The following is a 243,105-nucleotide window of genomic DNA, read 5'->3' as shown; positions in this document are numbered from 1 at the left end:
GTTGTGTTTCAGAGGTATCCTAGTGTGGTTTGGGTTGGAAAAAACCTGAAAGACCATCTGTTTCCAACCCCCCTGCCACGGGCAGGAACACCTTTAATGAGACTAATGTGCCCAAAGCCCCATCCAGTCTGGCCTTGAACACTTCCAGGGATGAAGCACATGCAGCTTCTCTGGCCAACCTGTTCCAGTACCTCACCATCCCCACAGTAAAGAATTTCTTCCTAATATCTAATCTAAGCCTACCTTTCAGTCCAAAGATGTTCATCCTTGTCCTACAAGCCCTCTCCAGCTCTCTTGTTTCCCCTCTTGGTACTGGAAGGTGTCCCAGAGCCTTCTCCAAGCTGAACAACCCAAACACTCTCAGCCTGTCTGCAGAGGACAGGTGCTTCAGCCCCTGATCACCTTTATAGCTTCCTCTGCACTTGCTTCAGTAGTTCCACATCTTTCCTGTGCTGAAGGCCAGAGTTGGATGCAGCACTGCATGTGAGGTCTCACCAGAGCAGAGGGGCAGAATCACATTCCTCACCCTGCTGCCCACGCTGCTTTTGATGCAGCCCAGGGCACACCTGGCTTTCAGGGCTGTGAGCACACATTCTTTCTTTTTCTTTCTTTCTTAAAAACAATCAAAATTCCATTATACAAGAAATAAATCTCAAAAACATCGTAATAGGAATGGCCACAGGAAAACAGTACATTTCATTAGCGGAAAAGTAAACAGTGTGTTGCAACAGAGTTGGTAATTTTACAGAAGTGCTGCTGCCTATGCATTCAGTTCCTCTGAAAACAGTGATCAGAGACAGTCCTGTAAAACATTCTTTGTGTACTGGTGCAACAACCACGCGACTCTCCAGGATCCCTGCCAACATTTTGAAAGTACAGTTAATGTTGCAGTGAAATATTTGATCTTTCGAGTTGTCTAATCTCTGTTCCTGTTCACATTTGGAAAACAACCCTAAGGAGCTTTCATTCAGACCTGAAAATAATGGAAAAATTTAGTATTTAATGAATTATATTTTGTCCATTTTTTTGAGTGACTGCTGTAAATCAACTGTCTGCCTTTCCTATTTAGTAGGCTTGGAAATGCAAACTGACATGAAGCAAAAATTACTTTAAAGCAGACAAAATGCATTGAATATTTCTTTTAGCTGTGCTAGCCTCAGCAGGCACCCTGCTGACCTTAGAGGACAAGCTAATGTGGGGAAAAGATGACCTTGCACTTAAGCTAGTGAAATAGGACACAAGTGCTATTCCTGGACAAGGCAATCAGAGTCAAGGCACACACAGAGGCACTGGGACGCTCTGGCCTGTGCCCTGATGCTGGAAAAACAGCACTTGGCAGGATGCTGCCACAGCCAGCTGGCAGGTCCCAGCTTGGGAGTGAGCACAGAGCATTCCCAACAGGCCTCTCAAGGTGGCAAACTGGTTTTGAGTGCTGATGGAGCTCCATAGCAGGAGGTGACTGGATCACACCAGGTAGCATCAAAGCAAGAGAATGGGCACTGTCGCTATTTAGTTTACTAACACCACTGTAGCAAAGAGATCCAGATCACCTCTGGAGCTACCTGAGCTTTTCTCCTTCCTGGAGTGTGGGCATATCATAAGCATTATTGCACAGTTCTCCTGATGTCTAAAATACATAATGTACTCCTAAACTGGCAGGAGAAATTCAATAATATTTATAAGGAAACTTTAATTCGTGGTGCAAAGCAAAATTTGCCCTTTGACCCCTAAAGAGAGTTTTTATGACACCATATTGCACAGTCTGTTAGCATTAAGCCAAATTAAGATATTTCTTTTATGTGAAAGAAGGTGGAATAAAACAGAAGGCTCAGAGGTAACAGATATGGGCTGGTATCTGCAGAAGAACAGATTAGTCTATTTTTCATACTCTCACTTAGAGGGGAAAATATATAAAAATACTGCAGGCAAAAAATATTAGCAGTAACTGTAATCCATCCCTCCTTAGAGATATGGAAATGCAGCAAGCATGAAATCAAACAGGAAATATTTAGGCATTAGGAAAGCTTTATAATAGTAGGAGCACCCAAGCTCTGGTATGGCTTGCCGGAAGAGGCTGAGATCTTTCAGAGCAGGCTGAACACACATTTGACAGAAATGTTTTAATTGTAGTTGAATTTGCCTTCAGGCATAGAGATGGACCAGATAATCTGTGAGTCTCTTCCAGCCTTGTATTCTATTAGTCTCTGATGAAGTGACATGGCAGAATGCGAGTCCATTTTCAGTTCTTTCCTAACAAGGAAATCTCACGGGGAAAAAATTCAGAAACTGGCAATGAGAACCCTGTTACATGAAATGCTTTGAATTAAAAAAAAAAATAAATAATAGTGCAAAAGCAAGTTATAGGGAAATATAGCAGAGTAGCCGGGGGATGGGCAGGGTGATCTAAGCAGCTCCTCTGTCTCAAACTTCTGACTCAGTCTCACAATATCACCTGACTTGTGTTTAGCTCATCACACTGATGCAACAGGGTGTTGTAAACAAAGTTGTTCATTTGTGAATTACTCAAGTAATTTCAGTCAGGTTGCTACAGTAATCATGCCTCTAAATGCAATAAGTACGCACTGAGTGCTTCATTTCTGTTAATACCAGATAGAAACATCCTATTACTTCCCTTAAGGAGCATCTGATGCCCAGAGTGAGTTATATTTTCCCTGTAGTGTGGGTGCCTAGTGCAAAGCAGCTGAGGTGTTCTTTCACAGAGAACCAGAGTAGGTGCCCTTTGTGAGAAGATGATGTCTCCACTACAGAGTAATTTTAAGCAACAAAGAGGAAGGAGGGCCACCTTCTTTCAAGATAAGATGACAATCCAATCGCCCCATGACCATATTACCTTACTAAGTGACCTAAAGTAAGAAAACCATTTCCTAGCTTCTCAAGTAAGTCAGGTTTGACTGACAACTTTACTTTTCCTGGAGAGGTTGTAACTAGTCAGATAAAACTTAGGACATCAGTAAATAATGTGGAAAAGAAAATGTAACTACCAAGACTTCTGTCAGAAACTTCAGTAATGAGTTCCTAGTTAAATGGCTTGATGTTCTAACGCTCCAAACAAAAAAAAAAAAAACCAAAAAAAAACCAAAAAAAAAACAAACCCCAACCCTTATCTGTATTTATCTTCTATAAGAAAGCTACCAAAATAAAGCCAGGTCTGTAGGAGGCAACATGGGAGCTGCTGACTGTGGAGATGACCACAGAACAGTTTAAGTACTTTGCAATATGGAAGCCAGAGTCAAGCTTTATCATATTAAGCACAACAAGAAACTGGATCTGTTTTATCACCTCACTCAAACCTGGCCCACAGTCAAAGCAGTCATTATGCTCAAGCACTCTGGTAGCTCCAGGGTCCCAAGGCATCACATGGACACAGGGGAACAGGTGTAGGGTGGGAAGATCACAGCAGTTTGGAGTCCTCTTGCTTGCCCAGCCCTCACAGCCTCTGTTTCTCTGGAGACAGCATGGGTGCCAGGGCAGCTCTTGCAGCATGGATAGTGTTGTCCCTGCCCCTTCCCTGCTGAAAACATGGATACCTGCATTGTAACCACAGAATGGCTTGGGTTGGAAAGGACCTTGAAGACCATCTAGTTCTAACCCCCCCCACCATGGGGAGGGATGCCACACACTATACTGGTAGCTCGAATTCCTATCCAACCTGGCCTTGTATGCTTCCAAGGGTGGAGCATACACAGCTTCTCTGGGAACCTGTGCCAGTGCCACTCCTCACAGTACAGATTTTTTTTTTCCCCTAAAATAGAATATACACCTCTACAATTATACTTTAAAACTGTTCCCCATTATCTGATCACTGCCTGCTCATGGAAGAAGTTGTTATCTTTTTATATAGTCCCTTTCAAGTACTGGAAATCTGAGGTTTCCTCAGAACCTCCTCCAGGCTGAACAATCTCAGCTCTCAGCCTGTTTTCATAGGCGAGGTGTTCCAGCATTTTTGTGTCTCTCCTCTAGACTTGCTCCAACAGATCCATGTCTTTCCTGCACTGAGAACCCCAGATCTGGGTGCAACACTGCAGGCAGGGTCTCACCAGCATTCCTTTTGATAGAGTCCAGGATACATTTGGCTTTCTGGGTTAAGGGTGCACGTTGCCAGTTCCTGTCCAGCTCTTTATTCACTAGAACCCCCAAGTCCTTCTCTGCAGGGCTGCCCTCAAAGAGTTCATCTCCCACTATACTATGTCAAGTTCCTAAATTATTTTGAAATCCAGATGTAAGCTGAATGCTTTGTAATAATCCAGCCTATAAATTAAAATTTAAAATAAAAAAATAAAATTTAAAAAAAGGTGAGAATATCCATGGTATTTCTGTCATGGAGCTTCTGCAAACTGCAGCAGGGCTCAGGCATGGTGGTTTGCTCACCACATTTTGAAGCAGGTTTGAAATAAAGAAAAACTTAAGGACTGAAGGTAAGACACTATGAAGCCACTCATTTATCCAGAAACCTCCCTGAGAACACCCCAGGACTGGGTTAACACAGGGGACTGGTATAGGAATTAGACCCTGAAAGAGCCTCATGCCAGGTCTGTATTCTTCCTGCTGAGCACCTCACTTTTCTTAACCTCACCCTAGTCACTGCAGAATTATCAGCTGTTTATCTGACATCTCGCAACACATGCAGATAAAGGCTGTTTAGTCATCCCCACAGCCCGTTCTGCAGGGCAGAGCGTGTTTGCTGCCACCACCATTGGCAGAGGAGGTGGCCCCACCACAGCCCCAGCGCTTGCTTTTGTCAGATGTTTTAATGGCTGCAGTTAACACTGCACCGGGGAATGTTTCTCTTAGGAACCACCCCAGGTTACCAAAAGGTGTTTCATGAGGTGATGTATCCACATCACCTGATGTTCACCCCACCCACCCTCATGGCATCAGCCTTTCCAGACCCAGAGGCTTTCCTGAGCAACCTCTCCGTCAGCCCTGGACATGGCAGCTGCTACCCACAGCTTTTCCCGACCACGGAGGAGGGCAATACAAGCCCTTCAGCAGAGAAGGGTGAAAATGGTTGCTCCTCCTCACAGCCAGGGACAGAAAGCTGGTGGGTAGTTGAGCTTCACAGTATTGACACTGCCCATGGCCTTGCATGATTGTAAGCTTGGTGAGGCTTTGAATCATCCAGACCCTCATTGTTCAGTACAAGGCAAAGGAGTTCAGAGGTAGATTTGGTGGGATCTGCAACTACAAAGAACCTGTAAATTTGGGTTTTTCATGATACAGAGCAGACAAAACTGATCTGACCCACTGATGTTCAGTCTGAGACACAAGGTACGTGCTCAGAGGACTATAAACAGAGGACTCTCCAAAGAGAAAAATGAAGGAACTGTCAATAAGTTCTTGATTTAGTTCAGAGGGATTCTGGTCAAACAGGTATGGCAGCAGAGCAGAACTGGCAGCAGACTTGTTTAAAGACTTGAGAAACTGGGTTTGTGCCACATACTGGATCCCCAGGTTCCCCAGCACCCAGCAGCACACAGAACAAAGCTGCTACTGCTGCTGTGCTGTGCCTGCTCTTCAAATAATACTGGGTACAGACTGTGTTTTTGTTTGCTAGCAAACTTTGCCATGGGTCACATACAAATACCTTGTAGAAATACCACATAGAAACTTGTAGGGAGCTTTCAGAAAGAGGCATTTCCCTGATCCCATTTGTTTTCTGTGCAAATTTAGGCATGAATTTCAGGAGTGGGGATAGAGTTAGGAAGATGACAGCAAAAAAAGGGTGCTGTACACTGAAAAGCTGCACAAGCCTTTCATGTTATGAATTGAACCCTTTGTCCATTTGCCTACGGCAGCTGCCTCTGTAGAGGCATAAAGGTCATGGAAGTGGGAGGTAATGGCCACATCTGGGGCTGCCCTCTAAAGCCTATTTGGGTTTTTTGTTCTCTGTTTATTTACTTTGTTTGCTTGTAGACTTACTCAGAGATCTCCCTTATGGGTATCATAGCTACTTTGGGCTGCTAGTGATGCTTCCCATCCCCCAATCCATTGATTTGTGGAAAACCTTCCATCAGAATGCAGTTTATTCAAAGAATATTAAATTTTGCCACAGAGGGAAGTTCCATCAAGTCAGTACTGATATGCAAGTACTTGCACATAAGTCACTGTCCAGAGTCATCAAGGGCTCCAACAGTGATATGCACAACAGGTTTTAATGTATGGCTTCATGACAGGCTTGATAGAGTCATAACAAACCTCCATTAAAGTGTGAGTGAATTAAAATATACATGGGGGTTTTTCCACTTTGTCCATCTAGGGGAAAAAAAACAAAACAGGTGGGTTTGTTATTCTTTGAAACCCTTCAAGCATTCAAATCTTAAAGCCTCACATGCACATTCCTAACAGCATAAAAAATTGTATTGTGTGTAGTTTTTATAGGGGATTTTAAAGGGATTTGCTAGCCACAGCTTTTTAGGGAGTAAGTTTATGTCATTTTGTGGAACATAGGTACGTTTGTAATATGAAGAGACTTTGTGTCCCAAGATCAGATTTCTGGAGTGGAACAACAGAAGAAGAAAAACAGTCCTACATCTGAGGGGTAGGTCAGGAAGTTTGGAAACTTCCATTGCAGCTGGCACTATTGCAGGCTGTCCGTGCTCTGCTGCACAGCCCAGCTAACCTCAGTCTGCTTCTGTTTTTTAATATAAAATAGAGAAACATTATCAACCCAGACTACTGTTATGAAAGCAAATTTCTCAATTTTCACAATTTCTGACTTCATTGGGTCAGTACACAGGGCTCACATGTAGTAAAGACTGCACGCCTGCAAAAATAAACACATGTTCATAAATAGACTTTGGAAGCAGCTCCCTACTGGCTCTTGTCCAGAAAGGCAGAAAAGAAGGAGAAGGGGAGTGTGCCTCTTCATTGCAAGTGATTTGTTTTTCTCACTAATGCTACACATTGTTCAGGACTATTTCTAGGAAGAAGGCAGTCATAAAATCCAATCAATATATGCTGCAACATTGCTGACTAGAAGAAAAACAGCATGTGCAGAACAAGAGGAAGTCTTTGAATAAAATTCTTGGAAAGAAGCATCTGAGAGTGGGCCAGGAACATTTTTCTGTGGTGCACATTTAGTATTTGTTCACACAGAAAGCTTTAAAAGTATTTAGAAATGTTTTTTAAATGTTAATATTCCTTGGGCTTAACTGGGCTTTAATTAATACTAAAATAACTGCATTGGCTTTGAAATTCTTTCACCATGTCACAATGTCACACTTTTAGAAGTTCTCTGCCTCTCCTCCTACTTTCTTCAGTATTTTGCCTAAACAAGGCTCAGTGGCCTACCAGCCATCAGTCTCTGTTAAATGTCATATAGTTGTTCTGTAGGCAGGGCAGTGCTATGGGTGAAGATTTACAGATTCCTTGCTGTAGAGAGCGAAGTTTGTCATCAGTGGATGCTCCGCAAAAGGCTGGCTGACTCAAGAGTAGAGCAACCCAAAGTGTTTACACTCCTGAAGATGCCACTGCAGCTAGACTGGTGGCAAAGCAGTGCTGGATTGATAGAGCACAACCAACTGCCTTCAGGAATGCTGTGGGACTGTGTTTTTTGCATTTATTGTTTAAGAACAATATGGAGAGACAGGGTACAAGACCTCCAGATCTCCCCCAGCATCCAGCAACACAGCCAAGGCCGTCAGAGATCCACCTGTGTCAGTGGAGGATCCCAGAGGCTGTTTCTGTCACCTACACCGGAATGATTTTCCCAAAAGTTAAATCAAGGGTACATTCAAAGCTCCATTTTGTGAATAATCTTCTATTGACTACTTTGGACTTTAAAGGTACTCCTGACTTCAATGGATGAAGGATTGTTAACTGTTCTGTGAGAAATTAACACCTCCTGATACTCCAGACTAGCGAGATTAGTTTTTGAACTAACTTCGCAGATTAAGCAAAAAGAAAGATGGTGGCAAGAAATAATCTCTTCACTGTAGCAGGCTCCTGCTGTCCTTATTTTCACTTCATTATGCCATGCCCATAATGTAATTATTCCTATATGAAGGGATTCCTGCAGAGGACTGGCACATCAAGGCAAAGGTAAAGTAATTTTCAGAGCCTTTTTCACCCAGGCCACAGCCTTCATTATGTGGCATCAGTTGAATAGAAAGATATCCTTTCTTTGGGCTGGATTGTTTGGATTGTTAGTGCTTGTGTTAGTGAGATAGCACTGGATTTGGAGTCTCCATGACATTTAATGTAAGGATCCTGCTGTATTCAACCCCGATGTACCTGTCTGGTGCATTAAGGTGAGAGAATAGTTCCTCTTAACTTCAAGGCCACTATTTTAAGTGGGATTAGATCCTGGGGCTGCACCTTTTACCTTAAATATTCATAAGAAAGATGGTTATGCCTGGATTCCCTTTCTAATCCACAAAGAGTGTTGCAGTGTTAGACCACGATCCAGTAAACTTCCTTAGCATGGCATGACACAGAGCATTTAAATACAAACTTTTTTCTCTAGATGCACCTCTGACCTGTCTTGGAAAGATCATTTTCAAAACTGCCTTCTATTCTTTTCCCATCAAATTTTCCATCCTTTTTCCCCACAGGATAGATCTGCTTTTGTATCTCACCTAGAGCATACTGATTCCATCAAAGTCAGCTTCTCTTCAGCAAAACTCCCATAATCAATGGGAAAGCGAAAACAAGTGCAAATACACACTGCAAATAAGTTTAGAAATCAAAAGAACTTCCTTTGTTACACCATTAAATTATCCCAGATTTTATAAAGAAATTATCCTAGAGTTTCTAATGAAAAAGAAGATGCACTAAGACTTACATTCTATACTGCTGTTTGTTCAGGACAGGATGCTTCTTTTGTGAAATCCTCATTAATGTAAGTGAAGCTTTCCAAAATCTTAGCATTCAAAAGTCTGGGCAGTCATTCACTCTCTGCAACTTGCCACCAACTTTATTAATATAATAAGGAACAAGTCATCATTAATGAAGGCAGCCTAGGATGAGCTGAAGGGTTTATTTGACACGTATGGCAGAGCCAGGAGCATGCTGCACAGCTACCACAAGGCCAGCAAGTAGCCAGGAGGTATGTCTGCTGCAGCCTGATTTCAGGAATGCTTGCCTGAAAATTCACAAAGCAAAAAATGAACTACTGGTGTTGCCAAGCAATTCGGACCACTATTCAATAGCTATGAACTAAGACAAGCAGGAACTGCCTTTCCCATGTGTAAATGTTGCACAAATTCCTAGCGAGTAGCGTCTTCCCAAACCTTAGAGGAAGCCTAAGTGAGCTCACACTTCCCTCTGTAGGGACTGGAGAGATAGAGACAATTCCAAGGACTGAGTTACTCCAACAGGATTGTTGCCTTTGGACTGCAGGAATAAATCCTTCCATGGATTCAAACAAAACCTCTCTTTTCACTGAAATGCGGTGACAAACCTGCAGCATCCTGTTTTGTTCCTCTTTTTTCTCCAGCATGGATGGAGATCAAATGAATCCACAGGGAAACAGGAGGTGGGAACCCCAGGGAACCTGTGGGAATCCCTAAGTGGCTGAGATTGAGGTTTCTTCCCCAGATGCCATGTGAGGAAGGGCTAGACACTGATGACTCTGGTGTTTGGCAGCCCCCCGTGGAGGGCAAAGGCTCCTTCCAGCTCCTGCCAAAAACTAAGGAAAAGCATTGCTGGGCTGGAAGCAGCCCAACTCTTGCCTACAGCTTAATGGGTGCTGTGTGGAAGGGAAACCTTTTCCCCATGTGTCAGCCAGTGTCCCCATGCCCCTGGATCTGTTGACCCTCACCCTCCAACTCTGCTTCACTCTTGCCATTAACCCCATCTCTTCCCAGCCTTTCTGCCATTCTGGATCCATTCCCACAGGCTGTTGTGCTTACTTGTCCTTTTCTGGTTACAGGCTGCAAGTGAAGTGCCCAGCCCAAGCAAAGGCCAAATATCTGGACCCTGCAGTAAGCACTGGGTTAATTCTCAGTCCAGAACATTTTCATAGTTCTGCATCCATTGCAGGAATTTCCTTCACCTACCCAGCTGCCCAGATATGCGAAGAAAATTGAGGAAACTTGACCATTGCCACTCCTGTTGCAAAAACCTGCCACCCCTCAGGCACAGGCTGCCTGCAGGAAATTAGACACCTGCTTTGGTCTTCTTGCAGTCATGAAGTGTTGGTATAGTATGTCTGCCAAACCACTATTAATAAACCACCTTTTTGACTGTCATAGAGTTATGCCAAGATAAAATGCCATTCCTTCTACCATCCATCTTCTTTTTGTTTCACAGGTCCTGGCAGAGTTCTCTTTTCTGTACTATTTCCTGATCTACTGGGATTTGTGCAGCACTTACCAAGGGAGGAAGATAAAATCAGTGACTTAATCAAATAAATAAGAGTTAAAGGGAACTACTTGTTCTCAGTTGTAACATTAGGGCCTGACTTTCCACAAGCTGTTATCCTAGGGGGGAAAAAAAAGAGAAGGTGTATTAATCTTGAGGAAAACATGAATTTTCTAGCACGGGTTATAGCCAGGTGTTGCTGTGGTCTGTGCCTATCTTCACGGGCTTGTCCTTTACACATCTTATAGAGCTGCTGGAGGGAAGGAGGAGAGGAATTTGATGAAATATAGGGTTAACATCTTCTTTCAGTTAAATTCCTTTCACTTGGCGTTAGTTTTCACATAGAAAGGGGAAAACATATTATTATGTTTGTACTCTGTTTATTAACTGCATTGCCCTGCTCACACACAGCACAGCCTGATGAATGTCACAATGTATTGCAAAAGGTGTTATTAACATAATCCCCTTTCAACAGATGGAGCAGCTGAGAAGGTTGCAGAGGGTTATTGAAACTCATCCAGCAGCGTGAGGGAAAACAGCTTTGTCATCCTGTCTCGGGCCAGCACTGCACTGACCAGGGCAAGAGCCACAGCTCATTTCCCAGTCTTAGCTGAGAGTCAAGTCCTGTTTGACTTTTATTCAAGTTTGGCCTCTATTTCACACACAACATTAAATTTCCAGAAGAAGGGATTTAGGAGCACCCAAACTTTTTTTATCAAAGGTCATGTCTGTAATTGTTTTAAGGTAGCTCAGTTGCAATGACTGTTGGATTTCCACTGACCTTACAAAAGCACCAGGACTCATATGGTGAATCCAATTTAGCTTAGGAAATAAAGATGAAAGACATTTAAATACCCTTGGGAAAACTCTCCTTCAGGTTAATCTATTTTTGGGGGTGGTTTAAATAAGGCTAAAACAGATTAAGAAAACTGTTGTTTTGCAAAAGAGATTTCAAATTTTTTTAAATTATTTAATTATTAAAGAGTATATTTCCATTGAATTTCCAAAGTGTCCCTCTGAAGGAATGCTGCCGCTCAGATGCTTTTGACTCATAAAAATCTCTAAGCAAAACTGGCAGAGTGGAGGGGCTCAGAACTTTATAATGAGAGAAAATCCTTGAACTCCAGGGATTTTGCAGAGATATTTACTGAGGTGGGAATTCTGTAAAGCCTCAATTTATACCTCTCCCTAATCCTTCTCTGCCTTAAAATATCCAAGAAATAATGAGTCTGTGGGATTCTAAAGTACTTAGAAAAAGATACTGTAGTCCATCATAATTTTCGGATTTTGAAGGAAAATTAATGATTTTATTAGCAAAGCTATGCTGAAATCCTAGTTGCTTGTGTAAGTAAAAATTACCCTTGAGATGTCTGATGATATATTATTTGCTTTTAAAAGGTCACCTCCATCCTGTAGGAGATTGCAATATGGATGGTGTTAAAGTCAAAGCTGTGCAACGTGCAGAGGGTGAGCAGAGAGAATACCCCAGCACAATGCAGGAAAAAACATTCCTAAGATGAAAAAAATTAAAAGTGAATAAATTAAAAGGTTTCAAACTGGTTAGCAAATATACAAAATATCTCAATATAAGAATACATCCATATTAACTGACCTTTTTTTTAAAGGGTACATCGAGTTTAATTGGTTTTACTTGCTACAAGCTGTTAAATATCATATGGCCTCATTTCTAAGAAGGGAAAGATAAATATCAGGTGTCACCCAAAAATATTATGTGGGACCACTGGAGGGCACTTTTGATTTAAAAATCCCTCACTTTAAAAGCCTTGTGGCAGCAGTACAAGTTCTGCAAAAGCAGGAGGAAGCAGAACTGGGGCTTGCCACTTGTTCATGAAAATTCATGGGAAAATATTTATTTCATTTTAAGATAGTTTGTAGTCCAGAAGGACTTGAGGATATTCTGGCAAGTAACCTTTATGAAACAGCTATTCTCACTATTTTTTTTTTCTTATTACAGATTTTTGCAATGTGACTGGAACACGTAACATTAATGAAACAATTAATTGAAATAGCATTTACAGATTGGGTTAGAATGAAAAAGACAATTTTTTTGTCTGTATTGTTATGCAGACACATTGCTAGCTCTTCATGTAAAAAAAGAATATGCTAGAACTATTCACCTGATCCGTGGATCAGATATCTGCCACTCGGTTCAAAGGCTCCAAGTTTACTGAAGGAGTGAAGAAGGAGCAAAGAAAAGTAGCAATTCTCTGAGTACTGGATTCATTTCTAGACTAATCCTGCAAACTTATTCCTCTCAGCAGTCTGCCTTAGATGATTGATACAGTTCACTTCAGAGGCAGAGTGGGTCTGAATAAAAACAAAGATGTATTAGACCAGCTGCCAATGTTCAGTCTGTCCTTTTGCAGTTTTTTTCCTTGTTGACTTAGTCCTTCAAGAAAGTGGGCTGCTTCCTGGCCTTCCTTGCTTGGGAGCAGCCATGCAATTCCTTGTTCCCCATTTCTGTTGGGCAAAGTGCAATTTGTTCATTCGTTATTGCAGAGCATTTCTCGGCAAAGCCACAAAACCAACATTACTGCAAGATCAGACCAAGGCTTTTATGAAATTTAGAAGACAGAATGAGAAAAAAAAGGAAAAGAGGGCAAGAAAAAATGAAAAACACATAAATGCCTCCATCAGGTATTTTCTTCTTGGCTTTTCTGAATGGAGGATGAAGAATTTATTGTGAGCAGGCATGTCTCTATTGCCTGGTAACAGTGCCTGTAATATAGAATCTGCTGTGTTTGAGTAAGTTATTGCTTTTTTGTGCTGTGGTCTGTGGTTTTGATGATGAAGTTCCTGGGGGACTATAAAGATAATAATCACAGCTTGGTACTTGTTGAAGATTTAAAGAACTGTAACTTCTAAATAGTTCTACTGAGGGATAAACAGCCTTTTGCCTCCTGCCCCTGAGCACCATGGCAGGGTCATGGGAAGCTGAACCTGAACAAAGCTCACACTGAAGCCCACAGAATTCATCCCTACAGGACCCAAAACAGAGAAGCTCTCCAAAGCTGAGTGAAGACTCTCCTTTTCTGTCAGCTTTGCAGGGAAACCATCCCAGTACAGCACCAGCAGGCAGCAGCACAGATGTAAAGAACTCAGGGATGGTGGTGAAGTTACAGCAGAAACTACCAGCTCCATTTGGAACAATACAGATCATAGATTAAAGCAGAAACAGTTTCAGGAACTTATTTTTCTCTCTGCTTTAATATATATGATATTATACTGGTAAATTATCATAAAATTAGTGGCTGATTTTCCTGAGTGTGGCTACTGGTACCAAAAGAGAGAAAATTGATTCTGAGGATGGTCTTGGGGTCACTTTCATTCCTCGTTTCAGGAATTGCAATTCCAGGTGGCATTTAGCTCAGTTCTAATATACAGTGCATCTGAACTGGAAGTGTGGGGCAGAGTGAGGCAGTGTGCCCTGACAGGATAGCCATGCATGAGGCTTTGAGTAAAACACATCCTTCTCTTCTCATTGCTCCATTGCTCCACAGCCGAACACAGCTTTGTTTTCTGTGTCCATGCTCACTCTCATGCCTGTCCCTAGCCTTCAGCATATGCAGCTCCATTTGACATTTATAAATGATTTCTAACTCTGTAAAAGCAATGAGATCCCCAAGCTCACTTGGTCTCATTTCCTTAACATATTCTCCATTTCAAATATATCATTTCAAGCAAAGTAGAAGACAGTTCTGTATTTTCTGAACCATTTTGCCATGCAGGATTTCAATGGTCTCCCCAGCACATTAAAAACAGAGGGGATGCATTCTGAGGTGCCAACATGATGGTCCCTTCTTGTGCACACCCTGATGTGGCACCCGTGGCCTTGTGGCTCCCTGGGTGATGGCAGTGGGAAATGCCCAAGTCATGACAGCCCCGCCCTCATCTGCTCATGGATTTGGAGCAGAAGCTCTTTGAGAAGATGCAGTGGAAGTGTCAGACTTGTGCTGCTTTTCAGGCAGCTTTTTCTTACCTCCCAGAGACAGGGGATTTTAAATTGAAAAGCGGTTTAACCTTTGCCATGACTGGTAGCAGCTTGATAAGTTTTTAAATGCAGTCATCTAAAAGCTGGTAGCAGGAAACAAATATATATCACTGCTTTCGAAAATCTGGTTCTTCAAGATGTGTTTGTGTTTTCTGTCTGTTTGGATTGGGTTTTTCTTATCTGCTCCACTTTTCAGTATTTTACACTTGCAGCCTAGACCTCAGTAGGTTTTGTTTGGCTGCTCAGTTGGAGCTGCTGAAGCTCAGCCTTGGGCTGGCCGGTCCTTGGACTGTGCCCTTGACAAGCTGCAAACTCCTACTCCAGGTGAGACTGAGCTGTCACAGACCACTTCAAAAAGAGAAGGAGAGTCAGAAACAGAGAGGTTAACACTCTGCTTGCATTTATGGCAGCTTAAGATAAAAAAGAGTTACTAAAGCATTACTCATCATGCAAATTAAGGTTATGGTGCCAAGGCAGTGGAGGTGACAGGAGCTGGGGGCGAAGCAGCTGACAGCCACTCATGGCCCTCACAGCCTTTCGTCCCCATGCACCAAGCTGAACTTTCAGATCTATATTAAGGCAGGGCAGGCTCTCTGAGACATGATCTGCGGACACAGAATGATTGCTGACCTCCTGCAACCTGCCCTAAATAAAATGCAAGAGGACTTGGCCTGCAGTCAGCCCCCAAAGAGTGAACCACAGGGAAGGGTCTGGGTTCAGCTTACTGTTTGTTTTTTAGTAGGTGGGAAGGCAGCACACGTGCTTGATGCTGGAGCTATGCAGTGAATACCACTGAGACTTATTTACCCTTGCAAAAATACATCCTCCACTCTCTGAAGGGTCAGCCCTCTGAAATGGGAGCCAGGAGCTGCAATGAGGCAGCACCGGCTGCTGCTGCCAACCTGCCAGGCATGGCAGGGTAGGCCCATGTGGGGGAAAAGTGCTCCTGCCCCTCAAAAGTGTGGAGTCTGCTCAGGAGATGGCTGCAAAAAGGCCACCAAAATAAAAGAAGGAGAGCCAACACCATGGGCCTGTGCTTAGGGCAGTAGTTGATCCCAAAGTGGCGCAGATCAGCCGCAGGTCAGAGCGGGGAGGAATCGGGCCCCACAGAGAGATCCGTGGGATGGAGCAGTCCCCAAGGCCAGAGCATTGCCATCTGCAGGGACAGCTGGGAGCAGCCCTGTTCCGACAGCCCTGCTCTGACAGCCCTGCTCTGACAGCCCTGCTGTGGGTGTCCTTGCTGCAATGCAGGACTGCAGCCCCCAGCAGTGGCTCAGCCTCTGGCTGCTCTGAGCTGGCACAGCTTTGGGGGGTCGGTGGGGAGCAGCCTCCGGCCCTCCCTGCTCTTTCTGACTTACCCAGGATGGCTGTTCAGCGCAGTAAGAGTCCCACAGTGAGAAACATACAGTGCTTAGATTTCCAAAGAAATTGATGCTACTTAAATTACTGCCCCTACTGGAATCTGGTAAATCCAGGACTGCCTGCAGCCCCAGAGAAATGACAGTGCTTTGCCATGACCAGTGGTTTGGCCTGGGACTGGGAGGAGAATGATGGAAATTTGTCCTGAGGAGCCAACCAGTCCCTCTGCCACAGCAGCAGCGCTGGCAGCACACAGCAGCTGCGGTGAGGTGCTGCTCTTCTGGAAGGCTTCTCCCAAAGCATCTCAAGCACAACAAAAGATTCAGGTTAAATGAACCTGAAAATTATATGTGTAGGAGGAAAAGGAGGGTTGCCATTTTCAACTGTGCCTGTTTAATTTAGGTACCCAGTGCAAGTGGCTCAGGGAGTATTTTTACAAATGGTCTTTGTGGTACAGGTGAAAGTTGCAGAAATTCTTGTGAACGTGAAGGTCTTGAGCAGAGATCTTAGAGCGCAACTACCTAATAATTTGAAACACTAGCAAATAAAACCTGAATTTTGCCTAGGGCAGTATTGAAAGTATTGCACAGTTCTCCTTGATATCTGCTATGTTTTGACAGGCCCAGTGTTGACCACCATCCCCACATGTTATATCAGCTTCTCTCAGTGATGCTTAATTTATTTGTTATTTTTTATTTATTCCTTCTCTGGAAAGGACATCAGTGTACAATCTCATTCATAACCCTAGGGAAATGTCTATATGACATCATATTTGTTTGGTCCTCTTGCAACATAATGATAAATAAGAGGAAGTTTGAAGTCTAAATGCTTACAAAAACAAATTTTTGCTTCTGGAAGCATGTAAGTTTTAAAACACATGCTGCATTTCAAAGCCTGGGCCTCATTTATTTTTATTTGCATACCTAGGAAATCTTTTTATTGAGGAGCTCTCGGTGATGAGCTTTTAATATTCTCAAATATATGTATTCTGTCATTCTCTCCAAGGATGTTGGTCCAAAGACCAACATTTTCTCTGTACTCTACAACATAGTGATAGGCAGAATCACTCCAGTAAATCTATAAAGGTAGGTGGTTCTTCTTTTCTGATGTCCTCAACAGAAGCCCAGAATCAGCAGCTCCTAAAGGCCAATAGCAACAGTTTCAAATGATATTTAGCTCATCTATTTCTATCAGAAATCTGATATTCTTTATAAGCCGACTAACACAGTTTATTTAACTTATAATGAAACTTACACATTCACTGCAAAACAGATTGTTCAAAGGAGCAGTGGGTTCAATGATTTTCTGTGGCAATTTAATAGACTTACATGTCTAGAAGAAAATTTGTAAAAGGAAACTAAAGTGCACATCATACAAATGCAGTAGTTAAAATGTTGTGTAGGATATCTTAATTTTTAATAAAAGTGAAAGCCAGGAGTTCAGTGGCACTTGAAGTTTAAAGAAAAAAATAAAATCCCCAACTTTTGTTCCTTCTCAGTTTGGTTTATATTGAACATCTTGATGTTCCTTAGTGCCCCAACCATCAGTGAACTAATCAGTCCCATCTCTCCCCACCCAGCCTCCATTCTGCTCAGTCTGTAGGGAATTTTCAGTGGAAATAGAAAGTTGCCACTTATGTTAAATTTAGAAATCAACACCTATAAATTATCTTCCTGTCTGTCAAAAACAGACATCTACCAACACACAAATACCAGGAAGCCTGTGTCCTGATGGTGAGAACAACTGGTTTCACCCTCCCTGCCTGTTCCTCCAAAGATGAGACTACGTACTTTAAATCCATGTTCCTGTCATTAGCAAAACTAATTTATTTTGTGCATTCTACTTTAAAAATCGAGTCTCAGATAATTCCTTGGGTACCTGCAGGACATACCAGCTCTTGACATATCATACACATTCATGCCTGACAACATTTAGAAACCATTTCAAATATTGTCATTCCCTGAAAAATCATAGCTGTGTGTGTCTATAAGGAGATATGAAAACCATATATGAAACCATAAATATTAATTTCAAAGCATGTAATTGTTTTGTAATCACTTCAATGCTTTTTTAAAAGTAATTGAAAGCCTTGGTTATAACCCTTCCTGGCTTTTCCTGAAATTCAGCAAATTGCCAGGTGATTCAGTAGAGCTGTTCCTATTTCTACCCAAAGTCTCTTCAGAGGGAATTCATCTTCTGTCTTTCTGCCAGAACCCTGTACTGACCCACATCCTCTCCACCAGCATTAGATATCAACCAACCCAGACCTTAAAACACAGGACCACAACCACTATTAGGGGGGTATCAGTGCAGATTGTATTCAGGCTGCTTACTAAGATAAAAATGACAGGACATTTCTGCATTTCACTGGCTCTTTTTTTGATGCAGACCTCCAGAGCAAACATTAACACTGTTCTTTACATTCTTTCCCCTCCATTATACCTAAAAGCTACCTTTCAACAGTATAGCTTTGCACGGGTGGTAAGACAGCAAAGCAGACAATACAGAATCAGTCAGGTTTCCTTGTAGAACATACACAGGAGAAGCAAAAGAAGGTTTTCCCCATGCAATTCTTTTTTTTTTAAAGTCCACAGGCTGAACTAGAAGAGACAACCAAACTATCGATGAAACACAGACTTCAATAAGAGACTAAAAATGCTGCTGATTCTCAGTACTATTGAGGGTCACACAGCACAGCTTGTTACTTTTTTCTGAAGCTTTAAGTGTTATTTATGCCACCTTAGGGCGCAGTCTCTTACCCAAGACCAAGGGGAGCCAATGGGGGTCTCTGGATGATCTTCCTCCTCAGACGACATCCTGAACTGGCAGTTCTTCCCTGTTCTTCACATACACCACTAAAGCCGCTGTTGCTTTCTGCCATATGTAAAAAAGCTGCTTTCAGATTTTAGCTGTAGACAACAAAGCTGCAGAGAATATTATTTTGCAGTGATCATGTGCCTGCTAATTTTACCTGCCGAAGTTCTTGGAAGCACAGTCAGAGCAAGAAACCTGAGCTCAGTAAACCAGAGCACACTTTCCTTGCAACTGACTCCTCAAGTGCTCTAGTTCAGTCAAAAGGTTCAGTGAAAACTTAGAACCTGAAAAACACAAATTCACTTCCAGATGATATCCTAACTTTCATGTAAGATTTTATGGTCAGATGGTTTACTGAGTTATAAATCCTAGGAACAGAATACAAGGAATTTTTACTGCCAACATTTTATTACCATCATTAATCATATTTTGTATGAATTTTAATGGTTGTTTTTTGGTTTTTTAAGACAGGTTCTTAATGCCAAAATCTAGTTCTGCCTTTCTGCACAGCTGTACAACTCCACAACTGTAACTGTATGAATAAGAAGGCAGCACAGCTTTCCTGTTCTTCTGCACAATATTTCAAAGGGGATAATTTTTGTTTCCATTTGTTCCTTTTGGTCTTCTGTTTGTGCCTAGCTTGGTACCAGTATGTAGAATCCACACAGATCCATACAAATCACACACTATTTATTTATCAGATAAACTTGTCCTGAATCTTTTGAGACTTCTGGCTCTGTCTGAGGGGACAGCTGGGTCCAGCATCTTGAAATCATTTCTGGCAGCTGGCAGAAATGGTAGCCTTGCCACCAGGATACAGCCCGAGATTTTGTGTTCAAACTGACCACTAAGTCACAGCTATGATACACTTTCACATTCACAACCTGTGGCTTGAATTATGTTATTTGTCATCCCTCTTCTTATAAGGCATCCAGCTGCAGTAGCTGGTGAAGTAAAGTTGCTATCAAAACCCCTGAACCCTTCTGTTACATGTCTGGCTTTTGGTAAAGGCTTCTAAATCCTTCCACTGTTATGTAATGAAATGAGTTATTTATAGCACCCCACTGCAGGAGAGACCTGGCATTAACTATGAGCTGATAACAGTTATCAAATAAACAAATATGCCCAGCTATGACTCATATTTAACTCTAGGCTGTATGCAAATCCAGTGAGTAGGAAAATTATCAATTGATGGAAAAACTCTGGAAATCAGGCATAGAGTAGAGAAATAGCCTGTTGCCAGCTTGTGGTCTCTCACCACTGTGAGTGTCACTAGGTAGGCAGCATGTAAAGCTAGAGAGGACTAGAAAGTGACAGCCCTCTGTGACAGCTGGCAGCCCACCAGGCATTGTCAGCTGGAGGATTAGGGTGTCACAGGCCATGGCTGGACAGTGTGTTGTTTTCAACAGCAGCATCAGCATCAGCTGTGCTTGCCTCTGTCACCCTCCTTATCCCAAAGTACAACATGCAAAACTGTTTAAAGTCTGAAATAGCTTCCTAAACCAATTTATTCTGAGGTCTTAAGAAGGGTTGCGGTGTTCCAGCTGAGAGTTAAGTTCATTGCTGCATGGAGTTTCCTTTAAGCTTTGGGAGTATTGGGAATGAGTGTTATTCCTGTGGATGAACCAAAACGAACACAGCTGCCAAACTGCTCTGAATGCCTGGCATGGCAAAGTGCCAGTTTCTATCACAGGGCAAGCATTAGCTGCAGGCAGCCCAGTCCCAGCTCACTCCAGTGACTCACGGGCCTATGGGATTGTGCTGGGCTCCCTCAGCACCCCTCTGGCACTGTCACACAGACTCCTGCTGCTGGCTCTGACCTGTTCCTGCTCCTGAAACCCTGGCACTCTGTCCCACTGCAGCCAGACCCTGATGGACTGACTCTCCACCTGATGGGTGTCTTAGGATCACAGGACACTGATGTGAAAGGCATCTGGAAGAGATCTAATCATCAGAAAAAATGATGCTTACTTAGATTCTTTCACACTTCACTTTAGAAACTCTGAATCTGAAGTGGCCCAATAGCCAAGTCACCCTCAAGTTGTAGAGGAGCTCTTCCAAGAGAAAATAGCACAGCACTGAAGTTAGCAAGATGCTCAAGTTACTTGTTTCTGTTGAACACCAAATGTTAAGACTGTAAGTACAGAAACCCATTTATTAGCTATCTGAGAAATCACATTTGCTTTCTGGAACAATTTTGGGCAGGAAATTTAATACAATTCCTCTCATTTCAGATAAACAGGGAAATGCCACGCCTAATGAATTTCAATGGCATTCCTACCACTGCTGAAAGGTCTATTCACCAATTTTAAAAGATAGGAACCACTGTTTGTTGGAGTAATTTTCCACTGTTCCACCCATTTCTTCTGATAAATTTTCTTTCAAGCTGTGATGGGTAAATATAACAATCTATCAGAAATAGCATTTAAATCATTGTCATATGCTACATAATGTTTATTTATCAAATTCTTTAAGAAGTGGGCGTGCATCTTTCCCAGCACACTGTATTCCTGAACCCTTTGTCATTTTCTGTACCATCTGATTTCAGGAACTTTCTGCTTTCATCAGGAAGCACTAAAAAATGTGGGCATTTCTCCTGGGTAGCATAGATGTATCCAGTGGCTGCTGTTCCTAGATCAATTCATCTGGTATCCATGTCCAAGGGTAACCATCACCAAACACTTCTGATCAATATACCCATAAATGGATAATATAGTATGGTAAATGGAAAATATAAAATAACTAGATGTAAGAGGATTTTTTTCTCCACAATTTCCATAAATTATGACTGTTTCTCAGACTTTTCCCAAGGTTCTCATCCCCACATCATGGGATGCTCCCAATCCCACCTCCTTGCTGTCACACCCACACAGCCAGGCCGCAGTTTCTTTGCCTTCTTCCCAGTGTTCCCCAACCACCTCAGTAGCTGCTTTTCCCTCACTCCCTTCCCATTTTCACACTCTCAGGACTTCACAACTTTGTTGCTACTCCCCCAGTTGGTGTTTTCAACCAAAGACAAAAGTGGAATAGTAGCTGACACAAAATTCACAGAAAATCTTCTCAGACTCACAGTTCATGTAGGCTTCACATCAGATTTTAGATTCCTTCTCAGCCCATAACCTCTGTGACATTGTCTAGCAACAAGTTTCACTGGATAATTATGCACTATATACAGAAGTTTTGATGCCAGTTTTAAACAGTGTCCTGTGATTTCACTACATGACACAGGGTAAAGAGGAGCCAGTTGCTTTTTTTAAACAGCATTCACAAGTGCTGTATCATGAGAAGGAAAACAATTTCAAATCACTGCAGAATATTTAAATATAGAATATTAGCTCATGGTAGCCTCTACGTGAACTTTATTTTGCTGAACTGATAGCTGTCATGTTATTTTAATAGAATAATTTTTCAACTTAAAGATTAATTTAGGACTTTTTTAATACAATCACAACTCTACTGGAACAGCATCAGTCTCTTAAAATAGATGCTTTTCACATTACAGTAGTTTCCATGGACAAATCTTACAGAGATACTCTCTCTATTTTCTTTCTGTAAAGGCTTTTGTCTCATAAACACCTATGGAAATTTATAGCACCATGTATATTAAGAATGCTATACTGAGAAAGCAAAAAGAAAATCTACCTAACCTAAATGCTGAGTCATAACTCTCCTGCAGTGGTAAAGTTCAAGATGCTACAAATTCAGACCAAACATGATCCTAGTAGCCAACTAAAGAAGGGGACATAGGGCTGCCAGCCTGCCCCACCATGGGTACATCTTGTCTGGGAGAGAAATTTGAGATTTATGGCTGATAAATTAACAGCATTTAAAAGAATAATTTAAGGTCTAGTAGAAAGAAATCACACTGTCAACGTAAAAGAAAAGGTTCCGTGTGTTTGCAAAAGCCCATATATGAAACTGTATCTTATGATGCAGAATCAACGCAGTGGTTATTGCAATAACCTCTGAGCCAGTGTCTGTCCTCCAAGTTGTTGATTGTTCTGATAGGTAGCAGTGAGTAAAATCCCACTTTCCTGTCAGTCCTGTTCTCTCTAAGTATAAAGAATACTGTTGAATTACTGTTAATGGTGCCAGCCATCATTTTCCACAGCACAGGAGCTCACACTGACAGAATAATACTCTCTAGTATGTTCAGTGTTTAAGTGAATAATCAGCACGTTGGTCATGTAACAAGTGTGGAGAAAATTCCTTCTGTTTATATTCCTATGTCAATCTAAATCAAAAATTTCAGTTTTCTTGAGGATTTTAATCAAAACCACATTTATGTATGAAGCTGCTTTATGATGTCTTCCTTAAATTCATGGCAGATGATTCCCAATGCCTTTGTCTCACAAGACAGGAGTCTCACTGCTACATCTGACACTGCATCACTTTCTAGCCAAATAATATGCCAGCAGTGGGCAATGTCAGCATTTAGACTATTGCCTCAAATCTGCCAGAGTTGTGTCCTCCACAGTCATCAATGGTTATTTTGAGAGCTGTGAAAACAAGACTGGAAATGTTATAAAAGCATTTGCAAACTACCAGAACCAGTAAGTATTTTTTCAGGTTTAGACTGGAGCAAGCATAAGGGACAGAAGAGAGTCAGAGGATGTATGGGACTACTTTTGCTTTTGACTAAAAAGCTATACCCTTAAGGAAGTAGGAAAAAGGGAAGAATATAGATTTTTTTTTCACACCAGTATATCCACAATATTTCAGTGGTCATTGAGGGGATGATGTGGGAGAGGAGGACTGTGGTGGGTGGGTGGAAAGGCAGCATGGCAGCTGGGTCTGGTGTGTGTGGTGTGGTGAGAGGCTGTGCCTCCCAAATCCTCTCATGGGGCTGTGGGTGCCCAGCAGTGTGCAGAGCTGTGCTCTCTGGGCAAGCCACGTATGACAGAGGGATGCAGAGAGAGGTTGGACTTCATGGTAAATCCAATCCTTTACCACCCTGAGAAACAGCTCTGGCACAGTAAATTCTGACACAGGCACTGTGGTTGTGGCTGGGGGATGGACTCAGGAAGGAGGGATGTCTCACAATCCTCACTCACCCTCACAGCCAGACCAGACCAGCAGCCCGTGGCAGATGGCTGAGTCCTGTTGGGCTGGGTGCTCATGACACCCATGTGAATTCCAGCATCCATGGAAATCCAGATTCTTTCACACTGCACACAGTCCCTGCCCAGGGTCCTTGTGCCCCTGCAAACACTTCTTACTGCAACCAGGAGCTCTGCTTGCCCCTCACTTTATTCCATGCTGCTGGATCCATTCATAGCCCCCTTTTCACTTGCTCTTCAATTTCTACCCTGTGAAGCTGTCTCTTGACCCATCCTTGGGTTTGTTGTACCTCTTTCTTTTTGTGTGAGTGACACCTTTACCGCTGAGTGTCACAGATACAGCTTTGAAAAGCAACCCCCTCACAAGCAATATTTAGCAACTGTTTTTAGATGCAGAGTGGAAGCTGAGATCTGTACATACCCTATCACCACAACAGGAGGCACTTGCTAGGGAGGGATGAAATCCCTTACATCCTCTAGTGATTAGATACCAGAATTAGTGCCTAAGTGCTTGTGAAGAGCTCTTTAATAGAGAAGAGAGGATGGTAAGAAGGAAAATAATGTCACCTTTCCAATAACCTTCTCTATATTTGGACTCTGTCTTTTGCAGAAGCTGAATAATAAACAACTTTCCTCTCTGACAGACAATTCTAACATGCTAATAATATTGTCTGCAGGTGATAATAGTGGATGACTAAATCAGAATGCATGGAAGGTACTAGGGAAGGAGGCAGAGGCTGTAAAAAGTTTATTTATTATCAAGTGAATCCCCAGGATGCAGAGTTCTGCTTTCTTGCCACATCCAAAAACAGAAAGGAAATACTTAAAAGATTTGTGTGCATAATGGGCATGGGCGAGTTTTCTCACAAAGGTCACTGGGACTGAAAGCCACTGATTCCTTCTCACAAATGAAAGACAAGAGAAGTGTGGAGCTGGGACCTGGGTCCCCAGCCCTACACATGCACATGTGGTAAAGAACTATAGCACCAAGGGTTGCAGCACAGGATGCCAATCCCAGTCCCACCCAAACATATTTGCTTTAATTTATCATTATTGTTTATCTGTATGACTTTATCAGATAAATAGAGTATTCCAGTGGGACACAAAAACTGCATTGCCCTCTCCATGAAAGCTTACACTTTAGGGGGGTTTACTGGTAAACTAGGTCAGGGATGAAGAAACTTTTGGATGCAGCTCTGGAGGCTGTCTCTCCCTGAGTCATTTTTTGGCTTCCTGTGAGCAAAATGCGGTGTTTTACTACCATGTGAGGGCATAGATGCTCCCACAGGATGACAGGAGGTACCTGCATTTTGGTCAGAGTAAGGGCATTCTCCTGCTTGTTACTGCATGTTCTCTCCAAGACAATGAGCTGTGCATGCAACTTCCATCACATACAATTGCTCATAAAGATGGTCCATGATGGAGGATGATTGCACTTGGTCACACAGTAGACACAGGTCTGCTGAGGCCAGGCCCTGGGACTCCCATCCTGGATACAGTGTGTAGGTAACTCATGGAGGAAAAGGTTAACATGAAAAAACACTCAGGAGTATGATGGCTTCAGGTGACTATCAGCTGTATTTTGTAAAAGTTTGGAAACTTTGTGGCAAAAGAGAATGTTAAGAAAGGATGTGTTGTGGTTTTTTTAAAATTATTATGTACTTTAGGCCTGCTTTGGTTTCTTGGAGAAAATGGATATCTAAAGACTCACAAAGCAAATGTGAGACCTAAAACACAGAAAAAAGTTAATGGATACTTGGTATAAGTTGTTTAAATATTTGGTTACAGGAAAGGAAATTTCAACTCACTGTTTTTCAATCTGAGTTCTTGCAAAAACATTTATACCTTTGAGGCTGTGTTATGTTGTGGGCCATTGAGCAGTACTGCATTTTCTCTTGATCGGTTCAGGTCATTCCTTAATTATACTAATTCTTTTCAGTCAGTGCTTTTCCTTTGGTTTTTTTCCACTACAAAAATGTGTGACTTATTGGTCCAGTACATCACCACGACAGATGTCCATGCAGCATGAACTTTATTTATAAAGAATGGATAGACATAAATGTCACAATTCCTTAAAAAAAAAAGTTTAAATTAACTAATCAACTGGTGAAAACTGAACAGTAATAATATTTACATAGGACAATGCTCACCTTCCTTCACAAAACTTAAAGTGAATTCTCACTCTGAAACACGGACAATGAAATATAGAAGCACACTGATAGCTAGCAGTTTCCTTGTAGATAGCAATCCACATCTCTTACAGAATTCACAGCTTACAGAACTTACATTTTCTCTGTAAATTAACCTAAAATAGCTCTTTGGCATAGTCATACCAATGGCTGCATTTCAAGGCCAATACTGCAACAGACACAGCCACTCAATGGCATTTAATCTGTGTAATGTCAATGATCCCCCCATTGGTGTATCCAGCAAGAAAAACCTGCCCAAATATTAGATATCCTCTGACAATGTCTATACTCATCCTTCTTACACCTTGACTGACATTAACACTGATTCTATAAAGACAAACAGGAAGCTTGCAACTTAGACAGCATTTCCAAGCACCAAGACAGAGACAGTGACCACTGATTTAACATTTAGAGCGTACGAAATATCACAATGCCCGGTGCTGTTCTAGAACATGTTTTTTAGATTTTCACCTGAATTTCTCAGCAATATGATCTCCATTTTCTCACTCCTTTGAAGCACCTTGGCAAGAAAATATCCCCAGAAAGTGTATTGGGAGTGTTTTAGAACCATCTCATCTGCTTTCCTGAGTGCACTTGCCTCAGCTTGACATTTACAGCCAGTCTACAATTTAGTCACAAAACATCACTTTCGTAGAAATAAATCACTTGCAGGTCAGTCCCACCATTTGATCTCTTCAATTATTGAAGTTAATATCAGTTTCAGGTTTAAATGTTCAGATCTCATTTTACCAGCTACCTTGTTGACTCTCTTCCATATGCTAATAAAACCAGACTATAATTAGGCTTCTACTCAACAGTCCTGCATGGTAAAACTATCCAGTGTGGCACTTATTCCAAAAATTAAAGCTTCAACTGAGTTCCTACTATTAAAGAGATATACTTTACAAATCTTCATATAAAAAGCCTACCTGGATCAATCAGAAGCAGTATACAACAGAACTGTACCAACTCCTGTTTCCCTATGTCGTTTGATAAATAAGACTTATAAACCACAACCTGCTGCTAAATTTACATTTCCTATTTCTGGAATGTGCAAAAAGTTTCCTAACTCGTTTCTTTATGAACTTGCATGTGGTCTTCTTTTTCAGAGAAGAAGTGCCTCTCTTCTGATATGAAATGCTTTCTACCATGTAAGTCTCTGTGTCTCTATCAAGAATTAGGGATGACTTCCATCAGAACATTAAACTAGAAAAGTCATTTCAATGTTTGTAAATATGATCTCACATTGTCTGATTAGATATCATTCTAATAAACAACAGAAAACAGTCCTGTTTCTCTTCAGAAAGCAGAGCCTCTCAAAAGTAATTTCATGAGATGGTGGCAATTAGTGTCTTGTGTCATTCGGGAAATGTGTCTCTTTTCAATTAAATATGTCGCCCAGTCAGGAAGAAAAGTGGTCTGTCCTCTTTGGCATTGGCAGTCTGGAATTCGTCCCGCAGACGGAATTGCCATTCATCCTCCAGCTCCAACCGGACAACGGTCTGGCGGAGAGAATTGCGGTCCTGGCAAATCACACACAGGGTGGCACCTGAGCAAACAGTTCAAAAGAAACTCATGTGAGTATCCCCTTTGTTATCACATCACCCACCTCCCACCACCTTTTGGCACTGAGACCTCCACTCCTTTCACATCAGGAGTTACAAATGGGCTTGGGAGGAAATGAAGCCTCTCAGGTAGGACTTGAGGAGATCTGTGTTCAGCTACCCAGTTGTCAGGATCTTCTTGTGTAACTGGAGGTACCTCAAAATCATCTAGTAAAATAGGACTAGCAACACTTTCCATGATCTTTAGAGTAGGAAAGGTAAAACTGGCAGGTCTAAGGTCATGATGGGTCCTGACAGAAACCAGATAAAGCCCTTCATCCATTCCTGTTGTAGTCCTTCAGATCATTTGTTACGTGAAACCCTCACTCAGCAAAAGCCACAAAGCAATCACTGTAATGGATGACTAAGCTCTTTGTGCTTTGCTGCTCAGAAATGGTCTAAACATCTCTTTAAAACTAATCACAAATTTTAGTTGTTTTTGGATTGGTAAACTCGTGTGCTGGCAAGAAAGAAACTGGTCAATGTGGCTACAGACACAAGCAAATCCAGAATGTCAAAGTAAAAAATCATACTTCAGTAACCAGTGCCAACTGTCCTGGCTGGCATGCTGATAACCACTTTAATGTGCATGCATGGCTTCCTGGCTTCTGAGGAAAGTCCTCCTTTACAAGAAAATAATTACCTCACCAGCATTCAGTAATCTAAATGAGAGATGATGAGGTAAGTGGTAATGCCCAAGACAAAAGAATCCTGTGAATATAATAAAAAGGAACAAGACAGACAGTCATATGACATTTAATTCCCATGTGACAGGTTAGAAAATCAAGTAGACTGCCAGGGGAGATGGAGAAGTCCCAAAGCAAATACACTTTGTGCTACATGATATAAAAATTGACTGGTCTATGCAAAACAAGACTGACTGGTAGCCTCTGTTTTAGCTGCAGCAAAGAACACAGCAGCTTGTAACAACTCTGCCAGTTTCAAGAGTCACTAACCACTAACCACTCGTCTCCCAGTGACAGCTACAGCTGAGTGAAACAAATCCCCAGAGCAACAAATGCCTAAGATAGCAACAGAAGGATTCAAAAGAAGCTTGCAATGTGACTGTCTGCAACACAAGTGGAAGTTAGTTGTCTCCACTGCTACACCATCACAAGGTTTACATGGAGCAACTGGCTATTAGGAATGCATTTTTAATGAGCCAGTTTCTATTTCTCAAATAAAAAATAGATTTTGACAGAGGCTTGTCAATCGCCCATATTCTATTGAAATTTAGAAAAGGTCCAAGAACACAGTAGGTAAATGCTTCACGTATAAATCTTCAACACTCAGTTTTCAAACAGAGTAAGGAGTTGTGCACATACTCTAGGCATGATGATATGGATTCCTGCTTAGAAATCTGCAGAACTTACAGCACTGCTGTAAGTTCTACTATCAGTTTACTGCAGTGCAGAGCCAGTATGATCAAGCATCAAAGTTGGGTGGGACATATAAAGACAAATATGAATACATGCGTATACATATATACAATATATATATCTGAAATAAATAGATTTAAACCACAGATAAAATAGATTTTCCACACATTCTCAGAGACCCATGTTACCTAATTCTTTATAATAAAATTATTGCAGCTCACCTTTAAGAAAATGAAACTTCTTCAAAAAGCTAGCTACAACAAAGGAGTCACAGAGGTACAGCAGGAGACCACTGAATGTCAAACCAGAGGAACTGATATTCAGAGAATGAGGCCGAGAACTCACGTAGCAAACTGCAATCTGATTGGGAGAGAGTGGAAAAAAATTAGCATCTTTCGAGCTTCCATACAGAGCTTCCAGTATTTGCACCTGATTCAAATTCAGACTTGCTTTCCAACTCCAAATATTGTGAGCTTTATAGTTCCTTCCGAAACATTGCACTACTTACTAACAATAGACATAAAACACAATTCATAACTATGTATTGCTACTACTCATTATTATCATGAGGCTTAGATGTGATAGAGTTTGAAAGTTGCAGTAACAATAGCTCCCCACAACCATAATGCTGTGACCTGCCCAGCGCATTTTATTTATATGTGAGTAAATACATTAACTCTGCAGTTGGACAAGAAAAGGACCTTTAGAAATTCCAAATTTCATTTACACTACAATAGGATTACTCAAGTCAGTAGAGTTGTGCATATACATGAATTTATGAGGTTTCCTCTTGCCTAGTTTGTTTTCCTGACTACTCCTGAAATCCACTATGAATGGGAATATTTACAGCACTCTTTCAGGACTTATAAATTCAGCTTAAGGGAATCTTCCATGCAATACTTTGTTCCAAAAGTACCACTGTACTGCTTAGCATACATACAGACACATCTGGCATGGATCAGCATGACTGATTGGAGCAACTAAGACTCTGTACCAGTATGCCCATTCTGTATTCCTTCAATCCTATTGGATCATATTCCAGCTCAGGCAGCAATTCCAGAATGAAACTGAAATCATTGCTGAATGGGTTAGAGCTGAAAGGATGCAATGGATGAAGACTGTAACAGTATAATGCCCTCCCACAGAGCTTGTTTTTCCAAATATGGTGGGGAAAAAAAACTTTAAAAATTCTGGGAGTAGCATACATGGGAAGGTTATAACTGAGCTCTTTGGAAGAGAAGTTCAGTAAATCCAAAAAGGCTGAATTTCATTTAGTATTCAGTGAAGAGATAAAAACAGTTCCTCTCTCCTGAACCACACCACCCTAGTACCAAATTTCTACTGACGTATTTGGGTTGAAGTATGACCTTGGCTTTAGACCCAAACTCATCAGAGAGAGCCAACAGCCCCTGAGATCTAATGTCAGCTTCTCCCATTCCAACTGGTTGTCTAGTATTTGATTCTTTGCCTCAGTTTATCAGTCTGAAGTGAACTAAAACATCTGTATATTTGAAGTGTTTTCTAAGGGTTATCTAGTATTTGTAAAACCCTCTTGTGGAAGAAATTTTCTGTAGGAAGAGCCAAATTATAGCAGATTAAGAAAACACAACTTTATTAGTAATTAGGAAAATTCTGACATTTCTCTCCATGTACTTTAGTTGGAGCCTCAGGTAATATTTCTATGGGACTAAGAATTGGATTTTAACATTATAGGGATGTACCTCATTCTTCAAAGGCTGTGTAACCATTATTAAGGAATAGATAACTAACCTACCCAAAACAGAGCCCATTTCTAGAGTTACTTGGAGATAGTTTTGTTCAGTACCTGTGGTCCTAAGTTAAGGTAACAGTCCACAGAGAGCACTGGATGGCTATAATTCTTCAGTGAGAGAGGGAAGAAGCGATGGCTGTGATACTGGAGATACTTTTCAAGGAGCAACTGAGCAGGTGCTGCCAAAAAGGTGTGCTTGCTGTCAGGAGCACAAATGTACTGAGCAGGGGAAATTGAAACTGAAGTATCAGATACCTGTAAGGAAAAAATATTTCTCATACAGATCAATCTTAATCAATCAAGTTGTACTTATGTGTATTCTGGTTTGTATAAAATATATCTCTACCCTAAAAATCAAAGTTTTAAGAAGAAAAGTTATTCAGCCAAAAAATACCTGCTACCAAAACAGTTTCAGTTTCATAAAATTACATTTAAGTTTATAGTCTTTGAGGTTTCTTCTTTGAACTCAAAGTACTCCTACCTATGAAGTATGAAGTCACATGAAGATGAGAAATTCTATAGCTGTAGATAAAATCCACATAGTGAATGGCTGCTTGGATTGCAAAGAGACACTTTACATGTATTTTTAAGTTTTAAAGGAAAACTACTAAGGACAGTTGCATTCATGACAAGAATATTGTGGATTTCAGAAATAAATAACTACAAAAAGCCCCACATGGCAGACATACTCCTTATAGGCAACAGATGATGCACCAAAATACCTCAGCTCTCCTGCTTAAAAAAGACAAAAAAGGAAAACAGAATTTTAACAACAGTGCAACAGAGGCTCAGTTCCCACCTTAGACTTTATGTGGAAGGATCGTTGTCCTCCCACTGCGATTTGCTTTTTCATGACATTGAAGTGGTTGAAACGACAGATGAGAAGGCCAGCACTGTGGACACGCAAGTTGAAGTCAACATCATCACATGTAAATCTGAAAAGAAAAAAGTCTTAGCAGGTCAGAGGAAGGTTCTTCATCACACACTGATGAATACAAACACTCAGAGCCTTTGATCAGCACCATTAGTTACATTCTGTGGGACTATGAACCTAGTGAATACAGTTCTGTTAACGGTAATGCCGTCTATGACAAAATTATAATCAAATTATAATCTGATCTATTCTGAGTGGCACAATAAATGAAAATGTGGGATTTCTGAGAGAGCTGAATGTGAGAAACAACTACCAACAAGAACAAGACTTTTTTATTCTTTTCTTCTGACTATCCTGATGAGCCCACATGTGGTATGTTGCAGTGTTGTGTTACTCGGGGTAAAAAACCTATATATATGTATATATGAATGACATTTGGCTATGCACTATTCATCCATACATCCCTGTTTCTTTTAGAAGGGAGAGCAGTTAGGGAGAAGTACAGGATTTACCAAAGGCCACTTGGAGTAGACCAATATTGCAGAGTACACTGCTGACTGTGTCTACCCTGTCACTTAGTTATCACAGTTTTATATATTATAGAAATTAATGTCTTTTTCCAACTTTGGGCAGCCTGGGAAGGATTTGAATCATCACTAAGAAAACAAAATCTGTCTGCATGCCATTTACCACCTTCCTAAAAAACAAGAGCTTTTGTAAAATTTCCTTTATTTGGTTTATCACCTCTGCTAAAAAGTGTTCCTGATTCACTTACCTGTTCTGATTGTACTGTACATTCTGAGTAAGATCCACATTCAGCATAATGAAGTCATGCACATGGCAGCAGGAGAATGGTTCCTTGATCTCAGCACTGTTTGTTTTACTGGACCATTTCCTCATCCCAATTAGGGCATAATGAGTGACATTGGGAGTTGCTTCAATATGTTGCAGAATTTGCTTCAGGGAAACATTCCTTTCAGTCCATGTATAGTCACTACAATAATTATGAAAATGTGTTGATTTTAAAATATACAGAGAACATTCAGAATCTCTTTCAGCTGAAGAGCAATTCTTAACTGTTGGAAGTTGTTATGACTTTCAGGTAGATAACTTCAGTGTTGCCTTACTTTACTGTATTTTTTTGTCTCTCACTCTAGTTAAAATTAACTGGTGCTTATGTGGTGGGGACTGGTATGACAGTTCTGAAACTTAGTCAAATCTCTCAAAATATTCACTCAGATATGTAAACTTTTAAAGTTACCTAGATAATATTACAATGCAGGGTTGCTGACTTGTGCCATAACTTAAACAAAAAGTATTGAGATCCTTCTAGCCCACCCCTAGAGTCCATAAATCTCAGTTTTCATTGAGTTTCATTCTCTGGAAGTTTGCTGTAAATTCTGCAAAGTCTGTAGATAGAATAGATAAAAATATCTAGCACAAACAATATTCTAAAGTAATGAAAAAAAATACTAGTGCAGGGATTTGAGGAACTCATAAAGAAGACACACAGACTGGGACTGACAAAAGAGACAAAGGAAATCAGTTCCACTGATTCAGCTGTCTTTTAGCTTCCCTAGAAAAATCTGCTGAGAAATGAACATGTGAGTGTCCGTGTTGTCCAGTGTACCAGGGAGTGTTTACAGAGAAATCTGAAATCTGAAGTTCAAGTAACTCTAGCTTGAACAGTGACGGCTGCAGGCCACATAAATCCTCAGGGGACAGGAATGAAAAACAGGCACTACACTATGTCCCATGCAAAGACAGATGCCTAGGAAAGTACTCTCCTTGGGCAAATATAATTCTCTGCTTGTACATGGTAGAAGTTGCAGTGTAGCAAACATAATTTCAAAATTAAATGCAGAGAAAAGTTAAAAGAGATCAGATGAAAAAACATATATTACACTATTTACCTTTTCCTGTCTCCTGAACAATCAACTTCTACTGCATTCCACATAACACAAGAGTCATCTGAAATGACAATGAAAGGCCAAATATCCTGGGGTTTTATCCCCAGCTCTTCCTGTCGATTCCGTTCAAGCTCCAGGTTATGATAAGACAACTCTTTTATCAGGAAGTGTGCAGCACCTGAAACCATGGGCATAAACCACCAGGTTAAAAAATGGGGGCAGAAACTGTGTGCTTTTAAGTCAGAAGCCTTTTGTAGTGAATATTTCTGCAGACAAGGGTATAAATCACTTTGAAGACTTTAACACCCCACCACCCCCAGAGCCAACTTGCTTTGTCACTTGCCAAACAAGTAACTTACAGAACCACATTGGGAAGGATGAAAAATGAGGCCTGACTTCTGTGGTAAAGATTTGCTCGTGTCTTAAGGATTTAGTGACCACTTCTTTTATCCTGACAATATTTCTGTCTGTTAGCATGTCTTAGTGCAAAGACTTAGAAATGCTGACTGACCAGCTGAATGACATTGGAAATTGTCCTTGATGATCTACTTTGAATGTTTGTCACTACTGCCCTAAATAAGTTGTGTCAGCAGCACAAAGAGTTCAATATTTCACAGATGTTATATTAGCAGAACCTACCTAAGGGATGTACCCAACCAGAGCACCACTGCCCATGCAAATAGCACACAATTTATTTCCACAAGGAAACGGAGTCAGTAACTCCATCTGAGTTTTAGCACACTAGTACTGCCCCCAGCTTCTTTCTAAGACAATGGAAGAGTTAAGTATTTCTAGGGTGCAATTCATTGAGCTTGTTTAAGGTATCCTGGATTAAGTATATTCAGCTGTGACACACTGTCTTCACAGGGAATCCAGATCACCAGATCAGACATCCCAGCTGCAAGGTGCATGTCTACATCTCACTGTTGAATAATAACATCCCAAGGACCCAAGCTGTGTGTCCACATTTTTTAGAACCTTTTGTTACACTTACCTACTCCTGCACTATTGAAAATGCTTGGAAGAACGAGCATGATGTGGTTGGGCCAATATTTCTTATATATGGCCATTTCATACTCCTTGACAACTAAAACATGCAAATGACTGGCTCCATCCATTGCATGATACAAATTGAAAAGGCCATGTTCATGACGACCAGTGGTGGGAGTAAAAGTGGGGCTTTTTATGTAATCTTCACTCTGTAGGTAAAAAGAAGTGTGAGCTGCTGTATTAATCCAGAGAGAAAAAGAATAGGTTCTTCAGGAGAATAAATCAGATCCACTAACACTAGACAAACTGACACATTTTAAACATCCTTGATAGGAAAATAAATAAATTCCATAAGAATCTGAAAAAAGAAGACTCTATCATTTAGCTTATTTGACTGATGAGAGTGTGGTAGAATGGACAGGACTGCTGACCTTGACCTACCAAGCGCAGAGGTACCTTGAGCTAGATCTGGAAGAGGATTTAGGTCCATATGATATAGGACAGTAAGGAGCACCTTACTCCAAAAACTACAGTACAACTCTTCTGACTGGAGCAAGGGAATAGAAATAGAAGCAAAGGGAGAATAGTCTTTAAATGTCAAAACCTCAAACCAGCAAGAAAAGATTCCACAAGGACCCAGTGCAGAGTTCTGACTGTGTAGCCAAGCACGAGTTTAGTGGGTGAGGGAGAGGAGATGTCATTTTTACATTGCTGTTGTGTTGCTGTCTAGGTTCTTCTATTTCAAATTTGAACTAGACGGTGATATTGATTTATTACTTTTATTGGAAGCAGGTTATTTTCTCCAGGATAAAAGTGCTACTGCTTACTGATGTTCCACAAATTGCTTCAATACTCCAAGCAGTGAGGCCTGAGCAAGGCACAGCTTCACCTTAAACATGGGTATCAGGAATCTCTGTAAAGGTCAACATCTCTGCACTGCTGTGGCCTCACCTCAAATATTCTGTGCAATTTTGAGTGCCACAACATAAGAAAGATATTAGACTATTAGATAGTGTCCAAAAAAGGGCAGGCAAGATGGTGCAGGGCCCTGAGGGGAAGCCGTGTGAGGAGGGGCTGAGGGCACTGGGTCTGTCCAGCCTGGAGGAGACTGAGGGGAGACCTCAGTGCAGTTACAGCTGCATTGAGAGGGGAAGACAGGGACAGACACTGATCTCTGCTCTGTGGGACATTCCGAGGGAATGGTCTGAAGTTGCAGAATAGGGCAGGTTTAGGCTGGATATTAGGAAAGGGTTTTTCACCCAGAGGGTGGTTGGACTCTGGAACAGGCTCCCCAGGGCAGCAGTCACAGCATCAGCCTGAGAGAGCTCAAGAAGTGTTTGGAGAGCACTCTCAGGCACACAGTGTGATTCTTGGGGATGATGCTGTGCAGGGCCAGCAGCTGGACTGGATGATCCTTGTGGGTCCCTTTGAACTCAGCTTATTCTGTGATTCTGTGGTCAGAGTTTGCAGAGCCTGTCAAATAGATGACCTTACAAAGTTTTTTCTACAAGCATAACATGATTTTTTATACAATCTTGAAGCCATGACTAAGATTCTTTGAAAGAGTTATTTTTGTATGAAAGTAACTGAGCATTTATGCAGACTAAAACAGGATATTCCACTGCTTTTCTCTATAGAAAAAAACACTTCCTCTTACTAATAGTATCATAAATGAAATCGTATCTTTGAATTTCTTTGCAGAAACTGTTCTCACTTGAACATCTTAAACCCATAACCAAAGACCTTTTGTCATGGAAAAAACAGTTTCTACCAAAGGATCAACCTTGACTATGAACAAAAGATAGAGCTTATTGGTGTCCTGACAATTTTTTTCATATATCCCTTTCTGGGAGAAAATACAAGCTTAGCATAAGGACATCTTCATTGTCTCTTGACAGTAGGAATTTTAGTATAGAGAATACTAATTCAACTAATTTTGAAACTGGTGGTGTCTTTCTCCCATGTACGGCCATAAATATAAACAAAAATATCCACCTACCTTATCTGTGACTAGCGGTAGCCTCATACTTTCCAACTGTCTTCCCGGTTGGCTAAAGACAAAATGATGCTCCTTTGATTTTGGAATGATAAAATGGAGCTGTATCTCTTCTCCCAGCATAGAATAGGAAAAGGCAAATGCATGCAGAGTAGACTCATAAATCTAAGAATGGGAAAAATATAATTCCAGTTAAAGTCAAACTACAAGCTCTCGGTGTAGTTTATATATATTTACAACATTGCTAAACAGATTACAGTAACTTATTGTATGGCATTAGATTTAACTTTATTATTCATAAATATTAAGCAATATTCCCTAGGCTAGAGCTTAAACGAAAAAAAATACACATTAAAGTGTTCCCTCTTTTGAAACTGTTCTTTCAGCTTTGTCTTGCAGATGGTGCCAATACTTACAGGTTCCTTCTGGCTTTCAGAAATACTGGCACATTAAAACCAGTATTTGCATTGCTGGCATCTTCTTCCTCACATTATAACAGGTAAGAAATTAGAGGATTATTCTGAATAAAAGCAAGTTGTATACCAAACATAGACTACTCTGTGCTGGACTACTCCTGTATCAGAAGTAGCACCTGTTGCAGTTACTCAGGTGCAAACTTTTCCACTTAAGCAAAGCCCAGTGGAAAGCTTACTGGGAAGGTAGTTTTAACTGGTAGTACACATGCAGATCACAGCACTGAATAAACTAATGTAAATGACACAAGGATGAGTCCTCTGATCTCCCCAAACTGCAGCCTGGTCAAGACAGGCAAACTTCACGAAATAACAAAATCTGTAAATCAGCTGCAGGTGTACACACGTACAACTTCTAAGCCAATTAAAATACAGTGAATGCACACGAACTTCTGATCTGCAGAGTAACACCTGGAAATCTTTACCTGGTACCTGGGATTGAAACCCATGTACTGATGACACTGCTCACAGTGATGGTAGGTGTTATACGCTGCATACTTGGACAATCTCATCCTAGTTGTTTGACGGCACGTGTACATATCTTCCTGTCTCCTGCTCATTGACCTGTCTGTTAAGAAAAGAAACAAATTAAATGTAACATATATTCAAGCCTTGATTGTATTCTCTTGTGGCAGACTGTTTCTGTCACTGAAATCAGCTTCAAGGAAAAATGGAGATATAAAACATGTACAAAACAAACTATTAATTAATTCCGAGCCCACTATGTTTTATAAATTGCTATGTAAAGCAAAGAGAACTGCAAAGAATTATCTAAAAATTCATGATTATGATAATTCAGTACAGATTTCACATAAGGCTGAGATGTAAGCAATGCCTGACCATTAAAATTTTCATTGTTGCTATTATTGGTAAAATGCTTACAAAAGCAATAAATAGCAAAAAAAGACCCTCATGACATTTGCCATTCTGTGACAGACATCACAGTAGATTATGTGAAATGAATTTGGCAATTTAGTGATCTTGTTTGTAGTGTATATTCATATTTTTCAAAGGATGCCCTTTGTGAGAGACTGAGGGAAGATGAGGTGTATTTTCTGCTGAAAAGGACTTTGTTATTTAATCTTCCACTCAGATTTTCAGTATCAGACCAGGCTGCTCAAAGCTGTTGCTTGTCATACTAAGTTTCAAAAACCACAAGAGTGGATTTTTTATGCTCTCTCTGGGCAACCTGTTCCATGGTTTGACCACTTTTATTCTGCAAATATTTTTCATACCATCTAATCATAATTTCCCATATTGCAACTTGTGTCTGCTGTCTCTTGTCCTTATGCTGTGTATCTGTAATAGTTTGTGTCTATAAATTCTCATTAGGAAGTTGAAGACAGCATTCAGATGCACCTGCTAGACTTCCCCAGATGAAACAAACCAAATTCACTCCAATTTTCTTCGTATCTTGGTGGTTGCTCATTGGCCTCACTTCTCTGTATGAACATCTTTCTCATTTGGGCTCTTGGGAAGCCAAAAACTTGACAGAATACCCAGATGTGACCTTAGAGTTGTTATCACAGAAGAATAATCACTTCCCTTGACCTGTTGCTAGATTATTAGTAAGCCATTAACCCAATGGAGAACTGGTGACAAACATTCAAATTATTGTCAACCAGGACCATCAAGTCACCTTGATCAGAGCTGCTGTCTATAGAGCTGGCCCCAAACTTGTACAGCTGAATAAAATTATTCTATCCCAGTGCAAGGGGCACGTTTGGTGAACTGTTCAACTGTTCTTGAGGTTCCACTTCTCCAGCCTGCCAAGGTTTTTCTGAATGGCAGTTTCCTCCCTGTTTCCTCCCTGCCACCCAGTCCCCTGGGCTTGTGTGTGTCCAGCTGGCTGATCCAGGGGACTGATTCACACATCGATACTCCAGGATTCTAGATCTGGACATATTTATCTCATGCTTTCCAAACTTAACCTAAAACCTTAAAAAATGAACCTATTGACACTTTTAAGTACACAACTAACTTTACCCACATAAGCCACTTAATTTCTACAGGGCAGGACAATGCTACTTTGTAAAACCATTCAAATACACAAAATTATTGTGGAATTAGAGCATTTTAATGAAAGATTATCCATACAATATTCCATAAGCCATTTATAAGGTCATACTATGGTACTTCTTCTGGAAAACTTGAAATATTTTTTCACTATTACTTAATCAAATTCAATGCTGATATTTTAACTCTGCTTAAAAGTTTAACAGGATTCTCACATTAAAAGCAAATAAATACATATATATGTACCAATCTAGATTTTTAGAATTCTAACCTTCACTGTTTATTGTCTGAAGCTTTGAACAAATGAGACTTGCATCTTCATATTTTGGATCATGGATAGTGTAGTCAAAAGGTATCTTCTTAAATGTCTCCAAATCTGGCCACATATCTCCAGGTTGATGGTAGTATCGATCAGATTCTTCTTTTATGTCTATGATATTATTGAAAAATAAGAATTCAAAATTTTTAAAATATATATTACTATATATGCCTTTGCTGTACTGATTATTCCTGCTTCATTTTTTCTTTCATTAGTCTGATGACACAGTATCAATATTCACCAAGAGGTAAACATTTACACAAATGTGCCATGCACCTCAATGCAACTCTACCTTTCAAAAATTATCTTCATGTCCTGTCTGAGCTACAGAAACACATCTGAAAACACAGAGGAGTAATAAACTGTAAATAAAGCAAGTTTGGACTAAAATTAGCTATTAGCAGAAACTTTCTTCCCTCAGGTAGTCTTGTGTACTTAGAAAATATGACATTGCTTCTCACGGTATAAATCTGCCAAAACTCTGATGATTCCTTTTATATACCTTACCTTCATTCCAATTCTACACTGAAAACCAATGGCTGTGTATCAGTTAATATACATAAATCCTGTTGATCCATTTCCACAAAAAACCAGAGGTGTGTCTTTGTTTATAGAAAAGATGACTAAATTCTAAATGATGAATAAAATAATAAAATATTCTTAAGTATCAGTTGAAGATCACAGAAAATTTTTCTTACAGTATTTATATAATGTAATGCAATTGCAAAGGTGAATAGGATAGAATAGGCATAAAATATATGACATATGACCATAGGGACACATGTTTCAATTGAGCATAACGATTTTCTATTGTCTCCAGAATATTTTTATATCAAGAACTTACTAATGTTGATTTCTTCCTCATCATAAACATCCACTTCTGTCAGTCTAATCAGCATTCGGGACAAAATACTGAGGAACTGCAGATAGGCACCTGTTTTCCCTATCTGTAAACATATAAATTAGAAAAAAAAAAAGAAAGTAAACTTTTGCCATTCACCATGTTGATTTTCCACATAACTGGAAATTGTAGCTGTAGTGAAATTGAATATTAATATTCAGTGCTTGGATATCCTTGTTATTTGTTATTCCTTGCCATAAAATGAAGAGCTTAATGTTCAACAGTTTTATTCTTTCTGTGCAGGAGCCTAGCTGGAAAACACATTTTATGTCACAGGTCTAATTGCAGGCCCACAGACAAAAATTTTCTCTCTTGATGTTATACGTTCTACACAGCAATGAACATTTTAAATCCATACAAGCTCATAAAATATACAAGATAACTAAAGAATTATCCCAATCCTTTCATTTCATGTGATTTACCTGTACACTGCCTGCTACTGAAGTACAGTCACTTTCCTGAGGAGTAAAAGTGGCAACGCGTTCCTGGGAGAGTTCGTGCTGGCCACTTCCACTCCTGAAGGACATGGTCTGTGCAACAATGTCCTGCTCCACTTCCTATGCTGAAAATACATTATTTCGTTTCCAATCTTCTAAAATTACCTTTCAAAAGTCCATTTAAAAATTATCTTAAGAATATAACTTTCTCCTTGTTTTTTTACCCCATCAACACAACACATAAATTTTCCCTTCACTATATCAAGAGTATTGCTGGAAGGTAAAAGCCACAGCCAGTGATTTACTCACTGGGTTGTTCTGTCTGTCACACATAGTTTGCTGATGAGAACACAAGCAAATAAGGCCAGTTTTAAAATCCATAATTGTGTGTGTATGGGCTGTACAGGGGAGGTTAACACGTAGATCAATTACAACACATTGGACAGCAAATGTCTGATTTCACAAAGTGGCACCAGATTTTGGATTAGGTCTATATTACTACTGAATTGAAAACCCAGCTTCACTTCCATCACTACTAGGACATGTCAGAAGCATAGGAATTGCTAAACAGAGTATTAAAGTTACTATTTTACTATGACAAGAAACATTTTCATTTTCTCTCAACACTTGAGGAAGGGAGGCTTTAAATTCAAAGTGAGAGATCAGACATTTGTTTTGGTCAAAGTTCATTATCTGTTGTTTTTCATATCAGACTGTAGTTTGAACAAAGGGTGGATAAGGGTTCCATTATCTCTGTTGAGAATCAAGTAACAGCACACAACTCTCTGTCATCCTGGAATAACATAGAAAAAATAAAAGTGACTTTGAACAGAGGAAATGACAGCATGGACTACAGTCAGCCCATTTTGTGTTTTATGTAAAATCCATTGAAATTAATGAGAATTTTTCCTCTGACCTTGGAGCAAGGTTCTAAACTTGGCTGCAATGATTACTGATTAAGGAGCTAAAACTTATTTTCCCACATCTGAAGCAGAGAAAATACTTTCATTTGTTTTCCTCACATCTGAGATTACCTTTTCATTTTCTTATGAACATATTCTTTTAAAGTGCCCCTGATCATCTTTTCATTAAACGCAGAGTAGCCAACACCTGTCTCCTTGATATTAGACATCTATAAAAAATTAATTCTTAATCTGTTTGAAGTATATACTTAGACTTGTCAACAGAACAATATGCTGAAAGCCTTACTTTTTCTTTTTGATATGTACTAAAATTTTATTCTGTCAAACTCATGTGTTTTTCTTTCCTTGGGGTCCAGTCTTTGCCAGTGCATTTTCACAATGTGTGTGGGAGTGACAAAGCTACTGTTATGAGGTGCTGAGATGAAAAGCATCAGTCACCAGGCTCTAGTGTACACACAGCTGTAGGGTCATGAGTCAAAAGTTCTGGAAACCACAGGATGACAAGTGCTACACCATTAAACTGTAATGCATGCACTTAGGCTATTGCATGCATCAGACCTTACCCAATCTCATAATGTGTCACATATACTGTGAGTTTTATGAACTGCTAGATATGTGCAATGCTGTATGTAAAAAGGAATATTGAGGAATATATTCATGTTATTAGAATGTTTCCCTGCCGGGGCTTGGAATTCCCAATTCCAGTTGCCAATTCCCAGAGACTGGACTGAGCACATGCAGCATTCATATTCGAACTCCATTCGCTAGCACATTTGCCTGCATTTGTTGCTCAAGAAATGAACTGGTGGAAGAGAGCTCACCTTTTTCAGGTCATTTTGAGAAGAAGATTTTCAAAAAGATAATGAGAAATTAATGACTTCTCATTTACAATCAGCATTTACTCCACATGGGAAGAATCTTCAATAAGTGAGCTTGCAGCATACCCAGATAGTTAAATGCACCTTTAAAATTAATTGTACTGCTTTCTATGTATACCATCTTTAGGCAAAATGGAATAGCACAGAAAGTCATTCTTTGCTTGAAAATACTGAATAGCTATCAAAAAACTCAACTTCCACATCTCTCCAAAGAGCCCCCTCCCCATCTGTCACTACCCCTTTCTCCAAGACTAAGTAGCTACAAAAAGATCCTGCAAGCAGGATATGCACACCTTTGAAGCACAAAGCCCTGCATCTGCCCATCCTCTATCTCCTAACTGCAACAAATAGGAGATCTGAAAAGAAATTTTGAAGTGGATACATGATTGGTCTGCAGTTTTACATGGCTTTAGGGAAGTCAAACACAATGCTGTGCTGATCCTAACTAGTGACTCTGGGCTAAGGATGATATATTAATAATGACAACAGTTGGTAAGGAAGTACAATGAGCAAGGTGTTTTTCCCCATATTCTGTCTTTGCTCTGGACACCAAAGCTGCAAATATATTTGGAGATTGAAGGAATCCAGAACTGGACTGCATTCTTACAATTTCTGACACAAAATGTCATGTGGGAGGGGCCACTATGACAAACAGCTCTACTTTCCAGAAAAAAGGTCCCTCAAACATGTGGCAGTGCTCAGTGCTTTGTAAAATAAGGCACTTGGGAGCAATATTCCCCAGTAATTGATATATTACTCTTAATTTGTTCCTGTCTGCCTGACTTTGGAAGACAGAAGTCTGAAGAATCAAGACTTGGAAGAAGAAAATCCCAGAAGACAAAGAAGTGAAAATCTCAGATCTTGTGAAAATTGATGATAACTAAGGAATTTGGGGCCTGATGAGATTCAGGAGATTTTTTTCTATTTTCATCCTCGGTGCCAGGGATGATTGACCCATAAAAATAAGAATACGCTTACTCTGCAACTCTTCATTCATGAAGAGTGTGGCTGTAGCAAGAGGAAGAAAATTTGACATCTGTATGAAGGTCTGCATCAAAGACAGGTGTTGTATGAAAGACATATATTACCAAAGAGGAAGGGAAAGCTCTCCAAAGATTTTGACTACTGAACTCTGCTTGCCATAAAGGATAGGGTGCAAACCAACTTAGAATCTGAGAGAGAGCATTCCAGTCAGATAAACTGCATGTGTGCCTCCATGCATTCATGGAATGACATCCGAAAGTGCTGTTGCAGAAGGTGTAACTAATGAGCTTCCTTTTTAAACTTGTTCCAAATGCCAGACACCAGGACCACTAGAAGTACTTTATTATTCTTACATGTTGGTATGAAGTATCATCTGATTTCAGGCCTCACATTTGGAGAAATATGGCAAAAGGGGAAATAATTCCATAAGGCTTTTCTATTCTAATTTCCAGGTAAGACAGTTCTTCACATACCATGACAGTGGTTTTCAAACTGTGGCCTGTGAATCAATGATGATTTGCAGAAAACATGCTGATGATCCACAAACAGTTGGTCAAATGTTGATGGTTCTTCTCCGTGTTTCCACATGCTACATTTTTCTAAAACACAGCTAATAATAGATATATTAAATATTTCCCTAATATTTTTCTTACATAAGCTGAATGGTACATACACCCATTGTAATGTGATTTTAATAAAAGTAGAGTAATAATAATATGGGCAGCAGTTCCTTTCTTCAGGAAGTGTCTTAAGACATGCTTGTTTCATTCCCTGGACGTGGTGCCACAGGACTGAGCTGTGCTCACCAGCAGCTTCCAACTTCAGGAAAATGCTAGTTTTAAATTTTAAAATCCAGGTAAAAACCAAACAAAGGAAACCTTGCTTTGCAGTTTGGGGAACTTTAAGATGAATGTTCTGAAGAAAAAATACTTGAGGGAATTTAGAATTCCATGCAGGCATTTGAGTGGGTGCACCAGGGAATTGATGCCGAGCCATAGATGGCTCACGTGTTGCTCATGGTGATCACATTAAATTATCCTCACTAATCTAACTAATGGCTTCACTTTGATCATGTCAGCTAAGTTACGGATAAATTATTCCATACCTATCCAGTTTTTCTCTATCTCCTAGAGCCTATTACAAAAATAAGGCTTTTATTGCCTTCTAATGTATATAACTGTCCTTGTAAAAACGCATCAAATCTTCCAGAAAAATATTTTGACCAGTACATAGTAAAATATCTCCATGAGAGAAGGGTGAGCATATTTTGTTACTAATTTTCCAGACAGTGAAGATTGTAATTTTGATTCTCTAACATGCCTAGTTTTTTTGCTCTGTTGATTTAGTATTTTTAATTTTAACCAGAAAATTGCTTTCTGATTTAAATTTTAATAAAGGAATCGCTGCTTGATAAAGAAAACAAGTAATTACTAACTCTTGGGAAGATACTGCTCTTGCCGTCTTATACTTTGGCTGAGATCTTACCAACATTTAGATATGAGTTGTCCAATAATTGTTTTCATTTCTACCTATACCTCTTGATGCAGTATTAAGTCCATATGACATGTTAATATCAAAAATAATGAATAAAACCTACTTCAGGAAGGAAAATTATTTCTTCTCAAAAGAGAAGGGTAATTCTAATTTATGCATGTTTTATTACTACTATTCCCTTCAAGAAACACCTTAAATTAATCCACATACTTGTAAAGCTATTTGGTTTACAGTTTTTAGCACTTTGGGAGGTTAAAATAGTAAAGGTAGAAAAGTTTCTGGGTTTTGCCATGAAAATAGAAAAAAATTAAGATATTTTCATCAAATAACAAATGGAAAATTGCATTAAATTAATATTTAACCCTACATTTTTATACTTGAGAAGAAGATATAATAATCCTAATTTGATGTGCATGAATTTGTTCTGTGTGAAAATGGTATATTCTTTAGAAAGAACTGATGAATATAAAATGAATAAACATATAAAAAACATCCTTTAGGAACTATTCCAGCTGTAGGACCCGAAGCAACACTAGGAAATAACCTGCATTGTGAAGACAGTTGAAAAAGAGATGGAATTTCAAGTAAAAGAATTGTTACCAAGGCTAAAATTCACTGCTGTACAGAGGGTCAACAGGAGTCCTATTCCATATTGGGAAAAAAAACCAGAGAGATTTAATAGTGAAAAGTGGGCTGACAAATAAACAAGCTGCCTGTTTGATCATAGTTGATTAAATTGCAAATATCAAGTATGTGAGGCATCAAAACCATCTCACCATGTATAATATGCTCTCAGAAGTCTCTGAATGACTCTTCTGAGAACCACAATTGACATTTGGCACCCAAAAGCACATTAATACCAAAGAAATAGTTGCTTATTGGCTAATCTGAATCTTTAGGATGGCTTTCAGAATTGTATCTTTATGGGGTTTGATGTGAATGCAATATAAAATTCTAACAGAAGTTAGAGCCTGTCATTTTGTTACAGCCTGTCATTTTGTTTCAGCTTGTCATTTTGAGGGGTTTTTTGGGATGAAAATGAACATCTCTCTCCACATTGTACTCATTTTAATGCTGCAGCTGAGTATGAAATTCAGTTTCTTGATCACATACCACCTCAGTATTTGGCAAACACAAGCTATTTAGATCAAAGAAATGGACAGTGTTCATCAGAATATTTTCTGGAATCCTTTAAAAATCAGAGTAACATCTGTGGGAATTCCAAACAGGAAAAGCTAATTTATTCTCTTTCTACTCTTCTGCACCGCACATTTAGGTATACAATGGAAAACAGCAATTTAACAAATAGCAACATGCAGTTGTTTATGCCATGGATGGGCACTGAAGAGTGGATCATGTGGCAAGCTAATTCAGTTATTGAAGTAACTATCTTTGGAGTAATTCTTTGGGTTGATGTCACAGTAAATGGAAGCATCTTTGTCTTGGTTTGCATTTATCCTGTTTGACTTCTGAGGTTCACAGGAAATATATCTGCTCTCAGCAGGCACAGTGCCTCTTCTATCTCGTTGCTTCATACTTCAGTAAAACATGAGGTGCCATACTACCTTTAGCCTGTAATGTGCACTTAACCAGGAGATACCTTGCTCAGAGACAAGTGCTAAACATTCCTAGAGAATTTACACGAGAATTAACTTCTTAGAACTAGACCCGTTTCCATATATATTTTCAAAGTGATGTAAAACCTCCTGGGTCAGCTACTCATCTATTAAATATGGCTCTGCTACTTTGAACTGGCCTTCTTGCATGTATTATTTACAACAGCTTCTATTTCTGTCTGCTGTGCAAAGGAAACAAAATAATTTAATTACAAACTCCCAGCTGCTTTCACATTGATCATAAGAAAGTGGCTTTGTTAAGATCTTTGATCTTTATTTAAAATGTAGATGCATATCCAACTTTAACAAACTGAAATGACACACAAAATCTATCTCTTGAGCAAAGTGTCTTTAAAAAATTTTAATGGAGAGAGACTGAAAAAGTGAATATTGCTGCAGCTTCTCTGTATTGGAACTCAGACTAACAGTAAAGAAAGGAAGATATTTTTTATTAGAAGGGATTAGGAAATAAAATACAAGTAATTTACTCTCCACAAAAAACCCACTCCTTCAAGTATGAATAATAACAACTAAATATTGTTTTTCTGAGATCATGATAAAATTCAACAAAATAAATCAACGATAATACCTTCTACTTTTTACACACCTGTGGTGGCCCACTCAGCAGCAGTCTCCTTGGGTGAAAGGTGTCCATTCTGCCCTCGTTTCTGTTGTTGTAGTCCATATGGATTGGCTTGGGAACCGTCCATTGGCGGTAGTACAGCGACTGCTCCGTGCACGTCATCATCTTACTCATCAGAGGACGAAAAGAACTTGCCCACATAACAGAATGGTAAGGCAAGAGGGAAGAGGATTTGGGAAGTCCATTGCTGTCTGTAGAAGTAATAATGTCATAAACCAGTTTGGGCAGGAAAACTATGGGAGGCTGTTTTGATGCTTTGGTCATGGAGCATTGAGACGTCTGTAGGATGAAGGAGTTATGAGTAGGTGCAGAGGAGGAAGAAGAGGAGGAGAAAGGTGAGGAGGATGACGAGGTGATGGAGACTTGGGCACTTTTTACATTTTGTTTCATATCCAGCTGTTCAGTGACAGGTGGCAAGTGTTTGCTGATTGTTGTTTGTGCCCCCTTGTCTATTTTCTGCTTCTGCCTTTCACAGTTATTTGTAGTTTCTTCAGTGTTGCTACCTTGGGCTTGGGGAGGAGATGACTCTGTGCAGAATGCTGTAACTAAAAGAAAATTTTTATTTCAACACAGTGCAACGATCTCTGCTTGTCAATGCCACAGTTAAACAAAGCACAACAAATAATCCTCTTGATACATTGTCCAGCAAACATTGCAATCTTGTTCCTCTTCCCTCTTTGACCCTCCTCTTATAGGAAGCCATAATGGGACTAGTTTGGAGTATTCAGCAGAAAGTGGCTTTTACATTCCTGAAGTGTGTAGGAAAGATGTCAGTGATTGTCCTGTCTATTTCCCTCATACATTCTTTGCCTAAGGTACTCAGTGGATACTTTAATCACTCAAGACAAATACAAAATTACTGAAATCATTAAATGAATTGAAGAAAATAATTATTTCCAGGCTATTACCCCATCATACTACAGAAATGTCTACTCAGACTGACATCTAAAAACAGTTCTCTGAGTCAGCTCTGTTCTGACACCCATATATCTATGTCACTGCAGCACTCAGGATGATCTAATAAAACCTGGCAGCCCTCAAGTCCCTGGTGCTACATAATGCATTAGTGCATTCATACAGCTTTGGGTCAGCCCAGAGAACACATTGAACTCATGAATGCTGGCTGGGAATACGTGATGTAGATATACCCAACAGATAATTGCAGATTTTCTGAAAGCTGTATATTTTTACCCTATATATTTTAACTATTAAGATTTCTTGAAAGTTTAACATGTTAAATGATTCTGAGCATCTTTAATGCTTAGTGAAAGAAGGCATGCAAATATTTCAGTGTCTTCAAAGTAGACAGAGAACTGCTTGTGGAATCAATCTATATAAGGTCTTACAAATATCTGCCTAAGGGTGAACACAGATTAAACCAGATTTCCTCTCACGGTGAAAACAACCATCCTGGTTCTCAAAAAAAACCCTCATATTTTGAACAAACTAAAGTCAGTAGTTTCTCCTGATTTCAAGAAATAGTAAGCAATCCTCTGTCTATTAATCTAAAGTAGTCAGTAAAAGCCATTAGCAACAAAAACAAAAGTGTCATCAGCACTGTGAATGGTTGCAAGTAACACTGTGGTGACATCCCTCAAAATACCAGTATCCAGGGGCACAGGAAAAGAAGAAAGGAAGATTTCTTTAACCACAAAAGAACTGAGGGCACAGAGCCATGGGCAGGCCCCATGGAAGCACCAAGTTTGGGCACACCATGACATATTTTTTAAGCAAGAAAAGATCCAATTTCCTATATTTCAGAAGTCAACCCCCTTTTTTTTAGTTATCTTAATTGATCTCATGAAAATAGGTCTTATCAAAACTTTAGTGATTTATGCCTTTCATTATTTATCTAGTATGATAAGGTCTATTTTATGTGCTAAAATTAAATTAACAGAGATGATCTTATGGTCTTACTGGAAGCTTTTGAAGAGAGAGATGATGAAGATGCAGAGTCATGGGAACACGATCTTTCTCTTTTCATAGGACTTCTCTTTTCTGAAGTAGAACCTGTTTCATGAATGATAGTAAGGGAAAACAAAATCAAAATACAATTTAGGTAAGCCTGTAAGTCACAGCTATATCATCAAAATAAGGAAAAGTACACATGGGTTTGTATGAGGCTTGTCCTCATCCTGAACACCATTTCCAGTATGGAGAGTATCTGTTTCCACCACAGAATATTGGATCAGTCTATGGTCTAATTTACCTATGCTGAGCTGCAATAGGTTCATGAAAATCAGTGCTGCAACCAGGAGCTGGTAATATCTAGGCCTGTCTCAACCATGATTTATCTTCCAACCCATGTTTTACATTCCCCACTAATCCAGTGTCAGGGAAAACAACAGGAAACAACCTCTATTTGATCAGTATGTTATGAAATTACCTCCTACCCCCCACAGCTTTATGGCCAGATTATACCTCAGCTTTTGGTGGTGAAAATCCTCAGCTGGATGGCCATCAAGGCCATTCAACTGAGATTCCTAGCTCAGGTTTCTAAGTTAAAATGCTTGTTTCTGTACAGTGTTAACGTGACAAACTGAGACATAAGCACTGCCATCTGAAAACAGACTGTAAGCCTATGTCACATGTTCTGAATTGTCTGGATGGTCATACCATACTTCATGGACTAGAAGAGCATCCCTACACAACATAGGAGCCCATTTGACTCAGATCACATACAATCTCAGCATACTTCAACTAAATGGACAGAACTACTCATCACAAGAAGTACTCATCACCTCTGAAGCAGGCATCTACTGAACACAGTTTGAGTATGACCTCAGGTATTTCACGCCTCTGTGAAGAGTACATATTGGATTTTAAAAGTATTTTTGTTCAGCTTGTTCTGCTATCATTTTTAGTGAGTAAGAACTTCCCATGTGAACACTAATTGGTTTTCTTCCTCCTCACAGAATTGAAAAGGAAATGAAGGCAAGTTGCTTGAGATTTAAATACTTTACAGGGATAAAAACCCTTTGTTTTCCACAGGCACAACAGACAGTAAAGTGCAAAGAACTAATAAATAACTCATTATGCTAATTAGAACGCAAAAAAAACCCCAAAAAGTAATTGTTCCTGGGTAAATTGTTGCTGGTTTTTTACATATTTGTATGTTATCAATTTTTTCTTGAGAAATGATGAATTTATGTAGAGTTCTACGCTGTCAATTTGAAATCATGGGCATTTTCAAGGAGAACTCAGAAGTTTGTGTGTTGAGATATATTTTCTATCCATACTATTTAACACCTTACAAGCTAGGCACTACTCAGCTGTTTCCTTGAAAGGAATCTTTATCACTGACATCATTGTAAGCACAGGTTTGGTAGCACCAGTCAGGAACAGTTTAGTTGGAGCTGCCACTGCTCTGAGAGTAGGGATTGGGTCACTGCTGCTGCTTCTCAGACAGCAAATCCACCATTCCCTGCTGGGGAGGGAGAGTGCAGAGTCCTCTGAACAGCGAGTGTCACCTGCTGCTCCTACTCGAGCTCCACTTTGCAGCTGTCAGAACATACAGGGCAAAGGAGGAACCCAGGAGGGAGCCAGAAAACAGAGAGATAACAGATACAGCAGCAGAACTGCTAGAAGTTAAAATGCATCAGCAGCGGGAGGGTGAGAAAACAGAGGTTTTCAATGAGATGAAACAAATAATGAGAGAGCTCACTCAGTAAGACTAAAGTGAGAAACCCTCACCCATACATTTCTGCTTTTGCTAATCATTCTCAATCATTTTACAGCTTCTTTTATTACCGGTAGTAAACAATACCTTCTGTCACTATTTCTTCATCTTCATTGTCAGTACTGCTTAGTTTCTCTGGGTCACTTTCTAACACATCATTCACAACTGCTTTCTCTGTTTGGATTTCTGAGCTCACAAAGTATGCTGCCAAACCAAGTTCTTGCTCCAGGGTTGTCCGTACCAAAGAAGATGAATTTATTAAACGTAGGTCACAGTATCTCAGTGATCTGGAGAGACACAAGAGGAGCTACTATGAAAACTCACTGTAATCTACTGCCTTATCTCTTTGAGAAAGGGGAATTTTTTCACCATTTGCTTCAACAAGGGATGAGATTGAACACAGTATTTTGTGCTTAGTAAGTTTACCACTATGGTGCATACACTTTTCTTTCTCTTAACCCAGTTACACAACTTAATTTACTGCACTGAACATTAGCATAAGCATAAGAAAAAGAATAGTCATTTGGATTCTAAACCTAATACACATAGAACAGGATTCAGTTGAACATACAAAAGCATTTCATGCCCCAGGGCATTCTGTCTGGCTTCCAGCTACCATTCCAGAAGGCACTGATCTCTCCACACATCCTGGGGCACACATACCAGCAAAATGCAGATTTCTCAGTTACCCTAAGAAAGCTAAGCAGCTATACTTCTTTATTTTAACCTACCCATTCTCTCCTCTAAACTGGGGTAACTCTCATAATACTTTTGGAGTTATTTACATCTTGATATAAACAGAAATTTATTATCAATAATGGAATTGGTATTCATCATATAAAAACTGCTCCAGAAATGGCAAAGAAATACCTCAACACTGAAATCTGTTTTCCTCTCACACAAGTAATCACACAATTAATCTTTATCTATCTGATAAGTAATGGATAAAACACTGCCACTGAGAAAACAGTGGATCTTCTTACCGTGGCAAAGACTCCCCTTGTGGATCCATCCCACTAAATATCAATATGCAAGGCAAACCTTCCAATTCCAAATAGGTCTGTGGCCTCCAATCCACATCCTCAATTTTCTGCCAGATCTGTACAAGGTAGAGAAACCCTGTTGGACATATCTATATTTTGGACTTATCTGTAAATATATAATAGTTTGTATGTATGTATATTTGAAATATATCTATAATAAAAAGACAGAAAGACACACTTTATCATCCATCATAATAATTCACTTGTATGGCGGAAGAGAAGCCACACAGCAGAGCCAAATTCAACACAAATAGATCTCAGAGTTTCTAGAGCATTACAGGCAGCAATCTGCCTGCTGTTAGACTGAGGACATTGGGACAGTATGTTCCAGCCTGAAAAGCCTCCCATCTTCCAAGCTTCATAGACAGCACTGAGACCAGGGCATATGGCAAATATGGCACAATGGACAGTAAAGCTGAGCAGGAATTTTGGGGGAGAGAGACTATAAAGGCTTCTTGAGGCAGATAATGTATGGGTGTCTGAGTCCAAGGAAGAAAATAAGCTAGAAATGAGACTTCTACACCTTAGAGGAACAGGAGAAAGATGCAAGTGTTCAACACACACCACTGTCCCTGTTTACAACCCTCTGGAGTCTCCCACTCTCCCCTAAAGTTATTGGTTTTCCTGGTAACTTTGTGAGAAATCTGACAAGTCCATATATTGTTTGACTGTTCAGCATCAGGCCATGTTGCTTTACTCACCAGTCAGTCCTTTCTTCTGTAAGACTGATCTACAGATAAGGAGTATCTGTGGTATGATCAACAGTGCAACAACTTGGCCTCTAACATCTGTGATGTTCCCCTCTATACATGTCAGAGAACACAATCAGGATGTGATTCAGAACTAATACTGATTTTTCATAGTAAGCCATGCCTAATTAATAGCAGAATGAGATCAGCATTAGGCTCTGGATCAGAGTAAACAGTATACCATATATATATATATACACATACATATGTACATGAAACAACATTCTAGAATGGAAATACATTTTTGCTTTGGCGATCAGAAGATGGTAATTTTATGAAGAGCAAAGGAGGTTTTTTTTTAAACAGATGAGCCATAATTCTGACTTAAAGGATATAAATTAATCCATAAACCAAAACATGATTCAGAAAGCATAAAATCCTGAAGTGCGAGCACCAGGGTGCTCTAGGATCCATAACTATCATCACTGATCAGGCAAATCAGTCTTTTTGCCCCCTGCTGTTGACAAGAATAATTTAACTATCAACTAGCTGCTGATTAAAATCTTCTTTTTGCACTGTGATGTTTTGGTGAGAAAATTCAGCTGAAATTGAACCGTTTATTTGGCTTTTTAATGTATTTCATATAGTCCCTTTAGATAAAAGCATTTCAACTGTTTCTGAAGGTTGCTACTGGAAGTCAAGGGCTAACCATATTAGTTAATACTTCACTGAGCATTAACCACAGGCACGACAGGAAAGGTGTCACAGACGGTTGTGTAAAAGGTAAAAGTCATGCTCCTCATGGCAATTTTTCTTTTTACTTTAAGACTCCACACTTCAGCTCATGACTATAACTGTGACCAGTAAAGTTTCCCCACCTACCCAGCTAATGGAGCATCATAGCACATGCCATTCTGCAATTTACCTTTAGTTGTTCCACAAAGTGCTTTCCGATTGTGATTCCGGAATTAGGATTTCCCAAGATTATTTCAAAGTTATCTTCAAGGGCTAGTCTTTCCCTTACACTATACAGACGTTCATATGCCACTGCAGCCAGTGGGACACATGGAATTCTCAACACTACCATGAGGCCATGGCCACTAGGACATTGTCTTGAAGAGTTTATTAGATTTTGGGTGATTTCCAGAGTTTCAACTGAGGTGTAGTTCTTCATCTGAGAAAGACCACACACTGCCATCATAGCTGCAGAGTAGTGTTGGATGAGGACAAAAGTCCTTATCACTGCACTGTGTAATCTGGGGAACCTGAAATAAATGGTGAATTAAAGAGTATTAAAGGATGAAGTGAAAAAGTTATTTATGTTTTTTAAACATAGTAAACTCAGGATTTTCTCCTGTAAAGAATCCTCCACATTGACTATACAACAGAATCTCATCAGTTGCAGTTGTACAGTATTTGCAAGGCATCATAACACAATCAGAACTGATGTTGTCTCTTCATTTCTCTTCATAAAGATTTACTAAGCAAGTAGTCCAGTAAGGTTACATCACTTTAGTTTATCCACACCTTACTGCTGTTACAAAATTTATCACAGAATATCAGCTGAGGCACTCAGCAATATCATCTATCAAAATTACATTCTTTATCAATAAGAAGAGTATTCCTCGTTGTGTGCCATTCTTAAGGGGCAGGGATGGATTGGGTGTTCCTCTTGTTTCCTTACTGAAGCCCTGAACCAACTCACTCCTGTGTTCAAGAGGACTGAATATGTAGGCAGTAACCAATGAGCACTCCAACTTCCCAAGGTCAGCTACACCCTGTCTCCAATCTATGGAAAGGCAATCCATAGATATCCAATAGCTTCCTGTGTTCTGATTTTCACAGAAATTAAACCCAGGTGCACAGTAAAAAGAGTGCTTGCTATGGCTTGCTCAGAAAAGCGACTATGGCTTGCTCAGAAGTTTTTATTTCTGATTTATGCATACCTACCACAGCGATATATGTAACTTCCTTTTTTGTTCCAAGTGCAGTGTACACAAAATCAAAATCAGCTAGGGTCAGCAAGTGAAAATAGTAGACAAAAGTAACAACACATTTAAAATTACATGATGATACAATGTTAGATTATTATAATATAGAGGTAGTTACAGGTCACAACAAGAACACACTGTAAATTGGGCTAAGCAGTGAGCATGCTCTTAGTAAGACAGCCTCAACTGATGACATTGCAGGCCCAGGATATACCAAACAGATAGGAGAAAATAACAACAGGTGAAATGTCTTTGATATGTAAATGATGTGTAAGACAGTAAGAAGCAAAAGACTTCCTAAGTTTCCCCCATTAAACAAAGGAGGGCCCCATACCTCTTTCCCAAAGCCATGACCATGGCTTCAAAGGAGCTGTCATACCGAAGCAGTGGAATACTATGTCCAGAGAGGGTGGACTCAATGAATTCTGACAGTCCAAAGTACTTCTTATTCTCATGGTATAAATTGACACCCTAAAGCAAATGAAGCAATAAAAATATAAGGATAAAGTCTATCAATGATTAATTTACAACTGATTAACCATTGGTAACTTGATATACTTACAATCACATTCTCTAATAAATACATCTACTCAGACATATTAAAACAAGAAGAGAAAGAAATAGAATTAGTTATTCTGAGAGAATGATAATTTGACCTAATTTTCCTAATTTCTTTCTCTTTCCCCACATATCCATATGCACAGACAGAACAGCTATATGGAATAAATATGCATACATATGAAGAAAATTCATGTATGTACATATATTTATGCAGTAATGCACTAGAGACAGAACAGAAGATGATTACCATTTATGTAGCTCAAAAATTTTTAGCAGAGCTTCTAAGGTTTAGGAAATGATAAAAGGATTAAATATAAAGAAAGCTAGAGAGGATAAGAAAAGGAAAAATGAACTTGCCACAGACTGGGCAAGATGTCATTCAAACTCCATTCTTGTTTACAAAAATCACAGGGGCTTCACAATTTTATCAAGTATGTAAATGGAAAATAACTTATGAAAAGCTCAGAAAAGCACCTCAAAGCATCCATCTTACATTGCTGTACGAAGAAGGCCAGTGGATCTCATTGTAAGGGCTGATATGAGTATGCTGTGTCTGCAGCGCATAGGGGAAGGAAGTCACATGGAGGGTCACAATATTTGGTGCCTCTTTCACCTCCCTGCAGTTCAACAGTCTATCAACAAGTCCGGTCGACAGCTCTGTTTGAGGATAAAGACTATGCATAGCACTGCAAAAAAAGAAACCCAAAACTCTCCAAAGTGATCAGCAAAAGGGAATATTTGTGTCAGTGGAATAGCTTAAACCTAGATGTGAAATCTAAGGAATTTAGAATCTAAAGGAATTTAGGATTCTTCTTTTACCCTGAAATTGTTGCACAGAAGAAGGATGGGAAAAGAAAATGGAAATTATTTCACTGCAAGTAAAAATTTATGTGAGTCTGATAAGTTCTCTAGCTAGCGAATTACCAATCCCTTGCAGCTACCAGAATATGAGAGATAATGTAGGCAAGGAAGCTGATGTGGCAGTTACCAACAGAAACAGTCCTGTAGTAACTTTGGTCAGATGGTTAGGGCTGCCCTTAACAAAAGGTAATTCTAACTACAAAAATCAAGATAGAAAAGTGCAGATGTAAGTCAGTATGATAGAAAAAGACAGAAAATGCAAAAAATAGTTATTCTCAGAGAAACTAATAGTATCACTGAATACTGAAGGTCAATTCCTTGCTCCTGTGCAAAATTTCAGTCCAAATTCATGCTATTTACTTTTTGGCATTTACCTGTCTCTGCATCTTTATTAGGCAGAAAACAGTTACACAGCAACATAGGTACTTCCCTACCACTCAGGGATGTTATATTAATAAATAACTCAAAGGTTGGGACAGCTGTAAAATTCCATGTAAGTTTCTAAAACAGGGGAGCTGAACAAGCAACCATCAGACGCAGTTTCATTGTAAGTCACCATCGTAAACCAGAGTGAAAGACAAGATATCACTTCATTCACAAGCAAGAGTCCACATTTTGTGGTTTCAGAAACACTACCACGATCCCAAAGTGGGAATATGTAGGTGTTTCTGGAATTCAGAATGTTTTCCAACTTCCCCAAGAGCCTCAGAAGCAGACAGCAGAAGCAGCCCCACTTCTCAGCAGGCAGATTGTTGAGAATCTATGGAAACAGAGCTCTGTGAGGGAAGCAATCAATGAGCTGATGGGGAACTTGGTAAACACTGGACAGGAACTCCTCTGTTTCCCTCAGAACTCTACCTGGCATCACTATGAATCCACAGAAGCTTTCAATTCTTACAAATCAGTGATTTTTGATAGAAAAGAACTGGAAAATTTTCGATCAGTTAAAAGAATAGGCAGCAGTGTTGGTTCACTAGTTGTCTACTCACTGTGTTGGGGTTTTGCAAATTTTACAGCCCAGAGCACAATAACAGAGGATGAGAAGCTTTCCCCTGAACAAAGGACAAATAGCCAAAAAAAACCAATAGCTGTGGCTGAAAGTAGATAAAAATGGGAAGCAAAATAGCTGAAATATTCCACTGAGGCACAATATAATACTAAGGGTAAGAATAAGTCAAAAAGAACCTTAAAACATGTTTATTCAATGCATGGGGAGGCAGAGTTAGCAGAAATACGCAAACAAAGATGAAGGAAGGGATAAATCTGAAAACTAATCTTGAGAGATAATGCAGATAATAATAATTTCTCTAAAAACAAGTTACAGTTTTCTTACCTCATCAGATCCCAGTGTGCGTGATCATGGATTAGGACAAACAGTGTGTGTGGATTCTGCATAGAGTTTTGTAAAAAAACTTTGAATTTAATTTGGGCTTCTGCATCTAGTTTCATAACATACTGTTCCACTCTCTGCTTTGTAAGATGTTCCTTTTCTAATCCAAGTTCTAATAATATCCCTAAAAGAATGGAACAAGTGTCAGTATTTCTGGAGATGAATATGTCTAAGAATGTTGTGTAAATCTAAAATAAAGCTAACTCATGAGCACCTGAGTGCCAGAGATGAAACAAAGTCTGTTGATAAGTCACTTCGGAGGGTGGAACGCAAATCAAGAAATCAATTTTCTCGAAGGAACCCAAATCAAGATTTTGGGTGCTGGAGTCAGCAATTGAGCAAATATGAGACAGCAATTTCTGAGCCACAGCTAGCTGGAATGGACGAATTTGATGTCGTTCAATCTCATAACCTGGAAAAAGGCAAAATTCTGTTTAAATATATGCCCAAAGTCTGATCTAATGCAAAATGTTAAGAGTCTGGCAAAGAATGACTGATCTACTCTTTAAGGTATTTTGCTTATCTACAAGAGTTCATTTATGAAAATCCATATAGAATATGCAAATAAATCTTTCCATATTTGGACTTTTTGGTCCTGTAAGTATCTGAGACCTGAAAGTGAATTTGAAGAACAGCATTCTCATACCACAGAAGAACAACTTACAGCTTCAAACACTGTAATACCCAGTGGAATGAAGCAGAACATCCATCAGTGTAAATCTGAATATTCCAAGACATGACTTGCTGTTTGGCCCAGGATCTTTGCCTTCTGGACCCTGCCTAGAGGGATCTAACTGTGCACCCAGAGTTTGGTGTCCAGTGCCCTCTCTGTTACCTCTTTAGAACATCCTCCTTACTTACTTGTACACACAGCTGTTCCAGCTCCATTCACTGCTGTTGGTTTATTCACTGAAGCAGAAAGTGATGAAGAGATGTGTCCTTGGTTTTCTTGATAAAATTTCTCCAGCAAAAGATCAATGTCACCCTCTGTCAAATTGAAGAGATAGTGGAATAAACATCCATGTTAATAAGAGCTGCAATTCATATTGATTTTGTCTTGGACATCTTAAAAACTTTATATATATTTGCTAGCTATCCTGCCCTTGGCTTATTGGTTGTTTTATACAGGAACCCTCTTGTTATTTTCTATTGCATCTATTTTTACAGAGTATCACTAGTAAAATGAAAACCAGACCACAGAATGACAAACCATCCTTGCAGACCAGCTAGGACATTTATGGAATGTGGTAGAAAACTAATCTCAAGGCCCTAATGCAAACCAGCAACAACAAAGACATGAAACTGGCTTAGTTTATGTTCAGACCATGGATCCACACTGTTCACCAGCAAGGATTACATGAAAGTTGAGAAAAATCTGATAAACATTTTTAAAGCTCTAATATTTTTGAGAGACAGAAAGAAAAATAATCTCTGATACAGCCAAAAGAAAAACTTAAGTTTTGTGGCTATACACAGTGCTGAAGCAAGCAAGGTATATTTTATTGAAGTATTGCATATCTGCAAACATACCCATTTCTATAGAGCTGGGGCCCTACTTACAGGTGAAAGCTATGTACAATATGCCTGACCCAGGCATTAGTATTTTGTCAGCAGTTGGAAAGATGTCTGAACATGTCTGCAGTGAGCTCAGAAAAGCAGGGCTGGTCCTGTGAAGAGTAGTCTGGTGAATATAGATGGCAACTATTTTTAGGATGCTCCTTTACTTGTTCTGCTCAAACAGTAGCAACAGCAGAGAACTATGATTTTCTGTGACTCTCTATGGTTCCCTTTGATTTTGAGAACCATACTTTAAAGAACTTAAAGATAAATAATACATAACTACAAGAAGATTTAAGGAAAACGAGATTCCCTTAAGCGACCACTCAAAATATCATGACTCATTCAGAAGGGTTCTTGTGATCTATTTACCAACATGATGTGAATGGCAAAGAAGATGTAACATCCCTTTACGCTGACAAATATGCCACATTTGCCCTAGTTATGAGATATGGTTTAACTTTCCATATGGTTTGATCTATCCTAAGATAATCCTGCCTGTCTTAATTCTCAGAACACTCACTTAAAAAATGATCCAGTAACCTTGTCTCTCTGCAATTTTCCTCTCTGTCTCAGGTATCACAATAAAGTTCAAAGTATGGTGAATTGAAGGGGCAAATCCTACCTTTCATAAAATAGCTCTGATCTATTCTGGTCTAAATGCTTAAAGGAAAAAAAATCATACATTCATATGCATATGGACTTACATAATATAAGGATAGATTTGCATAGCTAAGAATAATATGCTCAGCTATTTGCTGGCTTATTTTTATGAAACCAATGGATTTTAGAAACTGATGCTTTTAGGTGGAATTTCAATTCAACTGTACTTTCACAACTTTGTCCTGCATTTTTCATGTATTTCTAATAGTGTCTTGCTTCTGGTAAGCAAATGAGCACAGGGATTTTCTCAGACTAAAAAGTTTCAGGGGTTTGGAAACATGCCTCTTTACAACTTGTTAGGTACCTGGGCAGAGTGTGCTAAAGAAGGACCCCAAAGTTTCCACCTTCCCTGTGACCAGCTGATAGTTAACTTCTTTTTGGTAGTCTGAAGGGCTGAGCATGCTCTCAGACAGAACTCTTGCCTGATACTTTCCTAAAAGGCAAAAAAAAAAAAAAGCTATTTATATTTTTTAAACAGGGAATTTTTAAAACATTTCAAATTAAAGTTAAAAATGTTCTAAGTCACAATAAAACTACAACTAAATGAATACCACACACACAAAAATTGCAGAGATGGGTCTTTTATGTCTCCAACGCATATATGCACCAGACACATGTAAAATAGATTCATGTTTTACAATTCTTTGTATTTCATCCCCAGCTTGGAAAGTATTTGTTGATACAGGATATAAAAAGAACATATAATATTGAAAGGAACTGCCAATTATCTTACAATCACAAAGAATCTTTGAATGACCATTCAGATAATTTATTTAATTTGGAGCAGGTGATTGAAGGGATTGACATTGAAAGATCATCTTTCAGAAGCTAAGTAAAGGCTCTCTGCAGTAATATCCCAATTGCACAGAGCAGGACAGCTTTATGCACTGTGTGTGCTGTAACTCACTACTTTTTGTTTGCATCCATGTTGGTTGAGATGCTTTGTTGAGAAAATGGGCAATGCAGGCAGAGGTGGTTTGCTGGAGAGAGACCCAACTGTGCAGTGCCAGCTTGGGTTCATCAAAGCTCATTACTGGTTGGTCAAAGCTCTGCTTTGTGAGGCAGCTTACTGGAACTCCAACCAAACCCCTCATAGCACTGAATTCCTGTTGTTTGCAAGGAGATACACCCTTGGGATATTACCTGTTATCACAATGCAGGAATCAATGGCTCGGTTTCTGCTGGCACATATGATCACCACATAGTTTGTCTTTATTAGTTTTCCTTCAATGAGTAGCTTAAACATCTCTGAAAGCCCTTCTGCCAGGGAGTAGCTGCACTCAATGATGTGGACGCTGTCATTACAGGAGCTGGCTGCCAGCCCTGCCAGCCAGGGCAGCTGGGCTGAGGTCACCGGGGTGATCTGGCTGGGCACCTGGGGGAAGGGCTGGGGCACAGCCTGCTGGTACTGACGGATTTCTGACAGGTGCGATTCCCGCCAGGACCGCATGAATATCTGCTCCAAATCCTCAATCAAAGGGACCTGGTCTGCAGCTAAAGAGAAAAAAAAAACAAGAGGGAAATACTATGAAACAATTACACAAAACTGTTCAGTTAAATTTTTATTTTAAACTATGCTTCAGATTTCTGCATCCATGACTCTGTTGCCTTTAGCAGATGTGAAACAAATCTTTCATTTTGAAATGCCTTTGTGATACTCAGATAAAGCTGCCCTAATTTGAACCTGAGTACCAGTAATATTTAGAAATATTTAAGAGGTTGAGTGCTGCCTGTCTCAGCATACTACTACTTCTAAACCACAGATTGGACGCCAGAACAGTGAATTATAGCTCTTTTCCTTTAATTTCCATTGCTGAGGTCCCAGATGAGAGCAGAAAATAAAATTAGTATGTTTATAATTTAATCTATCTGGCCTTCAAGACATAGTTACTTCATTTTGTTCCATAACCACGAATGAAATAGTCTAATACCACATTATCAAAGACTTATATTTAGTACTGTCCTGCCCTAATATTCCCCTCCTCTCACCAGCCTGCATGTAATATATTCAGTGTAGTCTATCTGGATGTAGAACAATCTTACCTAGTTGAACAAGGTAGTAGACAGTCAGTAACAGCTGCATTTCCTCAGAAATAGGCTGTATTGTGGATGCACCGTACTGTTCATATGCTCTGGATAAAGACTGTGAATTTCTGTAGCAGGTGTACAACAAAGGACTCACTATCACATCATTAATGTTCCCACAAAGATATGGGAAGTTTCCATGACCTACAAAATGAATTTATGAACACATCACATTAATTTCATCTTTTTCATATGTGCATTAAGCAGGTTTAATAGTTAGCCTCTTAAAATGGATAGTGTTAGCAGTGCTTAGGGGTGAGATATATTTTTACATCGTTTGCAAAAAAAGAGGCTTTTTTGTGGGGTTGGGGAGTTTACCTTTAAAAATAACTGGTTTTGCTTTACAGATTTTCAGCAAGTTGTCAGGAACTGAGACTGGTTCTCCTGATCCCACCATTGGAGAGGAGGCTGGTCCCACCAAAGCAGAATGTGGTAAAGATGACAGGCTTCCACCATCTAAGACATATTATTACTGGAGTTAGGTCTGGTAATGATTTTCTCTATTCAATATCCTCTCATAGTCACATTTACTATCAGTATTACCTGCTTTTTATGCCTCCACCAAACAGCTCATGACCTGTTACTACAACAGACACTATTATGCTGAGTGTCTTGGAGGACTAATTATGTCACTGCAACACTGGACATCCCACATGCATCCAAAGATTTTGAAATGTTCATAAGCAAAGAGTTCCAGGTATGAATGCATAAGTAGAGACACTTATGTGATATTGTGTAGTAGTGATTACACATTTAGTTCTGATTTGTGAGTACTGTGTAATATATTTAGTTTCACTCGTTCTAAACAGTTTTTATTGCTATAAGAAGAAAGAAAAAAGATTCAGTGTTTGCTCAGGCATAACTTCTTTATAGTAATTTTTATAAAATAGTAAAAATAGTAAAAAATAGTACATTAAAAAAAACATTTTGGGGAAACTGGGTTTATTTTACTGTATGTCACTCTTGTCTGTATCTAGACTACAAAATCCAAGTGCCAAGAATACTATGACAAATAATTGAAACAATGGATGGTACTGTTATTATGGATCTGAGTTGTGATACTAATTTTAATATTCCAATGGTGTTTTGGTGTCTAAAAATGGACCCAGGTATCTGTTAGGATTTGTAAATGACTTGGTGACTGGAACTCAAGGAGAGTTAGCCTCAGAGCCTCAAAAACAAATCGATGGAAATAAAGCACCTAGGTGAGCACAGAGAAATGTCTCATATGAATCTGCATGTGTCTTTAAAATAATGCCTCTTTCCCCCCATTATTTTCTGAATAATGAAACAAAATCATTACTTTGGGTATAGCTTACCATTCTTAATTCTGTTTGGAGCCTGTGGATTGAGCTGCAGGTTCCAAGTTTCAGTGGATGATGGAGATTCAGGTGACCAACCTTTATGGCGCTTTTTTGGAGGCCCTGAATTTGTTAATGTGCCTGAATGGTTCAGAGAAATATTAGAATAAAATGTATACAGGTTTGTGCATGGTAATTCAATATGTTTTGATAGACTGAATGTATTCAATGAGTATGGTAGTAGAAAAGGTCAAGTCTATGAATATAATAATTTTGTGTGGTTTGTTTTACTTTGTTGTGTCCTTCTTGCATTTATTGGGAATTTCTGATACAGAGAATTCTTAATTATCCAGATTATCTTATACCAATGCTTTCTCTCTACTAAGAAAAATACAGTATAAGTACAGTAAGAGACATACTATGATTCCTTAAAAGTATTAATTTTTTATTTTTAAATCAAGACTTTGGGCATTTAGCTACTTTTATTTCCAAGCACATGACACAGTGTTACATGTAACTTATTGAAAAATAATATTCCCAAGGGTTTCAGAGTAATAGTAATAAATATCTGAGTTCTTCTCAACAATTTCCCCATTTACAGCATTTTTGCTGATTCCATCTTTGGTTTTATGTTATTCCATATTAACTCCTATCTAACTAATTTTACTCCTTCCTCCTACTTCCTTTTTTTTTTTTTGTTTTTTGTAAAAGCAGCTTTCTCTAGGAGATCCTGATGACTAATTTCTTAATTTTCTTTCATCATTTTCTTGATTATCCTTTTGCCCTCCTACAACCTCCTAGAAAGATGAGCTTCCACTAACATGAAGTATTTCTAATTATTGAGAGCCAATGGTCCTCCAGGAATTGCTCAAAACTTGCAGGATTGAGCTATTTCTGTTTCTGGAGTCCTAACACTCCTTCACCCTGCCAAGGCTGTATCTCCTGGCAGAACAGTCCCACATAAAATGTGAGGCAACATAAGAATTTCACATAAAAAGTGTGGATTTAATTTTGAAAAATTGATTACAATAAAAGATAAACCCGAGACCTTCAGATCTAGAGGAAGATTGTTCTCTTGCAGACCCTCACACGCAGATTTCCAATGACTTTGTCCCCTACATTTTACCACACGAGGGCAGCCTTTGGCCATTTATGCTGCTCATCCTTTCACTTGGTTTCCTGGCACAGAGCTGGGACAAAGTCACAAGATACTTAGCAAGACAAAGGATTTTTTTATTTGACAATGCTGTGCTCTTCCCTGCAGATATGTTGATATGTGAAATTAATACTTCTAAAATGAATTAGCAATAATGTTCTGCTGCATGGAAAAAAGAGATTAAGAGCCTGAATGGGTAGAGGAGGAGAATTTGTCTGTGATGCCACCAGGGAAACTTGGGAAGACTTATCCTAAGACAGAGCTAGTTTGTTTCCAGCCATAGTGAAAACTAATTTTCTTCCTTCAACAAGCCGGTGACATAGTTTGTGACAGCAAACTATTAGCAGAAATCATTATAATGTTACAGTGAGGACAGTTTCTTGAATTTGGATCTAGTTGCCAAAGCCTAGCTCTTCATCCCAAGATGAACTGCAATATTTCAATAGGAAGTGCAACAGGAATCATCCTATGAGTGATTACTTATAAATATTTCTTAATTCCCACACAAAATCTCTTGGTGAAATCAATGGAAACTAACACATTCTTTAAGAACCTGGGTTCAGAATCTGGTCCATGTCTCTATTAAATTAATGAACTATAAATATGAGGAAATAATCCAGTTAATAATATGAACTGCAACAAAACTGTGGCTGAAAACATATAAAGAATTTTTTCCCCTGGAAATTTATACAGAAAACAGCATTGGGGTCAGAAAGCACTTGGAAGGGAATGGTAATTTCTATTCTTCCAGAAAATTACAATCATGATACAATTTGTTCAATGCTTCCGTTTCACACATAAAGTTTAGGGTTATTAAACAACAAATCCATACAAATACCTAACACTGAAGGTCTTGTCAGAGCAGGCAGGTTGTTTTTCATCAACTGCTGTTTAGGTGATTCCTTGCCATTATAAACTGCTGAGCTGAATGCAGCCGTTGAAGGGATGTGATCTATGGCTGCAGCTGACAAGAAAAAAAACCCAAAGTATTTACATTAAACATTTATGGGTCAAGATCCTCAGCTGATATAACAAATCATTTCATCATTTACTTTAATACAGCCATGGGGATCTGCCCAAGACTGAATACAGTGCTGAATGAAACAATCCACTTCTGACCTCCTACTCTCAGTTAAGTGCCTGGGCAAAATCTGATTCTTCAATTAAATGCGTATGTCAGAAGCTGAAGCATCTTTGCATAACTCTGGCTCTTAGATAAAGTTTACTCAAGTGCCAGGCAAAAGAGAGATATTTAAAAATTTACTAATCTGCCATTCCAATCTTTCTAAGATTTTTTTAACTATGCTGCATTTAAAAAAAAAAGAGGCGTTCTCAAGTCTAACATGCTTATAATGAATGTAGCTTTTTGTAACACGTGAGGAGGCAATCTGTTATCACAAAGAAATTGATGATTTGTTCTGGAAGGTCACCAGTATTCCAGATCCCGACTATTTAACAGGCTTGTATCTCACACAGAGAATAGAATATAACCACCACAGATGTTCTTCAGCTCCCCTGTGTAAAAACCCAGGAAAAACCTGTAATAGTCACAAGACACTATAGAGCTATTTTCATTATGAAGAAGTTCAGAGACATCACTCTAGCCTCTATCATCTATCACCTTTCATTTATGCCAAGTTAATGGAAAAGTAAAGGTCTCAGAAAGAATTTTTAATACAAAGAAAGTTACAAGTACTGCCCATTAGGTTGTTTTTTAATATTAACGTCACTTTTCTCAGTAGAAGAAAAAATTCACAGACTTTTAAGCTGATGCCCATATAATGTCTGTTTTGAAAAGGATCCTGGTCATAGCATAAAATAGACTGGATCAGACAAAAAAAGCTAAAATTACACTGGATCCTGTAACAGTTGTCATCTGTGACCAGACAAGTGACAGCTGGAAAAACACTTGAGAAATAAGGGCTTTTTAAAATGTTTTGTTTTGGTTCAACTTGTTAGCAAGCTGCAGAACACCTATTTACTATTTGCTAACCTTTTGTACATAAACCTGATGTGAATAAATGGACACCGAGAAGCCTTCATGTATAATTGCTTTCTTTGTTTGTAATAGATCACTAATTCTATTCCACTTCTTTTATTAGGCAATGTGCTTACTTGTTTGTTTGCCTTTGCTTTCACACAAGTACACCCAAATACACAAGCACAGAACAGCTAAGTGGAATGGAACCTCATTGTGTTTTCTTTGTAAGAGGTACCTGTTTGCTGAGTCCCAGCTGGAGCACTGGGATTTGCAGGTGGGAGAGGCTCACTGGAGGTGCTTCCTGAGAGGCCTGAACTTTCTGGTAATTGGAACAAGGTGCTTGAGCAGGTACTGGTTGAAGACTGTCGGCCTCTGAACTCTTAACCAAAAAAAAAAAAAAAGAAAAGAACCTTCTCTTAGAGGCTACACTTGGAATAAAGGAACCAATGTCTTCAGACCTGCCAGGCTCATATTAGGTCAGACAATGGCTTTTACAGCTGCTCTAGCAGCCACCAGGCTTTAAAGAGCCTTTCAAATGATCTCTCCTAGGCTTTACACAGACGCCAGCCCCCGTGATAGCTAAGCTTGGATGATGAAAACCAGAGCTCGAGGAAGACAGCTTCATTATCTTACCTGCCCCTTTCCAGCAGATTACAGATCCTTTGGTCAGAGCTCCCTGTGCATTCCTGACCAGATAATACTTTAAGTGTTTCTGTTTCTTGGGCTGAGTGGTCAGTTTAAGATTAATGTGATTTGAGAATTCTGTAAAGTAGCAGAAGCCCTTCTTGCCACAGCCAACACAATTGCCAGAGAAGCCTGATAAAATAAACAATACACATAATCCAATGAGATAGGTGGGTCACTATTAATAACATTCAAACATGACTCTTTCCAGAGGAAAGGCTGTATTTATGTTTTGGGTTTTTGGTTGGTTTTTTTTTTTTTTTTTCTTTTGCAGAGTGAAATTTTTATTAATGGTTTCCTCAAAAAAAGTATTTGCACTTTGTACAGCAAGTGTATTGCATTTCAGATAACAGACTGTAAAAACACAGCCCCATGTCTAAAAAACAAATTAAATGGGCCATATTTTTCATTTTCTCCCATAGAAAAAGGTCACAATTCCTATTTATTACCTACCTGTGCAGTTTCTGACTGAAGAGCACTGAGTCAATTGCTTAACCCCAGCCTTATTCAGTACCACAGCATGTACATGCTTCACTTCTCTTTCAGTTTTCATTGACATATCATTCAATTTAACTGAATTTCACTTCACTCAATCCAATGAGACATGCAATTAAGTCTCAAGAAATTAAGTATATTTAACCTACTATATTTAATTAGATCTAAACATATTTAAATACCAAGTTCCTACTACAGATGCTATTTTAGAGAGGAGAAAATACTAAAGCATTCCTGGGCTATTAATTTAAAATAGGTTTGTCAAATTACGGCTGGACTGTGTCAGCACTTCACAGCAGTTGAAACTATTTATGATTACAGGAACAAAGTGTCTGCAACTTTATAGACACAACAGAGACATAGTCCTTCCCCCGTAAAGCTTTTTGTACTCAGGCTTGATGGGGCATTTCCAGGGATGCTGCCATTTCCTCTCATTCTGAGATACACAGCTTGAGCCTCAACAAGGGCCTCATGGTGCTGATGTCATTAGCATCGTAAATAAAGGGCCCTGTTCACACAGCTGCCTTAAGATTCTTCATTTATTTGTCCTTTTTACAAAGTATTCCCAAAGACATTTTCATCTTCCGTCAGAATAATGCAACCATCTGAAAATACTTCTATTATTATTATTATTATTATTATCTTATACTGAGCAATTAAAAGATAATCTTGCCCATAGAAATTTTTTTACTGTTCTCTACACATGACCTGAAGTATGATCTTTTCTTTCATTTTAATAATATGTAATGCACATTTCTATGTGTAATAACAGGAATTGAAATGACGAGTCTATTCACTGAATTGAAACATGGTAAAAATAAAGGAAATGTATTACAAATAAGGTGGATAATACCATTGAAAAGAAAATAATGGAATAAAAGATCAATGATATGGTAAATGAAATTTAGAGCCCTTTATGAAATTTATTATTTCAATCACATATCTCAAACAAATTAAATTTACAAACTAATGGTCAACACTTTTTTCTTTCTGTAAAGTACAAGCACTGAAACGTAATGCTCTGTAAACACCTGTTGCTTGGTTTTCAACCTGAGCACTTCCATTAGTTTTCAAAAGGTTCAGAAGAATTTATTAAAAACTAAAGTTGATGTGGAGATTGGTCTGGTATCCATGGGAACAAGTGGCTAACAACCATTGAAAGCTGCCTATTATCCCTCTGATCCTAGTCAGTAGGATGATAAAAGTCATTGTGACTCATAAAATCAGGACAAGTCATGACTCTGCAGAATCCTCTGTGTTATATCAGTCAGCACAAAAGCATCTGTCTAACATCACAGAGCCTTGAGTAGCTGCAATAAAAGCAACAACAAAAGGAAACAAAATTAGAACGGATGTGGCAAAAGCTGTGGAGTTTGCACGCATTTTATGCCGATTAAGAAATCATCAAAAATGCTTTTGCTAGTAAATGAAAATTTCCCATATATTTGGCAGCACACAGAGCAACACAGCAGCAGCACTGCAATTTTTCCCTGGTTACCAATTACAAGACCGGACATATTTTCAAATTTACTCTTTGTTTTTTTTATAAAAGTACACTTTTTAGGTTTTATCACTTTGCTTGGAGTGTCCTGACAAAGCAACTTGACAAAGCCAAATGCTGAGGTATTTGTTCAATCCAAGTTGGACAGTAGACACAAAACCTTTCATTTGGACTTCAGATTTTCAGATCACTTTTGTAAATTACATCTGTCCAAACCAGATTTAGCAATAACTTTTACCTGAAAAAAAACCTTTTGTACTGATCACCTATTCCTAACTCTGCATCATCTACTGGAAAATTAGTTTACACTCTATATAGCACACAGGTAAGGCCTAGTAAGGATTAAACAGATCTAAATTGTCCACTTGTTTTGAAAAGCCCTTGGAGCATATTTTATAAGTTTTGGGGTTTTTTTATTTTCCTTTAAGTCAAATTATCATCTTTCACCTTAAGTTTCTCCAGCCCCTCTGAGTGAGACTCAGTCCTTTCTTGCAAGCTCCTGCCAACACCCTTTCCATCCCATTCCCCCTGACGCTCTTTGGTGACAGCCATTGCTTCATTAATGCAGCTCAGCCCTGGCACCACGGATAGAACACAGCATGCTCTCATAGTTCCAGAGCAATAAAATGCTGTTCAGTCATTCCTCATTGCAGGCCTCTGCCACCCCTGCCCAGAGCATTTTGTGTATTGAGTACCACTAAGAATCCAAACATTTCATCATCCTGCTCTGAATGCCCTGCTCATGCCATGGCCCAAGGCAGCAGCTGACAGAGGGGACAGCTTGTTTCATAAACAAGCTGCATTAAATATTCTTCCATACATTATAGAGAGGACAAAGGTCAGGGAGTTGGGGCAGCCATAAGGTGGCTCAATATATCTATGTCATGGGATTGATTTCACAAGAGAATTAGAAATCAATGCCTGGAGTTTAGGGGCTAAAAGCCTTTCACCTTTCGGTCATTGGTTCACACCAAGCTCAGTTCAGTTGTGACTAAAGGCTGTTGCCCTCTGAAGTTTGTTAATCAGAAGGTATTTGATTGTATCTGTGATTTATCATATGCATTTGCTTGGATTTGCTCACATCACATTGATCAATTGTCCATAATTTAAAAAGCTCTTCTACATCAGGGACCTTGCAGTCTGAAGAAGGACCTTGGACCAAAAGGTTATGAAACCTGACCTACCTTCTCACTGATAAAATGGTTCCTTTGGATCAACAGTGAGCTTGTGGTAGGGATGAAGAGAGGAGCTCAGAATTAAGGACATCCACTTGATATTTCGTAATCAAATCTTTCATAAAGTGGCAGAAAGTTTTCTTCTTGTTTCTCTTTTAAATGAGTAACAGGTTTTTAATGAACATTAATACTTTGGTGGAAAGTTTGCAGCTTGCTTAAACAAGGAATGATTATATGTCCAACTTTTAACCACAAGTATTTCTTCTTTTCAGTTCTACTCACAGAAAAAGGCACACAAACACTGACAATGTTCCATGGTTTTCCCACTTACTCAGTACCACTCAGGACTAGGTTTAAAAAAGTCCTAGGTTTAAAAAATGAATAAAATCAATATGGTTAAGCTGGAGAGCTCCATTGTATGGAAACTCAGTACTGTTACAAAAGCCCAACAGATCATTGCATATTTGTAAGAAGCAGTCGCAGAATCTTATACTGCAATGTTTTCATCTTACATACATCTTACAATGCAAGCAAACTAATCTTTTCCTCTGTCATTCTGACCTCAGGGACCCACAGGAAACAAAAAAAAAAAAGGATTTCTTGTTCCCTGCTAGGAAAGTAGGCAGCTGTTTGGTCTTTTGGAAAATGATGGGTGAATAGCTGCTTTGTTTATCATGAGAGACTCCCCTGAAGAGTAAGAACTAGGGGGAAAAAAAACAAAACAAGAAGAGGAAAAAAAAAACCTTTGGGAATGATACACATTTGCTGCTTTAATTAGGAAATAATAAATATCTCACTATCACAGGTCACTTCCTCCATCTAAGCATTCCTTTAGACTGCATAAAACCCATAAAACAATTCTTGAAGGCAAAAACCTGAATCTGTTTTGCAAAGCAGTTAAACCTGTGATCTAACATGATTAGCAGAATCATATGAGAAATATGCTTAGAGACAGAAAGCACTTTCCTTGTTAAAAATACAGTTCTTACCAGAAACTGTTGAGGTTTTCTTCCTATGGAATAATAAATCTAAGAAACAAAACAACCTCCAACAGAAATGACTTTCAAACCACAAGCACATCTGCTTATCAATATCATTATCAATAAAATGGCACATGCCCCAGAGGAATAGCAACAGCCCCAAATGGGAACAAGATCATAAGTCAAAATCTGACCCTGATATTACTGGGACATTTCCTGCTTTCTTCTGGTCTTTTTGTACAATCCACAGGCAGCTTCACAAACATATGCAGCAGACCATAAAAAATCATGAAACTATTGGGTGACTCATGGCATCTTCTCTCTTTAAATTACCTCTTTTGAAAAAAGTCAACGGTACTGAGTAACAGCTACCTTACAAGAAGTATATTAAGAGGAAAAAGCATGAAATTAGGCAAAAAAAACCAGTGATGTTGAAGGGTTACAAATCCTGCATCTGTATTACCAACTAGCCTTACGAAAAGTGTGGGATATACTCTGACTCATGACAGCTAATTTCAATTCAAAATGAATTCAATTCAATTTCCCTCTGAACTTACAAAGGCTTGAAGGGACCACTTTCCATGCTGTTTCAAAAGGCCACATGTTTGATGGAGTATTGCCTAAACTCAGAATACCAAAAATAAGGCTTCTATGCTATCTTGAAAAGCAAGACACTAAATAGTTTCCTTTCTTCATATGACATGTTTTCAATTTAAATGTACTGCCAGACAGTGATCACTGTGCTACATTAATAGATTACTTAGAGCAAAGATGGTTCTGGTTTTTTATCCCACTATGTGTCTGAAACCACGAGACTACTCATGTCTGCTTCTAATTTCACTTCCCATTTGACTTGCACTGTCATATGAAAACCTGAATCGAACAATCATTTCTATCCACACTATGGTCTATTATACAAATAGTATACTATCTTCATGTTAATGTGATATTATTTTTTTTATTAAATTATGTCTTATGATACAGTTTTTTTTCACTAGATTAGGGACCAGGAACATTATTTTATCTCCACCTTCCAGATGAAGACTTTGGATATTAAAGTATGTAAGTTCTTTTATATTTGAGGTTGTTGTAGAATACATAAAAGTCATACTACAGAGTTACTAGAATTCTCTGCAAAAGAACATGATTCACTGGGGTTTAAGTGTATAACAACAGACAAAAAATAAGCATTTAAATGGTTTTAGGAAACTAAAATGTATTAAATAAGTAAACTGAGGATGCAAGTAGCATAAAACCCTCCCAATTACGTCCCTGTTGCCTTTTTCTGTTCTTGTTTAGCACGCAATTAACAAATACACTACTTCCTCTCTGCTAACAGCCTAAGGAGCTTAAGTTGTTAATAGTGCTAACACTGAATGACTTGAGTGGTACAACATTCCTGTCTTTATCTTTAAAATGACAACACGTGGGTGATTTACAACCCTTCTAATTCTTTTACAATCACTGGTCAAATGCACTGTGACCAATCCAACTCTACAAGATCACATAGGAAAAGAAATTACTGTACATAGAACCACATTATGCACCTTCACACTCCACTGTCAACCCAAATGCCTTGAAGAGCTGCTCAAACTGAGATAACAATTGAGTTCATGTCATATTCCTCAGTGTTTGTGAAAAAAACCTTAAAATTCTTGGGAAATGTTTCCCTTTTGCTATTCAAACCTCAGACTGGTGCACAAATATATGATGCATCATTTCTTTGGTTACCTATGAAAACAATATATACGAACCTGAGAGTGCCTGATTGCAAAATGAGTTCACCCTCCAATTATGCACCACCTTTCTCAATATAAGAAATACTCCATTTTAATAATATTATTATTTATTTAATTAATTCACATGATTGGAGATCTTCCCTATTTGGCTTGATTTGCATGAAGTTAATGGCAATCAGAAAGACTGTAATAAAAATAGATAGAAGGGCCTATTTTTATGTCAGCAGTTAAACTTTTAAGTAGATTGCACACAATAAAATGAAGTATCCTCCTAAGAGTATTTTTCAAACACACAGGATAAACTGATTACACATATAGAAAAATCTTCAACTTATAATCACTTATAATCCTATTTATTTATATTGTGATGAGAGCAAAAAGTCATAGGTTAGGATTCAACACCCAGGTTCAAACACAGTATTCAAACACAGTGGAGAATATTATCCCTACTTCAAACAGGTTAATTGACAGGTAATTTTTTGTAGTCTAAACTATCATTCAACTATTTACACGTATATAAGAGCCTGAAATTTCCACTTGACAGGCCTACAGTCTGTACACATCTGTATTTGGAAAGCTGAAACAGACACAGGCAACAGTTCAACCAGCCCAGTTACCAGATGTGCATTTCCAGCAACTAGGACATGCACCAGTCAAATAATGACTTTAGCCTTGGACTCATGGACAGAGGGTGATGAAGCATCTCTAATGAAGTGGCTCACTCTGTATCTTTCCAAAGCAAACACAGCCAGCTCTGACTTGTTATCTTATTGTGCATGACCTGTGAGCATTACTGTAGCTGTGGAATACAAGTAAGATCTGCAGAACTCAAAAAGCAATTAGCTATTACTAATTGAAGCCCCAGAAGAATCCACTTACTGCAGTCAGAACTTACCCAAGAGGGCATTGCGCCCGTTGTCGTCTGGCAGGAACCTTTTATCCACAGCACACACTAACAGGTGATCAGGCAAATTTGGTGACTTTGCACCAACAAGTAAAAATCCGGATGGCACCTCAATATGTTCATTAGAAATTGAAACCAGTCTCAAATCTTTACCAGCCTGGCAGAAACCTAGAAAAAATCGATTCAACATAAAATAAGTTGACAAGATGTTTTTGTTTCCTGCTCACAATTGTCTTCATTAAAGGAATTCCTATATTTTTAATGAAAAACAAAGTCTTACCCTCTAAGATCGAGGGCATACTAAAAGATAATTTTCTTCCTCGCATTTTGCTCAGCCATAACCAAACAAGAATTTGAAAATGTACAATGAAGTTTCTCTTGGTGGTAGTTTGTAACCTACATATTTATGGGACTCATCACTATCATCATAACTTAGGTCAGACATTCGAAAAGGGAGAAAATAGTTCTCAAAATCTGGCGAATTTCACCAGCTTTTCCTGGGTTTTCAAATATTTTTTACAGTTTCATAGAATAAGATACACTTTAAACAGAAAAGAATGGTGATAAAGCTGTAAGAATTATCATACTCATTTTAGCAAATGCCATGCCTGCAAACTCAATATTTTAACACAAGTCCTGTCCTTGTACCAGGCATTTCAATACAAATGTTTATCTAACACTGAACAAAGACTCTGTCAAATAGAAGAGCAAGTGAGAGCAATCCAACTTTATCTGGCAGGTAATGGCAGGACGTTTTTAGGATTTCCTATCATATAGATTATCTCATTCTGACAAATTATAGGGGAAATAGCCCAAATTCTACCCTTTTCATTAGGGCAAATACTTCTGACAGCATGGTTTGTACTCCTACCATCAGTAGTGCAACATCCTTCTGGAGGAGGCTTCATCTGGTAAGAAACAGGAGGACTACTTGATTCTGAGCCCTCCTCTTCATCCTCTTCCTCTTCTTCTTCCTCATTATCTGCTCTGCTGCCTGCTGCAAATTATCATAGCATAAATGACTTGGACAACAGAAAATGTTGGCAACAAACCAGTGAGTGAACAGGGTGACCCAGTTACAGAAAGTATTACAGCAAACTGGATTCTCTCCACTTGACAATGACTTTAATGTTGCCAACTCTTGATAGTTGTTCCTTAAAGCTCCAATATCCAGTCATGCTTATGATAGAATGACTTTCACCAAGAAAATAAAGATGTTAGTTTCTGTCCAAAAGAAGTTCAAAAGCATGACTCAACTGCACCTGAGAAAGTAAAACACCCTAAAGGACAAATAAAAAGAAGACTCAACTTAGTAATTTTTGAAAACACATTATTTTAAGATAAGTCCAAAATTTTTAGGGGACTAGCTTCTAATGTTTGAACTCTTGCTGATCAAAACAGTGTAACTGTATCCTATGTTTATAATATTAACAGCCAATAAACCCCAAAGTCATTACTTCTTGTCACTTTAGAATGTCCTGGCTACAGTCCAAGTACAGAATTTATTAATGAGGTATTGACCATGTCCTTGGTTTTGTGCAGGACACTGAAATAACAGTTCCTGCTTGAAACTAGTTTCCACACAGATGATGCCATGACAAGAACACCTAATTCTCAGCCTGTCTCCTACCAGAATCCAGAGCTCCAAGTAATGCACTGACACTGTAGAGTGTCAAGGAGAGGCAGATGTTCAGGAAGATGATTCACACCAGCCTGTGCTCGGACTGTGCTAGTCCAGGAGGAACTGTGGAGGCAATGCTGAATGCTGGAGAGGAATACATGATGTAAGTTTCAATTATTAGAATGTGTTAGGTGTGTTTAGAGGGCTTCATTACTGTGTGTTTCACCCCTTCAACTGGAGACTGCCTCTTTCCTTCTCTCCACCCAAAGGACAATGTTTTTTTCATGCATGATGCAACAGCTCCAGTAAAAAATACTGACCAAAGGCTTCATCCCCTCTTATGGCTCAGATACACTCAAATGGGACAGATGTGGTAAGCAGAGGAGAGCAATTAACTGGTGAATTGGGAAAACACTTCTACAGACAGGACTGAGGGACATTTTACATGCAAGAGAGACAGTGCACAAGTATCAAGTGAACCCAGTGGGCTTTATGTCTTAGACTTGTAGGCTTCTAGGTGTCTGTAGGGACACACCTGCAGCAAACACAACAAGAGTTTCCACTGGCAAAACTGGGTGATGAAGGGCTGCAGGTACTTGAGGATCAGCAGGAAGCTGAGTAGCTGCTTGTACTTGGGCAAGTAAAAGAGCAGTTAGGCACTGATATCACTCTGATATAAACCTGTTGGTCCAGTTTTTAGACTTGAAACAGGAAAAAAGTGCAGTCATCCTCTAAATCCCAGTGTCAACTGGACATACTCTCTTTGCTTCAACTGACTTCAGGTCAGGGGCTCAGAATCCCATAGCATACCATCACGGATTTCTCTTTTCTTTTCTACGACCCTTCTCAGAATATCCTTTTATTTTATTGACAAATTATTGTACAATCAGCTAGACAACTACTATAGGAGAAATGAGAACTAGGGAGGAGAAAGCAAATCTGGAGTCTGAAGATCTATCTGTAAAGGTCATTAAGATTTGCAGCCCAATCTAGAAGAGGATTTGAAGGATATGTTTACTTTTGAACTCTGAACATTAAGCTCCAGTTCTGGTGCACACAACCAAGAACAGAACACCAAACACAAGTGTTTTAAGGGCATGGTCTAAAGACAAAAATGCTGCAATTGAATGAAGGGAAAAGTGAAACTTTTCATCTCTGCTAGTTAAGTAAAAGGTAAGTTATGTGTTCTGACATAACCTTGACTAACATCCAAACGCAACACAAAAGGGCTGACTCTGTCTCTCCTCTCCTTCCTCTTGCTCCTAGACAAGAAATTCCTTTCTTCTTTCCTCTTTGTGCCAGCTCTGACACTTAATGAAGCCTTTTCTGAGCCATCCCAGCTTGATAACCAGCAAAAAATGTAAGGGAAAAAAAGTGACCAATTTCCTTTTTTCTTTTTGCTGGGTTTATGCATTAAATTAGCACAACAAACGATTCAAACAATGGCAGAATTCATGAAAAAGGAGAAAATGCGAATGTATGGATAGATAAAGTGAACAGAACAAGATGAATTTTATTTCCCTTTTAGACAGAGGTAAACTGTGAGGTTTGTTCAACCATAACAGGTGATTGAAGAAAGAAACAGAAAATGGAAGTGGAGACTAAGAAATAGAGTTACAGCATTTTCAGGTCAAAAGTGGAAAGAGTAAAAGAGAAAGTACTCAAACATGAGCTGCTGCCACCTGTAAAGGGTTTCATTAGCAATGCACAAGACCACAAGGATGTCTCTCTGATTCAGGTGCCTCCTGGCCCTCAGAGCACAGGGATTCATGTAGCTAGAAGTGGAAGATTGAATTTCTGACAAAGCTGCAGTACATAAGAGCAGCTTGAAGACCTCTTCCACCTGAGGAACAACCTAGGAGGCACTCTATTATAGGTCCCTTCAGTGTTCCCCTTGTCTGAAACTTTCATTAAAGGAATGCTCTCTGCCAGGCTGTTATGAGACTTTTAATTACACTTCAATTCGGTTTCCATTACCTACAACTAACACAGAATCAGGTCCTCAAGGTTTGCAAAGTTCTTTGAAAGTCTTGAAAGAAAAAAAGAAACTACAGAAGTGTGAAATTGCACTATTGTTCCTGAACAATGCATCTGCTCCTCTGGCATCTTTCCCAACTGATGTCATAATCACTTTTGTGACATCACAGATGCTGTGGAACTTTATTAAGTCCTATATAAAAGGGTTTGATACTTTGTGCAGGTAACAAGCAGCACATATATTTGAACAATTAATGTATATCAAAATGTATAACAATTATTTTATCCTATATTAGCAAAAAAAAAAAATAGAGGAAATTACTAATGATGTGTGAGCAGATTTTTTTTTTTCAATAAATAGTCACAGCTGTCACTGTGAGGCAACAGCAAAGACTTTAATCTGTACAAAATACTTTTATCTGTCACTACTCCTTGGCCTGATTTTGTATGCATGTGTATGTTACTGTGGACCTCTATGCATTTCTCACTGTAACTGAAGCAAAGTATGACAGGGAAAGTAGATGTGGACAAAAGACATGAAACTCCACCCTCCTGGCAGAAATTACAGAATAATCAAATTATTAAACACAACCTTACACCACCATGCCAATGTTAGGCACACACCAGTAAAGTCACTGGAAACCATCAGACCACTAGAAATAACAGACACTGAACACCAAACTGCACCATGGTTTGCTTATCAGATGCATACAGTTAATTTAAACTATATCACTGAGAAAGCAGGCTTCTGTAAACACACACACAAATTCAGTGAGAAGTCCTATGTGTTAAATACCAACTTGTGCAGGGTTTATGAGAGTACACATCCTAAATTTTTACCTTTGCATCCACAAAATAACTACAAATATTATGCCTGAAGTAATTACAAACCATCTCAAAAGCTAAAAAATATTTCTGCTGTATTTATGCACATTGAAAATCAATCTTAGCATAGATGTTTTATAAATCTACTACAGATTTTCTACCATTTACTGTGTGACTTTCAGCAGTATATCACAAATTATAGGATAACAAATTTATGTTCCAAATCTCCAAAGACTTCTCCAGAAATGTAACAGAACAGTTCCTAGAACTTCAATTTGTGTTTACAGATGAATCAGAGCAAGTGGTTTAATTTTGTCAAAATAAAGGACAGTGCAGTCTGTATTTAATCCAATTCTAACACATAGATTATAAAAATAACCAAATAAAAACTTATGTTTATCCATATTACTATTTTAAAAGTGTATGCTGAGCCATGGCTGAGCAAATAGCAGAACTGCCTTTGACAAAAATAGAAATTCCATTTTTTCTTACCTTCCAGTGATGATAGTTGCTGTTCAGCTTCCAAATACAACTGAGAAAAGATTGGTCTGGGAACTAAGTTGTTTGAGCGCAGAGAAGCCTCAATAGAATTATGCAACACTTCTTCAAACCGTGTTGTCTTGAGCTGACCAGCATAAGAATTTCCCATCTTTTCAAAAAAAAAAAAAGAGAGAGAGAGAGAAAGATTATTACAATTTAAGCACTCAGAACTCAATCACTGCATGCTGATGCCAGGCTCAACGTTTCTCATGGTAAAGAGAAATGCTTCACTGTCCACAAAGAAAGGCAAAGAACATTGTCTGCAGTGGTCACTGAGCACATCCTGCTGGTAAATTACAGGAAGTTATCTAAAAGTAACAGCTTTCTGTAATTCAGCAGAAAGGCAGCAAGCTTTGGCACCTTCTTGAAAAAGCGACTAGAAAATCTGATTCAAGTAATTCCTGATGTGTATAGCAATTGAGGAGACGCATTTTCAATAGTCATCAATCTATTGTTAAATAACCTTCCAGTTTTAAGCTATTTGAACAGAATAAATGATCTGGGCAATTGCACAGTTTTGTGTACTTGGCTTTGCATGGTCCATCATGGCTGAACACTGGCTAAAGCAGTTCTATACATCTTTTAGAGGTGCTGTCTCATAAATAATATAGCATGGCTGAAAACCAGAGATGGTGAAATAGAACTTTTACTTTTCACCCTAAACACTATTTTTCCTTGTAAAACACAGCTCTTTTTTTGTTAGAATGAAACACTATCCATCCACATGTATTGATATTGCATTCACTTATTTACTAGGACTTTACTTTCAGTGAAACCATGTAATTTATTCATTCTGTCATTGAGCAGGCAGTCTATTCCAGCTGAATATTCCATGGACTTAACTGACGCCTACTTTCCACAGGGACACAATGAACTGGTGTAACCAAAAGCCATGTCAGCTTTCTTTCCCTATTACAAAGTATCTCTTGCCCTGGGCCCCACATCCTTTCCCCTCCTCAAGTAACTGTGAATAGAAAGCATGAAACGCTTCCTGTTCGTGGCAGTAATTCCTAAACACGGAACAGCCCCTCCTCGCACTGGCTGCTGCTTGGGAAATTAGCCTGTTGGAAGCATCCTGCAGGAAAACCACTGTGAAGCCACATACTGCTTGTGATGGGAAAAGGGGGTTTGAAAGGAACAACATACAAACTTGTTGATTTGGATATCTTTTTATGACTTGGTAAAGCATATTTTACATATATAATCATATTTTAGTGTACTTGTTTCTATCATGTTAATACTGCATAGAGTATAGCTAGTACTACATTGCTATAATAGATGCACACAAAATTAATAGAACCATAATGAGAACTATAAAACAATGGAAGCAGTATCAAAGAAAATTATCTGGACTAAAAGAAGACACTACTGACAAAATATTCATGCATATACACAAAATCAAACAGAGAAGTCGCACTGAATAGTACTGATGTATCCATGTGGTAAAGGGTAAATGGGAAGCTGCAAAGCCAATATATTACAGATGTTCACTGCTAATACAGAAATCAGACTAAATTTTCTCTTCCAACACAAAAAGCAGATTACAGCTCCCATCCCACACTGACAGGAACCCTCTGGCTCCTCCTTTTGAGTACTGCTTCCCCCCCCACACACCAAAGCAGCTGAAGACAATGAGGAAAGCCTGACATCAATAATGTCCTTAACAAGCTTTATCAATCATACATGCAGGAAATCCCAGGCCAGCTCTGAAATGAATTATATTCAATGCTGAATGCTTGCTTGGGATTTATGGAGCCCATGAGTGGTCAGAAGAAAAGCCCTGTATTTAATCCTGAACCAGCATCTTATCAATGTGATGTTACAGATGAGGAATCAGGGAAGGCATCAGTTAAGACATTATTATTTGTGAAAGATGTGGGGTTTGGAATCCTTTGCAACACAAGAATGTTTGTTTGTCTGTTAGGCAGACAATTTAATTTTGTGAATGCATTGTAAAAAGAAACAAAAATATCCTTTCTGGACTTGTAAGCTCTCAGGTACTTGTGTGATCTTACAATCAATGTAAACACAATCATAAACCCAGGAACCTATTTTGGAAGATAAATATTTTTTAGCCATTTTTCCTCATCAAATGCACACCATTGGAAACAGAAAATGGGCATTACACGAGCTTCTTTGCAAGCACCAGTCTCTACTGTTCAGAGTCCCACTAACTTTCAGTTGCAAGAGAAATTACTTCTCTAAAGCAAGCAAGGGAGAAACCATTTCCCACTAACTATACGACAGTCATCATCCTCTTTTTTCTTTAGAGCTGCTTAGACTGTGGTATCTGAATTGCCAATCGCTGACTCCATGGTATCAGGAAGTAAAAACTGAGTCCTATGTCCCTGCTTCAATGAATTCAGCACTCCTAGCCCTGATTTATGTTTCTCTTGGATACTACTGAGTGCCACAGGCGAAACTTTCAAATGCTTGTGAAAGTCCAAGCCATGCACATAGACAGTGACCAGATCTGCTAAAAAAAAAAAAAAAAAAAAAAACCACACACAGACACAGAAGGATGGCCCTCGACCCCATCTACTGATAAATCCAAGCACACCTCTCTATCACATGGACAGTTTCCATGGAGAGCATGCGGAGGAAAATACTTGCCAATATAAAGAGGGGGAAAAGGCAAAGAGCTGGACCTGGAAGAGCCTCATAACAGCCTGACAGAAAGACAAAAAAACCACTCTGAGCAACTTGGGAGCCTAAGAAAAAATTCCAGGTACAAATGAAGCAGATCAGGCAATGCCTTAAAAACCCACAAAGAGAGATGCTAAGTCCAAGCATCTAAAATGTGAGTAAAAGTTTGTTAGTCACTGAAAGGAGCATCTCAAATTCCAAATAAGGCACTGCCAGCATTTCAGTGGTAAACAGGGACTATGTGATTAAGAAAAATAGGGACCTTCCTAAGGGTTAATGTCTGTCACGTACACAGTCAACTTCAAGTTCAACTGCAGTTGAACTATCAGGGTTTAAGAAAATCTGCTATGAGCCTGTGAAGTAATCCAGGGCTTTTAACAACTCCCACTGGAATAGAGTAATAAATACAGCCTGCCCTCAGCAGAAACGGAGGAAACTTACGAGTATATGTGGGCTGTGTTATGTTGACTTTAAATAATAATCAAGGTAATTAAGTGGGAAATTAGAAAGACCTGGTTGATTATTAAGAAATTCAGCCTTAGATACAACTTACAAATTATTACAGGTGGGAATGTTTCATAATAAGTTGCAAGTTTTTTGCATCACACAATATAACTGACACTGCTACTTTACTACATTAATCCTTTCACTGAACATGTGAATATGTTTTCTGAGTTTGAGGAGCCAGCTTTTATTCCTTTGAAACAGTTTAACAGAGTACTTTCTACTGTATCATTTCTAAGAGCAGAATAGCAAGATGCTCTCCAATAGAATTTGGTATCACTATGACAAAAGGTAGTTTTTTGCTTTCATAGAAATAAAGGATTTGTTTGCATGGACAATGGATTTAGGTATTTAAAAAGCTATCCATTTTTTTTTCTGTGAGGAGGTAGAAAGTATTATTTACTTGAAGTTAACAATTTGTTAACAGAATAGCACCAGAAACATGTGATCCTTTTGCCCTTTGAATATAAGTCATCCAGTAACACCCAAAATCCATGAATATTTGTAAAGTTCAGTAAAGTCTCTAGTGTTTCTTTAAAAACTGTATTAAAAACACCAGACTAAGAAGAAAGAAATCATAGGATAGGGACTTTTAAATATATATGGTATGTATTTGAATAGAACTATAAGAAGAAAAATAAATTTGGAGACAGCATGAAACTGATTCTCTTTAATGGTAGTGACACATCCTGCAAAATCCTCCTCGTGGATTCAGTCCTACCTTGAAACATCACAATTTACTCTTTTATTTCCATGAAGCTATCTACAATTACAGTGTTTTCTGTAGCTTTGGATTTGGAAAAACAAATTATTTTTTATTTCCTATATTACTGTCTGTCACGTGCAGAAGTGATGCATGTTACATAAAGCACATACACAGGTTACATAAAATCTATTCCCACAGGTTATATAAAATTCTTGATTCAGGAGAACTAAAAGACACTTTGATATTCACCCCCACGAGATGCAATATAGAATTATAGATTATGTCTCTACTACTAGCCTCAAAATAAGGTTACTCCATCCAAAGTGTGCTTTGGGAACAGTCACTGGTCCATCGTGACTCCTGAAGTGTGCCTAGGAACCACTGAAGAGAGGGAGTGCAAGCACGAGAGCTATGCCAACACATTACAACAGAAAATTGATTTCTGGAACACAGAAATCTTTCATTCAATTGTTTCATTCCGTAATACAGCTGTAGCCCACGTGGGCAATGACAAATTAAAAATTATTCTTCCAGAAATAAACCTAGTTGTTCATGTACCACAAAATTATCACCTGTAGTAATTTACAAAGCTTTTTCTCTGTCAACACAAAGCTACCTAAAAGCATTGTAAAGAGGTGGATTATTGCCAGTTTCTGAGAAAAATACTAGTTTCTGGAAGTCAAATCTGTTTCTCACTATTTTGCCAGACTGACTTGGCAGTAAGAGAGAGGAAAAAAGAGCTCAGAAGACTGATGTTTATTATATAATACTGGAGTGTGGGAAACATCACCTCACTTAAGATTACTTCCAGACCAACATTTTACCAAAATTATTTTCACTATAATCTTCAAGAAAGGTTTGATTTTCTTCTGTTTGTCTTACCCAGAAAGAGAAATTTTCAAGCTTCAAAAGATGCTGAGAAATGAAATTAGAATTCCCTGCTGAGCCCAACTCTACCAATATCAACAAGAATAGAATCAGTATTCACTTATGGATCTGTTGATTGAAATCCACTTCTTCAGGGAAGCAATTTATTCCTCGCCAGTAAAGCGATGAATGAGAAGTCTCTAGCCATTCTGAGTTTCATAAATGACTACAGTTTGGCAATTCAGTAGACCCCTTTTGGCCCATTACATTTTAAATGCAACATAAAACCTTTAAATAAAACCACATTTACCTTTGCGAGAAATTCTAGCTCTTTCTCTGTTGCCAGATCTTAGAAGTTCTATATGTCTTGTCGACTTATATGAGAAATGTTATCTAAAGACCAGTCCAGATTAAACTTAATGGTTTCCAAAAATTTGGATAGTAGCTCTTGATGAAACACAGAGACTCTGATTAACGTTGATGACAGGTCACAGAGAACTTAATTCTACCACCTTTACGCAGCCAAGAACAATTCTGCTGCAGTTTCCATAAAATGAATACACTGTAACAAGACTACTCAGATCTCTCTACCACTTCTTTTTATCTTCTGTTTGCTTTTAATTTTTATCTGAGACTTCCTTTTGATTTTGAAAATCAGACTGACTATAGACAAAGATTTTCTCCTGCACCAACAGGGACATGATTTCCTCCCCTGACTCATGTTTCCAAGCAACAGGATGTTGGAACAAGAGCATAGATTGAAAGGTGTCAAGCTTTTCCTTTTATTTTTAATCTTTGCTTTTTTTTTCCACCTTTTTTTTAAAATATTAATCATTTAAATCAGTTCTCTCACTGAAGAAGAATAATTGGGAAATGTCTTTATTCTCAGGAGATTGCTGCAGAGATTAATATAGACACTTTTGCAATGAAATTCAATACAGGAATATTCCCCCACCTACTGAAAAATCAACTCCATTTCCTAACTGATAAATATAAAAACGGATGAAAACAAACTTGGACAAATCAATGCTTAACCACCTCAATAAAAACAATATTAAAAAGATCTTCTTTTTTCTTCAGGCAGGAAATAAACCAAATTTTTTGATGGATCATTCTTACTATGGATTTATTTCACATCCATTTTGGCCATAGTAAAGACAACTTCATCTAAAAAAAAGTGTTTCTTTAGTTTTTGCTGAATTTTTTCAACTGCAAAACCAATAAGCATTACTTCTGAGTGTTAATTTTTGCAATTAAAATACTACAATTCATGCAGGGAATAGTAGCAAAACCAGAAAATTAATATTTTCTATAGAAAAAGGAAAAATACCTTCCTGATATGTCTGAGAAAACCCAAACAAACAAACAAACACAACAAAAAGTTCTCATAAAAATTCAACTTTACATTGAACCAAAGAAAATAAAGCCAGAGCAATATAAGTTGTTATAAACTCATTAAAATATGTAGCTATGCTGGGGGACCTGGACTAAGGCACGTTGGCAATTTAGTGACAAGGAATCTAAGCTGTGACAGCCTACACTGTAGTTTTGTGGGGAAACAGAAAACTCCAATTGCAGTCAGATTCCTTTTAGTTAATTAAGGATGAAAGACTGTTTTGGTTTTAAGACAGAGTTTGGTCCTCCTTTATTGCTGCAGAAAACGTACACTTCCTTCACCCTAGTAATTTTTATGCCTACTATCAAACCAGCCCTGAATTTTTCTGAGGCATTTAAAGTGCTGTTTTGTACTAAAATGAAACTATATTTTAACTTATTTTAAGTAGAAGAAAAAATGCCAAAGTTCAAATTGCTCGTAACAGAAAATCCTTTGTTAAAAGCCATATATTGAATTACTATTCAAGTTTTAAAAAATCATAATCATATGCACTATTGGGACTGATGCCTGATAAAAATCTATGGCTGCAAAAAGAATTCAGAAGAAATCTTTACTTAGACTTTTTAAAAGCGACTTAGGATCTATTATTAATCTATTTTAATTTTCACTGGAAATCTATTATAGACATAATGATGACACTGGTTTTCAATTATTTGCTTCTTGTTTTAGCGTGACCTTTTTTTCAAAGACTTGTCATTCCTTTATATCATGGCAACTGGGCCAAGAAGCTACTTGATAAAAAAAAATGTGAGCTGTGGGTGATAACCCAGTGTTGCATTAATAGTGCAGACTGAGCCTAATATATGATATGGCAATAAACACATTTAGGCAATGGCACTTCATCCTGTAAATGCTTTCACATTCTTCTCTGCAAGAAACAATTTGATATTTGATGCAGATTTCTTTGATTTTCCTACAGGATCTCTTAAACTTTGCAGGTGTTACTACAGAGAAAATCCCTGATCAGCAGCTTCCAGCACAGTGCAGCTGATGTGCTTTGCTATTTCTGCAGCAGAGAACCCTGATCCTGTGGCTGCTCAGGCAGTACTGCCTTGGCTCCCATTTGGCTTTTGTGCATTGCTTTGATCAGCTCCTGGCTTTGGATGAAAGCAATTCTTTCAGAGGCCACCTTCAAACTCTCTTAGAAAGAAAAGAATTACATACATAAAACCAATTGAGCTTGTTAAGCAATAGGAAGAAGCCAAGTAGAGGTAGGAGAAAGGGAGGGAAGGAGATGCCACAAATGAGGGCTAGGAAGCAATTATCAAAGTCTTGACTGGAAAATTAGTAAAAAATATCTCCAAGTTGTACAAGCCTGGGGCATTCCTGTAAGTGCAAAGGCTCTCTCACTATTTCCTAAGGAGACACAACTCTCTTTCCAAGAACTGTCTCAGACATCTCCTCCGTACCTTTGATAGCAGCCACTTGAGATTTCAGAGTAAAGCAGTAGGGAGCAGACTGGCAAGTCAGGAGAGAGATTACCTTGAAACACATGTTTTCCAAAGAAAATTCTAAGAAACCAGAACTTGGGGCATACTACTCTTTCTTCTGGTTACTGGTGCTATAGAGTGTTTCCAAGAAACTTTTCCCAATCTAAAAGAAGCATACAAAGAATAATGCTATACTGACTGTACAGGTTAGCTTTTTGAGCCATCCTCAAAACCTGACTTTCATTTTTCCTTACACCAAGCCTCCAGACTCATTCCTACCCCTACCCCCGCAGGCTCACCCCTGGAAGCAGTGCAGCAGAGGTCTGTGGGTCAGCCACATGCACACAGAGATACCACAATGTACAGCTTAAACACACCTTGGAGCTGTCTGTCAGGTCAGCAGAGGCAGAGCTGGTGCCTGTGGCAGCTCTCCAAGGACACACAGAGCGCACAGGTTCAGAGGCTTCACCTCATCCACAGCAAATGCCCTTGATGCTTGAAAGACAGTTTCACTGATTTCTACCAGCAGTGCACACCCTACTGTATCTGGGTCGTATTTTCCATCTAATGAACAAAGAGTGGACACAAATACAATAGGAGCAGTCTAAAATGTGCCTCACCATCTGTGGATGGCAAATACATCTGTAGATGAGTGTATCACATTACAAAATAGATTTGAAACTCAGGGTTTACACTCAATCAGGACATCGATTGCTCAAGTATTATATGTTGAAAATACATTAAATAATAGATATTCAAACAACATGCAAACAAAAATATGCAACCCAAAACACTAATCAAATATCTTCAGTTAAAAGTATCAGTGGAATCCTCAAATTTAATTAATTTAAGGAACTGAACTTAGCAGTTTTAGATCTGAGTTGTCTACTTTGAGAGTTTAAAAATTCAAGTTGTCTGAACTTTTAGTATTTCAAAGTTTTCCTAAGAGGAAATCACTTGAACCAAGGACAGCAAACAAGAGACAGAAAATGCAGACAAATTAACATATTTAAAACATTAATATTAGCTGTAAAATGTCTCACAAATATTATATTTGAACCAAAACCAATATAAGAAGGTGTATGTTATAATACATTAATATTTTTATTATACAGAATTTTTCAGCATGGAAATATGCAATTAAAAATATACTGTACCCTACTGAAAGCATGTGCTCCTCAGGGACTTCCAGTAAAGGACTCCTGAAGTTTCATATCCTGATTGCAGTGCTGAATACCTTACACCTGTGGTAACTGCCAGTCATTATGTTTTTGTGGAGTTCTCTTTTTCGTTTCATTTAGAAGAGTCTGCTGCTTGGCAAATTGGTGAGCACACTTAAGGCTCCTGAGTCAGCACTGTGCTCAACTGAACAACTCAGTCGGGTCACCATGACACGAACACACTCCTGTCACAGCAGAGCACAAGAAGGTTTCAAAGCTATCTATTCCGCAACTATGGCAAAAAATAAGTAATGAGACCACAATATACCCTGGCAGGCTGTTCTCTAATTTATGTGCTGGCTATACTAAATGATAAATGGTCTGACTTTATGTCTTATTAATACAAAAGTGCTGTGCTGGGTCATGGTGCTCCCAGCCAGGCACACATGAATCCATCAGCCTGAAACATTACTAACATCAACAGTTTTGCCGGAGGCTTTTGGAAGGACTGAAATGGTTTGGGGTTTTTAAAGAAATTAGAGTGTTCTTTTGTCCTACATAGATATCAAAATCACTAAAGAAAGCATAAAGTGTGTAATGTAAGTATTTTGTTTTGCTAATAGAAGAAAAGATTAACAGAATGAAATCAGGTATGTAGCAATATTATCTTTGTGTTGGTACCATGCCCATATCGCCTTCACAAAAGGATAGGAAATCAAAACAATATTTGAGAGAACATGTTCAATATAACACTGGACATACAAAGAAACAGCTGTTGCATCATATTTAAACAAACACTGCATCTTTTCAAGATACGGCTAGAGTACATGAAGGGAGAATGTTTCTGGTAAAAACGTATTTATCAAACATTTCTTTAGGTAACAAATAACTTCAGAAGATTAAAGCCATAATTCTGATAACTGAATTTTCTTTTTCTCATATCTCCAAGTCATGCAAAGTTCAGATACATGCTTGATTTTAAACTCAGTTAAATATTACTGAAATGAGTAAAATCAAGCACATGTCTAGACTCTGAGTTGAATTAAGTTTCTGTGTAATCTCATATGCAGCATTATAAACTTTATATGCAGAGTGTTTGTGGTATAGCTTGTGAAACTTCATTTTGACCCTTCACTTTCAAGACATGGTTTCATGTCTGGCTCAAACTACTTTAAACTCAGGTTACTGCTGAAAAGCAGTGTCTCTCACTGAGATTGTATATTCACTCTCTGCTGTTCAGTGGCATTGATGTCAGCTGACAGAACTGTCAGCTGTTTGTTGGGTCACGTTTTGCTAGATCAGATCCCTCATCTAGCTATGCATAAAGTATACGGCCATTAATATATGCCATATTAATATATGGCCATTAATATATGGCCATTAATATGGCCTTAGTACGTAACTAAGGAGGGTAGTGAGAACAGTATCTTCTGATTCTTCTATAACATAAGAGGGAAAAAACTGAATTTTAAAGCCTACTGAAGAGTTGTTGGGAACTTTGGTGGCTTAGTTCTTTCACTGAAAACAATTTTCATATTCATTGAAAGGTTTTTTTTGTTTTTTGCTAACTGTTTTTAATGTATGCTCTCTTGATACACTCAACATGCTTTAATTTTTGATTGGCCCCTAACTGGTCAGGCAGCTGTACTGGATGATCCCTGTGGGTCTCTTTCAACTGACAGGCTCTAGTCTAGCCAATTTCATTCTTAGATTTTAGATGCACTCCATTTAAGAATGTGGAAAAGAAACTGTCCAAAAAGTAGTAAATAATGATTTAGGAGAGTAACTGGTACCTTCTTCTGTTACTACGGAAGTGAACTAGAAGCTTTATAAAAATGTTCTGCATTTAACACCAAATACAGGAGACCTCAGCCATGAATTTTCAAGTGGCTACAAAATCATTCAGCTAAGAAATGAGGAATGACTGACCGGTTTCCTATCAGCCCTGTACAACTGTGTGTCTTCAACATACTAACTTGACCAAACTGGCGCTTGAAATATTATACTGACAGCCAAAGTTTAGAGAAATCCCAAAGGAAAACAAACATTGCAAAAAATAGATATGCATGTGTGTGAGAGGTGATTTTTGAAATAGTCACTTTTAATAATTTACCAGGCCAACAAAAACAAAAGCCAGGAAATTCACCTTTTAAAGAAGTATAACTTCACTAATGCCAGCCAAATACATCTGCTTCATAACTGCAGTGCATTCACAAGAAAAATTTCCTAGGATGCACTGCCCAGGATATTTCCTAGAATGAAGCACTGCAGTGTCTGTCTCTGGTTTTGCTTTGTGGCTGGAAACACCACATCAATGTTAAAGAATATTAGCATAGGGTAGATGTTAAAGTAGAGCATGTTAACCTGATATTCAGGAATGGATAAGCAGAAAGGAAAAGAAGCCTGGCTGCTTGGGATATAAGCATGGAACAGAAGTTGCCAAGGAGGAGAAAGGGCAAGAGGGCACAAAGGGCCCTATTGTGTTTGACCAGTAGACAGAGCAGGAATTCCAGGAATGGGCAATGAGGATGGAGTTTATACATAAGAGATCTTGTATACAGAAGCAGTGAGAGTTAGTCATTATGCAGCTGCTGATACAACATCGACCAGGAAAGAGGGGCTCTGCCTGCTGAAATGAGCTGCTGAATCTGTGTGAAATGAGTCAGTAATGTAAGTGATGAATTGACAGAACAGTTGTTAGGGGAAATCTGATCATGTAATTACCCCAACAAAAGGTATGTAAAATACATGCCTCGTACCCTAGGCATTGAAGAAAAGAATCTTATTTTACATGACTGTACAAGGCATGCTTTTCACAATTTGAGAACACTGGAATAGAAGTGAAACATATAATTTGAGATTATAATCTGATGGATTTTCAAAAGTCTAAAGCAAAGGTTAAGATAAGCACAAAAATCATAAATGGCATCATAAAAACAATTTACCAGGACATACATTTATAAGGTAAGCATGAGGAAGGAGCTGGTCCCCTGTGCAATCAGAAAGAATCATTAAGATATAGATTTAGATTATAAAGTTTAATAGTTATGGGTTTTTTCCCAACAAAATGAGAGGTTATTCGTGATCAAATAACTGATTGATCCAGCAGCTTTTGCAGGTAAAAGTGGAGAGTGTTACTTGAAAAGTCCCCAAGAACTTCGTATTTGAAGCATTCTGCATGCAGATTTGCATGAAAGAACTAAAACTGGGTCCTGACAATCAGAATGACTGGTTTAATTGCAAGACAACTATTTTTCTTTTCAAAATGTTTTCTAAATGGCTGTAGGCATACCTGCCTTTTGTGTTTATACAGAAATAATACTGAAGTGTGTATAAAATCTTACATAAAATATCATCTATATAAGGTAAAAATACATATCACACTGGCATGGAGGGTATTTATGTGGAGCCCATATCTTCACATGGAGATTGTCTCCTCCATGAGAAACACACTCAGTCTTGTACTTTGAACAGGTGCAAAAGGAGAACATTAACATCACCTAGGAATACAGACTGCAAGTCAGTGCCTAACCACAGGCATTGTCTAACTTTGAGATGTTCTGGGTAATTCTGTCTGGATTCTGACTGCTGCTCTAAAGAAACAGAGTTCTGAAGCAAGTCCTCTGTCATATGTGCCAGTCCTTTATGGGCACCTCAGGTAACCCAATGAACTGGATGAACCATGAAACCAGGCACCTATATTTAGGCAACTGAATTAGATTCCAGGTATCTACTGTTTCACTAGGCAGAAATTTCCATTATAGTCAATAAAGCCAAGTGAGAGAGATCTGAGAGATGATTCAGCCGACCAGCTGCCTGTGTTTATTTAGCTCAACATGAGCTGACTCACACTCCTAGCTCCATTGACCACACTTGGCTTCACTGACCACAGGGTGCTGCAGCTGTAGCTGCACAAAGACCTCCATATTTAGGAGTCTTGGGGCTCAACTCGGTTGCTTACACAAAGGTGTTCAGCGCTCTTTGATGTGCTCTGGGGTATCTGAGGCAGTGCCACAGGTACCACTAACACCTGCAGGAGACCACGCCAGGCAGGATGCCTGAGGACATCTCACATTGCAAAAGAAGCACATGAACAAGATATAGAACCACATCTTCCATCTCAAACAAATTCCTACGCTCAGAGTCAAAAACTGGCATATCTGTACATCTACATTGTTAAGTGACTCAGCTTCCAGTTTGCTTCCAGCTCCCCATCACTGATCACACTGTGTACACAGTGGTTTGCATCCAGGCACTGTGCACTCAGCTTTAGTTCTGCAAGCAGTTAAATAAGGCCCTCCTTTCTCCAGAGACTGAAAAATTAAAATAAACAGGGTCATGCTGACCTCAAGGCAAGCAACAGACTTAATTACTGCAACAGACAATGATGAATCATACGTAAGAAAACCTCCCACTCCTTTTCAAGAGAATGTATTATTAATCAGAAACATTGTTTTACAACTGGTACAACCTACATCAGAAAAATCCTTCCTATCTTCAGGGCATAACAGAAATATTTCAGAATGCCACATCTGTTTTTTCATCACTCTTAACATCTTAACAGACACAAACTGCTGTCTTACCCACATTTAATTTTTATTCACACACTGCACCAATGAATCCACCACATATTCAGTCATGCTGTATCTGTGAAAAATCTTAAATGCAATTTCACAGACTTTTTTTTTAACTTGAAAACTACAGCCTACTGATACTCCTGTAGCTATTAAAGACTCCAACTGTTCAAAACACTTCCTTAAGAGTGTTCCTTCATCTGTAGTAATTGTCATATGGGCAAAAAAGCCTCTGAACCTCCAGGCTGAGTAACATCCCTTTGAGTGCTTAGAAAAACAGCTCTTAAGAACTCTCAACTTTCTGCACTCTCTTTGTGAAAGACCTCGTATGCCAAGCCATGTGATGGAGGATTCTGTACAGAACATTGGGTCAGGAGACAAGACGTGGCACCATCTTATACCTGGGGAACAGGCACATTACATTCTGCTGTGAACGTGGACTGAAACTAATTGAACAAACCCTGTGCTCAGTGTGTGTGATTTGATATGCCTGTGCTAACCCACTGCCTATCTCCAACTACTGAGACAGCGAGGATGCTATTCTGCTTCAAACTACTAAAGATACTCATACCATCCCCACTCATTGCCATGTTTTGCCCCTATTTTTCAATTTGCCATTTAGGTGTATTTCCAAGCCCCCCATATTCTTTGGAAAGAATTATGTCCATGTGGAGCCATGAACATCTTTTTTCATATTCAGTGCATCAAGAGAGGAACACATATGTCTGTTTGCAAGCCAAACAAATGTAACACAGTACAATTATATACAGAGCTGCTGTACTACAGCACATCTTTCTATTCAAACATCTTACTTTAATTACTATGAATCATTAGGGTTTTAATCTCTTTAGTTCATCTTGGGTTTATATATATTTTTCTTAAGAATTCTATCATCTGGTCACTTATAATACTGAAGAGCTTAGTGCTGTACTGTATACTGGATGCATTAATTGAGAATGCTCACAACAGTACAGTTTTCAATCTCACTTAAAAACTGTACCACATTACTTTTGAGAGCCACCACAACCTTCAATTTCTTTTTTTTCCAATCATGGATTATATATCACAATTTCTTTTTTTTCCAATCATGGATTATATATCACAATTCCCAAATACATCAGTGATTACTTAATAGCACCCTTGGAGAATGACAGGGAAGTAAGGATATCTTCTCCCTTCATTTTACTGACTTACATTCAGATTTACACTCTGAAGAGAAATTAGCCTAGCTTCTATGAGCATCTGAATCTCTAATTACAAATTAAATCCATGCTAGGTAATGTTATCTAAATACTTTCAAGAGTCTGAGTTCAAAAATTTCAATCAATGTCAGACTGTTGAAAAGCTCAGATCTGAATGCAGCTCCCTAAATATTTACTATTTAGTTGAAATGTTGGAAGACATATGGAGTTTAGAGAAATCAAACATTCTATTTGGAAGGCCTAACTATACGGCCACATAAAAGCAATCTTCAAAGTAATTTTTCTGATAAAAAATAGATGGCTTTCCTTATTTGGGTAGTGCTAGAAATTCCCTGTTATAGTTGAATAACTATAAGCTGTAGATGAGAAAAAATAAAGTTTTCACGTCTCCTGCTGTCTTTCTCTACTGTTCCTTAATTGAGCTGCAATAACAGTAGAGATCAAAATCAACACGACCCAGCCATGTGCCCTTGCAGCCCAGAAAGGCAAACCCGTCCTGGGCTGTGTCCAAAGCAGCGTGGGCAGCAGGAGAGGGAGGGGATTCTGCCCCTCTGCTCTGCTCTGCTGAGACCCCACCCGCAGTGCTGCATCCAGCTCTGGGATCCAAGCATAGGAAGGACATGGAGCTGTTGGAGTCCAGAGGAGGCCACAAAGATGCTCAGAGGGATGGAACACCTCTGCCATGGAGGCTGGGAGAGTTCAGGTTGTTCAGCCCAGAAGAGAAGGCTCTGGGGAAACCTTAGAACACCTTCTAGTGCCTGAAGGGGCATTTCAAGAAAGCAGGAAGAGGGATTTGAACATAGGATTTTTCGAACATTAAAAAAAAAAAAAAATTCTGAACAGGTCTAGTATTTGCAAATAGAATAAACAGTATGAAAGACTGGGAATTATGCTGCCTCTGTTCTTCCATTACATAAAAACAACAGGCAGTTATTTGGAGGAGCTATAGACACTATTTTGCAAACGTTGGATCCTTTTTCTCATTCTGTTCTTGAGAATTAATTCATCTTTAAGTTTTATTCTACCTAATTCAAACCATTTAAACAAGTTTAGTCTATCAATTCACCCCAAGCAAAAAATATAAAGGGATAAATTTTTCATAGTTTTCTCATACATTAACATAATTGCACTTTTCAACTGAATACATTAAAGTTACCTACTATGAACTTATTACAATGTAAAAATGCTTTCATTATGCTACCATCATATCAAATTAAATGCCGTTTCCAAGGCCTGAAAACTTCACTTTAAACAGAATATTGAGTGTAAAATTGCAAAGGCAAAGGTCCTACAAAATCTACTTTAGTTTAGCATTCTAAACAACCAAAATGTGGTCCTGCAATAGCACAGTGACTATATATGCTGCTGCTGACCTTTGGAAAAAGTAGTAAAAAATTTTAAAAAGTAATCATTATAAAATTACATAATTTAAGTGTAATGTTTGCTCTTTTATTCTCGGTGTTTATCAAAAAGCCATTCTGGACCAAGTCTGCCACAATGATAGTAAATTCATCAACAAAATTAGCACTCAGTTTGACAGACGTGTGACTTCTGACATTATGCTGAAAGCAATGTTAAAACCTTTAGTGGTAATTTTTGGCACCTCATAATACAGAGAGAAGCTGTAGGGGAAACACTGTCATTATGACATTTTTGCCTTGTTAGACATTTTGTCTTGTTCTTTTTTGAAATCATGATTGCATGTTCTGCAATGCATACACAAGAAGTATTAGGAAAGGCAAAGAGCAAAAGATCTAAAAAAAGCAATACAAGTTGCACATAGTATAATTTCAGTTAGTTGATAGTGTCTCACATTTTTCAAAAATGCTGGGCATTGCTCTCACATTTGAGTATTACATTGTACACTGTCCCTGCAGCAGAGAACAGTCTCTCATGATCGAGAGGTTTAAAGAACAGAGCTCTGGATGGGACTGGATGGAACAGCACTCTACACAGACAGCAGGAACAGTACAAAATGATATGTCTGAAACACCACAGCTGGACAGATTGCACCAACAGACACGGTAGGAACAAGCTTTTATGCAACAGCAAATTTCTTCCCTTTAACAGGAGGCTCTTACAAAACTGCCAGCATCTGTTTTCCCCTGTAATTATGCACCCAGTATATTTTACACACACATATAATTTTTCCAATAGCAGTAATCATTTCATATAAAAGACAGTCTTTTTTCCAGACATTTGATAAAGGCCCTTTTTAGAAAAATATTGCAATTTATGGCATAATTCAAAAGCATGAAGATGATGCATTCAGAAATGTTAACACAAGACCAGCAGGAAACAAATCTAAACTTCTCATAAAAACTTTGAAAGTTCCAATTGTCTTTGATTCTGAGTAGCTCACCTGCCTGAAGAATAAAGAAAAATATCCTATCAAAGGTATCCAAACACCACCTCTATGACAGAATATGGGATTAACTATAAATGAAGTATTCTGAAGAATTTATCCTATGCAGGGAAATGTGAAAAATTACTGAGGAATAATCATAACTATTGCTTGTCTACAAGCTGTCTTAGAAACATCATCTCTGCCTAAAGAAAACTATGAGTCAAGCCCATAGCAGGGCCCAGGTCACTTTCAGATTGAAATACTGACCTTCTTCATTGTCTCCTGTGCCAAAAATTCTGAAGAAGAAAAAGCAGGAATAACTGGTTCACATAAAATAACCCTACCTCTTCTAGAATTCTGTTTTCTAAGTCACTCTTCCTAACACTCTGACTGATGACTTCTTTCAGTCCTTGACACTATGGATTTGGAGATTTGGAAATTGTACATTATTATCTTGGTCTCATCATCTCCTGCATTCAATTACCAGTCTATATACTACATGAATAGCATCTTCCCATTAAAGTGATCTCCTTTACCATAGCATAGCTTTACAGAACTTTCTCTGATTTAACAAGTTTTTACTTTATAAACAGTTTTGAATTCTATGTTTTGCTTTGGTTTGGTTTTTTTTTCACACAACACTTTCCCAGTATGCTATTAAGAAGTTCATTTTAAGCAATAGCTACATCCCAGTGATGGATAAAAATAAATCAGGGGGGTAGGAACTACTAGTGTATACATACCTATTAATAACTAAATACACAGAATCTTATGCGTTCTCAGGTTGAGGTTCAGCTATCAATGCATAATACTACACTTGCTTATACTGTAGTTTCCTTCATCAATTGCCATTCATCACTCTACTTGCTGACCTCACAAGAATTCTGCATAAAAGGCAAAGGTAAAATATGTCTCTTATGCAGAAATATAACTTTTAGTTATCGTTATTAGTCACTTCTCTGTATGTCACATGCAACAGCCCTTAGTGACAGACTCCAGAGAAATGAGTTTATCACAAGGTACACACAAATGAAGCTCCTGCCATTAGCATTGTTCAACAAGGCAAGCCCTCCAACTCAGGTGAGGTTGCAGCTTCTCAGGACCCCCACCCATTCATCAGCTACATACAAACAGGGAATGCTGCTCCTTTGCCATATCTATATTCTCATTGCAAAACTGAGGGTTTAAAGAGCTCTGATCTTTAAAAAGAAATCCAAAATGACATGAAGCAATCAGAATGGTTTTTTTTTCTCATATCATTTTATTGCATTTAGCACAAACGGCTCACAATAGCTGTTCCTTCACCAGTACACTAAAAGGCTGAATGGTTTTGAGATGCATTATCTTGAAAATGATGGCAGAACTCCTCCAGGCATCAAAGTCAATATTTCAAGCAAGAATTGCATGAAATATCGGCTCCTTCTTGTTTTTAAAAAGACCTCAGTACATATAATACATTAACAAAACCAACCAAACAAAAACATCCCACAAATCAAACTTCTTTGCAAGTGTTAAAGGAAGGTAGAAATTTTGTTATGTTTCACTTTCTTAGACCAGTTCTCCATAATGTTTCCAAGAAGATAAAAAAGGAATTATTTGAAACTAAGGTCTCATTACATACACATTATGAAAAAAAACATTAAAATTGATTTTTGGATGTGTAGTGTCTAATTTATATGCTTGACTGATCTGCATTTTTAGAAACTAACAGATTGTTTTACTGGTTAGTGCAAATGTTATTGATTTGCTTTCTTGCTGAATTAATAGCATTATGATAGGACAACTCGCTTTCTCAGCTTTCCCAATGTTTTCCTGAAAAGAGGCCCATTACATGGCAGGGGGCAAAGGACAGGCCTTGATAACACTGTTTGTACATTTCTTTGATGTCCACAGGCATCATCCTCGACAACTGACCACCAGAAACAAAAGAGTAGTCTCAGGCTGCTGGAAATCCCAGCCATTCTTCTCACCACCTTTTGATATCCCAAGGCTTCTATACCCTGACCTCTGCACTTTGACATCCCTATTTGAAGGATTGTCAGAAATATCAATTTTTTTCCCAAATTTAGCCAATAAACTAAGGATTTATTTTGCTTTCCATAATTGCTTCATGTTCTAATGTACCTGTGGGCACATCAAGAAGATTTTACAAAGTGAATAGAAGGAAAAGTGTCAACAAGAAAATAAACCTTTGGTTTTCTGGTTTTGAAATCACTCTCAAACGTCTGCCTTCTAAAAGCCAACCACTCTGTCTAAAATGCCTTGATGTTGTCATTCATGATGCCTTGATTGTGCACATGTACCCACAGTATTTCTACCTCTCAGGGTTATACAGATTTATACTTCTAACATGTATATGTTGCTTGCTGACATAACTTCACTCAATAAACACATTTTAAATGGTTTGCATGCTGTATGTTAAGGACTGGTATCAATTTCTATACATTCATGTTTTAGAAATAAGTGTGATTTTAACATTTTTTTCAAACTGTTTTGCTCTCTATACAGCTGTGTGATCAATAATTGGGTCAGCATCCCCCCTGTTTTCCAGAATACTTAGAGAATAATTTTCCCCAAAACTACCAGAGATTATCACAAGCACTTTAAGACAGTTTCATTTTTCACCTTTCTGAGGGACTGAAATTGAACAAAATGGTCAAACAGAAATAATACACATCCAGCCAGCCAAAACATTGCAAGTCAGGCAAACACCTAAAGAAAGACCCTTCTCTCCTTTGTTATTATGGGAAATCCTGCTGAAAACCCACTCCAAATATAGAAATGAAATCACATATACCAGTAAAAACTCTTAACAAGACCAACCTAGTGACAATCCACATGTATGCACAAATCTGGAGTTTAGCCAAATTAGTGTCTATATTCAGTCTCTTGTGCTTTGACAACAACTTTTGTAACACTACTAAAATATTATCCTGCCATGAATTTCTTTAGCTTGAAATGAGAACAAAGTCTGGTCCAAAATGTGATGGATTTCACAGTATACAAGCTTCTAAACTATATGTAGTTTAATAAACTATGTCCAAATGGCAAATGTTTTTGCATTCATTTTTTTTCAAACTGGCATCAATAAATGCCTTTTTTTTCTACACTGACAATATTCCTCCTAATTTAAAAGTCAATGATGTGGCAGTGTTAATGCAACATACAGGATAACAGATAAATATCAACATTTTGAAAATCAAGCTATTCATCATTTCTAATGCGAACACTGGGATTTAAAATGCTTGTTTTAAAGCCAGTTCTAAATCACCTACTATTATCTACTCAGCTCAGCCAATGTTTATTTATTTTAATGTCTGCCAGAAAAGAGTGAAACTAAATTCATGGGCATGGCATTCAAACAGCCACGAATCTTGACATCGTTTAAAACTCTCTTCCCCTCTATATTAGTTTATTACCATATAAAAATAAGGCATCAACCAGAAAGAAAAAAAAGTAGCAGAGAGGGGGAAAGGAGGTGGTTTTAAAAAAGTTTTAGAATTTATAAAGTTCTCAGACAAAATGCTGATGACAGCCACACAAGGGCTGTTTGCATTGTCTTTCGGATTTTGAATTAAATCAGACCCCAAGGATTTCTCTTCAGTGATAGATCCTGATAATTTATGTTCACTGTTTAATCTTGTTATTTTTAAAATAAATTGCATGTGTTTAAACAGAACAGGAGGCCTAACTCTGAATCAATCAGTACAGAGCCTTCAGAGTAGCTCCAGCAAGACTGTAAAACAGATAGTATTAAAACAGGGAGAAAAAAAAAACCTAATGAACCCCAAATCTATAAATATTTTTATTTAACTGAATCCTGACCGTGGATAACACAAATTACCTGTAAACAGGCAACATCTATACAAACCTAAGGTCATACCTATATAGAAAGAGGAAAATACTGAAAAAACAGTGACATAAATTAAATGCACACAAGGCCATCAATAAATCTTCCAGTTCTGGCAGTGCCCACTGAAAGATTACAATCTATCTCATGGCGGCTCATTACTGCTCTGAAGTTGGAAATCATTGCCCTGCCAGTTTTGCACACTTTGTGAGCAATCTCTGACCCTCTTTAGTAAAAAAAGTTAACACGGTTATAGTAATAGATCTTCACCAGCCCTATTAATTTCAAGCAGAATGGATTAGCAGCCATGCACAGCTGGCACAGTCACTCTGGCAGAAGTGCAGTAAGGAGTTATTAGGGGCAGGAACCATCTCAGCCAGCACAGTTGCAGTCAGAGAGGATGTGTGAATAAAGCTTTAGTAAAACACACTAGCTTTTCATATGCATGCATTTATATACAGCCCTGAGTGTTGGCAAGTTCTGTGGATGCAGCTACACTTAATTCTGGTGTAGGTAGAAGACACAAAATATAGATAATTTCTTTGCAGTCCTGCTATTTTTCAGACTATTCTTTCTCCATTGTGACATCATCTTCAGAGTTTACAGACTCTCACCACATAACCTAAAAAATCCAACTGTGAAAGAAATTTCTAATTGGATATATCAAAAATTGTACCTTATAAAAGAAAAGTTTATTTCATCCTGGACCCACAGAAGTACACAATAAAAAAAAAAATAAATAAATAAACAACAAAACCTCAGAAAGCTTTCCCTGTAGATTAAGATCTCATTTGCAAAATTTAAAGAGATCATTCCAACTGAGTAAGATTTAGCTTGAATTCAAGACAGTCTTTTTTCTTAGGAAAATGAACACAGTACCAAAGAAACCAAATTACATGCAAAAGCAATGCCACCTAGCAGTGAAAATATAGTGAAACAGTATAGCTAATTTGAAATGGGAATAGCACCATCCATAAAGCTTTGTTTTCTTGCTGCTATCCTATACACCATAACTTCACACCCAGACTGACCTGTCAGCACGACCTTACACCTCTACTGCTATGAGCATCTGGCCCAGGGAGAGATGGCAGCCCTTTTTGTCCAGGGCTGGAGAACTGGCTGCATTCACACTGCAGGACCATGTTCACATCACCTGATACTGAGCCAAAGTGTCCCAGCTGAGCCTCCATGGCCCTGACATTACTATTTGCGTGTGGTCTTCCCCCCAGTCAGTTTAATTTCATTACTATGCAGGCTGTATTGAAGCTTTTATCAGAGCACCATTTTTTGGCACAGAACTAAAAGCACATGATACATGAACAGGGATGCTGCATCACATTTCATACAGAGTAAGAGACCTACTTCAATAGTATTGGAAAATAATGCATGACTAGGAGAGTCATAAGTAACTGTGTCATCCACTTTGCCGAGTGGGAGCAGTCTTTGAAATAAATCAGCTCCAGAACAATGCTTAAGTTTTGCCTCGGAGGGAAATCATTGAATTTTTGTTAAAGAGAACCCAAGAGAGAACACTACTCACACAGTAAACATCGTCAGTGAGTGAAACCTGGGAATGAACTCAAGCCAAGTCACCTGCCCCCCTTGCTGCACTCTTTTTCACACCAACTGATACTCCCAATTGGATCTCTCAGCTGCCTTTGCCTTTCCCTTGCTCATATGAAATGCTGATAAAATAAATAAAATAAAATAAAATAAAATAAACATCAGAATGTATTGGGAAACTTCACTGGATAAAATAAAAGAATACATACACACAAGGAAAGAAATACTAAAATCTATAGAAGACTATCCACAATCACTGCCTGACATGTACAGATGTTGGTATTTAACTGAAAAATGTAACCTGACCTTTTGAGACTGTAGGGTTCCTTTAAGGTACAGTAATAATTAAATGCTAAAAATGCATAGGTATAATGAAGCATTTGCCTTTTTTGGGTATTTTAAAGTCATTACCTGAATCTTTATTAGGAACATCTATTTTATAACATAAGCAGTGAGAAATTCAGTAGAAGACTTGCATTATAGCTGGAGAATATTAACAATTTTCGAAGCTCTCTACTAATCAGCCAAACTGCAAATAAAGACATGTACCTACTTTGATATGAACAGTACCAGGAATCATTGGTTTCCCTATATGGGAAGGCAGCTTGTTAGACAGATTGAGCCTCCATACAAAAACATCCATATGCATAGTGATACTATGGCTTCATGACTCCAATGGATGGGAGCACAAAATTAATCAGATGAAACAATCTTCTAGATCATACAAAATATATGTGAATTAAGCTATAGAAATATATTGCAGGAGCATATCAGAAGAAATAAATAATCAGTGGAGGAGGAAAGAAAGGTGCATTAGGATGAGTGGGTCCATTAACCAAATAAATTAATTAACAAAGCTATCTAGCTGGTATGAGTAAGACTTGGCAAACCAAATGCCTGCTTAATAATCCCAAGGAAAAGACAGTACTTCTCTTTTATTCTGTCACCAGTGCTAAGCATAACTTCCCAGAAAACAGCAACACTACCTGACTTTCTAGTTGTTCCTCCTGTTATTTCTCAGAACAGGAGCTTTTTTCCCTTCTGTATTAAACCTCCACATACCACAGTTGAATTGGAAGATGTAGGATTGTCAGTGTACAGATTGTTTGTAGACCAGCACATTAACAGCTTGCCAAAAACTTCCACCTTCCCAGCCCACTAAAAGAAAATAAGATTATGATTAGGTTTCATGGAAGACAAAGTAAATGGCAGAAGAATTAAAGATATGTTGAGCATGAAGTTGGCAATGCAGTTTGCAAGATAGACGTGGTTTAGTGCAAAGTAAGCAAAGGACTCCTTTTTTATTAAGGCCTCAAAGACAAAAGCTTTTAGCGATGAGTAGCTATGACAGAGCAGCTGAAGAACCATGAAAGTACTTATGTAAAGGTAATTTACATAAGTTAAAACACATGCTGTCTGTCTAGGCTGTAAACTGTTGTTTATGCACAAATTATAAAAGAGACAGTATATAGATCAAGTTGAGGCCACATGAATATATTGGTACTAATGTTCATCAGTGGGCTAGTGCAGGCAAATAGGAAATACTCTAAAAATTTAAATTGTTATAATTCTGTTCATTCCATGCCTTTCTTAATTTTCTTGCTGGTTTAGGCATGGAGAAAAAGGCAGGTTGTTTTTTCTAAGTTACAATACTGTGAAATTCACAGCTGACACTTCAAAGATGCTCAAGACAGTTACATAACTTCTATTTCATACAGAACAAAAGTCACTGTCATCTTGAAGACAAACTTATTCTCATGAAGATTCTTGTAAGATGACATCTTTTTCTAAGGTGACAAGATGAGGGTTCAAAGACTTATAGTACACGGGTTGGCAGCCAGTCACCCATAGAGTTCAACAGGGTTCATTTCTAGGGCCAGTGTTATTTCATATTTTATAAATTATCTGTACACAGGAGTAAGTGTGGTGAAAAACACAGAAGGAGCTGTGGAGTCAGTCAAGGATCAAGAGGACTTATATAGAGAGACATCTGCAGAGATTAGAGAGCAGCACAATCACCAACCAAAGGAAATTTAACAAGAGCAAGTGCTGGATTCTCCATCTAGGATGGGGCAATCCTGGTTAAACATACAGACTGGGCTGGAGAGCAGCCCCACAGAAAGAGATCTGAGGGTCTGGATTAATGGAAATGTGAATCTGGGTGTGTTCTGGCAGCCCAAAGGGCCAACCATGGCACAGCATCACCAGCCATAGCAAGCCTGTCGAGGGCTGTGACTGTCCCTCTGCACTGCATCAGTGTAGCCCAAGCTCCAATGCTGTGTGCAATTTTGGGTGCCTCAATTTAGGAGGGACATCAAATTATTAGAGTCTGTCTAGAGAGGGTGACAAGATGGTGTCAAAGGCATGAATTTTGAGGAGTGGCTGAGGTCACTTGGTTTGCTCAGCCTGGACCTCACGGTAGTCCCCAGACTCCTCAGGGTGGAGAGCAGAGAGAGGTGCCAATCTTCTCTCTGCTGAGCAGTGACAGGTCAAGAGGGAATGGAACAAAGCTCAACCAGGGGAACACGGCTTTGTGTTGGACATTAGGGAAAAGTTTCTCACTGAGAGGATGGTTGGACACCGGCACAGGATCACAGCACCAAGCCTGACAGAGTTCAAGGAGTGTCTGGATGATGCTCTTAGTCATATGGTTTAGTTTTAGGTTGTCCTGCGAGGAGCAGGGAGTAGGACTTGATATCTGTATGGCTGCCTTCCAAATTGAGACATCCTATGATACTACGCTTTTACTATATATCTTTCTTCCTGTGATGTTAATAAGCTTCCTGCAAATAATTTTTCATTTTTATCTACTGCATAATTATATAAATATGCCATCAACATAATTACAGATTGCATTTAGTACATGAAGTACTGCTGTGCTGCTTAACTAGAAAAACAGTTATTTTATTCATATAACACTTGATCAGTATTTATACTTTACAGCATTTTCCCTAAAGTACACAATGTCTAAACGGCAATTTTCTTTTACTGTTTCTTTAGAGATACACCACTGGCAATGTTACTTCTCAGACTTCCTTTATTCCTCACATAAATATTTAAGCATGAAAAGCAGCACATGGATAATGGCAAATGAAGGCAAACTGAAAACAAACCAATGATCTCTGGAATCTTTAACTGTAATTATAAAGTACAGATACAAATATCTATAAAATGAGCATTAGTGATACATTTTAATTTCCTTAGTAAATTATAGTATTTCCTACCACAGTCTGCATAAAATAATTTTTTAAAGACTCACTCAGATTTCCCAACTGAATCATTAACCATAGTCTGCATGGGAAAAAAGGCCAAGAAATATTCAGCTGTAGTTCAGGAAGCAATCCTTTGCCTGTGCACATGTGGAATACGTGAATGCAGGCATGCTTTTGTGAAAGTAGGCATGTTTTCATGTAGATTTTGGTTGGTTGTAGTTCCACTAGCCTTTTATGCCCCTCATGTAGCTTCTATTCACATGAAATAAATCTCTGGCTGTGCTTGATCTCAGCTGAGAGTAAGTAAATGCTTTATTTTGTATGAAAGTGAAAAAAAGGAGTGAGAGATCACTTACCATTCACTTTACAGGCTTTGTATTCATTAGAAAAAACACAATCAATAAGAACCAAAGGCAATTTTCCCCTAAAGATAACTATGCCCAGCATCACTAGAAGGTCTGGGAGTCTCACAGGCCTTGATTTATTCATAAGAATCACCTTTGAAAGTTTACAACTTCCTAATCCAAATTTTGCTTTACTTAAGTCTGCTGTAAAATGCCCTCCTTTTATTTTGTTATACAAAACTATACTGTTTTTCTCATGGTTACTTTTACATTGTGTAAGTTCCGTAAGCTTCAAATGCAGAAAAATTGCAAATGTCTGATTTTGCCACTTTTCACATTTTATACAATCTCTTCTGGTTCTTGAGGACAGGTAAAAGAGAAACTACCAAAGCCAGGAATTTCTTGTACAGAGTACATTTTTTTTGGTTTAACAAGGAAAAAACAATTCCAACCACTGTTTTTAACTTGTTATTTCACATTAGAAAACTCATTCCTTAACTTTATGCATATTATGCATAGTTTTATTGAATAAAGTGAAATCTCATCTGAGAGGTTCGGAGCTATTGTACCCAGACTACCCTAACAAGGTGTTTAAATACAGACACAAACAGACTATAAACTTGAGGCATAAGTGAGAAGAAAAACCCTATATTCCCAATACCAAGAAATACAGACGCCTTTAAAATAAAAACATTGTTCCTAAGAGATATTCACAACACAAAGATGATCACAGCCTGAGTGAAATTCCATCCCTAAATCATTCCTTTCTGGGCTTGTGCTTATTGCATCTTCTGTCAGGAGCTAATCTCACGTGACAGGCTGATCCAAAGCCATTTGAAGTCTATGGAATGTCTCTTCCTGACTTCAGGGAGCTTTGCATCCAGCCCTTATAAACTTCAACAACAATACAATCCATGGGAAGTTGTTTCAAGAGAACAATAGCTAAGTATTGTCCAAGTAGAAAAGAATGTTAGCTTCAAATGAAATTCACCTGCAATGGTAGATTTGTGTTAGGCTTCTTTTACTGCTGTTTCTTTATGCATCTAATGGAGCTAAAACTTTGCAAAGTGAGAACATGCCATTTCTTTAGCAGAAGCCATAGAAAATCAAAACTGTAGACAAAATCAAAAAGAAAAAGGAAAGTAAAAATAAAAATATCATTTTGTACATAGTACATTTAAGTTTTCTAAGGAAACCAAAGATCACTTTTATGGCCTCAATTAATTCAGAATTTTCTTAAACAGCTGTACATTAAGGACAAAACAGAAAAAGAGGTTTCAAAAATGTATCAGTTGTTCCTGAAGTCAGCAAATCAAAATACAGAATAAAAAAAAAAAAAAACCAAAACACCAAACCAAGATAAACTAGTTGTATAAGCAAGGGGGTTGGCTGACAGGAAAGCAAGTTATTTTGTATTTCCTTTTATAATAAAAAGCCTGATTGTCTACTAACTTAAGTAAATTTCAGAGCTAGAGGTGACAACTACCACACCAGACATGGTGAGCCATGTCAGACTGTTATTTATATTCTGAAAATAATAATATGACTGAAATAAGCCCTGAAATAGCAATTATGATCCTTGTAAAAACTGGTGGAAGAGAAGTCCCAGTGCTGTGATATGGCTTTTCTCTCATTTATAAGAAAGATGAGGCAATGTAGACCAGTATAGACCCTGATGTTGATCTGATGTGCACTTGTACCAGTAAATTTACATCGACAAAAAAGCAAATCAAACCCAGCTCTACCACTTCTAAGCTCCCAATACACCCCAGAGGTGGTTCCAGTTTCCTCCCTCTCACATCAAATCAACTCACTACAGCTATTTCAGCTACCTAATGTTGAGATGAGAACACAGAAACATACAATTAAGCACAAACATTCCAGCATGTCCAGCTTCAGAGAATGATTCTGTTCCACAACAAAAAAAACCCCCAACAACAACAACAAAAAAACCCAAAATAAAAACCCAAAACCAAAAACCACCAAACCAAACCAAAAAACAAGCAAGCCATTAGGTTCTAAAGACTCTCATTCGTAAGATGTACAAATCACTGTTAATTATTTCTGTAGTTCCCTGTAGGTTTAACAACAAGCACTGACACTATAACTTTTATTAATTAATAATTTCAAAAGGGTCTACGAAGTATTAGATCAAAACCAATGTAGTCCACACCTCAAAAAGGAAATGAGACAAAGCACAAGGAAAAAGCAAACATCAATTTTTGCAATGTAGAGATGCTATAGTTTCTGTCTCTTCATTTAAACTCCCAGCATCCACAACTAAAAAAAAAAAAAACATTTCACTTTATAAATACACCTAATCAAATTGCTGGGTTTTTTTTAGTCTGAGCGGATGAAAACACGAAACCAGAAATTTCGTTTCAGGCCAGTATAAAATTGTGGGTCTTTTCCTAAATGAAATGAAACAGTATTTCTTAGGTCAAACAGCATACCTTATTTTGGTATTACAAATATTTTCACAAAATAATTCTCAAACAGCCCATTTTGTTTGACTTTTAAAAAACACATTATTTTGGGAACGTTGTCTTTTTTGTTGTTGTTGCTATTAACTACATTTTTTATCTGAAACATTGTCCTAAAACAAAAAATTAAACTTTCAAGTAAAAAAAGAAGTCAAAACAATATGAATACCCAAACTTTAACTTGGTTTTGTTGTTTTGTTTTTTTTTTTTCTCCTAACACGCACAAAGTAATGAATGGTTTTGTTCACTCCAAAGCTGTATTTCGGCTAAATGAAGTATTTCTATGCTCTGTTAAGTGCCATTTCTCGCTGTAGCAGCTATGCTGCCCCGTGTCTCCCATCGCACGCAGCAGCCGCACACGAGCTGCCCGCAGCTCAGCACTGCTGGCTGCTGTCCCGACCCTCTCGCTCCGCTCCTGGCGCTGCTGGCACCAACACTTCCCTAACCTCCAGCAGCCCTGCGCTCCCACTTACCCCCCTGCCGCCTCGGAGCGTTCCCAGGTGCTGATAATCTTTTCTCTCTATTGTTGTTCTGCTCCCCCTTACTTCGGCAGAAGCTCCAGCTTTGCAAGTTGCATGGCTCTTACCTCTGAGACCCTCTTTGTTGCTCTGCCTGCGAGCACGCTGGAAGCGGGCAGTGATGGATATTAGGGAAGCATGAGCCTCCCCTCGCTGTTTAGCAGCGTGCTCTGCAAAGAAAGATAGAGATGCTGCTCTCTCCTCCTCCTCCCCCCTCGCTGTCCCAGCTTCCTCCTCCCTCCTCCTCGCTCCCTCCTTCCCACCCGCGAGCTCCGGCTCGCTGTGTGCTCCCGCACAATGCGCTACCTCTCAGCACCAGCTACCTAAGGTCAAGAATACAGCCCCTCACCCTTCCCCCGCCTTTCCTCTCCGCCCCGGTATCCTCACCCCTGCTTCCCACGGAATATGGTATCTTCCCAAGCAGACGTGCCTCAGTCGGCTCTGGCATTTCTGAAGTGCGGACAATTTCAGCAGCCCCGGGGGAAATAAGAGTTGTAAAATAGAAAATGCACAGGGAAGATCGGGGATATAAAGGGAAAGTGGAAGTCTTTTGGAAACTTTGGGGATTTATCTGTGTGTTTAAAAAAAAAAATAAATCAAGTCACAGTAGCCAAAGCCTGCCACTTGGAGATTAGTTCAAGAGATCTATACAGATAAAGAAAAGGGCCCTGGATAGCTAGTTATCGCCCAAATCCAGCTTACCTATTGTTTATGCTCTTTGTTTCTCAAGCTTTATTCTAAATAGCTTTTTTGTAAAGAAGCTTCCAAACTTTTTCCCTGCAAAGCTAGACTTAAATACCAGTGTACTCTGATGATGCAATGGAGAATGAAAGGGAAAAAGTAACCAGTTAACAGTTCTTTAAGATTATGAGCTATGAAACCCCTTTAAGATCAGAGAAAACACAAGCACAAGTCCTCTGACTTTTCAGCTTGAATGACAAATGTGTTCAAGGGGTCTTTTTTTCACTTTGAGCAGTTATGGTGATTACAAGCACTTTCAGGCAACCAGTACATGCTCCCAAAAGTCACATATAATTAAAGCTAACCAGCATGTTTTCTTAAAGACCTTTTTTTAGACACATGATAAAACAGTCCTTATAAAGTGTTTATGTTTGTTACAGAGACTGTGGAGGATGTAAGTGATGCTGAAGACTTCTGAAAGATCTTGACTGCTTAAGGTTACACACCTTATTTAGGTGGACAGGGTCTCCCTCTGGAGGCCTCAAGACGCTTCTGGCTCTTGCCAGTGATTTATGGTCATCAAACCATACCATTCCTAAGCTGTACTAAGTCAGAGGTGGAGAGTTTTCTATCTATTTTGGTGCTAAAATATCTCTATAAAATAATCTAAATGCTTTTTTAAAACAATTCAGAGATGTCACTTTTGTCAGCAGAATTTCTGAAGGTCAAGAACTTCTTTCTGATGGTTAGCAAAGGAAGCTTTAGAATGGACAGATCTTTTGGAAGTAACATATCACTGGAACTAGAGGTTTTTTACACAAAATACAAAGCTGTTGAACTACCAGCTATAAAATTAAGATCTATATATACCTAGATATAAAGCAATCCAGTAGTAGAAGAGTGGTATATAAGAGTGGATCACCAATGGCTGACAGATGAGGTGAATACGGCTTTAATGAAGCTTAATCTCTTGTACAGCACTGAACTCTGAAGTGACAGAAAACTATTCAGGATACACAAATATAGACAGTGAAATGTTGCAGGCATACCTCACAGCCGTGGATTAATGAAAAGGCAGGTTCAACTAAGTACAAATAAATGAAAAACAACGAGTGCAAGAAATTATCTGCCTTGTAGCTCCAACAAGCCACAGTGGCACTCAGAGCCAAGATGCTGACAGTATAGGTCAGCGTCTCTACAGAGACTTGGAGATCAGTGGAAGAACAAAAGCAGCTAGCCAGAAGAGTCACCTATCCAGAGAGCAGGAGAAGAATGGTCAGGGAACTAGAGCTGGGTCCAGCTCTGCTGAGTGTCTCCAGTGCAGGAGCACACCAGGGGCAATGGGCATGCCAGTGGCATGAAGTACAGTCCTTTTCCTTTGTAGCAGACAACCCTCTCTTTGAACCAATGTTTTTGCCACTGCTTCAGCCAACAGCAGCAGCCATGGAACCACACAATCCCAAACATTCTTTCTCCTTACTATCTGCTTGTGTCCAAATTCAGGAAGTAACTTGGCACAGAGAGAATGGAGGGATGTTGCTCCCAAAGCCACACTTCCCGATACCACCCTTGGATGCTTCATTCCCTGCTCTGGCTGCAGCTGCCAACTACATGCATAATGATGACTGCTACCCACTTAGTTTTGTCAAAACAGCTCAATGCTCACCAGTTGTCGAAAAGGCACACACAATATTTTAAGAACAGAATAGAGAACAAAGAAGAAAATATCAGTTTGACGTTGCATTAAGTCTACATTTTAGACTTTTTGTACCTTGACTGCATACCTGACCATGGGATCATTCCTCCTTGAAGGGACCACTGGCTGTATCTAACCCAATCTCACAGTCAAAGACAAGTCAGCTATGCAATGAGGTTACATAGGGCTTCATCCAGTTGTGTCTTGGAAATTTCCAAGGATGAAGACTAAACAACATTTCTGGACAGTCTGATCCACAGCTTTATTGTTCCCATGTTGGGGAAAAAATATCCTTTTGCCCTTTACTTTTTTTTCCCTTTCAGATTAGAGTGTTATTCCTTTCAAATGTCACATTTGAAAAGGCTACAGCAGAACAGAAAAGCAGCATACAAGAGTGACTAGAGATTTGAAATACTTTCCAGACAAAGCAGATTACATAGGTTAGGAGTCTTCAAACTGGAAAATTGGTAACTGAGCTGATAAATATCTATTGAGATATTTAGTTGAGAATAATATGGGAAAAGTGCACTGAAAAGAAATTCTTCCAGGAAATACAGAGCACCAAATGACATGAATATGGAACATATTTGAAACAAAATTATTTGTTTTTTCTAACAAGTTAAAATTGTAAACTCGCTGCTGCAGAATGTAAAAACTGATCATTTTTGCTTTCCTGTAAACTGCCATTTGCAATTAATAATTTATTATTATTTATTAGAATTTGCCTTCTGATTAAAACCAACTCAAGGTGAAGAAAAGGAGGCTCCAGGAAACCTTATCACTCTCTACAACCACCTGTAAGGAGGCTGGAATGTGGGGGGTGTTGGTCTATTTTTCCAAGCAGTAAGAGATAGGATGAGAGGAAACAGCCTCAAGTGGTACCAGAGGAGGTTTAGATTGGATATTAGGGGAAACTTCTTCACCAGAAGGGTTGTCAAGTTTTGGAACAGGTTGCCCAGGGAAGTGGTTAAGCAGCCATTCCTGGAGGTATTTAGATGTGCCAATGTGGCAAATCAGGATGTGGTTTAGTGGTGGACTTGGCAGTGCTGGGATAATGGTTGGACTGGATGATCATAGAGTTCTTTTCCAACCTCTGATTCTAAGGTTCCTCGGTATTGCAGGCAAAACTGCATTTTGCCTTTCCTCAATGGGTAAAACAATGGTATTATCATTCAGTGGTAATAGCTACCTTCCATTTTGCTTGTGGTGGAAATGTGAGAGAAAGGGAAGGATAAGAAGAGAGGCACAAAAGTCTGCTTAGCTTTAATCCATTGGAGCTGGAGGTGATCTCATCCTGCTGGAGGCCTGGGACCTGTTCACAAGGGGTGTTACTCCCTGATAGTAAAACACGGAAGCACTGGGACTGGACTAGCAGAGCATGGAGGAATGCAGATGCCTCAAAAATGGGAACAAGTACATGAGTTTTTCTGTGGTTTCTGTTTTTCCAGCAACTGCCTTCAGCTTGCCTCCCAGTGGCAGGCACTTTTTTTCTGGCACTTTCCCAGAATCTCTTTCTCCTACACCTTCCCTCAGCACAAACGGTGCCCTAACATTCCTCATCCATTTCAAGTTCTCACTGCTATTAGAGAGTGAGAAACTGGAGGAAAGGATGGAAGTGCCCAACGTACTTCCATGTTAGGCTTGAATGTCTATGCATCTTGACAATCCCACCATCAGTGAATGCTAAATCAAAAATCTCAGTGCACACATAACAGCAAGCTACTCTAATTTCAAGTAGGCACTGTACAACACTTTTTAACATTATAAGATAAAATTAAGCCAAAAAATAAATTTATTTTTAAAAAAAGAAAAAAAAAGAAAAAAAAAAAACCAAACAAAAAACCCCCCCACTAAGTTCAAAGATACTTTTAAACTCAGGATATAAAGACAACTACCTTGAAGACATACTAAACTTTTCCATACATTAGAAGTTGACAAAATTCAATACGTCAGGGACTTTTGTACCTCCTGTGCCACAGAAAAGGTACAAACAAAAAACATAATAATGATCTTTTGGAACAGGAATCTTCTTCTGTTGATAAACTCCTTAGCATGGATGAAAGCTTCCAGCAGGCTTTGCCTAGAAACCCTCAGGCTCTGTCAGACAATGGCAGATGGCTTGCTGCCAAATTTCCAAACCTTCCTAAGAAAACATAATATTCACTGAACCTTTTCAGTAAGACACCAGTGTTCATATACAGCAAGGACGTGCTATTTACACAACCCTAATGTCACCTTAAGGGTCCTTTTCCCATCTATATTATTTCTTTTCTGAATTTCAGGTAGAAGCAGCAGGAGCTTCAGTTTATATCAAGAACTAAGCCCTATGTCTCCAATGTGACACCACATCGATGACTTCTGAGTGTCATTCGAGACACAACAAAAATGAACAATGTTTAGGACTGCGCTGCTCTGATCTCATTAACTGACTCAGTCTTCCTCATACTCACACAACAAAATTTAGAAATCAGAGACCTGACTTCTTAAAGGACAACTATTTGCCATGTATACAGTAAGAATTTTTTTTCAGGCAGATTAAGGTGCGCACATCAAGAAAGATTCTACTATTGCCAGAAACAGATTTAAGTCATTACATTTTACAACATAAAAATTTATACCTTTATGCCTAATGGTTATGCAGTGGTGAGGACCTTAGCGAGGCCTGCAAACTTCTCCAGACTGACATACTAATATACAAAAATATAGATAACTCTACAGTCCTATGTAGTTTAAATAAATATTTACAGTTATCCCTGTCTTTCATGATTTTGTATTTTTGCAGTAGTATATTTCCACTGGCTCATCTTTTCAGCAATACATGTGCACTTAACGTAAGATGCAGTTATAAGATTATTGTAATGAAAGATTGCATTTGATACAGAATTGTAGAGTTTTACAGAAGGTGGCCCTGGCTTTAACTTCAGAATGTTGTAACCACTATGAACATTAAAAAAAAAAAATCATGTAGGGATATAAAGGTACCTTTTAATGGATATATTTCCAATTTCAGGATCACATATATAGGCTAATAAATATTAATAGTGTATTAGTGTAGCAAAACATAAAAGAATGGGAAAATAATGTGATTAAAACAAATTTTGAATATTACAATGGCAACATAAAAACCACCCAAAAAAATCCCATGCTGCATGAAATCCAAACCTTTCACCACTTCAGTCCTGCATGAAGTTCACCAGCAGAAACTTTTACAAAGCAAATTTCAGCTGCTCAAAATAAAAGTAAAACCTGCATACCTAAGTAGTGTAGGGCAAAATATTAAATTACACAAGTAATTTAAGAAGCATTTTTAAGAAACTTACGTCTTGACTGACATACAGTCATTGAAAAATGTTAGTAAATCCAGTATTCTGGCAGGTTTTGATGGTAAAAGATCAGATTTAGAAAACGAATTATTGCCCCCTGGTGGCACATTAAGAACCAATGTAATGAAAAAGAAACCGATTTCAGATAAATAAGCAAATCTTTTAAGAATCATGTTTTGTACAATTAATGACTGAAAGTGTTAAAAGAATGCACAGTCATTTTAATATGTGCTAAGGTAACAGTTAATTTTAATTTTAATTAAAATTTTAATTTTTATCTACAGGGTGATTCTATTAAAGAATGTGTGGTGTTTAATTATCAGCTTTGCAAAATGTAAATAATAACATACTAAATGAAACTCTTTATCAACGCCACAGCAAAAACTCCTGATAGTCGTGAGTTATTTAAAAATCTTTCATTTAAAAGAATAATAAGACTTTTTAACTTTCATATAAATATAGAAAACTCTTCCTGAATCTGAATCTGTGTGGGGCTCTTCTTAACTCCATGAGATACAAGGCAAGGACAAGCAGGCAAGGACAGAGAGGCAGGGGAAAAACAGGATTTGATCTTATGACTGGCTAGAACAACAGCATAGTTAAATGTTGATGCAATGTTTTCCACATGGGTTAATACAGGAATTCATGTATCCTAATCCTCAAATTATGAGTTGTTAGCCTCCTCCTAATATCTGACCAGCCAACAGCCACCAATTCCTATTCAACAACTTTAATACTGCTTGTCACATCCCTCACATCTCCTCAAACTAACATGGCCCTAGACATCTACTCCAAAACCATTCTGCTGTTCCAGGTGGGAAAAGTTTGCTTTACAGTGGGTTTATACAATCTGTGATTGCAATGATAAAATACATCTTCCAGAGTACAAAAATGAGTGAAAAATATACATTCCTCATGGAACTATATACATCACCATAGAGACGTTAGCAATTATGTTGCACTCACAAAAATGAGCATTTTTACATTTTGCTGTAATCATGCGTCCTTTCCATGACAGGAAAACCTGCACCTGGCAGCAGTCCAACCTCACCTTGCAATACTGACAACCAGCATTTGCGTGATCTCTTTAAATGTGCAACTCCAAATGTGCTGAAACACAGACATCCTGCCTTTGAGGAGCTGTAATACATTGCTTCCTTTATTCTTGTTGATTCATTAGAGCACAAGAACAACTCATCTTACTTCTCTACATATACTTCTCTACAAGGTGAATTCATTACCATGCAAGTACTAGACTGAAAATTGGTTGCTATGAAGAAAACTCCATCCTCTGTCAAGGCATCTGATACATCATTGGTGATACCATAAGCTACTCTAAAGGAATGTCTAACTGGAAGGACTATGAATGCATTACAAATGAAAATTAATTCAGTGTTTTTACCAAGATAATAGAACATTAGTTGACATGTTTGGTCTGACATATTAGAATATGAACAAAGTTCTTCGTGGCTTTAAATTCTTCATACCAGACTGGTAGTTTTATAGGTGTGATGAAATCAGGAATGTGACTAGAAATTTCACCTTTAGCATGGGTGGAAGAAGCAACATAGTTCATAATTCGTTAAGCAAAGTAACTCCATGACAGACTTACCTGCTGTAGAAGAGAGTTAATTGCCATAAAGTGCAATCAAGCAACAGGCTATCTAACAAGGAGCTGTGTTTTAAAGAAATGTTTGTTTTCTGATAAATGGAACTTATCTATGCAATTGGAAATGTTGAGACTACTGCTGAGGTTGGCAAATGAGCAAGGTGTCAGTGCTTGTAAAACATTATCAGAAGTATGGAGGAAAGGGCGGGAGCAGTGGAGCTGGGACTTGGGAAAGGATGTTGCCGAAAGGTAAATGGACAGGATTACTTTGGACATGCCACATTTGATGGTTCCTGTCTGGCTCTACCTTGCCACAAACCTCTTGTAATTAACTTATTCCTGACACGGGCATTCTATCCGTGTCTCCGCTGTGAGTGACACACAGAGCTTTGGCTGCCTGGTACTAGCAAGCAATGACAAAATCAGCTAATTTGGCAGGGAATCAATACTAATTACTCTCACACCTACTTGCATGGCAATGCTCAGATTAGAATGCTCTCTCCTTGCTCATGCTGTTACCTGAGGAAAGAGCAATCTCCCTCCATGCAGTAACCAGTGAGGACTCCCTTCTTCCTGAGGGGAAGCCGTGGGAGGAGGGGCTGAGGGGACCTGACTTGTCCAGCCTGGAGGAGACTGAGGGGAGACCTCAGTGCAGTTACAGCTTCATTGAGAGGGGAAGAGAGGGACAGACACTGATCTCTGCTCTGTGCTGACAGAGACAGCTCCTGAGGGAATGGCCTGAAGTTGTGTCAGGGGAGGTTTAGGTTGGATATCAGAAAACGGTTCTTCACCCAGTGGTGGTCAGACATCAGACACTGAACAGGCTCCCCAGGGAAGTGGTCACAGCACCAGCCGGACAGAGCTTAAGAAGCATTTGGACAACATTGTCGGGCACATGGTGTGACTCTTGAGGCGTCCTGTGCAGAACCAGGAGGTGGACTCGACGATCCGTGTGACTCAGCATATCCTGTGATTCCTCCCCTTAGCCCCACGCTGGCCGCTGCAGTGCTGAGCGCGCTCCCGCTGTCGCAAAGGCGAGGACGGAGGCGATCAGCCCGTGTCCTCCGCCGGTCCGGCCGGCTGATGGGAGCAGAGGAAAGGATTGGTTTGGCGCATTCCAGCGGGCGCTCGGTGAGGCGGGGGCTGCTCCGGGGGGCGGGAGAAGCCGGCAGAAGCCGGGAGAAGCCAGGCAGGGCGGGAAAGCGCCGCGGGGGCCGATGGGTAACGCCGGGAAAGCGCCCCGGCGGCACAGGGGAGGGCGCGTGCGCGGGTTCCGCCCCAGCGGCCGCCTCAGGCGCGCGCGGGAGCGGCGGCCATGACGGGCAGCGGCGAGGGCGGGAGCGGCTCCGCGGCGCCCCGCGCCCGGCGGCGGCTCGGAGCCTCGGCGTGAGGGCGTCTGTGCGCCCTCCCTCCTCCAGCGCCTCGCCTGGGGGCCGGCAAGGAGGAGGGGCCGGGCGACATGGCCAGCCCCGGCAATTGCGAGCGCCTGAGGCCGCTGCAGCCGGACACGCTGCGTGTGAGTGAGGTACATGGCGGGCGGCACAGCGAGGCGCTGGGGAGCGGGCGGGACGGCGCTGCGGCTGCGCTGCTGCCGCGGGAGCTTGGGAGGAGGCGGCCGAGAGCTCGTCTGTGGGCGGGAAAGGCGCGGCGGGCCCGGCAGCGTGGTACCCGAGAGGAGCCCTGGGGTGCTGCCCGCCCTCGTGCCGCTGGGGCGGGCTTCCCGGGAAGGGTGCTGAAAAGCAGAGGGATGGGTTTTTTTGTTGTGTTACCTATAGCCTTTTCATCGAGCTAAGTATGTTGTAGCTAAGTATGAGAAAAAGGGACTACAGTGGGTTTTCTCAACATCTGTGATCATCTTACGTGCAGCTGACACTTGTTACCTTTAGCAATGCTATGAAGTAGCTGGCAAAAAAAGCCTATTTTGTAAAACTTTTAAAAAATTGTTGCATTTTTAAATTAATCCTGATGATGCATATTTTTAATATTGTGAAACTTCTTTAAATATACTGCTTTTTTAAAAAAAATAACCTTGTCAGTTGGGCTAAAGGTTACTTGGTAGTGTTTTCTTAAAGCCATGAAAGAGGTCATGTAATTTTTTAGGTGGGTAATTGAATTGATGATTGTAAGAAGCGAATGGTGTTTGGCACAGCTGCTTTATGTAGATATTTAGAAGAGTTTATAATGGGTGATACTTTCCTGAACCAGCTTCTTATAAACAGGGAGGTCAGAGATGCGGTAATCATTAGCAGCATTGCCTGTGGTGGCCATGGAGTGGTGGGTGTGAATTATACCTAGTGCAGGTAGCTTGGTTTGCAGGCACCAGATGGTTGGGATCCCTCGACAAGAGGCCATAAACTGCTCAACCCTTGGGATAAAAAAGGGCAGGAAGACGGTGGCACTGACCAGATGAGTGGAAACTGAGGCACACAGTAGAAGCCGTGAACTGCCAACCTTTGAGATAACAAAAGAGCACAAAGATGGGAACATTGCTGAGGTGGATGAAGAGAGACATGGGGAGACATAGCAGGAGCAGAAGACTCAGGAGGAAGAGTCAGATTTACCTAGGTAGACAATGAGGGTATAAAAACTTAGAGGTTCCTTTATTGTGCGTCTATCTTTGGAGATTCCAGCTTGGGCTGTTTCTGTGTTGCTGCACAACACAGAATATTGAGTAAATTTCTTTATGGAGAGATTTCTGAGAGTCTGCAGTGGGAAACCTGGGGTTGAACCAGTAAGGAACATGGCCTTCCTGTATGAGTGTGGTGTGTAGAGAGTCAAGTGGGCCTCCCAGTAGGGCACTGAGGCTGTCCACCATGAAGGGGCTTGAGTCCCAGCAGTGGCAGCCTCTGTCACTGGGAGTGTGACTGCCAGAGAGTCTCATGAATTGGCAGACTGGGAAGTTTTCTTGACAGTGGGATATTCAAGACCCTGAGCTTACTGGTAAGGAAGTCTAGTAGCAAAGTGCAGAACCCAGATGCCAACTTATTCAGTCTTCAAGACTCCAGCTTACTGTGCCAGGAGGTAGTTGAGATTTTTGGGAAGATGACTTTGAAAGCTGGAGGAACTGAAGATAGGAAGATCAGTAAGGAGAGACACATTTCATCATAACACTCGTGGCAAAAAGAACATATGCCGGGCAGACTAAAGAACAAGGATCAAAAATGCCTGGATATGCAGATATGATGTTTGGAAAGCCAAAGCTGTACCTGTAAACTAGCAAGGAATGTCAAAGATCACAATATTAAAGAAATTTCCCTGTCTGGCCGTTCAAGAGCTACTCTTGTCAGTCACTCTCTCGCCACCTGAGCTGAGACTGAGGCCCCTTTGCAGCTGCACCCCCACACTCACATAGACAAGGTTCCCTTGATTGACCCCAAGTTCCCCATGGAACAGTCTCTGACGTCTGGATTCTTAAAATAACTTAATCTTAGTCCAACAGCTGGAGCAAGGACACCAAACAAAGGAAACCTTGGGCTTGTCTACCCTGTATTGGGTTTTTGTGGTCAGGTTTTGATAGCAGGTGGGGGTCTGCAGGGTGGCTTCTGTGAGAAGCTGCCAGAATTTTTCCCCTATGTCCTGCAGAGCTAATGCCAGGCAGCTCCAGAATGGATCTGTGACTGACCAAGGCAGAGTTACTAGTAGTGCTTCTGTGATAACATATTTAAGAAGGGGGAAAAAGTTATTATACAGTTGTAATTGCAGCCAGAGAAGAGTGGAATGAGAATTTGTGAGAGGAACAACTCTGCAGACATCAAGGTGAGTGGAGAAAGAGGAGGAGGAGAGTTGTTCCAGGTGCTGGAGCAGAGACTCCCTGCTGCCTGTGGTGCATCCCGTGGAGGACCATGGGGATGCAGAGATCCACCTGCAGCCCATGGAGAATACCCAGGCTGGAGCAGTTGGCTGCCTGAAAGGAGGCTGTGAACTTTTGGGAAGCCCTTGCTGGAGCAGGGTCCTAGCAGGGACCCATGGAGAGCCGAGCACATCCTGGAACAGGTTTTCTGGTAGGACTTGTGACCCTTGAGCCACGCTGGAGCAGGCTATGCCTGAAGGACTGCACCCTGCGGAGAAGTGATGTGCATTGAAGCAGTTGAACTGTTGCTGTGGGATGGACTTATTATACTGGAGGAGTTCATTGGGGACTGTCTGCTGTGGGAGGGAGCCCCACACTGAAGTAGAGGAAGGACTCTCCTCCCTGAGCAGCAGCAGGAACAACATTTAATGAACTGACACAACCCCCATTCCCATCTCCCTGTGCTGCTGGTGTGGAGAGGTAGAGCTTGGGAAGGTGGGAAGGGTGGGGGGAAGATATGTTTTATTTCTCATTACTCTACTCTGATTTTATTGGTAATAAATTTAATTAACATTCCCATCTGAGTCTGTTTTATCCATGATGATATTTGGTGAGTGATCTCTTCTTAGCTCAACTCATGACCTTCTTTACATCTCTCCCCTGACCACTTGCAGAGAGGAGTGAAAGAGCAGCTTTGGTGGGTGCTTGGCAGGGTTTGTCCTAGGGCCTGTCCTGTTGATAGGTGGAGGATATGAGGTTTATGAGCTGGAGGAAGGGGTCATCTAACACCTCATAAACCCAGGAAGTTGAAAATCAAGTGTTTAAGCCTTTCCTTTACCCTGCAGTGGTGGGGGACCACCCTGTTGAAAGGACCTGGGAGTCCTCATGGGCAGTGGGCTAAATGTGCACCTGCACTGTACTCTGACATTGAGGCATATGAGGCTGTCTTAGCAGGTGAACAGTAAATTGAGGGAAGTAATTCTTTTTCCTTACTTGGCAGGTATTAGGTTGCCCTTGGAATGCTGTTCCTGATTTAGGCCCACTAGTACAGGAAGGCTGTTAATAAACTCCTGAGAGAACTTGTTAAGCCATAGCAGCCTTTCACTAAAATCATAGCAGATCCTGAGTTTGAAAGGACCCATAAAGGATCATGAAGTCTGACTCCTGTCCCAGCACAGGACAATCCCAAGAATCACACCATGTTCCTGAGAGCATTGTCCAAGAGCTTCTTGAACTCTGGCAGCCTTGCTGCTGTGACCACTTCCTTGGGGAGCCTGTTCCAGTGCCCAACCACCCTCTGGGAGAAAAACCAGTTTCCGAATATCTAACCCGAACTTCCTCTGACAAGTTTCATTCCATACTTGCAAGCAAGTTAAGAACTTTAAAAGGTGGCCAGATGTTTCACAGTTGTATATGATGGGCCATGAATTGAAACAAAAGAAGCAAGAGAGGTTGCAGCTTGCCTTAGCATCAGCAAATTCAATGGTGTTTCGTATTTTTGAAAACAGGGTGAGTTGTGCTGAGATTAAGGGCTGAAAATTCTGGCAGGAATTAAAAAGGAATTAAATTCCTGCTATCTAGTGACACTTCCTCACAGTAATAGCTGTGGAATTGTCAGAACTGTGATGGCTGTAACATCTCAAGTAGATTTGAGGATTTCTTCTGAAGAAGCTCCCCCTGTAGGTAGCATTTTATGACAGTTGTTTTTTTCCCTTTTAATTTCCTCAGGCACCAATGACAAACCTGAATGTGCAGAAGGACACACAGCTTGTGAAAAGTAAGTTGCTATGTGTCATGTGTGAAAATCAATCTTGCAGTATTTCATACCTTTCTACAATGTGAGTACATGCTATAGACAAATGAAAAATTGTGTTTAATATCAGCAGGACAGGAAAAATGCTGAACATTGACTGAAATAACAGATGTGAAACAATAGTTCTTTATGGCTTTTCCTCTTCAGATTTGTTGCAAGTGTACCTTCCCACTGCTACATAGAAAATACTGCACAGGAAAAGTGAGTTAGAGAAAAATGGAACAACATACTGTCAAATGTTGGGTTTCAGCTGGTGTTAACAAATGTGAAAGTAAACTCGGGTGAATTTCTGTGTGTTGGGGGTTTTTTTGTTTATTTTCTCATCAGTTGAATTGTTGCACACATTTCACAGTAACACAGTCCAAAACTGTCACTTACGGAGTGCGCAAACTTGCAGCCATGGAATGGGTGTGTTACGAGTAAAAGCACATATCTCGTTCATCTTGGGAAAAATACTGCTGGTTGAAGTAGAGTTTTGTGTCAGATTCTTTTTTACACACACACCTTTTCTTGAAGCATTAGACTGGAATATTGCTCAGGTACACACATTGGTCAGATGAAATACCTGGTTTGCTTTATGGGAGAAAAGACAAGTTAACAGCAGAATTGACAATCTTTTATTGACTGGCATCAGATGAGTGAGTGCACAGTATGACTTCTTTGTTCCTCAAAAGTAGGTGCTTTTTTTGTGTGTTTTGCATGCATAAATAACCATCTCAAGTTATTCATCGGTGACTTTTACTGTTTCTGCAAATATGTTGGTAAAGGATACATATAGCACAGGAATCTCTTAAACCAGGGTGTCAGGCTGACTGTACATCTTTGTTGCATTAGTAAATTAAACAATGGAATGACCACTTCTTTTGCCCTGAGACCAAATAGTGCAAACAGAGTTTGTCTGCATACCAAGTTCTTCAGTTCCAGAACAGATTGGTCATGACCAGGCTGAAAAAACAGTCCTGACGCCAAGCTGGCTCCTGAACTATGCCTAATGGTTACATGGGAGGTCTGCTGGTTAAACTGGACCAAAAAGGAGTGAAAAAATATTCCAACAGTGTCATGGAGCAGAGATAGAGCTGCGTTTCTCTGGCAACACCTCAGCACTATGTATAGTTAACCAAAGGTTTCATTGGTATTTGTTCAGTGATCTGATCTCATGTCCTGTAGAAGATACAGTTACTCAGTTATTAATATCCTTACTAGCAGTGTGGAGTCATGTGTTGAAAGCACAAAAATGCATGCTTGATATTTAGATAAACTCATTGCAAACAAATGAAGATATGTGTAATAGGCTTTATATGGTGCCATTGCAATGTCAGCATTAAAAACTGCAGTGCTTCCAGACTTCTATCAGTTACTTCACCATGATCACTTTTTTTTAAGGAATACTTCATGCTTATGTAGTAGCTTACCCTAAACATTCCACCAAAACTTTACAGAAACTGGACAAGGCAAAAGGCCTCGATTTGATGCATCCTTGGTGCTTTTGACACGAAAATTTATGGCTCTTCTCAAAAAAGCTCCAGACGGTGTCCTTGATTTAAATGAAGTTGCAACAACACTTGGAGTACGAAAACGAAGAGTATATGACATCACCAATGTGTTGGATGGAATCGACTTGATTCAGAAAAGATCTAAGAATCTTATCCAGTGGATGTGAGTTGGCTTTGAAAGTTCCAGCTTCTGAAACAGTAAATCCCAATAATGTTGAGTAATATTTATAACTTTGAGAGTATCTTTAAGCATATTAAATTACTCCTCATAGATAATATTTTATTTTATCTTTATGCTGTGTGAATTACCTAATAGGTTAACAAGTATCAAGTGCAGAAATACATGGAAGCATATTTCAGCAGAATAAAGGATGCCAGAGTTCCTTACTGTTTTCTGTTAGCATACTTGATGTTTAATAAACAGATGTTTATTTATATAAACATAGTAGACAGCTTTCATATTCTTCTAGAGGCAACAATCTTGACCAAGTTGTTGGAAAAGCACCAGAGCAGCAAAACCTTAAAGATGAACTTTCTGACTTATCAGCCATGGAGGAAGCTTTGGATGAATTAATCAAGGATTGTGCTCATCAGATATTTGAACTAACAGATGACAAAGAAAATGCAAAATATCCTTTCAACTCTTGCATTATTTTAACACGTGGTTTTAGTTGCACGTACTCACATATCTATTAAGGAGTGCTGCTTGTGTGACTTTTCCATTGCAGAAGAATGAAGTGGGGCGATAGTCTTACTATCCTGATCATCACCCTGTTCTCTCCATTTGAGTTGTCTCAGGGGCAGGTCTTGACCTACCAGTGGGCTCAAGCTGCTTAGTGAGATGACAAAGGGGACTCGGAATGGAGTCCCATTATATCTCCTATTGCCAAGGAGATGTAATGGTATGTTGGTTGTGTCATAATACTCTTCTCTCTTGAAAGAGTGCAGTTGGGACTTTCAGATGGGTTTTGACAATAGAAAAGCGATTTATTTTAATATATGGCATAAAGATTGAATTTTGGCTTTGGGTTACAATAAAATATTATTTAGCTCCCTTGTTTGGCAGGATGTTAAGGTGTGTGCACAAATGAAATGTGCTCATTTTTTTTAAGCCTTACTGGTTAAGAAAATAGCTTTATAGTGTGTCATGAAATTATTTTCATGCTATTAAAAATAGAATCTATTTATGTTTTTATGTAATGAAATGTCTGTATGTTTCTAAAGAACAGTATTCTCTCTGCTTTGTAGATTTATGACAATATCTGTGAAAACTGTTTGGGTTTTTGTATAGTAATATATTTTTAAAAACTTTTTTCCTTTCGTGGAAATACAGAAAAGTATTTTTCTACCATTAGCTGCAGTTTAGCAAGCTAATATTAATCTCTGCTGAACTGTTGATCAATCTTCTGAAGTTGGTATTCTGCCTCAGCATATCTTCACATCACACTCTTTGCTTCTGCCCATTAACAAATTACTTTACAGAATCCTTGACCAATGTATACACTAGCTTATGTGACATACCAGGATATCCGAAGCATTCAGGCATTTCAGGAACAGATTGTGATCGCAATCAAAGCTCCAGAGGAAACCAAATTGGAAATACCAGTTCCTAAAGATGTAAGTCTTATACATTTCTCCTAAAGGAACAAAAGTTCTCAATTTTGATTTTTTGCAGCAGCAGTCAGTAATTGATTTCCAGTTGCTTTGTCATGCAGATAGCAGTAGTTCATTGTTCTTGTGTTCCACTAAACAGTGCTGCAGGGACAGTAGTCTAGTCTTAGAAACTTGCTGTATTTTTGTTTTTGCCTAAATTATTAAACCATAAATGTATCTGAGCTTTAGCTACCTGGTTTTGCTAGAGAGAATGGAACAGCTGTAATAAAGCATGCAATGTACAGTATGGTTGGAAAAAGAACATTTTGTCACTCTGGTAGATCATACCTAGAGGGATTTTTCATGGAGTGGGGCTGTGCCCTGTCCTCACCCTGCAGTGCAATACAAGCTCCATGCTTGTCTCACAGAGGAGCCAGACCTTTGCCCCCTGCAGCCAGCAGTGCTGCAGCTGCATAGTGGGGCCTGTGTACTGGGAACCCACTGTCGGTAGTGCTCTGAGGAGGGAAATCCTGGGAGACTGCCTAAGATAACAAACGGAACTTTAATTCTGGTTTTTTTGCATGAGCATTTTTTATAAACTTCCAAATTGTGTAGTCATTGAAGTTGCTTTACTGTGTGGACAAAAAGGTGCGGATATCTTAGGGAAAGGAGATTAATCAGTAGAACCAAAAGATTTAGATCCACTGCATAGATCTCCTGTAGTTTCCCTGGTCAAAGGAGCTGTCTCTCATCCAGTGGAGATGAAAAAGATACAATTCCAAATGCCTCCTGAAGCAATAAAAAGGCAGAATTTTAGAAGTTGTACATTAAAACCTAATATTTTCTTCATTGTGCATTAAGATTTATTTGCTCTGTGTCTTGCAACATGATATCTGCTGAAGGAGAGCAGAAGAAGCAATAGGCATTTGTTGCTTTACTATGTCATTAAAGCTATGTGCTCCAGTTTGTTGTCTGATTCATGACACTGTTTGGTCAAGTTTTTAAATTTTGTTATCTTTCCTAAACATATAGTAAGTCTTGGTCATATATCTGAAGGTCAGTAGACCTTCAGACCTTAAGTTCATAAAAAATGAAAGCTTGTTAGCTTAATTCTGCAGAATAATAATTGTCCTGCAAATGTATGTAAAAGTCATAATTATGTGGAAGTAGTAACACAGTTTTAAATAGTTACGTAATTTCTGTATTTATTCTGTTCTTAATCTATTGTCTTTAAAATATGTGCAAAAATAGATAAAGAATGTGTAAGATTTTTTTCTTTGGCTTATATGCAAGTTGCTGTTTTATAGGATCACATAGAAGTACATGTGAAGAGCACAAAAGGACCCATTGATGTGTATCTATGTGAGGTGGAAAAAGAGAAGCCAGGTACCAAAACTTGTGAGGATATGGATACTGTCAGTAGTGAAACTGAGGCATCATTTTATCCTGATGAAGGTAACGTCCTCCTTTTACATTTTTATCCACATGTAGTTGTGGATTTTTTTGGTTTTTTAAGATTGTCATATCATTCTGATAAAGTGGTAAGCTGTACTGTTGAGCAAGTATAATTTTCTAAGCATAGTTTGTGGGCCATGATGTGTGGGAGTATAGGAAATGCCTGGAAGAGAAGTCTGTGCTGTTGTGTTACCTCACAGCAGGAGGTCAGAGAGTCAGGCACAGGCACGTAGAGCCAGGCACTCTGGTTCCCTGGCCTTCCCCTTCCTTCACTCTTGCTGCTCTCCTGTCGGAGCTGCGTTCCATGGATGGAGCAGCATGTGTCAGCTCCCAGCTGCTGCACCACAGAGTCCTGCTCAGCTGAGATTGCTGCCATGAGAGTTACGATGCTGCTTTAAATGAGAACTGTGCTGCTGGTCATTCCTGCCCTAAGGGAGGGCAGACAGAAGAGGGGATGGGGTATTTTAATCTAAAACAAGATTGGATGGAATAGAGACTCTGAAGAACCCTAGTGCTACAGGATGTTGTGGCTTAAAAATAAATGTGGCAGGAATTGCTGTAGCACAGAACACAGAAATTATTTTTCGAAGTGGTGCTTTATAGGTGAAGGGAAGAGTTGACTTTTTCATCTAGGCATTTTTTTACTTCATTTTGCCTGTGAAATAACTCAGAATTGTATTTTCTACAATTAGAGTAATCATATTCCTTTTAAATTTTCCTTTTAAAGTGAGATCTCCGATGGAAGAGAAAAAGCCATTTGAGATGCCAGATTAATTACAACCCAAAAATCTAATACAGAATGTAAATATCTGTGTTACACGGCTTTTCCATAGCTACTTGGATCTGCAAACTTGGGAACCTGAAATGTTCCAAAATGTTTTAAAAAGCCAGCAGTGGATGACCTACAGAAGTTTGGGGAAACAGTATTTTTACCTTATAATTTTAATTGACAGAAAACATAGATAACTTCCAAAAAGGAAGGTTGGAGAACTATTTCTGGAATGGTCCACAATCGGTGTGAGAATGTATAAAATGAAGAAATGCACTTTTCAGTTCTGAGGCTGCACTACTAAGCAGGAATGTCAAATACAAGTATAACAAAGAACTGGTGTATTGGAAGCCTTTGCTATAAAGAAGAAGATGTAAATATCCTGAGAGTTATGCCTTACACTGTGTACGTGATGTTTGCATCCAGCTCTACATGAACTATGGTATCAACACTGAAGTGAAATAACTGGGCTTTGTGTACATACTTGTATCATTTCTAGGTAGTTACTGATGTACATTTGTTGAGATGGTTTGTGTTTCTGCCTTTGTACAGGAAAGAAATTAAATAAGCTTACAAAAATATGAAATAGTCTAATGAAACCTGTTGGGTTGCCTTTGCTGCAATTCACTGAGTAACTACAAACATCTTAAATTATGCAAAAATTTAAAATCTGTTTTTCATGATGCTGTCAGATAACACTTAGATCTGGATCTTGTGATGCCACAGTACTGTAGCAATTTTCAGAATAATGATCAATAACTACTTAAACTTACAGTTTCTGGAGTTTGCATACAGCAGAGCTTTAGCTGAATACCATGATGTCTTTGTGGCTCAGCTTGCAAAAGTATGTAAAATACTTTAGGACTACATCTGAATTATCCATCTTTTGCATCTATAAAACAGAGCTGTGGAATTTGGATACTGGATTTTCTAAGGGAGTGAACTGTCAGTGCACAAATTGCTCTTCTTGGGCTCACTTCATCCCAGTATCAAACTGTACACCAGAGGTTTCTGTAGGGGTGAGGGGTAGGTTGGCAGGTTTGGTTTTAAATGGGAAGTCCAAGTCCTTGTTTCCTGATCACACGGTATTGACAACTATAAATCTACTCATAAGTGAGAACATCAAAGCTAATTAACGCCTGAATGTTCTAGCCAGCAACTCTACGGCTATTTTAGACAGATGCAGTGAAGTTAAATGCCCTGTGTTCCACAATACAAATAAGGTGACACAGGTGACCTTATGGTGAGCATAAATATACCTAAATATAGACTGAGAGTTTAATTTCCACAAGGTTCTGTAAGCTTCTCTTGGTAACCTGTCCCAATGCCTCTCCACCCTCATAATAAAGAATTTCTTCCTAATATTTAATCTAAATCTACCCTTTAACTCTTAGCCATTACCTATCTTACCTATAAAGAAGTATATTTTTACAAAATAACCATCTTAAAAATGCTAAAAAAGTCTGTCTTCAATAGCAGAGCAATTAATTTAAATGAAACATGAGGATTTTTCATTTTGAACAAATCTCTAGTGATTGTTTTTCCTCACTCATATGTACAGGTTTTCTAGCAGTATAATTAATTTTTTAGCCACACAATAGTCACAGTGAAATGAAAGAAGCTGTAATATGACAATTATATTATTATTATTTTACTAAATACATCTCTTGTTTCAATAGTGCACCTTCAGTGGAACGAATGGACTTTTGAAGATTAAACCACTGCTTTTACTGCTTGCTTACATAAAGTATTACCCATTGGTGATGCTGGAAAACAATGTACTGTATAAGCTCAGTGCACTAGCTGAAAAGATTCAACTTGGACTTGAAAAATTCCTGAGTGATGCTGAACTTACACACAAGTTACAAGTTTGTAAATGTGACAGGACCTTACTCTGAATTTGTGTAATAATGCTTGATTTTTTTTCTGAGAGATTGTTATTTTTGTTGAGTCTATATCTGTCCATTTTCAGTACAGTTGTATATGTAAGAAGCTCTCTTGGCTATTTGAGGACTCTAATAAATTAAAAGTTTCTAATACTGTTTTTGTCTTCCTTTCAATAAGAATGGCCAATCATCTAAAAGCATTATTCAGCAATAGCAACAGCCAGGATCCATAACGATGAAATGCCTGATTTTTGCTGATTCTTACTGGAAAAAAGTGCTGCAAGTTGCCAGTTCAGCCCTTATTTAGTGTGGGAAATTGCTTGTCAGAGGTTTCAGATGGGAATTACAATTTCAAATAATGTGATTTTTAAAGAAGAGAGAAAATTCCTGCAAATTATTGTCTGTTGGAAAGCATTTGAAAGCCAGCAATTCCTTCATTTTGAATGATCTTTTTGGTGAGTGTGAAGAGCCTCACTTGTAAGCATAATTACACACTGATTTCAAAAGTCATTTTAGCTTGTCCTTGTCAGTGGTAAAGGTCACCTGCTGGCCAGGCCATGACCTGCTCCCAGCATGCTGGGGCTGGCTGCAAGTTCTAAACCCTTGTATTCCATGATCCTGGTGCATGGGCTGGCCCTGGCACCATGCTGGGACCTCAGTAACTGCTGAAGGATTTATCCAGGACACGAATCTGCTCTTTTTGGTTCCATTTCTGATCTGCCTGGGGTAACTTGAGAGAAGTGTGTTGAGGCTAAAATCATACAAACTACACTTGGTATTGTAGGTTATATAAATCTAGACAAGGCTTCTCACTGTTCATAGGAGTTTACCTGAAGGTCTAGGATACTCATTTGTAAAAAAGCATGATCTGTGTTCTGAAGGAAATAGGACGTTTGCCGAGAAAGGGCAGCCTGGTTCTGTCCATGTATGGCATCCCTGGGTCCTTCCTTCCCTGCCACCCCCTGCAGGCATACAGTGGGTGATCTGAGGGCCTGCATCTGCCTTCTCCAGACACACACCATGCGATGTGGGCTGATGGAAGCTTCTCACCGTGTGATCCATGAATGAGGTGGTGTTTGCAATTGCCTCTGGGTTAAGGGACAGGTTTACAGAAGATGCTCCTAGAAGCTTTAACAGCAAATTCAAAGATCCGAGCTCAGCACATCACAACTCTTTACTCTTTTATTGACTTGTATTAGGCCACTGTGGGGGTGGTGCCCCCCACCCTGGACACACTATGACCTCAGAAATGCTCATTAGGCCTCAGCCTTGACAAACAGCAGCTGGCTGAGCTCCTCTTGAGCTTATCAGAAGCACTCTCTTCTCCCAGGAACTTGTGCTGGCTTACAAGTTCCTGTGTTTTAATGAATAGCCTTGGAAAGTTATTTTTGTTGCCTGAATCACAACCTAAGTAGAATAGTATTTTTGTTATCAAACTTAATATGTGGCCAGGATGGAAAATTACTGTGACTGAAGCCAACTCTTTTGTGACACTGTAAACACCAGTCCAAAGTGAGACCCTTGGAGCTCTCTTGGCCCGCAGTGGGCTGTGGCTAATTCCCTCTCAGGGCCAGTGAACTTTCAGGTTTGCTGTACTCAGAGGATTGCCAAACATTGACAGATCCTGGGCTGATACATCAGTTCCTCAACCATTGAGAAGATGCAGACATCCAAAGTGAGTACCTCCCTGAACTTGAGGGGAGTTTTTGCCGTGCGTATACGTACTACAGACTCTTCATGTTTGTGTGCATGCTGTGAGAGAATGAAATTTTAAGGGATAATGACTCAAAATATTGCCCATTTGTGGAGATGCCAGGGTGCTTTGTTGAAGCCTGATTGGGAGGTGGAGGAGGTGAGGTTTTGGATGTGCAGTGGTTAACCTCTGATGTGATACGATCGAGGGTGAGTGGTGTGCTAGGAGTGAGACAGGAGACAGGTCCTATGGAGATGGGATGGTGCTTCCTGTCGTGCTAAGGTGCTCTCCCTTGCACGAACTACTGGGTTGTAGTGTGCACTCAGTGGCCCTTCTCTGCCCAAGAAAGTATTGGGACATTTCACTTGTGGCCTGAGGGTGTTCATCTCTGCTGATGGGCCATAACTGACTCAGCTGCCACTGTGATGAGAAGCAGTGCTGTCTTAGACGATGTCAACGACTCCCAAAGTGTCCCATGATCCGCAACATTACCCCATCCACTGTGAAGCTCCCCAACCCAGGGACGTACCTGGGCATTCCTACCTGAACTTGAGTGAATATAAACTCAGTAGATTCTGTGTTTTGCAGATTATCCCAGGGGCTTTTCCCCACCACTTCTTCAGGACTTCCCTCACCACCCAAAGGACCCAGCCTGCAATCACCCCTTTGACCAAGACTGTGGAACAACCAAGTCTCATCACAAGGGCCTATGGGCAGTGAGATCTTCACACTCTTGTCCTCTCTTTCTCCTGTCTTTTCCCTTGTACATGTCCTTGGGTGAAGTGGTTGTGCTTTCATATTGCAATATTTTCATGTTATATTACTACAGGTAATAACAACCAAAATGGAAATGGCTACACACCTGTTTTCCTTTGCAACCAAATTGCTCTACAATAAACCCTACATGTGTATATTTACAAACGCTGATTTTCAGTGTCATTTCACTCTAATCCACCTCAAGGGATCTATTAGCAAGAACCTGGGTTACCCTCATCTTCTGTAGTGGGTCACAACACATGTGAGTGTGAATATGACATACCAAATGTACTAGGAATGTTCTCCTAGATTCCTAAGTAGTTTAAATTGTAGTAAGTGAGGCCTGTAAGTCAGTTGTTATATAGTAAATTCTATATGAATCTATTGCTAGATTGTTTCATTTCAGTTATCTATTAAGTACTGTTAAGTGTTAAGACTAAGTGCTGTTAAGTTTTGTTAAGATTAAGTGCTGTTGGGCCTTTAGGGATAACAACTCTTGGGGAAGTCCAGGCTCAGTTTAGCCCAGGGATCTACTATGAACCCTGTGGCTCTACAGGAGGGTCTTCTGTATTCCTTTTTATCCTTTTCCCCCTTCTCCCCTCCACTCCCTGCAGATATTTTTGGGTTTATTTTTGTTTGGACTAATTGATTTTGGATTTTTGTTTGCTTCCTCTCCACTGGTTTTAACCATCTGGTTAAGTAGTAGAGTGAACCTTGCCAACAAACTTTGTTGTGCTGTCACTTTTATATTAAATCTGGTTTTGCTGAGTCACTTTGCCAGTGAGTTTTAAAGCAACCTTAAAACACTCATTCATGACCTATTTCAGAGCATCTTTCAAAAAGAAAACTTGGCACTTCAGAAGAAAAACTTCATGAATTTAAAAATTTGCAAGGTATTCAGCTAAACAGTTACCTATTTAGCTATTCATCTAAACAGTTTTCACTCTCTTGTAGATCCTGATGCAAATCTTGCACAGAACTGTTTTTAGACAATGAAACATTCTTTTTCAGATACATAATTTTTGCAGCTGTCATCATTTTCTAGGCAATTTTTCTTTCCCCCTATTTTTAACCATAAAAATGTCCCATGCAGGTTACAACCATAATTATTGCTTCTCTAACATGCAGCCTAGGCATATATGAAAAATGAAGCAAGAACTGATAATATTCTTGCAAATTAGGAAGGTGTCAGATCAAATATAAAGTTTCATAAAGCTCAGAAAGGGAAAGGCTGATCTAATATATATTTTAATTACAAGACATAATAATTATTAAGAAGCTTACTGGCTCCTAAACCTAGGATAACATTTGTGTGCACACACTGTGACCTTGATATAAAAAGTTCAATTCCAAATCTGAAAACAGAAGTTACTTGTCAGAAGAAAAGTTCAAAGTGCAGTAAAACCATTTCAGAATTTATTTGAACAACAAAGTCTTAAAGGGGATTCTACTAAATATTGCAAGTGGTAAAATTATAGTGGCATCTGGAGTGAGGGAAGGCATAAACACCACTTTGAAAAGGACACATGGTTGGTATCTCTCATGGTGTTATTGGTAAGAGACACCCTTGCAAACTACAATGAGATTGTCTTCTGCCATTTGCATCTGCTAAGTTGTACTCTGCCTCTGCTCTTTGTTCTGGAGTGTCCAAGAAATAAATTGTATATAGAATGAATGAATGAACCAAAAAAGGAGTGAATTTACTCCCATTTTCCCAGGATGAGACTCAAGAACCTTCAGACCATTTCTTCCTGACCATACTACAGCTTCTTGAGTGTTGTGAGCAACACCAGACACTGCTGCTAGCTGGGCATTCAAGGATGTAATCAAGCTTCCCAGATGTTAGCTGTGATCATTTCACAATCCCTAAAACACCTACAAATACAGGACAATATCCAGACACAGTGCCTCGATCCTATACACTACAACAGGTTGCACAGAATTCAGTCAGGAGCTGAGAACTGTGATTTGCTTCATAATGCTACTCCCCGCAGATTGTCAAAGAACCTTTTTACCAAGCAACGTTGTCACCATCAATGCCAGTAGTACTTCATGTAAGAAACAATTTCTCATGAAAAACATCTCTCTGGTTTTAGAAACAGGTTCAGCATTAACTGCCCAGCAATGTGTGCGAGCCTTCAGGGTGACAAGAAGCTATTGGAGGTGATGATTTCTCTGTTTATTCAGCTGAAGAGAAAACAAACACATTTGAAATCATGCAATATGATCCTATCCTGGGAGAATATTAATGAGGAAAATACAGAGACACAGGATTCATTCTTCCTGTGATTAGAGGTTAAAATAAAGCAAAGTAAAAGCAAAATAACTGTGGAAACATAAGCACTGCCTTTCTTTTGAGATTAAAAAAAGATCTAATTGCAGATTTATCTTAAAGAACTGAATAAAGGGATAAAAACAAATGGCAGTCTTTTAAATTGCCAAAATTGACACACTGACTATCAGTTTCCATGCAGAGATTAGTAATTTTGACTTGTGTGGAAAGTACAAAAACACTGACAACCCTGGGCCACTGAGCAGCATAAAAGGCAAATGTGTATTAATGTGTATTTATTGATTAATTATGTGTTCCTCCTGGTCTGAAATACTCTAGACTATTAAAAATTTACTGCAGGTTGAAGCTCAGGAATGTTACTTCTTTCAAAAAGGATTTAAATTTGTGACATTTAGATGATGACTAGATTCTTTAAAACAAGTATTTCTAATCAAGATACACTTTATTCCCAGTCTGTAAAATACTGTTCCTTTATACACGGAGAAAGTATAAACTGCTTGGAAAGAAGGGGTTGGAAGGTTGTCCAGATATTGTCTGTATTCTATGTGTGTTTCTGAGGATCAGTTGCCTGGAGATGAAAACAAGACAACAGCAATTGTTTACATAGATGTCGCCTAAAACCTTCTCAGGCATTTATGCTCTCTCTGCTGACTTTATGCCAATTGTCCATCTCTTAAATTGATACATGGGGCTATTTTTGGGGCATAAGGAGGGAAGTCTGCAAAGCAGCGTTTAAGATTTGGAAAATTATACAGAGCTAAAGAGGAAAAAAAATCTCCCTAATGAAACTTAAAAGTTTTTAGCCACCTTTGAAATCAAAACCTGATCACAACAGTGGTGTGTGTTCACTCGACTGCTTCCAAACAGTTTAACAAAATCGAGGTTCAACTAGAAATAGTAACTCAGCCATGTGCTTTATTTATTGACAGATACTGGTGGCTTTGAAATGGACCTGAGTTCAGCTCTAATTATAATTTACTTAATTGTTGCACTTTGATATTTTTGTATAGGTGATTCTTATTTAAAAGTATAATGGATTCACAGTGGTGATATTGGTAGTGCAGGTGAATTACTGAGATACAGAGCTACCATTATCAGAAGGATGAGATCTGTTTCTGTTTCCATACAGAGAAAATCTCAGTGTGGGCTGTCCTTTAATGACAGTTTTACTTACATACAAACCCTTATCTCCTTTCAACACCACATCCTGCTGTTGTCAGGCAGCTTGCTGCCTCTGGAACAAATCATTCCTCTGTGCTGTGCCCGTTTGCAAAAAGCGGGGACTGTCTTGATCTCCTTTGCAAACTCTGATCAGATCTGCTCTGCAGTGACTCCTGACAGTGTGCTAGCTGCCCCAGGACCCTCCATAGGATGTCTGTCCAGCATCAGCAAGGGCAATCCCCCGACTTGCTGCGCTCCATGAAGTAATCCATGAAGTGAATGGGTGCCCTGGGACACCATCCTTCTGAAGACAGTACTGGAGACCTCTCCACTATCTTTAAAGATGCTATCCCATGGCTCTCATTCTTGCTGCATGTCCTTTAACAAATTAAAAAGCAAAATAAATTCAATGTTCCAAACACATAATTGTAATTAGCGTCTTACTGACAGTTTCAGTTGAGAAGCCTAAGTCTACAGATGTACAAATAAGTGTTCCTTATGTTTATTTTACATATACTTTGGGGTTTTTTTTTGTTTTTTCCCCCTTTGGTATTCTATCAGTCTTGTATTAAAGAGACAAGAAGATCTGAAACATTTAATTAATCTTCAAGAATAACTTGCCTTTTATTCAATGATTACAAAATTGTTCTCTCCCTATGTTAAATAAACTGACAGTTTAAAAAACTTTAGAGACAGGATTAACCCTTTCCTCATCACTTCCCAGTACATCTGTTTTCTACAGTGGCCAGTAAAATGGGTTCAACCTTCCAGTTTCAAGGCTTGTGTGAAACACTCTAAACACTCTGAAGTGGTGCAGAGTTTCCAGGGAAACTTTGATGAAATGGAAAAAGGCAGAAATTATCTGCCATTTCTTATCAGTGTGTGTCAGACAGTTCCCCAGCCCCACAGAAGACCCAACTCCACAGAGGAGCACTACCCTCCTGAGCCCGGGGATGCCAGAGCTGCTCCTGGCATCCCAGAGGCTGCGGGCCACTAGAGGGATGTCTACAACCATCCTTCCACGGCTTCTGAAGTGCCAAACCACCACTTCACATTCCTGACCAGCTGCAAATCACACACAGCATCTAACACTCCTTGGAAATGCTGCAACGGATGTATCAGAGCGCCACTCACCCTGGCATAGGGAGAGTATTTGGACACTACCTGCTGGGGAGATGCAATGCTGGAGTGCTACAAGGTCCAAGAGAGCTGACCAGAAATTATGTAGTCATGGATTCACAGAATGGTTTAGGTTACTTGATGATAATTTAGTTCTGACCCCCTTGTTCTGGTTGAATAGTTTTAACACTGTTAAAAACTGTATGTAGTTATATCCTTTTTTTCTTCGTTTCCAATAGTTTAGCTTGTATCTAGTAGAATGGTATAATCTATTTAAACTATCAACAAGTTAGCACTAGGCTCACTGCAAAAAGAGTTTTATTTCTTATTAGTTTAAATTAGTTGACTAGAAAAGCATGAAAATAATATAGAGTTCCCTGTCCTAAAGGGATCAACTGTTGGAACTGATAGGATGAAAGGGGCTGCAAAAAAAGGAAATTATGAGTAAACTGAAGAAATAAGCATTAGTTGTAAGTGCTGTAATATAGCTTGTGTACTCCAGAACAGCATAAGTAACGAGCCCTAATTTACTATCCTCACAAGGTAGGCAAGGTAGATGGGTTAAACTGCTACATTCAAATACATTTACTCATTTAGAAAAAAAAAAAAAAAAGTTTTAAGTAGGTGGAAAAGAAGCATCATGGATTTTAAAAGAGGTAATAGTTAGAGTTGGATTATTTATTTATCTATTTTAATAGTTAATTCCCAGAAAATGTGGTTTCAGTCATGTCTAAACTATTTGCTTCAAATTTGCTGAATTGTTTTGGCTGGAAAAAAAAGAAGGGGATAAACTGTGTTGGAGAAAAGTCCCCAATTGCCCAACAGCTCAATAATCAGAGCATTTATTTAGGTAGCAAAAACCCCTTAACAGAGGGGGTCTCTGTTGAGGTAGACTATGTTAAATCCTTCCTGTGACCACTTTGATTTTGTCCCACTTGTGAGGGATGGGGACACACCTCCCAAAGGAGCAGGCTGGCTCCCTGAGTAGGAAGCTGTGATTCTCATGCTCCCCCTCACTGACCCAGCAAACTTGGTGCCTTTGTGCAGGTCAGCAGCTTCCCCTTTGTCCTGCTTCATGGACACTGAGTCCTTGGACAGCTTTCTAGGAAGTAGAATTCTGCTTCAAGTTCCCTTGGACAGAAGTAGGATTTCCTCATCCTAAATATATCCATGCTATGACATTCTTTCAAGCATCCAAAATAAATATTCTACATCAGATTAAAACATAACATTTAATGGTTCACACAAAGAAATAACCTTCAGGTTATTTTCTTTCAGTAAGGACAAGCAGCCAGTTTGGTTATGTCCAAACTGTGCTGATCTTTATTACATTCACTGCAGTTCTTGAACAAAAATGCAACTTCCACCAAGTCTTTAACTGATTATGAAATAGTTTGATAACCTTCATCCAGACTACCCTATGCTTTTTCCAAACCCTTAGTCTGCAGCCATGTAAGAACTGAAAATGACATTGAGAGCTCCCAACCAGTCCCTGTGGTGCCAGTCACCCTATCTTACAGCCCTTTTAAAGTACACTGATACACTGCAGGCAGGTATTTTCTGGCTGCCTTTACTTGGATGAAGGTTGTACTAACCCTGCACTGTGAATGGCTAGAAACAGTCTTATTTCCTATCTAAGCTTATTCATGGCCAGTTTACTCACATAGGCTCTTCTGCCAGCATTGCTCTGTAATGTACAGCTCTTAAACTCCCTGGTAGCTGTCTCTGGTGTATCTTTAGACACTACCATGTTCTCATTCACCTCTCTACTGGATCTGGAAAACTGAGTTATTCAAGCCACCTCACATAAAACAGGCTGCTTTGTTCCTTTATCTCTGCCCAATTCCCATTTTCAGTTCCTCTTTTCCAATCAGAGGGATGGACAATTTATGTCCCAGTATTTTCACTGGATCTTACCCTATCCTATTTCACTTGAATATCTTTGTTAAATTTTACAATACCATTTATACTTTTTAATTCCACATTTTCATTGGCTAACATAAGCCTGAAGTACTTCTCCTCATCTATTTCCAAGTGGTAAATTCCCACATTACATCAGAATTTCTTACTAGTCCCCAAGGGCACACCCTGTAGAGACTGCACCATTTAATAATGTCCTGTTTCTATCATTCCCATCACTGAGCTGATCCAGATCTTCTGAGCAATATCTCAACCCTCAACTCTCTATTGATGTTGTCTTCTGCAAACAGCCACCATCAGCAGCACAGTCCTGGATTTCATGCTGGTAAATGAAGTTTCCAAATCTCCAAGGATTCAACTGATACCTACCTCCCTATTTCATTCCATAAGGCACTGCTATCCTACATGAAGTTAGTTCTTTTTAGTTTGCGAATAGCACGATACCCTTCAGAATTTTTATTCTCTTACAAAGAATGTACATGAAAACATCCCCTAATAATTCCCACCAACTTCAGCTTTCTCACATCAAAATCTTCCAAGTTTTCTTCCAATTTGATAGCAATTACCTTTTCTAATACCTTAATTTCTCTCATCCATGTGGTGTTTCATTTTAGTGTTGTCCCCCATTACCAAAATTGGGGCCACACTGAGATCATCACTATGCCAACCTCTTCACAGTCATCCCATTTACTATTTGACAGTCAAGTCTAGAAATAACAGTAAACATACTGTCCCTATTGGACAGAAGGACAAGTCATATTTTTTCCAAGCAGTAACAGATTTCTCTCTCCTTCCTTCCTTCCTTCCTTCCTTCCTTCCTTCCTTCCTTCCTTCCTTCCTTCCTTCCTTCCTTCCTTCCTTCCTTCCTTCCTTCCTTCCTTCCCTCTGATGCTGTTTAAATACAAAATGATGTCATTTCTCAAAGACTGTTAACCCTTAATATGCAAAGCTATGTCTTCACTCATGCACTCACAACTGTTTTTGTTCATCTATAACATCCCCTGTAAGTTCCCTGAGTAGGCACAGCAGCTGTAGTTGTTTACACCCCAGTATCAGCTAAACTGGCTTGGTTTCCCCACAGTTAACAGTAGCTAAGTCTTGATGAAAAGCAGATCACAGGAATGACAGTGCTAATGCAGAGACACATAATGTGGGTATTCAGAGACGCACACAGAACCTCTGCACTAAGCATCTTTTTTTAGCTTGTTCTATCCAAGTCATCTTCTACTGGCATTTCCCCCTAATTGCAGGGAGCATTCAGTGCCTGGGGTTTTACTGTCATTTTCCAAGCCAGTTCCTGCATACTTATGGCAAAAGGCCAGATCAAAAGAAGGATTGATTAGATGCCTACAGTGGTTCTTACACTAAAATCCAAGACGACAATTAAAAAAATGCTCAATAGCTGTCTAACTGTGAAGGTCACTAAGTTTGCTACCTACCTCTCTGCCTCCATCCTGCTGAGTGTTATCATCAAAAGGCTACAGAGCCTTTTCCTCCCAGCATCCCATTTCTTATTAATGCAATTTTTGCAAAACCACGCACCAGCCTGCAAACTAATGTCTAGGAAATCTATTTGGAGGTGTATCGTGCAACATGAATTGCCACAGGAGGGAGAAAGGAGAAGATGTATGTAGGTTCTTGTTATGCTAAAGAATTCTGGATCAGATCAGGATGAACATGCTGGGTCAGATTATGTCTCATCTAGGAAAACATGGGGCTTTGGCCACATTTCTCATAATTTCCATTCGGTATCAAGTGTTGGGTCTCCTTTCTAATATGTCTCATTCTCCTCAGATTTACTTTAAGGAGCCTATTTCCCCAATTCTATATTTTGGGTTTCATTTTGAGAAGTTAATGTCTAAATGTTTGATCTTAAATACAGAATAAACTATCAGAAATGCTTTTTTTTTTACAGGTATGCGTTCACTGGAAGAGATTGTTACAGGCATTCAAGTGACAGGTCTGAATCAATCCCTAGTCCCCTTGTTGAATTAAAAGAAGCAGAGATAGCTTTGAGAAGCTCTGGCCAGCACTTCCAAAGGACCAGCAGCGTTGTACTCCTGCATATTTCCAATATTTCAACCTTTACGAGGTGTCATGTAAAGGTAGTGCTAGAAATGATGCTCACAGCAGAAAGGAGAGTGGCAGAAACCCTCCTCTGCTCCAAGGTATAAACAGCCTACTGACAGCATAACAGCAAGGATTTCATAAATCACAGCAGCCTCTCAAACTGCTGTGACTTACACCTAAGGGCTACAGAGCCCTAAACTTCACCTAAATGCACAAAACAGCAAAGAAAAACTTGAGGACACTTCGTCCTTACTCTCCAAGCTGCACCTACTGCAAGTTTCCTCCTGAGACCTACAGCAAAGAATCTGGCACATCACCATCACGTAAGCATTTCAATTAACCCAGATTCACAGCTTCACCTCTGTCTTCCCAATGCATCCAAGAAACTACAAAACTACCTTATTAATAAAAGCTGTGTTATTTAGCTGGGGAGAATTATGTAAGCAATTAAGAGCCAGGCAGAGACCAAGTCCTGCATTATGACACGCCCAGGCATTATGAAAGCACTTTTGATTCACACCTCCTTTTCTTGATTCTTTGGTATTTGTGCTTAGATACTGACTTTAACACAGCAACAGACAGCACCAACTAATAGTTCTTTATTTATCAGCTATATATGCTGTTTGAAAAAATGGGAAGCAGCCACCTGGCACACCTTTAGAGACAAAGCTACATCCCTTCCCGAGCAGAACAGTAGATAGAGGCCTTTGCCTACAAAGTTTACCAGATGAAGACATTTTCTTTAACATTTGCTTGATTACTTTGGTTTGCGTTTAATTATACAGATGGCTGAGTGGTTTTGTAATTTTATAGCTGGCCTGTGCTAGTAATTGATGTGGTAGTGTCAGTCTTACTGAGGCTGGTTAGGAAATGCATGGGGTTGTATTTAAAGCCTCTAGTTACAATGCAAGAGATGAATTAAATGAAAGAATGTTAAGCAATGTTGGCTTTTTTGGTGAAATTTACATAACTGTACTATTTGTCCCAACACAACACTGAAATCAGTATATCAACGATGAAGATTATGGCTGACTTTGCAAGTCCTTCAAAAACATAACTTCTATATACACAAGTTGTGTACCTTTCTTCCTGTCTGTTTTCATTAACCTAAAATGAAGAAGTAGTTTATTTTTAATCCAGAAAAAATAATTTATTAACCTTTAGGCTGATTGAACATTAGCATGAGAGAAAGGAAAATTAAAACAAACATACAAAATCCACAATAAACTTATATCATTTTTACCCCTATTTCATATTTATGAATCTAAAAGTAAAGAAGCCCCTGTACTAATGACAAATCTACATTATTTTCTGGAGGTAGAATGATGATCTTTAGCTCTCCAAAGTCTCAAGACCTCATTATCGAAAAAATGACTTCTTGTCCTATTTCCATCACAACAACACTGATCCATGTCAGTGCAGCGTCCCGAGCAAGTGATGACAGTTATGCACCTTTGCCTGTAGCAGTCTGATATGGTTTAATTTTGGCAGCTTTCAAAGACTGTATTTGCTTGGACTATTGACAGGTGTTTTGTCCTTCTTACCCAGTTGGCACAAGTTGGTTCTCATTTGGGATAGAGTTGATTCATGTCACTGGACAGAGATAGTCCATGGTATCACTAGCAACTCACTTAGCTCTTCTATCTGTTTTCCCATATGCAAAACACAAAAATGGACTAGATCCACAAGATGCTAAACCTAAATTTTAGAGACCCTAGGTATTAGGAGAATCAACTCCCCTGTTGGTAGTGCCCTTATGTTCTTCAAATACTTGCAGTGTAGGAACCTGAAAAGAGGATTTGCAAAAGCATTACTTAGCCAGCAGCAAGTGCTAAAAGCACAGCCCCTTCTCTTAAAACAGATGCACACATGGTTAGTCTCCTTTTGCTTCATTTGCAATAGTAGTGAAAGCATGCCTGAGGTCCAAAGCCAAATCCCTCTTCTCCCTGAGGAGGCTTGAGCCCTATGGAATACCCTAAAGGAACGACCTGAAGCTGATGGCTTTTAACCAGTAAGCCCCATTTACCAACTTCTTACAAATCTGTTCCTATAAATCTAGCCAGTTCTGAAAATGGTCAACATTCCCTACAGCCTTGGGACACATAAAAATAATTGGACTGTAGACATCTAAAGAGTTCAGCAGCATTTCAGGAAGCAGACAGATGAAAGATTCAACTGTGGACTCATGGGCTTAAAGCTACAGCAAGCATGCTGGAAAGCTTGGACTTTGCCTTACAAAATATGGTAAACAGCATTTGACAGTTCACTGCATGGGACTTCAAAACTAGCATACACAGAGTGAGTAGGAACAGTTTTTCCTTAGACGGTCATTGTAGGAATAGGTGATACCCTGAGAATTTACACCACTGAAAAGGTAGAACTGTAAAAAGACCACAGAAGGTGGTGTTATTTTTCCTCTAGGGCATGTTAAAACAGTGTTTTTTGCAAACACTGAGAGAAGGATCTGACTTTCTGAGTATCATTTTTGTCACTTAGTCACTTATAACCAGCAATAAATCTTCCGCTGATGATTTGGTTGAGGATTCGTGTCGTACAAAGGAATTCAGCTGACTACCACTGTCAATTTGTCCCTGTAACAGAGTAAAACCTGTTTAGTCAGTAAACACATATGTCCTGAAGGGTGGAAGAACAGATCAATTGGGCAAGAATTTCAAGAAGGTACTGTTTCTACACACTTGCTTTTGAAGTCACACTTTTTTCCCTATGTAAAAAAGGCTGTTATGCTTATTTAAGATTTTCTTTGTTACCTTTGTTTAGCTAGCACCCTGAACAATGTCATTAAATCACATAAGCTAAAGATGAGGTTTTACAAAGCTTATAGATAAGAAAAACTGAAGGAAAGAGAAGCACCTTGCCCATAGCCAAGAGGAAACTAAGAACTTAGATCATCACATTACCTGGTGCTCAACTCCAAGCTCATTGAAATTACCCCCAAATTTGCTGTTCAGTAACAGCACAAGCTCCTTATTGATCACTAGACACACTCTCACATTTGGTCTGTTGCCCAAAGCTGTTTTAAATCCTTTTTAAAAATCAAAACATTTTTATTGCGCCACTTATAAAAATTAGCCAGTGAATAGGCTGTAAGTGAAGAAATCATGTTTAATCAGGAAATCATGTTTAATTAGGTAATCTGCAAGGCTGTATAACTTCATGATACTGCTAGTACCCACATATAATCCTAATAGCAAGCCAACTCATTGTCACACTTACTTTTATCTCCTAGCAAAGTTCAAGGAGACTATGTGATTTTTTTTTGGTGGTGCTGCAGCAGATTGTAATCTGTTTTGAAGATGAAGTAGTCCTAAGATATAAATAACCAGTGCCTCTCCCAAACAGATTTCACCAATTCCTTCAGAAAACTCACAAACTCAATGTGGTTCACTGCAAAGTGTGAGTGACAACGTCCAATTTGACTTTTCAAAATGTTCACGTGTGCGCGTGTTTCTGTCAGGCTTGAGGATTTTGACTCAGTGACTGTAAAAGCAGAATCCAGTTATGGGGTTTGGGTGGATATTCAGAGCAGACCTTCCCTCAAGTTGGGAGTTGTTCAGCACTGAGCCCTGACTCAGAATATCAGTGAGAATGATCTCGTTCAAAGCCATGCAAGTGACTCACATATTTACTTCTCTGACTCTCTCTCTCTTCCTTTAAAGTTAAAATACTGGGTCACTTTTCTGACATCAGCTCATTGCCATCCAGCTATCAGCTGAAAGTCAACACAGTAAAATGTTAACCTTTCCTCCCTGAGGTCCCTCCACCTCAGCGAATGACACCTCCACAGTCTCTGTTGTTCTGCCCTGTGACATCTGCCCAGCAGCCACATCTCAGATCTGCTGGAACCATATTTTGGCCACAACCTTGCATGACATTCCACGAAGCATCCCTACCATCCAACTCCCCACCTCTATCCCTGCGGCAACAGCTCAGGCATCAGTGACATCTCCCTGCTGTAGCCTCTCTTGCCTGGGTCTGATAAACAGTATCGTGTCCCCTCAAAGTGCCCGAACTGCGGCAAGGTGGCTGCACCCATCTCCAGCACCGTGTGGAGGCTCATCATCCTCAGCGGGCATGAGTGTGGCCTGCGCCTTCCCCAGCACAGCCCCTCACTGCCTAGCTCTCCATCCTCCCTCTTGTACATGTGGGATGCACACACAGGAGAGGGATGGAGTACCTCTCCTATGAGAGAATTTGGATTGTTCAGTCTGGAAAAGAGAAGCCTTTGGGGTGACCTTATTGTGGCCTTTGAATACCTGAAGAGAATTTATAGAAAAGATAGGGCAAGACTATTGATAAGAGCATGTAGTGATAAAACAAGGGTGAATGGTTTCAAATTCAAGGAGTGTAGACTTAGATTAGATATGGGAGGAAAAATCTTTACCATGAGGGTGGTGAGGCAGTGGAATACGTGTCCCAAGGGAATTGTGGAGGCCCCATCCCTGGCGTGGTCCGGCCAGGCTGGATGGAGCTCTGAGCAATCTGCCCGAGCGAAAGGTGCCACTGCCCATGGCAGGAGGCTTGGAATTAGATTATATTTAAGGTCCTTTCCAACCGAAACCATTCCATGAATCTCTGATTCATGTCATGAGCGCTGCTGCTCTATCTGAAACGCTGCTCGCCCACCTTCTCAAGTATTTTTCGCTCTTTTCCCTCTGTGCTTGACGCCATGCGGGCAGGGTGAGGTCTCATGCGCCAAATCGCACACAGCCCTGTCTCTGAGCGGCCGCCTTGCCCAGGCCCCGCACGGCCCCGCCGGGCTCAGGGCTGCAGCCGGGCGCGGAGCGAGCGCCGAACAATGCGCCGCTCGCAGCGGGGCCTTGTGGGAAGGGGAGGCGGCCTGCGCGGGGCCGGGGAGCGGGAGGCCGGGCCGGGCCGGGGGTGGGCGGAACGCGGGGAGAGCGGCGAGGGAAAGCGAGGCCGGCGGGGATCGCCGCTCCCAGCGCAGCAGCCGGTGAGCGCTGCAGAGGAAGCCGCGCTCTGAGCCCGACCCCGCGGCGGCCGCTCTCCCTTCGCTCCCGGCCTCCCCCCGCCCTCGGAGCGATGTCCCGGCGGAGCGGGCAGTGAGGCGGCGGCCGCCGAGGGACGCCCTGAGCGGGGAGAGGCGGGGGCACGGCGGGAAGCGCTCCGTCCCTCCCTTCCAGCTCTCTCCCCTCCCTCTTTCCCGCGCCGGGCGGAGCAGCGGCCGTTTTCCCTCGCCCTTCATGCCCGGGCGGCGGCCACCGGTGGCGCTGCCCTCCGCTCCCGCCTCGCCGCCCCCGCCCTTCCCGGGCTCGCCGCCGCGCTAGGCCCGCCGGGCGGCCCCGCGCAGTGCCCTCCGCGGGCCCGGCACTAGGCGGGCCGGAGGATGAGCCAGCAGCCGGCGGGGAAGATGTCGGCGGCTACCCTGGCGGCCGAAGCGCTGGAGCCGGCGGCGGGGATGCTCGAGGGCCGGCAGAGGAAGCTGGAGTCCATGATCCGCGACCCGCGCTCCCCGGTCAACGTGGAGAGCCTGCTGGTGAGGGGCGGCCGCGCCCGGGGGGAGCGCTCGGCGGGGGAACAAAGGGAGCGCTGCCCTCGCCTCAGGCGGGCGGGAGGGAACGGAAAGGAAGGAAAGGGCTCCCGCGTCCTGAAAGTGCTTTCCTGGGGGAGGACGAAGGGTCGTCCCCACGCCCCCGGCCGGGCCACCGGCAGCGGGGAGGTGGCGGGAGCGGCCCTCGCCCCCGGGACTGCTGAGCGAGGGGACGCGCACGGCGCTGCGAGCGGCGGGCCAGCGCTCCCCGATTAGCTGCATCTTATTTGGGGGAAAGTGAGAAGCGTCCCTGGCGAGATCTGATCCACGGAGAGGAAAGCGCCTTGTTTTCTCTCCTAGCGTCGTTCGCACCGTTCGCTTTCGCGCCTCGTAATCACAGCGTGTCCGTGCCCTAAGTACCTGCCTTTGTGTGCGCTGCCGGGCACCCATCGCTCACCCCCTGTGAAACGTCCCCTGGTGAAGCTGAGGTTGCTGTGTGATGTGGAAATAATTCAGGAAAAGGGGACCCGCCTAAGGGAGACATGTAACTGGGGGGTCCAGTAGGATCACATTTATTTTTCATTGTGGCAAATTGATTCGTTTGTATCCTGTTTTTTCAAATAGCATTTTTCCGTGTGAGTGTATGAAATATAATTTACTTTAGTGAGAAATCTGTGCCCTTGGCAAAAAGTGTGAAAGGGGTTAGATTTCCCCATTTTAACCATCTGAACTCTAGAAAGGCAACCAGGAGACAGATTATTATCATTATTGTTATCACTGTTTTTATCATTATTATCATTATTAGTATTATAATTATTAGTATTTTAACTGAACTTCAGGGTCTTCAAATCTTTTATTTCTAGTCTGCCCCAAGATTTCCAGTGTATCCCAGTTATGAGGAGCCAGAAGCAGGGGAATAAATCCCAGTCCTTCCAAGAGCTGCTCAGGGCGCTTACACTGTGTCTTTTTTTGTGCTTTCAAATGACTCAGTTCTGTTTGGCCAAAAATACAGGAACTGACTGAACAGAATGTATGCCTGTGCTGTGTGGAGAATATAGGAATTTCCTATAACATCTGAAAAATGTTCTTCCCGAGGCTGTGGTGCTGTGTTACTCCTCTCATAGATGTTCAGAGGCATAATGACAGCCATAGTCAATGGAGGGGAGTGGGAAACAGTGCTGCATATCTGGCTGGATTCAGATAAGTTTTTGCCTAGACCAAAGCAAAGAGAGCTGCCTCTGGGCTTCGCTCCCAGCATTTTCACTTTGGTATTTTGCTAGGAAAACTTTGACCTGTGGCCAAAAAAGAACAGTTAAAAATAGTACAGTCGTTCTGAAAAATGCATCAGGTTAATACTTAACCCCAGTAGACTTTTTCACACTCTGCTTTTATATTCAACAGCATGATTCTTTTATTCTCTCACCTCCCATGCTTTGGACATAGACTGAATACACTAAAATATGTTTATGTTTCTGAAGAGAAATCCTAGCTACAAAATTGAGACTGGATTGCTGAGAACTTGATTTTTTTTTTTTTGCATGCTAGCAATGTAGATTGCTTCGTGTAATACATTGAGAAAGCTAACCATGGGAGAGTGTTAGCTGGATTGTAAATGCATTTTTTTTTACAGTAAGGTCATCACTGTTCTCTGTACTCTTGTCTGTAAGTATTGTTTAAAAAGCTTAGCAGCAAGTAAAATATAATGCTAACCAATCAAATTTCCTAGCTTGTGCAGTCTACCTATCTGTGTATGAAATAATGAACTATTTATTATTCTTATTTAGGAAATTTACCACAGATTTCCTAAATAAATTTTTTGAAAGTGCTTTCTTTTTGTCTCTATTGTTGCTTTATGCAATTTGACATTAATTTTGCATTGGTGTGCTGCTAAATAGTCTGAATATGAAAACATCATATTCATATTGAAAAAATTACTTGTTTACTAAACAGCTCACTTTCAGTGTAAATTATCAAAAGTGGAAATGTGTTTTCAGTTATAAGTAGAAATACAGCAACATGAACTGAGAGTCAGGGAAAACATCTTAAAAAGACTAGCTGGAATGCCACTATTCCATCCTCCAAAAATAACATAACCAAAACTAAAAATGTGGAATGGAATTCAAAATGGAATTCATTTCCTTACAGTGTAAAAAGTCATAAACAGCTGCTATTCTGTATTTTGTGTGCATGCTTTATTTTTGGGAAGCTGTAAAAAGCAAAAAAAGTAGCTGTTAATCTATAACACATGGTGTAAATTTGAAAGACGTGAGAAGCTGAGGTAATAAGCTGTCTTTCTCTAGATAGCAATTCCACTGTCATCAAGAGATGTTTTATTCAGTGGCTCTAAATGAAGAGACTTTCCTTGCGTACCTTCCTGACCACAGGATGGCTGACCACATCCATCTGTTTCTTCAGCAGGAGAATCTATGAAGCCAAATACATTGATGGATGATGTTCCTCCCATCCCCCTCCGGGGCTCAGGAGAGACTGTTAGATTTTCTAATGGGATTTTTGCTCTCTTGTGTGCCTTAACAATTGTTATTAATGCCTGTGTTGAGCATAACTATTTGTGTTTGATTAAAGCATATCTTCCTAAAAGACCTATGAATTCTTAATTCAGAGGCATTACAAGATGGAGAGCTCCCCATTTGCTTTGTTCTCACAGGCAGCTGTGAAGGCAAAATAAAACATCTCAGAAAACAGCCAAACAACTGAAATGTGTGGCACAGTTATTACCACACATTTTTTGCTAAATAAAAAAAAAACCAAAAACATGGAGGACTTTCTACTCATTAGGATAGATGAGCTGCACAGCCAGCACTTGGTGGGGTTCTTCTGGTTTTGGTTTGATAAAGAGATGAAAAGAGGAGTGCTAGAACTGTGTACTCGGTGCTGTGATAGGTGTCAGCAAAGACATCCACAAAGGGAAGTGGTTATTGCAGCCTCATTGAGGCATTGGCTGGGTGCTCCTTCTCTCATTGTATCTTCTTGAAAACCTGTTGCCTATGCTAATAAGATAAATAATTTTGATGTTGTCACAGCTTTTCTATGGTCTTACTCTTTTTGGGCAAGTAACAGTCGTTATGAAAACCTGTTTTCTGTATTACATTTAGATCATGCAGATTACTTCGTGAAGCTACAATATCTTTTCTGCCAGTTGTGTCATCCACTAATTTAATGAAGTGACATTTTTATGTGTACTGCATGTACACATGGATGATAGCACTTAAGGGCATTTGACCTTGGATGATCCATAAGAAACACTTCTATAAATACATTCCTACCAAATGATTCTGAGTTGACAGCTAAATTTAAGGAGAGCTTAACAGTGCTTGAATACATTTGTGCACTTAGGATTTTGCATATATGCACTATCTGCAGTGTGAACTGAGTTATTTTTGATAGCATTTAATACACATTATCTAGGGGTGCATTGGCAAGTGTTACCTGCTCTAAAACAAGAGCAGATAGGTCACTGTAGGCTGTGTAAAACTAATCCAGACCTCCGCTTCCTTGCCGTGTGTAATTGTATCACTTCAGCACATGCTGAACTCTTGAGTTGAGTGGTGGTGATGAGCAGCTCTGGTAAATCTTGCCATCCTCTTCCTGCAGTGCTTTGCCTGGGCTGAGCTGCTCGGGTGTAATTGTCCAGGGAAAGGCGCTGGTGTTTGCCCTTGGACTCACTCGTTCAGTGCAAGCCTCAAGATTTTAGTTTTAAGCTTGAAGTTTGGCATTACACTGGAGGTGTAAAATGTTGAGTATATTCTGCCTGCTCTGCTATGGTTGTGTCAGCTTTTGAAAGAAGGAGCTCTTAAAACTGTTAATTAGGCAGTGCAGCAGTGAAATTGTGAGCACAGTGCTGGGCTATGCTGGAATGCAAGCATGGTGGACTGAGAAATGGAGAGGTGATTAGCAGGAGAGTGCTCAAGTGTCTCAGAAATCACATGCCTTAGAACCCAAAAAACCAAAACCCAAACCCACAAACCAAAACTGAAGTAATTTGCCATTTATTTATTTTTTAAATAAAACTGACAGGTAAATTGTGTATTTACACTAGTTTGAACATGAATAGATGTTCATTTGCATCGATCGTTGCCATCAAGACCCTAGAATTTTCTTCTTAATGAAAAGTGGATTGGAGATACAGCTGTGACTCCCATGCTTTCAATAGGTGCATCTGTCCATAAAGATCTCATCAATTGAGTAGATGCCAGCCTTGTACCAAGAGTGCTAATTGAGCAGATCACTAGGCTGAGCTCTGTTAATTCAGGGTCTCCGGGTCATCCTGGCAGATACAAGGTATCCCTTATCCCTTTGCAGGATTTTAACCTTAGAAACTTTCTAAGTATTTCGTATTTAATATGAAAGTTGTTTCACTTTGCTGAATTTTTTGCCACATATAATTTTAAATCAGCAAGAACAATCTGTTGTGTTAATTTGAGCCAGCAAGTACAGGGAAGAGATGGAAATGTAACAGTTAGCAGGATCTGATCTAAAATTCACTGCCCACTAAGTAATTGGAAGGCCAGATGATTCTGTATTCTTGAAGAAATAACCTTTTCTTGTTTGTTGTATTTCCTGTGCTATTATTTCTCTCTTAGTTTCTAACTCTTTCTATAAATGTTCTATTTTTGATGTGTAATTTTACAGCATCTACTGCAGAGTTAAAAATTATGATCCTTAAGGAAACAGAACTGTCTTTTGTTAATTGTTCCCCTCTGATGGATTTATATATAGCAGTATAGTTAGCTAGAAAGAGATAGTTCTGGTTTTTGACAGTTTTACATGTTTTTATATTCTGTCTTATTCTACACTAGTATTGAAGTGTTTCGCTTCTGGTTTGAGTATGCAAAATGAACATTTTGCTCAGCTTCAGGCCTTTTTGCTGCCACATGAGATGCAGGCAGATTTTGTGTGTGTATTCACAATAGGCATGTTCACTCCCAGTATTTCATCTCTGTTTATCAGATTGCAGAGTGTGTCATTAGTATCCTTTAATTGTTCAATCTTTATAACAATTTAAGAGAAACGTAAATACACCTACACTATCAAGTTAGCAGAGTTTTGTTCTGTTTTATATGTGCTGGAATGAAAATTGAGGAACTGTTCGCTTTTCCAAATATTAGTAGTCTCAGTTTCAGTTGGAATGTGTGCAAATGCTCATTAGAACCTGGTTTTTAAAGTAGATTTTTCAGTTCTAACTAATGGCAGAGCAGTGCCAAAGCATTTGGCTCTTTGTCTAATAATGCAATCCATAACAAAAGCTGCCTAATTTAAAAAGAAAGAAAAGTGCTACCTCAGTAGCCAATCTCCACAGCAATCAGTTGATGATTTCTTGCCAGTGTTTGATCTACAAAATATGACTGGAATTGTATCAGTGTCACATAGGAGCTGACTTTGGATTTTAAAGATGAAAGTGATTTAAATTTGGTAGTAGAGTTTTACATAATGAAAGATATTAAAAAATTAAGTCTGTGTATTTTTGTAATTCATAAGCACGGGGGGTTTTAGGGGGAAGAATGCTATATTGTGTCCAAGATTTCTTCTAAACTGTTACACTGAAAAGCAGCAAATGTTTCTGGTAACAAATTTATTTTAAATACTTTTTCTTGGTACATCCCATTGGTTAAGAACAAGAATAAAGTGTTTATATTGGCAGACTTGGCTAGTAATAAACCTGTTTTAATGAGCTGTTGGCAATGTAAACACGTGGTTGAATGTAGTGCTCAGTTCCCCAGCCTTGCCTACGGTGTGTGGAGCTGCTGCAGCAGTGCAGTGTCCAAACAGCCCCGAGAGCCCCTCTGTGTCAGCTACCTGCGTCCTTCATTGGCAACATTGCATTCATTACCTGCTAACCGAGTTTTAATACCGTGTGCTTAAATCAGTGATTGGGCCCCTAATGTGCAGAGGGAGTGGAATATTTGGAAGATAGTGATTTTGTGAATTTTGTCAGATTTCACTTTGTTGCATAGTTTCAGTCTGTAACAGATGTTTTGTGTGGTATGGACTTAGCATTTTCTCCATGTTCATCTGCTGCTGTTCCAGCTATTGAGAGAGGGGCTTTTTTTGTCTGTGAAGTATAGAGTTTTGTTGTTGGTTAGACACAGATTTCATTGTCATGTGAAACATGCCTCCTGTTCAGTCTCTGCTTCATTTGTTGTAGGGTGGAGAAGGTGATAGACACGAGAAGAAAGACAATCTGGGTGCCACATACAGTGGGTTTTTTGATTATGCTTGTCTTCTTGTCTTCCATTAATTTTATTTTGTGTAGAATGGCTTACCTAAGTCAAATCTTTTGCAAAAAGTAACCTGTCACATAGTTTGTGTTTTCTGTGTACCCAGATGGAGACTAATGAGTTATGATGTTAGTGGTCAGCATTGTTGCTTTAATTCCGTAGTCTTTTTTTTTGTTGTTTTTGTTTTTGTTGGGTTTTTTTGGTTTTTAGGATAGTTTTGTTCAGATGGTACAGAAAAATAAAAAAAATGGTGTGCAGGAGGGTCTGAACACTAATCTACTGCTATCATTTTATGGCTTCAGACAAACCTTTCTTCATTTCCAGCTATATGAAATGGAGATGATGAAGCTTTATTTTTAAGATGTACTGGAGAATAATTTAATATTTAGAATAGACTTATGTGATTAAAAAATGATGATCACAAGTAAGCTATGCTCTAGTGTTTAATTCCAAACCTTGAGGATTCAGGTAATCAAGTGATTCTCTATTGCCTTTTGACTGTTCTAAATCATGGGTACTGATTTTATTAGTCTGTATTTAAAGTACAGAATTACAGAATCCTGCATAAAGCAAGATAAAGTTTGGGTGACTCATCCAAACACAAGAATTTTCTTCAGGAGGAAATGAAGAGGAGGTCGCATACAGGCATGAGTAGGCTTGAGCAACTATGAAAAAAGAAAAGTTAAGCTTTAGCAAATACTCTTACTTTTTTAAAATCTCAATACACATAATATTGGCTGTTACTGTCACCAAATAAATAAATAACTGGAAGAAAAAATGCCTCCACACTTTCTTGGAAATACTATTTAAAGTTTAACTAAAATCTTGATTGCTATTTAAAGACTGTAGCACTTCATTGTTCTTTGTCCATGTCACTGCTGTTAATGTAGACGTCCAAAGTTTATAGCTTAATTGTTGATTAAATATCAAACATAGTTCTCTTAAGCGCACAGATTTACCCTTGTATGGAATATATAGAGAGAAGACTCTTCAGGTGTTCTTTGGGAATTCTTTTTACTGAATGAGCTCTAAATTTGGAAGTCTGCTTGTGTTTGTTGCTGATGTACGACTTGATTGACCCTCTTTATTTTTCTTTTGACATGAAGAGTGCTGCATTGATAAATTCTCAGTATTGTGTATGTGCATACTTTCAAAGAGATTATGCTCTAGAAACACTAATAGCACGGGTTTTGGTTGAGGGGTATACAAACATCTGGCTTGCCTATGCTATGAAAATATTCTGTTTCATACAGAAAATAGTTTTAAACTGGTTTTCCTTGTGGTTTCTGAAACTGGTTTATTCTAGTCTCTGTTTTCAGTTTAGTGCTGATTATGTTAAGTGCAAGATTAGGGAGAAAAGCCTTGTCATTTGTTTCATGTTTAGGACACAGATTTTTGTTTGTAAATTACTTTTAGCACCATCTGCTATTAGGGAAGGCTATATTATGATGGGCTTCTAGAATGTGGAGCTAAAGTCATTGGAAACAAGCTACAGTAAATAGATAAAAGATCTTATGGGGTTGCTTAATATTGGTTGCACCCCTTCTTGCACAATTTTTTAACTATGCTTTACTTCTGAATTAGGGTTTTTTTGTGGAATTTTAGACTTTTGTGATAAAATAACCATGAAGTTTTTCAATTTAGGAATAGAATTATTCCTTCCAATAGTTTAGGAAAATGGAGAAGAGCAGGAAATAATACCATGTTGGAAACTTTTGGTTTAGTGAGTAGTGAAAACCTTTCCAATGCCAGGGGTATGCATGCACGATCACGGGACCTCATCCTTCCACAGTAAAAACTTAGACATTAAGCCATAGTTTTTATTTCTTGGCCTGTTCAATTATATGACCTCTTTAGGTGTATAAACTTGGACCATAAAATTCCCCCTCCCCTTTTATTGTATGTTCTTTTATATGCAAAGTGACTGAGAGCAACTACTTGAATTACTCATCTGGCAAGGAGGTACTGACAGTTTATTATTGTGTAGTGGCTGCTGCTATTCATTAATGACATTATTATTAACGTTATCCTATGTTAATTGGTTTTCTCTGTTAGCACAAAATAATAATTCTGATAAACTTAAGACTTGCATCCATGCTGGTGTTACAAGGACCTGAACTGAGCTATAGATCTGATAGGGAAATCTGAAAATAACTGCACTTTAAAAAAAAATCCTATTACTAAATTGTTAAGTTTTGTAAAGCTATTTTTAAAAATTGCCTTTAAATTAATTTTTCAGTATTAGTTTAATTATATGGAATGTGCTTCTTTCTTATTGTATTTTTAAGTTATTTTCCTTATTCCCCACTCATCATCTTCCTAGAACTGAAGGATTTCTCTTGACTCTGCAAATGTGGCATTATTACCAGTGAGGGTGGGAAACAGCAGAACTCCGTTGTTAGAATTCTACTGGTAAAACCTGAATGTAAGGGCAAACAAGGCAGCCTGAACATTGTTTTGTATGCATGTGGTGTTCTGTGTCAGGAGTAGTTTAAGCTTGTATTAAAAGGTAAATAATAAATACACTAATAGAAACTACATCTCCTGAAAAAATATTATGTTGGTAATTCCTTTTAATCATAGACATCTAGCTAGTTCTCTGGTTTAGGAATTATTTCTCCTAGGATTATGAAGAAAACCTCTAAATATGGACACTATGATGAAGAATGGTTCATGTGCGTAGAAGCCTGGAACAGTAGCACCATGAGGTGTGAATCATTTCATCTATTTTAATGGTTGACTGCCTCTGAAGAAAGGCAATTTAGGTGTCAAAATAAACTATTTCAGTTCTCTCATTTTTTTAGGAGAAATACCAGTATTTGTTCCCACATGTGCCTTGCAGTGTTTCTCAAGTAGCAGAAGTCCCAAATGTCCCCTCTTTACCTGTGAAAACATCTTTGGCAAATTTTGACAGATAGGAAGTGGAAAATGTAACTTTAAAAATTTTGTAAAGTATGACATTCATTATTTAAAAAGCTCCTGGATTTATTTTGTGTGACTCCACTGCAGGACTTCACTGAATCAGAAAATCAGAGACAGCATTGCGCCCAACTGCAGGGCTTATAGAATGGACTGTTCTGCTTGTGCCATATTGCTGAAAGAATGTATGGTATAGGTTGGGTAATAGTACATATGGTGATATGGTATTCATGTTTTGAAATCACACTGTCTAAATTTATGAGGGAAGATGTGCAGTGTGTCTTATAGACAGATGGGAATTTTAAAAATTGCAGTATACTTGCAATACACATGATTTTTTTGTTAAATCAAAACCAAGTAAGTGTACAGTGAAGTTATTTATATTTATCAGTGTGTTGCATCAAATGTATGCTGAATACCACAGGGGAGAGGAATGGCTGTTTTGACTGTTTGGACTATGCAGGAAACATGACTGAAGAAAAGTCACATTTTATTCCAAGATAGAACATTTTAGTTCTACTTTTATTTTAAGCTTATTTTCTAGGGTTTATCAGAAGAGGCTGACGTGTAATTGGACTCCTTTCTTGGCACACAGGAACTTTTCTTGTGTTTATACACAGACTAAATTTCTGAATTGTGGAATTTTTTTATTGGTTTTACTGCCATTATGCCTTGATTTTTTTTTTCTCTTGTGTGAAATCGTACCACTGTTGAGTCAGTTGTCCTCTAAAATGGAAGTGGAAGAGAAACAAAAGGGCTTGAAGCTGTAATGTCATAGGGTCACTGATGCTGAAAGCACATATGGATTGTGAGAGAAGCACAACATTTTTATATTTTTTTGTGTTTGCATGTAAAAAAGTAATGAAAAAGTAATTATTGTGGTAAAGTATCGCTGTCAACTGTAAGTTTGTATCTAAAGACAGTAACTGGCATTGTGTCAGGGTTCTCTCCTGTAGCTGGTGTGGTACTGTGCCCTGTCCCTAGTGGGAAGTTCCTGGCCCAAGGTTGTCCAAAAGCATCTTTATGGTTAGAGCGAGAGGACTGGAGGCCTCACAGAGAGGTTCAGATGCTGCTGTTGTTTCACAGAAGGATTCATAGAATACCTTTTCAACTCAGAATATTCTGTGTATCCTTCTGTGTATCTGTGATTTAAGTCAAAACCAGCAGAATAATCAGCAATTTAGGCTTAAAATGAACCTTGCCAGTGCTCAGAGTGAATGATGGTTTCCAAGGCTACATCCGTAGCAGCAAGTGAAACAAGAGCAGCACCAATTATCTCATGGTATTCCTGAGTTATTTCTGAAAGTGCTGGTCTTTGAGTAAATGAGCATATCCCTGTATTCAATAATCAAATTTTTGTATGCCTGAACTCCCTTTGACAGTAAGGTGTATGTAGCTAGTTGTATGCACAATTTCCATGTAGGGTAATAGGGAATGACAAGAAACTAAAATACAGTAATTTCACGATTATAAGCTGCACCAATTTGACTAGAATTTTGGTCCAAACCCAAAGTGCGGCTTATAATCAGGTGTGGCTTATATATGGACAAAGAATGAAAAGTTACTGTTTTAGTTTGGAGGACAGGTGTCTGCTGAGAAAGGCAGGAGCTTCTCTTTGAAATGGAGAATGTAAACCTCCCTCCCTCCAAATTATTATAATTTTGAAATCAAGGGGCTTTCAGGCAAAAATATGGGAATTAGGAATAACAGTTCTTTTCTAGGGAAATTAAAATAGAAATACAGCACTACAAAGAAACAAACTCCAAGCCCTGACAAAGTCAGAGTACAACCTGACATCCCATCAGGCAGGGTGTTGGCAGCAGTCCCATTCCATGGTGGCTGCATCCTCCTGCAGTGACAGATGTGGCTCAGTTGGAGCAGTGCTCCTGCAGAAGGTGCAGTTTCCCTCTGGAGGTCCAGTGGTGATGTGGAGAAATCGGTTTTCCTCTGGAGTGCAGTGGAGAAAGGGGATCCCTTAGTGTCCCAAAACCTCTGTTTTTATCTTAGTAAGAAATGTTGGGCTCTTCCCCCTGGCTGGAGCAACTTCCAATGGGATGCAGTAATTTTATCAGTCACACAGTGGGACTCAATGGGCCATTAGCAGAAAATGACTGGCTGGAGGAAGGATGGGTTGTGAAAAGATAAAGAACAATGCCCTGCCTGGTTTCAATGGATGGCCCATTAGCAGAACATCTCCCGTGGAGATAAGGTTCACTGCCCCCACCCTCAACAGATGGTGATAGAATAGATACCTTTTATCACACTCTGTATTGTAACGTGCGGCTTATAATCAGGTGCAGCTTATATATGGACAAAGAATGAAAAGTTGCTGACACCCGGAAGTGCGGCTTATACTCAGTGTGGCTTATAATTGTGAAATTACTGTAATTTAGGAACCTAATTTTGTCTAGAATGGCCTGAAACACCAGGGTCATGCTCTTACCTACTCAATGTGCAGTAAAGCTGTTAAGCTGGTTTTTGTTGGTGCAAGGGTTTTATATGCCCAGATTTAAATTCTGCTTTAGTAGAGAGTTACTAGTGATTCTACTTGCTTTTGGGTGGTGCCATGCTGTTGTGACTGTCCTGTTTCTGGTTAGGTGGTAGTTGTGTGCTGTCCACATGTGTATATTCATATAGGATGTGTGCAGAACTACTCTTACAAGACACCTGTGTAAATTTTTTTTCTTCCCCACAATCTTTAACCAAGTGCATACATTTCTGGCCTTAATGGTCTTGGTGCATGAGTTTTTTATTCAAATGTAAAAAATGTAATTCCTTGAGGAAGCAGCTGATGCAGATGTCTCTTGTGGGGATTAATCTGCTCAGGTCTTAGGCAAATATTTTATTGCCTTTCTGCATACGAATCACTTGTCAAAGCTGAAGGAAAATTTAGGAAACATTAGGAACCATTGAGTCTGTGGGAAAACTGTTATCCACTTATAAAACCATGAGGAATTTGAAATATATTTACTATTTTGCTTTGCTTTCTCAAGTAATTGAGGATATTCACTTAGCCCTGAATTTCTTACCTTATTTTTATTTAACAGTTGTGGTTTTTTTTAAATTCTTTGTATTCCAAAGATATATTTGCTCAGAAAAAGGAAAGTGATTATGGTGGAATAAACACAAGCTAAGTAAACTGAAAAATATTCTATTTTAAAATTTCTTTTTTGCTACCATAATGTCAACTGATATTTTTAATATCAGTTTGTAAACAAATTCTGTTAGAGTTTTACTTGGAGGCAGTCCTGTATATCTTCTGTTAAATGCCAAGGTGAAAAGGCAGGATTTCATTACCTTCATATGAAGATAATACCACTGCCTTGCAGTGCTATTATCAATTGGAAAGAATATTTTATATTTGTTTCAAGTTTTACAGGGCCCAGGATCCTTTGCTTGTAATAACTTTACCTTGAAAAGGCTGTGGAATAGTCCTACGATTCTGAAGATACTAGGTACTTCATTGTCAGAGACCAAACTTCCTGAGGATGTGGGTTCCTTTGTGAAGATCTCTTATCTGCCATAGACAAAGATGTTTGATGTTAGGTGCTCTCTCTGTTTCTGAATTGCTTCTAGAAACAGAAAGAGACAAGATTTTGCAGACATGAACTTAGTAAATAGGTAAGTACCATGCTTGGGTCAGATAACTCTGGTCTGTAATGTACATGTAAATGTAGCAATAATTAAGACAAACTTAAATGCTCTTAGGTAATATATAATGCTCTGAAGGAAGATATAACAGAGAGGGTGACCCTTTTATTTTGGGAAAGGTGGGCACAGCAGAGGACAGATATGTTCTCAGATATATGTACAATAATTATTATTAATGGCAACAACTTAACTTTTCTGCCTTAGGACTAACACATTTAGGAGAGGAACAGACATTTTATTCTTCTGGTGGCCTTGATAATTAGAATAAGGTTTTCTGGATTATTCTTTAATAGTCTAGATTTGGATTTTTTTTTTTAAAGGTATATATATTTTTGTATTTACTTATGGGCTTCCATTGTTAAGGGTAGTACCAATCAAATTTTTATGTATTTAACAAAAACACATTTGTCTTGGAAAAATTTGTAAATGAACCAATAAAACTGTATAGTGTTAGATGAAGATACCAAGCAGCTTTTAATACTAGAAAAAGAAATGCTCAGAAATCTGAAGAACAGAAATTTTTTCAGTCTGAGAAACTAAGCTTCAGTGATCTCAGAAACTTTTTAGCTTGTCTTTTTCCTTTAGTACTTATATGAATCAATTTAAAAACAAATGGCTAATACAAACAGTTTCACTATCAGTTAAAGCTTCACCTACTTCCCTGAGGCACCACCTTGGTGGTGACACAATATTTGTGCTGGTGTGTTGTGAATTGTCTTGAGTACCTAACCTGGATTAAAACTAGCCTGAGTCATTTTTCTCAGCTAATCCTGGCAGATTTGCAGAACGATCGCCAACCATAATAAGTTTAACAAGGACAAGTGCTGGATTCTGTACCTGGGATGGGGCAACCCCAGTTGTGTGTGCAGACTGGGGAACGAGAGGCTGCAGAGCAGTGCCATGGAAAGGGACCTGGGGGTCCTGGCTGATGGCAAGATGAACATGAGCCAGCAGTGCCCTGGCAGCCAGGAGGGCCAGCCCTGCCCTGGGGACATCAGGGACAGCATCACAGCCAGGCAAGGGAGGGATTGTCCTGCTCTGCTCTGCTCTGGGGCAGCCTCACCTCCAGTGCTGGGGCAGTTTTGGGTGTCACAGTGTAAGAAAGGCTTTAAACTATTGCAGTGTCCAAGGAGGGCAGCAAAGATGGTGCAGGGCCCTGAGGGGAAGCCGTGGGAGGAGGGGCTGAGGGCACTGGGTCTGTTCAGTCTGGAGGAGACTGAGGGGAGACCTCAGTGCAGTTACAGCTTCATTGAGAGGGGAAGAGGAAGGACAGGCACTGATCTTTTCACTCTCAAAGCCAGTGAAAGGACTTGAGGAAACAGCATGAAGCTGAGTCAGGGGAGGTTTAGGTTGGATGTTGGGAAGAAGTTTTTCACCCAGAGGGTGGTCAGACACTGGAACAGGCTCCCCAAGGAAGTGGTCACAGCACCAGCCTGATAGAGCTCAAGAAGCTTTTGAACAATCCTCTCAGGCACATGGTGGGTTTCTTGGAGTGTCCTGTGCAAGGCCTGAAGTTGGACTCAGTGATCCTTGTGGTTCCCTTCCAACTCAGCAAATTCTATGATTCTATGAACTATCACAGTAACATAAAAACCAAAAAACTCCCAACAACCTGCAATCCTGAACCTCTCTAAAGCAAACTAAAAAAAACCCACAGCATATCTCCTTTCTTCAAAGAGCTAGGTTCCAAGTGGATGGTCTGTTTATTGATTAAAATATGCAGTGTAATTTTTCTGAATGCAGGCCATCATCTGCATGTCCTGCCACAGTGTTGGTAATGAAATTTTAAGAGAGCGTGGGGTCAAGAAAAAAATTTTGTGTACTGCTCTGCAAATACTGTAACTTCTTTTGGATTGTAGAGAACTTCAGATCAGCTAGAATATGCTAATATAAACTTAGGAGAAAAGAGGATTAGAATAAAAGAATGAAATAAATCCTGCTATCACATTCAGTGATAATATCACATTTTCTTAGTAATCTGCTTACAGATAAAATTGTAGAAACTACAGAGGTTTTCTTTTCTGAAAACTAGTAAAAAGTCAATTCTGGTTAGTACTTGCCTGTGTTTGAATTTAGGTAATTTAAATGGATTTTCTGTGCTTTAATCTATTGCTTTAATTTGTTATTTTAGGGAAAAGCAGGAATCTGCGAGTAAACATGCTTGTTTTAAAGATAAATACTGGCTCATATTTTCTGCAAATAGTGGAATCCGTGAGCATAAGAAATGCCAAAATTACTAATTTCAGATGTTAGCTGCCAGTGATTAGCTAAAAGTTGTTCTTAGTGCCATGTTGTTATTGTTCCATCTCCAATATGTAGGTTCTGTTACACTGGCACAAAGACTGATACCCCTGCAGCCTACTTTGATAACTGTCTGAATTAAATTATATAAATAATAATTTGACCTTACATTTCAGCAGTTTTCCGATTTTATACTCTTACATCAGGGCAACATCATCATCTACATCAGTCGTGTTGTCATTGAGACAATGTTGTTTAAAGAAAAAAGGTTTTACTTCTAGGTTTGATGGAGAGGTGCATATATTTATAATAGACAAAATTATCCTGAAGGTTCCACAGAAAATAAATATTTAATTTTACAGTTGGTAAAAGAAATATTTTTAATGATGGATACTATTTAAAAATTAAGGAAATAGCTGATTATTGATGTATCATTTTCAGTACTGGTTACAGAATTCTTTCAGAATTACAGAACAGTTTGACTTATAAGGAACTTTTAAAATCATGTAGTTCCAATCCCCCTGCCATGGGCAGGGGCATTGTCCACTAAACCAGATTGATCAAAGTGCCATCCAAACTGACCTGTGACTTTTCCAGAGACAGGATATCCACAACATCTCTGGACAATCAGTGTCTCAACATCCTCACTGTAAAGAATTTCTCCTTATGTCCATTATAAATCTACCCTCTCTGAATTTAAAAATGTTACCCCTTGTCCTGTCACTACAGGCACTGCTAAAGGGTCTCTTATTCTTTCCAATTAGCCCCCTTAAAGTATGAAAACTTCGCAGTAAGGTCTCCCTGAAGCCTCTTCTCTGGACTGAACTCCAGTTCTCTGTCTTTCCCCATGGGAGAAGTGATCCAGCCCTCTGATCATCTTGGTGCCCTTCCTCTGGACTTGCTCCAACAGCTCCATGTCCTTCTTGTGCTGGGACCCCAGGGCTGGATGCAGCACTGCAGGTGGGGTCTCAGCAGAGCAGAGGGGCAGAATCCCCTCCCTCACCTGCTCCCCACAATCTTTAGATGTCCAGGACACATTTGGCTTTCTGGGCTGAAATGGCATGTGGCTGGATCACGTCCAGCCTCTCATTCACCAGCACCCCAAAGTTCTTCTGCTCTCAATTCCTTCATCCCCTAGACTGTCTGGATTGTCCCAGCCCATGTCCTTGACTTGGCACTTGGCCTTGAACTTCATAAGGTTCACGTGGTAAAGCAGGCCAACAGTTTACTGCAGTAACTGGAATTGGTATTCCTGATTTTTTTCTTAAAAATGTTAGAAAACTATGTCATATACAATTTATGGAGAGAATGGCCACTTGCGGTGTCACCACAGTCAGTTTTACATTCGTTTCCGATTTGTAGCCTGATATTAAGCAATTCAGAACTCTGTTTTGGTAACAAAACAGATTGAGGGTTGTAAAAAATATTTTTTTACCATTTGAATGCAGGAACCATGACAGGATGAACTTCTGTAGATACTGGATCTCCAGGTCAGACAAACTAAAGGCAATTTTCTTTTCAGAGAAGTGGGGGCCCCAGGGAATAGCACTGGACAGTTATTTTCATACAATTTCCTTTTTTTGACAACACTGATGTCAAAAATCAAATACTGCTGATCAAAAATCTGTATTGTTATCCTTGTTCAGATGTCAAAACACGACTGTATCATCCCTTCACAAAAAAAAGTATGCAAATTTCTTTGTCATAGTGGGAAACTTATTTGACCATTTGAATTCTTTCCCTCTAGATAAACAGAATAGATAACCAGACATGGATTTTAAATTTACTTAACAAAGTAATTATTACTTAACAAATCATGAAAATTAAATGGATCCTAGAGAGATAGATTCCTAGAAGTCTTTTGAAAGACACTTTGGGGCAGGGAGAGTGTTTCTCAGAAATATTATTAGAGTGCAGTTTTGCAAGCCCTTACATGCGTATTTAGCTTAAAATGTTTCAGTAAATACAATTAAGTGGGTAGGACTACTTATAGGCCGAGAATTAGACAGAAGGTTGTTTCAGTCCACAAGGCTGTGGATTGGGTGGTTGTTGCCAGGACTGTGTAATTTTTCCTTGTCATCTCTTTGATATGTAAGATACTTGTTGTACCCACTTCATTCTAATCTCTCTTCTCATCTTAGAGCAACATGGAGCCATTTCAGTTGAGGCTAACAAACGAACTCTATTTCCTAATAAAAATATGCTCTGTTTAAGTGGATTCCTGACATCTAAGAGCTAATGTTTGAATGTGTGTTCTGCTAGCATGTAGTTCTGTGAGCTTAGTCATTGCTGCTTTGAAGCCTAACAGTTTACGTGAAATTTAGTAATGCATTCAGTAATACATTCAACTCATTTCCGTGGAATTCTGCCCCTTCTTTCTCAGGTACTTCATTATGTTTTTGGAGTGAGTTTTGTATGCTTTATGGAGGAATAATTGGAGGAAGAGGAAAGGGCAGATGTCCCAGCTCCAGTGATGATTTTATTTTAATTTTTTTTAGACTCCAGATGTTTTTTTCTGTTACTAGAATATCCAGGTGAAACTTGGAGCATAACTGGAGTATTTGCAACTGTGCCACTGTGATGAAAATCACAGAATTAAAATTACTGATTTATCACTTCTTTAAATACGAACAGGCTGATAGAACCTTTATATTATTTTTCTAAAAACATTTTTCAGCATTTGAAAAACACTGAATGTTTTCCATGTTGCTGTCAGCTTTTATTTGAGATCATTGGTTGTAGTCTACAATGTTTCTTGTTGCATATACATATATATATATGTAGGGAAAACAGTATTTACTGGAAGTGAGTTTTGGCCAGGGATTTGTTTCATGTGCCTTACTTGAGTAGTTACAAAAATGAGTTACTCTTCATTTCTGCTATGATTATCTAAGTGTTTATTTTCTGAGTTTTCAACCTTTTTGATTAACATGAATATGTAACACTGGAAATAGTAATAAGTATTTTCCAATATTTTTAGTGAGAAATATATACTACCACCTGTCTTTTCTTTCCCTTGAGTGTTTCAGTAAGTTTAATCAGGTGATATTGCCTGGCAGATGTTTTCTCATGTTTTTCTCATTTTGCCAAGCATTTAGTGAAATTTACTTTAATTTTATATACACTTTGCTCATCTTGGTACAAGCTGCACTACCTTAACTAGACTAGTCTTTGAAAAGCAGTTTTGACCCAAACTGTCAAAAAATAACCAGCTATCATCTTTTTCTCCCCTTTTTCTCCAAATGCACACAGGTCATCTTAAAAAGAATAAATATATATCAAAATTTTGGGGTAAATTGTAGTACTTCCTAAGCACTAATTTTGTAGGTGATTGTAGTAACTGCTAATGCCTTTGCTGTTTGTAGGAGAAACTTTCTGCAACACACTTAAGATGTTGAAAGAACACACTTTGGCATCATGAAATGCATTAAAAAATGAGTTTGATGTAAGTGAAGAAAACTGCAGTCTGTCTCAGACCTGCAGCACTGGCTGTCCCCAGAGCTGCAAGCTCTCTTTGTTTTCAGAGTTTGGAGAATTATATTAGTTTTTCCCTAATTTGTTATGGCAGCTTCCTCAGCTGTGGTATTTGGAGATAGATCCTGTAGGAAAAATGTAGCATCTGACTAGGAAAGAGGCAGCTTGTGCTGGAAAAGATGGCGAGCTTTTCAGTGGTCCTTAATTCTGTGGAATTTCATTGCCTAATTTTGGATTAGGCTTCCAAACAAAGATAACAAAACTCATCTCTGTTTTGCAAATCTTTTCTCAAGAGGAATATAATTTTACACCACAGTCTTCAGGTGAGAGATTTCACTAGTGTGGTGACACTGTAAGGGCCAATTGATGTATTCCTCAAGGAATGTTGAGATAGATTTGTAAAGTCTAAATCTTCTACAGAAGTCAGAGGTAAATATTTTGAGACAGCTGGTCTGGCTGTGGAGTAACTCTGCAGTGTTTGGTACAGCAGGACTAGGCTCCAGAAATCTTCATGTCCATAAAATTGTATGGCAGCACTCCAGCAAGATTTAAGATAAGTTGAATAAGTAAGGCTTATCTGCAGTATGGGTAGGAAGTTGAGGAGGAAAAACGTTGTTCAGATTTTTGCAGGGTGTTTTTTTTTTTTTTTAAGGGTAGGGAGGAAAGAGATTTTCAAGTTGACAGTGTGGATACATGGAACTCTGGATAAACATTCTTTCAAACTACTTGATATAAATCCAAACAACACTTTTATGAGTGAGGTCATGACCATTGCCTTAAATAGAATGAGAAAGGAAAATTACTTGAAGAGGTGAAGTGATGTTACTGTTTCTCTGTAGAGGACAATAGTTTGTGATTTTTTTTTTCCCCAAAATATGTGCTTACTGATACAGCTCTGTGTGTTTACAGCTGAAGGGGACCCTTGTGCAGTATGTCAATATGATTTTCTTAAAAATTATCTCCCACCTTTTCACTCTCCAGATTTATGGCTCTGTTTCCTAAGCAAAAGAAGGTACTATTTGCATATGTGAAGGGATTTTATATAGTTACATAAATATTCACTGTTTTGACATTTTGGCTTTCTTTTTATGTTTGGCAGGAAATGAAAAATGAACTTACTGGATTACTCTAAAATATGTAGGGAGTGTTTTGTTCTGGAGACATCTGTCTGTCCATTTGGATGTGAACCATAACTTAGTGAAACAAAAACATTTTCAGTGGGTAAACTAATTGCTATTGATAATATGCTTAGCATATTTTTCTTACAGAATTATGGAAGTATTTTCTATTCTGATTAGACTGATTAGTATGCCAAGAAACAGTCTGTTCTAAAGATTTGATATAGCTTCTTTTCAAATGAAGTTGTATTGGTAGAATAAAATAAGCAAGTTCTTTACAGCTTTTTGTTGTTTTGTTTGTGCTTTTCCCCCTCTCTGTTTTTCAGGTTTGAATGAAATGACATTTTCTCAGGAGTAATTCCCCATGCATGGGACCAATCTGCCTTGGTGGCTATAGTCTTTCTACAGCCTTTTCACTGATTATTTTACATCTCTCTATTTTACCCTGCAGTGAATAGGTTTAAGGAGCTCAATGGCCAAAAATGAAAACAGCGGAAGACCTGTCCAGTTTAGCTCCCTGAACAGGCTTGCTCAGGGTCACAAAGACGTAACTGCTGAGGCAAAGGAGGGGTGGGGATTTTTGTTTAGGGGATAGAGAGACTGGTTTAGACTGTCCTGGAACTTCATCCTCAGACCTTGAATAGATCACTTCTGTATGCAAACATATGCTGCTTGACTGGTTAATCTGCAGCTCTGAAATTACTGTGGGTTGCTGTAATTTACTTACTCATTGTTAGGTGCCTGCAACACACAGCTGTGGAAGCAAATGTTAGTGTTAACCTGCTTTCGAAGTTTGTTTTGAGAAGAACTGGGTAGAGTAAGTTCTTGAGACATCTATCCTGACTGCTGTGGATACCACCAATAGCACAGGCTTGAGCTTCCAATTTCTCTGTGGTTTTTATTCAACTGCTTCTTAATAGGGTCAACAACGTAATGGCTGTCTTTTGCAGTCTGGGGCAAATGAGAAGAAACAAACTTCAAAAGGTTCTTTTGCACTTGTCCTTGATACAGCATGTATATTCAAATACCATATAATGACAATTATTTTATATAAAAATTATCAGTATTTGTCACTCTTAATGAAAAGTACAAACTGTTCAGTAATTCCGTCTCAAAACCCCTCCTTATAGAGCTATTTTTGATTGCTTTTCTTCAGTGAATTGAAACAGAGCAATTACCAACATGTTTTACAGTTTCAACATTTCAACACTTGTTATTTGTGGAAGTTCTTCAGGCTTTGTTAGCAAATGTAGCAAAAGTTGTACCAAATAACTACTTCATTGTGTATTCCAAGGGTCATTCACTACAACTAGGCTTTTTCTCATTTTACCTTAAAGACAATCCTGTTTAAATTATTTTAATTGACTCTAAAATGATTTTAATTGACTCTAATATGTTTAGGCATGAGTTTCAGACTTACAAATTTTATTTTTAAAAAGTGTTATAAAATACTTTTATACATTGTGTATAGTTAGTGTTTGCAATACCTGTGACAATTTGTTTTGTGTAAGCCAGATTATTTTCAGATGTTGAGACATGGAGGCGATGTAGGAGGCATAGAATGCCTGGAGTTTATTTATAAATCTAGTAGGTGCATTATTGCTAATGTCATGGAAGGAATGTATTAATGTTCTCATTTACATAACCTTTTTAATGAAGGCTTAATTGTCTGAAAGTTGTTACCTGGTTAAAGAGATGAAATGACATCACAGAGCTAAAACTAGAAGATTGGAGAGATTTCTGTGTTAAGCTATAAACGGCATTCCAAGAAATGACATAAAGTAAATACTATGAATGTAAAGCTCCAACTTCATATGGCCACCCAGGTGCTCTGTTGATGAAACCCCAGTGTTTTATGCAGTGGTGTGTGCCTCCTTAGGAGATGCTACCAAGCTAGATCCTCTTCTGCTCCCCAGTCATGTTTTTGAAGTGCTGTTAAATAATATTTCTAACATTTGATAATTTACTGACAGCGTTTTTTAGTTATCTTGGCTACTTCTGTCAAATTCCATTATGCAGTCGTGCTCACTCAAAGACTCTCTTTGCAGCATATGAAAATTAAATGTTTATAACAGGGTTGCAGCTTAAATTGTGCAGTAAATGTAATACTTTCACAGAAAATGCTGAGATAGTATAATTTCATACAACAGATCTCCAGAGCTTCTTCCTAAATGGTTATTGATAGTAGTTATTTGGCATTTCTCTGCTTTTGTGAAGTTAGTGAAGTTGTTTAGCTGTGAAGTAGAACTGGAATATTGTTTTTTGCCATTGAGTAGAGTGAAAACCAACAAACTTTCAGAGAGCAATCTAAAGAAGGCACTAAGGTCAGAGAAAAACTTTTGATCTCCTCCCAAGGCCTGTAGGTGCATCTAGAGGAAAAATGAACAACTGAACTATTGTAATCTAAAGAGAAGGATTCTGAAAAGTATTATTTAAGAGCTTGACATTGCTGGAGAAAAGTTTATAATGCTGAAAAGTTTGTGGTGTTTTCAGTCTGAAGGTTTGAAAAGGTTTTTTGCTGTGTAATCAGATGAGAAGAACAGCAAGCATTGTTGAAGATCTCTTCACATGTAATGAAGAAAAATATATGATTTGTATGAAAAAATGAGATGGCAACCTGGACCGTGTAGATAAGATGAGTTTAAAGAGCTGCAAATATGCAGTAAGACATTGCAGCTCTGAAGAAGAGCTGTAACAGTGGTCAAGCATCTTATATTGAGAGCAGTTAATGACAAATCATGAAAATAATGCAAGATCAGTTTTGAGAAAATGAAATTTTTCCTGGGAATCCAGCTGATACGGAGCGATAGCAAGAAAAGAAACCCACAGAAGAAAATATCAGGAGATAAGAGGAGCACAGGAGCATGGCTTTGTTAAAAATCTACTTCTGACATTGTATTACTGGGTCAGCTAAAGCACCGCTTTAAAAAAAGCCTTAAAATAAAATAAGACAGTTCTGCTGACTTCAGTAGAAACAAAATGAATCTTGACTGAAGTACCGTATTGCAGCACAAAGAAGTAAGAAGCTTTTGGCTTTCCTCCTTATTTCTGTTCCATAAAGAGTTGGTGCAATTTGGTTTGCAAGTGGATGTTGTGAAAGCACTTACCTCGTTTTCCTGCCTGCTGTGCAGAATGGCTTACCTCTGCATTTATGGGGGCAGTATTTCATGTTCCTCATGAACTGCCCAAAAAATCACAGCATAAATTCCCATTGATCTTGGGCCTTCTGTCGTGCTTTAAAATGTGCATTCAGTCCATTTCTGTCCAGGGAAGGACCTAGATCTTTTAGTGAAACATGACATGCCAGTGGGAACGTTGTGCAGCTGGAAGGCAGCTGTGTCATAGGGCTTTTGGAGGGGTTGACGAAGGTCTCTGAATGCATCCTCCGTTTTGTCTTTGTGAGAAAATCTGAAAGGAGAGGGTTGGTTTACTAAGATTATTACTGGCTGGAAGAATGTGCATAATTACAGCATGCCATAGTTATGCAGTCAGAAAGTGAGTTTTCATAGAGTGTCATGATTTACTTTGTCACAGCTACACTGAATCTTGCTTTAGTTTTTTCTGTTGTAAATGTCAGTTTAGCAAAGTACTGTATCACACTTGGAGTTTTAAGTTTGACATATACATTGTTTAAATAAAATGCAAGTCTTAATGTCATTAAAAATTCATGATTTTCACAGAAACATTCACATGGTAGCTAATGCAGATGGTTCTGTGTTATGTACCACCTTAAATTTGAGTCTGATCAGGAAATTAAATAACTTCCCATCTAATCATGTACTTAACTAGAGGATAGTATTTGAGCAGCTGTTCCTAGGGGTGGGCAGGTGCCCTATTCTGCTTTCATTCAGCTACTTCCTGTGGTGAGTGGAAGATTTTTAAAATAAAGTAAAGTATGATGATAATTTCATAAACATTTTAGTAGATGAAAATGTCATACTGTAAACTTTGCACACACCATCTTAATTGAGATAACTGAGGGGGTTGAAATCAATATATAGCAAAGCATGGTTGCAAATTTATAGATAGCTTCAGAACTTGGGAGACTTTTGGAAATGTCAGGTCAGAATGATTTCTACATACTTACTTGTAATTTTCCCATAGTCAGTTTTTTCCTAGCATGTTTTTTAAATATAGAAGATCTAAAATTGTTCTATTAAGAGGTTTCGTATTTAAAATACTTCTACTTGACAAAGGGAGTGAGTTAATATTTTCAGTAACTTTCTTGTTAATTGAATATCATAACTGTAAATGTAAAACTGATCTGCAAAACAGTGCATCCTAGCCGATAACCCTGAGTTCTGGTAAACTACATTTTGGTCAAGAAGGGTAATGTCTGTACAGCTAGAATGGAATTCCATGTCCGAGCTAAGGATAAGGCTGTTGCTCCGAGGGCAGCGTTGGCTTTCATATGGAGCTGAAGAACAGTCTCCTAGTTTTGAAAATGTCTTTGGTGCTCTCTTGGAGATGTGGATTTTTTCTTTCCTTTTATAATTTTGAGGCAAAGTGAAGTTGCTGTGATGTAGCAGGAACGAGCCAGCAAATCCTGGTGGGGAAGCAGCTCTGAAGGCTTCTTGGCATAGGGGGGAATTCTGAACGTGTAAAGGGATGTAAAACCCCTGCTCCCAACCATAGCTGTAAGTGTGAAGGACAGGACCAGAGTGGCTGTGTCCTGCCCTGGCCACCACTGCTGCTCTGCTCTCAGCCCTGCACCATGGGCTGAGGTGGTAAAGGGATGGCAAAGGGACAGTAAGGCAGCATTTTTATTGAAGTGGTCTTATTTCCAACAAAGCATGTTAGTTGCTTAGCTGAGTGTTGTGTTTGCAAAGTGGATGAGATATGAGCTGTGACATTGGTATAAAGTGAAAATTCATAAGTGGGAGGAAGAAGGAATTGCATCACTAATCTGGTGTTGTGCACCAGAAGTTTCCGCCTAGAAGTGTGTCTGCGTTTCAAGTTGCAATGGGAAGTGCAAGTAACAGTTGATGAGATCATCCACATTTGGTTTGCAGTACAGGCTTAAGGTTGAGCTGGACTCTGGGCATAGTCTTCACTGCTGGTATTGCTCAGAAACAGCCATAACCATAATACACAGCTCTACAGTCTACGTGATACTCAGCCACTGTTTTGGATGTCCGCACAGGGAAGGCTTCATTGGCTTGTTGTAGAATATCTTTCTCTGGGAATTCAGAGCACTTGGGATTCTGAAATCAGGGTTGTCTTCTTGGCAGACTGTGCTTTTGGAGTTGAGGGATTTTATTTTCTTTCACCTGTCCTTTTTTTTGTTGTTGTTTGATCTGTACCCTACTCAACCTATGCTGCCTACCTGAAAGGCTTCCCATTTGTTGGTGCTGTCACATCAGAGGTGCTGGCATCCCACACTCTTGCTTTTTAAGCCTACTGGAATTACTTTTCATAGAATCATTAAGGCTGGAGAAGACCCTTAAGATCATCAAGTCCGACCACTAATCTAACTTTAAATAAACAATACATTTCCCTTTTCAGATGATTTCTCCCCACATTATTTGCATGGATGTAAATGTGGGAAATTTTGGAAACAATTTAGAAATCATGAATCATATTCTGTGTTGGTGTACTGGTGATGACCTAAAAGTAATCTATTTTGCTGGCTCAATGAGCGACTTCAAAGCACATGGTTCTTTCACTTGCTGATATTGGGAAGGAGTCAGATAAGAGGTCATCAAATCTCATTCGATTTATGATGCATCATGGGCTGGTTTTTTACATATGCATGTAGTAGTACCTGCAAAAAAACCCAACATGGTCCTTTTCTGATAAAATTTATGAACAAAGATTGTAAAAGTCTAGAACTAGTTCTAGATTTTTGACACTAGTTCTAGAATTCCAGCACTATTTTGTGTTAGTAGGATTTTAGGCTTTTGCAGGAAAGATAATTTTTAAAATAATTGGCTTCAGTTTCTCCAAGATTATCAATCAGTGGAGCAGCTAGGGAGTTAATTTCCGTTTAATTAAATTGCTTTCTTTTAAAAATAAATTGACACCTAATTTATCATATATTTTAGTAGTGATGGGAATTAAGGTCAATGCAGAAACATTGGTTTGTCATTGGAATTAAGCTGTTCAGACTGAAAAAGCCATAATAATTTCAACTGCTCCTTTCTTCCTTTTACCCAAGTCTGAGTGATGATATTTAGAATTCCTTTCAAAGTATGTTTGGAATGAACTTTGACATTTCCCTCTGTAATCCTTTTCTATCCTTTCATCTTTTTTACTGTTGACCACCTTTCTTGTCTACATTATGTCTGCTAAAATTCTGGCCCATTTTTTCTGGTCATTTTAATACTAACTTGGATTTTCAGTATCATGATTTACTGTAGAAACCTGTCTGTGGATTTTCATTCTTCCAAATCCTTTGCATGAGCAAATATGATCTTGTTTTCATGCCAAACTAATCAATATTTGATGATTAATAATAGGTCTTAAATATCCTCTAATTCACTGACCACAGTTTTCTTAGCCTGTCTAACTCTTCTTTACCTGTCCTTTGTGGAAGAAATATTATGTTGCTGCTATTAGGCAAATGCAATCATAAACAGGTTTCCATGACAGGTTTGTTATTCAGATGTATTAAAGTCACTGTGGGATCAAACAGAATAGTAGGGATTAGCTGCATGTTAATGAATTTTCACAAGTAGTTGTTGTTGTGGTAACTGTAATTCAGTGTTTCTGAAAAGTACATGTAAACATGGGTGATTTGAGCACATAATGAAGTTAGGTGCATGCTTTCGAAGAATTGAAATTGTATTTTCAGATCAATGAGTCAACATAAAGGATTACTGCTTCTAGGAGTTCTATTTTGGTATGTAACTAAAGCATTTCCACAGAGAGTGATGGCATTCTGAGTGAAGAGATGGGTTAAATATAGAATTGCATACTGTATAGTATAGGGTGATATCAAAATTTAGAAGTGTTGGAAGGTAAGCTGCATGGTGGGTCATTGCACCTCTAAGTGATGAAAATTAAAATGGGATCTTCTCTCACCTGTGTACCTCCATCTTCTTGATTTGTGTACAGGAAGTTAGGAATCAGGAATTCTCTTGAAGAGTAAAAGACAGTAAAGGTACCTATCCACTTAAAAATGTGGTGGTTTGGATGAGATTTTTTCTTGAGAGCTCAGAGACTTGCATGTCCATCTGAAAATTACATTACTCATGGATAGAAGGACAAGTGAGCATATGTAGAGCAAAATCTTTGATTTTACTTCATCTCTAATTAATTTAGGAGTGGGTTTACAATAGCTCAGTATAACATCTTTGCTGTGAAAAAAGTATATTTGCTCTAATTTCATAATTTTGCAATAGTGCTTGTGATAGTAGAGGTAAGTCCTTTTTTGAATTGGTTTTGAAAATAATAATTTCCTAGGTTGGTGAAATTGTGCAAATAACACTAAATTCAAAATTTAGATACTGAGAATTGAGATGTTTGGGAAAAAAGACACTAGAGTTTTCTTAAAGATAAGTCTTATATTTAAAGTATGGCTATAGCTTGAAATTATTTTCACTCTTAGCAGTGAAAATCTGAGGAACTTCATTATGATTTTAAGTCTCTTCTAAAAGGACTGCGGTTTCCTTTGCCAATTTGGAATGATTCCTTTTCACAAATGCAAACAAAAAGATTTTGTACACATAAGCACACCCAATTGTTTGATTTGCACCTATAGCTAGAACATTGGGAAGAGGAATGTTCTGGGAACTCGTTATGCAAATTCCAGACCAAGTGTCCCACTTTATTTCAGAGTAACCATCTAGAGTATTACCAAAACAAATGGCCTTTTTAACTAGAATGAGGTTTAACCAGCTGTAAAATTGATAATCAGTCATGGTATTTCAGAAACTGCAGTGTGAGTGATTTTTACATTGTCATTGTGCAGTAATGAAAGTCAAGTTCCTAGAACATTGAATGTACCTGAAAGTAGTTTCTAAGCTACCCAAGAGAAATTTTGAACACTGAATTCTGTTGGTTTTTTTTCACTGAGTGAGAGGTGAAGTTGCATCCAGGAAAGTGTGCATAGATTGCACAGCCACCCATTCCAGACTGGACTATCATGTTGAATTGGAAGTGAAAAAAGGTTGGGCAGTCAACCCTTGTTCTGTTTTACCCTCTGAGTTTTGATTTCTATTTTTTTCCTGGGCATTGCTTCTAACATGTCTGTATATGTATGCAGTTGTACTGCCACTCCCAAGATGTAAAAATTGGCTTAAAATAGATGCAGTATGACTTTAAAACATCACTAAAAGGTAAATATTTTTTGTTGTTGTATATTTCAAAGATTAGAAAAAATTATTTATTGCACAGGGCTGCAAATGTTTTCTGCATGCTCATAACCTACTTTGTAGCAGTAGCGCTTAGTTGGCTGTTGCCAGAGCTGGCATTTGAATCCAACCTCTGTTTTCTCACATTTCACAGAATTATTTAGATTGGAAAAGACCTCCAAGGTAGTCAGAGTCCAACCTTTGACCAGTCACCACTTCATCAACAAGTTACTCCTCCAGCCCCAAATTTCAAAGCTCCTCTTGCAGGTTGGGAGGAGGACAGGCAAGATACAATGTACTGCTGGTTTCAGAATCGTTTATCTTAGTCTCTGTTGTTGAAGCTCTTCTCTTTTTCCATGTACACTTTGGAGTTCAGCATGATGTTCTTTTGTTGAGAGCATGTAATACTTAGACTGAAAGAAACTTGTCTTACTTCCATGCAATTATTTGTAGGGATTAAAGCAGCTTGTGTGAGTGTGAAATGACAGTTTCCCAAAGTAATAACATGTAAGTGGATCACTAGATTGAATTAGGAGTTTTTCTAGCCTAACTGTGCTGTTCCCAGCTCTAGTCAATAGCTCAGAAGTTCCTGGAACAGAGTGCAGAAGGACCCTGCCTGTTCATTTCCACTCTCCCAGCTTGGGGAGACAGGGCAACTCAGGGAATCTCCAAGGTAGATGCGGTGGTTTTCTGTCTCACAGCCCTTGGCAGCTTTATCTCCCTTGAATCAAATAGCCTTCAGCCCAATGTAAACTCCTTGGCAGCAGAAACATCCCGTGGCAATGTTCTATGATGTGAAAAAACCCTTCCCTTCTGTTCTAAGTGTCTTGCATGCTGGCTCCATTTGCCTTCCATCTTCCTATTAATGGGGATCCAGCTAGCCAGGAAGTCTGAGTCACCACATACGTAGGAGACCAGGTTCCAGTTGAATGCCTGTGATACTGTCTGATGTTGTCTGCTTATTTCAATTTGTGCTTATCCATCAGGTTCCTCTTATCTTAGATTTGACTGCAATACAAAACAAAACAGAGTCATGATCTTCCACAGACAGGCCCTGGTCCATGATCAATGACACTGTGATAATACAATTCACGATGAAATATTTCACAAAATATCCTGTCAGCTCTTCTAACAGCAATGTCTAGCCAAATAATTTGTGGTATTTCTGGAGATGTACATGGCACCCTGTTAGTAATTAAGCTCTGGTTAAAGCTATTTCCAGAATTGAATACAAATGCCCATCATAGGATAATTTAGGATGCAAGGTACCTATGGTGGTCTTCTGATCCAAACTGCTGATGTACTAATTATCAGATTCAATTAGATGATGTTTAAGAATTTCATTTGGAAAATATCTTAAATGTGGAAATGCCATCTCCTGTCTGGGCAATCTGTTTGTTCCAACATTTGACAGTGGTGGAGAAAATGTTTCCGTACAACCAATTTCAGTTTCCCATATGGCAACCTGTGTCTGTTGCCTCTTGTCATACTACTCTGCCACGGGACCCGTGACCAGCTTTTTGTTCACCAGGACCCTTGGATCCTTTTCCTCAAAACTACTGTCTAGCCAGCAAGTGCTGGCCTCTCCTGGTGTGTGGTGGTATTCCATCCCACATGTGGGAGTGTGTGTCACTGAGCTGCATGAGGCTCCTCTCAGCCCATTTTCCTCAGCCTTTCTGGGTCCCTCTGAGTAGCAACTCTGCCCTCCAGTGTATGAGCCACTGCCCCTGTTGTGTTATCCATGAGGTTGCTGAAGGTACGCTGTGTCCTAGCTTTTGGGTCATTAGTAAAAACAAACAGTATCGGTCCCAGTATTGCTCCCATTATTAGTCCCTGGGGAATGCCAGTGGTCACCAGGTGCCAAGTTGGACTTGATTCTGCTGATCACAATGATACTTTGAGCTGGATGGTCCAGCCAGGTTTCCACCCAACTGATTGTTAGCATACCCAAGTGACCCATACAATTACTGCAGGAATCTGTGTTGAATACCTTGCTAAAGTCTAGATAAACAACACTGCTCACTCCTTTCGGCACCAAAACAGTCATCTTGTTAAGAAAGGACAAGTTGATGATATACAATTTTACTTCTGATCAATTTATTCAGTTATTTTATTCTCCATTTAATTGATAATGATGTCCAGGGGCCGATACTTAATTGGAATTTTGGCCTGTTTTTCTGCAGGTCCTCCTCGTTGAATATGAGCAGAAAACTTGTCCTTTTCCACTTAGCAGGAGACTCCCTCAGTTTTTGTGACCTCTCAGAGGAGGTAGAGAGTAGTCTGGTAATGGTTTTGACTGGCTCCTTCATACCCTCAGATGGATCCTGTGAGGATGCCTAAGGCAGAGCTCTATATGTCCCAGGGGACAACAAGAGAAAAGGCATGAAGTGCCCATATTCTGTCCCCAGATCTCCTGCTCTACCAGACAGTGTGGCCCCCATTTACTTTCTTTAGTTGCCGATTTATTCGTAGAAGCCATTGTTCATGTCCTTCATACTCTTTCATAGCCAGGACCTGAGTCTGCCATTTTGTGCGAGAGAGTGTGCATGTATGTGTGTATATTCTGCTTTTCTAGGGACAGAAATACTAAATGCTTCCCAGTTTAAGAGAAACAGATTTAATCACAGTCATTCTGAGTCATGTTCCAAGTCATGCTCTTTTGTGCATGGCACGGGATGTTTTATCCAAAGTGATGTAATATGTTTATTTTATTATGGTCGTACATTTGAATATCTCACAGGCACTGATAAGGTGATGTTTCTCCTGCCTGAGGCAAAACTGACGTGCTGTGTACAAGCACAAGTGTTTATTACTTATATTTGTCTCTTCAAAATGCAATAGTTTGGAGTTTTTTCTTGGATGTCTTAATATTATGTAATGTTTATTTTTAAATACAGTTCCTTCTGATATAATTTGCAATTAGCATTGAAAGCTTCTGCAAACTGATTCATAAGGCAGAGGATATAACAACACCCACTGAGTGGAATTTATGGCTAGATAAACAGATCAGAAATCAAGAGCTGTTATTTTCCCAAATTTGTGGTCAACTGTGATAGAAATGTTAAATTTTGTAATGAATTCACATGGTAGCAGCTTCTAAAACAAGGTTCTGCAGTTGCCTTGATGTCTTTTGAACTTTACATTAACTAGATTTTAGTGACTAAAGGAATAAAAGTTCTTCCACGACTAAACTAATTCACTGATGAAGTAATTGAAAAAATCCTTCAGAAGAAATTTTTTGCTGTCTTCTGCAGCCCTTGTGTGTCACCTCCTCTTCGACGGAAGAAGCGCAAAGATCTTGATAAAGGGTACCCACAGCTTTGGGGAGCAGTTGTTTGCAATGTGAAGGTCCTAACTAATCTTGTGGGAGAAACAACTAATTAAAATACATTTGTGCACAGAACAAACTTCTTGCTCAGAAACTTGGAAAATGAGTAGTTATAGCAGTAGATTGCGATAGGCATTCATTTCACCAGACTTACTGAAGTAAGTCTTTTAAAATCTGCAGATAGCAAGTTCTGTCAACACTTCTGCTTTGCTTCATACTTTTTTACAGGAAATAAATTCTTTATTCAAGGACTGTCTTTATCTTTGCAAGAACATAAGTTTTTAGACTCATTGATACAAAAACTGATTTTAATGTTGCTGACCTGCCATATGCTCAGGTCAAAAGTAATTGTAGCATCACAGAATAACTCAGCTTTGAGGACCTCCAGAGGTCACCTAGGTTCAACCCCTGCACAAAGTGGCTGCTTAATGTCTCTCCCAAGTGTGAATCCAGTCTGTTTTATACAGGACAGCCAGTTATGTGATGGGACAGGATTTGTTTTTCTCCTGGTTTGGGGGAGGTTTTTCAAACACTTTCAGTTGGGCTTGTCAGGAGAGACAATAGAGGCTGAGACTATTTACCTCTTGTATATTTTTTTGTTATTGAAATTGATGAGAAAACTTCAGTTTTTCATCATACCTCATTATCACAGATTTTACAAATGATGGAACTATTACTTTAGTCAGTCCCTAGTATATAGAGTTCCAATAGAAAACATCTAGAAAACTTCCTGTTCTGCTTTAAAAGCTAGAATGTTCCATTAGGAGTCCTGGCACAGGAATTAGAATTAAAGTCTTATTTCTGTTATTTTATACATTTAAACATTTAAAATATTAATGTATTTTAATGTATTTACATGTAGGTTTTTCCATGCTGCATCCAAATTCTGTACTCCAAAGCTAGATGTGATTTTGTTTACCTCAGTTTTATTCATCACTTTAACTGGAAATCTGGGCTCATAGAATTATGATGAACTACAGCACTTACATTTCAAGAAATATGTGGTGCAGCTGATTAGAATGTGCTACTGACATCAAATTTGAAGTTAGGGAGGGGATAACATGATGGGCAGGCCATTATTTATTTGGTTATAAGTGTTTTAAAGAGTGATTTTAAACAGTTACTGGTATTTTTAGTACAGGGAAGTTTTATAATAATCTGTTCTTTATCAGTGACTACAAAAACTTCTAATTAATCATACTTTTAAGGGAGGAGGGTGTTAGGTTTTTTCTTTATTTTTTTTTCCAAGCCATGTTATTTGCAGCTCCAGTTACTGTAATAGAGATAGTTACAATTTTTGTTATTTACCCTAATAAGTGTCCTTCTTTAGTTAATAGATTGTGTATGTGCATCTTATTTATCCATGACTACTAAACAGATTAGTAAAAACACATAGTATGATACAATCATCAGCATTACATGAAGATATATATAGGAAATAAATTTATCTGAAAACCAGTTTATGGTGGAATTGAAGGGTGAGTGATTCTGATGGTGTAACATAGTTGCTGACAGTAGCTTCAGAGACTGAACTGTCTGAGGTTACAAAAAGATAAATAGAGTAATTTTCTAATGTAATGATGGAGAAGTGAGATTCTTAGTTAATATGGAACAAGGGTGACCTTGTGGTCAAGACATAAGAATAGGCTGTACATCTGTCTCCATCCTCACACACAGATGAGCCTCCTGGCCTTTTATCTGTGTTCCTGATGTTACCTCTCAGTCCAGCAACTGTAGCTTTTGGAAACCCTTTTTGGAAAAAGAGGAGTGAATAAAGGCCTGTATGTTGTGTTTGTGTTTTCTTGAAACAATAGGCTTGTTCAGGATGTCAGACTTTTTCAGGATGTCAGAGAAACAATTCCAGGCACGGGTTTATTTTCTGTGCATTTGTAGATAGTCTTTTTCCAGTTCTAGTACTTGTATGGTTCTGCTTGATGCTTGGGCAAACTCTGTCTGAGCTGGTGCATAAATGATTGCAGGAAAGTGACAGGCAAAATTACCAGCCTGCTCTCTTGTTAAGGAGCAAAGATTGCTAATAAAGGCCTTGGAGGTTTCCAATGAATAGGAAATTATCTCTAGTGTCATTTTAACAGATTTGTAGTTCTGGGCTTTGGTGCATATTAATATTTTGAAAGCAGTGTGAATGCTAAAATCAAAAGTAGCTAAAGAACCTGGGAATGTACAGTGACTTCAGATGAAAGCAGATTATGCTGAACTATTGAATTTTCTATGGCTACAGTGATAATCAGCAACACATGCAAGTCCAGTTTTATTTTATTAAAGCTTAAAGAGAAAACAACAACAACCAATTTGGAGGAAAAATGTGCAATTTTGTAATGGTTAAGTTTTTGGGGTTTTTTTTTTTTAGTCAATAATGTTAAGCTGTATCTTCAGAGCTTCTGGCTTGTTTCTGTTTTCAGTCCTTTTTCTTTGGCTTGATTGCTGCCTTTGTGTATTTCTTACAGTAATTTGTGAGGAGATTTTAGGTAGGCTTGGAAGGAATTTCAGAGATCACTGCTAAATGATCCACAGCTGGACCTACTGTATTAAATATTTCTCTAGCTTGTGAATCCCTTGTGAAGGTAATTTCTCAACTTCCTTGAGGAGCTGCATTATTAGTTTATCACTACTACTATTTAGAACTTTTTTCCCTAATCTGTGACCTAGCCTTTGTGTCTAATTCAGCTACATTTTTATGCTGTTTTGGGGAATGTGAGGAATTGTCCATCATCAGCATCGCTCATAAAAGCTTTTTATGTTCTGATAGAACTTGTCCTGTCTCCTTAGGCTCACCTTCTTAAAGACTAAAGTCTCTGGTCCTGACAGCCTATTTTAGCAAAAATTGCTTATCATTTCCCTGCTCTTGTTAACTTCCCTTCAGTTCTTTTCCAGCTTGTCTTTTGCAATTTTCTGTATAAGGAATCACAGAACTAGACACAATATTCTGGTTTAGGCTGTACCAATACCAGCAAATGATTTCTGATTTTTATTTACAAAAGAATATTAGTTCTCTATGAGGTCTTATCCAATGCATCTTCTGTTTATGCATCTTAGAGTGGACTTCTAGTCTGCTACGACCTCACATCATTTTCAATTATCTTCCTGCTTGGTTATTATTTCTAAAGTATATGTTAGTAGAGATTCTTCTCCCCTTTTTGTACCTTGAGTTTCATCTGACTGTTTTTTTCTGGGTTTTTTTTTTTCCTTCTTTTTGAGGTAATTTTGAATGCAGTAAAAAACAGATCTGTTTCTAATTCTGTTGCTTTATTGTGGCAATAAAAATATTCTGTGGAACTGAAACAGGACAAACCCAAGGAAATTTTTTTTTACACATTTTTCCAAGTCTTGATGATTAGGAAACTTCTAATAATTATCTTTGGACCTTTTATGCATGATTTCCCATGCCATTTTTTTTTTAACTTTGCCACGTGAATGGTGGCATTTTATTCCTATGTTAAGATGTTTTGCTTTATTGATTACTCCCTACAATCTGCCAGAAATCTTTTATGTGACACTGCTTTATCTTTGAGAAAAATACAAAAACACCTTAAACCCTGAATCTCACACGTTAATCTGCTAGGTGTTTACAAGATGATTAATGTCTTGTTCTAAGTCGCCATCACCAGATATTCTGATCTGTAGTTTGGAAAACCCTATGCCTTTTAATGGGAGTGCTTTGATTTGCCCTTTCCAGTTCTGCTGACCTCTCCTGTTCTCCTGAGTTTTTAATGTAAATTGATTAGGACAGTCTCCTTTAATACTGTGAGTGAATCTCAGTGGATCTTGCTGTCCTCAGCACATTTCTTCATGTATATAATGATTTTCCTTAGGATTTGTTTTCATTCTTATCCCAGAAAGCATGGAAAACTTAAACCTTCTGTGCATTCTTTGTTTTTCGATGCTCTTAATGGATTTTTTTTTTAATAATTCTTAAAATAAAGTAGCTTCCATTATTTTCTCCTGTAAACTGCTTTATACCCCTTTACCTTCCTGATCATTATTTGCATGCTTTTACTGTTCCATCATGGTGTTCCTTAACGTTTGTCTTGTTGCATCTTGACCAATTTTGTGATTATACTTCTGTAAGTATTTAGGAGGAAGCTGGTTTTGGGCTGTTACCATCCTATTGTTATCATTTCACTTTCACACTGTGTCTTTCAAGTAGCAGGGGAAAATGTATAAAGCCATTGAGATACGCACACAAGGTGCAGCACATAAGAGGACATGTCTTCAGGAGTACTGCTTGTATGATGAAGAAAAATTTGCCTGTATTCAATAGTAGACAACATTAAAACCATTTCAGTACGTTTTTGCCTTCATGTACAGAAATCAGATTGTAAGTAAAGCCTGTTGTTAAGTATTTACATACTCATTTGTGGACAGCAGCTGTTTTTAGGTTTCTAAACTGTACATACTCAATACTGTTAAAAAAATCTGTTAATTAATGTAAAACTGTTAAAAGAACTAGAATAGCAAGACCTTCCAGCAGTAAATGTCAGCTGCATTGTCATGGCCCAGATTATACCTTCACATACTGATTACTATTGCTTAAATAAGAGAAAAGTGAATTGCAATATATCTAGAGATGACTGAGCAGGACAGGCTTGGGAAAAGGCTGTATTTGCCTTGCATATGACATTTCAGTTTTTTTTCTTCTTGTATGCTGTTACTGAGCTGCTCACCTTGCAAATTTAGAATTATTAAAGGATCCCACTGGCATGTGGAAGAACATAGTGGAGGTTTAGTCCCGGGGAAGAATCATCAGATGATCACTTCCTGTGTTTGTAGATTAGGGAAGTTCTGCTTTTAAAAGCATTTAGGCCCAGCTTGAAAAATGTAGTCTGATGTTACAGTCTGACTTTTCTATCCTTACTTTTTACCACAGTGTATTTTATTAAATTTTATTTGATGGTTTGGAAGATGAAAGAAATATTGTTTTGGTTTTCTTATAAATAATGGTTTTGTGAAATTTTCATAGGATCTCATGGGTGTGAGTTGGAAGGGAGCCTTGAGGGATCATCTATTCCAATCCCTTGTCCATGGGCAGGGACATTACAGTAAATTCACGAATACAAGCCACACGGACTATAAGCCGCATCGCCGGGTGTTGGCAAACATTTCGTTTTTTGTCCATAAATAAACCGCACCCGAGTATAAGCCGCTCTATGTTCGCGAGGACCCGCGTGCAACAAAGTTGCCAAATACTAACAGAATCGCGGCAGGGCGGGGTTTACTGGCTCGGCTCGGGCCATGAGGGCTCGGGGCTGCCGACATGGCTGGGTGGCCCAGCTCGGCGCTGCCGCTTGGCGGGGGTGCTCGGGGCCGGCCGCCGCCACCGCTGGGCTCGGTCACCCCGGCCCGGCGCTGCCCCGCGGCAGCAGGGGAGGGCACAGAGCCCGCCGGCACCTGCGGCGGCCATGGGAGCCAGGGATGGAGCCTGCCTGCTCCTGCGGCGGCGGCACGCGGGGACGGGAGCCCCCCGAGCCGCGGGGCCAAGCGGAGAGAGCTGCCCACCTTCCCCTGAGCCGCGGGGCCAAGCGGAGAGAGCTGCCTGCCTTCCCCGGGCCGTGGAGCCAACAGGAGGGAGCTGCCCCGCCTTCCCCACCCCCTGTGCTACCTGCACAGAGCAGCTCCGCCCGCCGCGCAACAGAGTATCAATTTGTAACAAGCACATAAATGCAGGGTTTTACTGGCAGGAGCTCGACTTTGCAGTTTGCACTGACTTGGTTTGCACTCCCAGGGTTGAAAATGTCAGAAAATAATTCACATATTGACCGCACCTGAATATTAGCCACTTTCACGGTATGAGAGCAAAATTTTGGTCAAAACAGTGCGGCTTGTATTCGTGAAATTACTGTATTCAGCAGATCAGGTTTTTTAGGTTTTCTAGTTATTGCAACATTTTGACTAAAATTTTGGTCTGAACCCAAAGTGCGTCTTATAATCAGGTGCAGCTTATATATGGACAAAGAAGGAAAAGCTGCTGACACCCAGAAGTGCGGCTTATACTCAGTGTGGCTTATAAGCGTGAAATTACTGTAACTGATACCTTTTCTATTCACTCATCCACTATTTGGCCTTGTGGTTTTTTTTTTTTTTTTTCCCCATCATGGGAATGAGGAATAAATCAAAAGAGCCAAAGCTGCTTTTGACAGTCAGTGGAGTTTATATGCACATATCAATGTTAGTTTAAGACGCTTACTGTAACATCAGAAACTCTTAACACAGAATGGTTTAATTTGGTGAGGGCTTCTGTGGGATTGCCTAGAATTAATATTAAGCTCATTATTGAGAAGCTACTAGTATTTTTCCCTATTACAAGCCCTTCTGTCAGAGAAGAACGTAAACGTTTAGTTCCTGTATTTCAGGAACTTTTTTTGCCTGTTTTTCCTTTGTTTCATCCTGGTTGGTAAACAGTGCAAACTGCTTGCTGGGAAAGCCAAGCTCCATGCTGTCCACAGAGAGTCACTGCTGTCAGAGTGGCCATGAAGTCTGCTCGTCATGTAGTAAGGGTGTTCCAAACTTCATTAAATTTGGTCTTTTCTCTTGGAAAACATTTCAGCATGTTTGCCATCAGCAAAAGGCTTTTGATGGGGGCAGATCTGTCTTTGCCAGTGATGTGTTTGCTTGGAAGCTTCTATTTTTGGCCTGTTAGCTCTGAGTCTTTTGTAAGAGCAGAAAGCGGAAGTGAGCAGTGAAATCCCTGTAATAGCAAATTTCCTGCTTGAAGTGACTTATCTGTGAGGCCTAGACACTGGGGACGTCATTTCCTGGATTACTTCTCTTCAGTCCCAGCTGTCTGTTTTACTGCATAATCTTTTGACACAGCTTCTTATTGGTAGTGAATTTTTCTGTTAAGTGATATAAGCTAGTTCTTTCAATGAAAATGTAAAGCTTTAAAGAAGCAACTTTTGCCAAAACGCTAGTGTGCAACACAAGTTTTTCATAAATTGCATGTTGATATGAACTTGAAATCTCTTGCATTAAAATTTTGTTTAAAAGCTTAAAATCTTATCTTTGAAAGAGTATGATAATAAGATCCATGGGACTAAAAAAAATTTTGACACACTTTCTGTTCCTCGTGATGATGATACTGATCACTTCTCTGTGACACCAGCTGTATCTGTATTCTAGAGTTAGGACACTTCCAAAGAGTTTAAATAGTCAGTTGTGCTGTTCTCAAATTTCCTTTCTCTAAAACTACGCGTGAAAATTGTTATTTGGAGTCCATGAAAAAGAGGTAAAAAGAGCTAATTTAAATTAGCTGCAAATGTGGTTCTCAGTTTGTATAGCCCACAAAAGACCCATGGAATCAGAATGACACGGTGGAAAAAATGTGACATCTGAAATTATAATATAGTTCATCTTAAATTGGAACATATGATAGATTTGGACTTTGTAAACCAACTTCACTAAAAGTTTTGTTGGGGTGATAACTATTTTTTCCCCTGATGTTTTGCCTAAGATAGAAGTCAAGCACACTATATATGGGTTTCTTGTTCAACCACTAAAATATCTTCACATGAAAAGCATTAAGACATCAAGTGACCTCACCTCTCTTCCCCTCCAAAATAGGAAGAACAAAAATATGCCTTGCTGATTTTTGTTAGCATAGACTGCTTTTACATCTCCCTTAAAATGTCTACCCAGTTGTTAGTGATCATGAAAATATTTTCTCAGTAGCAGTGAAAGAAGAATGTTGTAGTCCCGTGTAGACTGCCATCTAATTGGAATTGATACTTAATTGAGCTAGGTAAAATCCTAAAAGGTGGCCCAGCTGTTCCCATCAGGCATTCAGCACAGTCCTTCTCTACATGCCACAAGGTGAGGATCCATATTTCTGCAAGCACACTGTGCTGCAAGATGAGATACCCTTTTCTGAAGGTGGTTTGCCAAATCAAGAGTAGTAGGGATTCTGTTATGCTATTTTGCAGGAAGTCATCTCAAATTAGTACTTTCTGTTGGATTTGTCCAGCAGATTATTGAGCATTAGGTGTGCAATTCATGTAGTGACTAATCTGCAAGTATTTAACAACTTTGTTACTTTGGTTTGGTTTTATTGTATCTTCTGTAAAAGTGTCATATAGATTAGGAATAGGTAGTAAGTCTTCTGTCCCTCTGAAAGATGAGTATGATGTCCTGGTGCATCACTCCTTTCTCCTTAATATGTTTTGCAGGAACTGTTATAATCAAGACTGAAATAATTTTTATATTTACTGTTATTAAAGCAACTACTGTGCTTCTTGAGTGACTGTTTGCTTATTTACACTGTCTTAAGCTTGGTTTTGGTAGGAAGTTCTAAAACTTAATGTGTAACACAATCATAACAGTTATAAGGTTACATAGAGTCAAGAGTAAAATTCCACCTTTTTTCTGTACAGCAGTGGAAATATTTACAGGTGTTACAGAATGTTAGAGGTTGGGAAGGACCTCTTGATATTGTCTAGTCCAACATCCTGCTCACTGCAGGGTCAACCAAAGTAGGTTGCCCAGGACTGTGTCCTGTCAGATTTTGAACATCACTAGTGGAGACTCCACAGCCTCTGTGGGCAATATGTTCCAGTACTTGACCACTCTCACAGGAAAAAAGTGTGGTGTTCAAATCGAATTTTGTATGTTTTACCTTATCTCCACTGTCTCTTGTTCTGACAATGAGCAGTGCCTTTTCTTCAGTCCTTCCCATCAGGTACAGTAATTTCACGATTATAAGCCGCACTGAGTATAAGCTGCACTTCCGGGTGCCAACAACTTTTCATTCTTTGTCCATACATAAGCCGCACCTGATTATAAACCACACATTACAATACAAGGTGTGATAAAAGGTATCTGTTCTATCACCATCTGTTGAGGGTGGAGGCAGTGATCCTTATCTCAACGGCAGATATTCTGCTAATGGACCATCCATTGAAACCAGACGGGGCATTGTTCTTTATCTTTTCACAACCCATCCTTCCTCCAGCGAGTCATTTTCTGCTCATGGCCATTGAGTCCCACTGTGGGATTGATAAAATTACTGCATCCCATTGGAAGTTGCTCCAGCCAGGGGGAAGAGCCCAACATTTCTTACTAAGATAAAAACAGAGGTTTTGGGACACTAAGGGAGCCCCTTTCTCCACTGGACTCCAGAGGAAAGCCGGATTTCTCCACATCACCACTGGAGCTCCGGAGGGAAACTGCACCTTGTACAGGAGCACTGCTCCAACTGAATCACATCTGTCACTGCAGGAGGATGCAGCCACCATGGAATGGGACTGCTACCAACACCCTGCCTGACGGGGTGTCAGGGTGTACTCTGACTTTGTCAGGGTTTGGAGTTTGTTTCTTTGTAGTACTGTATTTCTATTTTAATTTCCCTAGAAAAGAACTGTTATTCCTAATTCCTATATTTTTGCCTGAAAGCCCCTTGATTTCAAAATTATAATAATTTGGAGGGAGGGGATTTACATTCTCCATTTCAAAGAGAAGTTCCTGCCTTTCTCAGCAGACACCTGTCCTCCAAACTAAAACAACAACTTTTCATTCTTTGTCCATATATAAGCCACACCTGATTATAAGCCGCACTTCGGGTTCGGACCAAAATTTTAGTCAAAATGGTGCTGCTTATAATCGTGAAATTACTGCTTACAGACACTGATGAGATCCCCTGCCCTGAATCTTCTCCTCTCAGGCTGCAGAGTCACAGCTCTTTGAGCCTTTTCTCCTTGGAGAAATGTGTTAGTGCCTTAATCCTACCAGCCCTTTACTGGACTCATTCTGGTAGATCCCTGCCTTTGGTTGTTTGGGAGACCAGAAGTGAAACACTGCACTCCCGATGGAACCTGATCAGTGCACAGTAGAAAGGAATCTGTTGTTTACCAGGACCCTCAGGTGCTTCTTTGCAAAGCTGCTCTCGAGCTTGTCAGGCCACAACCTATACCTGGTACCTGGGATTTTTCCTCTCCAGTAGCAGGACTTGGCTTTTCCCCTCACTGACTATTGTGAAAACCTTCTCAGTCCAGAGAAGTGGCAGTGCAAGGATGCACTCTGGTGACTGCTCCAACTGGACTTTGTGCTGCTGATCAGTCTTCCAGGCTGAGTCTTTCAGCCAGCTTTTAATCATTTGTCTAACCCATACTCCATCAGCATGTCTGCGACACTTTCCAAGACACTTTCATTTATTAGGAGGTAAAAATAAATAAATAAAATTTCTTCATTTTGAAAATGGTCTTAACCATGAAAGTGTTTTGTGGTATAAACTGACATTGCCACAGATTAGGTGGTTTCATTTTTGTGTGAGCTTATTTAGGACGAAGTGGCATTCAATATGTATTTAATATCTTAGGCTTTGCTTTTGAATATCTCCAGATATGTTATTAAAATGAATATAATAATTTTAGTAATATTTGCAATAATGTATACCCTCTCACATATATTAATAAAAATATAAAATCAGCAGGTTGTTAGCTATAGCCTCAGTTACTAGGAAGACTGAAAAGCTATCTAATTCTGTTGGCTGCCTATTAATAAACATGATGTGGTCTCTGACTTAAAACTCTCTGATGCCTTGTCAAGGCTCAAAAACCTGAAAAAGCAGTCTCAGGATTTTGTTCTTAGGATAATAAATAAAGCTGCCAGTTCAGGCTGAACACTGGAGCTGCTGACAATGAATTGCGTCTCAGACTCTTCTTAGTATCTGAAACTAATTTTTAGTTTTATTTGTCCCTGTGTAACTGGAAAGGTGTCTGTGTTTGAAGAGTAATTTTCTAAAGTTTTTCCAGGTTGCAGAAAGGTGGAATTGAGTAAAGTCTTGTAACAGGCATTTAAAATACTATTTTTAGTTTAGTTTTGGTGATCTCATCCCTTGCCATTTTAAGAGTCCCAATTGTTTTCTGCTGAGGCATTTGATAATGGGTAGCAGAACGGCATGTAGAGTTCTGGCTCGTCTTCTGTTGAGTCACTTGGTGAAGGTATTCTAGTCTTGTGAGCCTGAATTACATGGTGAATTGTCTTCTTAAGTTTAGGTCACGTCTTGCTTTTAAGAAGAATGTGTGGTTGGTTTTTGAATGTCCAGAATGAGAAGGTAGAGGGACTGATCAAAACAATAATATGAATATATAGACATAAAGTCTTTGCAGGAAAAGTGCAAGAAGTAAGAAAAATGGATTGACTGAACTCAGTATCTTAAATCAGTGTTTAATGAGTAAGATTACTTACTGATTAAGATTAAAACTACTACTCCAGTTTAAGTCCCAGTGCCACTAATCAGTGGTAATATAGCTGTACTGTTTATAGAACTTGGAGCCAGTCAGTGTGTGTTGGCTCCTCTGCTGGTTTATAAACATACTTGAGAGCTTGTTTGATTTGCCTACTAGGAATGTAGTGCATGCTTGAATAATATATACTCATTCTCAGTGCAGTGATTTTAGGAAAGTTGTTAATTAAGATTTTAGAACTCAATTAACTTTTTTTTTTTTTTTTTTCCAGGACGGCTTGAATTCTTTGGTCCTTGATCTGGATTATCCAGCGCTGAGGAAGAACAAGAACATTGATAATTTTTTAAATAGATGTAAGTTGTAAGTGGCCCTTAAACAGTGACATTGTTGTAATCTAAATCATAAGAAGTTGAGTGGTCAGAAATGCATTGCCCATGGTTATGCTACTGATTTTTATTACTCTGAGCTTCAGAAGACTTTGGAGAATCATTTATTACAGAGAGAAATTTCATTCTAGGGAGTCATTATATTGTGAAAATATGTAGAAAAATATCAGATTTTTATTTTCCTAAATACTGTTGGAAAAATTCTTTTATGTTATTTTCTTATCTTACATATGTGTAGCTACATAAGTTACTAAGTATATCCTAGTTATTATTCCTCAGGAATTCATGACACTGAATGTCAACATTGTTTATATAGTCATGTTAAATCTAACAAAGAAGCCTTCTGTGGGTTTTTGAAACTAAATTGTTGTACCTTAAAATCTGTTGGCTCATTTTTGAACCTTTGCATAAATGTTAGTGATTCTCCCCAAATTACTGTAGACAGGATCTTGGAGTTTATTAAGCATGTGATTCTACATCATAGTAGCTGTATTTTGAGGTTTTGAAGTATTTTCTATTCCCGTATATAAGGAAAATCTTTTTTCTTGTAAAAATAGCAGATTATTTGTATTAAAATGTAATTTGCAGTGACTAAACCTTGTTGGAATAACTACACTTTGTAGTGAGCTTATTTTGGGATATATATGTTTAAAAGAAACCTTTTTCTATTGGATATGTTGAGTTTAGGTCACTGCAGATGCAGTCTTACTGGCAACTCATTTTAATTTCTTTACTGGTAAGAGCTGTATGTGTCTGCCCTCTGTTGCCTTGGGACTCCTTGGAATATCCACTTACCCTCCTCATTTAAATAGTGGCTGGTGTAGTAATTTGTGGTAAATTCTTTCTTTGGAATCCAGTGCTTCTCCATGAGGTTTAGCAGAGCCCCGTAGATGGACATACAGCTTTTACAGTTGCCAGTAAAGTCTCATTTGGAGAAATCACTTAAAATACAGTAAATAAGAAAGAGCAGATTAGGACATAGAGGCATACCTTGGGATTATTTTCAGTTTGAGTTCAAAGAAATTCAAGCAGATATTAATGAAAGAAAGGGTCTGTAACAGCATTTTAAGTATCTTTGTTATTTGCAACTGGGCATTGTATGTGTAAAGTGAGGGGAAAGCTCTGTGAAAATTACATAAATATCATTTATCAGCAACTTCTCTGAGCCAGTTACGTTTGCTTTTATATTACTATTTTTGCAATAGAACAAAATTAGAAACCTCTTTCTGATCATAAGACCAGTATCTTTTGACTATTAGAAATAGTAACTGTGGAAAAACAATTGAACCACAGGAACAGATTGGGGTTTTGTTTCTTATTTGCTTGGTTGGTTTTTGTTTGTTTGCTTGTTTATTTTCTGCAGCCCCTGAACATTCTGGCTGGGTGTCTCCCTTTTTTTGAAGACTGTTGCTCCTTCTCCTCCTCTAGGTTTTCTCTCATTGTTGTAGTAAATATTTTAGGTATTTTAGGTATCTTATGTGACCAGGAGGCTACCAGCAATATGAGAAACATGAAAATATACTTCTGTTCACAATTTTCTCACCGCCTTTTTATTGTTAAATTAGCTGACAGTATACAGTTGAAATAGCCAGATACTAGTTAAAAGAATTTTGAGATGTTTTACAGAAATATTCACAGCAGTTAATAAAGCGTTTTCAAGAGTGCACTTCATCCTTACCTGTTGAACTTTAAAAGAGTATGCAACACCTGACTATTTTGGCCATGTTGTGTGACAGTGCATCTTTCTTAAGAATCACACATGTAACTTCTCTCCTTTTTCTGTACTGACTGGGAGAGAATAAAAATAGTGCTGCATATCTTCTCTGATTTATACTTTGTGAAGAAATAAATTGTGAAATGAGACTTTTGTAAACGTTTGAGGCTAGCAGTATTTTGATATTGCAAAATAAAAATCCTGCCACAGTGATTAATTTCAAAGTCTTTTCTGACACAGGTGGTTGTATGCTTTGTTATATATCACACAGGGGAACTGAGCAGAATTAATGCAGAGTCAGGTGGAACATTTTTTCTTTTTATTAAAACTAGTCAGGCAAAAGAAAAGCAAAGACCAGTTTCTGATTTTTATTTCACTTCACTGGCAGTTGTGCTAGCACAAAATGAGCCATTCAGGTACAGGGAAAAAACAGGATAACAACTGGGTTCTTACTGACATTGCCATTTTATGCAGTTTAAAATTGCTAAACCCATAGCTCCCATCTCGGGAACTGTTCTAAGTGTAGCAAGTATTGCTGGAAAGAGTGTGGCATGTGCTTGCTGAAGCCTCTTGCCACTTTGGGCATGGAAGAAAAGTTGGGAACTGTATTGAGAATTTATGGAGCTTTGAGTTGTTGCTTTCTTAGGGTAAGGAACAGTGAGTTCTTGTCTCTTGTGATTTGTCTCAGCCTCTGAAGAACCGTTGCAAATGCCCAACTGCGAACTGCTGTCAAAAGGTTCTGACAAACTCTGTTGAACAGTCTGTGCCAGGAGCCTGGAGCCTGCATCCCTCCCCAAGGCTTCCTGAGGCAAGCACAGAGAGGTGGCAGGGCCTCCTGTGAGTTACACTGTGCTGCACAGTGAGGCAGCTAAAGCAGAGTCATTGCAATTGTTTTCCATATTACACAATTCTGCAGAAATTGTGGAGAACACTAAATAATCATCACACTTTCAGTCAGCTTAATCACTTAATTCTTCCACAATAACCCTTTAAGAATTTTTTCCCCCACCACATTCCCAGGGGTTTGCATACACCCTACTTCCATCCTACATCATATCATTACTATTCAGGTTAATGTTTTATTAATAACTTATTTTAATTTAAAAATAAAATAGCTTCCACTTCAGCTGACACATTAATTTATGTTCAGCTCAACTCATAATTGCAAGCTGAAACTCCAAGGTTTCATCTATTTTTCACAAAGGCAATTTATTAATTGTCTGTACCATAGGAATTTGGTGTATTCTGTTTCTGTGACCACAGAAGCAGCCTCTTCACTTGTTTAATATGAAAGAAGTTCTTTAATTGGCTGCTTTACCTTACTATTTTGATTTGTTACCCCTTTCTCTAAGATAATGAACCAAAGTGGGGCTTGTGTTTGGTATAAGAGGCACATTAAATATCTCACATAATACTACCATTCCTTTTCAGTCTTTATATTCCTGTTCTGTTGTATCAACTGTTGAGATTCTGATTTAAATTGCTGTGTTTTTTAGAGTATTCATGGAACAGAAAAGTGTAATGCAATATTTAATTCCCAAAACAATGAGAGGAATCTCATAGTCCTCTGAGAACAAAAACTAATTTTCTTATTTTAGAAAAGAAAGCTGAGTTTTTCAGCATGGGCTTGGTGTAACAAATCTTTTCTTGGTCTTTTCCTCTTCTGTCATCCAGGCAGACAATAGGTTGAGTAAATTCTTCCAAATCAATTTTTCTGCCATTAAGGTTTGCCAAGTGTTGAATCATATCTTAGTGGCTTGTCCCTTTTTTGGTGATCTCCCATTCAGATGTAATTTAGTCTTGAATAGTTAAATAACAGGTTTAAAGTCTTGACTCCTTACACGGATCAGTGATTTTCTATGCATTATTCAGTGTCACTCAAGAGTTGGAAACTTGGGTTGCTAAATGATTTGCTGATTTTATGTAGGTTGGCAGACTTGTAGAGTGTATGATAGTGGATGTATTTCCAGTAGAAGGGACTTCTAGTAGAGATGTGGCACCTGTGCCCCAGTTTTTCTAGACTCCCTGAATAAACTCCTGAAAAGTTCCTTTGGCCATTTTCCTCTCCAAGCAGACATTGCTTACTCGGAAGATGTACCTTCCAGGATTAATTGCTTTCAAAATCAATAGTTCTGGTTCCTTTCCTTGCATTTTGTTATGTCATTTGAAGTTGCTGAATCTTGCCCAGCCACGTGGTTACCCACAGGAACGTGTTATCTGGTGTGGTGTGAGTGCTCCCAGGGCTGCAGCTCTGTGTTCTCTGGGCTTCCTGTCAGCAGCACTCATGAAATATCGGATGCCAACAAGAAAGTGAACTGTAGAACTTCCACCGAGTTGAGGAGCTAATTGCTCCTCTGGTTTTCTCTTGGCTTCTCTAAGGCAGCTCCCTGCCAGGTTTTTGCAGTCACTTCAGCAGGTTGGGCTCCAGTTCCATTCTTAATGATATTGTTCTGGTAGGAGTAGGGATGGGAGAGGTATCAAATAACCAACTTTCCCAAGCAGAGCGTGGAAGCCCACAGTATGTAAGACAGAATGTCTTAGATGTATAAACAAGTTATATGTCAGTGTCGTTAACCACATTCCCTTTTGGGTACTTGGTAGATACAAAGCAATTCAGCCCTGCCATCAGGCTTATTTTCATTACATTAGGGATGTGTTCTCTGTAAGCCAGAGGGCTGCTGCTTTCTGTTTCCCTGTGTTCTGCTCTTTTCTATCTATGCAAGAGAACATACTTCTCATGTTCTCCTTTTATTTCTCTGAGGGAGGAAGCTAAATACAGCTCCTGTCTGGAGCTGTGCATTCTAGTTTCTTCTAACTCTGCAAGGTTTCCAGCAGTTTCTTCTTCACACACCTTTGACCAGACACTATGGATGCACTCCTAATTACTTCAGTCTTTTTGTTGTGTTTTCTGTTTGGTTTTGTTCAGCTGCAGGATTGCAGCACTTCCTGGCTGTACTTCAGTTTAACTTCTGGCTGGACTTCTGCCTAGGGCAGCAACTTTTGACTTAATGTACTCCATAGCAGCACTCGTTGACTGACTGTGTCTGATCTGTGGGATAAAATTGCACTCCCTTGCAATTTTATTCGTCATATATACACTCCCCAGAACTGCTAGATACACATTAGGTTTTTTTAAAGAAAACAGCCTGCATATGAACTTTTTTTCTTACCTTAAAAGGCAGAAAAGTTTGGGTTTTTCCTTCCTCCCCATCCCCCCTTACTGTCCTAGACAGGTATTTTTTCCATTTTCACAAGCATTTGCAACCTTCAGCCAAATTCTTGGCACCAGCTGTCAGTGACTGATCCAAACACTCCGCCCTTTCAGAAAGTGATACTTCATTTGTTTAAAAATTATACTGCCATTTTCAAATAGTAAATCAAAAACTGTCTTTAGATGCTTTGTATCTAGCATTCCTGGTCCTTCCTGTGTTGAAGAAAATTGAGTCATAGATGATGGTGTTCTCATCTTTTAGGACTTTCACTTAAATATCACAATACTTCTATAAGATTCCATTGCATCCTAGGGCTGGGGAGTCCATCTAATGCTTTCCTTTAAACATAATATTTTTCTTCTACTAGGCTTTGTGCTGTTGCAAATTCATGAGACGTGCATGCAGATATCAAAATTTTCAAACTCATCTGTGTGAAATCTAAGAATTCAGATCACTATAAGAAGACTGCTGTTGGAAAGGTCTCTTGTACCCTGAATTTGATCATGTTATGTGATACATGAACTAAATCCTATGATCCAGTATGTTGCAATTATGGTGTGACTTCAGGGTTAATCTAAGCTTGTTTTCTTGCAACCCAGTTGTTTCAGGTTAGTTCCATGCACTGATTATCTCTTCCATATCTGTAAGATTTTATGCCAAAATAGACAGTTCATCTGTATAACTGATACCTTCACAACACTTAATAAATTTTACTTGAAGGAGTTAGGCAGAGTGACCTCATTGCTCTTTAAACAGGGGGAAAGTGAAGAGGGAGGCGCTGAGCTCTTCTCCCTGGGATGCAGTGACAGGATGTATGGGAATGCTCCAGAGCTGTACCAGGGGAGGCTATAAGACAAGACTTCATGAAGCATTTCTTTGCTGTGAGGGTGGTCAGACACTGGAACAGGCTTCCTTGAGAGACAATCAATGTCCCAAGCTTGTCAGTGTTTTAAGAGGCATTCAACAATGTTTAACTGCTGGGCAGCCCTGAAGCAGTCAGACAATTGCAGTGATAGTCACTGTGGGTCCCTATTCTATTCTATTCTATTCTATTCTATTCTATTCTATTCTATTCTATTCTATTCTATTCTATTCTATTCTATTCTATTCTATTCATTCCCTGTTTAGTCTATTCTCTGCTATTGCTATTCATCTTTTAGCAAAGCGAGTATGATTTCTCCATTCTCAGCATTTCAAAGGGGTGATAAAACTCAACAACCTGAGTTGGTTGTTTCATATATTTTTGGGTTTTTCATTGCTTATTTGCATTATTTAATGCTTGAAGAGTTTCACTGGAGCCATAGTAACTTTCTTTATAGTTTCTACCTTCTACAGAAATACTCCTGTGCGTTTCTTCTCAGAAACTGAGCTGTGTAAAAGTATACACTACTTTTTTAGTGTGCTTAGATCCCTGCTCATTTCACATATTTGAAATGTGACACATTTCTTCCTGTTGACATACTGAATTACTTTGGACTTATTAGTACACTGAATGTAGCACATTTATTTACTTTTGGACATTTTAATTGCCTCTGTCCTTACAACTTTACTAGCAGACCATTATTGTAACATTAATCTCTCCCCTTCCCTGTCACATTCAGTCTTCTCCTCAGAAGAAGAAACTTATATTTGTGTTTCTGTGTTCCATAGGTTGGGAAGGATCTCTGGAGGCCAACTGGTTCAACACTTTGCTCAAAGTCAAACCAGTTTTGATGTTATATCAGATTGTTCAGGTTCTTGTGAAGATGAATTTTGAGAATTTCCAAAGATGGAGGTTTTTCAATTCCACTTAGCAGTCTGTACCTTTTCCCAATTCTTAGTATTCTTTTCTTACAAAATAAGATTTCTGGTATTTCATCTTGTCTGGTGACTCTTGTCCTTTCATTTTGTACCTTTAGAAGTATAACCTCATTTCAACTTCTCTTGAGGCCAACCATTTATCCATCCCTAACCTGAATAATTCCATTTATCTCAGCTTTTCTTGAACATCATGTGAGCATCTTGTTGGTCTTCCATGAAGCTAGGGAATGTTTGGTATATTTTGTGCACTGAGGACCCCAGCGTTAGTTGTTTACATTCCACATATGGTTTCACAAATGACATAAGGAAAGAAATCTACTTCCTTCAACCTACTGGCTGTGCAGTTACCAACACATACTTGCATAGTAAGTGTGAAGGCTGGCTCCTTGTTCCTCTCTGCTTGGCTTGTTGTCCACCAGGGCTGTCAGGTCCTCTTTCTCATGGTGCCTTCTAGCTGGTGAGTGCATCCTATTCTGTTGTGTGGTGCTGTTCCATCCCAGCTACAGGACTCTGCACTTACTGTGGTTGAACTGTGAGCTTCCTGTCAGCTCATTATTTATCCTGTCTGGGTCACTCATAGAAGCCACCCTGCCCTCCAGTGTATGAGCTTTGAACTTAAAACCACTGGCTGTGACTACAGCAACTTTTCCACTCACCTGGTAATTCCCCTGTGCAATCCTTGTCAGCCTGGTTTGGCTATAAGATACTTTGGATACTTTGAGATGCTGTGTTGGAAAGCATGCTACAGTCAATGAAATGTACTGCTTTCCCTTTGTCCACCAAGACAGACATCTTGTCATTGAAGGAAATCAGGTTAGTCACATACAGTTTGTCCTTTTTAGATTCATTCTGACTGTTCTTATCCTTGCATGTGCATCATGTGCTTGAAAGAGGATTCCTGAAGGCTTTTGCTCCATGATCATCTTGGGCAGTGTGGTCAGGCTGCTGTTCCACCCTGTAGCCTCCTTGTTGCCTTTTTAGAGCACAGACATGACATTTCTGCTTTACCAGTCATCACCTTCCCAAGTTGCCATGACCTTTCAAAGGTCATGGAGAACAGCCTGGTCGTGGTCTTGGCTGGTTTTTTCAGTGCACTTGGATGCATCCTGTATTGTCTCAGGACCTGCCATATGCCAAGTTTGCTTCTCTGATCTTTAACTCGTAACTTCCTCTACTGTGATAGTATGCTGTCCCGCACTCTGCTGTTGGCTTCAAGGAGCTGGGAGGCCTCTGAGCAGGGCTTTAGAGTGAAGTGAAGCAAAAAAGGCATCACCTGCCTTGATCTTCTGCATATTCCTGGTACTAGATCACCTCCCTCGCTGACAGCAGTTGGACCATATTTGCCTCATTCTTTCTTTCATGGCCAATGTATTTTTAGAGTCTCTTGTTTCCCTTCATAATCCTGGCTAGTTTCATTTCCAACTGAGCTTGGCTTTCCCAGTTTCATCTTTTCTTGTTTGGGAGGTCCCTGCTGGTTAACCCAACTCAGCTTCCATGTTCCAAGCATTTACCTTTTGTGCTTGAGTTGAGGCAGAGGTTGCCCATTTAGGCAGACTGGCTCCTTGCCATTCCTGCTTGATTTCTAGCTAACTAGCTAGAACAGACTGTTCTTGTGCTATGAACATGTCTTCAAGCCCACTCTTCTGCCCTTCACAGCAGCTTTTCACAGAATTCTGCCAGTGAGTTTTCCAAACGAGCCATAGTCTGTTCTCCTGCAGTCCAAGGTCTGCTATTTCCCTTCTTCAGGTCTGTTTGAGTCTTAAATTCCACCATGTCACAGTTGCTTCTGCCAAGTCTGCCACAGACTTTGTTTCCCTGAGCCAGTTTGTTTTTGTTTGTGACTAATAAATCAGAGTGCCTCCCTGATTTGGCTTATTGCTTGTTTGGAAGAAAAGAAGTGTTCCTGATGGTCAGGCATCTCCTGGATTGCTTGTAGCCTGCCAAGCTGCTCTTCATGAATATGTAGGAATGGTTAAACTATTTACTAGATGTTCTTATCATTAACTCCCTTAGACCATGTCATCTTTAATGTCATACTGGATTAACTGTTTCTGATCCTTTTCTCTCCTGCATTCATATCTGAGATTCTCTTTAATGCCTTTCTAGGGATAAAATTCCATGGTGTTTGACCCTAAACAGGGATCTCGCAATATAAACCTCTACCCCTCTCTGAATATAAGCATCCACAGCTTTTCATAGGATTTCATGCTCTTCCCTGGTGGAGTTCTTGCTCCAGCCACCTGTTTTGCTTTGTTTTGTTCTTCCTCTGAGTGCTTGTAGGGACTTGTCATGCCTCAGATTACCTCTAGTATTATGGATTCCATTCAGTGATTATAATAAGAATAGATTTTCAAAAAGCATTTAGCTGGAAATGCATTAATAGCATGCTGCATTTACAAAATTGAAGTGTCTAGGACCTCATGTGGTTTTAGAACTTGTCAGAGATCAGAATTTCATTGTTTTCCCTTTTACAGATTCTCACAACTGCTGGTAAGACACATACTGACAGGCAGTGCTTATCTGCAGAATGCTGAACAGAGAGCATTGTAGACATCATTTTAAGAAGTGTACACTTTAAGAAGTGTACACTTCAAGAAGTGTAGTTGATTACACACGTGGTGAACACCAAAAAAGCACTTTGAGATGGCCAGCACTTACATACACATATGTAAACTTGAATCAATGTTTTGTATAGATTGGATGAGTGGATGTGCCAGATCTTTGTGTGATCTGCAGTTGTACATGAAGGTTACTGAGTCACATTCCTTGCCATGTGAGTGCTGTTGAACCCTCCAGGTGTGTAGGAGCAGGTTGCACCTGCAGTGCTTTTTGCATGCCACATACTCCACCTCGGCATTATCACTGGAGTGTCAGTGGATCCTGGGAGTGCAGCAGGTAGCAAGGAATGATTGAACATTCCAGATAGGTATCTCTGACTCTCTTCATTACTAGTCTACCCATAAGCTTGTGAGTGATTATTAGAGGTGTGAAACGACAGTCAGCAAAATATGAAAGATATTTTAGTTGTTATGGATAAAAGTAGAGACTTAATGGTTTCCAAAGAATAATGAAAGGGGATATTAATACTGACTGCAGATTTCAAGAATTATCAAGAAGGCTCTAAACATTTGAATGAAAATAGCTTCTTTTTACTCTAAATAAATAGCTAAAATTCTTGTATTCTGTTAATTGCATGTATCATTACAACTTCTGTTTGATTTGTTTTAGATGAGAAGATTGTGGAAAAAATCCGAGCTTTACAAATGAAAGCTGAAGACTATGATGTTGTTAAGGTGATTGGAAGAGGGGCTTTTGGAGAAGTGCAGCTGGTAAGACTGTAATGATTTAATGTTTAGACAGATTAACAACTTTAGCTAAAACCTTCCTCAGTCTTCATGTTTAAATATAAAAATTCATTCTTAAGAAGAACAAGTGTAATTTTCATTGTATTGAGAGATTGTTTCTGTGCATAGTAAACAGTAAATCTGAGTTTAAAATATGATGGATAGAAAGGGAAAAACTCAGGAATGTTTTTTATCCTTTGATCAAAATCAAAAAGACAGTTCATGGCAATGTTTTTGGCCACAAGTATCACTGTATAATAGTATCTGAAACCTTCTACAAAAGAACAGGTGGACACTGCAACAAAAGATTTTATAATTGTGATGCTTGCATTGTATTTTAAGTGACATGACTCACAGGATTTTTAAAAGATTCTTTTCTTAACATTGTCCCCTTGACATTGTATACAATATAATATCTAAAGTGTGAAGGGCTTTACTTTAAAAATTTCTATTGCAGAGAAATTCTGTTATAAAAAAAGTAACCGAACTACAAAAAGTAATTTGGTGTATCACATGTAGTCAGATTTTCATTTAATTTTAATTTTTCCAGGACTTCTAAATCCTACTGTCTGATAAGTGTCACAAAAATGTGAACATATGTATAAGAGGGATTGATATGTCACTTTTGAAATAAGCATTGGATGTAAGTGCCAGATAGAATCTAGAATGCAAACATTAAGGACAAGTTATCATGAGCTAACAGATAACTGCACCAGCTGATCCATGGTGATTTTCTGTGTGAGTATTTTTAGAGGAAGAGAGATATGAAGCATCAATGGAAAGGGGAGCAACTAATTTGCTGCAATTGAAGCTTGTTATCTTATTACCACGGGGTAACAAAAATTACCCTTTTGCTTGTATTTGTTGACCTGGAACTGGCGTTTTATTGCTCTGTGTTAATTTTGAACTAGGAAGCTAGGAAAATCATATTGTCTTGTAATGTATAACCATTTTGGAAAATACAGAGATGTGTTGGAGTTTTGCTGAGGAATATGGTAAGATCTAAGCAGTTTATCGGAGGTACACAGAGTATAATGGCAATAAATTTATGATCCATGTATAAAACTTTTTGTATTTTCCATATTAGTTTTGCTGAATTTTGTTGGAACTGGAAAAAAAAAAAGCCCCTCTGACTAGCCTAATGTTATTTGCATGACTCACGGGTAATTTGCAAATTTGGATGTGATTAGTATGGCAGATAGCAACATCAAATCAGCAATTTTTATTCACCTATTTAATTTTTTAAGACAACTTCATCCAAGCTTAGTAAAATAAGAATGTAGCACCCTCTTTATTTCCATCAGGGTCATTTACACTTAGCTTTTGTCACGAAAAGTGAATGAAGTATGAAGTGGAGTATTTCCAACAATCCTCATTTTCTAGCAAGACTTTAAAGAATTATTATGTATATTTTTATGATTTTATATCCTTGTAGGCAAGAAATTAAACGCAAAACCAAAACTTTCAGCAGAACCTTACTTTCTTGTGAAGGGGCTGCTGCAGGGTATTTGCAAAAAAGCAGTCTACTCCATGTCTTTTCAATGACAGTCACATCAGGTGGTTTATTTTAAAGTCTTCTATTAGACATTTGTATCTTTACATTAATCCACATGGAGCAGTGAATAGAGACTCCTTGGGCACTGAGTCCGTGAAAAATCACATTTTAAGGAGCAGAGTTCCTTGTCCATTTGTTGAGGGGAGTAGGAGATGAAAAAGAGCAAGTCTCAATAACAGAAGTCATGTGTCATTTTTAGATGTCACACTCATGTATTTCCTGGAAGCACCCAAGAGATTGTATTTTGATGTGCTTCAAAAATGAAAATACATTGTTTTCCTATGTGTATTTCTTAAGAACAGAAGAGTTTTTCTAAATTATTTTTATTTTCAACATTTCATTTCAAATAGAAGGTCCTGATTTGTTCTGGAAACTCTTTTTCTTAAGAATTTTAAAGAATTTTTAATTTTGTAGTGTACATACTACAGTTTGGTACTTTGAGGGATCGGAAGACAAACTTTATTTTTCATTTGCACGACCATTAAAATATAATGACAAAACGTAACCTGGTCCTATAGTGATGGGGTTTGGATTATGTTGTTGTCATGGGGTCTTTTTAAAATCTTGAATAAGCTCTTCAAAAAATGCAAGAATCCTTGAAATTTCTGTGTGTTCATATAGAGCTCTTCTGTGCCTCATGTAAATTTTAAAAAACCCACTTTTTCTGACAAGTAAAAATACAAGTAGAAACCATAATGCTATCCAGTCTTACATCTGAAAAGCAGTGGGCTAGTAAATGCAACTGCAGATCTGAACTAATATTAGCTGGTGATGTGGACATACATACTTCAGTTTTTTGCCTCACAAGGTATGGTACAAGTTTAAACTATTGAGCTAAGCTCTATCTATTTCTACTCCATTCAAAATGCTAACACCACTGTTGCAGATGATGGATTTGTGGTAATGAAAATGTTTTGCAACACTTTCTGTGATCAAAATAGAAATTTGCTTCAGTGGGGATTGAATACAGAAAGAACCATAAATAAAGCATGATTAAGTACATGAGTTAAATTAATGAATGTTGTGTTACCAGAATGTGCTATTGTGCATAGGAATTACAGCACAAATATTTATTATATGTTTCTGATGATTATATTAGTATACTTTTTTTTTGGCTTGTAGTGTTCGCAGCATAAAATAGCCAGCTATGACCTCTTGAATTTAATTTTGTTTTCCCTTAGTCTTCTGCTCCAGTATAGCATTTTCTTGCTAAGGAAGTGATATGGAGCAATCAGCTTTCCAGTTTCTGTCAAGAAAGTGAAACACATTCTCAACTGTTGTGTCTTACAGCTATATTTTTTTAAAAAAAGCTTGATTTTTCCTCTTCCTCTCTCCTCCAAAATTTTTTTTAAATAGTCCAGTAAAGAGAGATCAGATGACTCTTGTCTGACTGTGGTGGAGAAGCAGTTTCCTTATAAATCCAGAAGTATTAAACTCTAACACTTGTGCTCTGATCTCTGGTGTTGCTGGGTTTGTAGTGATGGGGAAAGCTAAGAAAATGATTGCCAGCTGCCAGTTCACTTCTTCTCTTACACAGTGCTGTGAATAAAAGTGACTGGTGTCTAGGGCAGACAGAAAAATTGAATTATGGTACTTAATATGTTGCTTCTGGTTTATGTAGAAACAGTTATTTATGAAAGCACATCCTGAGTTCCCCTTGTTTGTTTTCACTTGTGGAAAATCATCTTGATTTGAAATTAAAACTTATCCGTAGTTCCTTCTTCCAGGTCCAACCATGACAGCCTATAACATTGCAGTGACACAGCAGACTGACCTGCTCATGTTCTGGAAGAGAAAACTAAAGCAAAGTTAGCATTTCCTTGGTTTTGGGTGCTACAGCACAGTCTGGGTGACAGTCTTTGTTGTCTGATTTCTCAGTGTTGCAAACCAGTGGTTGTCAAGGCCTGTGTAAACAGATGCTGGTTTATTTTTCTTCATTAAGTCCTTTGTTCATTAGGTTTAATTCCCCATGCACTGCTGATGTACAGTTCTGTAATAAAGCAGATAAAGCAGTCATGTTTTATTACCTGAAAATTTGTCAGGACATGAACTTTGATACCCTATCTGTAGTCATTTCTTACAGCTTTATTAAGTATTTTGAGATACCTGGAATTACTTCAAGTCAGCGTTCATTTCAAAACTCCACCCTAGGATCATATTTTTGTTCAAACTCATAAAAGAGACAGTACCATTACCAATACTACATACTAAATCTGATCACTTCAAATGGATTTGTTATTTTTTTTTCCTACACATTATCTTCCCATGTGAATACTGGGGAAATTATGGATGCATTTTGTTTATTGAAAGTACTAGATTGTTGAAACAGAGTAGAGTGAAATTCTGTTTTCTTAATGCATTTTCATGAGTTAAACAAGGCCATGTTACTCAGTGCTAATGGCATGAAGGGATTTTCCTACCTATTTTGAGAGTTACTCTGGTGAGCTGCAGTTTAAATTTGGCTGTTCATTTTAACAGTTGGAAGAAATTGAAACATCATGACAGTTTAATGCATTAATAATGTGCTGTATGAGCCAATCTCTGTATGTACAAAGATAGCTCTGAGTAAAGAGCACAGTGACTAGCAGCTCAAAAGGCTGTCTCCAGGTGCTGATAGAAGGAGGAATGTCAGTGGTGGGTCTGCTCACCTGCAAGGTGTGCCAAGACACTCAGTCTCTGTGTGTGCCAGTAGAAGTGTTACTGCTTTGGTTTTGTACAGAGAAAGAACCTACCTTGGAATTTTTTGAAGTAATCATTTAACCAATAACGTATTGGCACTATTTAGAAAGATGTGCAGACTGATTTTGGGTCCCCCACCCCTCTTTACTTTGCCTCTCCTGTACATGAGCTTCCTTCAGGCTGTGCTGACTTTCAAGATTTTTTTTCCCCAGGTCATGGGAGACAATTGTTTTTCTAAATGCAGGCTGTTACTCTAACTGCACCTAGGCAAGAGTACACAGCGACTTTAAGAACTGTAAACTACTAAATGCATTGCAGAGCTTCAATGTCAAATTTCACAGAAAATGCATCTTCAATTAAACAATATCTTTCTGAGGTTTCTGGTCTTTGTGTTTCTTCTGGTTTTGGGCAGGAATACAAAAGCGCTACTTAGGGGAGTATACTTTGTGGTGTACCACCAAGTCTTTGTAAATAATCCCATGTGGGATTAGTAAGTGGGAAGAAGTTAGTTTTCAAAATACTGTTTTAGGACACCTTCACTAGCTGATTAATTAATCTCCTAAAATATGCTTATAGAGTTGTTAATGCACATAGATACCATGTTTCTGTTCTGGTGTTAGGGTTGAGGTTTTTTGATCTAATTGTAGAGAAGGGTATTAGTGTTAAACTATGCAAATGCTAGTAATAAAACTTTGCACCTATATCTTGAAGGCAAAAAGCTCCAATTTCAAGAACAGCAGCTCCTTAAATAATTCTCTTTCTGTTCTTGTTCTTGCTTTTTCCAAGATTACCCCTTCCACCTGATACTTCTTCTATTCCTTCAGCAATATTAAATTTGCAGCTCCTCAGGAACAGGAGACTGATGGTCCCAGATCTGTAGATCAAACAGGTGCTTCTCTGAAACTTTGCTCTGCATATATTATGGACCTGCATCTACAGCTACAGTTCAGAAAAGCCTATTAAACATTCTTTCAAGTAACATAATTAAACATATTGTGAAAAACTAAGAAGTTGGGAGATCTGCTTTATTTACTAGGTGCAAGAGGTTTTAAATGCACCAGGAAATCATAACTTCACTTTCTGGTGTATTTCACAATTTTCATGAAACAATTTCACTAGTCCACTGAATTTTTTAATTTAACAGGAAAAAAATATGCAGAAACTTATGACTCAGACTTCTTACAGCTGAAAAGTTCTCACCTTGATTTCTTTAAGAAACATTCAAGAATATTAAAAACCTGTTCCTCTAACAGTTTCTTCATAAAATAGGATGTCTCATGATTAACTAGCTGAGTAATGACTGCAATGTGCAATTTAAGGATTTGATTTCATGTCCAAATTCAGAGGACATTTTCAAAAATGTTTTCATATTTTGTAAAAAAAGCTTTAGTTCCAGTTTTCCAACAAGATTTATTGTATTAATTTTGCACCATTTGAACTTAATTTAAGAACTATTTAGGAAAAGAAGTAAGAGCAATTACGTTTTGGTAAAATTAAAATTGGCAGAGGCTGAAGCAGACTGCATGCCCAATTTCTAACATGAATGAAATCAGTAGTTAGACAGTGTTCATAATAAGAAAATAAATGCAGAGTTAGACTTTATTTCCTGCTATGGTGGGTTTTTTGAGCAGGTGTTAAACTTTTCTTTTTATGTTTGGAAGTTCTTAAATCCTTACTGTGTAGAAAATTGGGTGTATGAAGACCTGCAGGAATCACATCCCTGAAAGAAGTTTGCACATAGCAGAAACATATTGTGCTGGTACTCAGGTTTTTAACAAGGCATTTTAAAAAGGTTGATTCTCTTCTTTCTCAACCAACAGGTTCGCCATAAAATGACACAGAAGGTTTATGCAATGAAGCTACTTAGTAAATTTGAAATGATCAAGAGATCAGATTCAGCCTTTTTCTGGGAAGAAAGAGATATCATGGCCTTTGCCAACAGCCCATGGGTGGTTCAGGTAAGGAAGATGTGTAAAAGTAAAATAATAACAATAACAGCAATAGTAATGATGCTGATGCCATGAATACTTCCCAGTCTTGAGCTAGTTTTGAATTTACATTGAAACTCAAATCAAGGTTTAGTTTCAGATTTTTACTTTTGAAAAATACATTTTTACATCTATTTCACTAAGTTTTGTATATTTGGCTGTGTTAAAAAGTAGATTAATTTGCATTTTAGTCACTATGAATGCATCATAAAATAGAATGAAATAGATTTTTGAAATGCCTATGTAATTATTTGGAATAATAGGGAAGTTATCTTTCCAACTGTGAAATCCATGTAGGAATGTAGAAGCAAATGTGATTGGTATTTCCAGTCTTTCCTCGTGATAAACTCAGTTGGTCACAGGCAATTGCTATTAAGAGTGCTTTGATTAGTCACTGTCTTTTCAGACACAGTTTGATATATGATGAGTGTGCAGTCCTGGTCTGCTGCAAGCCAAGGGGCTGTAGCAGGGGTTTCCTTGAAACCATCTGAAAACTGACCGTAGTGGTCAGTTCTGAGCATTAGCACTTAGCATATGCAACTGATGGAGAGCTGACTCCTTCATCTGGTCTTGAGCACTGTCACTTGCAGCTGTCTCGTGACATGTGTCATCAAGATGCTGTAATGTGAATTATGCCTTTGGGAACAATCAGTACTGATTATTGCCATTTGTTGTAATTGGTAAATTGCACCAGTTAACAAAAGGAGTAGTGAAAGCGTGTGCTTGGAGAAACTGTTAGTCCTTAATTTTTTAAATAATTAATTTAAATACTCATATATATTGCCATGCTTCTTTATATTTAATAAGACTGGCTTTAAGCTTTCCATACATTTTTCATTACACTTTACCTCAGGTATACCAACATATTTTGCTCTTTGAGCATGTTCTGTGCTCTTGCCTATATTCAGCAAAAATACTTAAATAGATTTTTTTTTTATTTAGCTCTTTGTTCTAGTAACAGTAATTGTCATGAACTATTTTTCACATGCAGTTGAAAGTATCGAGAAATGCATGACGTGGATTTTCAAAGGAAACTGTCACAAGCAAGATCTAAATGTGTGCCTGCATTTGTAAATAGCAGATGAACTAAAGTGTAGTTGCAATTGTGCCTTCTATGATTAAGTGTATTAGTGAGATATATTTAGGTGATGTGGTCCAGTGGGGTAGGACCATTGAGCTGATTTGAAGAAAATATAGGTCCTGTTTTGATCTAGAAACTGGGATAGATCACACTGCTTCTCTCTGTCTAGTTTTTAATGTGAAAAACAAGTGAAACAAGAGCCCTGGATAGTTCTAATTTTTTTTAATGAAATCCCTTGAGGACCATAACAAAAGTACTGCATAAAGACACAGTGCTGTTATTTATTATTGTATTAATATCTCTGTGTGTGACAAAATATAGATTATTTTGAATCTTCATTTGGATTTTAATGCTCAATGCATTTTTGTACTATACATTGAATACGTTGTCCATTTGTGCAGACAAATACAGTGCAACATATATGTATTAAAATACATATTTCTAATCTAGGTCTTCTCTCACTGGTTATACAAGTAATTTTAATCTGAAGGTCAAATCTCCATAACAATATATCTGCTTTTCATGGTTCCTTATTCTCCACAGTCTGTGATTCTGACTTAATCCTTTCCCCACATCCTATTTTTCAATTGCCTTTTAATTACGTGTGTGTAATTTAAAGATGTGAATGATTTTAGTTTTTAAGGTAAGGCAGTATTCCCTGAGAAATAAGGTGAGACTTTCAGAGTCTTCTTCACAACAGTCATTGAACATTTGTTAGTAATGCTTTTTGCTGGACTGGGCTATTTTCAGACCTGGTGATCACCGAATGGAATCTTTAAAACTTTAGTGCTCTAGGTCTGAAATGCATTTTAAAGAGACTGAACTAACTTTCACTCTCATGCCAGTAGGAAGCATACTGGCTGCAACTTACACCAGACCAGTATTTTATTGTCAAGGACAGTTTCTTTGTATTGTGTTATAATTGTCTTCAGAAACATTTTGGTTTTATTTCTTATTTCAATATGTGTTGATTTAGGACAAAGTCAGCAGTGACTTTGCAACCATGTACAGACATAAGGAATTTATAATATAGGAAATTTGGAAACAGTCTAAGATGCTGCTCACTGTTGAGCTATTTTCAAATCAGAACATGATGCTCCCTGTCACAGATTTGATAGTTTGCATTTTTGACTCAGTGATTTTTCTTAATGCCTTTATCTTAGACACCTATAGTATTAAAATAATAGGAGATGTTGTTTACTTTCTCAAAAATTATAATGAGGGGGTTCTGAAGTTCAGCAAATTCCAAGGTGCTCTCATAATTAAGAGAAAAATAGATATTTTATGCATATTTAAAGTAATCTTGAAAACATATTCTCAGGTTTAAGGAAACTTCAAGATAAAGGGCTTTATTCTTTTCCATAGCTGTCTGAAAAGTAATTGCATTTTTTTCCTTTCATTTTTTTAATGCTGCAGCTATTTTGTGCCTTTCAAGATGACAAATATTTGTACATGGTAATGGAATACATGCCTGGTGGAGATCTTGTAAACCTTATGAGCAATTATGATGTGCCTGAAAAATGGGCCAAGTTCTACACAGCTGAAGTTGTTCTTGCTCTTGATGCAATTCACTCCATGGGCTTGATACACAGAGATGTGAAGCCTGACAATATGCTTTTAGATAAGTATGGACATCTGAAGCTGGCAGATTTTGGCACTTGCATGAAAATGGATGAAGTAAGTATGCAACTGAATAATTTACCATCTATTAAACTGTAATTCTAAATTACATCTATATCTAAGGTTATTTTCTTCTGCAGTATAATACCCAAATGTATTCATCAGACTATCTACTTGGTTAGAAAGCTGTTTCTGGTTTCATACTTTTAAATATAAGAGTACTTTAAATAGTGTAACCTTTTTGTTATAAACTGTTCTCTCACACGGAAGAAGGATGTAAGCTTACTCTTTGCTATTTTTGAAAGTATGTGAGTTTATGAATTTCTGAGGTACTTTTTTTTGCCAAATGTTTGAAAAACTTGCAAGATAACTCCTAGTTTCAACATTAATAATGTTGGAGCAGTTCATAAGCTGACATTTTTTTGTAAATGAAATTATTTTATAGGCAAGATACATTCCGTGTTTTTTTTCATGTATCTAATTGTTCTCATAGCATCCTCTAGTGGTCATCCAAATGAGGTCACATTACGGCAGCAGTGGTATGTGATATATTGATCAAATTCTGTTAGTTATTTGTCAGGATGCCAAGATGTCAATTGAAATTATTTAATTGTCTAGATTTAGCCATGTACAGCCAAATAGTTTTCTTACGAGTTTCTGTAAAAACAGTCTTAACAAGATGCTTTATATTATTAAAAAAACTTGAAAATAAAAGAACCTTTTATAGTTTGCACTCTTAGAGTCTTGCCTGGCAGACAATGTTATGCTATAATTTGCAGAATATACTGTTCCTATGAAAAATTATAACAGAAAAAAAACTGTATATGAATGTGTGTTATGATTTACCCAGTCCTCGAAAGTTTTCTATAGTAGTGTTGGCAAAGGTGATCCTTTTAAGCTTACTTGCTTTTATGTTTTGGGGCTTTTTCTGTGTTGTTTAGGTACTACTTGATATAATTTCTGCTATCTACTTAATTTGCATTTACATTTGCATTAAGTTAATGTCTCTTCAGCAGTATCCAGAAGTACTGTGTCTGTGGGTTTTTTTCACACGATAATATATTAACTTCATAATTGTCCAACTGCAGCTGTTTATTGAAGTTCAGTCTATTAAGTTTTGTTGATGTTGTAGTTGTTAGAAAAGGCAGAGATAATATTTACCTCCAGTTTGTTTATTTACTTGCCTGTATTTTAGAGGACAGCATTTAATTTAACTGAAAAATTCAAAAGTACTAAAGTAGTACTTGGTCTCTTAATTCAGTCCTTAAAAATATTATTATTTGTTTTGAGTCAGTAGATTGTAATATCTTAAGGGAATCTGTTGTTCATTGGAAGTGATAACAAAAAAGCATCAAAAAGTTCACAATATAAATCTACCAAAAAAAAGGTGATCCTCGGTGCTGTTATAGGGACTCCAGAAATTATGGACCTACACCTTTCACTTTTTTCTTTTTCACTGCTATTTTTAAAAGAATTACTAAAATACTAAAATGTGGATGGCTGTACTGTAAATGTGAGGAATGCATCCATGGTTCTCATAAAAAGTTACAGTGAGCTCTACTTTAGACTGGGCATCATCAATGGAACAGTGATTCCTAGATAAAATAATTTTTTAAGGATTACATTTTAAGGTTTTTGTGTTTCTCAGACTCAGTGGAATGGCAAAAATTTTTTTCTACAGGAAACTTTAGAAGTTGAGAGGTTCTGGATTGTCTCCAGATCTCATGCTACTTCTTACAAAACATCCCAGCTGTGTAAATATAATATTGGTGTTGGCAGACTGATTTGTAAAAAATATATGCTTACCCAATACTTACTTTTTTTTAAAATTTTGATCTCTTTTAGCAGTTGTGAGCATTAGCATCTTCCTTACGCTGTTGAGAGCTCAGGAAAATTTTGCTGCAATTTTTCTGACCTTTGCTGTTCAATGTTTGCTTAAGTTGGCCAGGCCAGGCCAGAACAGACACTTGAAGCAGAGTTTCTCCTTATCATTTTCTGAAAAGAGTTGCTAAGTGTTTTAGTGATCTCCAGCATAAAATGAACTTTCTGTTTATGTAACTCAGCTGTGATAATTGGGGGTTTGTGGTGGTGTTTTTCATTGTTTGTTTTGGGGTTTTTAAAATTAGTTGTCTTTTTAAAAATCTGCAACAAAGTGAGTATTTCTGTTGTTGAATAAGGAGGTAGACTCAAAAATTTAGTAGGAATCATGGTTCCCTTTTTTGGTATTTAGGTATGATAAGGTAGACCAGGGTAGGGTTCAGCAATCTCTTTCTAATCCTCAGGTGTTGTGTATGAAGCTGAACAGCAATTGGCTTTGGTAGGTATCGTAGGGCCAGGAGCTCCCAGTGTTGGCACACACAGCACTGTCCTGTGCTAACTGAGCTTTCAGCAGAGCACAGATTCAGAGAGTATCTGTTGAAAAAGATGTGACCAAAAGAAGGGATGTTTGCCATTTGGGGTTATTGCCTCAGCCCAGGCATTTTAGCTGAAAGAATCAGTGTGTTCCTCTATTTGGAACTCAGCTTCTTTCTCATTGAAGCTTGTCCAGTGAAGAGGACTCTGCTGGATCCTTCCTACCTCAGTGCATTTTCTGCTGCTAGCAGCTGATGTGTGCGGTGCTCCTGTTTTCACACAAACACCCTCCAGCTCCTGTTGACTGGAAGGAACTTCCTGAGGGAGTGAAAGCCTGATTGTCAGCCTTGGTTCAAGATAGCAAGTCCTTCAGGTTTGATGGAGATCCTCCTGAAGATGGAACCCGAATTGCTTTGTCTTCAGCAATGTGATAATGCTGAATGATGCTGGGAAACACTACAGGGAGCCTCACCTCCAAGTTGTCAGGAGCTGTGAGAACATTGCTGTCTCCAGGACAACCTGTGTGTTTAAATTTGTTGTGAGTGTACATCTCTCACACATCTGCAGGAGATGACTTCCAAGGTCCACCTTGATTTTTTGAGGTGATGAGAAAAGTTTCAGGTGTCACTGGTCTGAGACTCCCGACAGTCGGCTTTCCATGGTATCTGTTACAGTAAGTGTGCTGCTGAGGCAGAAGTAGAGGCTTAGTGTTTGAAACACAGGAGTAACACATTGCCCAACGAAAACAGAAAAACACACAGCACCACTTAAGTCTCTTCAGAGTGGAGGGACTGCTAGGGTGCTCTGAACTGGACAGACAGCTTTTATGCCAGAGATCACTTTCTGACTGTGGTATTAAAGGTAGCCAGAACTTAAAAATACATACAGAAAAACACCCAAGTTTCTTTGAAAGAAGAAGTGTGTAAATGAGTGGAGCAGAAATCTGGGTATTTTATATTGAGGTGATAATGGGCCAGCCTCCCAAGGGACATGGTAGAATCCCCATTTTGTGATGCAGTCCCACAGGGTACTAGATAATCTTATGCACCTTTTCTTATGACCAGTTGAGTCAGATGATCTTTCAGGTCCCTTCAAGCCAGGCTGTTCTGTGATCTGCAAATGCATTTCTAGGTTAGTTCCTGAGACAGAAAGTAGAGAGTTTTATGGGGAGTAAGTATAACCAGCTCTATGTGCTTCAGAAAGCTATGGCCCACTGAACCTGGTGTTAGCATGCAAGGGCTTCTTTTAGTGTAGAAAAATTTTCTCTTGTTTTACTTTTCAATTCTTTGGCACCTTGTCTGAAAAGTTAGTGTTACTGCATGGAATTCCTTAGTATCTGTAATATGGTTGAAAAGTCTTTCCTTGCTGCTTGCATACCAGCTATCAGACTTGTGTAGGTCTGTCTGGGTTTTGGCACAACCTTTTCTTTGTTTGTTTAAGACTTCAGAAAATATCAACATGTGTAACATGTTAAAAAGTATTCTTGCTTTGGTGTATTAATTATATAGAGATGGGACATAGGGTGTTATTAAGTACTTAGGTGTCAAGGTGGAGAGGCTGTGACTGAAACTGCAGACTTCAGAGAACTCTTTCAGAACAGTTTTTGTGACTTGGTTTTTAAATAATCTCCTTACCCAGGGAGGGATTCAGGTGGCTTCAACCAGACTTGACTGAGCAAAAATTCAGACTTTCCCTTGTAATTTTGTGTTTGGGTAAGGAAGAGATAGACACACACCAACACTGGAGCCTCATTAGGTTGCCACATTCCTGCTGGATGAGCAGAACCACATAACCCTAGAGCAATTCCTCCTGTGCTCAAAGCAGAGGGAGGCTTAGGCTCCAGAGAAGACATGCAGCTTAGTGCACAGAGTTGCTGTGACAAGCAGGATATTCAAACAGTGGTTCCTTGCCATGTGCTACATCCATTTTCAAATGCTCTCAACTTTAGATTTCTGATGTCTTTGAGCTTTAGTTTATTTTGCAGTGTTAAAATATGCTTACCTGCATTTTTCTTTGTCTAATGAATACAATAGGTCTTCTGGAAAGAGCTAATTTAATTTTCTTATCCCTGTATGAATAAGCTATGGGCTATCTCATCCAGTATAGCATGCAGAATACCTGTTCTTCATTCTGGAACTGAGAAGTTAAAATTTCTTTAGTTTCAGAAAGTTCAGTTCTTCAGTTTTAGAATGGAGTCATAGAAGATAGGCATTTGCTAGGAGGACATTTGAAGTACTCCATAGGTCTCTACAGAATTTAGTCATCCATTTAGTTTTTGCCTGCTGGTTCTTGACTTCCTGGATTCTGTTTTAGTACAGAGAAAAGCTTTTCACAGTTCATGTTGTATATGAGAAAGAATATTGTAATGTGGTGTCTAAATGATGTGTATCAATACAATTCCCAAAATGAAATGTTTCTCTTACTTTCTTTAAATATGCCTTTTGAACTTAGTTGTTGCTACTAATATTCTGTATTGATGTTCAGAATTAATATGTATTGTCATTCATGCTGGTGGCAAAATGGCATGAAGAACCTTTGTAAAATGATTTAGATAAAACTTCAGACTGGGAAAGAGAATAAAAGATGAGTGTATTTTTGGTATTTCTCTAACGTCATCCAGGATTTCATTTTATTCATCCATCTGGTCTCTCAGGAGTGACTTCAGTGAATTTCATTAAAGGAAACAAGACTTATAACTCTGAATCAGAATGATGGCAGAGCTTATTGATGCTTCTGTATCATTTAGTCCCTACATTTTTAGTTTATTTGTGTGAAGCAGAGGATGAAGAATCATTTCATTGATACAACTGTGGTAATATGTTGATAAAAAATATTTTTTTAAAAAAAGAAAGCTTTGCAATTCTGTAAAAATAGCTTCTCCTTTTGTTCTTCTTCCTATCTTTAAACAAAAGCAAGGTGTGTCTATAAAAATTTACCTATAACTTGATTTATTGGCTGAATTAGACAAAATTGCTACGTATTTGCTTTGTAGGGCCAAGAATTCATAACTTATCAAAATTATTCTAAAGTTTATCCCTGAATTCAATGAGAAAAGGAACGGTCTGATATGGTGTATTCCTTCATATTAAAACCAATGGTAAAAGTAATAAAACTGGTGAATTTTGAGAAGGTGAAGTCACGAGAAATCACTATGGAGTAGACAGGGGTAAGCACCTTACCAAGAAATGTCATTTTAATCCCTCTTGCTTCTTGAATTATAAATAGTCTTTAAAACATACTCTTCAAACCAAGTATTTCAGACTTTATTTTTTATGGTTTTCTGTCCTACTAACAGAGGAATTGCTTAAGGAGGTGCTCAGAACCCCTTGAACTGAGCTGTTTGTGTTACTGTTGCACAGACAGGAATGGTGCGCTGCGACACAGCCGTGGGGACTCCTGACTACATCTCGCCCGAGGTCCTGAAATCGCAGGGGGGCGATGGTTATTATGGACGGGAATGTGACTGGTGGTCTGTGGGAGTTTTCCTTTTTGAGATGTTAGTTGGTAAGTAATGATTTCTTCTGCTAATGAGATTATCATTGAGTCTTCCTTGTGCCTTTAGCTGCACTTTGCTGTGTGGAGGCTGCTCGTACCTCACTAACAGCTACTGGCTTTTGGCTGATGCTGCGGCTTCATTGCTGTTCTCTTTGCTCCCTGTCACTCGAGGGCTGCAACAACTGTTTGCGTGCTTGCTCAGTGATTAGTTCCCTGACTCAGTTCAACTTAAAACTAATTCTTAGAATAGTTTTAACTGGGGTCAGCTACCTCACCACATTTGTGCCACCTCAGGCAGGATTGAGTTCGCAGAGACACAGGAGATGGAATGGCAAGGGTAGGACTGTCCTTCTGTCCTCCTTTTCCACACCACATCACTGTCTTCTCATAGGTCAAAGTGTGTCTTTTGTGCTTGAGTCAGGATTTTCTAGTAAAATACACTGGACTGCTATGGCAACGAACATAGAATATAATCTGTTAAAAGACATGAGTCATCTGCATATTAAAATATAGTGAGGATCAGTATGATAGTCTGGTAGCAAAATACTGATTATGGAAGGATGGAATTAAGCATACAATTATTAAAAATCCAAATCAGCATTTTCTGGGAGTATTGCATATTTGATGCTTTTGGTATCCTGAGCCAGGAAAGACACTTAAACATATGATGCTATTACTGTTTCCAACTCTTTCAGAATTACAACATTTTGACTTTAAGAATGTGTGGTTTATAGTTAATAGTCTTTCATGAAGAATTTTAGCAGTAAATAAAATTATTCCATTCTTAATAGTCTTTCATGAAGAATTTTAGCAGTAAATAAAATTATTCCATTCTTAAAATATTGGGTATAGCTGTCCAGAATGTTTTCTCAGCATTTCAGAACCTCTTTTTTTCCCCCCTTTTATCTCGGAGGAAAATATTACTTAATTTCTCCATATCCCACATATTGGTAGAAAGTATCTATTTTTGTCTGTGTTTATGTATCAGATTCTGGATATGGTCTTCTAAAACTCTACACTTCTGTTATTCTGGCTTTGATAAAGCTGCAGAACTAATGGAAATGGTAATTTTATTATGAAAATGAAAATTTTATTGTGGGCTTAACTAAACCGTAAAATGTTGGTCACAGGATGAATCGTAACATTAGTTCAGTGACTTAAGATAGTTTTGAGGTATGGCCAAAATCAAAGCTGTTCCCAAGACAGATGATTGAGAAGAGGAGGGTTAGTAAAGAGGGAGGCAGCAGCAAATATCAGTGATTCCCACCTGCTGTGCACTGGTATGACAACCTAATAGGTTTACTAAAAGTCTAGAAGTTAAGTTCAAGCTGTTGTGTACTAATTTCTTATTTTGAAAGCAGAATGGTTGTTGTCCTTTGGTCGGTTTTGTACATTTTTTCATGTTAATGGCTTCTGAAATGCTCAGTTCCTTGTTGGAAGGCTGCAGCCTGTGATTCCAGGGAATTCCTGCCAAACCAAGGAAGAGCCTAGCTCACGTGACTGATCATTCACCTTCTCTATTAAACCTATGGATTTGCTGGGAGAAAGGATTCCTGTAAAAGTTGCAGCTTCTGGATTACAGACCCAAACCATTTGTATGTTGAGAATGTTGCCACTTAATTTGATTGACAGTTGCCTTTATCACAGCTTGTTTTTTTCACTTGCCCCAGTTTCACCTTTCTTAAGTTTAGTTCCTTTGCAAATATCTTTAACTATAGCCTAGGCTGGAAACCGCTCCGTGAGAAAATTCTATTATTTTAAAAGCACCTGCCCTGTTAATATGGGCACTCAAGCTCATGTAATTTGTCAGTCAACAAGATTTATTAATATGAGTTTAACAGTGTGGTAACACACTGGGAAGGCTCCTGCTCAGAGGTGTCATGCCTTAGGGAGGTTAGACCTGTGTGCCTCTGAAATGGTCTTCTGAGAGCTTTGGTGGATTCCTTCCAACAAATGTGCATTAGCAAGTCTTCAGTGAGTTTTGGTTCATTTTACCCTTGGAATGTTTAAAGATTGATTCATATGGGTGTCAGCCATTATGTAAATTAGAAAAATATTGAGAGTCTTAAGGCAGAACAAAAGATGTAGTTCACCAGGCAAAATTTTGATAGTGATAGACAGGATGGAAAATGGTGCAGTCTGTAACACAGACATTTTAGGGAATTAATATTTTTAGTACTATACATTATTTGTACACTGCATGTCCATTTTTTCTTTTTCTTAATACAAGACTCTTCCAGATAAACTGCTTGTAGACTTTCCATTATCTCTGTTGTCTTATTCAATGCACATAATTTAAACATGATGTAAAGTCACATCCAATGTATTGTTTTATTTTCAGGTGACACTCCTTTTTATGCAGACTCACTAGTAGGAACATATAGTAAAATTATGGATCATAAGAACTCATTGCATTTCCCAGATGATGTGGAAATCTCTAAGCATGCAAAGAACCTTATCTGTGCCTTTTTAACTGATAGGTAAGTGCGCATATTGTTCTGGCACTGTTTTTTATTTTGGAATGTATTGGCTATATTTATTTTGGATGGTACATTGTAAAAAAAAAATTCCTTCTCCTACTTCTCCTGATCTCTGTTCAAATCTCTTCTGCCAAACCTCCTGTTCTCTAGTTTTTCTTTTGGTGTTTTTTCCAGGTATTGTATTTTATTTCTATGAGCGATTCTGACAGCTTTTGTTAATAACACAGTTTGTGCTGGACAAATCCCTCCAATTACAGTAACAAACCTGTAAGACTGAAAGTAATTCGTAACCTCCAAGGCAGGGACAAAATTGTTTTGCTCGATGTCTATGTGGGTGTTACTTAAAAAAAGTGGAAGCAAATACTTTTCTGAAAGTGAACATGTATTTACTGAATTTGTTTAAGGTTTCTTAGAGTGTTTGGTTTTTTTTTAAATTTACTTTGTTGCATTAATTAGTAAATATATTTAACAGTCCTCCAAGGTTATTGTTTTGGCTACAAAAAAAATCCAAGAAGTTTCCCTTAATGGAACTAAGCCACTTACTGAAATTAAGCTGTGTAAGCTTGTTCTTGACCTGAACACTTACATTTTGTTTAGTTTCAGAAAGCAGAGATAATCTTCCATTTCACTGATTTAAAAGAACAGCAGCGTAGGTCCACAGTTAACTCTGGCTCAATGATGCCTTCTTATGCTTTCCTGTGGTCACTTGAACTTGGCTGGAGTAGGACATCTGGCCACTATAGAAGGAGGGATTAGGAAAACAAAATGCCTTATAATGGGTTTTGCATTCGAAGAGAGATCGTTTGCTCTACTGAGCAAGCCTGCGGTTGATCAGGAAGGATGTGCTTTATTTAACAGCATTTTTCACCCTTAGTAGCTGAAGGATAGAGAGAAAATATGATTAGAATTTAATAGTGTAAATGTAGTAAGGTGGACTTCCTCTACGTGTGTCCCTCTTCCTGTTTATATTTAATGCAGGGCTCGAGCAGTTTATTTGAAACAGATGCTGCGTGATAGCTGCTGAAGCACTTAAAGAAGGACTAACATTGACCCTGTGATTTATTGCTTCTTTTCCATGCATTGTTTTTATGTCCTGTTCTTGTACGTAGTTTCAAGAGAGACTCCTCTGTTCAAACTTCGTTTCTTGTTGCACTTAAGATTTACTTCGCGGCAAAAATCAGCAAGAGACGTGTCAGGGTTAGTTGTGGGGCAGAGGATGGAATTCTTAGAATATTTATTTTAGTCCAGCTTTGAATAACTGTTCTGTGCAGCAAGTTAGACCTTCCTTCACTTGCGTCTTATGGTCTGTCATGTGGTTTGGCAGACACCAAAGTTCTGCAGTTTTATTTCCCCCAGGGGTGTTGAGTTTTCGTTTGTGTTTCTAGTTTTTTCTTAGTTTTTGCCTCAGTGCTTGCTTTCTTGCTTTACTCCCCACGTGGCAGACTCCAGATTCTGGACATTTTAGCAGTCACAGGGAGAGTGCATGCTAAGAATCAGTACATTTTATATAAGAAACTACAGATTAGTGGTTGGTGGGTTTTAAATTCTGTTTTTGTTTGACCATTAGTGTGGTTAACACAGACAGTCTTTACTGAAAGTTTCATTGCTTCTTATGAACAAGTCAGAATTTAAATTTAAAAAAAAAAAAAGGCAGCTATTTTTCCTGATGTGACTCTGGATTAATTGCTGTTTAGGGATGTGCGACTCGGGAGAAATGGGGTAGAAGAAATCAAACATCACCCTTTCTTCAGAAGTGATCAGTGGAACTGGGACAACATTCGAGAGAGTAAGTAAATCAGGTTAAAAGTTCTATTTTATTCAGTATTTGCAATAGTAGAAATGAAAAAAACCTTTCCATTGTATAAATTAAGTGCTTTCTATCTATCACAAATTTTGCCCAAACATTAATCACTTATATTGTAAAACCTTATATGAGGAAGGGTTAATAAATATGCATTTTTCCTACTGGAATTTTCTCACTTTTATCATGTTTTTAATGTAGTCATTTCCATTTTAAACAATGGAATTGGATGTTTCAGAATTTTAACTAAAAGGAATGCATGTTAGGTTCTGTTTCTCTGGTTTTCTTTATTCTTTTGAGGTGGAGTTTTTTGTTTTCTTTCATCTTTCTTTTAATCTTGTGGTAGTTAAGACAGTAATTCACCAGTGATCTTGTCAGTTTTACTGCTTTTCATGTAAGATACTGAGAACCTAATAGCTTTAAGTGAAAAAGCAAAGTATGTCAGTTCTCATAAGCTTGTCATAACTTCTAAAGAAGTTTTAACATGATGATTTGATTTAAAGTTGTATTCTCAAGTGTGATTACCTGAGCAAATATGTCTTGCATACTAGATGGTCTATGCATTAGGCAATGAATACAAAAATAGATTGCTCTAGAGAAAAATTGTTCACAGTAATATTTCCAGATCTGCTGTCTGCTTAATGTATATTTAACTCCAAGTTATTTGAGGACAACTTATAATACAGTCTTTTAACACTAGAGAGATACCAGTATATAGCAAGTGACTGAATCTTGGAGTGAAATGCATCTTTTTTCCCCTTTCTCTAGCTGCTGCTCCTGTTGTTCCTGAGCTTAGCAGTGATATAGACAGCAGTAATTTTGATGACATTGAGGACGACAAGGGAGACGTGGAAACCTTCCCAATCCCCAAAGCCTTTGTGGGAAACCAGCTGCCTTTCATAGGATTTACCTACTACAGAGAAAATTTGTATGTGATACTTTGATATGCATTTTTAAAACATACCTGAACATTTTTCTTATATTCTTTCCTTTTATTCCCCTCTAAATACATGATTTATTCCTTGCATGATATGAATTTATGTCCAATTGTGAACATACAAAATGCAAAGTTTGAGTAAAATAACTTGTTGCTCTTTAAATTATTTTGATAACTTTGATTAAACAGTATATTTTTATATACACAAAAGTATACAATAGCATAAAAAATCAATTAGGGTTAAAATTCTGATAGATTTGGGGGTTTTTCTTCTAAAATGGCTTTTTATTAGTTATTTTAGAAGAAAGCTTACACAACATAATAACTTTCTAGAATTCATCTTGAATAATCAAGAAATAATTCTATTAATTTAAAAATCACAAGCTGATGTAGTTTTGGAAACATTCCGTTAAGGAAAGATTCAAATCAGAAACATCAAAATAAAACAAGCCTCATTCTGAGAGCAGTGTAGGACAAATTGAGACTTGAGAGAATTGATTAAAATGGCAAGGTTGCCAGAGTTGATGAAAACTTGAGTAAGAGCTGGAGGGATTTGTTTTTGTTTTTGACAGGTTGCTAAGTGACTCCTCTCAGTCTTGCAGAGAAAACGAATCTGTGCAATCTAGTAAAAATGAGGTTAGTGCCTTTTATCCTTACTATTAATGGGATGATTAACTGATTTTGTTAAGTCTGGTAAGAAAAGACAAAGTCTAAAGTAAGTGTTTAAGTAGTTTTGCGGGGGGCTTTTTGTCTTTTAATGATCCTCAATAAAAATGATATTTTCTGTTTACAGGACAGCCAAGAGGTAAGTATAGTATCTGAATTATGAAAGGAATTAAAAAATTCCTACATAATTTTATGTGGCTGTGAAGTATCTTAAATGTTTATTTGCCAAGTTGTTAGCAGTAAACCAGTTGTATTTTTAAACAGTTGTACTCAAGTGTTAAGGTGCTATAATATAAAGATAATAGAGTACAGATTTTTCTGAAATTCTTTTTGCATCCAGAATTTATTAGGAAAGCCAGTGTGTAAGGCTCTGTTTCCTACAGACATCATTACTCTTATGAAGGTCCCACACTTGCATTAATGATTCATGACTGATTTATTCAGAGTTTGAAAATGTAAATTGTCACCTGCAGGGATAAATGAATGTTTAAATCATACTCCAGTTAGAGCATATGGAGCATGTTTATCCAGCTTTTGAAGATTGACAAATGAATTTAAATTTGCATTATAGGAAAAGCGATGGTATTTTCATATACTTACTTCATTATGTTACTTAAACACTTGTATTATTCAAGTGTAGATAGTATATTGTTAACATTTCTTAAAACTTACAATTCCTTCTCAAAGTTTAAAAAATACATAAAGGAAATGCATTATGTATTGATCAGATAAATTTAAATGCAAATGTTTATTAGACTCCCTTCCTGTCATTGATGAACAAATGAATAGTTTTAGACTTGACCTTTTAAATAGAAATGGTACTGCTGTTTAAAATACATATGGTCACATTCATGATGTTTGCTTTATGTTGTGTTAGTAAATGCAGATGGTAAATTTTGCATTTCACTTCTGACAACTTATTTTATTTGTATTTTCTCAAGCAACAAATCTCCAGTTTTGATGTCCTTTTCAGTGTTCCTGTTGTGGAAATCTTCTAATTGTAACAATTATAAGTGTTTTGAAAAACCACATTTTTACATTTTGTGTTTGGGGGGTAGAGGAAGAGGAGGAAGGGAGGAAAATAAATGTGTTTGGAAGCCTGAAGTCATTACATTAATCCAAAATTTATTCCTTATAATTTATTTCATTAATATTTGGGTACTGGACTCAAAATTACTTTTAAAAAATATTTTAGTAAGCAAATCAAAGCATTTCTAAAGTGTTCGTAAATTTCTAAGGTGTAAGACTAAGAAATTCTTCTTTATGTGAAGTCACTGAACATGTTTAGCGATATTATCTGACTATTGTCCAATTTGGTCATGTACACCCCTTTTTTATTTTTTCATTTCATTTAGAAAATGCTATCCAAAAACATCTGCTCCAGTGGAAAGTCTCTGGCTACAGAGCACAGCAAAGGGCCGGTAACAATGTTTTTTGCCCATATAAATTTAATGACTCACAATCTGTGGCACATAATTCTGTGATGGTTCAATTCAATTCAGCATGCAGCAAATTTTGTTGCTATAAATCCATATATTTAAAATTATCAGAATTAATACCTTGTAAAGATGTAACCTTCTAGTGATGGTCTTAAAATAATATATTGGAAGATTGAATTAATTTTCCTCGCTTTCCCTTATTTTGTTATTTAATTGAATTGCATTTGTTTTCTGTTAAAGCATTTTTATATGTGGGCCATGCTTTTTTGACATTTTACACAGTTTCAGAAAAAACTAAGCAAGCTAGAAGAACAGCTCAGTAATGAATTACAAGCCAAAGATGAACTAGAACAGAAGTACAGGTGAGACTGTTTCAACATGTTTGGTATGTTTATAAAGGTGTTTTATTAGACCTTTTGTTTTTGAATGCTTAAAAGCATTTTAATCCACTTTGGGGATTCCCAACCCTGCACACAGACCTCACTGTAAGTTGCTGGCTTAATTCTTGCTGCTGGTCTGACTAGTGGCGTGGTTTTTTGGGGTTTGTTGAGGATTTTTTTGCTTTAACGCCCTATAAGAATCTCACTGTTCAGTGGTTTCACCAGCCTTGAGGAATGTTATTGTTGAAAATAGAATATCTTGCATAAAATTAATGAAACAAAAGCACCTTACATAAAATTGCTGAAGCACATCCAAACATTTTAATTTCTGTATTTAATTTCTATATCAGCAGGATTTAAAACTATTTTTCAAATTTATTCAGGTCTACAAGTGTTCGTTTAGAGAAGATAGCGAAAGAGCTCGACGAAGAGGTAAGGCCATAGATTTCTTACTCTTAACATTTGTGTGTGATTTTCCCTTCGATAACAGCAAATTGCTTTTGAGTAGCTGTATATTTTATAGCAAATAACACCAGTTGATTTGGTATTCACAAGCATGAAATCATTGTCACTGCTAAAATATTTTCATTATGATTTCTGTACTGTAACTGCAGCCTTCTTTACAGAACTAGTTTTTCACAATACTTTTAAGTTAGCAGACAGCATGACACAAATATCCCATACTGATTTTAAAAACAGAAGATGTGAGAGTAGTGTATCCAAAGGAGGAAGGCCATGCTTTGCATTGTTTGGTGTTAGTAAATAAGGACACTACTTCTTGCCCAGCTTTGCACATTTCTTCTACAAATTGGGATGTGGCTGTGTACAATTTAATGTATGGCTCATGCAGGTGCATATCAAGACCTTACCTTTACATGTATGTTTCTCTGCTCCCAGAGTGACTGCTTAGGCAGGTCTACCAGGTTTGTCAAATCCAGATGATCAAACAGTATTTAAATTGCCAAGCTCCTGGCCATAGACATCCTGGGCTGGATTTTACCACGTGTTCTGATATGTTGTATTTGCAGCAGGCAGATAGACTGGCTTCCTCCATTACAGACTAAACTGAGTGCATGAGCTGTGTTTTTATCGTATAAGAATACCACTACTATGTGTATAATTAGTGGTGTATTTTTTTAAATATATCCAGATAACTTCAAGGAAGAATGTAGAGTCTGCAGTCAGGCAGTTAGAGAGAGAGAAGGCTCTTCTTCAGCATAAGAATACAGAATACCAGAGGAAAGCAGAGCATGAAGCAGATAAGAAACGCAATTTGGAAAATGAGGGTACGTTGAACCATGCTTGAAGGTTCCATTTTGATGTGGGTTTTTAATACTTAAAATAAATGAATTATAGTTCCAGTTGAAACATTTTCTTTATGGTGATTAACAATGTTGAATTGTTTTTGTTGCAGTTAACAGTTTGAAAGACCAACTTGAAGATTTAAAAAAGAGAAATCAGAACTCTCAAATATCCAATGAAAAAATCAACCAACTACAAAGACAGGTATGCCAACTGTATACACATGTATTTTAAAATAATCACTGCTTGAAGTACAGTGGAGAAATGTGAAATGTGTAATTGGGTTTTAAAAGCTATTCTTTCTCATTAAGTTTTGGTGTTCAAAAGTAATCATAAAATATAATTCTTACTTCTTTAATCCATAAAAGCTAGTATTCAGTAGTAGAAGTAGTGGGGTTTATATTTTAATTGTTTCTGAAGTATGTTTTTATCAATCTTAGTTGGATGAAGCCAATTCTTTGCTGCGGTCAGAGTCTGATACTGCAGCCAGGTTAAGGAAGAACCAGACAGAAAGCACAAAGCAAATCCAGCAGCTGGAAATTAATAATAGAGAGCTACAAGATAAGAACTGCCTGCTAGAGAATGCAAAACTCAAACTGGAGAAGGAGTATCTCAATCTTCAGTCAGCTCTAGAATCAGAAAGGAGAGATCGAAGTCATGGATCAGAAATTATCAGTGATTTACAAGGTATTTCTGCAAATCTTCTGAAGTTAAGATTGCTTCTTGTTTCTGGTTAGGTGGTATTATTAGAGTTTCAGACTGTTACTTGGGAAGTGTGTTGTTTTATAAAACATTGCATAATGTGAACTGCATTTAAGAAAAAATGTGTGGTAACATCTATAAAATATTATTCTGACTTTTAGAATCACCCCAAAGGAGACATTCTTAATAGTCAAAATTAGAAGTTGTTGCATTTCAAAAATGTTATCTCTAAATAGATAAAATACAGTCTTGTTTTCACACACTGACCAGCCTCATTGATATTTTGGTAATTTTTAGGTCGAATATCTAGCCTCGAAGAAGAAGTGAAAAATGGAAAGAGTGCATTAGCCAAACTGGAAATGGAGAAAAGACAATTGCAGGAAAAGCTCACAGATTTAGAAAAGGTGACAGCACTGCTAAATTAATATTGGTGTTACATTCTTATGGAATTTTTGAACTTGTACATTTATTACTTGACACATTGCAACCAAACCTATACAAAAAATAAGCCTTGTTTTCAGCCTTTTTAAATTTTATTTTCCATTTTGAGAAGTGGGGAAAAAAAGACAGCATTTCCCATACAATCATGATACATTTTACTTCTGAAGTACTTAGTACCTAATTATGTACTCCAGTGTGTGCCTTAACAGTACAGTAGCTACATTTCATTTAATGTGTGGAGTTTTTCCAAAATCATTATTGTCAAAAATAAAAGAGCCTCTGCTAATAGGATTTTTTTTTTAACAACTTTGTTATTGAAACAAAAGGCTTGAAAACTTTCTTCAATAAACTTAATCTTTGAGCCTCTCTTACTACAGAATGCTGGTTGTTAAGGCAGTAATTCTGTAATTGGTTGCAACTGGGGATGTCATTGTACATTTTTAGAGAACTTTGGCATTCACAAAAAAAAAATTTATGGAAGTGAGTTCTCGGTCCGTTCCTTAGCACGAGCTCTCTGTTCTACTCCAAGCATCCTTCCAGTGTTACTATTGTTCAAACTGTGCCACTAACCTGATGTATTTAATATTTTATTTCAATGTTATTTTTTCTTTAACAGGAAAAGAGCAACATGGAAATAGATATGACATATAAATTTAAAGTTATGCAGCAGAACCTTGAACAAGAAGAAGCTGAACATAAAGCCACAAAAGCACGATTAGCAGACAAAAATAAGATCTATGAGTCTATTGAGGAAGCAAAATCTGAAGCTATGAAAGGTATGTATTTGATATCATAGTTGGACTTAGGTGTGAATTATACAAAGTGAATAATACAGTCTTTTGCTGTGCATATTCTGGTGTATCTCATGACAACTGAAATATTTTGAAGATAGGTATAATTACCAAAAAATCCAGAAGATGGCTCTTACTTTTGAATTAAATGGCTTAAGTTTATTGCAGCTAATTAAAAAGCTACCTACACATCATGTCCTTTCAATTGCAGAGCATTCCCAAAAATTTTGAGCATGCAGATCTTCAAAAGAAGTGAAAATTATTCAGAAATAATGCCTGAGTCACTTCACATATCAGGTTCCCAAGCAGCTTCAGCTCTTTGATTATATATTATCACAGTCAGAGCACAGTAGATTTAAATGTTTTATTTTTAAAATACCACCTTTTTCGTTCATCTCAGAGGTGTTGCAGATGAACTGAAAGTTATCTAGAAGCTCAAAAGTAGGAAATAGTTCTGTCAGAAATGCTTGAAGATGCATCCTCTGGGTATGTATCTACTGTGAAAATTTTAATTAATCACTTTAAAGTAGTCTTTCTCTTCAGTTTTAAAGGGAGAAACGTGTGGCTTATTGTTAGTACAGGGTAAACATCCTCTTTCCTTTGGCCTCCAAAATCTGCTGGTTTGCACTTCACTAATGTCTTACATATTTTACTCCACAGAAATGGAAAAGAAACTTCTGGAAGAGAGAGCTTTAAAGCAGAAAGTAGAAAATCGGCTGTTGGAAGCTGAGAAGCAGCGCTCCATGTTGGACTGTGATCTCAAACAATCGCAACAGAAAATAAACGAGCTCCTTCGGCAAAAGGATATACTCAGTGAGGATGTAAGGAGCACTGACAAAAGGAGTCTTGAGTCCAACCTCATTTTCAATTTCCTAGTATTTTTCCTGTTACAGCTGTATTTAGGAATACTTGTGAATGAAAATGGCAACAATGTTTTCCTTCTCTGCCTTCCAACTTTAAAAAGTCTGTTTCGTGGAATGTGGTGTCATGTTTCTGAAATATTTCAGAATTATTAATGTTAAAAGATTTGTCTTCCATAGCAGTAAATGCTGTGAGATTGACATGGAAAAACAAGGTAATTTAATGTGTGCTAATGCCTTTATTCAGGAAGCAGCTTTGATTTACCAGAAAGATGTAAAGGAAGTCAATTAGAGACTGTTTAAATGTTGTTTTCCTGTGTAGATCTGTAAAATTCACAGGTTTCTCCTTCTTTTTCAGGTAAAAAACTTGACATTAAAAATAGAGCAAGAAACACAAAAGCGCTGTCTCACTCAAAATGACCTCAAGATGCAAACACAGCAGGTCAACACCTTGAAAATGTCGGAAAAGCAGTTAAAACAGGAGAACAATCACCTTCAGGAAATCAAATTAAGTCTGGAAAAACAAAACAACGAACTCCGCAAGTATGCCAGTTGTTCTATATGTTTTAGTCATGTTACTGATTTGAAACATTTTCAGAACAAAAGTTGAGAGCAAAATTAATTTTAAAACTTGCCACAAAGAATATGCTATTCCACAGTGAAAAAGTTAATTGTTCTTTAAAATAATTTACAGTGACTCTAATTGAGATTTACTGTAGTGATTCAGCAATGTATAGGTTTGTATTAAAATATGTTTGTTATCCTGAAAATCTTAGAAACACAGCTTAAATATGACTCTGAATACTTCAGAGAAAGACTTATTTAACTAAAGGTCTAGGTACTTTTTTTTAATGATGTAGGACTTCAGCGAAGAGGAAAGTTACTGGAATTACTAGTCTAGGAGAGCTTATCAGAGTTGGAAATGAATACTGCTGCACAGCTACAAAGCGTAACCATTGGCAATATCTAGTACTGCAGATCTTTAAACACATCTGTTGGACCTTCACATAGGAGTGTCAGTAGTTCTTCAAGGTCTTACAAGTAGCATTTTCACCTGATAGTAAGTAAGGAAAGAAACTTTTTTTTTTTTTTTTTTTACATAAAGGACTTTTTGTGAATGCAAAGACCAGATTACCTCATGTATCAATCCTAATCCTTCATGACTTCGGATGTCTTGTCACCCTGTGCTTTTCCTTTCTGTCAGCAAGATGCAGTTAGTCATGTAAAAAGGTGGCCATAATGTGGAACACTGGCAGAAGTCTTTTCTGCTACATTTCTGTTGTTACACAACTGACCGTTGTTTAAATAACAGATGAATTCAAGAAAATATGCATGCCAAGGAATACAGACATTCACAGACTGTGCTCTAGCAAACAAGAGACCCAAAACAACCAGTCAGATCAGTGACATTTTACATAGAAATGAGATTCTGTTGGTAGTGTTTATCAGTGTCTCTTACTGGTTAAACTTTGTGACACTGTTGTAGTTAGTGTGTTAGCAGTATTAAACTGACTTTTTATGTTATTACTGCAGTATTCTCAGCTGTACAAGTGAAAAAGAGAGCTGGTACCCAGAGAAAGCTTCAAATTTAATACCTGATGATACTTAAGTCAAGAAATTGCTGGAGATCTCAAGAGTGTGAATGCTGTCTTTTCTGTTTACTGCTTTGGAATATCTTCCTATCTCTAAAGCATGTTCTTCCTTTCTAGGGAACGTCAAGATGCAGATGGACAAATGAAAGAGCTTCAAGACCAGCTCGAAGCTGAACAGTATTTCTCAGTATGTTTTATGCTGCTTTATTTTTATATTAATCTGTTTACTGAGTATGTTAGCTTTTCTTCTTTCCCCTCAGCCATCAGATATTTCACCTCTCTAAGCCAAAGCTACTTGTTTTTTTTGTGCCTGTCTTCAGTGTTATCTGCTGCCTTGATCTTGATCACTGAGCAGCACAAAAGAGTTTATGCTGAGAAATGTCCCAGCTTTGTAGGGACGTTCAGAGGGAGGAGTCAAGCAGCTTATTTTTCCACAGTGTGAATAACTTTCTGCATGTTTTAAGCCTTTCACTTTCAGCACCTCTTCCATGCTGTATGGTAGAGAAGAGTTGTATTCTCACATGATGTGACAAACATGTGCATCTATGGCTCAGAAGGAAATTTTGTATTTGCAACCAAACTTGGTAGTGATCTGTTGGGAGTTTTTCATTTATTGTGGTAAGGTGCACCAGAATAAATAGGTAGCATACTTAAAAATTATCACTGGCATGTGGACATTAATTTTTATTAACAGTGCACAGCCAGTGGCACTGCAGGAGATGCCAAAAGGATTGTTTCAATATTAATGGAAAATTAAGATTTCCTTGTGGATTTAGGTCAATGAGGAGAAGGCCCATCTAAAGTTTTATAAATGAAAATGTTGCACACATTAAAGGAAAGAAAGGGAGAATTGATGTTAGTTGGCTGCTGTAGGTGGGCCAGAGAGAGACAATGTGTTTGAAATGCCTGCAGTAAGTAACACTCAGAGTTGTCTGTCACTTCATGTGTAGTAAGTCATTTGAATGGACAGAGCAATATAATGTTTCTTTCATTTTCTTCAGAGTTCTAGATTTATACTGATTCCATGAAATTTTGAATTTCAAATGATTTTCTAACTGGTGTTTGTCTTATTCCTGTCTTTGTTCTTTAACTATCATGTTGGTTTCATGGATTTATATGATTAGAATCTAAACTCCAAATACCTAATTACATCTGAAAAAGATTTTGAATAGTAGAGAAAAATAAATTAATTATTTTCTCTGTTTCTGGTACTTCTGAATTTGTACGAAATAGTGATTTTCACATTTAGAGTATCTTTAACACTACGTATGCAAACACAGAAAATGCATATCATACACCTACCCATTCACAAAAACACAAGTTAAAAAAGAAACAACAACAAAGTAAAATAACCAAAGCACATTTGTGAATGATGATGACATTTATCTAAATATAAGTTTAGAGACAGCATTGTACAATTATACTCCCATTAGTGACATTAAGGAACTGCATATCATATCAACGTGTAATTTTTGTGGACCTTTAAGAGTATAGAAATCACATAATTTTCTTTCTGACTTTAAATTCTAGACTCTCTATAAGACACAAGTTCGAGAGCTTAAAGAAGAATGTGAGGAAAAGACCAAAATTTGTAAAGAAATGCAGCAAAAGATACAAGAGTTACAGGATGAAAGGTAGGCTTTGCTAGTTGGACCACTAATACATAAAAGATCAGGGTGGCTTTTTGTTGCTTTCTTTCCTCTCCTCCCTAACCTACCCATTTTAAAGTTAAAAGTACATATCAATAATTTGCAGAGATTCCTTGGCTGCTCAGCTAGAGATTACTTTGACAAAAGCAGATTCAGAACAACTTGCCCGTTCCATTGCTGAAGAACAGTACTCTGATTTGGAAAAAGAGAAGATTATGAAAGAGCTGGAGATTAAAGAGATGATGGCAAGGCATAAACAGGAACTTACTGAGAAAGATGCCACCATAGCCTCGGTGAGTTACATGACCTGTAATTTTGGTAGAGGTTGTACATGAGTTTAATTTGCAGTTTGAGTTATCCATTGCTCTTTAGCAGATTCAGAGATACACAAGTATATCTAATGTTTTAAAAATATTTATTTCTTATGATTGAAATTCAATAATTTCTTACTGTGTTTCTTTCATGCATTTCTCTGACCATTCTTTCTTCTGTGCCTCTACCCCTCTTACAGCAAGTCCCCTTACCCTTATCCTGGGCTCACTGCAGCATTTCCTTCTGTCCTGTAATGCTTCACTTGCCAAATGAGTTTTGTCACATGGTCACATGTCCTTTTCTTTTTTTTTTAGTTGGAGGAAGCAAATAGGACACTAACTAGTGATGTGGCTAACCTTGCTAATGAGAAAGAAGAACTAAACAATAAACTGAAGGAAGCACAAGAACGTACGTAATCTCTGAACAAAATGTGATTTAAATTGAAACTTGGTTTGTTCTTTAATAGTGCTATATTTGTGTGTAATGAGTTTTCATAGATTTTCTTTTAATTACCTTGCTACAGAAATTACAAAGCTAAAAGAAGAAGAAGCAAATGTAGGAAATATTAAAGCACAATTTGAGAAACAGCTGTTGAATGAAAGAACATTAAAAACCCAGGTAAGCAGATATATTCAAATGCACGTAGACACATGTATCAAATAATTTTTAGTAGAATACTTTCCATTATAAACTATTGATATGTGCTAGTAATGCTTTCTTTGTTTTTGCTCCGAAAGAAAATACATTTGTTTTATTCTTCCTTCTTCTAAGCAGACTTTCAGTGTAGTGAAACTGGATCCTTATGATTTGTAATAGAGGAACTTCTAATCCAGATATATTCCACCAGCAAAAGTCATCAAATGATTTGATATGTTGCTGGTTTCAGTCTTGGTTAATATGTCTCTACAAGTTCTATAAAGTACATTTCTGATTTTAATCTAGATTGTTTTTTAGAACAAGTGGCATTGTAATACAAAGACATATTTTGGGTCTAGCTAGTGAAAATGGAAGGGATTATTTAAATGAGTGAAAGTGCTAACACAGCTAATGCTTGCTTCAAGTAAAAATGGCATCATTACCTTTTATATTTTGTGTAATATGTTGAATTAAAGCAAGCTTGTAGCACTGGCTTGCAGAGGTCTTAGTCTGTAGTTAGAAATTCCAGGTTATAGACAGGGAGAAGACTTTATTTCTTCACAACATAACTCTGGGTATTTATTAGTGTGGTTTTTGTCACTTTTTTTCTTTCCCATGGGAAGGCTGTGAATAAATTGGCTGAAATCATGAATCGGAAAGGTCCAGTCAAACGTGGAGCTGACACTGATGTACGGCGGAAGGAGAAGGAAAATAGGAAGCTGCATATGGAACTGAAGTCTGAACGAGAAAAGTTAACCCAGATGATGATCAAATATCAGAAGGAAATAAATGAAATGCAGGCAGTAAGATCCTTTTGTAAATATAAACATTGCAGTCTATATTCGGTAGAATACAGACTTTAAGGCAGCATATCCAGTCTATTTCTGAATTTCACCAACCAGAAGAAATACACAGAATGTATTTTGAGATTGGCTACAAAATCTGCATAATTTTCTACAAGTAACCAAACACTGTGATAATAGGAAATCTTGCAATTTATCCCTGCAGCAAATAGCAGAAGAGAGTCAGATACGAATTGAACTGCAGATGACTCTGGACAGCAAAGACAGTGACATTGAACAGCTTCGTTCCCAGCTGCAGTCACTGCACATTGGGCTGGACAACAGTAGCATAGGCAGTGGACCTGGAGAGGCTGAAGCAGATGATGGATTCCCTGGTATGTTAATTTTATTAATATTTCTGCATTACTGAGTTTATACCAGTGTTTTTCCATAGAAACTGGACTGTTAAATTGATGGCTTGATGATTCTGTGATTTTCATCTTCATCTATTTCTACCATCTTATCGATCCTTTGATAGTGATCACTTGTTCACCTGCTAACTAAATCTGTCTGTTGTAATACTTCACCTTTCATTTATTTAAAGATTTTTTTCAAATTCTATTGTGCCCTATTAGAACTTAATATTTTTTTCACTTTACTTTTGCAGTTACTTAGCAATTACTGTGTGTATGTGATGAAATGTAAAACTAATACTCTCTTAGAGATTCTATTTTGACTTCTTTTCTACTTTTCCTCCCTTATGCTTTATGTTCAGTCCATATCACTCAATCCCACACTATGGAATCCATGTCCTTTACCTATCAGCACTCTTCCACCTCTGTCAGTATTGCCACTAAGCCTTCCAGTTCTCGCATGCTTCTTGATTCCGATTCTGACTCAGAGGAAGAACCTTTGTCTTGTTCCCACAGCCCTACAGAAGTTGATAGCACAGGTGACATCCCTGAGAACTGTTTGGTTTTGTTCTTATTGTGTCATTTTCTCTGGTTCAGAACTAACACTATTAATACATAATTTAAGAAACATAAACCAAATCTGGCAGATAACAAGATAACACGCTGCAGTGGCAGTAAACATTGCCATCAAAGACATGAGAAAGTTTGCATGAACAAATAACTGACCTGTTTTCTCTAAGTGTTTGCAAATGCTTGCTGACTGTTATAAACCCACCATTTTTATTGAAGCATTGAATAAATGACCCTTATGGCTTGTTTTCAAGATAGCCTCAAACAGTATCTGCAGCTTTCTGTATGACCCTAAAGTACTGGATACCAAAAAGTCAAATCTTTGTGTTTAAGTGAAGCATGGAAACATCGAACTCCTCATATCTAAGCATACATGATTTTCTTGTAGAAATTAATTGTTCTGAGTATTACATTGTTTTGCCTTAAAGGTGTATTATGAGTGCTAAAGCCCTGTTTTACTAATTCTGTATTCATTTTATATGACTACACATACACTCTTTTCACAAAGCTTCTGTTTAGTGTTAATGTTAGAGGTGGGTTCCTTATTGCAATCAAATTTCTGTATTTCACATGAGGTTCCTTTAAAGTGTGAATACCTTTCCACTGAAGGTAGAACCTCTTTTGGTATTTTGACATCACTTCATCAAACTAAAGTAAAGAATAATGCATTTCCTCTGTTTTCTTCATTCTCTGGTTTCTGCTTTGAAGCTTTTAAAGAAAGAAAACCTACATACATACACATTTTTTCCTTGTTAACTCCTCTTGTGATATGTGCATGGATTTGCTTTGTTCTAAAGTAAAAATCATAGCTAAGCTGGGATTTTTTTGCTGACATAATTACAAAAGATTTGAGGTAGTATAGTGTCTTCTGTTCTATTCTGCCCTTTTTCTGATCTGTTAGTATTGAATGGATACCAGAAGTGAAGAAGTCTAATCAGAAGCTCTCATTTTGTCTAATTTAAACTGTATTACAGGTTACAGAGAAAAATAGGAAAGTCATATTTTAGGAGATAGGATAAACATGCATTTTTTTTTTGCCCATGTGCTTCCTAGATATGGGATAGACTATTTTTTGCATCAACATTATACTTACTACACTTTCTATAAGGTATAGTTGAAAGGAACCATATAAGGTGGCAGGTATGAGGCAAAACACGTTACAGAAGTTTCATGTATTTGATATGTGTATTAAAATAGGTCACCAACAGCATTGAAATGTGTGTGTCAAACAACAGCTGAGCTCTCAATACTCTTGATAAATCAAATCTGACGAATGTGCCAGTGAAATATAAAATACTCCAAGTGTGTGAAAGGGCAGTAGTTGAATCCAGACAAGCCTAAGGATTAGCCAAAAATTACTTATTTTGGATTAGAAAGCCTAGGAGATACAGGCAGAATTAGAGAAAAGAAAAATTTACAGACCAAAAAGTATGAATTAGAATATTAAACTGACATTTTCTCCAGCATATAGGCTATATAGGTTATTTGTGGTGGTAATTTGCCTTTTTTTGGTCTTGGATTTGATGTTGTGTGGTCTGTACTAATATCTTTAGGTGATGTTGTAATGGTAAAGGTCAAGGTCAATAAGACATAAGATTTTAAGACTTGAAAAAAATTACTAAAGGGAATGTGTGTTCTATAATTGCAAGTTTGTTCTTCCCCCTCCTCCTCTACTACTTCGTGATTGCATTGCTGGTTATTGGCTGTATTCAGGGGTACATTATTTAATGTATTCCTGAACATTTACCATGATAAACTTCACAAGATCTCATACTGTTAAATAGTTCATCTTCTCATGTTTGCTCTCTTGCTTTATTATTGATGTTCAATAACTTTTAAAATGCACACAAAAAAAGTAGTCTCAAAAATAATGTTTTGTGTATTCTTTAATGCATGTCTCTATTACAGAATCAAGACTGGAAGGCTGGTTATCAATGCCTGTTAGAAATAACACTAAAAAATTTGGATGGGTTAAAAAGGTAAGAAAACCAGATTTATGTGTTTGTTTCATGCATTGTCTCAACTTTAAACTTACTGTAGGTTTTCAACACTTGTGTTTTTCTTTGATATGTGTTATCTCATTACTTAAATGTATAAAATATGTTAGCTGGCATAGCTACATCTGAGAGGAGCAGCTTAAGACAATTGCAGTAGTTTAAGACACCTCTTTGTATAGCCAGAGGTGAGAACATTCATGATCTTCAAATATTTATACATGCCATAAGCATTCCCAGCAGTATTATATAGCTGGAATTAGGCAGAGTCTAGAAACAGGTGCTCTTGACAATTTCTTTATTTAGGAGATAAGTCTGAAACCTACTTCTGCCTTGTGCAGCCTTCATTTGTTCACTGCTTCTCAGTAGCCTCTTTGATGAGTGTTTGTCCAAAATGTAACATACACAATTTCATACAAATTTCCTTACTGCTGTCATACAGATAATTCTGGGCAAAACTGTAGAAATAGGACATTTTTTAGGTAATTAGCTTTTTAGTGGTCATTGCTAGCTATTCTGGTGATCTTTAAATAGTGATTTTTTTAAGTATGATCCCTGTTAGTTGTGATGTGCACGCATAAAATAGGCAGAGGATGACAGTTACTCTCTCTAGCAGTCCAAGTGAAAATTAAATCAATAAAATAGAAAGCAAAAGCTTATGTCCTACTTTCTTCCAGACTTTCATTTTTGTTTCTTCATCAATATTTAAATATGCTTAAAAATCAGTCAGTCTGATAATATAACTTGATTTATCAAGTAATCAGAATTTTGTTTGTTATGCAATGAATTCCTTGGCATGGACTTAAATTGTCACTTAGGTACCATTTAATTAAATTACAGAAATATATTGTTACAATATATGTTGTAGCATATTTTTTGTAGCATATAATTGTTGTGACATATTTGACATCTGTGATGAACTGGATTAAAACATGTTTTATTCTTTTGTCTCCTAACAGTATGTAATTGTAAGCAGCAAAAAGATCCTGTTCTATGACAGTGAACAAGACAAGGAACAATCTAACCCCCATATGGTATTGGATATAGAGTAAGTATTGCCATTGACATTCCATCTTCTAATTTGTAGGTGAACTCTGTTGGAAAGACCTGTGACCAAAGGGCCTTTTGAGGTCCAGTCTGGGAACACAACACCACTTGGGGACATGACTTTTTAAAATCTGAGCTATACAGCTGGACCCTTGGGTGCCCACTGTGGCAAAGAGTGGGGTTTGCTGTGGGCATTGATGCAGGAGGAGCAGTGTGGTGCTCATGCTGATCCAGGGAGCTGCACTTGAGCCCTGGTGTAACTGAACTGCCCCCACTAGCTCAGCTAGACTTTCCTCACACACACTTGGGAGCAAAGCATGTAAAGAAAACTGTAGCAGAGCAGATATCATTTTCAGTATTTGTGTATTTTCTTTTACAACATGACCTTACAGATGGGTTATATAGTTAATTAATTTTCTTAATAAAAGCAGAATGTGTCTATTCAGAGCATGGGGATGGGATTGTGACAGAAAGGTGCCAGCAGCCATTAAAGTCAGATGATGATGGTTTCCCAGTGCTTTTGCAAATATAGCTCTGTGACTTCTCATTTAGGGTTTTTGAGAGTTCATGTGCAGGGTTGAAAGATATGGCTTTACCAAGTGATTAGAAATTTGTACAAATTTGACAAATCTTTAATGGCTTTAAGTCTTAATGTGGTATGTTGTATTCTAAGCTAATCTGTCACATTTATCATTGTGGTAACATTAATTTTTGTCCTTATTGAAACAATTTCCTATAGCAAACTCTTCCACGTCCGACCAGTCACTCAGACTGATGTGTACAGAGCAGATTCCAAGGAAATTCCTAGGATATTCCAGGTATTCATTAATAAATTAATGTTTCTAGTGTAACAGCCATGGCATTTCAGACATTGTGAAAAACATTGTCTAATGGAATATTTACTAAAAAACCATTGAAAAATCATTCCTAGTGTACTTCTTCAATCTTTGTACTTAGATAATGACTCTGAGTTTATATTTGTCATCTAGGAGTACTGAGATTATTTTGCTTTCATTCTAGATCCTATATGCTAATGAAGGAGAGAGCAAAAAGGAACAGGAATTTCCTGTGGAGCCCATGGGAGAGAAGTCAAATTACATTTGCCACAAAGGACATGAGTTTATACCTACTCTTTACCACTTCCCAACCAATTGTGAAGCTTGCATGAAGCCACTGTGGCACATGTTTAAACCTCCTCCTGCTCTGGAATGTCGCCGCTGCCATATCAAATGTCACAAAGATCACATGGATAAAAAAGAAGAGATTATAGCACCTTGCAAAGGTAAATAGCAAGTATTTGAATATACAGATAGTGCTGGATTCATAAGGCATCCTAATAGAGGATTCTAGTAATGGTCTGACACCAACTAAGCATAAAGGTTGCTTTGTCTTGTATTAGTAGGTGGCCATCAGCCCCTTTCCAGTGGTGTCTCCATGAGGGTCATTCTGCTTTGAGTTCATGGCATGTGGCTGTGGTGTGCATGTACCTGTTGTGTTGTTACCCTCGTGCAGCAGAGCGTGGTGGTTGTAAGGTGTTCACATTGTGTCTTGTGCTCTTTGCTGTAGAAAACAACAGGGCTGTGGAAGGGGTTACATTTGGTGAAGGTTGCTACTTGTGGCTCAACCTTACATAATTTCTTAGTCTCAGTCACTCCTCTTTGTGTTACTCATGTTTTCTTCCAGGTGAATGTGTGTCTTCCACAGTACTAAGTTGTTACTCCCTAAATATAAGGAGGAGGCACTGTCAGCAGCCAGGAAACCTGCTGGTTCATTTTGCTTTTGACCTCTCTGCTGATTTCTCTGCGTCGAGTATAAGAGTATGCTAAGCAGACAGCTAATTTTTGATGTGGGGCCATGTTTAGAATAATAACAATATTCATTTTTGTTTTTTAAATCTTATTACAGTGTACTATGATATTTCTACGGCAAAGAATCTACTACTGTTAGCAAATTCTACAGAAGAACAGCAGAAATGGGTGAGCCGACTGGTGAAAAAGATACCCAAGAAGCCTCCAGCACCAGACCCCTTTGCTCGATCTTCTCCCAGAACTTCCATGAAGGTACAGCCAAACCAATCCATCAGACGACCAAGTCGACAGCTTCCTCCAAACAAACCAAGGTGACACAAGAGCTGCTATTTAATTTATTGTTCTCATGTTTTACTGCAGTTGGCTTGAATTCCTTATTCAGGGTAGAAGGACTCATGCTAATGTCTCATAATTCCTAAAAGAATAGTCTTATCAGATTCTTTTGATCTGGTAAAAATTGTCCATAATAATCAGTAATTTACTACCAGATCACTTCTAAGGAGCAGAATCCTATGCACTGTGCTGTGGAAGTTGATGGTATTCTGCAGGTAGCATTTATATGATTGTACAGTGCAGAGTTTCTGGGTTTTTTTCCAGTTTGCTTTTTTCATCACCTGCAGTACTAGCTTATATTTGCTTCTGTCAGTTCCCAGTTCACAGGCTGGCAGCCTGTGAAAAGGTTGGTCTGACTTACTTCGTTCATTGCAGTATTCCAGTTTAGCAAAGGCATTTTTCGCCAGAGAGGTAATTGGGCACTGCCTAGACAGGATTGTTGTCCTTTCTTCTGTGACCAGACTGGCACCAGTATCTCAGCTGGTTGGGTGAGACCTGGGCTGGGTGAGTGACCAGAGTTACAGTGGAGAATACAGGGAAGCTGTGATGCTGCCATTACCACAAAACATCCTTATGCTATGAAGAGTTAGATCTTACACAGATACTGGTATTTTAATGAGCGGAAATGCATAGTGAAAGGATTTAGAGTAATTTAATTTCACTTCCTTCCCAAACTTCATATAGTGTAATTTTTGGCAGTTTAATTTATATATTTAAAAGAGGGTTTCTTTGTGCAAAACTAACCAAAATCTCAGTGACAGGACTGAAGCATGAATCAAGGAAACATCCATGACAGTCTGGGGGACAAGTAGATTACTTTTCTTCTGCATACTGTTTACAGTCTAACTTAATGGTGTTACTGTGTTTCTTGCTGTTAACATATATAAGGGTATATTATAAATTCTGATCTTTTTTTCAATAGCTATTCTTAGGTGTTCTGAAAATAATTCATCTCCTTCCAATACCCTTTTTTCAGTCTTGAACTTTTGTACAAAATGCTTTCAGAGCACAGTGTTTACCATTCTATACTGGTGGAAAAAGGAGGAGTATGAATATTTTTGTGTGAAAAGCATGTAATTTTTCAGTTTAAGTTTCCAAGTTAGCCTTGCAAATGTGCCTAACAGATGAAAAGTGTAGTTCTGTGAGGTCATGTCACCTATTACCTGATTAATGCAGCTCTGTCAAACCAGTGGAAATTTGTATGGATTTAAACACCTTTAATTAGAAACCACATACTCATAAATAACTAATTGCTATGGCAAATTTATATCTCAGTGTTGCTTCTATGAGGCTTTTATGCAAGGCCTTACCATGTGAAATAATTAATTCTCCTTTATGAACTTTATTAAGAGTGAAGATGTAGTTGCCAGTTCAATCTAGGGACTGAGCAGTGGGTCTTGGCAGCCAGGCAGGCTCTAGTACTGCTGAGGACAAGAGGAGCACAGCTGGATGGCTGAGGGGAGAGATTATAACCCTCTGTTCACTCCACAGTCTGCAGCACAACACTGCCTCCACCTCTGAGCCCCCAGATTCCAGCCAGACATCAGCACACTGGGGAAGGACCAAGCAGAGAGCACCAGGATGTTCAGAGCAGATGCCTGTGCGAGCTGGGCTTGTTCAGCCCAGATGATGGGCATGTCCAGGGGCTCCCAGAGCAGCCTGCCCCAGCCTGTGGGGAGGATATCCAAGAGACAGAGCCAGGGTCATCAGTGCTACATGGTGGCAGGCTGAGAAACAAGGGGCTCAGTTGAACCAGGAGACACTCCAGTTGGATAGAAAGAAGAGCCAATGCAGAGAGGGAGGCTGGACAGGCTCCATGCCCGGAGGCTCTCAGCAACTGACAGGACACCTTTAGCATCCTGAGCTGGCCTTGTATCTGACCCTGCTTTGAGCAGGAGGTTGGGCTAGAAACTTTCTGACATCCCTTCCAAGCTGCCTTGTCCTAAAAATGTTGTCACTGCTAAGAATTTCACACAATGATGGTTTCTTCAAGGTTTTCATGGCTGTTCCTCTTTGTGAGTATTTAAGAAAGGGAAAACCAGTTTTTCATAGAGACTATATAATTTCTGCTTATCCATTTGGTTGGATCATGCCAAATGGATAATTCCAAATTGAAAATAAGCCAACTTTAATGTATTTTACTTCCTAATAAATTGTTTAAGTGTAATAGCCATAGTTCATGTAAAAAATTAGTACTGAGCCTTTTCAGGGCTATATCACATTTAAAGGTTTAAATAGTTTAAAGCCTGAAAGTCCAAATTCCCCTGAAACCCATTTTGTTTAAGATGTGTGATTAACTGTATTAAACAATGTAACATGTTTATATTGATGCTCTCTTAGGGTAAGGTCTCCATGCCTGCATCCCATGCTTGGCATACAACCTTAATTAGGATCCTTCCAGCTCACTGGAGAGATGACTAGGCTGGATTTCCTTTGTTGTAGCTGTAGCAGTTGGAAAGTTAGTACTTAAGATATTACAACAGAAAGAGATGAGTGCTTCTAGACAATGATTCACCCCATCCCAAAATAAATGCCTCAGATAAGTAAAATGACTCATTTGCTGACAGGGTTTGCCTTGCATGCCTTCTTTGTTCTACAGTGACCATACAAGGAGCACAGACAGGGAGGCCTAGACAACAAGTTGATATATCCACTTTTTGGCATTGCTTAACTTTAAATAATGAGCTACAGAATAGCTGTATAGTGTAATCACCCTGTATTTGGGATACAGTAAAATCCTGCTATGTTTGTTTGTACATTCAAATGAAGCTGAATTTTATTTTATTCTATCTTATTCAATGTTCTTTTCAGCACCCAAAATCACTTGATTTTATTGGAAAAATTGTTAGGTTTGCATTACTGTCTAGAAGGGAATAGCAGGAGGGCATAAAACCACCTCAGTCAACATGAACAGCAACAAAACAGAAAGCAGATAATTTTATAAAAGGTACATGTTGGTCTTTCCTACTGAAATTCTAGGGGAAAAAATCAATATGGTAAGTGTTCTAAATTCAATGGAATAATTTTTTAGATGAATTTGCAATGAATGCAATATTCTTAACTTACCTGAATGCTAACTGAATCTTCATAGTTGTGACAGGCAAAGGAACAAACCCACCTACCTAAAACAGTCTTTTGGTTAAAAAGGTTTAGTGATAGCAAAAGGTACTTTCAAGTCTTTTATAGAAGTGTGACACTCATTAAACATCAAACCCTCCTGTTGCAGATTACTTGATCTGGCATTTAAGGACTGGGATTGGTCCTTTGATGATGTTGATGATATTGATGGTGATGATGATGATGACGATGTTTTTGATTTCTGAAGAAGTATAAGGGGTAAATCTAAATAGAGAGGAATGGATTTGTTTGCCTTTGAATACAGCATGCTATGTTGGATTTTGTTTCTCAAAGCAGAGAAAATACAAGATCTCATTTTAATATTTTAAACAGAAAAATGAGATTCTGTTCATCATATTGAACTTTTAGGGGAGTTATTCTCATTAAAACAAAGTTGTTGCCTTTGTCAGTGTTTTTATTTTTTCTAATTTTAGATCTTTCTTTTTCAAAATTCATGTCTGCCTGCCTGGGAAAAAAAAACCAAACCAAACCTGCTGTTTTCAGGGTCATTGCTCATCTCTAATACTAATACTGCTAACCTCAGCAAGAGGTTATTTGAAGGATAAAACGGAAATGGTAGCAGTTAGATGTTTAGCTGAAATAGGCTTGGTTTTTATACACACTTTTTATTTTTAAGCTTTGAATATAAGCTGACTCGTCTATGGCTAGCAGACATGAAATCACTGGAGTTCTGCATTTTGCTTTTCTACCTCTGTTCTGAAGTGAATTTGACTTGGCTTTCCTTTGCAGTGCTGTGCTTTCTGGGTACCTAACCACGCATTTGAAAACTATGTAAACAAACGGGTTTGCAGCTTCTGTGATGTGGTTTCCTTGACTGCTTTAGAAAGATCTGGCCATTGCAGTGATCTGATTTGTCCCATGGCTTAATTCTGGATGTACTGCAAATAGCTTTACCTATTTTATAGACCTCAGTATCTGATCATTTCACATGTTGATGCAATCTTATATTTACACAGAAAAAACCTAAATGTTAAATGCCTAAGAATTGTTTTGAACAGTATGTGAGATGTGTCTCAGCTGTATAACAGGGGCACTGGGGCTGCTCCTCAGCTGTGTGCTCAGGGAACTGAGGAAGCAGCTCCTGCAGAACTTAACTGGCTTAGTGTTCACAGTAACGAGCATTACGTTAATTAAATATACTGCATCGCTGTGTATTAAAAGCTTACTGATCACTAATCCTTTAGAAGTAACTCTTACACTGTGCATATTGTACTTTACCCTCATGTATTGCAAGGGGGTTTAATGGATTTGGGATTACAATGTCTAAGGATTTTAAGTGTGCTGTACTGAAATAATGTTGCTGTTGGATGCAGAGGAAAGGTGCTTCTCACAAGTACAATGATGAACCCATCTTAATTGAAGACGTTGAAGAAGTATATTTTTGTCAGATTTACATTTGTTGCATTTACTGACCCAACTTCCTGCTTCTTTTTCAGCTAACTGCTTTCCGTGAATGCAGACACAGTCAAGGTGATAATTTTCTTCCTGTTACAGCAAGACTGAAACATATCCCAAAATATATTAAAAATATATATTTTCCTGAGAGATTGTGCTATATATATCAGAGGTTTACATTTTTGCTGCAATATAAATTACTAATCTCTGAGGGTTTTCCTGTATTCTCCCGAGTGACTGATCAGTTGAGGAATGGTTGGTAAATAGTCAAAGGATATGTTAAGTAACCTTTTAAACTCTGTTCCACAAAAGCTTTCTTGGCAAGACACATACACTACATTTCATAAAAGGATCAAGAGGAATGAGTATTGAAATGGAAGAAACTGACTTTTCAGCTTTCGTAATGATGCCACCAGCATGTCTGCAAGTAGAACCAGAGGAAGATCCACCATAGTGATATAGACTGCATCTGTAAGAAGTGACCATTATACTGTGTATATATATTGTACTGTAATACTGCAAGAGGGTTTTAAAAATCTTTCCACTTTATTTTTTTATGCTTATTAATCAGATACCGTTACTTATTGCAGTTGCAACTATGCACTTGTATAAAGCCATAATGTTGAAGTTTATATCATTCATACACATCTATCAGAAGCTGCATGTCAGTGTTCAGCAGCTAGTATAGGTTTGAAGTATATACTAGTTTCAGCTACGTCATCATGTGCAGTCCCCTTTTACCTAATTGCCTTAATTTAATTTTTTTTCAAGTTCTTTTCCCATTCTTTCTATTTAAGGAAAAAGAAAGTTTACCAGCTCTTAGGATGCAGTTTTGCTTTGTGGCAGAAAAAATAGTGCACTATTTTTACACCTAGTAAGTTTATCAGTTTCAACCTATTTTGAATGTATATCAACTGGTTTTAAGGGTGGAGAAGTGTTGTTACAGAAATAATGTCTGAGAGCATGGGATTTACCAGACCATTTGCTTGTGCATGTAACTGCTCATCCAGCCCTTTTTACAAACCTCAATACTAGTTATTGACTTATATTAACCCTCATTAAGTGCTATGAAACTTCATTTTGCCTTGTTTTTGCATACTCTCCTAGATGTGGGGTTTTTTTTATTTCTGGAAAATAAAATATCTGTGACTATTTTTACATTTCGCAACACAATATCCAAGGACTGTCACAAACTTTAAGAAAAGTAAAACATACTGTAGATGTATTTTAAAGTTGTAATCTCGTTCTCTAGCACATAGCTGTAGGCATAGATAAATATTTCAGTAGTGTGTTTTGAGAACTGATAGCTGGGAAGAAAGGGCCTCAGAGGCACTTAATCTGACTTTTTTTTAAACTTGGAGTTGTACAAAAAATATTTATGTGGGCTCATTCATGATGTGTTCATAATTATCCCAGAAAATGCATGTTTTATACAACTACAGTATGTGATGTTAAACATATTGACAGTAAAAAATGTAGTCTCCTATTTGGTCTCTTTATATATATATATAAATATATATATATATATTTAGAATATATATATATATAAAATATTGTGTGGGAGTGCAGTAATTTAAAATATGATCTAACACTTCAATGAAGGAGGACATTTCACTTTAAAATTTTGTTTGTTTGTTTTTGTTTTTTAAAGAGTGTTGAAATGTTTGGAAGGATAGGACCATGTTTTATTTAACACTATCATGAAAGGTGGACTTGGAAACACTGAAATACTGAAAAATTAATAAATATATTTACATTTTGTAACCTCTACTACAGTTCAGCTTAACAAAGCCAGAATGTATTCAGTCTTCTATTTATGCGCTCACAAAGTAAAATGTTGTTTGTGAGTTCTTAAATTCAAAACTAAAACTTTCATATCATTTCTGTTAGATATTATAACCCAGAGCACAGCTACGGTGGTTTTTCCCTGCTTGTTTTGATTTACAGAAGTACGGTATATTTTTAGATAATGCAGATTTGCATAGAGTACAACATTAAAAATGTATACAGTAAGACTGTTTCCATTCACTGAATGCATAAATATTTTATATATATATATAAAAAATGTTACATTGTGGGAAGTTCTATCCTTTTCTGAATTGGAGAATATTATATATATATATATATATTTTTAAATAAACTATTTGAGTAAGGTAAAATAGTTCTTGAACTTGAGAAGCTGGTAATTAATCAAAGTATTTGAATATAAAGATAACTACTGCAGCAGATATGGGAAAGGCAAGAGCTGCTCCAAAGGCAGCCCCGCAAAGCCTGGCTGCGGAGGAAGCGCAGACTCCAAGGGAGCTTTCGGCAGCTCCTCCACTGCTGGGGCTGGATCCTTTGCACTTTGTCTCCCTGGCTTACCCTCATTTACTGTGAATCCACAGGGCCCTGCTCAGCCTGACATTTTAGGAAATGTACTATATTATAGTATTTGCTCGCCACAGTTGATAAATTCCATGCTTGTACAAGTGGTCATTAGCTGTACATACAGCAGGCTGTCCTGAGATGATGTGGAGCAATACAGGCTGAGAGGGAGCACTGGGGGTCCTGTGCTCTGACCTCTGCCTCAGAGCAGAGCTAACTTGGCACAGGTTCCTCAAGACCAGTGGTCTGAGGTGCACAATCCTCGCTTTGCACCCAGGACACAAAGGCAGAGCTGCTCTTCTGTTCTCCCTTATCCTGCTGTGAAATGCAAAGACCTCTTTGATGTTAGTTCCTGGAGATTGTGGTGTTGCCTTATATTCTAATGGTGACCTTTTAATATTTTTGAGAGAAGTGCATATTCATGAGCTAAGGAGCATTTTTCATGAAAGTCACTGATGTTTTAACACTTTCTTTTTGTTACAGGCTTTCCTAAGCAAACATGATGTTTTTATGGCCTGAATGACTTACCTATAGAAAATTCTCTCATTGCAAGTCCTTTTGTCTCACAAGCATAAGCAAGTGGCATAGCCAAGCTGCAGATTAATCTTCTGGAAAAAACAGGAGTCCAACTTGGAGGCAGAAGCACTTGTAGGGAAGTTGCTCCTTAGTTCCTAATCCAAGAGCTCACCAGCACAGAAGGACAGGCAAACCCCACCGGAATTACCTTGTCAGGTCTCAGAAAGGCCTTCCTGCAATGTGATTTCCACTTCTCTTCCTAGTTGTGTGCTGCAATTACCTGCCTTTTGTGGTCCCTGCCAAAGTGCAGCCCCTCCCAGCACTGCCAAGCAATCCAGCACCACATCTGCTTTTAATTAGAGGAAAACTATGGTGGTTCTTGTGCTTCTGAGCACAGATGATGCTGTAACCAAAAACATGACATAGAATCACAGTAGGATGTAGGACTTGGGAACATGCAAGAAGCTTAAGGATCTTAGCAGTGACAGGTGCCAAATTTAAAACATCACTGAAATTTCACTGCAAGTAGCTATATCTCTTACTGCCTCTTAAAAACACTGAGCCTCCTAAACTTTGACAGGCATTCTGTGGCTCTCTGAAGGCAGCAAAGCCAGGAAAGCTGCCACTGAAATTATGTGCTTTTTCTCTTTAGTTTATTTTTAGTTTCTAACGTCAAGTGATCATTAGAAATCTGAGCATTTCTGTTTGTAATCTTACTATGTATTGGTTTCCCATCTAGCTTTGAGAGAATCATCCTTGGAAGAGAATTATATATTTTGGTCCCAAGTGCCTTTACCCATCCTGTGTTTGTGAGGTTGCATTTAGGATGCTGCTATGAAAAGGTGGAATTTATGCGAAAGCAAACTTCTTACCTGTGTTGGTTGCTCTTACAAACCCTTAATCACCTCCTTATTCTGTTTTTGAGGCAGAAGAACAAACAATACAAGGTCCACTTGAGTGAATTGGAGTATTTCAGTCTTCTCCACATTCCTGGATAGTTTGCCTTGTCATTCATGTTAAAATAATGATTAATTTATTTTTTCATGTAATCATATAATATATCAAGTTGGAAGGGACCTGTAAGGATGATCGAAGATGAATCCTCACAGAACTACCTAAAACTAAACCATATGACTAAAAGCTTGATCTAGACACTCCTTGACCTCTGACAGGTTTGGTGCCTTTTTCAGTGCATTAGAGATTTTTACAAATTATCATCTCTGCACATAGTGCACTTTAAATTGAAAACATTATTTCTTGTTTTTAAGTTGATTTTCTGAA

The 243,105-nt window shown here is 38.5% G+C and overlaps 3 protein-coding genes across 14 annotated transcripts; 2 read left to right on the top strand and 1 right to left on the bottom strand.

Annotated features, from left to right (window-relative positions):
- Positions 1-25,481: 25,481 nt before the first annotated feature.
- Positions 25,482-115,057, bottom strand: GREB1 (growth regulating estrogen receptor binding 1). 8 transcript variants are annotated; one of them, XM_033055846.2, is made up of 34 exons: positions 107,553-107,569; positions 107,234-107,335; positions 78,316-78,472; positions 74,272-74,397; positions 73,392-73,568; positions 66,556-66,738; positions 66,158-66,301; positions 64,780-64,905; positions 62,804-62,926; positions 61,803-61,940; positions 61,443-61,628; positions 60,543-60,893; positions 59,704-59,832; positions 58,041-58,166; positions 57,394-57,591; positions 57,123-57,303; positions 55,422-55,614; positions 54,702-54,838; positions 53,302-53,641; positions 51,628-51,743; positions 50,732-50,931; positions 48,883-48,975; positions 46,930-47,510; positions 39,934-40,036; positions 39,042-39,200; positions 37,180-37,322; positions 36,285-36,446; positions 34,290-34,494; positions 33,299-33,473; positions 32,161-32,379; positions 31,311-31,446; positions 30,566-30,766; positions 28,962-29,100; positions 25,482-27,306 (listed from the first exon to the last, which is right to left on the bottom strand). In XM_033055846.2, exons 3-34 carry the CDS (start codon positions 78,470-78,472, stop codon positions 27,143-27,145), a joined length of 5,811 nt encoding a protein of 1,936 aa, XP_032911737.1. In that variant the 5' UTR covers positions 107,234-107,335; positions 107,553-107,569; the 3' UTR covers positions 25,482-27,142. The 8 variants fall into 8 exon arrangements, with proteins under 8 accessions (XP_032911737.1, XP_032911741.1, XP_032911742.1 ...); XM_033055850.2 differs by lacking the exons at positions 107,234-107,335; positions 107,553-107,569 and adding an exon at positions 114,994-115,057; XM_033055851.2 differs by lacking the exon at positions 107,234-107,335 and having other exon boundaries at positions 107,553-107,571.
- Positions 115,058-115,836: 779 nt separating this feature from the next.
- Positions 115,837-127,426, top strand: E2F6 (E2F transcription factor 6). 2 transcript variants are annotated; one of them, XM_033055587.2, is made up of 7 exons: positions 115,837-115,990; positions 119,993-120,041; positions 121,517-121,733; positions 122,041-122,199; positions 123,073-123,187; positions 124,471-124,618; positions 125,346-127,426. In XM_033055587.2, the coding sequence occupies exons 1-7, from the start codon at positions 115,934-115,936 to the stop codon at positions 125,390-125,392; spliced, it is 792 nt and encodes a 263-aa protein (XP_032911478.1). In that variant the 5' UTR covers positions 115,837-115,933; the 3' UTR covers positions 125,393-127,426. The 2 variants fall into 2 exon arrangements, with proteins under 2 accessions (XP_032911478.1, XP_032911477.1); XM_033055586.2 differs by having other exon boundaries at positions 115,838-115,999.
- A 16,182-nt stretch (positions 127,427-143,608) lies between these two features.
- On the top strand, positions 143,609-240,427 carry ROCK2 (Rho associated coiled-coil containing protein kinase 2). Of its 4 annotated transcripts, XM_033056227.2 has the most exons (34): positions 143,609-143,800; positions 186,519-186,600; positions 196,588-196,688; positions 202,758-202,895; positions 205,423-205,683; positions 211,338-211,482; positions 213,815-213,953; positions 215,648-215,739; positions 216,523-216,682; positions 217,264-217,327; positions 217,485-217,496; positions 218,713-218,778; positions 219,079-219,158; positions 219,560-219,608; positions 220,327-220,462; positions 220,591-220,682; positions 220,919-221,165; positions 221,478-221,584; positions 222,238-222,397; positions 223,073-223,233; positions 223,631-223,815; positions 224,982-225,051; positions 226,395-226,498; positions 226,620-226,806; positions 227,140-227,233; positions 227,349-227,443; positions 228,085-228,264; positions 228,470-228,638; positions 231,135-231,205; positions 232,180-232,268; positions 233,007-233,085; positions 233,288-233,549; positions 234,173-234,386; positions 238,983-240,427. In XM_033056227.2, the coding sequence occupies exons 1-34, from the start codon at positions 143,651-143,653 to the stop codon at positions 238,984-238,986; spliced, it is 4,245 nt and encodes a 1,414-aa protein (XP_032912118.1). In that variant the 5' UTR covers positions 143,609-143,650; the 3' UTR covers positions 238,987-240,427. The 4 variants fall into 4 exon arrangements, with proteins under 4 accessions (XP_032912118.1, XP_032912119.1, XP_032912120.1 ...); XM_033056228.2 differs by lacking the exon at positions 217,485-217,496; XM_033056229.2 differs by lacking the exon at positions 218,713-218,778.
- Positions 240,428-243,105: the final 2,678 nt, after the last annotated feature.

This window comes from Catharus ustulatus, chromosome 3 (assembly GCF_009819885.2).
Source record: "Catharus ustulatus isolate bCatUst1 chromosome 3, bCatUst1.pri.v2, whole genome shotgun sequence".
Taxonomy (NCBI): Eukaryota; Metazoa; Chordata; class Aves; order Passeriformes; family Turdidae; genus Catharus; species Catharus ustulatus.
This window is presented reverse-complemented; position numbering and strand designations above follow the sequence as displayed.

Bases quoted from the DNA above. Each gene is read 5' to 3' on its own strand.
- GREB1 (XM_033055850.2), bottom strand. From the start codon at position 78,472: ATGGGAAATTCTTATGCTGGTCAGCTCAAGACAACACGGTTTGAAGAA. The intron at 30,767-31,310 runs GTGGGAACTGAG...TTTTCCTTACAG, and splicing joins CCTTCCACATAAAGTCTAAG to GTATCTGATACTTCAGTTTC. The intron at 27,307-28,961 runs GTGAGCTGCAAT...CTGTTTGCTCAG, and splicing joins GAAGTTTCATTTTCTTAAAG to GTGCCACCCTGTGTGTGATT.
- E2F6 (XM_033055586.2), top strand. From the start codon at position 115,934: ATGGCCAGCCCCGGCAATTGCGAGCGCCTGAGGCCGCTGCAGCCGGAC. The intron at 120,042-121,516 runs GTAAGTTGCTAT...AAAACTTTACAG, and splicing joins GGACACACAGCTTGTGAAAA to AAACTGGACAAGGCAAAAGG. The intron at 124,619-125,345 runs GTAACGTCCTCC...TTCCTTTTAAAG, and splicing joins ATCATTTTATCCTGATGAAG to TGAGATCTCCGATGGAAGAG.
- ROCK2 (XM_033056227.2), top strand. From the start codon at position 143,651: ATGAGCCAGCAGCCGGCGGGGAAGATGTCGGCGGCTACCCTGGCGGCC. The intron at 226,807-227,139 runs GTGAGTTACATG...TTTTTTTTTTAG, and splicing joins AAGATGCCACCATAGCCTCG to TTGGAGGAAGCAAATAGGAC. The intron at 227,444-228,084 runs GTAAGCAGATAT...TCCCATGGGAAG, and splicing joins AAAGAACATTAAAAACCCAG to GCTGTGAATAAATTGGCTGA.